Raw genomic sequence first — 288358 nt, 5'->3', positions numbered from 1 at the left:
GAGCAGTAAAATACTAACCACACAGTTCTTGCAGAATAATACAGTACGTATTGAACAGACACTGTCATTATATTAACACTCGACCTAATTGTTTTACACCTATTTCACAGTTAAGTTGATGCATTGTTGGTTTCTCGTCTGAAAATTGGCCATGGACTGACTGATTCGAGCCCAAGATTGAGCCTTTTTATATTATCACAATAATAGATACTTAAACTATACGTTGTTTGATGTTTAATTTACAGAAATTACAATTAGAACATAACTCATTAAATTAATTGTATACATCAAAAACTGTTTTTTTAACAGTTTCTTCTACCACAAGGGTTAAGCTAAATTATTTGTTTAAATGATGAAATTAACAGATATAGTTATACAAACAATACATTTGATGAAACTGATAATTGCTTTGGAATTAATTAAGAAGTGCCTTTGCTAACATGTTTTTGATTAGAGCCAAATAAATACTTTAAGAATACTATTTGCTGTTCTTCCAAATGTGTATAATTAGCACACAATAGAATTTAAGTTACAAAACAATTACTGATTTCACCCTATAACAAAAGTATTAACCAGGAATAGTCAAAATAATTTAGAAAATCAACTACATACATAAAACCAAGCACAAAATTAGATTTGGTGGTACATTCCTTAAGACTGAGGGCCAACCTTTCTCTTTTATGAAAATGTAGATCATACTCACTTATGTTAATAGTAATCAGTCAAAAATAAAAAAAAATTAATTTTAAGGAGTCAGATGGAAAAACAAAATAGGAAGTAAAAAGATCCCAACTTGTTTTGTCACAATCTCAGTTATCGGAATATATCATGGTACAACTCCAAAAATCCAAATAACAACAAAATTTCACTGATGTCTCAGAATTTTTGCAATTTACATAAATCTTCTTGGATTCGGTCATGTCAAAATACAAAAATTTTAACCTTCTGCAGAAATATTGTGTACATTAAGAAAGATATCTCCTATCAAAGAGATCAGGAAAGTTTCTCACTAAACAGATAAAACATGTAAATAATTTTTTTATTAAATTGTGAAGTTAATGCCAATGGTTGCATTCCATGAGAAACTGTAGTCAGTGAACACCCTATGAGGCAACAGTATATTATAAGGACAACTGTTTAAGCACAAACATTAAGTCCTATATGAAGTTAATGTGCCTTTTTAATTTAAAAAAAAGTGCCCTTTAGCACAACATTTGAATAGCTAGGGTCAAAGAGATAATGAGTTACAAACGTCCTCTCTCTCTCTCTCTCTCTCTCTCTCTCTCTCTCTCTCTCTCTCTCTCTCTCTCATGTGGGGTTCCTACTGCTGTCATCCATACCATATATCTATTGCCATCAATGTCTGACTTCCCACCATGCTTCCTTGTCTTCTTCTATTTCTCTTTTTCTCATGACCTCCTATTCCCCATCTAACCAGGAAACCTTCACTCTTCCTCTCTCCTTCTTCCTTGAGGTTGGTACATCAAGATCTTTTTTAGTCATCTGCCATTCATATTGTATGTCCACACTAAGTGAACTGCCATTCTTCCATTCCATGTATGATGTATTTCTCACATGGTCTTGCAAAGATACTCTACATGATCTTCTGAGATAGTCCATTTCTAAAAATCTCAGTTTGTTTTTATTTTTCCACTAAGTTCCCAGCATTCACATCTGTAGGTCATAACTACAGTACTCCTACAGAGCATCTACTTTACTTTTCAACTAATCTTAGAAGAGCATAACACAGGGTTTAGCTTTTGGATTGCTGCTTTCCCATGGGCTACTGTTCCCTGTATTTCCCAATAACTTGTTCTGTCCTCTGGTAGAATGCCATCCAATATTTAATTTTTTACATGCCTCCATGTGCTAGCCATCTGCTATTAAATTTCCTACGTTTTCTCTGCTGTATGGGTATTCATACCTTCAAAAATTTACTTTCAATCTCAACGTATCATACTCTTCTACTAATTTTCTTAGCATAAAGCAGATATCATCTTCCTTGCTGGCTACCATTACCTGATCATCTGCGAAGAACAAGTTGTGCAAACATTAATCGTTTCCTATGAAATTCCTACTCCACAGGTCTAAAACTCTCTGGATGTACATTTTAAATAATGTAGAAGATAATCAGCATTGCTGTTTAAATTCTTTTGTAATTCTGAAAGGCTGTGATAAAATTTTATCCCCACTTTTATCACACACTCCGGAAACTTGTGTTGCTTGCATGTACTTCTAACATATGTCTTTTGGAGCTCACTCCCCCTCAGGACTTCAAACAATTTCTTCAGCAGCACTGTGTCATACACCTTCTTGAGATCTATGGACACTAAGTGGCATCTCAGATTCCTTTCCAGTGTCTTTGCCATTAGTTGTCTTAAAGTTAAGAGTTGTCATTATGATATCTTCCCTTCCAGAATCCACTTTGCTCTTCAGCATCCATCAACATCTTCTCCATCCTGTCTTTTAGCACTCTACTGTGCAGCCTACCAATAAAGTTCGTAACCTGATTCTATGATAATTTACACAAACCTTCTTACTATCTTTCTTATAAATTGGACTTAGATATGCCAAATTTCATTTCTTGGTCACTTCTCTCTCTAACAAATGAAGTCTGTTCCAAAAATTTCAGAACATTCGTAATTTCATGCCAATGGTGTTTTTGAGTGAAATGTGGTTGGAATCCCTGCACGCACCTGTGTTCAGTGTATAAATGCCACAAATTTCATTGTTGTCTGTCTGTTAGTTACTGCTCAGTGCTGTATTGAGTAGAACATTGAGTGACACAGTTTACAAATTTCAAGATGGCAGAGTTAGAGGAGCAAAGCATCTGCATTAAATTTTGTGGGAAACTCAAGGAAACCTTTGCAGAGACAAACCAAATGTTGCAGGAAACCAATGGTGATGAGTGTTCGAGCCATACTCAGTTTTATGAATAATTCACATGGTTTAAAAATGGGAGATGAAAGTTAAAGATGACCCTTGTTCAGGACACCCTTCAATGCTACAGATGACACTCCTGTCATTAATGGTAATGAAATTGTGGATGCCAATCAAAGACTGACTGTCCAAGAGATTGTACAAGAATTTAATGTTTCACTTGGAACACATCACGAAATTGTAACACAGCACGTTGGAATGCATCACATTGGCACCAAGTTTGTCCCATGGCTTATGAGTCAAGGCCAGAAAGACCTTCGACCTTCACCTCACAATCTGTGAAAAGCTTTTGGATCATGTAAATGAAAATGAAATGTTCGTTAAGAGAATCATAACTGGTGATGAGATGTGGGTCTACAGTTATGATGTTGAGATCAAGGTTCAGTCTTCACAATGGGTCGGGAAAGGTCGTCAGGTCAGGTCAAATTTCAAAGCCAGCCTAATAGTTGCCTTTGACTGTGAAAGATAGTTCACCATTAATTTGTGCCACAGGTCAAACTGTTAATCGGTAGTATTATCAGGATGTGTTGTGATGCCTGTGAGAAAATGTGAGAAGGAAACAGTCTGAAATGTAGTGAGACAATTCATGGCTCTTGCATCACAATAATGCGCTCACACATATATCCCTGTCGGTGGATGACTGTTGCACAAAAAACAAAATCATTGTGGTGCCTCATCCACCGTACTCTCCAGACCTGGCTCCTGTGGCTTTTTTTTTATTTCTGAAGTTGAAAACCTCATTGAAAGGATGAAGATTTGCAATAATAGATGAGATAAAAGAAAATGCGGAGACTGCAACTTCTCGCAACTCAGCAAGAGGCATACAAAGACTGCTTCCGGAAGTGGAAATGGCACTGGTAGTGTATTAGCAATTGTGGAGGAGAGTGTTTTGAAGGAGACCATGCACAATAAGTAAAAGATAAATGTAGAAAAAATTTGTAGATAAAGTTCCGGAATTTTTTGAAGAGACTTCATACATGCGTTAAACAACTTGCTTGAATATTCCCATAACACATTCCATCCATACTTAACTAATTCTATTGGTAGTTTCTGTTCCGGGATGGTTTCCATTTCTTCCACAGGTATTCCAGCTTCTGCTGTAGTTACTGGGTCTACATTTCCCACAGAACATTCATTCTCAAAATCGAGTTCTATATCCTTATATCTGGTTCTCTCTTCCATGAGTAGTATCTTGAAATTATTTCCTCGTTCCCTAATGCCAATAACTGTCACATGTGTCTCTTCTTTCAAATCTCTTCTTAAACTCTTCATTTTTTCCAGGCCTCTGCTGCCTTTGTACCCCCGTACATCTATCTATCTTCTCACATCTCTTTACTCATAGCTAATTTTTCCTACTAATAATTTCTTTTTTAACCCCCTGTTTATTTCAACATACTTTTTTATATTCTCTGAGTCCCTTGCTCTCAGCCAACTGCTATACATTTTCTTCTTCGCTTTTATTTTTCCCCCTAGGTTCTCCATCCACCTCTTTGGGCTTTGGTTTCCTTCTTTGCATTTTTGACCCAGTGCTTCATACGCTGCCTCATGAATGCAGCTTTTAATTTGTTGATATTTCTCTTCAGGATTTCCCCTTTCAACAAAGCTTTGTAGTTTGCTAATTAGTCTCAGTGTATCAAGGAAGTTCACACTGTCATCTTTGAGACTATTTATATTACATTTAACAGCATCCAGAATTTTAATAGGAGCACTATCTGCCAGAGGTATCCTGTTCCCCATGGTGAAAAGGCAACCTTTGCTCCAAGCAGGAAGTGTTTGGAGCAACATTGCAGACCTCTACATCACTTATGTCACTCACCCTATGTCCAGAATTTGTCTTTTGTATGATGTAATCTACGATTATTTTCAAATCTCTTGGAATGACTCTGCCACATGTATTCATGTATTCACTGATGGGGTAAGAAACATTAAAAATTTTCAAATCCAATGCCGTACATGCACACTGAGGGACAAAACTCATGGAATATCACCTAGCATCCTGTCAGACTTCATGTTTCCCAGTGTAGTGTAGCAACTCAACGTGGCATGGACTCAGCAAGTCATTGGAAGTCCCCTGTAGAAATATTGAGCCATGTTACAGCTGTCCATAATTGCGAATGTGTTGCCAGTGCAGGATTTTGTGCACCAACTGACCTCTCAATTCATCATCATCATCATCAGGATTTCCTTCCAGCGAGCTGGGGAGGAACTTGGTGATTGATATGCCTCCATTGGTTTCTGTCCTGGTATAGCTTTTCCCTCTCCACTTCATCCTGTGTTACTCTCCTCCTCTTGATATCTTCCTTAACCTAGTCTGTCCATCTCTTTCTATGCCACCCAATTGGTCTTCTTCCTGGTACCTCCATCTCCAAATACTGGCGTGGAGTTTGAGTCGGATGCATTTGCATCACATGACTGAACCACTTCCATCTCAAAGCACTCATCCTCTCCTCTGTAGTCAGTGTCACTTGCAGGTCTCTCCTTACATAATCATTCCTGACTCTGTCTCTCCTAGTTTTTTGTAGAGCTGACCTAAGGAACTTCATTTCCCATGGTTGTATTTGACTTTTCTCTCTTATTTATGACACAGGTCTCTAGACTATACATCATGATTGGCAGGAGATAAGTTTTATACATGGTCTGTTTGGCTCTTAGAGGGACTTCCTTGTCCCAGATTAGATTTTGTACTTGCTGGAAGAAGCTAGACCCTTTTGTTATTCTGTTTAAGACTTCTAGTTTGGAACTTCCATCACGTGATATGATGCTACACGGATAATTGAAGCTTTTCACACATTCAACCTTCTCCCCCTCCAGTATGATGTTGCAAGGTGTGGGTGTCCTACTCATTTTCATTGCCACTGTCTTGTACCTACTCACAGTTAACTCGATTTTTTTAAATTTTGTGTTCCAGTAATCTAGTCTCCTCTGAACCTCCATATCTATCTCTCCCCAAATGGTGATGTCATCAGCAGAAACAAAAGCATTGAGATCATTTTCTTCTTCCTTGATTTCTTTCATGATCGTGTCCATAAGTGTAATGAAGAGTAAAGGGGAGAGCGAACTGCCTTGCAGAACACCTCTCTTTGTCTTAAACCATTTTGATCTTCCACCTCCTACTTGTACACTGCTCTCACAACCATAGTACAGCATCTGAACTTTTTTAACTAATGAATCAGGAACATTATGTTTTCTCAAGCATTCCCATATTTTATCCCTTGGTACACTGTCATATGCTTTTTCCAAATCCACAAATCCCCCAATACTTCTTCATTAACTGACAGAGGGAGAAAATGAGATCTATTGTTCTCCTATTACTTCTGAACCCATGCTGCTGTTCCTCTAATTGGTGTTCTAGAATTTTCCACAGTCTTTCCTCTATGACCTTTTCCATTATCTTAAGGCAGTGTGATTCCTCGGTAGTTGGTGCATTTCTTTCTATTGCTTTTCTTGAACAGTGGTATTATACTTGCTTTTTTCCATTCATCCAGCACTTTGTTTTCTTTCCATATCACGCCCATCACCCCGTGTAACCATTGTATTTCATGGAGTCCTGCGGCTTTAATCATATCCGCCGTCAGCTCATCGACTCCAGCCGCCTTCCCACTTTTCATCTGTTTCAGGGAATTCTCAGTTTCTAACCAAGAGATTGGATCCTGCTCTTCCTCTAATTCAATGACTTCTGTGTCGCTTTCTTGTGCACCTTCCCCATTCAGTAAGATTTCAAAATAATTTTTCATCTCTTCTCTGATATATTCCATGTCCCTGATAATATCCCCGTCCTCTGTTTCAATCACTTTTATGTCTTCTCTATCAGATCTTTTACTTTTCAATAGCCCATATAGCAGTTTTTGGTTCCCTTTGCTATCCTGCTCTAGTTTTTGAGTGAATATTTCCCAACTCTTCTCCTTTTCTTCTTTCACAATTCTCTTTGCTTGGAGTTTCTTTTGTCGGTATTCCTTCTCCAGTGTTGTCACCTTGTGTTCATCTTTTGGTACCAGCCCCTGGTTCTGATTTCTTTTTCCAAACTCCATGTTTTTCTTTGCAATATTACATTTTTAATTGCATCTTTTGCCCTATTGTTCCACCAACTGGTTTCTTTGTCTTTCACTTTACCCTTTGTTATGCCGCATATCTGCACAGCACTGTTAACTATTGATATTTTAAACAGGTTCCACTCTTCCTCTACACTACCCCTTTCAGTTTTTAGCAGTTTTTGTGCTACTAGATTTTGGAAACTTTTCTTATTTTCTTCTTCTTTCAATTTCCACTCCTTAATTTCTGGCATTCTTTGAACAGCATTCAAACTTTTCATCTTATAATTTAGATCAGCTACTAGTAACCTGTAGTCACTATGCAAGTACTCACTTGGTACGACTTTAGTGTCCCTTAATTTTCCTCCAATTAATTTGTCTGTTATTATATAGCTATAACTGTCTTAGATTTGCCATCCCAGCCATATCTAGTAATCTGATGGCTAGCTTGTTTCTTGAAGAATATATTCTTCACTATAAGATGATTCCTTATGCACAGATTTAGAATTTCTTCGCTCTTAACATTTCTTTTTCCATATCCAAAAGGGCCCATCACCTCCTCATAGCCATCCAATCTGAGCATTTGGATCCCCAATTATCATAATGTTATCTTCTCTTACCTGGTCTTCCAGTTCTTCAAGGAATTTCGTTTTCTCTTCCTCACTGCACCCTAGCTGAGGTGTGTACACTTGGAGTATAGTAAAATTATTCTTTCCCAATTTCACTCTTGCTCTAATTATCCTTTCACTTACAAAGCTCACATCTGTAACTGGGTCAATGTCTTTGTGAAACACAAACCCCACTACATTTTTTGCCTCTTTATTGTGACCCTGCCAGTATAATTTGTACCCACCTCTCAGCAATTTGGAGTTTTTTCCCTTCCTCTCGATTGTGTCCCATAAATGTTTGATGGGATTCATGTTGGGCAACCTGGTCGCTAAACCATTTGCTTGAAATGTCCAGAATATTCTTCAAACCAATCGCAAACAATTGTGACCCAGTGACATGGTACATTGTCATCCATAAAAAATCCATCATTGTTTGGGAACATGAATGGCTGAAAATGATCTCCATATAGCCAAACATAACTATTTCCAGTGAATGATCAGTTCAGTTGGACCACAAGACCCAGTCCATTCCATGTAAACACAGTCCACGCCATTTTGGAGCCACCACCAGCTTGCACAGTTCCTTGTTGACAGCTGGGAACCATAGATTCATGGGGACTGCACCACTCTCAAACCCTATCATCAGCTCTTACCAACTGAAATTGGGACTCATCTGAAATATGAACAGGCCACACTTTTCCAGTTGTCTAGGTTCCAAACAATATGGTCACAAGTCCAGGAGAGATGATGCAGCTGATGTCATACTTTAACAAAGACACTTGCTTCATCTGCTGCCAAATTTTGATGCACTGTCTATGTTGAGAGGTAATGCCTGAAATTTTGTATTCTTGGCACACTCTTGACATTCTGGACCTCAGAATATTGAATTCCCTAATGATTTCTGAAGTGGAATGTCCCATGCATCCAGCTCCAACTATGATTCTGCATTCAGAGTTTGTTAATTCATGTTGTGCAGCCATAATCATGCCAGAAACCTTTCACATGAATTACTTGAGTGTAAATGACAGCTCTGCCAATGCATTGCCCTTTTGTACCTTGTGCATATGATGGTACTACCATCTGATACGTGTATATCACTGTCCCTTGGTGTTTGTCCACCTGTGAAACTATTCTTCCATTAAAATCTCCCATAAAGGGGCTTAAAGTCTATAGTCATAACTCTTCCATATATTTGTTCCCAATCCTTAATGCTCTTCTTATGCTTTTTAAGGACCACTATTGACACACATCTCTTGGCCCTCTCCTCCTCCAAGATACCACTGTTCAAATGAATATAATCTCTCATCATTTCATTTCCTTTCCCCCTTTTTTTTTCTTTGTTTCTGTTGTCAGCCCCACATCAATCTTCAATGCTTCCAACTCCTGGAGAACTTCTTTTTCTTGGTATTAAAACTCTGTACATTTCATGTTGCCATGGACAAAGTCCTTTTCCATAGCCATGTTCATTTCTGTGGCATTCCGTTTTATATCCGAGGCTTTTAACAGATATATCAAGCCATGTATCTGTGTCTTACGAATGCTGGGGAGCTGGTTCAATGATTTCAGCCCCCATCCTCGAGGATTGTTTATTATATTTTAACTAATTTATTTATTTATTTAAGAAAATTTGTTTAAGAAAATTCTCTGCTTCTTATTTATTTTTTGGTATTTTTAGTTATGATTTCCAGTAACCACTAGGTTTCAGCTTCAGTCTGTTAAAAGCTAAAGAATATAAGTCTTTGGTTTTAAATACCACAGAAGAGCTAGATATATGTCCCACAGCATCGGTCTCGCTGATACTCCTCATCAGAACTGCTCCACCAGAAATCTCTAAAATGTATACTTCGCTACGAAGGTCATTTGGCACAACTGTGTGCTATGTTGTCTGTTGTATATGGATTGATGTGTCCAACTTTTTTTATATCAACAAAAAGTTTATTGCTTCCGAGATATACCCTTGAAGAATATTGACCGTGAAAAGATGCAGGCTCGCACTATCATTCCACACTGCACCTCCGATCAATCTACGTCACGTGATATCTGAAGAATGTTTTTCAATCTTTTGTAAATTGATAAATACACATCTTGAATGTGAATTTTTTTCTTGAATTTGTTTATGGTGCCATCGACTAACTAAACATTCACAATGGATCTTAATAACGTAGCACAACAATAGCAAAATCTCTCCAACATGAAACACATCCGATCTCTGTAATCGCTTCACAGAGAGTCCTCAAATATACATCTTTGGTTACTTATTCCAGAGAGGTGTGTCCGTAGCACGGAATGTCCAATTCTCACAGGCAGTTTATACTGCTCTCAGCATTAATAATTCGCCACACTTGAGTCAAAGTAGTACACCAGTTTCAATGCATTACAACTGGGCAATATTTTAGGTTACTATGCCCAGGCAGACTGCCTTTCTGGGTTTCCGAGCTCTGTCTGCCCAACTAGGTAGGGAGGAAAATCAGAAAAGGTTGAAAGAAAGATAAGGCATTTTGGGATACACTTTGATTCCTCTGCAGAGGCCCGGTTGGTTGGGTGACCCTGCCAGCAGCCATGTTGGCACCAGGATAGCCCTGTTCTTCACCAGCACAGACAGTGTTTCGGTAAAGTGGTAGTGCTGTCTAGTAAAAGAGGGATGAATTACACACTAAACAAAACCACAAGTTATTATTTTGCTAAACAAGTACATGTCTTATTTAAAGTTTCACCCAGTGCTGACATCAGTACAAACACAAACAGGTGGCACTATTTTATGAAAAAGAGCTGTTAAAAGACTATAAAATGATGAAAAGGACATGTGACTAAACCTTACATGCTAATTTCAAAAGATGAACAAACTAGGCACAAGAAGAATAGAAGAAAAGCTCACTTCCAATGGCCAAGTTTCAAGTAAGGGCACTAATTGGACCCTGCAACAAGGGAAATGTGGTGCCTGGATAACCTTGGATGTGAAAAGCAAAATAGAGAAACTGGTACCACTGGAAGAGTTTAGCATGGACATTATTAAATTGACCTGAGATAAACTATCGCTAACAATAATATCTGAAAATTATTCACAAGCAAGTACAAAATACAAAGTTACAAGCAAGAAGGAACACACATGCAAAAAATCTAGTTATATTAGTCCCTAAGTTCTAAGTTAGCAAGTGTTGAGTTTGCCTTTCAGTTCTCCCAGTACCAGGTAGTGTACCATAATATGTAAAAATTAGTTTTCAATCAAAAACATGCAAATGCATACAAATTCCAGTTGTAACCGATATTTCAAAAGTATGGTCCTCTTCTTGTCCTAGGAGTACAATCCTTATAAATTGAATGACAAGCACCTCTTTCTATTAGAAGTACCCAACCCATCAAAGAAAACACAAACATTTTGGAAAAAAATGTATTCATTTTTCAACATAATCTCCTTTTAGCTCTATACACTTTTCCCAGCGATGTTCAATAAGTTTGATATCCTTTTTATAATGAGAACTATCTAACTCTTCAAAATAGCCATTAACAGCCGACATCACATCTTCATTTGTTGAAAATCTTTGACCAACGAGGCATTTTTACAAACTTGTGAACAGAAAATAATGTGTGGGGGATAAATCTGGTGAATAGAGTGCATGAGGTAGCAATTCAAACTTTAATTCATTAATTGTGGCCATTGCAATAACAGACTTGTGAGATGGTGCATTGTCCTGAAGAAACAACACTTTCTTCTTGTCCAAATGTGGCTGTTTTTGCTTGATTTCTTCACCCAAACATTGCAATAAGTTTGCATAATACTCGTCGTTGATAGTTTTTCATTTTTCAAGGTAGTCAATGAAAATTATCTGACACGCATCCCAAAAAACCGATGCCATGACCTTGGCTGCAGATGAAATGGTCTTCACCTTCTTTGGAGTCGATTCTCCAATTTGTGTCCATTGTTTTGATTGTTCTTTTGTCCCAGGAGTGAAGTGGTGGACTCATGTTTCATCCATGGTTATGAAACAGTGCAAAAAATCTGCTTTGTTACTGCAAAACTTTGCTAAACACTCAATTGAAACATCTTCACGACACTGTTTTTGCTCAAGTGTGAGAAAACTCAGCCCAACGCTTGCACACCATTTTCTCATATCCAAATTTTCAGATAATATGCAATGTACTGCCCATTTTGAAATGCCTACTATGTCTGCTAGCTTGCACTTTCAGTCGATGATCATCCAATATCACTTTGTGGATTTTCTTCGCCATTTCTGGAGTCATCACCTCATTTAGTCGATCCCCACAATGCTTGTCTTGGCAGCTCATACGGTCTCGCCGGCCGGTGTGGCCAAGCAGTTCTAGGCGCTTCAGTCTGGAACCACGTGACCGCTATGGTTGCAGGTTCGAATCCTGCCTCAGGCATGGATGTGTGTGATGTCCTTAGGTTAGTGATGTTTAAGTACTTCTAAGTTCGAGGGGACTGATGACCTCAGATGTTAAGTCCCATAGTGCTCAGAGCCATTCATATGGCCTCGTTTAAACTCAGCCACCCAATATTTTTCTGTTGTCAACGAAGGAGCAGACTCTCCCAAAGTACAATCTAGCTCAGCTTTAGCTGAGGCCTTTCAAAAAAAAATTTGTATCACATAACGATGACCAGTTTTCTCCATTTTTACAAGTTCACTCACCATGTTCACTACTGATGGCTGCCAAACAAATACTAAACAATGTGGCATTTTCAAACATGTGCTTCATAGGTCATATACTTTCTAGTCCAGACACATTTTTCAACAACTGCCATCTGTCAGTCATGCCAGCTACTTATGAGACCACCCTCATAACAGAAGACCAATACCATCTTCAGTTTGTACAGGCTCACTCACAAACTAGAATAAGGCACAGAGAAGCACATTTAGCAGGTAAAACAAACCACTAGGCCGATATGAAGTATTCTGCTTTCAAATCCTGCATAACTATTAATAATTCATCATCGGTCCCACCACAAGATCATTAGAAACAATCTTAACAAACAACATCCAAAAAGCATGCATTACAGGTTTTCCCTCGTATGTCACTCCTAAATCATCAACTAAGCATTAAAAGTACAGGGCTATTACAAATGATTGAAGCGATTTCATAAATTCACTGTAGCTCCATTCATTGACATATGGTCATGACACACTACAGATACGTAGAAAAACTCATAAAGTTCTGTTCAGCTGAAGCCGCACTTCAGGTTTCTGCTGCCAGAGTGCTTGAGAGCGCAGTGAGACAAAATGGCGACAGGAGCCGAGAAAGCGTATGTCGTGCTTGAAATGGACTCACATCAGTCATAACAGTGCAACGACACTTCAGGACGAAGTTCAACAAAGATCCACCAACTGCTAACTCCATTCCATTCGGCAATGGTATGCACAGTTTAAAGCTTCTGGATGCCTCTGTAAGGGGAAATCAACGGGTCAGCCTGCAGTGAGCGAAGAAACGGTTGAAAGCGCGGGCAAGTTTCACGCGTAGCCCGCGGAAGTCGACGAATAAAGCAAGGAGGGAGCTAAACGTACCACAGCCGACAGTTTGGCAAATCTTATGGAAAAGGCTAAAGCAGAAGCCTTACCGTTTACAATTGCTACAAGCCCTGACACCAGATGACAAAGTCAAATGCTTTGAATTTTCGGGGCGGTTGCAACAGCTCATGGAAGAGGATGCGTTCAGTGCGAAACTTGTTTTCAGTGATGAAGCAACATTTTTTCTTAATGGTGAAGTGAACAGGTGGTAGAGAATCCTCATGCATTCGTGCAGCAAATTCGTAATTCACCAAAAGTTAACGTGTTTTGTGCAATCTCATGGTTTAAAGTTTACAGCCCCTTTTTCTTCTGCGAAAAAAACGTTATAGGACATGTGTATTTGGACATGCTGGAAAATTGGCTCATGCCACAACTGGAGACCGACAGCGCCGACTTCATCTTTCAACAGGATGGTGCTCCACCGCGCTTCCATCATGATGTTCGGCATTTCTTAAACAGGAGATTGGAAAACCGATGGATCGGTCGTGGTGGAGATCATGATCAGCAATTCATGTCATGGCCTCCACGCTCTCCTGACTTAAGCCCATGCAATTTCTTTCTGTGGGGTTATGTGAAAGATTCAGTGTTTAAACCTCCTCTACCAAGAAACGTGCCAGAACTGCGAACTCGCATCAACGATGCTTTCAAACTCATTGATGGGGACATGCTGCGCTGAGTGTAGGAGGAACTTGATTATCGGCTTGATGTCTGCCGAATCACTAAAGGGGCACATATCGAACATTTGTGAATGCCTAAAAAAACCTTTTGAGTTTTTGTATGTGTGTGCAAAGCATTGTGAAAATATCTCAAATAATAAAGTTATTGTAGAGCTGTGAAATCGCTTCAATCATTTGTAATAACCCTGTAGTTTGATAATGTAGATTTTCCCGGCATTTCAAATACTGATGAATTTCACGGGTTTGCAGCCGGGTTCCATCGTCCTGACGACAACACGATATTTCGGCGGACCATCTGGCCGCCATCTTCAGGTGAGATTGAGTGCACAATCACGCCGGAACTGAAGAGACCTCAGATTCGGCAGCTCCTTTATACCGCAGGTACTGGCCGTTGCGCCTGTGCGAGCAATGGAAGAGCTGCCCTCTGTGAGGCGAAGAATTGCAGCAGCGCCAGTGGTAAAAACTGTCAAAAGCAAGGAATTGCTCCAGCCGGAAAAAATCAGCCGTCGCTGAACACTGTCTTAATGAAGGGCACAATATGTCGTATAATGAGACGCAAATTATTGCCTCGGCTTCCTGTTACTGGGATTGCTTATTAAAGAATCAATTGAAATACGTCTGTCTGATGATATTATTAATAGAGATGAAGGTTTTCCTTTAAGTAAAACATGGAATCCTATTTTATCACAGATAAAACAACAATGGTCTGGTTTCCGACCGGCTGCATTTTAATATTGCTATTCCTCGCTTTTGACAGTTTTTATCGCTGGCGCTGCTGCAATTCTTCACCTCACAGAGGGCAGCTCTTCCATTGCTCGCGCACGCGCAACGGCCAGTACCCGCGGTATAAAGGAGCCGCCAAATCTGAGGTCTCTTCAGTTCTGGCATGATTGTGCACTCAATCTCACCTGAAGATGGCAGCCAGATGGTCTGCCGAAATATCGTGCTGTCAGGACGATGGAACCCGGCTGCAAACCCATGAAAATCATTATTAAAAGTGGTTATCGGAAATCAGCTTAAAAGTAACACTTGAAGCATATATCTGTAAATAACACTGTTCATAGCAGCATCCTTCCTGCTGTTCCTTACATTTGTTAAGCAATATAATGTGTCTAATCATCAGCCATCCTTGCTGTACAGGACTATTGGATAGACTGGTTTGAGCAACTCTCCAGTGCTAGACTAATAGCAAAAACATCCACTCTACATCTAGCAGTTATTATTGAATCTGGATGCAATGCAACTGTTTCATAAGTACCAATTAACTGTTCTGCCTATAACATTGTGACTCCTAATGTTTTAAAATGAATCTATTTGTAATGACAACGCCAAAGATGCATCAGTATAGTCAGTAATCAGTGACCACTGTGCAAATAAAACAACAATTTCCTGGTCTGAGAGTCCCTGTTTGCTCTAATTGGTCAGATGTTCAAGGATACCTATCTAGTCAGTGCAGTGTGACATGTATTAGGTAACAGCAGTAATGTGCATGTTTGTGGCATGGCTAAAGGCACATGACACCCACTGGTGACTGCTGGCTGAAACAGTGGCAAGGCACAGACTTCCCGTCATTAAAGCCAGAACCCATGAGCAAAGTTGGCTGGCTATGCCAACAAATGGATCATACGGCCACAGGTGGCAGTGAGATGGTTTTGACCAGTCAAGGCAGATGTGATGCTGGTTGTTGGGGGCCATGCAACTTGACAGCAGCAGTTTGGTCCATGGGGAGGCAGCATGGCTGTGAGGCCAGCAATGTGGTCGTTGATGGAGTGGTGTCTGTGGGCACTGGTATAATTTGCACATCACTTTTATGCTAACTGTGTTGACTGCAATGCCTGCAGAAGTGGCACAAATCCAGCACATAATTTTCATGGCTTGTGTATGTAGTTTACTTGGTTCTGGTGCAGTGCTCGATGTTGATTCATGGTGAATGGAGGGTCCTGCTGGTGCCAACTGGTGGCTGCAACAGTCAAATAGTACTGAGCCTGTGTCAAAAATGGTAGAGGGGGATGCTGGAAATGGGGGTGATTTGAAGCAAAAGAGAGGAATAAAATAGATTTTGAGAATATTCTGACAGTATGGTGTACATGAGGACTTGTCCAGGCAGGATTGTAGAGGCATATGCCAGTCTAAGTGATAGTGAAACACAGAAATAGGAAGGGGAGAGAAAGGTGTTCCATGTTCAGACTAACCAGTAGCCAGTTGCAGAGACAGATGCAGACAACATGAGGCCATCTGCTCTGCCTGAAAGCTAAAAACCGAGAGTGGGACTTCTCTGTCATCTGCTCCCCAGGATAAGACCAGCAGAAACCACATGACTCTATTGGGTAGCTGGTGGCATGGATATATTAGTGCATTCAGCAGAGGGCTGAAATCATACATTGTAAGCAGCTTTCACTGGAAAGGACTGCGTCTGTCGCAAAGGAAAGGGTGGCTTGGCACATAAGCATTGCAAGAAATCATGGTGGGAACCTACACCTGCAGCATGGTTGCAGCTATGTGCATGAAATAAAATTTTAAGTTCTCAACAAAGTATCAATGAATAACTCACAATAACCCAAACTGGCTAGGTTCCCTGTACAATAACAAGAATAATCATCATCAGGTCACTGTTATATATCACAATCCTTTGTACAAATTACTATGTAGCATGGACAGTAAATTTAATACAGTGACAAATTTCTAGTTATTATGTACCTTGCACCAACCATTATCTAACATTATCAACAAACCCATCAGTATAACAAATCCTTCAATCAGCATAATGTAAAATATTACCAAGTATAAAATCTTATTATTTTTCAGCATAAATTGTAATACAGCAAACACATTATGTTTTCATAGCTCAACATCAGTAATACCACAAAGTAGACAGAATCATTAAATAATTAAAGCAGGATGTAGTAATGAATCATTAGTGAATCATCAGGGGAATCATAACATGGTAAAAGTTTAAGTTCGTTCAATAAATAAAGTAAAGAAGAAGTTTATTTGTGATCTCCACCTCTTTTCACCTGACTGTAGCATAATGCAAATTAGCTTTTGACAGTGTCATGATAATACCATTTAACAAACCAGAAAGTTGGGTTTGAAATTTTGTGGAGATTAATGTATTTCAAAGTACAACAGATTAATACCTAATCAACTTGATATTACAACAGAATTGGTGTTGATATATGATCATGAGATTGGTGTCTATTTGACATTTGGATGACTTACATCCTACTGGACAGTTGGATGGTCTGCAAAATGCAGAATAGTCGCAGATGAGGAATAAAGATTCAAAAGGTAATGTGGTTGAGCCGTGGCACCATAGAACATTGTTGGCATTGGCTATGTGGCCACTCTTTCCGACTAAGCCATCTTTGATGGTTCACGATTGGTGAACACTTCCTATTTAAGGAAGAAGTTTCCATTTACAGGGAGAGTATTTTTGGGGATAATCACGTGGCAGAGTGTGTGTCAGTGCTATCTGTGAAAGGGCTGTGTTGCTGGGGGTGGGTTGGGAAGTCACTGATGAATAGTGCTCCCAAGTTGGACAGGCAGTTGCAACACATTCATTGCAGTGTAGCCTGGAGCTTGGCCGTTTGGACAGGGGGCATAAGGGGCCTGCATATTATTATGAAACTGGGTTTAGCAGTGGCTGCAGTAGGAGCCGTGCTGGTACACGCTGATACATTGCCTGCAACTGTACATCATTCTGATGCCTTCACAATTGCTGCTGCCATTGGGATTATTTGAATGGTGATCATCTCAAGCTTGTAGTGCAACTCTAAGACTGCAAAATTGTGTTAGGCATCAGTGACTGCTTATTCATGATGTCAGTATTCACAAGATGGGTGTCTTTTAGCTCAGGTGTGTTCAGACCTAAACCCTCGTACTACTGTCTATCTACATATCTCTAAAAACAAAAATGATGTAACTTACCAAACGAAAGTGTTAGTATTTTGATAGACACACAAACAAACACAAACACACACACAAAATTCAAGCTTTCGCAACCCATGGTTCCTTCATCAGGAAAGAGGGAAGGAGAGGGAAAGACGAAAGGATGTGGGTTTTAAGGGAGAGGGTAAGGAGTCATTCCAATCCCAGGAGCAGAAAGGCTTATGTTAGAGGGAAAAAAGGACAGGTATACACACACACACACACATATATATATATATATATATATATCCATAAAAACAAAGATGAGGTGACTTACCGAACAAAAGCGCTGGCAGGTCGATAGACACACAAACATACACACAAAATTCAAGCTTTCGCAACAAACTGTTGCCTCATCAGGAAAGAGGGAAGGAGAGGGGAAGACGAAAGGAAGTGGGTTTTAAGGGAGAGGGTAAGGAGTCATTCCAATCCCGGGAGCGGAAAGACTTACCTTAGGGGGAAAAAAGGACAGGTATACACTCGCACACACGCACATATCCATCCACACATACAGATGCTTGTGTCTGTATGTGTGGATGGATATGGGCGTGTGTGCGAGTGTATACCTGTCCTTTTTTCCCCCTAAGGTAAGTCTTTCCGCTCCCGGGATTGGAATGACTCCTTACCCTCTCCCTTAAAACCCACTTCCTTTCGTCTTCCCCTCTCCTTCCCTCTTTCCTGATGAGGCAACAGTTTGTTGCGAAAGCTTGAATTTTGTGTGTATGTTTGTGTTTGTTCGTGTGTCTATCGACCTGCCAGCGCTTTTGTTCGGTAAGTCACCTCATCTTTGTTTTTATATATAATTTTTCCCACGTGGAATGTTTCCTTCCATTATATTGATATCATTAATTTGAATCCAACAATTACGTTTGTTATTGTCACTGTTGCATTTCGAAATCTTTTCTGTCGTCTTATTTTCCTCTTTCTGTTTTTGCCAGTAGTTTCACTTTGTATTCACCTTCTCCTTTTTACCGTAATCTGCTATACTATTTTATCCCGCCTATATATATACTCAATAATACGTAACCCACTTCCAAACCATAACCAAAAAAAATTTTTTTTTTGCCGCTTTCAGCACTACCGCCGCTATAATATCCACCGTTTCTAGTTCACAAACAGCTCCTTTCACCTTTTAAACTACCATTTCGGCCAGTTCTAATAACTTTCGCTTTATTTCCATTTCCGTTTTTCCCACATCACTGATCATTTTTAGCCGCTTCCCACAGGTTTTAACGCCATTATTTCTTCGTCAGACAATTGTTAGCCTCATTTTCATAATCTGCCACCACAATACCACCCCTTTTAATATACTACACGCAGTTTTTTCGAAATTTTCCCGAATTTCTCCGTCCTTTAACGTGTTTTGGCGGCAACACAACCACCTAACCTTTATGCACATCGTTGTCTACCAACCCAAGTCCAACATAGCCCAGCTGTAACCAACACCTTTTCGCCTTTTTTCATTCCAGATCTCCAGTTTCTTTCCGGTTCACCTTTATCTCTCCCCATATATTTTTATTTTCATTTTCATTTCACCTCATGTTACACTTTCCACCTTCTAATACCATGTCACCCTCACAACACCCCCACAATGACCCCATTAAGTTTTATTTACATTCCCTCCGCAAACATGCCTTCGCCCTAGCCAGATTACGCTCGCATATTTTATTTTCTCAGGCTTGTCTGACATTTGGCATTACCCCCAAAGGCCTCACACTCAAAGTTCCCATCTCTGGCTGCAACCCTTCCTTCCATCAGTCCCTATACCAGTTCCAAACTGAACAATCCATTGCCTTCACCCACCTAATCCTTCACCTACACATCAGGTCTGCTTGTGTCTGTATGTGTGGATGGATATGTGCGTGTGTGCGAGTGTATACCTGTCCTTTTTTCTCCCCCTAAGGTAAGTCTTTCCGCTCCCGGGATTGGAATGACTCCTTACCCTCTCCCTTAAAACCCACTTCCTTTCGTCTTCCCCTCTCCTTCCCTCTTTCCTGATGAGGCAACAGTTTGTTGCGAAAGCTTGAATTTTGTGTGTATGTTTGTGTTTGTTTGTGTGTCTATCGACCTGCCAGCGCTTTTGTTCGGTAAGTCACCTCATCTTTGTTTTTATATATAATTTTTCCCACGTGGAATGTTTCCTTCCATTATATATATATATATATCCATCCACACATATACAGATACAAGCAGACATATGTAAAGGCCTTTACAATATATTGTGAGTACCATAGATTGTCAGTAGTAGTGAGCATGCCTCAGATGCAAGTAGACGCTTCTTTAAGTTTGTCAACGACAATATACAAGGGCAATCCCAAAAGTAAGGTCTCCTTTTTTTTATAAGTAGATAGACCTGTTTATTTCTACAATGGTTTACATCAGTTTACAGCTTGAACATTTAGCTATTTTTTGACATAATCACCATTTCTGTCGATGCATTTTTGTAGACGCTGTGGTAGTTTTTGTATGCCCATGTCATACCAGCTCGCCCCCATGCTGTTCAGAAAGTTATGAACCTCTTCTTTCACCTCGTTGTCAGAGCTGAATCGCTCTCCGGCCAAATGTTCTTGTAAATTAAGGAACAGGTGATAGTCACTGGGTGCCAAGTCAGGACTGTAGGGTGAGTGGGTGATTATGTTCCACTGACACTGTTGCAGGAGAGTAACGGTTTGCTGAATGATGTGTGGGCAAGCGTTTTCATGGAGAATGTGTACGCCCTTGCTCAACATTCCTCTTCTCTGGTTCTGAATTGCCCGTTTGAGTTTTTTCAGAGTCTCACAGTACCTGTCAGTGTTAATTGTGGTCCCAGTGGGCATAAAGTCAACCAACAATACCCCTTTCCGATCCCAAAAAACGGTTGTCATGACTTTACCGGCAGACTGTGTTTGTTTGAATTTCCATGACTTTAGCGAAGAAGGATGCCGCCACTGGCGTGATTGTTGTTTGGTCTCAGGTGTAAAGTGGTATGCCCAGGTTTTGTCACCCATGACAATCGAGTCCAGAAAGTTGTCCTGTTCAGCTGCAAGGCAGTGAAGAGATGCGTGGGAAGCATCAACTTGTTGCTGCATGTGGTCCTCAATCAGCATGCGTGGCACCCATCTTGTGCACACCTTCCGGTAGTTCAATGTTTCCGTTAAAATTCTGTGAGTGGTGCTTCGGGAAACCTCAGGAACCAACATGCAGAGATCAGCCAGGGTGATCCGTCGATCTTCACGCATGCTTTGCTCAACCTTCAACACTGTCTCCTCAGAAATTGACAGTCTCCTGCTCCTTTGTTTGTCGTGAATTTTGGTCCAACCAGCTGAAAACTCTCTACTCCCCTTAAGAACATTTTTGACTGCCATGCACGATTCACCAGACAGTTCCATCAATTGGTGATGGATTTCAATCGGTGCACTGCCCTTTGCATTCAAAACCGAATAACTGTGCACAATTCGCATTTGGCAGTAACATCCAACGAGAGCTCTATTCTTAACCGCTTCCAAGCCAAAACCGAGCGCCTCAGCATGGAATGCTCATGTTTAGAATAAAATTCAAGGAATATACAGGCAAATCTTCATCAGTTATTTAGTCATCAGGAACCCAAAATATTAAGTCAAAATTTCAGCTTCAAGAATGTACCCCTAGGTGCAAAAAGTGCAGCCAACAACAAGAAGAGAAAATGAAGATAAGTAAAAAGTTTTTCTTTTGTATATCTTACACATATCGAAGCTTTCAAAATTTGTGCGAAGACAGAGAATTTTAATAGTGATGTGTAGGATCTGTTGACTGATAATGAAGTTTTGTCTGTTGCAGAAGAAGAAAGGACAATATTTGTATTTGCAGTTTTTATGTAAAAGTACTTCAATCACTCAGCAAAAGAAGACCCAAGAGCTGCCCAACAAAGTGAGATCAGCAGTGATGAGACAATATCAACAATGATGGACTGGGTAAATTAAAAGATGACTTGACAGCTACGATAAACGACATCAGATATTTCCCCCCCCCCCCCCCTTCCCCCCAGTGGACTTGTGTGATTGTTAGGAAAATGAATAGAGATGAGGGGGTTGATGTAGCTGTGAAAGCTTAGAACCCAGCCAAGACATGTTTAAACCCAGTGAAAGTGTAGTCAGTGAAGAAACAGTTAAAACTGATACTTTGCACTTGATTTTAGCAAAATTAGTGGAAATGAAATCAGAACAGTCTGAAAACAATAGTAAAATGGACATGGTACAATACCAAATAGACCAACTTAGTAATCAGGTTTTGAAATTAAAAAATGAGTTGTCAGATGGATTAAGAAGTGTGAATGAAAAAGATGATGTTTTAGAAAGTAAATTTATTATTTTGGAAAATGAGTTAGTTGCACAACATTCACAACAGGAGAAGAATGCCAAAGATGTCAGAGTTCAACAGAAGGCCGTAGAGGAAAAAATGGAACTGGAACAGTGGTTTAGATCAAAAAATTGTAAATCTGCAAAACAGAATGCTAACTATTGTAAATGGTTTAGATCAAGAAGTTTCAGTGGTTCAGGAAAATTACATTCACAACAATCAGTATTCAAACAATGGTATTGCATGGTTCAACATTCCAATCAAAAATTTTCCATCAGATAATTACATCCAATGGATTCTCTACATCACTATAGGGATAGTTTTGTGTTAGGCATGAGTGACAATCAAATAATTTAATTTGTTAAAAGATGTTTTGAAGGCAAAGCTGTGTTGTGTGTAAACCTAAATTTAAATCAGTGGTAAACATATCAAAGTTTTGAAAAAAGTTTTTTAAATAAATTTTGGTCAGGAGCTGAACATGGGAGAATTAAAAATGAATTTCTGAATGGTCCAAATTATAGGAATAGGGATGGTACCGTGAAAGAGTTTTGTAAGAATCAACGTAAGAAAGTAACACACCTTGACAAAATTACATTGATTTATGCACTAAAAAGGAGGTTACCCGAGAGGTTACAGAGGGATTTAGTACATGGACATGATGATTGCCTTGAACAATTTTTCTATATGTTGACAAGCTGGATGGGACAGTAGAAAGAAGCATGTACCATAACAATCAAAGTGATAGAGATCACAATGGCAATAACTACAGAAACAGAGATAATGATAATTTCTGTCAAGGTAAAAATGGTAATAGTGATGGAAATTTTAAACATCAACAGAATAGGAACAACAGGGATAACCATGGGTAATTTAATAGGAGAAATAAATATAGAGCCAACTATTTGGGAAAAGGCAGTAGTAGGTAAAGGAAGTACTGTTGCTTGTTGGTGGGTTTGATGTGGCCAGCTTCACACATTCGTCCACATCAAACCCACCAACAAGCAACAGTACCTCCATTATGACAGCTTCCACCCATTCCATATCAAACGGTCCCTTTGCTACAGCTTAGGTCTTCATGGCAAACGAATCTGCTCCAGTCCTGAATCCCTGAACCATTACACCAATAACCTGAAAACAGCTTTCACATCCTGCAACTACCCTCCCGACCTGGTACAGAAGCAAATAACCAGAGCCACTTCCTCATCTCCTCAAACCCAGAACCTCCCACAGAAGAACCACAAAAGTGCCCCACTTGTGACAGGATACTTTCCGGGGCTAGATCAGACTCTAAATGTGGCTCTCCAGCAGGGATACGACTTCCTCAAATCCTGTCCTAAAATGAGATCCATCCTTCATGAAATCCTCCCAACTCCACCAAGAGTGTCTTTCCGCCATCCACCTAACCTTTGTAACCTCTTAGTTCATCCCTATGAAACCCCCAAACCACCTTCCCTACCCTCTGGCTCCTACCCGTGTAACCGTCCCCGGTGTAAAACCTGTCCCATGCACCCTCCCACCACCACCTACTCCAGTCCTGTAACCCAGAAGGTGTACACGATCAAAGGCAGAGCCACATGTGAAAGCACCCACGTGATTTACCAACTGACATGCCTACACTGGGAAGCCTTCTATGTGGGAATGACCAGCAACAAACTGTCCATTTGCATGAACGGACACAGGCAGACAGTGTTTGTTGCTAATGAGGATCACCCTATGGCTAAACATGCTTTGGTGCACGGCCAGCACATCTTGGCACAGTCTTATACTGTCCGGGTTATCTGGATACTTCCCACTGACACCAACCTATCAGAACCCTGGAGATGGTATCTTGCCCTTCAATATATTCTCTCTTCCCGTTACCCACCAGGCCTCAACCTTCGCTAATTTCAAGTTGCTGCCCCTTGTTCATCACCTGTCATTCAACAACATCTTCGCCTCTGTACTTCTGCCTTGACTGACAGCTCTGCGCAACCTCTTTGCATTTACGTATTTCTGCCTGTGTGTCTAGTATGTGTGCGGATGGGATGTGTGTGTGTGTGTGTGTGTGTGTGTGTGTGTGTGTGTGTGTGTGTGTGTGAGTGTATACCTGTCCTTTTTTCCCCCCAAGGTAAGTCTTTCCGCACCCGGGATTGGAATGACTCCTTACCCTCTCCCTTAAAACCCACATCCTTTTGTCTTTCCCTCTTTCCTGATGAAGCAACCTTGGGTTGCGAAAGCTTGAAATTTGTGTGTGTGTTTGTGGGTTTTTTATTGTGTCTGTCTACCAGCGCTTTCTCATTTGGTAAGTTACAGCATCTTTGTTTTTTATATATATATTTTCCCAGGTGGAATGTTTCCCTATATATATATATTCCCGGGATTGAAATGACTCCTTACCCTCTCCCTTAAAACCCACATCCTTTTGTCTTTCCCTCTTTCCCAATGAAGCAACCGTGGGTTGCTAAAGCTTGAAATTTGTGTGTGTGTTTGTGTTTGTTATTGTTATTGTTTCTATCAATGTACCAATGCTTTCGTTTGGTAAGTTACTGAATCTTTGTTTTTAGCTACATATATATATATATATATATATATATATATATATATATATATATATATATATATATATATATATATAAAAACAAAGATGATGTGACTTATCAAACGAAAGTGCTGGCACGTCGATAGACACACAAACAAACACAAACATACACACAAAATACTAGCTGTCGCAACCAACGGTTGCTTCATCAGGAAAGAGGGAAGGAGAGGGAAAGACGAAAGGATTTGGGTTTTAAGGGAGAGGGTAAGGAGTCATTCCAATCCCGGGAGCAGAAAGACTTACCTTGGGGGAAAAAAGGACGGGTATACACTCGCACACACACACATATCCATCCACATATACACAGACACAAGCAGACATATACAGAGGCAAAGAGTTTGGGCCCTTGCAAAAGCATTACAATTGTTAAAATCACCAAAAATTTGTGGAACACACACAGCAGGAACAGCGTGTGCCATCGGAAACACTCGTAAAGCGGACACTGGTAGTGGGGGATTGGGGGGGGGGGGGGGGGGGGGGGGGGGCGGGGGCTGGGGGGCTGGTGCAAAATCCGGAGTTCCAGGATAAACATGTAATTTTCTGTCTTGACCATCTGGCTCAATTTGTACCACCACTAACTCATGACTCGGGTGGAAAGTTCACACTGGCACTTGGGAAACTTGTAAACATAGTTACTGGGATTTGAGTACATTGTGTCCGCGTTGTTGAGCACTTAGAACATGTGGGAGGTTCACATTCAACGTAAACCTTTCACGTGCGAAGTTTTGTGCTCAAAAAACATTCTGTTGGTACGAAATACTGCCACACAACTGCTAATTCTTGTACAACGACAAAAAGTTATTGTTCGTACCTGATGCCAACACGCGTGGCTCTGGGAGTGTAGAAGCACTGTCCTGTTGAGTACAGCTAGCTGGTGTATTCGGAAACTGCATCAAACTATGCCAACACAAGGTGGATAATTGGAAAACGATGCCGAAGCGTCCATTGGAAATTTAGTTGGCCCATGTGCGGTGTAGCGGGTGGCAAGCAATCCATTGTGTACTGCTCGACAGAATGAGAGTTCGTTGTAGCACTTGTGAATAAATTCGGGATCACCAGTATGGGTTTAGTGTTGTAGAATTGCCAGATCCAATGATGTACACTATACCACATGTAATAAGCACTGCTTTATTGGACCAAAGTGCTCATATACAGATATACACATCTCTTGATTCTCAGTACACGTGTTTTCTGTTTCACATGGAACTACAGACTGCTCACAAAGAGCTTGCCAAACAAAGATGATAAACACAACTTGGGCGATTGTCACCACCTTAATGTCATGCAGAGTAATAATCCAAACAGTAAAGGTGAATTATCTGTAAGCTTAGAGAATAAAGGTGAAAACTTTTTGAAATTTGGGACCAAATTGATGATAATGTAGATATATATGCATTCTGGAATAAGTTAGCTGTGGTTAATCAAAATTTTTATCCAGATTGGTGGAATGAAGTGAAAGAAGACCTAAAGTAGGAAATGTAATTCTGACAGTAATATATTTTGTGTTCCATCTGTAATAAGTGATTTTAGTTGTGCTATGGAATCCATTCAATGTATTCAATCTTTACCTGACAACATGTGCAACTAAAGTAATGCAACAATACCAGTAAAGTTGATAAAACCCTGCAAAAACAGTGTGTATGTAGCATTTGATGAAATTGCAGGTGATCTCTTACATGAAGTGTCCAATACCAAAGATGATGGTTAAGATTTTGGATGTCCTTACATTAAGATTAAGGTGGATCAGTGGGAGGGGAACTGTTTCATTGATACAGGTAGCCTGATTTGTGGTATATCTGAACAATTTAGAGACAAAATGCAGTATATTAAGAATTTTGTGGAAATGTCGATTGTAGGTGTAAAGATAAGAGGAGCTACAGGTAAGCAAAGCAAATTGGTAAAATCTCAGGTACTTTTAACATTTAGTATAGAAGACAAAACCTTCGAACATGGATGCTTAGTGATCCCTAGTCTGGAAGAAAATATAATTCTCAGTATTGAAACTTCCTGGCAGATTAAAACTGTGTGCCCGACCGAGACTCGAACTCGGGACCTTTGCCTTTCGCGGGCAAGTGCTCTGCCAACTGAGCTACCGAAGCACGACTCACGCCCGGTACTCACAGCTTTACTTCTGCCAGTACCTCGTCTCCTACCTTCCAAACTTTACAGAAGCTCTCCTGCGAACCTTGCAGAACTAGCACTCCTGAAAGAAAGGATATTGTGGAGACATGGCTTAGCCACAGCCTGGGGGATGTTTCCAGAATGAGATTTTCACTCTGCAGCGGAGTGTGCGCTGATATGAAACTTCCTGGCAGATTAAAACTGTGTGCCCGACCGAGACTCGAACTCGGGACCTTTGCCTTTCGCGGGCAAGTGCTCTGCCAACTGAGCTACCGAAGTACGACTCACGCCCGGTACTCACAGCTTTACTTCTGCCAGTACCTCGTCTCCTACCTTCCAAACTTTACAGAAGCTCTCCTGCGAACCTTGCAGAACTAGCACTCCTGAAAGAAAGGATATTGTGGAGACATGGCTTAGCCACAGCCTGGGGGATGTTTCCAGAATGAGATTTTCACTCTGCAGCGGAGTGTGCGCTGATATGAAACTTCCTGGCAGATTAAAACTGTGTGCCCGACCGAGACTCGAACTCGGGACCTTTGCCTTTCGCGGGCAAGTGCTCTGCCAACTGAGCTACCGAAGCACGACTCACGCCCGGTACTCACAGCTTTACTTCTGCCAGTACCTCGTCTCCTACCTTCGATACTTTACAGAAGCTCTCCTGCGAACCTTGCAGAACTAGCACTCCTGAAAGAAAGGATATTGCGGCAAAGATCCCGAGTTCGAGTCTCGGTCGGGCACACAGTTTTAATCTGCCAGGAAGTTTCATATCAGCGCACACTCCGCTGCAGAGTGAAAATCTCATTCTGGAAACATCCCCCAGGCTGTGGCTAAGCCATGTCTCCACAATATCCTTTCTTTCAGGAGTGCTAGTTCTGCAAGGTTCGCAGGAGAGCTTCTGTAAAGTTTGGAAGGTAGGAGACGAGGTACTGGCAGAAGTAAAGCTGTGAGTACCGGGCGTGAGTCGTGCTTCGGTAGCTCAGTTGGCAGAGCACTTGCCCGCGAAAGGCAAAGGTCCCGAGTTCGAGTCTCGGTCGGGCACACAGTTTTAATCTGCCAGGAAGTTTCATATCAGCGCACACTCCGCTGCAGAGTGAAAATCTCATTCTGGAAACATCCCCCAGGCTGTGGCTAAGCCATGTCTCCACAATATCCTTTCTTTCAGGAGTGCTAGTTCTGCAAGGTTCGCAGGAGAGCTTCTGTAAAGTTTGGAAGGTAGGAGACGAGGTACTGGCAGAAGTAAAGCTGTGAGTACCGGGCGTGAGTCGTGCTTCGGTAGCTCAGTTGGCAGAGCACTTGCCCGCGAAAGGCAAAGATCCCGAGTTCGAGTCTCGGTCGGGCACACAGTTTTAATCTGCCAGGAAGTTTCATATCAGCGCACACTCCGCTGCAGAGTGAAAATCTCATTCTGGAAACATCCCCCAGGCTGTGGCTAAGCCATGTCTCCACAATATCCTTTCTTTCAGGAGTGCTAGTTCTGCAAGGTTCGTAGGAGAGCTTCTGTAAAGTATCGAAGGTAGGAGACGAGGTACTGGCAGAAGTAAAGCTGTGAGTACCGGGCGTGAGTCGTGCTTCGGTAGCTCAGTTGGCAGAGCACTTGCCCACGAAAGGCAAAGGTCCCGAGTTCGAGTCTCGGTCGGGCACACAGTTTTAATCTGCCAGGAAGTTTCATATCAGCGCACACTCCGCTGCAGAGTGAAAATCTCATTCTGGAAACATCCCCCAGGCTGTGGCTAAGCCATATCTCCACAATATCCTTTCTTTCAGGAGTGCTAGTTCTGCAAGGTTCGCAGGAGAGCTTCTGTAAAGTTTGGAAGGTAGGAGACGAGGTACTGGCAGAAGTAAAGCTGTGAGTACCGGGCGTGAGTCGTGCTTCGGTAGCTCAGTTGGCAGAGCACTTGCCCGCGAAAGGCAAAGGTCCCGAGTTCGAGTCTCGGTCGGGCACACAGTTTTAATCTGCCAGGAAGTTTCATATCAGCGCACACTCTGCTGCAGAGTGAAAATCTCATTCTGGTATTCTCAGTATTGTTTGGCTAGTGAAAGTTGAGGCTTGTTTTGGATGGAATGCTAAAGAATTGTATATTTTAACCTGTGACACAGCAAGTTGGGATAATTTTTACTTCCTCTCTTGTTTTGCCATCTGCCTCCTTAAAATTCATTTTGATCTTAACTAATTACCATTAACATATGTGACTATAATCTGCATTTTCATAAAAGAGAAAGGTTGGCCCTCAGTTTTAAAGAATATAACACCAGATCTAGTTTTGTGCTTGCTTTTATGTATGTAATTGATTTTCTAATTTATTTTGACTATACCTAGTTAGTATCTTTTGTTATAGGGTGAAATCAGTAATTGTTTCATAATTTAAATTCTATCGTTAATGGATAAACAAATATAAATTCTGTACTTATTATAAACATTTGAAGGAATAACTAATAGTATTATTAAAGAATCTATTTGAAAACATGTTAGCAAAGCCAGCCCCTATGTAAACAATTAATTCGGCCTAACTCTTGCAGTAGAAGAAACTGTTAAAAAGAACCAGTTTTTTGATGTATTCATTTAACTGAATGAGTTAAGTTTTAATTTTAGTTTCTGTAAATTTAACTTCAAACAATGGGTAGCTTCAGTACCTATTATTGTGAGGATATACAAGGGCCCGATTTCTTGTATGAGACAGGCAGTCCACAGCTGAGTTTCAGACGAGGAACCTGTGTTGGTTAGAATGACAACAATGCATCAGCTTAACAGTGTAATAAGTGTTACACAAGTAGGCCATGTGTTAAAACAGTGACAATGTCTGCTCCATACGTACCTTTCTATTCTTCAAGAACTATGAACTTTGTGGTTAGGCTTTTACTGCTCATAGATGTTCAGCAGTAAACTATTATACCAATATGTGGATTTTTACCTGCTAACTATTAATGAGGCTTATGGGATACAATAGTGCAGTGGCTGTATATAACTGTGTATTATTAGGGGTTTGTGGAAAGTAAAAGACTGTGAAACGCAACTGTGCATCTGTCGGCTACATCATTGACAGTAGACAGTACTGCATGTCCACCCCCCCCCCCCCCCCCACCCCTGTATTTTCAGCCAGTACATCGACACTGAGGACAAGAAACAAAGAAACAGAAAAGGTGAGCCACTGCTAACCTAAAATAAATGTTTACATGAAAACTACTTTCTGTATTTTAAACTGTGGGAACAGTTGTAATTATTTGCAAACATTGTGAACCAAGGTGAGTACCACGTGTTTGACTTTGACATAGATTTTGATGAGACTGAGGATCAAGATTTTTAAGTGTATTAGATTCAAAAGTAATGGAAGGGACGACTCTTAATGACATACATAAGGAACAACTTAGAAATTTGTTATTAGAATTTAGAAATGTGTTTAGTGTAAAACCAGGGAAGGTGAAAGTGAAAGGCTATCAGTGCATACTTTACCTTAGAGATCATCAAGCTTTCTTTCTCAAGCTATATAATATACCATTTTCAAAAAGGAAATATGTAGAGAAAGAAATTAAAAAATGGAAACATGGGGTGTAATAGAGAGAAGTAGGAGTGCTTGCAGTAAACTTTTACTTGTGATAATTAAGAGAAATAGTGGAGTGAGAATTGTTTTGGATGCTAGATATCTTAATAAATTTCTTATCAGAGAGAATGACCATCCTGAGAACATGAATGAGCTATTACAGAAATTTGATTATGTAAAATACATGAGTAGTTTGGACTTCACCTTTGGATTTCACTAGATCCCACCTGAAAATAATTCTAGAAAGTGTACACATTTTTGTATGGAGGTAAGTGTTTTCAATATTGTTTAGTGCCATTTGGGCTAAATGTATCTGAAGCTGAATTCATAAGATCTCTGGATTCAGTCTTAGGAAGTGAAGTGAGTTCAAAATTAATTGTGTATGTTGATGACATTCTGGTTGCTGAAAAGACTTGGGAACAACATTTGAATGTGTTAAGAAATGTGTTTTCAAAATTAGAATCAGGAGGTATGAGTTTGAAATAGGTAAGTGTAAATTTCGTGCGGAAGATGTTAAATTTTTAGGACATGTCATATCTGAAGAAGTAATTGCACCTGATAAAGAGAAACTTGATGCTATTGCTAATTTTCCTCCTCCTCACAATAAAAAACGTCTTAAATCATTTTTTGGGTTAACTGGATTTTATAGAAAATTCTGTGGCAGCCAAGCTTTGAATGCTCCTTGCTTGTGTTCACTTTTGAAGAAGAATACCGTTTCACATTGGAATCAGGAGTGTCAAGATGCTTTCGATGAGATCAAAGGGCAGTTGTGTCAAAGTCAGATATTGGTCATACCAGATTTGTCTCTTCCTTTTTGTATTATGACAGACGGTAGTGATGTTGAACTGGGTGCTCACTTATTTGAGGAGGTTGAAGTTGATGATGTTGCTGAACATAGATCTCTTGCATTTGCTAGTAGAGTATTGCAGAAACATGAAAAGACATACACTGTAACTGAGGAAGAACTTTTGGCTGTACATTGGGCATTCAACAAATTTAAAAATTATTTACTAGGTCATAAAGTCATCATCTATACTGATCACCAAGCATTATGTTATCTTCTGGTGTGTAAACTGTACCATAACAGAAGTACTCATTGGGCCGTGTTTTTACAGCAGTTCCATTATGAAATCAGATTCATTAATGACACAGACGATGTATTTACTGATGCTTTGTCTAGGCTACCTTTAGGAAGCACATCATCTAACAGCTTTGGAGAAGGAGAAAGAGAGTTTAAAATTATGTACTTGAAAGGTAAAAGAGAGATCTTGAAAATTTGCAAAGACATCTGCAGGTATCAAAATCATGATCAGAATTGGAAATTGGTTAAGAGCATGTTGGGTAAGAAAGGAGGAAAAAAGACAGAACAATATTATAAAGTTCAAAAGGGTATTTTATTCAGGAGACATAAGACTGACTCAGAGGATTTGAAACAGTATTGGCCATAATAGTGTATTAATACTGTAATTACTTACACACATGAGAGTTTTGGTCATTGTGGATCAACAAAATGCACACAAAAGATTCACGAAAACATCTATTTTTATAACATAGGAAGAAGAGTCAAGAAGAAGTAACCAAACAAGTGGAGGACAATAGCAAAACATACTGCCTAATACAAACCATGATCTCATGTCTGTGGATGTTTATGGACCTTTACCTGAGTGATGATGATGAGGTCCCATACTCCAAGGAGCGTAGGGGACGATGCGGGAGACCCACACCGCTGAGTAGGCAAGGTCCTAGCAGAGGTGGTTTGCCATTGCCTTCCTCCAGCTGTAATGGGGATGAATGGTGATGATGTAGACGACACAACACCCAGTCATCTCGAGGCAAGGAAAATCCCTGACCCCGCGGGGAATCAAACCCGGGACCCCGTGCGAGGGGAAGCAAGAGCGCTACCCCAAGACCACGGGCTGCGGACTAAGAATGGATTTTGTTGTGTTTTTGTGGTTGCTGATGTATTTTAGAAGTTCTTAAAGCTGTTTCCTCTTAAGAAAGCTACCAGTAAGCAAATCATCTCTATGTTTGAAAATACCTATTTACATCAGGTGGGTATTCCTAAAACAATTTTATCTGATATTGGTTCTCAGTTTACATGACAAGCTTGGAAAGATTTTGTTGATCATACAAAAATAATGCACATTCTAACTTCAGTGTACCATCCTTCAAGTAATCCTGCAGAGAGATATATGTGAGAGAGATTGGAAGACTGTTTAGAACATATTGTAGTAAGAATCATACCAGTTGGATAGATTATGCCAGTGATTTTGAGGATATTATGAACATCTTACAACATTCTTCAACAGATTTTTTACCATTTGAAATCATGTTTAATCGCAGACCACCTTCATTTATTTCTGAAAATGTTGAATTTCACACCACATAAAATGCTGTCACCACAAGAGAGGGAAGAGTGTATTAGGGAGATGATGAAAAAATAGGGGGATAGGAGAAACCAGAGACATGATGGTAAAGGTAGATTTTAAGTCTGAAGTAGGAGATCTTGTGTTGCTGAAAGCCAAAGAGAAATCTAAAGTGTTGATATCTGAGATAAGAAATTTTTCGATATTTATATTGGACCATTCAAAATTAGTGAAAATCCACATCCTAATACATACAGACTTGTGTATCTTAAATTTAAGAAGTTGTCTGGATTGTGCAATATCACTGAACTGAAAGCATATAGACATGATCCATAAGTATCTAATTTTTGTTTGTTTTTTCTTTTTCCATTGTCATGAATGCAGCATGTAAGATGATGTACCTTCTAAAGCTCTATCTTATCCATTGACTGAGTTTAAATCTACCTGCATATGCATAAGATTAGATAACTGTGTTTTCTTTGTCTGAAATTTAGTTTGTAAGATGATGCGATTTCTAAAGTTTTGTCTTATCTGTTGACTGAATTAAAATCTATGATACACTAATTATGTTCTATAATATATTTGTGCTTTAGAATTTGATACATATATGCCATGAGACTAAATGAGTATATCTTTTTGCAATTTTAAAATGGAACAATGTTCATAATTTGTACAGCAAAAATTAGGAATAGTATCAGAGCATATCTGTGTGTAATACCTTAATAGTCCATTTTTTATTGCATTTAACTCAGTTGATTAATGTTTCTTATGTGACCACTTTTCAATCACATCTAACATAGATCCCATTTAATTGACTCTGAAATGTTACTAATGAGAACATACCTTGTGTGATGTGAAGGAAGTATTGAACAGCATATGTAGTACACAAAACAATGTTTCAGGTTTTGATATGAATGTTAGACAGGAAGTTAACTATCCGTTGGAGCATGTGATGAAAACTCTAAGGAGAGGGCTGAAAGATGTGGGCGGATCCACTCTCCACACTGCTGTATGGCTGTACCCTGCCAGACTTGTCAACTTGCAAGAGATTTTGGATGATGGGTAACATACTCAAGCATCTGTTGACTGAATTTGTGTTATAATTGATATTTGTGATTTGTTAGCCAAGACTGCTAAAGTCAGTGTTATTCAGCATAAATGCATGTTTTTTTTAAAAGTACAATACATTATGTGACTTTAAATCACTATGTATTTTATTTATTTGTTATCACTTGTAAATGAATCTTCTAGGTCTTTATGTATGTAGGTTAGGTTGTATGGACAATTAACAAATAGTGTGGAAAACATTCACTAGTGTAGACAGTATAACAAGATGTATATATGTCTGCTTCCATACCTTGATTTTGGTTCTCAAGTTACTGGATTGTGTCATCATTCAAATTTATTTATGACTATGTTTACCTGAATTTATCCTAAGTATTCCAATATTGTGTCTGATTGGAAATTGAGTTGTGGACAGACTCATGCTTAGCTCTGCTTTGGGTAGCCCTGGTCATCGCGACTGTGTGTGTACTCAAGGAGTATGTACAGCCATTGATTGAGGCTATATGCTTCTTAAATTATTCTTTGCATATAATTGAACTTATTGATATGATTATGAACTTTATTCATTTTGTTGTGTCGAAACTTTTTTGCTGATTTGTACCCGGTGTGATTTGGATTCATGGGTCAATCCCTACATCATAACCTTAGGCCATGATATTTTTCCATTATTGGGTGTTCTTTCATGAGTCAACATATCTTTGAATACTCTGGTTTATGTGGCTGATTAATTCTTCTGGTCTGTATGTGTCATTGTAAGTTTTTCAAGTCGGCTCACTCATCATACACTTAGGCTCTGAAATTTTTCTCTTCTCTTTTAAAGATTTTGAAGGTCTGATTGTATGGATTAAACTTAAAATTCGTAATTCTAGTAATTTATCTTGTCTTTGTATTTATTACTATGGTTTAGTGTTGCAATGTTGGAATTTTGATTTTGTAGTATTTTCGTGTGACTGTATGTTCCACAGATCTGAAAATCTGAATGCCATATCCTGATATATACATAGATTATGATTTGTATAGTAAATATTTGTCTTATGTTTTCTGTAATATGTTATCCTGGGCATCATTATGTACACCATTTGGCAAACCTTGTAACAGCCTGTTTCCAAATTTTGTGAGAGGTATATTTTAATGGGACAGCCTCCTCTTGCACTATACTATTGATTCTTGTATAGGTGAACATTATAGAATATAATATAAGCTGTTTAACTGAATGAACTTCATATGATTTTATATACACTGTGTTATGTTTTGGACTAAAATATGTGAAAAGAAATCAGTTTGTTAGTACTCTGTATGTACAGTTAAAATAACTCTTCTTTTAAAAATATTTGAATTTATGAAATTTCTGGTATACTTAAAATTCGTTTTATTAATTGCATTAACTAATAGTAATTATTAAATTTATTTCTGGATTCATTTATAAAATAATAATATAGCTTGGTAATGATTCTTTTTTGTCAGGAAAGTTTATAAACTCTTTTGCTTTGTAAACTCTTTCGAATATTGTGAGTACTGCAAAATGTAAGTAGTAGTGGGTGTGTCTCAGATGGAAGTAGATGTTTTTCTAAGTTTTTCAACAACAATGTAATTATTGTTTTTTTTAATGTGGAAAATGTTAAGACAGTGTGATACGGAAAAATGTGACAAAGAATAAAATTTAAGAAATATACAAGCAAATCTTCATCAGTTATTTAGTCATCAGAAACCCACAATGTTAAGTCAAAATCTCAGCCACAAGAATGTACCCCTAGACACTCAAAATGAAGCCAACAACAAGAAGAGAAAATGAAGATAAGTAAGAAGTTTTTCTTTTGCATGTATTACACCTCTCAAAGCTTTCAAAATTTGTGCAAAGACAGAGAATTTTAACAATTGGAACTGTTATTCTTATGCCATTTGGGCTCTTGAAATTTCTTTTTATACCTTTTGGATTCAAAAATACTGTCCAAACTTGTCAATGTTTCATTGATAATGTTGTCCACAGGTTTCATTTTCACTTCTCCTATTTGGGTGACATTGTCATATTCTTGTCATCTCCACAGGAGTACACATATCACCCCTGACAAATCTTGGGAGTTTAGAGCAATTTGGGATAGTCATCAGCCAAAAGAAAAGTGTCTATTACACAAACAAGAAATTCTCTTCCTAGGTCACTCTGTGACACAAATGGTATTACGTCTACTCAACAACGCATCAACCTAATTTGGCAGATGTCTTAGCCAAGAGCTTTCCATGAACTGCAGTGTTTCCTTAGCATAATAAATTTCTACTATTATCACATGTCACAGGTAGCCACAATACAAGTGCCGATAACTGATGCTTTGACCAAGAACGCTTGCAACAATCGGGCACTGACATGGACTGACCAAAGACAACATGCCTTCAAGAGAATAAAGGATTGCTTACACCAAGCCATTACCTTTTATCTGCTATCTTCTGCACCTTTATCTATTACAACAGATGCCAATGAAACTGCCATTACTGGTGTTTTCCAGCAAAAGATAGACTGCTGGTTACGACCTCTACAGTTTTTCTAGAAGAAACTAATGGTGTTGCAACACAAGTGGTCTGTCTATGACTGGGAATTTGTGGCTCTGTACAAAGTGGTCAGGCACTTTCACAAAGACACAGAAGGCAGACCTCTTACTGTATTTACATACCACTGGCCCCTGGTGCTCTCCATTATCGATCTGGGGAAGGACTTTTTTCTCACCGTTTTCAGCACCTCAATTCAGTCATAAAGTTTACTACAGATATGTGACTTCTCAAGGGAGCTGACAACATCATGCCTGATTTCCTTTCACGTATCCATGAAATGATCATCAATATAGACTGATAAACTAGCCAAGGCACAGCAGCAGGATCCATAGATCATGACAGTATTGCAAGATGCCACCACTGGCCTTGAATTAGAACAGACAACAATCCTTGGAATGTATATGCTATTGTGGTGTGACACATTCCAGAACAGGTTACATCCTGTTGTTCCACAAAAGCTTAGAAGAGCAGTTTTTGACAGTCTGCATAATATGCCCCACACCAAGATACGACCAACCACAAAGTTAGTTATGGAATATTTCATTCAGCCTAAAGTGAAAGCAGACTGCAAAATATGGACACAAATGTGAACCTACTGTCAGCATGGCAAAGCTGGATGTCACATGTCTTTAAAACATATGATAATGAAAGGACATCTGCAACATGTACGTCTCGACCTTGTAAGATCTCTACCTGAGTCCAGTGGCTATAGCTGCATCCTCTCAGCAACAGTTCAATTTATCCACTTGGTAGAGGCAGTGACATTGGTCAATATGACACCCAAAACTAGAGTGAAGGCAGTTCTACAGAATGGATATTACATTTCAGTTATTCTATGAGGGTTGACTGAAAAGTAATCCTCCACCTTCATAACTTTTCAACAGTTGGCAGCATTGGTATGTGGCAGGTACTGGCTTGTTCCATAGCCTCTTCTCTACAGCTCCAGTTGATGGAAAGCCTTAGCCTTCAACAGTTGTGTTGTTACAGTGTAAAGTATGGAACCCTACACAGACGGTCACTCAATTTGATTTACGCAAAGTGCAGTCGTTGAATTCTTGACAGCAGAAAGTGTCACCCAAAGAAGATTCATCGGAGAATGAAAACAGTTTATTGTGACTGTGTTGAAATTAGTACTAAGATCTTTATTCATGAACATTATTGTCACAACAAGTAAAAAAAATTGTAATTAATACAGTATTATATGTAGCTAATAGAATCAAATAAACTAAGTGTTTGAATCATTTCTTGAAAAATGATGTTTTTATACCTATTGTGGTTTTAAATCATTGAGCAACATGTGGCTCATGTGGCACAGATTATAATTTTGTTAAAATGTTGTTGTTGGGCCACGTGAGCCATATATGGCGCATGCCTGTTTATCGGTCCAGATCAGTCATAAATTGACATTTTATCAAGTAACTTGATTCTAAACGTTTGAAAGAATACACCTGATGCAAAAAATCAATTTGGCTTCAGAAGTAATATTTATGATTTCACTGTGGCATAGCAATGCATGGTCCCAATTTCATCATAGCAGTCAATATGTTAAGGGTATGTGATGAATTACACTATATTATCTTGGTGCTCCAAAATCTCAGAAACAGAATAGAAGCAGCGGTCAAGCAAGTACTCTTTCAGTTTCACTTTAAACTTAGGTATATTTTGTATCTGTTTCACTTATGGTGGCATGTGGTCACACAACACAATGCCAGTATGATACTCTCATCCCCTACAAATGTTTGTACTTACTGTATTGACATGCAAGTAATGCTTGTGCCTAGTATCATGCGAGTGGAAATTACAATTATGCTTGAAGATATTGTCTTCTTTTAATATGCTGACTTTTATGAAGGGTACTACTCTGTAGATATATATAAAAATAAGAATGGGGCAGTACATTGAGACTTTTAAATATTGGTTTATAGAAATCTCTGTATTTAGCACATTATTATTGTAACAATCTTTCATTGTAGCCTAAATGTTCCCTCAAATTATAATTCCATATATCAGTAAAGAATGGATACTGCTATGGTACATCGTAATATAAATTACTGCTGCACAGCTTGTATTTTGTGAGAGAATTCTTACAGCATATGTAAGTGTTTTTAACTTCTTATCTACATTTTTCTGGTGTGTCTTCCATTTCAGGTTACCCTGGATATGTAACTCTAAAAAAATTTTCACATTCACAGATGAGAGAGTTTTTCCATCAATGCTAAAATTTGGTGTTGCCAGGTGGAGTTTCTGCGAAGTGTGGAAATTGTCTGTCACTCTTTTTCAGAATACACTGTGTTAAATTTTGTATTACATTTGCAACTGTGTTTTGTAGGCTTTCCTCTTCACATGACTTAATTAGGATATTTGTGTCATCTGCAGAAAGTACTATCGTCCCTTCAGTTAATTTTTCTGATAGATCATTAACATAAAGAATAGGCCCAAGAACTGACCCTTGAGGGTCTCCATGTATCTGATTTTTTTTGTGCATTACTATAAAAGTTAGAACTCTTGTGCACTTTTGTACTAGATATTCAAACAATTTGTAGAATGATTGCCTAATGAGTTATGTTTTTAATTTCTTTTGAATTAGCAGTGATTTCCAATTTCTTGCTTTATTTTGGATGGAAGCTTGCTGAATATCATACCAAGAAAGAATATAATTCCATTCTGAATCCTAAACAAGTAGACAATGGCTATACAAAAACTATTTTTGTATCTTGTATTGTGACTGTGTGTATTATAGTTCAGTTGAAACTGATTTTTACTATCAATAACAAAAGCCATTAAGGAGTAAATATATTTGTAATCAAGTGTTATAATCCCAAGACACTTAAAATACTTCTGCAAAATGTGTGGTTATCTACTTTAAATAATATTGCCACAAATTGTGGTGCATACAGTGTGATGAAGCGATTATCTGGTTAGTGTTCTTGTGCTGTGGGCCACCAATTCAAACCCAACCGTCAACAATAATTTTTTGTTTAGTATTTATCGTTTCTGGAAGGTTCTTCACAAATCTTATACTTGTATAGTCTGGTATATTTGACCTTTGCACAGATACTTGCATTCTGTAACTTTTGATGTTTGCATAAATAGCAGCACTCTCTGTCCAAGATTTAAGTTCTATTGTGGATGTACCCTGGTGTCTGTAATACAAGCACCTTATTGCTAAGTGCTGTACTTCAGTCATGTCCCTGCTGTCAGATTTGGACTTGATTGTAATTATAATGTGACACTGTTTGATGGTGACACCAGGCACATCAAAGAATCTACATCACCAAGACTCCAATTATGCAACATAAAAAAGGCTGCTGACTGCATATACAAGTGAGGGAATATGGAATAGTTTTAGGTAAACAACTAGAATTCTCTCAGATACAGATTTATTCACACTTAGCTTCTACACAGATACAAGTCCGGAGGCTAACTGCCGTTAGCGTCCAACATCCTCCCCAAAGCCCTCTCCTCCTCAAAGATAGCACACTTACGCACAGAACAAATATTGATATTTATGGCGCTCTACGGCTCTACGCCACATAGCCCCCCCCCCCCTCCGCACAGTATGGAGTACGTCCCTGTGAATGGGAAGGTAACGCACAGTTCTTCTGCGTCAGGCGGAAGCAGTCGACTGGTAGGAGACCGGGGGGTGAAACCCGGTACATCGACGGTGAAGTCAGCAAGCGACGCCGGCGGCTGAAGACGACGTCCCATCCTGGAGTGGAGGTGTAGCACTTCGTCAGCCGGCAGGTGGAGAATCACCTTGCCAGACGGCCTAACAAAGGCATGCAAATTGCCACACGCAGCACTTCTGCTCAATTTAAAGTGGCGCACCACACGAGATTCTGCACTTCCTCCCTCAATATTGTCACACGCGAGTACCACACACACCGTATCACCATCTACGACAACAGATAATTTATGTATGTCATCAGGGTGCACATGTGTTGTGAATTCTTGGATGGCACCTGTACGAGCAATGGTAGGGAGGCAGGGAGGTGTGGGAAAGCCATGGCAGGGGGAAGCATCTGCTAAGAGGGGGGTGGCAGGTGCACTGGACTGCGCAGGAGACAACCTCGGGCAATCAGCTGACAGACGAGGGAGCGTGACCGAAGGCAACGAGGAGCCAGCGTGGATTGAACGGCGTGACAAAGAGCTGTCACACGAAGATGGTAACACAATGGTAGAATCCGAGTGGTTGGCAGTTCGACTGCGAGGGCTGTGAGGAGTGAAGCCCTGAAAAGATTGGCCACTCGAATTAGATGAACGCGGAGAAGGAGCAGTGCTCGGCAGAGAAGCACGCTGTGGAGAATCAATACCCAAATGCATGGTGTGGAATGATGGATGGCCGCTCGAAGCAGGAGTGGGAGAAGTAGGGGCAGAATCAGGGAGGTTCACCTGAGGCTCAATGAAAGCTGGTTTCACTCGGTTGAGTGATACCGTGGTTACAGAGTCTTTTATGAGGAGATCCATGTTATTCTCAGAGCGTTTGACGACCTTGTAAGGACCTGTGTAGGGTGACTGAAGCAGGGCTTTGACTGAGTCGTCTCTGAGAAACACATACTCACAAGAGTCTAGCGTGCGCGGTACGTACACGCGCGGAGGTGTGTGAGCAGCCGGAGGTGGCGGCTGAATTTTGCTGCCGTGCAAGCGCACCCACTCGAGAAGTGAAGGGAGTTCAGAGGACCGTGGAAGTGGGGTCGGAGTGACTAATTCTCCAGGCAAAACCAGAGGTTGGCCATACACAAACTCGGCTACAGAACCCTTGAGGTCTTCCTTGAAAGTCGCACGAAGGCCAAGAAGCACGAAGGGCAGTGCCTCTGTCCGTAGTGAGTCATGACAATGCAGGGCAGACTTTAAGGTGCGATGCCATCGCTTGACAAGCCCATTTCTTTGGGGGTGGTATGCAGAAGTATGAATTTTGACAATACCACACATTTTACATAAGTCAGAGAAAACTGAAGACTCGAATTGTCTCCCCTGGTCAGTGGTGAGGTAAACAGGTGAGCCAAATCTAGAGATCCACGAATCTAAGAATGCTCGACTTACTGTCTCAGAGGTAATGTTCGGAATAGGCACAGCCTCAGCACACCCAGTCATCCTGTCAATAGCTGTAAACAAGTAACGGAAACCCTCGGAGGGGGCAAAGGGCCTACGAGGTTGACATGAACATGGTGAAACCGGCCTGGCGGTTGGGCAAAACAGCCAAGGGGTGGAGAAGTGTGCCTGGAAACTTTGTTCTGTTGACACACCATGCATGCCCTTGCCCAAGACTGACAGTCACGGCGCATGTCTCTCCAGACAAACCGTTCAGCTACCAGACGGGTGGAAGCTTTGACACCGGGGTGTGTTAATGTGTGTAGTTTGTCAAAGACCTGGTGTTGAACGGGTTTAGGAATGAATGGCCGCAATGTACCAGTCAATTCATCACACCACACTAAGTCAGATATGCCAGGGAAAGTAGAGCGTACCGGTTGGAGAGAGGAGCTGTGGTCTGAAATTAACTGCATGGTATCGGGGTCTGCCGATTGCAACTGAGGTAGGTCCGTTAAGTCAATTAAGGTTGTGACAGCACCAACACCTGAGAGAAAATCAGCGACCACATTGTCTTCTCCTCGGATGTAGTGAATGTCATTTGTAAATTGCAAGATGTAATCGATGTGACAAAAGCATCGTGGGGGCGGATCAGCCGCAGAATTTTTTATGGCAGGAACCAACGGCTTGTGATCAGTGAGCACATAGAAATCTCGTCCCTCAACATCAGTTCTGAAGTGTCTTATGGCCTCGTAAACTGCAAGTAATTCTCTGTCGAATGCTGAGATTTCTTCTGCGTGTTGTTTAGCTTTTTTGAGAAAAACTGCAGGGGGGTCATAACATCGTTGACTCAGTACTGCACCAATAGCATTGTCACTAGCATCAGTAGTGATAAACATTGTGGCATCCGCCCGTGGGTGAGCAATAGTGACAGCGGAGGCCAACAGCTGTTTGAGTTCATTAAATGCCTTGTCCATGTCTGGTTTCCATGGTACCTGGCGGGTGCCAGAAGTTTGTGGACCAGCGAGAGCATCTGTGAGAGGAGCCTGCACTGCAGAAGCGGCTGGCAAATGTTTCCGGTAATAATTAACTGTTCCGATTAACCTGCGTAATTCCCTATAGGTCTGAGGGTGTAGCATCTCGAGAACAGGCTTGATCTTGTCCTGTGGTGGTGTCAGACCGTCCGATGACACAACATAACTTAGGAATGTGACGGATGACTGGTGCAATTGAGTCTTTTTATTGTTCAGTTCAATACCAGCGGCTGCTAAAATATCTGTCATGACTTGAACACGCTCCTCACTCTATTCCAAAGTAGAAGCAAAAACCAATATGTCGTCCATGTATATGAAACAAAAGTCTAGATGGGATAAAGTTTGATTGATGAAACGCTGCCACGTTTGGGGGACGTTTTTCAACCCAAACGGCATAAATTTGTATTGGAACAGCCCAAAGGGAGTGGTTATGGCAGTCTTTTCAATATCCTCCAGAGCCATAGGAATCTGATGAAATGCATGCTTACAGTCCAAAACAGAGAAGTACTTTGCACCTGCGAGCGCATGATTGAAGTCTGCAATGTGTGGGACCGGATATTTATCAATGATGGTGCAGGCATTTAAACGCCTATAGTCTTCGACCATACACCAAGTACCGTCTTTCTTTTGGTCAAACAGGATAGGACTAGCCCAGCAACTGGAAGAAGGTTCAATTATTCCCTTTTGTAACAGATCGTCCAATTGTTCTTTTGCAACTTTCATAAATTCCGGCTTGAGGCGGCATGGGCGTTGCGATATGGACGGCCCATCGGTTAGATGTAACCGATGAACTGTGCCATTAGTGACTACTGCATGACAGTCAGATGTCCGTGAAGCGTAGCAGGCAGTGGCGGACGGGCTAAGCTGTGGCACTGAGGGCACGGAAGTACAGGTGTGCCACCCGCTCGTAGGCTGCGTAAAGGCCACACACGTGTTAACATGCGCGAGGTTGGTACACTGGTTCTTGGTAGCGGGCCGTGCTGCTACGAGTGCTGTAGGCACGAGCGGGCATGGCTGAACAGCAGATGGCCATAGTTCATTGCCACGAGCTTGGCAAGTTAATTGTCCATTCGGAACGCAAGGAACATGAGCACTCGGGCATACCCTATCAATACAAAAGGGGGTGCTGACACAGTTTACAGAGTTCACAACATTGTCGTTAACGTGCGCGGGCATGGGAACACCAGATTGGCATGGACTGACCTTGTCTGTAGCCGACGAGTCGTCTGCTTGTAGTGCCGCGAGGCGTTGTTGTGTGGAGGCCAACTCATGGTGTATGTTGCGGAGATGCAGCAGCATTTCCGTACGTTCCATCCGCAACTTTGAAGACTTGGCGCACTCCACTAGCCACTTGTTTGTCCAAGATTGCAGCTCCAAGGATAGGTTTACACACTTCTTAGCATAGCACACATGTTTGGTGTTAGCCGAACTGTCACTCGGCGAAGCGAAAGGAATATGTTTGTTAAGGGGGGGGGGGGGGGGGGTAAAACACAGTATTTTGCACAAAATCTAGTGCCAACTGATAGTGCTTGAGGAAATCAATTCCGAGAATAGGTTCTTCAATTGTTGACACTAGAAACGTCCACTCCAGCTTGCACTCGGGCGAAAGTTTCACTGTATACAAAGTGGAACTCGAACACTGTAGGGTAGACAAGTTCACTGCACGAAGTACTGTTTTGTGTGGTTGCACTTTATTGGTTGGTAGGTGAACCGGCATCAAAGAGACATCTGCGCCAGTGCTTACCAGAAAACATACACCTGATCGTAAATCTCGAACACAGACTCGACCACACTTACTGTTATTGTCCGAAACGGAGTGCAACATGGGATGGTGCCCATTGTTTACATCGCAGGAGGTGGCACCGTAGCCTACCTGCGGTTGGAGTTTGGGTAAGAACACGGTGACTGGCATTTGCGAGCTTGCTTCCCGAATCTCGCGTGGAAGAAACAGTAAGGTTGGGCGGGCCTGTGCTCCTGAAGTTGCTAGGTGACGGAGTATGTGCCCCAGAGTCTTCCACAGAGGCCAATGCACTGTCGTTGCGGGGAGTTGAAGGTGCAGGCAGGGCGGCTAGTTTAACAAACTTGTTATTAGCAGCACCAGACAAGGGCGTGGCGTCAGAAAGCATCTTAGTGCAGTCACGTCCAGAATGCAGTGCACGGAGCTCACGTTGCCTGGCAGAGTATGCTCTGTCGGCGGCGCGTAAACGTTCATTTACTGGCCTATCTTCATATGCAGAGATTGCCGTCTGGACAGGCAAAGGCAGCTTTTCAGTCCAGATTTCTGCGAGCGTGTCATCAGGCATAACTTGCTCATCGACGAGAAGACGGATGCACCGCCACAGCTGGGACGGAGACCTGTCGCCGAGACACTCTTCGTAGATGAGCTGTCGCACATTTTCTCTCCTGGTTTTAGAGACGCGCTCCAGTATCGTCTGTTTCACCACAGCATACTTCCCTGCTAGAGGGGGTGCTTTGACCAGATCGTAAATTAAATTGACGCAGTCGTGAAGATGGTTCATGAGGCAGGCGAAGCATGTGTCGTCGTCCAAAGCACAGACATTGAATGTTTGCTCAACCAGGTTAAACCAGAACTCCGGGTGAGCAGGTTTGAAGTCTGGTAATATCGGCAGATTCGTCATTGCAGTCACTGCGGAGGTGCGCCTATTACTTCGGACGGAAGTAGTGCATGCAGAAGATTGCGAGTCCGAATTATTGGAGTCCCGTAATGCGGGAATCACGAAATTCACTTGACGCTGGGGGGGGCGGCTGAGAAGTGACGGGCACTCGAACGGTGTGAGGATCGTAGTCAAAATGTGCATTCTCATTGACATGGTAGCTCGGAGAGAAGCCACAAGTGCTTAAGTACGCAGGTGAATGTCTGTTAAGCACACAGTATTCACTCGACCGTGAGTAGTGGGGCTGGTTGTAGATGTCGGAGTAATTACTGTCCAGCACAGAATTGTTGACTTGATCAGAAGCAACACAAGGATCCCACACACGTCCACTAGGATGCACATTTGGTGTGATATTTGCTGTTTGGCGAGCATTGAACACCTGTTGACTAGCCGGCGTGGAAGGATACACACGTGGCGGGAACTGATTCGAGTTTGAATTTACTACTGGATTTTCCAAAGTAGCAAAACCTTGCTTGATGCCACGAACTGTATTGAATTGTGTGTTCGACACAGGAGTAGGAATGTTCTGACCAACACTCTGTGGAGAACACATGGGAAGGTCCAGGCTAACAAAGTCAGAGTCCACGACCGTTGGCGGTTGGAAGAAGCTGGCGGCACTTGATGAATCCCACTGCATGTTCTGGCTGAAGGATTCCGAAGATTCTTGCAGCATGTCCACTACGACGGCAGGAGTGCTGGAGAGATGTTGCTGGAATCCGGGTGGCAGTGAATGCTGAAAGGCCATTGTCTGGAGCTGAACAAAGGCCCTCGCGATTGCGGAGAAACCCAACGCGGTAGGCGCGTATATAACCTTCAGGCGGTAACTCGGACGCGTATTACACAAAAACGGGGTCACCAGTGAGGGAATATGGAACAGTTGTAGGTAAACAACTAGAATTCTCTCAGATACAGATTTATTCACACTTAGCTTCTACACAGATACAAGTCCGGAGGCTAACTGCCGTTAGCGTCCAACATCCTCCCCAAAGCCCTCTCCTGAAAGACAGCACACTTATGCACAGAACAAATATCGATATTTATGGCGCTCTACGCCACACAAGAACCAGAATACAAGAAGTACAATGTTCCCATGGTACTAATATTCAGGAGACCAATGGATTCCAAGTCTGCAGGAAGTCTGGTGTGCATCTTGCATCCGTCATTTTTGTCTGGAGATGCTGGTCAGGACTCAATGAAATGGCTGAGAGGATTTGAATGAGTCACCAAAAATGATTGGTGGGACAACATGACGTATTGAGCAAATGTGTACCTTTACTTGGACAGCAAAGTCCAACAGCGGTTCAAGAACAATGAAGAGAAGCTCAATAGCTAGAATAAATTCCAGGCGAAAGAAAACATTTGGAGACAGTCAGTTGCAAGAAGAGCAATTTAAGTAGGAGCCAATGTTGTGGGGCAATGACAAGATCCTACATGCAGCATGTTTTGGCCCTGTGCCACATTTTGAATTCAAATGTGACAGAAAGTGACAATATCACACATTTGTTGAAAGAAGGTGCAGAAGACATGTACCAAACTCTTCTGGTAAAGGGTGTCACAGCATCTGAGGAATGTATCAAATGTTGACAGAGCACTGAAGAAATCCAACAGAAAAAGAATCAGACAAAAGGAGTACGACTGAGTCCTGAATGTCATCCCTACGGTGGGTTGGTTAGTTAGTCAAAAAATTGGTTCAGATGGCTCTGAGCACTATGGCACTTAACATCTGAGGTCATCAGTCCCCTAGAACTTAAAACTACTTAAACCTAACTAACCTAAGGACATCACATACATCCATGCCCGAGGCAGGATTCGAACCTGCAACTGTAGCAGTCGCACGGTTCCGGACTGAAGTGCCTAGAACTGCTTGGCCACCACGGCTTAGTTAGTCAGTCAGTTACATGTGCCCATAGAGCATTTGAATGATTATTATATCGAAATGAGGTGGAATGAGTCAGTTTACAGGATATGTGTACGTGATTACCGTAAACATTAATGAACACATTATCATTATATTCCTATTCATCCAGCTACACTTAACAAGAAGTTTTTTTTTCTTTTACTGGCTACCAGTTTTTAAGTAGAAATCTGTCAGTGGAACTGAAGGAGTTGTCCAGCACAAATGATTTTAAATTAGATTTAAAAGTTGCTTTGCTACCTATCAATATTTTATTGTTGCATATTGAACTTTTTTCTGAGCCACTGACAGCTTTAACAAAGGGTAATAAAGGTCATTTCTCTGTCTAATGTTGTAGGTATGTACATCACTGTTCTTCAAAAATTGTGGTGGATTATTTACAGTGACTGTCACTAGCAAAAACACCTATTGTGACAGCACAGACTTCTGTGGGTGAACACCACATATTATTCTTATTGCTTGCTTTTGTGCAATCAGTACTTTCTTTCTAAGTGGTTAGTTACTTCAGAGAAATATTCCATATGACATTATTGAGAAGCAATATGCAAAATATGTCAGGAGACTGATATGTTTGTTTCCAAGATTAGTAATTGTATGAAGAGCAAAAGTAGTTGAACTTAATTGTTTGAGAAGCTCAGTAATATGCTTTTTCCAGTTCAAGTATTCATCAATGTGTAAAGCCAAAAATGTGGAGCATTCGATCCTACTTACTGACTCCTGCTCATGTGATATGATTGATTGTTGTACAGACCTAACTGTAGTGTGTGTGTGTGTGTGTGTGTGTGTATTTTATTTTTTATTTTTTTTCAAAATTTAGTGAGAGTCCATTTTCAGAGAACCACTTAATAATTCTTTGAAAAATATCTTTTGCTAACTCTTCTGTTGCTTTCACTGTAATGGGATTTGTTATAAAAGTGGTATCTTCTGCAAAAAGTACCAATTTTACTAGTTGAATATTAAGTAAAAGGTCATTCACAAGATCATAAATAATACCAACCGGCACTATATTAGTGTTTAAGGCTTATACTGTTTTAGGAATGAATGTACAAATAGCATTCTCAGTCGAGTAACCTTTCTGGAACCCAGCCTGTGATGTGCTAAGTAAACTGTTTCCAGTGCAACTTACATTTCTTCAGAATATTTTTAAAAATGATGCCAGTAAAGAAAGTGGATGATAATTATTTAAGTCTGTCTAGTCACCTTTCTTGTGAAGTGGTTCAAAAACTGCATATTTTAAACTGTTTGAAAAAATCCCTGTGCCAGAGATGCATTGCATATATAACTAAGGCCATTACTTATTAAGTTGTAACAATTTTTCTGAATTCTGTTTGAAATTCCATCAACTTCACAAGACCTTTTTTTTTAGAATTGTATAAATTTCAGTGTAGGTTGTAGGTGATACTTCTGGATGCTTAAAGTTAAATGGAATAACATTTTAATATATTCTCTTTCTTCTTCAGCTGAACCATTTAATCGTATATTTGCTGTTATGTTTAGAAAGTGATTGTTAATGTACTTGCAACTTGTGAATTATCAGTCATAACATTAGTTTAACCATTATTGGATCTTTATACACTGACTGGCTGTCCTGTCTCCCATTTGACAATGTCCCATATAGTTTTAACCTTATTATCTATATGATTTATTTCTGTCAGTACATGCATACTTCTGGACATTTTATTGACATTCCTGAAAATATTACAGTATTTTTTGGAGTACGCAGGTAATGTCGGATCTTGACTTACTCTCGACTTTACATAAATTTCCCTATTCCTCTTACATTATATTTTAATTCCTTTAGTTATCCATGGCTTACATTATTTTAATGGATCTTTTGGGTAATTTTTTAGGAAAGCAACTTACAAATATTGACACAAGTTTATTATGGAATAAGTTGAATTTGACATAAGCATCTCTTTTACATATATCTCATCCCATACCATCCCTCTTAGAACACTGTATCCTATTCTCATAAGTAACCATCACTGCTTTGTATGAACCTGCCTCCAGGTTGTTAGGTACCATACTGTTTATTTCCATTAATTGTGAATCATGATTATATAGTCCATTAGCAACTGGGTGCACATAAATTGTTTTAGCTTGGGTACTGTCTATAAAAACATTATCAATCCGTGTCCTACTATTTTGCTGCACATCAGAAATCTACTAACTGTTTCTCCTTTGCTGACAGGTAGCTCCATAATGCATCTAGATTCCTCATAATTAGTTGAAAGTTTCCTGGGGGCAGGGAGGGGGGGAATCTGTGGTCTGTTACAATGATCAGAGAAGTATTCTGCAATAACAACTCACAAACACATGCTTCTAGGTTCTCGTCAATAAAAAGCTATTTGCTTCAATATTTTTTCCTTTGTGTGCAAATTTTACATATGTTGCAACTCCTCCTTTTTCCATGTTAACTCTACATGAAAATAATGCAATTCTGATATATAACTTCTCCATTCTTCTGGTTATGTGGTGTCACAGGCGCCAGCTCCATGGGACCTGAGGGGGCCCAAGCCCCCCAGTAATTTAACCCTTTGTTGCCTGACGGTACTTAAAAGTACCAGTAAGTTTTGACTCTCATTATTTTCTCGTGGTGCAGTTTCGTGATCTGAGAGCCTGTCGGTACGTAACAGTAACTCTGCTCTACTGTTTCATAGATGTTATTGTGCAATACATAGACCTCTCTGGTGGTCAGAGCTTGAAATTGTTTTTCGCGCGCTGCTGTGAAAACAGAAGATTGTATGTGCTTGTTTCCATGGTGTTGCCTGAATTTGTGTGCAATTTATTGAAACTTCCGTTGAGTTTTCCATTGTACGTACTTACCTTCTTTGTTTTTTTATAATAGTTTGAAGCATTACGTTACAGGTGAATGAGATAAAGTGGAAAATATAAAGCGGACTTATTAGTACCATCAGGTTGTGCGAACACTTAATTGTAGCAACAATGCGTTACCTCTCACTAGTTGCTCTGTCCACTTTTTCTCACACAGAAATCCGTAAATACATTTGCCTGTGGAACAATTAGAACAAACAGGACAGGTTTGCCAGGGAATTTATCTAAAGAAAAATCTCTAAACCATGGGGAATCAAATCACAGAGAGTCATCTTTAGACCTAACAGTATTTCAAAGGAGGGAAAATAAAGTAGTGTATTTTGCGTCAAACTTCCATGGCACTGAACAGAGCGTAGTGACAAGAAAACAGAAAGATGGAACTGGTATGGCTATACCATGACCAGTTATTGCATGTGATTACAATAAACATATGGGTGGTGTGGATCACGCAGACAGATTACGTTCAACTTTCTTGACAGGCGATCAAAGAAATGGTGGCACCGTCACTTCTGGGGAGCAATAGAAATTGTTTTGGCAATGCTTACGTCATTTTCAGTGATCTACATGGGGCACAACCACTGCTGGAATTCAGGAGCGCTGTGGCACTAGGGCTAATGAATAAACAGCAAGTGCCAAACCTCAAAAAGAGAAACTCTGGTAAAGATGAAATAACTCCCCCAAAGACAAGAAAGGACAACTTTTCTGTTCCGAAGAATGTACGTCTTGGCAACCGAGAAAACGATTTTGTGGTGTTCACTTGTAAAAGAGGAAGATGAGAAATGTGTGCGGAAACTAAAATTCAGTCGAGACCACATTCACAATGTAATACATGGAAAGTGTATTTGTGCTACAATGAGAAAAAGAACTGTTTCCTACAATTTCATGAGGTATCACTAACACTATATATATATATATATATATATATATATACTGTCAAAAATGTATAGCTAAGTTACTAAGTATTGTGAAGTTGCTCTAGAATAAATTTATGCGAACTTTAAAAAATAATTCAGAAATATCATATTTCTGTTAATTAATTTTCTAATGTTTTGCTATTTGGGGAGCAAAATAACTGATGATGGTCGAAGTAGAGAGGATATAAAATGTAGGCTGGCAATGGCGAGGAAAGCGTTTCTGAAGAAGAGAAATTTGTTAACATCCAGTATTGATTTAAGTGTCAGGAAGTCATTTCTGAAAGTATTCGTATGGAGTGTAGCCATGTATGGAAGTGAAACATGGACGATAAATAGTTTGGACAAGAAGAGAATAGAAGCTTTCGAAATGTGGTGCTACAGAAGAATGCTGAAGATTAGATGGGTAGATCACATAACTAATGAGGAAGTATTGAATAGGATTGGGGAGAAGAGAAGTTTGTGGCACAACTTGACCAGAAGAAGGGATCGGTTGGTAGGACATGTTCTGAGGCATCAAGGGATCACCAATTTAGTATTGGAGGGCAGCATGGAGGGTAAAAATCGTAGGGGGAGACCAAGAGATGAATACACTAAGCAGATTCAGAAGGATGTAGGTTGCAGTAAGTACTGGGAGATGAAAAAGCTTGCACAGGATAGAGTAGCATGGAGAGCTGCATCAAACCAGTCTCAGGACTGAAGACCACAACAACAACAATGTACAAATATTTAATATTCATGTGGAATGAAGTACAAGTTATAAAAATTGGAGCATTTTTCTGTGCACATTGTGATTCTGTCCATGGAGTCTGACGGTACTTCTGAGTACCAGGAGAGAAAAAAGTTGTGAAAAATAAAATAAAATTTTACAAAAAATTCTACCGTCATTTGAGGCCACAATAGCATAAATTCTGCAAAGAAAATGTTAAAAAGTAATTTTTTTCTTATGTCAGGAAACAAAGGGTTAAGAAAATTATTAGTTATATTATGCTTTCTAAAATCACAAAATTATGTTGGAATTTTTTATTTTCCTTGTTTGATGATAGTTACCTTTTAAATCCCTTTCAGTAATTAGTTAAATCAAACAATTATTATGGTAGTAAGCAGGTTAACTGGAAACGAGCGGTGTGAATCATGATAGTGTTGCGGTGTTGTGGGCACACTTAGAATTTGTCCCGGTGCACAAACCTTTGGGTAAGGTCTGAAGCCTGGTGCTGGTGGGCCAGCACTGCAGTCGTGGCGACATCAAAAGGACTGGAGCAGAAGCACCTGGAACCCTCTGCTTTGCATCTTCTTGACACTTCGAGGCATTGTGATGCTGTGGCTATATAAGGCCCACCCTGCTGTCGCAGTTATTCAGTGTGGATAGTTTCGTTCAGTGCATGCTGCAGATGTGTTTAGTGTTCCAACTTTAGTGTCTAAAGGACTATTTTACATGACTATATTTTATTCATTTACTTTAGTCTCTTAGTGTATTGTGAATTAAGTTTGCAATGGATAAATTTGTTACCAAAAAGGCGCACTTGGAAGTTGATGATACTGCAAGTCAACCTCCAACAGTTATTGTGTTGTCAATTGCTTCATTGTCTTCAGGCGAGAACCATTCACAACCAAAACCTGGACAATCCGGTAAGGGAGATCATTTCAGAAGTCTTGGTTGATCAAATATACATGGCTAGAGTATGAAGCATCTACCAAAAAAGTTTTTTGCAAAACCTGCTAAGAGGCAGATGCTAAAAATCTATTACAATTTTCTTCAAAAAAAGAAGAAAAAGGCTTTGGAAAAATTCCATCTTCATGAAAATATGTCTACGCATAAAGAAGGTATTCTGAAACTAAATTCTATCACTAACCGAAGTGTGGCCTCCCAATTGAATGAACAATTAGATAGTGATATGGAGTAATGTCGTTTAGCTCTTGAGACAATTTTTACTACCATACAATTTCTACGCCAACAAGGACTAGCAATTAGAGGGCACTAAGATGTAAACTCAAATTTTTTACAATTGTTGGAACTCCGAAAGAATGACATACCTGAGTTAAAAGACTGGTTAGGGCATTAGCGGTATAAGTGTACGTCCCACAATATTCAAAATGAGATCATCGATCTGCTAGGAAAGTCTGTGTTAAGAAACCTATTGGCTTCAATCAAGAATACTAAATATTTTTCTATTAAGGTTGACGAAACAAGTGATTCTTTGATTCGTGAACAAGTGTCATTTTGTATTGACAATTCCTTGATCATCAGCGAAGACTTTATTGGCTTATACGAGACCCACAACACTGAATCACAAACTCTGTTTAGTATTTTAGAAGACTTTTTACTCGTCTTGATTTGTCAATAGATAACTTAAGAGGACAGTGCTATGATGGTGCCTCAAATATGATAGGTAAGTTCAAAGGACTAAAAAAGTTAGTTTTGGATATACAACCGAAAGCACGTTATGTGCACTGCTCTGTTCGCAGTTTAGACTTGGCAGTTATAGACAGTCTCTACCATCTTATGTCTATGAGGGATATTGCAGCGTTAGCCAAGGACTTAATAAACACTGTAAGTGAATCCAACAAAAGGAAAGCATATGTTGTGAGAGCGCCAACGACCAAACTGGTCTATGACCCCTTTGCCCGACTCAATGGTCTATGCAAGCTTCTAGTATCTTGAGAATATTGAAAAACTTTGAAGAACTTCTAGAGTTTTTTGAAACATTTTCTGCAGAGGACAAAACAGAGGCAAGTTACAAATGTGCAGGCTACCTAGAGTCAATGCTACAATTCAAGATTTATTTCTTTTTATGTCTTTATTGCCATGCAATGAACCCAATACAGGATGTCAATGAAAAAGTTCAATGGCCTCATCTGAGTGTTTCTGATTTGGAAAAAACATATGAGGGCTTGATTTGTATATTGAATGGAAGGAGTGATAGCTTTGAACACTTTTGGGAATTGTGTTTAAAAGAAAACCCTTCACAAGTTGCTGATCCTTCACTTCCTCGGAATCAAAGTATACCAAAGAAGTATGAAAACAATGAAGCCAGCTCACCACACTCTTTCAGAACCCCAAAGGAATACTACAAAGCTATTTAATTGATGATTGTGAAATGGTGCAATCTTGCATTACTGAGCGGTTTGCTTCAACTGGACTCTCACGAGTCATTGCAGTTGAACAAGAGTGCTTGCTTTTAGTAAACAGAGATGAAACAAATTTGGAAAAATAAACTGAGTTTTTCAAAACTGACCTAGACATTGAGAGACTGTGCTTACACTTGAATATGTTAGCTGATATGGTCTTAAAAATGATGTGTGATGTAAGAAACTACATTACACAAGAGCCTGCAGTTGGAGAAATGTTATGTGAAGTAGTGAAGTGCATTAAGCTTCTCCAAGTAGTTCCAATCACGACAGCAAGAGCAGAACGGTCATTTATCACCCTTAGACATCTGAAACCATATCTTCGATCCACAATGGGACAGAAGCGATTGAACAACTTGGCTATTCTTCATGCCCAACAAGATGTTTTAGATGAATTGGATATCCGACAAGTCATCAACGACTTCATATTCAGTAATCCAGTCAGACAGTTGACATTTTCACCTTTCTAAAGACAGCCTATCCCTGATAATGACATTTAGAGCAATATTAAAAATCTTTATAAAATAGAGAATTAAATACATACATAATGATAAATTTTCAGTTTTGAAATATTAGTACTAGTTTAGTACTGTATTACTATTATAATTGCAAGAGCTAGATGTAAGAGTAGCTGAAAGTGCTAAATTTTTAGGGATCACCGTGGACAGTTGTTTAGGATGGAAAGATCATATTTTCAAAATAATCAATAAACTTAGCAGTGCTGTTTTCGCTCGGAGACAAATTAAGCCACTAATAACTGAAGATGATATGCGCATGGTGTATTTTTCATACTTCAATGCTATAATGAGCTATGGTATGGAAATCTGGGGCCACTCAACTGAGGCAATTAAAATATTCAAATTACAAAAGAGAGCAATTAGCCTAATAGGAAACAAAAGAACAAAGATAGTTGCAAGCCACTTTTCAAAAAATATGTGATTCTAACCTTCTACAGCCTGTACATTATAAAATTCTGCACCTTGCTTGGGATCTTAAAGATAAATTCAACAAAAATAAAGATGTACACCACCACCACACCAGAAACACCAAGAAATTAAGAATTCCGCAGCATAACACAATTCAATATGGGAGAAGCGGTGGTTACATGGTAGTGAAGTTGTACAACTCTTTACCACCACACATCACTAATGCCAAATTGAAGGATAAGTTTAAACAGTAAATCAAAAAAACTGCTAATAGAATCCCCTTTATATTCAAACAGAGACTTTCATTCACACAAAAATAACAACAGCATTGTTTTATCTAAATATTTTGTTTTCTACAGTATTATTGCTGTTAAATTTTTTATAAATGTAAACAAAATGGGATCTAGAATATGTATGTGCTACATTACTGTATTATACCAGATGATGTGACTTACCATACGAAACCGCTGGCAGGTCAATAGAAACACAAACAGACACATACATACACACAAAATTCAAGCTTTCTCAACAAACTGTTGCCTCATCAGGAAAGAGGGAAGGAGAGGGAAAGACGAAAGGAAGTGGGTTTTAAGGGCATTCCAATCCCGGGAGCGGAAAGACTTACCTTAGGGGGAAAAAAGGACGGGTATACACTCGCACACACACACACACACACATATCCATCCACACATATACAGACACAAGCAGACATATTAAAAGGTAAAGAGTTTGGGCAGAGATGTCAGTCGAGGCGAAAGTGCAGAGGCAAAGATGTTGTTGGATGACAGGTGAGGTATGAGTGGCGGCAACTTGAAATTAGCGGAGATTGAGGCCTGCTGGATAACGGGAAGAGAGGATATATTGAAGAGCAAGTTCCCATCTCCAGAGTTCGGATAGGTTGGTGTTAGTGGGAAGTATCCAGATAACCCGGACGGTGTAACACTGTGCCAAGATGTGCTGGCCGTGCACCAAGGCATGTTTAGCCACAGGGTGATCCTCATTACCAACAAACACTGTCTGCCTGTGTCCATTCATGCGAATGGACAGTTTGTTGCTGGTCATTCCCACATAGAATGCATCACAGTGTAGGCAGGCCAGTTGGTAAATCACGTGGGTGCTTTCACACGTGACTCTGCCTTTGATCGTGTACACCTTCTGGGTTACAGGACTGGAGTAGGTGGTGGTGGGAGGGTGCACGGGAAAGGTTTTACACCGGGGCGGTTACAAGGATAGGAGCCAGAGGGTAGGGAAGGTGGTTTGGGGATTTCATAGGGATGAACTAACAGGTTACGAAGGTTAGGTGGACGGCGGAAAGACACTCTTGGTGGAGTGGGGAGGATTTCATGAAGGATGGATCTCATTTCAGGGCAGGATTTGAGGAAGTCGTATCCCTGCTGGAGAGCCACATTCAGAGTCTGATCCAGTCCCGGAAAGTATCCTGTCACAAGTGGGGCACTTTTGTGGTTCTTCTGTGGGGGATTCTGGGTTTGAGGGGATGAGGAAGTGGCTCTGGTTATTTGCTTCTGTACCAGGCCGGGAGGGTAGTTGCGGGGTGCGAAAGCTGTTGTCAGGTTGTTGGTGTAATGGTTCAGGGATTCCGGACTGGAGGAGATTCATTTGCCACGAAGACCTAGGCTGTAGGGAAGGGACCGTTTGATGTGGAATGGGTGGCAGCTGTCATAATGGAGATACTGTTGCTTGTTGGTGGGTTTGATGTGGACGGACGTGTGAAGCTGGCCATTGGACAGGTGGAGGTCAACGTCAAGGAAAGTGGCATGGGATTTGGAGTAGGACCAGGTGAATCTGATGGAACCAAAGGAGTTGAGGTTGGAGAGGAAATTATGTTCTTCTTCACTGTGAGTCCAGATCATGAAGATGTCATCAATAAATCTGTACCAAACTTTGGGTTGGCAGGCCTGGGTAACCAAGACGGTTTCCTCTAAGCGACCCATGAATAGGTTGGCGTACAAGGGGGCCATCCTGGTACCCATGGCTGTTCCCTTTAATTGTTGGTATGTCTGGCCTTCAAAAGTGAAGAAGTTGTGGGTCAGGATGAAGCTGGCTAAGGTAATGAGGAAAGAGGTTTTAGGTAGGGTGGCAGGTGATCGGCGTGAAAGGAAATGCTCCATCGCAGCGAGGCCCTGGATGTGCGGAATATTTGTGTATAAGGAAGTGGCATCAATGGTTACAAGGATGGTTTCCGGGGGTAACACATTGGGTAAGGATTCCAGGCATTCGAGAAAGTGGTTGGTGTCTTTGATGAAGGATGGGAGACTGCATGTAATGGGTTGAAGTTGTTGATCTACGTAGGCAGGGATACGTTCTGTGGGGGCTTGGTAACCAGCTACAATGGGGCGGCCGGGATGATTGGGTTTGTGGATTTTAGGAAGAAGGTAGAAGGTAGGGGTGCGGGTGTCGGTGGGGTCAGGAGGTTGATGGAGTCAGGTGAAAGGTTTTGCAGGGGGCCTAAGGTTCTGAGGATTCCTTGAAGCTCTGCCTGGACATCGGGAATGGGGTTACCTTGGCAAACTTTGTATGTGATGTTGTCTGAAAGCTGACGCAGTCCCTCAGCCACATACTCCCGACGATCAAGTACCACAGTCATGGAACCCTTGTCCGCCGGAAGAATGACGATGGATCGGTCAGCCTTCAGATCACGGATAGCCTGGGTTTCAGCAGTGGTGATGTTGGGAGTAGGATTAAGGTTTTTTAAGAAGGATTGAGATGCAAGGCTGGAAGTCAGAAATTCCTGGAAGGTTTGGAGAGGGGGATTTTGAGGAAGAGGAGGTGGGTCCCGCTGCGACAGAGGACGGAACTGTTCCAGGCAGGGTTCAATTTGGATGGTGTCTTGGGGAGTTGGATCATTAGGAGTACGATTAGGATCATTTTTCTTCGTGGCAAAGTGATATTTCCAGCAGAGAGTATGAGTGTAGGACAGTAAATCTTTGACGAGGGCTATTTGGTTGAATCTGGGAGTGGGGCTGAAGGTGAGGCTTTTGGATAGGACAGAGGTTTCGGATTGGGAGAGAGGTTTGGAGGAAAGGTTAACTACTGAATTAGGGTGTTGTGGTTCCAGATTGTATTGATTGGATCTGGAACCACAATACCCTAATTCAGTAGTTAACCTTCTGCTTGTGTCTGTATGTGTGGATGAATATGTGTGTGTGTGTGCGAGTGTATACCTCTCCTTTTTTCCCCCTAAGGTAAGTCTTTCCGCTCCCGGGATTGGAATGACTCCTTACCCTCACCCTTAAAACCCACTTCCTTCCGTCTTTCCCTCTCCTTCCCTCTTTCCTGATGAGGCAACAGTTTTTTGCGAAAGCTTGAATTTTGTGTGCATGTTTGTGTTTGTCCGTGTGTCTATCGACCTGCCAGCACTTTCGTTCGGTAAGTCACCTCATCTTTGTTTTTATATATAATTTTTCCCACGTGGAATGTTTCCCTCTATTTTTTTTATATATATATATATATATATATATATATATATATACAAACAAAGATGATGTGACTTACCAAATGAAAGCACTGGCACGTTGATAGACACACAAATATACACACAAAATCCAAGCTTTCGCAACAAACTGTTGCCTCATCAGGAAAGAGGGATGGAGAGGGAAAGACGAAAGGATGTGGGTTTTAAGGGAGAGGGTAAGGAGTCATTCCAATCCCAGAAGCGGAAAGGCTTACCTTAGGGGGAAAAAGGACGGGTATACACTCGCACACACACACATATCCATCCACACATATACAGACACAAGCAGACATAATGATGGATTTGTAGTATAGAATTATTGCAATTAAATTTTCTGTAATTTAGGTACATAGATTATATTGTTTTTGTTGTGGTCTTCAGTCCTGAGACTGGTTTGATGCAGCTCTCCATGCTACTCTATCCTGTGCAAGCTTCTTCATCTCCCAGTACCTACTGCAACCTACATCCTTCTGAATCTGTTTAGTGTATTCATCTCTTGGTCTCCCTCTACGATTTTTACCCTCCACGCTTCCCTCCAATACTAAATTGGTGATCCCTTGATGCCTCAGAACATGTCCTACCAACCGATCCCTTCTTCTAGTCCAGATGTGCCACAAACTCCTCTTCTCCCCAATTCTATTCAGTACCTCCTCATTAGTTATATGATCTACCCACCTAATCTTCAGCATTCTTCTGTAGCACCACATTTCGAAAGCTTATATTCTCTTCTTGTCTAAACTAGTTATCGTCCATGTTTCACTTCCATACATGGCTACACTCCATAGAAATACTTTCAGAAATGACTTCCTGACACTTAAATCTATGCTCGATGTTAACAAATTTCTCTTCATCAGAAACGCTTTCCATGCCATTGCCAGTCTACATTTTATATCCTCTCTACTTCGACCATGATCAGTTATTTTGCTCCACAGATAGCAAAACTCCTTCACTACTTTAAGTGTCTCATTTCCTAATCGAATTCCTTCGGCATCACCCAACTTAATTTGACTACATTCCATTATCCTCATTTTGCTTTTGTTGATGTTCATCTTATATCCTCCTTTCAAGACACTATCCATTCCGTTCAACTGCTCTTCCAAGTCCTTTGCTGTCTCTGACAGAATTACAATGTCATCGGCGAACCTCAAAGTTTTTATTTCTTCTCCATGGATTATGTATACCTCATAAAATCCGTTCAGTTTACAGTATCTAAAATTTTGTAACTATGATGTTAATTTCCAGAAATGTGGCTAATATTTATTAGTTATCTTAGCAAAACTATAGTTAGAATAAGTAAAAGTAATGTATTTTATTGAAAACTGACAAAGCAAATATGTACTTGTACTTACTCCATAGATGTACATCATAAGCTGCTAAATAAATTAATAAACTATATTACTATAGTACTGTATTTGTTATTTTCAAATACTTAAATATTTTTAGGGTGTAAGACCAAATTAAAACCCGCTATTTATATACTTTTTAACTGGAAGTATTAGGCATACTGTATTAACTTTATTAACTGTATTAAAGCATTATCTTTGAGATAATTCGAAGTAATCTTAAATTAGCTACTTCACTTATTATTCAAAGCGCTATTACTGTGCGACAGCAATATTTTATGTTTTATTCTTTTAATGATAGTTTAGGATTTATTTAAATATAATTTCAGTCATTTCAGAGCTATATATTCACTGCTCTGTAATAGTCTATAAGCATGATTGTTACTGCAAATTAAATTAGCTTTAACGAAAATACATATGTGTTTATGTTTTGTTTCTTTTTTCAAAGCCAAAAATTGTGTCAGGCATGTCAAGTTTCCCAGTGTGTTAAGTTATTGAGAGACCAGTTTTCTGGGTTCTATGTTGATCATATGACTCTAAAATGCTTTTAAAAACTTTAAAACACATTATTTTTCATCTAAAATTTAGAAAATTTCCCAGGGCAAGATCCCCTGTATGCCCCCCCCCCAATATTTTTTATAATATCTCTTTAGAATTTTCCACATTTATAGACATACAATAAGCTCGTCTGTCCCTTGCCACCCACTGATGACACCCTAGTCTGCCTGAAAGGAACAAAGAACTTCTCAACTATGGACATGAAACTGGCAAATCCATTGCCTCTAAGAATTTCAAGTTATGCCATTTGGACTGTGTAGCACTCCAGCCACCTTCGAAAGCATAATGGATACCTGGCTTCGACACTTTAAATTGACAGTACGTTTTGCTATTTGGATGACATTGTCCTTCTTTTTAAAAGACATTTGAAGAACATCTAAGCTGCCTGACAACCAGTTTTTGATGTTTGTCTGCTTTATTTCTTCATTGATAGTCTGTAGTGTTGACATAATGTGTTGTTATACTGGCTGAAAAATTGGAGGTGGAAGTTCAACACCGACTACTGTAAATGATATAGCCGACAGTTGCACAGTTGCGTTTCACAATTCTTTACTTCCACTGTTCACAACCCCCCAATATCACACAGTTAATATGGCCAGTTCAGTATTGGTTAACTTTTGATAAGCCTCATTAATAGTTTGCAGGCAAACATCTACATCTACATCTACATGGTTACTCTGCAATTCACACTTAAGTGCCAGGCAGAGGGTTCATCGAACCATTTTCATACTACTTCCCTATCATTCCATTCTTGAATGGTGCGTGGGAAAAAGGAACACGTAAATCTTTCTGTTTGAGCTCTTATTTTATTATGATGATCATTTCTCCGTACATAAGTGGGTGTCAACAAAATATTTTCACATTCGGAAGAGAAAGTTGGCGATTGAAATTTTGTAAATAGATCTCGCCGCAAAGAAAACCACCTTTGTTTGAGTGACTGCCACCCCAGCTCGCTTATCATATCAGTGACACTCTCACCGCTATTGCGCAATAATACAAAACAAGCTGCCCTTCTTTGCACTTTTTCGATGTCCTCTATCAATCCTATCTGGTAAGGACCAACACCGCTCACCAATATTCTGGCAGAGGATGGAAAAGTGTAATGTAGGCTGTCTCTTTAGTGGGTTTGTCGCATCTTCTAAGTGTTCTGCCAACAAAGCGCAGTCTTTGTTTCGCCTTCCCCACAATATTATCTATGTGGTCTTTCCAATTTAAGTTGCCCATAATTGTAATTCCTAGGTATTTAGTCGAATTGACAGCCCTTAGATTTGTGCAATTTATCGTATACCCAAAATTTAATGGATTTCTTTTAGTACCCATTTGGATGACCTTGCACTTTTCTTTGTTTAGTACCAATTGCCACTTTTCGCACCATACATAAATTCTCTCTATATCATTTTGTAACTGGAATTGATCATCTGATGATTTCACTAGACAGTAAATTACAGCGTCATCCACAAACAATCTAAGGGGGCTGCTCAGATTATCACCTAGATCATTTATGTAAATCAGGAACAGCAGAGGGTCTATGACACTACCTTGCAGAACGCCATATATCACTTCTGTTCTACTCGATGATTTACTGTCTAACACTACAAACTGTGACCTCTCTGAGAGGAAGTCACGAATCCAGCAACACAACTGAGACGAGACTCCATATGCACGCAGTTTGATTAATAGTCACTTGTAAGGAACTGTATCAAAAGCCTTCTGGAAATCTAGGAATATGGAATCAATCTGATATCCCTTGTCGATAGCACTCATTACTTTGTGGGAATAAAGAGCTAGCTGTGTTGCACAAGAACGCTGTTTCCTGAATCCGTGTTGGTTATGTGTCAAAAAGTCATTTTCTTCAAGGTGATTCATAATGTTCGAGTATAGTATATGCTCCAAATTCCTACTGCAAATTGTGGTCAGCGATATTGGTATGTGGGTTACTACTGTTTCCTTTCTTTAATATTGGTGTGACCTGTGATACTTTCACGTTTTTAGGAACAGACCTTTTGTCAAGTGAGTGGATGTATATGATTGCTAAGAAAGGCACTGTTGTGTCTGCATACTCTGAAAGGAACCTGACTGGTATACCATCTGAACCAGAAGACTTGCCTTTCTTAAGTGACTTGAGTTATTTCACAACACCTAAGATATCTACTTTTATGTCACTCATCCTGACAGCTGTTCTGGTTTCGAATTCTGGAATATTTACTTTGTCTTCTTTCGTGAAGGAATTACAGAAAATTGTATTTAGTAACTCTGCTTTAGTGGCACCATCAGTGGTAACATTTCCATCGTTATTGTGCAGTGACAGTATTGACTGTTCTTAGTATTGGTGTACTTTACACATGACCAGAATCTCTTTGGGTTTTCTACCATATTTTGAGACAATGTTTCATTGTAGAAACTATTAAAAGTATCTTGCAGTGACATCCACACTAAATTTCGAGCTTTCGTGAAACTTAGCCAGTCTTGGGGATTTTGCATTCTTCTGAATTTGGCATGCTTTTTTCATTGCTTCTGCAACAGTGTTCTCATGTGTTTTGTGTACCATGGTGGATCAGTCCCATCTCTTATTAACTTATGCTGTATGAATCTATCTATTGCTGTCGATACTTTATCTTTGAATTTGAGCCATATCTTGTCTACACTTACATAATTAGCTTGGAAGGAGTGGAGACTCTCTGTTAGAAGGGCATCAAGCAAATATTTATCTGCTGTTTTAAATAGATATATTCTGCATTTATTTATAGTGGTTTTGGTTGATATGTTTCTGAGCCTCACTACAATGACCTTGGGTTCACTAATCCCTGTATCCATCATGACACCCTCCATTAGATCAGGATTATTTGTGGCTAAGAGGTCAAGTGTGTTTACACAACCATTTACAATTCATGTGGGCTCATGAACAAATTGTTCAAAGTAGTTCTCAGAGAAAGATTTAGTACAATCGCCAACAAATTGAGGGTAGAGTGAAGTCTCCACCAATTATAACTGTATGAGTGGGATACTTATTTGTAATGAGATTCAAGTTTTCTTTGAACTGTTCAGCTATTATATCATCTGTGTCAGGGGGTCGGTAGAAGGAGCCAATTATTATTTTGGTACGGCTGTTGAGTATAATCTCTACCCATAGTAATTCACAGGAACTATCTCTTTCAACTTCACTACAAGATAAACTACTACCAACAGATACAAACACACCACCACCTACTTTATTTAATCTATACTTTCTGAACACAGTTTGCGCCTCTTTAAAAATTTTGGCAGAATATACCTCCGGCTTTAGCCAGCTTTCTGTACCTATAATGATTTCAGCTTCAGTGCTTTCTATCAGCACTTGAAGCTCTGGTACTTTTCCAACACAGCTACGACAATTTATGACACCAATACCGACTGTTGCTTGGTCAATTCTCGTTGTTTCTTTGCCCTAAGCCCTTTTTGATCTTTCCCGAGACAGTTTAACCTAAAAAACCGCCCAGTCCAAGCCACACAGCCCCTGCTACCCATGTAGCTGCCTCCTGTGTGTAGTGGACACCTAAATGTTTTAGCGGAACCTGAAACCCCACCACCCTATGGCACAAGTCGAGGACTCTGCAGCCTACATGGTCACAGAACCGTCGGAGCCTCTGATTCAGACCCTCCACTCAGCCCTGTACCAAAGGTTCGCAATTGGGCCTGTCAACGATGCTGCAGATGGTGAGCTCTGCCTTCATCTCACTAGCAAGACTGGCAGTCTTCACCAACTCAGATAGCCACTGGAAACCAGAGAGAATCTCTTCCGATCCATAGCGACACATGTCATTAGTGCTGACATGAGCCACCACCTCTGATGGCTGCATCCTGTACCGTTCACGGCATCCAGAAGAACCCTATCCACATCTTGGATGACTCCCCACGGTATACACATAGAGTGCCCATTGGCTTTCTTCCTGTCGTTAGCTGCCATATCCTTAAGGGGCTCCATCACTCGCCTAACAAACGTCAGCATAGTGCTAGAATAGTTTACTGTTGAACATCAATGAGCAGTAAAACCTAACCACACAGTTCTTGCAGAATAATAAGGTATGTGTGACACTATTGAAGAGACACTCATTATTTGTGTTACACTTATTTCATGGTTAAGTTGATGGACTGTTGTTGATCTAACCAATAGAGGTTTCTCGTCTGAAACTTGGCTGTGGACTGATTGTCTAAGGACCAAAAATCGGGCCTTTATATAACCTCACAATAATAGGTACTGAAACTACACAATGTTTGATGTTTAATTTACAGAAATTACAATTAAAACGTAGCTCATTCAATTAACTGAATACACTGAAAAATGTCTTCTTTCTAACAGTTTCTTCTACCACAAAGATTAGGCCGACTTATTTGTTAAATAATGAAATTAACAGATATAGTTACACAAACAACGCTTTTGACAAACCTGGTAATTATTTTGGAATTAATTAAGGGCTGGTTTTGCTAATATATTTTCAAATAGAGACAAGTAAATACTTAAAGGATCATAGTGGTGGTTCTTCAGAATGTTTGTAATTAGTACAGAATTTATATTTGTTTATAAGTCAGCAATACAATTTAAGTTACAAAACTATTACTGATTTCACCCTATAACAAAAAATATTAACCAGGAATAGTCAAAATAAATTAGGAAATTGAGTACATACACAAAACTAAGCACAAAATTAGATCTGGTACTATATTTCTTAAGACTGTGGGCCAACTTTTCTCTTTTATGAAAATGCAGATTATACTCATGTATGTTAATGGTAATTAGTCAAAAATGAAAAAATGAATTTAAGGAGGCAGATGGCAAAACAAGAGAGGAAGTAAAGAGATCCCAGCTTGCTTCGCCAGAAGCTTAGCATGAATCCGAAAAAGTGCCTCTTTGCCACCCAAGAAATAGAAATGTTGGGACACCTAGTGACTGGGAGTTGAGTCTATCCTGATCCAAAGAAAATAAGAACAGTCACATATATTCCAACTCCTTGGTACAGTCATGATGTAAGAAGTTTTCTTAAAATGGGCCCATACTATCAGCAGTTTCTGAAGGACTTCTGTATTAAGACACATCCATTACAAGAAATACTGAAGGGAAATTCCTGGAACAAGATGCATGAAAGAGCTTTCCTTGTCCTTAAGAAGTTATCATCGTCTTCTCCATGGTATCCTTTATTGTAGGACGGGAGTAGGATGAGAATACTGAGACAACACTTCACATCAACACTAGTGGATATGGAATAGATGCAGTTCTAGTGCAAATTCAGGAAGATACTGAAAAGGTGATAGCTTGTGCTTCCAGAGTACTCTCCAAGCCTGAAATTAACTACTCTAATTAGTAGAAAGAGTGTCCTATAGTTGTATAGGCCACCAAAAAGTTCCATAGGTGTTTATTTGGCAACTATTCAGTACTGTAACAGGCCACCATTTCATGTGCTGGTCGACTAGCCTGAAGGATCCCTGGGCAGACTGGCAAAATGGGTGCTGATGCTTCACGCTGCAAAATCACCCACTGCTGAATGGCCTCACAAAATGCTTTAATAAGACACTGCTAAATATGCTCTCAATGAACAGTGATAGTGAACAGAGAGATTGGGATACAGTGCTGCCCATGTGTCATTTTCATACAACACGGCAAAGCAAAGAACTACAAGCTTCACACTCCATGGTTATGAGGCCAAAACGACAATGGATACACTGTTCCCATTTCAACTTGATGATATTCAGGATGACTATGTGAAAAAATCTCATCACCAGGACCAAAGAAGCAACTGGCTCACATATGGACTGTGGATGTCCAGGAGAAAGACTGAGATAACTGCATTTCCAAACACCAGCCAGTGGAATATAGCCTGGGAGACCTATTATTGGCTTTAATGCCTGTGTGGAAGGTGGGAGCATCATAGAATTTACTGAAGTGGTACTTTGGGCCATATGGTATCCTTTATTGCTTGTAGGAAATCACATATGAAGTTGAGAATTATGGCCCTTCATCAAGAACATGAAAGTGCAGAGATATTGTCCCTATCGTCCATAGGAAGCCCTACTACAGTCCTGAGGGGCAAATTGATGATCAGAAGTTCAAGAAAACTGGAGACTCGCTTTGAAATCATGAAACTTCAACACGAGGGGCGCCTTTGATGCTTATCATAGGGAAGAAGATGTAACAACATGGCCATAATGCAAGGATTCACAATTGCTGTCATATGAGGACCATTGACAAGATCTTGATTCAAAGTGCTGTAGTCAGCTCAGGTGAGAACTCCCGAAACAGTGGCTTTCTGTTTCTCCTGGAGAAGGAGCAATGTCACAAGCTGTGGTCTGTGGCACATGCAGTGTGGCGTAGTGAGTATCACTGGCTAGCGTGCTGTTGGTCAGCAGTTCAAACTGGACCATCAGCAATTATTTGTTATTTAGTATTGATCAGTTATGGGAATTTCTGAAAATATCTTATGCTTGTAATGTGTGTATATTCTGGAATATCCGATTCTTGTATAAACACTAGCACTCTGGCACTTTCAGTGCTCATATAAATAGCTGCACTCTCCAGCCAGGAGTTCACTTCTGTTCAGACTCTGTACATTGGTGTCAGTAATAAACTTGCTTTCAATGCTACAAGCTATACTTCACTGACTGCCCTGCTTTCCAATTTAGACTTGATGTGGTTACAGCATGACAATTATCTCACTTATTACTTCTGCCAAAGAGATACTTTGTTAACTTTAGGTGCACTGCCCCGAAAGATAATTTGATGAAGCAAAAGAGAGTGAAAAAATGAAAAATAAGTCACCACTCTTGTCATTACATGAACATTGTCAGAGGTGCTTCTAAGAGAATAACACACTGAAGTGAGCATCTACATTTACATCTACAACCCCAGTGAAGTGCATGGCAGAGAGAAATTTCCACTGTACCTGTTTTTTGGCTCCTTCCTATTCCATTCACTTACAGAGTGCAGGAAGAATTACTATCTAAATACCTCTGTGAATGCTGTAAGTAATCTAAACTAATCCACATGACCCTTATGGGTGCAAGATGTGGGGTGTTATAGTGTATTCATTAGAGTCATCATTTAAAGCTGGTTCTTGAAACTTAGGTAAGTAGGCTTTCTCAGGACATTTGCATCTATCTTCAAGTGTCTTGTGGCACTGTCCTGTGGGTAAAACATATCTGTGACCATTAGTGCTGCCCTTCTTTGTATACTATCAATGTCCTCTTTTGATCCTATTTAGTACAGGTCTCATTCATGAGAGCTATACTCCAGAATATGTCGCACAAATGATCAGTAAGTGATCTCTTTTGTAGGCTGATTGCATTTCCATAGTATTCTACTAGAAACTGAAGTCTGCCACCTGAACCTATGTGAGTGTTCCACTTAATACGAGGGCTATCCACAAAGTACATTACGTTTTCGAATAAAAAATAAATAAAGTATTGGAATTTTTTTTTATTATATACAGATGAAAGCCACACTTCAATACTACTTTTCTACATAGTTGCCATTTAAATTAAGGCACTTATCGTAGCGATGGACGAGCTTGGAAATTCCTTCGTCGTAAAATTTGGCCGCCTGCGCCTCAACCACGTGGTTACCTCTTCTTGAAGCAGTGCGTCGTCGTCAAAACGCTGCATAGCCAACCACTTCTTCATTGCTGGGAATAAGTGGAAGTCGCTCGGTGCCAGGTCGGGACTGTACGGCGGATGAGGAAACAACTCCCACTTAAAAGATTCGAGAACTTCACGAGTGGCATTTGCCGTGTGGGCCCGGGCGTTGTCGTGAATCAGCAAGATCTTTGATCCCAATTTTCCCCTGCGCTTGTTTTGTATTGCTCTTCTGAGGTTGTGCAGAGTTTGGCAATACCTTTGACAGTTTATTGTAGTGCCTCTTTCCAGGAAATCCACAAAAATCATATTTCTACCGGGTTACTGATTAACCACATGGTTGAAGGCGCAGGTGGCCGAATTTTACGACGAAGGAATTTCCGAGCTCATCCATCGCTACGATAAGTGCCTTAATTTAAATGGCAACTATGTAGAAAAGTAGTATTTAAGTGTGGCTTTCATCTGTATATAATAAAAAAAATTTCGAATACTTTATTTATTTTTAATTCCAAAACGTAATGTACTCTGTGGATAGCCCTCATACCACAACAAAGTTTTACACCCAGATGTTTGTAAGAGTTGATTTATTCCAGCTGTGACTTGTAGTCACAGAGTACTACGTTTTTTTGTGGAGGGCACAATTTTATATTTTTCAATAATTAAACCAAGTTCCTAGTCTTTGCAGCACTTTGAAATCTCATCTTTTCTCAGTCAGTACATCATTAGAGATAACTGCATCATCTGCAAAAAGCTTGAGATTAATATTAATATGGTCTGCAAAGTCACTAATACATAACATGAACAGTGTAGGTTCCAACACAAATCACTGGAGCACATCCAAACTTACTTCTACCTCTGCCAAGGACTCTCCATCCATGATAGCATGTTATGTTCTCCCTACCCATATGATTCTACTTTAGATGACAAGTGTAAATGTGGTATTGAGCTGCTCGATACTCCATGCAATCCTAGTTTTGATAATGAGTGCAGATGTTCTACTGAGTCAAATGCTTTTCAGAAATCATGAAATGGTGCATCTATCTGAAGGCCTTGATCCACAACTTTCAGGATATCACATGAGAACAGTGTGAGTTGGTTTTCACATGACAGACATTTTCGGAATCCATGCTGCTTGGCATGGAGGAGATCATTTTGTCCAAAATATCTCGTTACTTTTGTGCTCAGAATATGTTCTAAGATTCTACAATTTGATGTCAAGAAAATTGGATGGAAAATTTGAGGATCACTTCTGCCACCCTTTCTTCTGACTGTTCTAGGCATTTTTTTTTTTTTTTTTTTTTTTTTTTTTTTTTTTTTTTTTTTTGAAGGGTCTACAGTAGATTATAGTTAAAAGAAGGGTAAATCAGCTGCAAATTTTGTGTAGAATCTCACAGGGATTCCACCAGGCCCTGGAGTTTTGTTCAGTTTTAGCAGTTTCAGCTGTTTCTCAACACCACTGACACTAATGTTTTGCAGTAGTGTGAGAATTAAACCAAGACAATACTCCTCAATTTTCATTTGCAAAGGAAAATTTGAAAACAGAGTTTGGATGTCTGGTTTTGCTTTCCTACTTTCAACTTCAGTCCTTGTTTCATTCACAAGTGTCCGGATACTAACTTTGATATCACCAACTATTACATATGACCAGATTTTCTTTGAGTTCTGTGAGAGATCCTTAGATAATATTCTCTTACTGTAGTCACAGATGACTTCACACATTGCCATCTTGACAACCAAACACATTGCGTTCAGCATCTTCCCATCTTTAACTCTTTGTTTTACACCTATTCTGCAATAATTTCTGTTTCTTTAGAAGTTTCTTTACAGTGACTGTATATGAAGGAGGGTACCTTCCATCATGAACTATTCTACTATATACATATAAACTCAATGCATCATCAACTATACTTCTAAATCTGAGCCATAGTTCTTGATTAGTTTGTCCAAGTGTTGAACCTATTTCAAATGGTGTGTATCTCAGGACCACACCCAAAAATACTGTATACAGAATAAACTGTTGTTAATTCACATCTCTATAAGCAATTTTTGAAAATATTTCAAACGATGGAAAATCCAGGGTGGACTGTAACAATATTATGAGAAGGAAAATTGCTACTTACCATATAGCGGAGGTGATGAGACGCAGATAGGCATAACAAAAAGACACAGTTATAGCTTTTGGCCGTTAAGACCTTGGTCAAGTGTATACTTAATATCACTATTTGGCATCCGTATTTCATTTAAAAGCTTTGCGCAGATTTTTAAGCATGTCACTCTTTGTTGTTTGTTTTCCTCCATATTTGTTATAAATATAATGAACCACATGCAGCTATACACTAACTGTGGCATGCATGTTTCACATGCAGTGCTTCCATTTGAATGAGGGAGTAAATGGAGCTGTCAAAAAAATTGTAGCAAGGAAGTAGTGACAAACCACAGCCATTAAAATAAATACCACTCGAGAATTTTTTGCCTTCTAAATTGACAATGTACTCAATGACTGAATGTGTGTGATGTATCAGTTAATGGAACTAAAGCTCTTATTTCAATGTACAATGACTTTTATTTGTCAGTAGTCAGTTAGTGCTTTCTCATATTTTGAGCTTGTGTAGCATGATCATCAGCAAACTTACAAGCTGTTGCCCTAGTATTTGCTCATAAAATTTATGAAAGACATAGAAAATGATTTTGCTATTTGTTTTGGAGTGATAACATTTCTTAATTATGCAGCAATCAGACTCACCAAATTAGATGCTGCACGCAGTGCACAAACTGCAACCATTACAAATCTCTTAAATTACATGACAGAACTAAGAAGTGTACCCCAACTAATATATTATCCACATTTAACTCTGCAACAGTCACAAGCCATCTTATGGACATGATGAAGGATGCAGGTTTTTTTGTGTCATTTCTGTTCCATTCACAAACAGGGTATTCATTCACCTATTAAGTTTTGGCGACCAGTCACTAGATGGGAGTTCAGAATATGACCAAGTTGTTTGTTTTCTGTGACTGTTTGAAGAAACAGGGCTGTCAACAAATGGAAATTTCACATGTGAGTTTTTGTTGTATTATATTTCTTTATGATGTTTGTAAAAGACTAACTCAACAGCAATGCCTCTAATCACGTCATTCTATTTTTTGGAATCAGTCTCCAACAGTAAAGACTCTCTACAATTAGTTTGCAAAATTCTTCCTGGTGGTTCCATCACTGAAAAATTTCATGAAGATCAGTGAAAATCAGTTGTTCCAAAATACATCAATGCTGTGCACAACATGATTGTAGAAGAGCAGCATGTTACTTACCATGAGATTAAGGCATCTTTATGCTTATCAAAGACTGCAGTATATTTGAATTTTCATGAACATTTAGCTGTAAAAAAGATCTTTTTCTGACTGACTCTGCCGATTTGACCAGAGCTCATAAACAGGGTTGTGCCATATAGTGTTAGGAAACGCCCAAGAAACTGTACCAAGGAACATTGTAACAGGAAACAAAGCTTGGATGTACTTGAACAAGTGAAAAACTAAGCAGCAATCACATGTTTGGGTATTCCAAGATAAAGCAAACCAGCAAAAGTGGATCTTTTATGAAACATTCCAACAATATGTTTGCTTGTTTCTTTTTTATCACTGGACATACTTGTCACTAGGGCATTATTCACAATCCTTATTTCTAAAAAATTCACTTACTATCTGTATGTTGATTGCTGTCTTTATAATCTCAAACTTATCCATTTCAGGCAGCACTGACCACTTTCAGATCTACAAACAATTATCAGAAGATGGGCAACAGTGCCTGAAACCAGTCAGTTTGAGATAACAAAACTTAAAAGTTGACTCTTGTGAATGCTGTACATATGATCTAATCTAATTACAGGATGTATATACAGCCATATCCTGTTATCAAATAGTGTACAGTTGTGTTTAAAATTTCATCATCTAATCTACCTACAGTAATTTCATAGATAGTAATGTACCTAGTATGTAGTAAGCCGTTGTTATAATTCCTTTTATTCTCTGATTTCAATTTGTTCAGCAGCTCTTGAGCCAGTACTACTGGCTGACAAATAGACCATTGCAAATGTTTGATTTTTTCCTACTTATGCAGCCTATTGCACGTGATAAGAATCACAATGGAGATGCAATACTCCTTGTGAGCCATACAAGTGGCTCCTCACAACTAACTTCTGTAGCAAAGAACCAGTTGTTTGAAGGTGTCACGATTTTACCAACTGATTACAACACTTTGTCTGTTTATTCATTTTTCTTTATATTTCTTCAGTATAGATTTTGATGCCACTCACTTCAATAGATACAACATTTTAGAAAACCAGGACAGTTCTAAATAAAACTCGACCACCATTGAACAAATTGCTACATTACTTTCAAACAAAAATTACTGGTAGCATCTAACAAGTCATGTTACACTATCCTAACTGATACCAAAATCTCTTTCAGCACTGTTGATAATTCCTTATATAGAATGACATGTAGGGTCCTAACCCACAAAAACTGATTGATTCAGTTTCATATCTGCCCTAAATGTACTTACTGAATAATCTACTGCACAGACCTGGATTCAGAACCTTCGAAAAGTCCAATTGTCAGTGTTAGTGTCTACATAATATTCAGAAATTGCTTGTGTGTTTGTGCGTGTGTGTGTGTGTGTGTGTGTGTGTGTGTGTGTGTGTGTGTGTGTGGGTGGGTGGGTGTCTGAGTGTGTGTGTGTGTGTGTGTGTGTGTGTGTGTGTGTGTGTGTGTGAGAGAGAGAGAGAGAGAGAGAGAGAGAGATCAAACATGCTCACAAACATGATTATTTGAAATTGTCACATCTTTATTACTTCAACTTGACACATTGGTTGCTGTATTTAATGTTGGCTGAAATAAAATGTGGAGTCAATATTAGAGGCCTAATATGAAAAGGGAAAAGGGTTTTAACAGTGAAATACTGGACACAAAATGCAGATTTAAATACAGAGAAATTTTTAATATTAGAAATGTTAAAAGGACACAATGATATGAATATAAATATGTACAATATAATGGCAAGCTATAATGATAATTAAATGAAACTGATATTTATATTTTGGGCACTTTTTAACATGTGTTTTCACTGTATGTGTGCAACCTACATAAAATCCTTAGCACTAAAAAGGTAACTTTGATAGTGTCACTGGAAATTTATTTCTAATAATTTTCTTGTTTGTGTAGGCATACACTATATCTTGATGTACTGTTTCAGTACTCTTCAAATTACCACCACACAACACTAAATCCAGTCTTTTTAATAAATTATTTTCATGATTTGTTAACTCTCATTCCTTGACAAAAAAATAAACCACTGTTTGCTCTCCAGTTCTGTGCTTATGGTGAACTAGGATTGAGAGAGACAATAACAGAATATTTAAACGTAGTGGAACTCATCTTCTGAGAAACACCACCAATGCCCTGATTTTATTATTACGTTATTTTTTTCCAAGAAATACAGATCTACAGCATTTCATAGCTGCTAAGGTATTAACGTCATTATATGAGACATGTGGAAGATAGTGTGGTACATCATTTGCTAGATTTGCCAGACAATAAAAAATTATAATAATAACTGGAACAATTATATTCACATTCATACCCAATGACACTGATTAACTGTACACACAGTTCTAGCAAAGTAATTTACATCTTTCATTTATACTTTAGAGCTGTATGCTTATGCTTTTCCCTAGTATGTGCATGCTACGAATCAGAATTCAGTACACCGTGACAGAAAGTGATTAAAATCAACACTGCCATGAGAAACTTATAAAATTCATGTTGTAATGCATTCTGGGTAAGATACAGGAGTTTATTATGCAGCAATAAGTTTTGTTACATTTATACATTTGTATACTTAAAAACTGGAGGCTTTTCTCCCATAGAATGTTAGAACTCTATAACACATCATTTAAACTTATTTAAATATTACATAAACATGAATAGTACATAGTACCAGGATATTTAATACCAGGGTCCTGAACAACAGAAAGAAAGTTGTTATAAATTTTTTCTGACACTAATAGTATGGCTCAACTGATGCTTTACAAAAGTACATTTGTGTTACATAGAACACATGTAGTCAGTGTTGTCTAGAAAGACTTCTTTCACATTTGTGAGTTTGTTCAAGTCCCTGATGTTTACTCTGTCTTATGTAGTGAAAAATCAATATTTTGTAATTAGTGTGCCAATTGGTGCGGTGATTATTAGTTAACGGAAGATGAAATACTGACAAACGTAATGTAGCTGTGGAGATTTTTGGCTTTCATTACTCAAATTTGTAAGCTACATATGAAGAATTACACATGTTTTTGTGTTTATGTAAACTGCAAGAAAAATTAAAAGTGGAGCAGGTGATATTTGTATCAATGTCAAGCAATTAGTGTAAAACCAAATGTAAAATAAACAAATCTGCAGTATTAGGATGGTTCCTGTTGTATGTTATTTCACATAAAATCAAGGTTGGCTTAATAGACAATAAGATCTACTTGTCTGCAAATAATTTATTGATCCTTGTGAGAAAAAATCAGAAATGGGTATATATTAACATTATAAAAATAAAGTAAAAACCTAAAAAAAACATTATGAAAACTGTGAGGAAGTATTTGGTGTATGAGATCTTTAACCTTTCATTAAAATATCGAAACATCACAAAGCACACTACAAAATTGTCCCTATTATGCTATCAGGCTTCATGCCTGAAGGAGAACTAGTTATTTAGACTGCCAAGGGATTTACATGTTACCAATGTATGCAATGGTGATGAAATTGAGACTAGATTTAATTTTTCTCAGAAGGACTTGCAGGTGTTTTGATGACTCAAAGAAAAGTTCTGGAAATGAGACTGAATTGTTTCCTAAGTACATTCTCGGTCTGCATGCTTTCTTTACAGATAGCGATGACTGTTTAAAGGTACTGATTTTTCTTTATGATTTAATCACTAGGAATAATGAAAATGCCAAAAACTTGAGTTTCATTCCTATATAGCAACGACAATGAACATGCAACTATTTATAATATATATAAAAAGTTAAAGTTTTTAAAATTGATTTAAAGCATAAACAGTTACATAATATTCTGCATGTGTAAACAAAACAAACATTCAGTACCTGAGGCACAAGTTGGAAACAAAATTTGGAACATTTTGAGTCAGAAAAGTAAATTTATTAAGCACAATAACGCCGGCGAAATAGAAGTCAAACAATGTCTATCATTGATAGGACTTCACTATGTCTACTGCTATGTACAAAGTATATATTTCTGTCATTATTTAAATTTACTTTCACAGAAAAAATGTCGATATAGCAACAATTAAAGCAGAAACATTCTGAAAACTATGAAACTCATCATGTCCGTAACAACATTGACATCACCAACGACAGTTTCATTTATTTACTTCTCCCCACCCCCCCAGACCGCTTCAGCGAGTCTCCTCTCCTTGCACTTCATTACATGGAAATGATATTCTGAGAGTCTAAAATAAACTTTTTTTGGTTTGCTCATTAAAGGAAGTAGAGCACTGCGCAATTCGTCAGACAGTTCCGCAAGCTCATTATCACATATGCAGTCGATAAGAAAATCGACCCTTAAATATATTACTTTTTGGTTACGTTTCCTACTAAGATTACAGTAACAGTCTTATAGTCTAAGATATAAATTAAAGTTTAGAGTAACGCGTGGTCGATCGTCGAAGATTTAAAATCTAATAATGCTTAAGTAGATGGATAACATCGTTATTTATTCTTTTTTTTCTTTTAGACTTCCACTTCTACGAAAATTACATAACAAATAAAAAATAATGAGGATCACAATTGAGACGAGAGTCCGATTTCGATGATTGCACATCCTGGGGGAGGCGCACATTTCGGAGAGCGTCCAAGATCCCACCACAAAATAGAGTTAGGTGCACGACACTGCACCTAGTACTCCCACCTGTCCTCCTGCTCCTCGGTCTTAATCCTACTACGCAACACGTCTGCAGAATCTGCTTCAGACTGCCACCCATCAGTGACGGAATGTTCACCCACAGCCTCTTCTTCACGCACGACTGCAGCTTCCGGCAGTGGACCAGCATCATCAGGCGCGACAGTCGGAGAACGTGGCTCTGACTTGATGCTCCGCCGCTCGGGCTCTTCATCACCATCATCACCATCCTGACCTACAGCAGGTGCCGGAATCCCTGTGTCAGAAGCCGATGCTGACGGAGGCCTATTCGTCGTTGCCACTTCGCTGCCTCCGCGGTCTGCCCCTGTCATCGATGAGGCCTCACTGCATTGGTCCTCATCATCATCCTCATCATACCTGTCAAGGACAGGTGTTGGCTCCACACGGACAGTTTCCTCATCCTTGGATAACTTCATCCCGTAATCATCGGTCTGCATAACACACACTCCATTTATAATGACTTCCTGATCGCCACCCTTGTCCTTGTGGTCCTCCCCATGACCAGTGGCGTCCTGCCACTCAGGGTTCACCCACTGGGGGGCAGCTGGCTTGCGCCGCGATGTCCTTGATGGCTGTGACACTGCCACAGAGGATGAAAGAGGGAGGTCCTTTTTGGCAGAAGACCCAGAGACGGAAGATGCAGCGACGTCCCGCAGGCTGCTACCAGACAGGTTGGAGTCTTCACTGCCAAGGTTGCTCTCTGCGTCCTCCTCTTCTTCGAAGTCAGGCTCACGCTTAATGCCCATACTGAGATCGAGCCCACTGAACTGCTCCTTGGCGGCAGCTGCAGCGGCAGCAGCAGCTGCGGCTGCGGCGGCCAGGGGACCACCCCCAACGTCACAGCCTGGCGATGGCAGCAGGCCCCTTCCCACAAGTGCTGCCAAGTTGCTGTTGGCGAAGTAGGGTGGGTAGGGCAGCGGCACTGGTGCTAGCCCCATCCGCTCCTTCTGGAGCTCCAGCAACCTTTGGTTCAGCAACAGCCGGAACTGGACGGGGTCGAAACTGCCACCACCTCCCGCACCCGGTGGCACACTGCCCTCACGGCCCTGGCCACCACCACTGCCTCCGCTGCTGCTGTCATGTGGAACTTGCTGCTTCAACCTCATTCGGTGGTTGTGGAACCAGTTGGTGATGGTCCTGGTGGACAGTGCCAGCTCCGCCCCGAGGAACTCGATGGTGGCTACGCTCGGATAGCTATCCAGAGCGAAGGCCAACCTCAGCGCCTCCTTCTGTTCCTCTGAGAAGAGGACACGCTGCTTCTTGGCTGATGGTGGTCCAGGCCCAGGGCTTGGGCTGTGGTAGAACTCGGAAGTGTCGTTGGAGGAGGTGTCGCTGCTGTTGTCCGCGCCACCGCCACTGCCACTGCCTCCGCCACCCGCGACGCCACCTCCAGTCGTGCAGCCTGGAGGCCCGGCACTGCGGCGGCGCTTGTTGGCCTCGCGGCGCTCGTTTTTCAGTGCCTGCAGCCGGTCGATGTTGTGAGCGTCGCTGAGCCACAGCTGCATCCGGATGAAGGGCTCGCGACCCTTGATGCTCAGCATGTGCCAAGGCTTTGGCTTGGAGAGCAGCTCGCTCACTGAGCCTTGAGACAGCCCCAACACCGCCTCTCCGAAAATCTGTGCCAAAGACGATGACGTCTTTAACTAAGAGCTCAGAGGCACTGCCACCTCTTGCAGTTCAGAGGCAAAAGTGTTTTGTCCTTGCAACATGGCTGGACAACTTCGAACAGTGCAGGCCTTTCTGTAAGTCTGCGCGCATTGCTCCTAATTTTGGACTTTTGCAAACTGTAATTTCAGTTTCAACATTGAGAGGTCAGCATGACCAAATAGCACAAAATGTGAATACATCATGCTGTTAAACAAAACCATTAGAATCAAAAATGGTTTTCAATCAGCAATACAATGCAAAGGAGCAAGTGTTTTGCTGTGTTTTCAATGCCTGCAACTTTTTTATTTACTTAGCTATCAAAGCAACTGTTTTTCCCATTTTAAATGTAACTTATACCTTTTTAGTGAGATTCAGTAACCCATTAAAAGAAGAGAACAGCAATATAACACATATCAGGTTCACAATGAGACTTTTCGCAGAATAGCAAGGACACATGTTATGACAGTAGTCTACCTGCACAGCTGTTAGGCTATATTCACAGTAAAATGGAACTGGACCTGTAATGTGCCTCATAAGGTGTTTTACACATGCCATCATTGTTTACCATGGTGACTCCTCAATACCGACATGTAGCACGGTCTCCATATAAACAATGCTTTGGTTAGAAGGTGGATGCCCAATTAAAAATAAGAAAAAATCTCATAAGTAGAATATTTCTCAGCCATTTTTTTCCAAAAAGTAGCCTTTTGAGCATTGATATGTACTATTATTACCATTATGCTTTTTATGAGTTACTGAATGCCACTGAATTAATGAATTCATGAGATTTGGTGTAATAATAATGAATATAATGTATTCTGGGCTCTTTTCGAAATGTAACTGGTAAAGAGTTACCCCACAGATATTCTGTATCATTTTCTTTAAAATACTTTTAAATTTTTCTCTTTGCAGTCCAGTTAATTTTGTTGCAATCAGTTAAAATTTACTGCTGCATCTTTTGTGAAAGTGAATAATGTATATAGGAGTCTAATACAAGTCATAAAACTGTTTTGCCAGTACATAGGAGTGTGTTGCCAGAAAATTGGGTCACAACAATCTACATAACTTTTACTCTTAAGGTCAAATACATGGCACTCCCATATTTCAATATATTATTGTAGCTGGCAAAAAAATCAAAAGTTCGTTACTTTCATGTGGTATACTTGAATCTTTGGTGTAACAGAGCTGCAAGACAGTGCTCCTCTAGCACCCACAGAATAAATATATGGTTAACAAAATAAGTTGAACAATGTAATTTTTGTTTGATCATTGAGAGTTGAAGTTGTATGTAACTGACAGCACATGTCACAGGAAGCAACAGAAAATCACTTCCTATGACAAATGTTCATAAAAATAAGTGTTTTTAGGTGCAAATTTCATATTTAGTGCTCTAACAAACACATAAATTTAAACAAGACAACTGTAGTATTATAAACATGAAATATTATGTCACTTAAAAAGCTCTATGAACTAATGCAAATTTTAACACAAGAAACTGAGTAGCAGTAGTGGCACCATTAACTGCCTAAGTTGAAATGAGAACATTTATTTATGAGATATATAGAGACTGCTTGTACACATAAAGTTATTTTTCTGATTGACTGATTGCTGAATGAGGATTTAATCATTTCTATTGAATGAACCAGTAAATAAAGTGGTATGAGAGGTACTATGAGGAAGATGTAAAGTGTCCTGTGAATAACTGCAGTTAAAATATTGTGAAAGTAATTCCTGTGAGAAGTTTAAGAAAATACTGCTTTCCAGCTTACATCTAGCACAAGGAAGATATTGACAGAACCAAAGAAAATAAGTCCATATTGAGAGGTTACAGGAAGTAGCCCAGCTAACTGTCCACAAATGTAGTTTGAAAGCAGTCAAATGTTCTAACATGTTAGTTTCGTGAGGAAGCACAAAATGATTTTGAGACTCAATGACAAATGACTCTGGGTGACTTCGTTACTAGTCAGTAATCGTGACATATTCTGGCTTTCTTCAAACTGATACTGTTTTTCTGTGGGGCAGGATGCACTTTCGGTTTGTGAAAACATTTTGCTCCTGGGACGAGGTGGCAGCAGCTGCCACATACTGCTTGAAATATGCTTTCATTTCCACCATGAAGTGGTGGACCCACACCTCATCCACATTAATAAATCAACATAAAAATCAATTGGATTCTTTTCAAAATGTCCAGAAATTGCTTAGAGATTGATTCCCTATAGTCAGCTTTCCATGCAAAGGAAAAGTACTCTCTCTTCTGCTATGACTGTTGTGTTGGCCATTACATGCACCTCTAACCAGTTATTTTCCAAGCCATATTGTGCATTTTGTCACGGTTTTCAGATGTGACTGCAATTTTGGGATGCTCTTCACATGAATTATCTTCAGTAGAATTATAACCATATTTGAGTTCAGTCACTATCCCAGACTGGAGTGAAATTTGCTTACTGTGACTTCTTTAAAAATGGCATAAACAAATCTGTCCTGCAGATTGAAATGATACTTGACTTGCAGTATAATGCATATTGTAAAAATATAAAATATCAAAATTTCATAGTCATGAATGCTATTTTTGTGCCTGGCTGAAAATTTTCACCTTGGCTTTGTATTTTGTGTTTGTGTGTTTCTAAAGTGCTGTGATATCATGCAAAGAGAAGCGAAATGAACTGAACTGTGATACTTGGAGGGAAGAGAAATTGACAGGGGAGGGTATGCATCCTCACCTTCTGGCCTATGTTGTTGGCAAGGAGTGCCTCCTTGATCTTGGTGGTGATGGTCTGTGTGTCGAGGTCCTGCGTGAGTGCAGCCATCTCGTAGACGGAGGGTGCCACATGCTGCTGGAGCCCGCGCAGTGCCGCCATGGCCATGCCGGACTGCTGATGCTGTTGCGGCGGTGGTGGCGGTGGCTGCCCGTGGCGGTCCTTCTTGTCAGCAGTGAGTGCAGCACCATAGCCTGTCAGGCCCAATGCACCTGGCCCCACAAGCATGGGTGGTGGTGGTGGCTGGGGCACTGAGGCAGGTGCACCAGCCCCAGCAGCAGCAGCGGCAGCTGCTGCAGCAGCAGCAGCATGGTGTGGGTGATGCAGCTGCAGTGAGGCAGGCAGTTCGTGGCCCAGGTGGGCACCGTGGCCACTGTGCCCATTGTGGTGCTCTGGCTGCTTCGACAGTTTCGGCGGCTGCGGCTTTGTCAGTGAGGCACATGCTGCACCAAATGGAAAGAACACCACTGTCAGAGCGCTGGCATTTGCACCAGCATCTAGTTTATCCTAACAGCTGAGTTGCCCTACACCCATCTGATTTACAGTTTTTGCTTCACCGTAAGACTGTTAGGGACACCAAAATCAATTATTGGTATCTGGTGGTAGCGGGCTTTGTCCAGCCTGGAGCTGAAGGATTGGTTTTACAGTAATCTATCTAAAGTAATCTGTGGTCAGAGGCTGCTCTGCTTGCTATAGTGTTGCCAACTCTTCCATTGAAGGGCGTGTTTTCCAGCATCTGTTGGAAGTCATGGCAGGAAGCACCACTTGCAAGAGGAGTGTTGTGAGTGGGAGCACGAAATGAGCAATGGAAATGTCTGGAATCTTTTGCAAAGGTCAGTTGGCTGAAAGGCCTAAAGCTGCTTCTAGCTCACAAAATTGTGCAGTCGCCTAGCAGTCCTCCTGGGTGCAGGAGGTGAGCCACGGGTCTCTCAGGCAGAGTTTTTAAGAATGAGTGATCCTAATCCTTTTTAAGAATGAGTGATCCTAATCATCAGTTTAGTATTCTGCCAGTGCAGGAAGTTTAAAAGAGTTCACAAGTGTATTTCATGCATGGGTGTGCAATTCTTAGTAGGCACTTCCAATTTTGCAAAAATTATTGTGGATCAGTGTATGTGCATGTGATTGATCAGGACAGGTTTCACAACAAATAGGGGAGCATTTCACCAGAGGATGCTTTTTAATGAAAGATATGGAGTCTTCTAGGTCAAAATTATGCTACAAATTACATTTGTTTCCATGGAACTTTGAAGTGTGGTGCTTTCAGGTGACTTTCAATCAGCTGACTTTGAGCTGTTACCCTTTTCTGCCTTTTGAAGTTTATCATCAGAAGTTGCTGCAAATGTGTGTTTTGCCTTACAGTTAATGACTGTGCTTAAGAGGCAGCAACAATGTAATGTACTCACGAGATTTGAGTGGGCCTCCAGCGTAGTTGCCGGTCCTCATGAGCTTCTCAGGCGCTATCTTGTACTGGCTGGCAACCAGCTTGTGGACGGCATTGTCGTCCTCGAGGAACATCTTCATTCGAATGAAGGGCTCACGCCCCTTCTGCGTCAGCATATGCCACGGTTTGGGCCGTGCTAGAAGGTCTGACACGCTGCCTTGCGATAGCCCCAGCACTGACTCTCCAAACAGCCGCTGGCTTATTGAGTACTGGCTTAGCGACTCCTTCACCTGCAACGAGTTACACACAAAAATGATCAGTGCCCTGTGAACATACTCACACCTCCCTACAAGGTTCATACAGTTCACACCACATTGTGTATTACCAATTAATGCTACTAAGAATATACAGATTTGGTACTGTGAGACATGTGTATTTTCCTATTTATGTACATACTCTCCAAACCAATGTAAGGTGCATGGAAGAGGATATCTGCCATTCTACCACCACATGTTAGTGTTTCTTCCTGTTACAATCAGATTTGGAGTGTGGAAAGTGTGAAAACTTATACCCCTACGTGTGTGTGCTGTAATTAGACTAACCTTATCTTCCTGTTGTCTAAGGGAGCGATATGTACTAACCTGAAGAAAATTCGTGTGAAGAATATTTCTGGAATCTGGAATTGATAATGGTCCTTGAAACTTTATAAGAAAGAATTTGGAAGATAGTCGACATCTATCTTCAAGTGTCTGCCAATTTAGGTTCATCAGCATTTCTGTGCCACCCTCCCACTGAATCAAGCACACCTGTGACAGTTTGTGCTGCCGTTTGTGCTGCCCTTCTTTGAATGCATCCAATGTTCCCAATTGGCCCCATTTCTTTCAATGTCAACAGAATTTCTATGCTTATATACAAGTAGACTAATTGGTTCAATCAAAAAGGTAGCACTACAATTTTGTCCTTTCCAAAGCAAAGTGAGAAAACTAAACAAGAAATGGTGCATTTAAATCATGTGTTTAAGAGTTCTTACAGAGTGACAATTATTGAACTGTGTGAAATAAAATCATCGTAACTTCTGAACAGTTTACGTTAGGATGTTCAAACTGCACGGTTGGCCACAGGGCATGATGGGAATTAGTATGCGCATGGTTTGGGTTTAGCCCACTTTCATTTGGATGGGTTTGTCAATGAGCAAAATTGGTGCATTTGGGGGACCAAGAATCCGCATATCGAGAAGTCTCTTCGCCCTCAATGGGTGACTGTGTAGTGTGCAATGTCCAGTCACAGAATAATCGCTGCAATATTCCTTGATAGCACAGTGACTACCAAATGGTACATGAAGGTTTTGGAAGATGATTTCATCCCCATTATCCAAAGTGACCCTGGTTTCGACAAGATGTGGTTCATGTAAGATGGAGCTTGACCCCATTGAAGCAGCAGAGTTTTTGATGTCCTGGAGGAGCACTTTGGGGACCGCATTCTGGCTCTGGGGTACTCAGAGGTCACTGGCATGGGCCTTGATTGACTGCCGCATTCTCCAGATCTGAACACATGAGACTCCTTTTTGTAGGATTATATTAAAGTCAAGGTGTACAGCAATAACCCCAAAACCATTGCTGAGCTGAAAACAGCCATTCAGGAGGTCATCAACAGCATCGATGTTCTGACACTGACAGTGGGTCATACAGCATTTTGCTATTCGTCTGTGCCACATCATCGCCAATGATGGCAGATATATCAAACACGTCATAACCTAAATCTGAATATCTGCAGTTACGTTTACATGTCAAATAAAGTGTGTGAATGCCATAGTTTGTAAGTAACTTACGTCTTCCCCCCCCCCCCCCCCATACAGTTCAATAACTGTCACCCTGTAAGAACTTAAGTGTTGAAGCATCCATTAATAATTTGTTTCAGGTACCAGAAAACATTACTACACGTGGTCCAATTGGAGATAGTATGGCTCCCAACTGGAAGAAACTTTGCTGGGATCAAATTGTTGTCAAACTCAGGACCCTTGGATGTTTAAGTTGACACATCGTGAGATGGCCTCTGTGTTATACTCGAATAGTGTGATACTTGCTAAAAATATAATAACTTGCTATTTTTCTAAGTACTGTCCTGTGCAGTGACTTTGATATGTATATTGCATCTCCTGTCCTACAGAGTGGCGTATGAGAAACCAGCCCTGAGTACAGACTGCTCGCCAATTACACAAGAATTGTTGCCCGCCATGAGCGAATATAACAACAAACAGATAATTACATAATAATTAGATAATAAACAAATAAGCTAATCCAAATTGAAAGTGTCTATTACATTGCATTAGTGCTGAAAATAATCTCCTTGTGCTTCAGTGCATTTTTGCATGCACCCTAACATGTTAATATACACTTTGCATAGCTATCAGTTCTCAAAATTTCATTACAAATGTTGTCCTTCAAGTCTTCTGACGTTACTGGGTTATTTGTGCACACTTTTCCATTTAGACTGTCCCACAGATAAAAGTTACAAGAGATTATGTCTGACGAACTCCTTTGCTGATGGTATTTTCATCTGTGGATCTTTCATGAATTCGTGAGATTGACTTGTGTGAACTGTGACAGGACACCCCACCCTGTTGAAAGACAGCAAACGTACATACTGACAGTACAAAACCTAGTCACAACAGCTTTGAATCGATAGATAACAGTTGGTCGGTGACAATGAGCAGTCTTGTACTCAGGACCAGTTTTTCTTGTGCCACCTTGTATAAGTTAGAATAGATCTCGTCTTTCGTGAAGAGATCTCCATCTTTCATTTAAAGCGATTTGAAGAAACCACAGTCAACATAAACTGAGGTGCCTAGATGGAGATTTGGACTTTAACGTGAGGCAGCCAGCTTAATCCTTAAGTAATAAATGACTAATATCTGACGACTGTTAAGTGGGTAATCTCAGAACCCACTCCAAAGCCAACGAGCGAGTTGTGCATTGCTTGAGAAGGTACTGGACCGCAGTTTCAGCATCGAAATGCTGGAAGTGAGAGAACATTTGGGTGCTACAAGCTGAAGTACTATAAAACTTGCCTTCTTCACAATTTCCTCTGTGTTGAGGTTGTTGTACATGTCGAACTGTTGCTGCGTGATGGGTGGCAGCACTGCTTTTAGAGGCCTCTGTGAGGGAGAGTGATGTGTGGGGGCACTCGGCTGTGAAATGAGAGAATTTGTGATGTTGGCCATCCGCTGCAGGGGGCTCGCGGCTGCCGAAGACGCGAAGTCGTCAGCCGGGGTCATCGCTGGCGGCAAGATGGAATTGCTGAGAGGACTGCTACCACTAGTGGGGATTCCCGGCGTCGTTGCTGCAGACCCTCCACTTTGCTGTTGTCCTGGTTGACCTAAGCCTGGAACACCATTGCATCCCAGTCCAGTTACTTTCACTTCTGTCCACATGGTCACTGATATCACTAATATCTCTATGTGAGAGTTGTTCAGAAATGAATTTGGAAAGTTGTAGTTGTACTGTATATTTACACTCGTATATATTTATAGTCGTCTATATATTTATATATTATATCTGACATTCCTTTACTAATTGGCAAAAAAAATTGATTAAATGTTGTTTGCGTAGGGGGTGGGCACGCACCTGGTTCAAGTTTGGGCCTTACAAGGGAGAAGGCACTACCGGCATGTCGCAAAGCATCTGCAACGGACTCGAGGACTTCCTTCTTGACGGCGACAGCTGCAGCTGCAGCAGATACTGGGTCGCAGTTTGCAGATGGGACTTCACCATTGGGAAGTTTCTCGTCCCTCTGATCAGCTGAAACTGTCGCTGGTTTCGGCATTGACAGGTCTTGGACTACTCCATTCAACTGCAAAGGAAACAGAAATACACACGTCAAAAATTGCAGGTAGGTCTTCGAATATTGCCGCTGCACAAGCCAGGTCAGTTTCCATAACTGTTCTTTCAGTTTTACCTATGTGTTTATAAACTACAAACGCAGTTCCTATCAATTTTAAATCGAAGCGAGAATGTTGCTAAGGTAACTGCAAGGACACAAATTGTTTTTTGTAATAAGAATGTCCTGGAAAATAGCGTAACTGCATAAGCATGTAGAAAATAACTATCTATATCCTAATTTTTATTTAATCCTAACCAGTTTCGGTCAAATCACTCATAGTCAGATGCCATACCCTCCATAGTTCTCCATCAATTTAGATTACTGGCTCTCGCCATTTTGTGTACGTGTCATGTTCTGCTGTGGCAGGTAATGTGTTGGGATTGCTAGGAATTGTATATTTTCTAAATATAGGTAAATGGTCTCTGTCTCTCTCGTTGGAGGTTTAGTGAAAACCCGACTGACCGTAAATCTAAGACAGGAGAAAAAAAATATGAGGCATTGTCGTTTTTGTTTCGTTTAGCTGTGAACTCACTAGTGTTGCCAGGGGAGGTGTGGCGGACGGGGAGTCAAACTGAATATGAGAACTGCACAAACTCTGGATCAGTGCAGCCAGGACCATTTTCGAAACTTATACTGCTGGATGTGGACCGAGAGTTACGGTTTATGCGTTACACTGATCGCTATTCCTATTTGTTCACGAGAAAATACTGTTAAATTAGTGATCATATGTTCCACGGTGCCTCCATTATAACAAGAAGTGTTATGAAATAAAGATTGATGTCAGAAAAGAATTAATTGCTATAAACTTAGAGATTGTTACAATCTGGACGTGAGTTTTGTGTGACAATAGTTGTAGCGAGTTTCAAGAGACTTCCACATGTCGCCAACCTTGCTTGCATCCATTCAAACTGTACATCGGCCCACTTACCTGCTGCTGCTGTTGCTGTTGTTGTTGCTGTTGCTGCTGCTGCTGTTGCTGCTGTTGTTGTTGTTGTTGTTGCTGCTGCTGCTGCTGCTGCTGCTGCTGTTGTTGCTGATGCTGTTGTTGCTGCTGATGGCTCATGGCGGCTTGCTGCTGTAGAGCAAGCAGGCCAGCTGTGCTTGGGCAAGCAGAATTCAACTTGGCTAATTCTCGGTGATATGCATCCAATGCCATACGGATCTCCTCCTGCGTACGGTCCATTGGCCCAAAGCCAGGGAATAGTAGGCTGGAATAAGAGGAAGACGTTGTTGTTTTATCGATTACCATGTGCAAAACTATGGCAAAGAAAATAAGTGTGACACAGCATATTCTTGCCAAAATCTGCTTTTTTGTTGTTAGGTGGTTTATCAATTGACCGAACCAATGAATAGCAGGAAAATAAAATTCATAATCTTTATCAAAAGCACTGTGTCCATACCGCCAGTTCTGCACTGGAAACTTTCATAGCTTTTGTGTGTGTGTGTGTGTGTGTGTGTGTGGAGGGAGGGATAGAGGGAGGAAGAGGGAGAAGGAGAGAGGGAGAGAGAGAGAGAGAGAGAGAGAGAGAGAGAGAGAGAGAGAGAGAGAGAGACGACAGACCGTTTTATGTTACTGTTGCATCACTCGGTAAGTTTTCATAATTTAATGTAAATGTAATACCTTTGGAAAGGTTCGCGGGGTCCCCGCATGTGATCGTCCATGCGTCGCCCCATCAGCTTGGCCAGCTCCTCCTGGTAGATTCGGGCCACCTTTTCCTGTGGAATGTCATCATTTTCATATTTCTTGAGCCGTCGGTTCTGTGAGTTGTCCTTTCCACCCAGTGGTGATGGACACTGTGCACAACAGTAAAGATATAAGCTCGTCTGTTTGCAGCCTTCTGCAGCTGTCGACAGTTTTCAAGGCTATAAGTTCCGAATAAATTGTACACGATGACCGACAAGACAGCTGCAAAAGACTGATTTGCGATAAACTACGAAACTATCACTGAAAATCGGTGTGCGTACAAATAATGCCGACAACAAAAGTCGTTCTTACTACGCAGTGAGAACTATCTAGTTGAAATATTCAAATAAGATAAGTGAATTTCCATTATTAAAAATATGATAAACTGCTAACTCAGGTACAGTTAGAATATATTTCAGCGCTTAACTTCAATTCATATATGTAAACGTACGTCGATAAATAAAATGTGTGGCAAGTAATTGTAATAACTGGCTGCCAGTGCAGCAGATGTTGCTCCTACCTGTGCGTGGTTCGGTGATTTGCTGTCACTGCTGTGGCTGTCCTCCACTTTCATCATCTGTGAAGCCTCATTTAGGATATGTGCGATTCTCTCCTCGGTCATGTTGTCAGTCTCACCCCTTCCAAATGGAGGCATAGCGGAGTCCTTTCCTGTAAGACAGTTACATACCGTGACTGTAGTAGTTCAATAATAATTCATTGCTTTCTAGCGAGCATGTATTACAAATTTTATGAATTCCTTTGTTTCGCGCCGACTCCTGAAAATAAACCCTTCGAAACCACTCCTCCAATAAGTTAAACTCAGGGCTCTTTTTACAAAAACATTACCGATTGGAAAGGGATTTGCCTGAGTTACTAGAGATATATATGCAGTATGTCTAGCGGAAAATCCTGTTTATGATTCGCTTCGAACACCCACTGGAAATGAATGCAGTGATCTGGGTATGGTACAACAGAGCATAAAGCCCTATGAGTCTAGGTGTGAAAAAGAGTTGTTTGCCAGAAAATTCGAATGTCTACAGTAGAGCAACATTAAATTATTCCATTTCAAGAGAGAATCTTTCATTTTCCTGTCATAGTCTCCCTGAAAAATTTAAACCAACCAAAAACCAACGATTTCGCCTGTTCAAAATCGCTCTACAGGTCAGGTCGAGGTCAATAATTCTAGTTCGATCACACATCACTGTCACAGTTAGATAACTACTTTTTAAAAATATTACACAAAATTGTCATATTAAATAAATGTCGTTTAAAAACGATGCTTTCGTCGTTTAAATTTAACATCAAATTGATCTGTACAGCAGTGTAATATCATATCTGTATATTATAGTGCAGCTGGGGAAGTGTTGGACTATTTTCTCTACAGTGGAAACCGCATTTACAAAAATAAAAAAGAAGCTAAATCAAACAACCAAATGTGGTAAAAGCATCATAATTTGATTGTATTTTCTATGTAATTGTCCTCGCTTCGAGAATAACAATTAGTGTTATGAGAAACTGTAACACTAAACAAAGCCATTCGTTTAGTTTTGCTTCTTTTATGAGCAATGCTGTAGCAAAGGGGGGAGCAGATATGCTAAACCACGGCTCAGAGAATGTAGTTAGATGAGTAGTACTGTTAGACTCGACCATAAGCTATAGTGTTGGTTTCATTGAACTAAGCTTGCCCCCCCCCCCCCCCCCACGAAAGCGTAAATACAGTAATGCGAAGAAAATTTGCATGAGAAATTGCGCCCATAAGCTGTAGGAGTAGAACTGGTAGTGCGTTTCATATGATACTGATATTAATATTTGCTAAGAAGGGAAATAAAACATAATGCCCTCGAACAGAGGAAGTTCTTTCAGCGCCTACATTAAAACGAAAGCAAGTTACATTGCGCAGGAGCAAAAATTTTCATTATTGTTATACTTCGAAGTTTACATCTACCACCTCAATAAGTAACCCAAAGCTGCGGTTTTATCACAAGGAGCAGTAAAATGAAATGTCATGTGGCTAGGGCCTCCCGTCGGGTAGACCGGTCGCCTGATTCAAGTCATTTTAGTTCACGCCACTTCGGCGTCTTGCGTGCCGAACAAGGAGCAGTGTCTATGGGGTCTTATAACTAGGAGAGCTACAGGGTAGTTATACTCTATACAGACAAGTTCTATTTCTGGAGAACATTGAAAATGTGAGCCAGTAAATACAAACGGAGTTCATTGCTGCTTTAAATAACTGCTCTCGAACTGGCCAAAATAGGCTACGTCAACTAGGTAAAAATTTACGAGACTTCTTCTCACCACACTAAACGTAATCAGTTGATGGTGGTGGGGTGGGGTGGGGTGGGAGATAAATACGATTATCATTGAAAACACTGCACCAGAGCGCCTGTCTCGAGACATATTTTGTATCTGCTTATAACAGTTTTAGCAATTGTGTTGTCCTCAGAGGTACACGTGAGACTTCCGGTAAGACATATAGGGTTAATCCGCGAGGAAGTACCTTCTCCACTGAAGAATGGAAGATATCTCGAGGTAGTGTATTTTGTACCCGCAACTGTGATATTCTCAGTGGCACAGATAAGGCTTCCGGTACCACACATACACTTCGTCTGCAAGGAAGAGCGGTAAATTCATTTAAGGTCGGCTACATTCATCGATCTTTTGTAATGGGGTGGTTCCTATCCCAATAAATACAGTAGAGTACTTCATCTATCTACGGTCGCAGGTTCGAATCCTGCCTCGGTCATGGATGTGTGTGATGTCCTTAGGTTAGTTAGGTTTAAGTAGTTCTAAGTCTAGGGGACTGATGACCTCAGATGTTAAGTCCCATAGTGCTTAGAGCCATTTGAACCATTCTGACTGCATCTATGTTGCAACAATGTTCTATAAACGTATGTGAAACACTGTATAGACATGACCTATGCACATTTATTATTAGGTGAACTCTATTTTTCTACAGTTAAAATATCAAAATTATTAATGTGATTTGATGTCTACAATAACATTTTTTATGGCACTGACACTCATTGCTTTTAGAAACAATCGTCATAATTGTCGAAATATTTGTTCTATTTCCATTGATGCCTGTATAGAATTTCCTGTCAAGTCTCTTCAACCAAATTAGTTCGGCATGTAGATCGTCCATACTGGTTGCGGATCGTATACAGTTCGAGTATTTTCCCACGTAAGGACTTTAGGGAGAAATGATCCAGGACCTTCCCCTAATGTACGAGGGCAGTTCAATAAGTAATGCAACACATTTTTTTTCTCGGCCAATTTTGGTTGAAAAAACCGGAAATTTCTTGTGGAATATTTTCAAACATTCCTGCTTCGTCTCGTATAGTTTCATTGACTTCCGACAGTTGGCAGCGCTGTACGGAGCTGTTAAAATGGCGTCTGTAACGGATGTGCGTTGCAAACAACGGGCAGTGATCGAGTTTCTTTTGGCGGAAATCCAAGGCATCTCAGATGTTCATAGGCGCTTGCAGAATGTCTACGGTGATCTGGCAGTGGACAAAAGCACGGTGAGTCGTTGGGCAAAGCGTGTGTCATCATCGCCGCAAGGTCAAGCAAGACTGTCTGATCTCCCGCGTGCGGGCTGGCCGTGCACAGCTGTGACTCCTGCAATGGCGGAGCGTGCGAACACACTCGTTCGAGATGATCGACGGATCACCATCAAACAACTCAGTGCTCAACTTGACATCTCTGTTGGTAGTGCTGTCACAATTGTTCACCAGTTGGGATATTCAAAGGTTTGTTCCCGCTGGGTCCCTCGTTGTCTAACCGAACACCATAAAGAGCAAAGGAGAACCATCTGTGCGGAATTGCTTGCTCGTCATGTGGCTGAGGGTGACAATTTCTTGTCAAAGATTGTTACAGGCGATGAAACATGGGTTCATCACTTCGAACCTGAAACAAAACGACAATCAATGGAGTGGCGCCACACCCACTCCCCTACCAAGAAAAAGTTTAAAACCATACCCTCAGCCGGTTAAGTCATGGTTACAGTCTTGTGGGACGCTGAAGGGGTTATTCTGTTCGATGTCCTTCCCCATGGTCAAACGATCAACTCTGAAGTGTATTGTGCTACTCTTCAGAAATTGAAGAAACGACTTCAGCGTGTTCGTAGGCACAAAAATCAGAACGAACTTCTCCTTCTTCATGACAACGCAAGACCTCACACAAGTCTTCGCACCCTAGAGGAGCTCACAAAACTTCAGTCGACTGTTCTTCCTCATGCACCCTACAGCCCCGATCTCGCACCGTCGGATTTCCATATGTTTGGCCCAATGAAGGACGCAATCCGTGGGAGGCACTACGCGGATGATGAAGTAGTTATTGATGAAGTACGACGTTGGCTCCGACATCGACCAGTGGAATGGTACCGTGCAGGCATACAGGCCCTCATTTCAAGGTGGCGTAAGGCCGTAGCATTGAATGGAGATTACGTTGAAAAATAGTGTTGTGTAGCTAAAAGATTGGGGAAAACCTGGTGTATTTCAATGCTGAATAAAACAACCCCTGTTTCAGAAAAAAATGTGTTGCATTACTTATTGAACTGCCCTCGTACTACAACCTGATCACCCCCCCCCCCCCCCCTGCAGCACTGAACTCGTATTCGGAATGAATAGGATTCAGAATTCCAATACTTGGTGCTGACGTGACGTCAAAGTCCTTCTTCGCAATGATTTCCACTCTTCGAATAGCTGAAGACCAACTTTCATGGTAGACGACCCACCACTGACCCAGAAGTGATTTTTTAGAGACGGTCTAGAATATTAGACGATGTGTTTTTGGTTTCTTAGCGAATTTACGATTCTATTTGTTTGCACAATATTCACAAGTTTGACCAAGACATCTTCTCAAGTGCTGCGAGAGGTAGTCTGGAGCCGGTACTGCAGACATGAACGATGGATTAGATAGTACCGGTGTACTGTAACTGGCGTGTCAACTAGCCAACAAGCGGGAGAAGTTTTAGAGATTGTGCGTTCGTCTTGGCCAGTGGACAATCTAGGTGTTCTAACCAGCTGCGATATCTACTAGACGATCGTTCATTCGTACATTAGCCGTACAAAGGTGCGTTCACACCTGTGCGCCTTGCGCACGGCTGACTGAGCTTGTCCCACATGCAAGTAGAGGGGCTTGTCTCCCCGCCTGCTATGGGGAGACTCGTGAGCACAGTTCAGAGGGATGCGCGAGTTTCCACAGGAGCATGCGCTTCCTTACCTCGTTCGTGCAACGGCTGCAAGCGCAGGGGAAGTCGCACAGGTGTAAACCCACTTTAACGCATGTTTCAGCCGTTCTTTTGTGGATGGAATCTAGGCAACGAGTACGTCTATGAGCGTCCCTCGCAGAACCTGACGAACACAATTTGTACAGAAAATGGAATCGTCAGCCCAGCTAACACCCAGAGATATACAGGGTGTTACAAAAAGGTACGGCCAAACTTTAAGGAAACATTCCTCACACACAAATAAAGAAAAGATGTTATGTGGACATGTGTCCGGAAACGCTTAATTTCCATGTTAGAGTTCATTTTAGTTTCGTCAGTATGTACTGCACTTCTTCGATTCACCGCCAGTTGGCCCAATTAAAGGAAGGTAATGTTGACTTCGGTGCTTGTATTGACATGCGACTCATTGCTCTACAGTACTAGCATCAAGCACATCAGGACGTAGCATCAACAGGTTAGCGTTCATCACGAACGTGGTTTTGCAGTCAGTGCAATGTTTACAAATGCGGAGTTGGCAGATGCCCATTTGATGTATGGATCACCGCGGGGCAATAGCCGTGGCGCGGTACGTTCGTATCGAGACGGATTTCCAGAACGAAGGTGTCCCGACAGGAGGACGTTCGAAGCAATTGATCGTCGTCTTAGGGAGCACGGAACATTCCAGCCTATGACTCGCGACTGGGGAAGACCTAGAACGACGAGGACACCTGCAATGGACGAGGCCATTCTTCGTGCAGTTGACGACAACCCTAATGTCAGCGTCAGAGAAGTTGCTGCTGTACAAGGTAACGTTGACCACGTCACTGTGTGGAGGGTGGTACGGGAGAACCAGTTGTTTCCGTACCATGTACAGCGTGTGCAGGCACTATCAGCAGCTGATTGGCCTCCACGGGTACACTTCTGCGAATAGTTCATCCAACAATGTGTCAATCCTCATTTCAGTGCAAATGTTCTCTTTACGGATGAGGCTTCATTCCAACGTGATCAAATTGTAAATTTTCACAATCAACATGTGTGGGCTGACGAGAATCCGCACGCAATTGTGCAATCACGTCATCAACACAGATTTTCTGTGAACGTTTGGGCAGGCATTGTTGGTGATGTCTTGATTGGGCCCCATGTTCTTCCACCTACGCTCAATGGAGCACGTTACCATGATTTCATACGGGATACTCTACCTGTGCTGCTAGAACATGTGCCTTTACAAGTACGACACAACATGTAGTTAATGCACGATGGAGCTCCTGCACATTTCAGTCGAAGTGTTCGTACGCTTCTCAACAACAGATTCGGTGACCGATGGATTGGTAGAGGCGGACCCCATGCTACGGAGGGTGGATGCATGTATCCTCGCTAACGGAGGACATTTTGAACATTTCCTGTAACAAAGTGTTTGAAGTCACGCTGGTACGTTCTGTTGCTGTGTGTTTCCATTCCATGATTAATGTGATTTGAAGAGAAGTAATAAAATGAGCTCTAACATGGAAATTAAGCGTTTCCGGACACATGTCCACATAACATATTTTCTTTCTTTGTGTGTGAGGAATGTTTCCTTAAAGTTTGGCCGTACCTTTTTGTAACACCCTGTATCTACTACCGGTCACTCCGGGATAAAGGGGCACTTCGGAAACAGAGTAGCTAGAGCAAGGTTTGGCTCGTTGCAGCGTGTAAGGATGAAATATTTACAAAAGACTGTAATTTGGACAGGTGACTGTACAGTGGGGTGTATAGTGCAGGTAGTGCGCGTCGCCCATGGAGCAGACCAGTAAGAGTGATAGACCCACGTGCTGAGGTAGTACACAAAGCAACAGACACGGAAGGTAGGGTAGACCCGGGTGCCAGAAGAACCGACTATAGACAGACGGAGAGAGACAAAGAGAGGAGAGAGAGAGAGAGAGAGAGAGAGACAGAGGGAGAGAGAGAGAGAGAGAGAAGCAGGGTTTGGCGGCGAGCGCGAGACGACGAGACGAACCTATGAGGTGCGTCGTGAGGCCCGGGTGGTGGTGTTGGAATAACCAGTCGCGCGGCGCGGCGGCGGCGCCGGCGCCCGCGGAGGGCCCCAGCCGGTCGTGCAGCGCGCCCGCGGCCGCCACGGGCACGGGGCTACCGCGGCTGGGCGGCGAGTGCATGCCCGCCGTCGGCGTCTTTCTCGCCTCTACGCCACTGCGGCCCAGACCTTGCAACCAGCGGACAACAGCCGTCAGCGCCTCCTGACCCACTCACTACACAAGTTAGGTGTTATCCGCCAACTGGTACCAGTCTCGCCACGCTCTGCAAGTCTATTTGAAACACACTTAGATCTACAACTATATCTATGGCAGTCTTCGATCCATCCCGATCCAAAAGTGTCACTGCACGGCGTACCTTCCTAAGCGCAGTACGCAGCCCCTATTAGAGAGTACTTGTCACTACACTGAATTTCATAACTTTTTTCATCTACCTAAATAGAGAAGCAGCATTTTTTTTTCCTAAACGATTTACAAAGCCTATCTTCCAGAATGAGATTTTCACTCTGCAGCGGAGTGGGCGCTGATATGAAACTTCCTGGCAGATTAAAACTGTGTGCCGGACCGAGACTCGAACTCGGGTGACCTTTGCCTTTTGCGGGCAAGTGCTCTACCAACTGAGCTACCCAAGCACGACTCACGCCCCGTCCTTACAGCTTTCCCACGAAAGGCAAAGGTCCCGAGTTCGAGTCTCGGTCCCGCGCACAGTTTTAATCTGCCAGGAAGTTTCAAATCCTATCTTTCTTGAATAATTAGGATGCAGCGCGTCACGATGTTCGGAAATGACAGAAAATGGGAGGAAGGAAATGTTTAAATTTTAGGATCATGTCACTGATCCAAGTCCCATTACACAACGAGAGTAACTAAGCTGTCCTAACATCATTGTCAGTCATATACGCAGCATATGTTGACGGGCATTTTCTGTTATACTCTTGTTTTCAAGACGTTTGAAAGCTGCTTAAAAAAAGTAAATGATTTATTGTAAAAGATCCGGATTTGCCTCGGTGCCACGGTAGATAAAAAAGTTTACGTTTCAGCCGTCCGGGAAAGCACCCGTCTCCCTGCGTACTGTCGCAGTAATGAATACCACTATAGTACTGCCACATGAACCAATTTCTGCTGTTTAGCTTCTATATTTTCTTTTCCTCTGGATTCAGCATCAGCTGCCTTTGTCCTAATTGGAAACATTACGTCAAGGATAAGATACTGCATTTTGCATCTTGAAAAATCCAAATAATCCGAATAATACACTATTCCCTATTGGCTTTTATAATTTCGTATGTGTATAACGTTAACTGACTTTTCGCTCTCCTTTATCAATATTCAACGAATACTGTCATTGCACTTCACTTGTTTCTGGGAGGCCTTAAGTAACTTTCTAGAAAATTATATAAATTACAAACTTGGATTGCAACTGTTGTGAGCATACATATTGTCGAAAAAATTCTCAGACGTTTGCGGAAAGTTGTTATCTCTGCAGCTCCACAGTTTGGACTGGAACAGCGAACACGTCCGACGACAGTTTTTATCATTTTCAACGAAATCGACGCAAATGAAATGAAAACATCTCCAAAAAACTTTGTTACTCAAAAAGCATCTTCAGAAACTTTCACTGTCAGATTAAATTAGAACAACAATTTCTCGTAACATATGCATTGCTCACTAACGACAAGGTATATAACAACAACATTTGTGGACCAAATACACTGATATTTACACTGAGACACATTTTCTGCGTACATTTCATTTAATACTACATTCTTAATTAATATGGAAATAAGCAGTCACAAATAGAAACAGAGCTTCACTTGACTGGTACCATTTAGAAATAACATACATGCTTCCGCGCTATAAGCATGTGCGACAACATAAACGTGTCACTTCACTTTTAACTGATGACAAGAGGAAAACTGTTTTGTGTTGCAGGAGCCTGTATATCGGACGATAGAAAGACCTGTTCAGAAACCTTTCGATGGAACTGAACGTGAACGAAACAAAATACAGATTCTGAAATTATGGAAACGACTGCATGTAATTTGTTTTATGAACTTTTACTACAGGACGTAAGTTATGACAACTTTTTCCTTTTGTCGACAGGAATGGAGGGAGGAGGGGTGGGAGGAATAAGATGGAATTATGCTGCAGTTGTATTCCATCAAACTTCTTTCAGAACTTTGAATAATGAGCGAGTTGTAGCCAGTGTTGACGCAACGATTTCTTTACCTTCAAACGTTATTTGCGAAAACCAACCATTATGATTTTGTATAATACAGAGTGGACGAGAAGTGTGGGGGAAAAAAGCGTCTCGTGATTTAAATTAGTACAACGTAGGTAATAAATAATAGCCGGGTCACATGAACAAAGACCAGTATACAATGGGCAAACTGCATAAAAATGTAATTTTGGCGGTTGGCACCATCGTGTGGAACCACAATACTGCCAGCAATAAGTAAATAAGGAATTAATATTTTAGTGACCCCTGACTTTTGCTTACTGCGAATGAATGTAATAGACCAAAGTATTTAAGCGTGTAAATGAATCTGATGTTTCTGCAGAGAGAGATTCGGGAGTGCGAAGAGAATTAGCCACTATAATGTAACTTAGGTAGATACAATTAATATAAAGACAACGTTTCTGAGAGCTTTGCGGCCGGCCGCGGTGGTCTCGCGGTTAAGGCGCTCAGTCCGGAACCGCGCGACTGCTACGGTCGCAGGTTCGAATCCTGCCTCGGGCATGGATGTGTGTGGTGTCTTTAGGTTAGTTAGGTTTAAGTAGTTCCAAGTTCTAGGGGACTGATGACCACAGAAGTTAAGTCCCATAGTGCTCAGAGCCATTTGAACCATTTTTTGAGAGCTTTGCGTGTCGGGAACAGATCGCATGCTTAACCGAAGCGGGCAGAGCAGAGACAGACTGAGGCTCAATGTCCCCGGATCTACGCCTGTTTGTTTCTTTTTCTATTAATTTCAGATGGTAAGAATCTCTTTTTTGTCAGTCGGCACGACTCAGTAACCCCATATAATTTTAGGGCAGTCGCGTGCGGTATTCGTGCTGTATTGGGTGGGCTTCGGCCGCGCCGCCGTAACAGTAGGCATGTGTGTGGTACGCAACCGTTGGGAAATTCAGTCGTAATCACGCACCGATTTGCGCCACTGCTTCGTGTCGCTTCAGCAGCGCAGGCTGGCGAGCTTTTCTTCCCGAGGCGCACTGAGACATTACGCAAGAATCACTATCCTACTGTGCTGTCCATTCGCCGCTGAATAAGTAGTTGTCCGAAGGTGGAGATTTGTTGCGCAAAACCCTGCGGTATCTACCAGAGATAAACGCTGGCGACGAACTTATAAACTACATGTCAAAAATCGTCATGTCATTACAAACTCGAAGCGAACGTCGTAACCAAGTAACTGCAATTTCCAAGCAAAGAACGTAACAAGCAAAAGAACGAAATTTAAGTTTCCAGAATACGATCTGTAATATCGTCATAGCGATCTCTGTGTAAAAGAGTACAAGGTTCAATTCAATGGCTTCGAGGGGCATTTTTGTATCGTTCTTTTGAGAAACGATAGTTACAGGTAGTGTGTGTAGCCGATTATGCAGGCCCTGGTCCAAAAACATCAGACACTGAAGTATTTTCGACCACTCTAAAAATGTGGAATTTTTTTAAAAAAAGTTCATGCTTCACAGACATACAGAGGACTCTGACCTACAATTTTTCCCCATGTTCTATGGAAACGATAACCAAAAAAATGTTCAAATGTGTCTGAAATCTTATGGGACTTAACTGCTAAGGTCATCAGTCCCTAAGCTTACACACTACTTAACATAAATTATCCTAAGGACAAACACACACACCCGTGCCCGAGGGAGGACTCGAACTTCCGCCAGGACCAGCCGCACAGTCCATGACTGCAGCGCCTACGACCGCTCGGCTAATCCCGCGCGGCACGGGCAATAGAACTGAATAAACTAATGAGAGACGACTTTGGGGGGGGGGGGGGGGAGCACCGTAGTTTATATAAAACATATTCTTAATGTCTAGGTGATGCATTATCCCCCACATTTTAAGTACGTAAAAGGAGTATTTCTCCTCCCAAAAGAAGGTTGCTTCCATTGTCTTTTTCTTCCTACTGACACTCTTCTAACGTCGCACATGAAATTATCTGATGCATCAGAGGACCAATCCTTTAGTTTTCGTATACACACTCATCCACTATTTTAAAAACTCAGCAGTAATGGAGCTGCCTCTCTTCTTGAATACTAATCTAATCTCTCAATTTCAAATAATTGAATAGTTTTAGTCCTCTCTTTTATATTTTTAGTCATCGGTAGTTGTTGTGTTTGCGTTTTGATTGCGCTAGTAAATATACTGCAGTAGTATTTGGAAATCAGTCCGCCTGGCAAGCCATAACATTGGTGTTCACCTGTCGCTGACTTTCTCAATACAGCGTGGGTGGCCGCGCTTGCGACGTCAGGCGTGGGGCTGATTGTTCAGCTGAGAAAGTGCAGAGGCATCAGACGCACGGCTGGCCGATTAACCTTGAACGCTGATGCAATAATGCTTCTCCGACAGAAAAACCAATCGGCCGTCTGGCCGTTTGCAGCTCGGCTCACCTCGCCGCCACCAGCGCAGCGCGGCATGGCGAGGCAGCGCTTGCTGCAACAGCCGCCGCTCGCGGCCTTGGCGTTAAATTGATTTCTACAGAAGCAGTGTGAACGGCTGCCTCAGCAGCGTAATGTTTAAATCCAATCACCGCGTCTGCTCGCAATACTTGCTTCGCGGCCGGGTGAACCTTAGAAAATGTCATTACTGTACCCGGCAACAAGCAAGAAAATTCTCTTTTCAGAATCGATCTGACAACAAAAGACCGCTACAATCGTCACAACGTATATATATATTTCCAGCCACACATTTTATACATGTACAGAAAAGGGGAAGTTTACAGGGCAACTATGCAAAATTTGGCCACGTGGCGCTGACATTCTCTTCTCATACATAATATCGCTGAGTGAGAGAGGAGGTTACATCCTAGATAAGGCAGTGGACAAATAAGGTAGATGAAAACGACTGACAAGGAAATGTTGTACAAGAAAAACCCTGTAGGAAGAAGATAGGTGAAGCTTATGGAGGCGGAGAACATTTTTTGTCTCACTGGCATCGGGAAGTCGAAATGAGAAATAGAGCGCTCTTCTGCTGGACATACTTGGAGAACAAGTACCTACAAGATGGTAGTCTGAAGAATTTGCGGAACCCTCAGAAAAGCCACTGCTAGGACAAAGGTACTGGGCGGGAAGCAGGGCTGTGTTGGTACTGTGGAGATGGAACAGTGATAGGAGGTAGAAGTTGAAGAAGTGGAAGATAAGATGCTGCATATGGGCTCTAATGTCATGTAAGTTCGAAGACGATGGAGAACTAAATGGCGTCAAACGTGTCTAAAGGCTAGGAAAACATACAAATTTTCATACCAGGGAAAAATTGGGTATAATTTTACTTTCATAATCATCTTACACTTCCAACACTACGTTTACGAATGCAACGAGCCATAAAATATGTATATACTCGTATTCTTGAATGAGTTAACTGATTTGGAAATTCAATGTTAATATAAGTGGGCGATCAAAAAGTTTCCTTCGAAGGCTGTACAATTCAGAATTGGTGTGCCAATTTGGCAAAATCGCCGTGAGCACTGATATAATTATCCCAACGAAGCGCCAGGTTCAAGATACCCACTTGGCGGAAGACTGTGTCCTACTGAGTGAAGAAGTCCGGAATGCCTGCTGCACATCCTCACCCGACAGAAATCGTCGATCTTGCAAGGCCTTTTACAAGGGGCCGATGGCGTGACAATCACATGGGGAGAGGTCAGACTATAGGACGTGTGATCGAGTGTGTGTCAATTGAGCTGGCGTAACTTTTGGTTTTGCACTTTTGCAGTATGGGAATTTGACGCAATATTCCACAACGGTGGTTTTCGATAGACATGCTGCCCCATGAACAGTCTTCATTCTCCGATGGATATCTGCCGGTGTTTCTCCTTCGGCAGCCATGAAAAGAATAGCAACACTTAGTCCTGTTTGGACGCATCTGGTAATAAAAGTCGCCATAATTCACTTTCCCGCATTTACCGCACACACATCGGAAAGACGCGAATGGCGCTTTCATCCCTATACGTCGGTGCTTCTATTCCCGCATCGGAGTCCCGCTACGGTGCATACTGCAGCAAACGCCATAAAACCGAAACTTTTTGATCGTCCCTCACACTTATTCTTTGGGAATTTTTGCACGTACGTACATTTGACTTCAGACGTTAAAAACGGATTCCTAGAAACAGCTATAAGCACGTGTCCATTCTGTGATTGGATTTGGGTCCAACTGAACAGCACTTAATTCAGTTTTACCAACAACCGAAAAAGGGACAGACCGTAGACCTTGCAGACCTGAGGTAAGTAAGGTAGAAGAGACTGTCACTTGATCCACAGCCCAGTAGCCAGAGCCAACGTCCCATCGAAGCGTTAAAGATGCAGCCCTCGCTGAGTTTGAAACAAGCAGTTGATTGCGCCGCGTCAGGTCACGTACAATCAACACGCCCACTCGAGGGGAAACCAGCAGTAGTCGCCCTTGACAAAACCGAGATAACCTATGACACGAACTCAATGAATCGCATGTTTCTGACGAATCTATGATGCAGTTTGTATTTGAGACTCAAAAGAGGTTTTATGCTCTGCGAGCTTATCACAGCAGTTGTTTTCTGATAAAACGCTACGTAAGGCCCCTTTTTTCCCACAATCGATTACGTCACGTGCTTATTGAGCAGCCATTCGCAATCAAACCAGAAAGGAACTGTGCACAGTGTCAGTTCGTCGGCTATCGGGCTTGTTTATTCCCTTCTCCGAACGGAGAACATCTCGCTAGGAAAATGGTTCGTTGAAAAGGCTAATCTACTTTCGAAACAAGAGCTTATTGTCATGATCGTTAAATTGCAGTAGTGCAGCAGCTGGATACGAAGGTAACTTACCAGGGAAGCAACAGAGAAGAGGAAAAAGTAGCAGCGGAGAGTAATCGGACTCTGTTCAGCCCGCAAGTGATTTTATTGTCAACTTCTCCGCACTGATTTTTCTATCATGAGAACATTTGATGACAGTCGGTCCATCGAATGAGGGCGTTAAGCTCGAATGTGCTTTGTGTATTTCAGAACGACAGTGCCATATGCCAACATTGTTTCATCGTGTATTTTCGTTTATTTGCAGGATACCCATAAATCGGTAACAATGCTACACTTCTCAAACAGCCTGAGAACTGGTGAGCCATAGGACCTTAACAACGCTCGCAGATACCCTGCAAACTCCTTAAATGCTTGGGGCTGCTCTTGCGGGTAGATGAATGTTTACGATACGCCGTGGCTGGACGGAGACTGACCACGGTAAAACTACCCCAGGGCTAACGCTCTATTCCACAATGTTGCCATTGGCATCCACATAGGAATGTTTTTTAAAGTAAGTTGAGAAGTAATTCTCTCTATGGACAATTTATATCGAGATGCTATATTGTTTAAAAGAAACACATTTTTATGGCCTCTGCATATTTATGGAAAGAAGAACACATGTAATCATTTAGAAGTTCCGCAGCAGACCTACTACAAGTGCAGTACGGTCATTGTCTCTCTTTCAAGACGGACAGTACTCCAACAATAGCGGGTATGGGTCGCTATCACGGATCGTGAAGTATACTCTGGATCCGGAACTTGCGTAAGGCTTGATATCCACTGCACTATATCCATCTTTATACGTAGCTATCAGGGACTATGATGCTTAAAATGTACTAAGATTATAGCTGCATAACTAATAGTGGAACTGCAGAGAGGAAACGTAGAAGCTACGGATCCACACTGGCCTGTTTATACCGATTCCAGCTGAGGCTGCAAGTAAACGGAGGAAACGGAGCGGGCTAGGCATGTAAAGGACCGCTTGGCAAACGTAAGGCTCGATGTTTCTTCTTCTGCTCACACTGATTCAACAGTTAACACAAAATAAAGGCAGCACTTTTTCACTCCCTTTTTATTTTCCCCTTTCCCAGCAGCACGTTTTAAAATTGCGGTAAACATAGCTAAATCCTTTTTTATTTAAAGGGCACGAAAAAGAAAATGAGAGAGATGAAAAAAAAGCAACTAAATTGTTTATTATTTCAAAAGTTATCGCCGTAACTGTTAATACATTTATGGAAAAATGTTTGCAGTTGTACCCAGGCGTGCACCTCTTCGTCCGAAGCAAATCGGTGGCGTGTGTGGGGAGAGATCGGTATTGTATAGAGGCTGTGTAAGGGCTTCCCAGCAAAACTTCTGCGCCAGCCGGAGTGGCCGAGCGGCTGTAGGCGCTACAGTCTGGAACCGCGCGACCGCTACGGTCGCAGGTTCGAATCCTGTCTCGGGCATGGATGTGTATGACGTCCTTAGGTTAGTTAGGTTTAAGTAGTTCCAAGTTCTAGGGGACTGATGACCTGAGATGTTAAGTCCCATAGTGCTCAGAGCCATTTGAACCATTTGAAACTTCTGCGTAGCAGGCGAAACAAACTTGGCAACGTGTGGGTAGTGCATTATCCTACAACAGAATCATGCTGTCGGTCAACATTCCTGGGCGTTCGAACCTGACTTCAGTTTTTGTAAAATGTGCACGTACCGCCATGCGTTAGGCATCGTTCTGTTGCAATATAATGCCCCAATCACATGTTGCCAAAGTGGTTTCGACTACGCTTTTGAAGTTTCGCTGGGAAGCCCTTAAAAATCTTCCATGCAGTCCCTATATCTCCGCATGCGACTTCGTTATTTTTGGACACGTGAAGAAAGACATTTTAGCCGTCGATTTGCTTCGGACGAAGAAGAGCACGCCTGGATAAAATCGTGGTTCCGCAGGCAATCGCAAACATTTTTCCACGAAGGCATTGACAGCCTTGCCTCACGTGAAATGAATGTACACTCCTGGAAATGGAAAAAAGAACACATTGACACCGGTGTGTCAGACCCACCATACTTGCTCCGGACACTGCGAGAGGGCTGTACAAGCAATGATCACACGCACGGCACAGCGGACACACCAGGAACCGCGGTGTTGGCCGTCGAATGGCGCTAGCTGCGCAGCATTTGTGCACCGCCGCCGTCAGTGTCAGCCAGTTTGCCGTGGCATACGGAGCTCCATCGCAGTCTTTAACACTGGTAGCATGCCGCGACAGCGTGGACGTGAACCGTATGTGCAGTTGACGGACTTTGAGCGAGGGCGTATAGTGGGCATGCGGGAGGCCGGGTGGACGTTCCGCCGAATTGCTCAACACGTGGGGCGTGAGGTCTCCACAGTACATCGATGTTGTCGCCAATGGTCGGCGGAAGGTGCACGTGCCCGTCGACCTGGGACCGGACCGCAGCGACGCACGGATGCACGCCAAGACCGTAGGATCCTACGCAGTGCCGTAGGGGACCGCACCGCCACTTCCCAGCAAATTAGGGACACTGTTGCTCCTGGGGTATCGGCGAGGACCATTCGCAACCGTCTCCATGAAGCTGGGCTACGGTCCCGCACACCGTTAGGCCGTCTTCCGCTCACGCCCCAACATCGTGCAGCCCGCCTCCAGTGGTGTTGCGACAGGCGTGAATGGAGGGACGAATGGAGACGTGTCGTCTTCAGCGATGAGAGTCGCTTCTGCCTTGGTGCCAATGATGGTCGTATGCGTGTTTGGCGCCGTGCAGGTGAGCGCCACAATCAGGACTGCATACGACCGAGGCACACAGGGCCAACGCCCGGCATCATGGTGTGGGGAGCGATCTCCTACACTGGCCGTACACCACTGGTGATCGTCGAGGGGACACTGAATAGTGCACGGTACATCCAAACCGTCATCGAACCCATCGTTCTACCATTCCTAGACCGGCAAGGGAACTTGCTGTTCCAACAGGACAATGCACGTCCGCATGTATCCCGTGCCACCCAACGTGCTCTAGAAGGTGTAAGTCAACTACCCTGGCCAGCAAGATCTCCGGATCTGTCCCCCATTGAGCATGTTTGGGACTGGATGAAGCGTCGTCTCACGCGGTCTGCACGTCCAGCACGAACGCTGGTCCAACTGAGGCGCCAGGTGGAAATGGCATGGCAAGCCGTTCCACAGGACTACATCCAGCATCTCTACGATCGTCTCCATGGGAGAATAGCAGCCTGCATTGCTGCGAAAGGTGGATATACACTGTACTAGTGCCGACATTGTGCATGCTCTGTTGCCTGTGTCTATGTGCCTGTGATTCTGTCAGTGTGATCATGTGATGTATCTGACCCCAGGAATGTGTCAATAAAGTTTCCCCTTCCTGGGACAATGAATTCGCGGTGTTCTTATTTCAATTTCCAGGAGTGTATTAATGTTTATGGCGATTATTTTTGAAATAATGTTGAGTTTACTTACACTTTTCCATCTGACTCATTTTCATTTGACTGTCCCTTATATTTGTTCTTTTAACTCCCAAATAACCATACAGATTAGAATTACATGTATTCATTTTATAATATATAGAACATTGACCAACGGTTAGAATGAAAATTTGTCTCACTCGCTGTTGTATCCTAGAGAGTGGACCGGAAGTGATTTTCGAATGGCGACAGATGAGGTTCAAATGGCTCTGAGCACTATGGGACTTAACATCTGAGGTCATCAGTCCCCTAGAACTTAGAACTACTTAATCCTAACTAACCTCAGGACATCACACACATCCATGCCCGAGGCAGGATTCGAACCTGCGACCGTAGCAGGCGCTTGGTTCCGGACTGCAGCGCCTAGAACCGCGTGGCCACCGCGGTCGGCGACAGATGAGGTACATAGTTTCACTTCTAGGGGACTCACAAGGGAACCTCCCCATCGCACCCCCCTCAGATTTAATTATAAGTTGGCACAGTGGATAGGCCTTGAAAACTGGACACAGATCAATCGAGAAAACAGGAAGAAGTTGTGTGGAACTATGAAAAAATAAGCAAAATATACAAACTGAGTAGTCCATGCGCAACATATGCAACATCGAGGAGAGCGTGAGCTCAGGAGCGCCGTGGTCCCGTGGTTAGCGTTAGCACATGCGGAAAAAGAGGTACTTGGTTCAAGTCTTCCCTCGAGTGAAAAGTTTAATTTTTTATTTACAGTTTATGTCACAAACTCTTATGGTTTTATCACTTTTTTGAGAGTGATTATCACATCCACAAGAAAACCTAAATTGGGCAAGGTAGAAGAATCTTTTTACCCATTCGCCAAGTGTAGAAGTTAGGTGGGTCGACAACATATTCCTGTCATGTGACGCACATGCCGTCACCCAGTGTCGTATAGAATATATCGGACGTGTTTTCCTGTGGAGGAATCGGTTGACCTATGACCTTGCGATCAAATGTTTTCGGTTCCCATTGAAGAGGCACGTCCTTTCGTCTACTAATCGCACGGTTTTGCGGTGCGGTAGCAAAACATAGACACTAAACTTATTACAGTGAACAGAGACGTCAATGAACGAACGGACAGATCATAACTTTGCGAAAATAAACAAAGTAAACTTTTCACGCCAGGGAAGACGTAAACCAAGGACCTCTCGTTCCGGAGCTGCTCACGCTAATCACGGGACCACCGCGCTCCTATGCTTATATTATGCTTAACGTTGCCTGTCTTGCACATGGACTACTCAGTTTGTACATTTTGCTTATTTTTTCGTAGTTCCACACAACTTCTTCCTGTTTTCTCGACTGATCTGTGTTCAGTTTTTCAAGGCCTATCCACTGTGCCAACGTATAACTAAATCCGAGGGGGGTGCGATGGGGAGGTTCCCTTGTCAGTAGGTGAAGTTACGATCGTTGACCACGGAGCCAAATTCTTGTCCCTTTTGATACTATCGTCGAGTTTCGGTACCATCATCGGTTTCACCTCCAGTGAATCATATTGGGCATTTACGTAGAAGGGAAATTGAGGCTGAAGTCGCCGTATGGATACCAGTTCAGAAAAGTAGCACGACAAACTGTGTGAAAATGTCTTACAGTTATGAATGGATGATATCATAAGTTACGTACGCGAGTATTGGGTAAATACTTGCGAACTGCTACGAGAGCAGACGTTGCCATCTCAGTCAGTAGGTAACAGTGGCCCAGCTACTTGGTCATGAACTGCCGGCCGCACTGCGTACTTGGACACGGCGCAGGCTACAGTGCGCGGCGCCTTGTTATAGCGGCGTGCATTCGGACGGAGACCGAAGCGGTGCGTGATTGGAGGCGGCCAGGGGGCGACGGGCGGCGGCGGCGGCGGCGGCGGCGGGCGTTAAGTCTATCGATTCCTTTGAAGGGGCCGCGTCTGCCCCCGCTCTTCCGCCTGTCCGTCTCCCCCTCCCTTCCCCCTTCGCGCTCTCACTCTGACTGTATCTCTCTCTCGCGCGCGCGGCCCTGTAATTGTGCTGGCCAGTTTGTAGCCGTGCCCCCAGCCGGTAAATAACTCGACGCCGACGCCGACGCCGACGCGCGCCGGCGCCTGTGCCGCCTCTGTCCGCATACACGCAGCTCGCAAGAAGTGGCTTCGGCTCCCGTCCTCCATTTCGAATCCAGCACTGGTTTTCGAAAAGGGCGAAGCGAATGAAGAGCTTCACGGATACGTAACAGGACCTCCCCGCAAAACGTGGTCGGTCTTAGTGATGATGATGTTACAGCAGTGGGGTCGAAATTACATAAATAAACCTCTTTAGCTTTTTGTTGTTTAAGTTGCCTCTGATCCAGACATAGAGCAACTACCTCTATACCATGTTGCTCCAGCATGTGTGTCCAGTGTCGTAACAACTGTGCGATCTCGCTCGACGTGAGGTTCCTAGGAAAAGGTGGCGATTGTGGGAAGGAAATGTGAAACACGCCTGACAATAGTCTGCCTCCGTAGCTAAGTGGTCAGTGTGTCTGTTATGCGGAGGAGCCGATTTCAGTTACGGTAGCCAGGATTCTTTTTCTTGGTAGTAGGAAGACCAGAACGATGTGCACTCAACCTGAGCAGCTCCTTGACTGACAAGTAGCGGCTCCAAGATCTGGGAAACTGGCAACGGCTAGGAGAACGGGGTTCTAACCCCTTAACCCTCCGTATCGCATCCGAATAATGCCACTGGCAGATGATGAAGCAGCGACCGGTCGGTACTGAATAGCCCGTCTCGGATACTTCTAGAGCTTTACTTTTACCTGATGATATGGAAACTTTTATCTTGAAACTGAACTCTTTATCCTGGTACCAACCTCAAGCGCTCTTTCTCTCTCCCTCTCCCTCTCTCACACACACTCTCACTCTCTCTCTCGTCTCTCTCTCTCTCTCTCTCTCTCTCTCTCACACACACACACACACACACACACAAACGCGGGCGCTATTCCGTTCCATTTCGTTTTGGTCTTTCATCCAGTCGACATTGGAATCACGAGGATGGAAAAATTCACGGAGGTCCACTCCTAGAGGAAACTGCCCTACCATTCGCCTGTTAGTGATTTACGGGAAGCGATCAAAAGGTTGAATCAGTACCAAGACATCAATTAACTTCCTTCAGAATAAGTCCCATGTGTTTTGCCACTGTACTACCTCGGTCAGTATTATCTGCTCCGTATGTGTATATAATCAGAAATAAGTTAACATTACCGGACAGACAATAAAACCGTTTGCACAGTAGATCACCAAGAAGACTACGGGAAAAATTAGACTCTCGTGGCACAGACAGCGTGATTCTAGAAACCGAAGATTTTTCTGTCGCCCCAATCCTCTCTTTCTACGCGCACTGCCATTTTCTCTACACTGAAAAAACTGGCGTAAGTGCCTTCCATTTCCCTTACGCGGTCTGTCGAAATCAGCCCAGCGTTCCGACCAGCACATCGAAGTCAATTCGGCAAGAGCTGTTTTCTGTTTCAAACTTGTCAGTCGTGCGAGTAGATTTTAATCTTTAGTGCACTTTCGACTTAACTAAAGTGTGTAGCGTTTGCTGCTCTGCGCCTCATTATTTTCTCGTACACGTGGCTTTCCGTATTCAGCGTCAAGTTCCGGTTTCTGTTCATTAAATATTTTCATTGTACATGGTGTATTTCTTGCTTATGAGACCATGTTCATATTATGTTAAGTCCTCAGGCATTAAGAACGACATTAATTACAAGTCAAGCGTCAAAACATATCATTTGTATCTAAACGCATAACAGTGATCAACGTGCAAATGATAGCGTGTGCACGCACGATCTGTAATTAATGTCGTTCTTAATCCCTGTGGATATCTGGTTGTTTGACCGAACAGGGTAATTGTAATAAAGAAGCGCTGTACAGCTATTGTGCCAAATCATGACTGTGCGCAAGTAATTTTTGCCTTTGCACTATGTGTGTGCAAAACTTCGTTTGGAAAATTCCTCTGTCGTGGATGTAGTAGCTATATGTCTCTCTCCGTAGCGTGTTCTCCCCGATTCACCTTGGCAACGTCGCTTCGTACACCTATTAACGAAAACGGCGATAGTTTACAACGAGAAATTCCGTTCAGAATTCAGCTCGGCAGCGTCTATCAAGCTGCCCTTACAACTGTTGCTCCCTGATGGATTTAGTGCTATTAACCTCCTGTTGCTACGCCAAAATTGCACGAGGAGCTGATAGCGGGCAAGCACAGGAAGTGGTCCTGAAAATTCATAGCTCCACGCGAACTGTATGTGTCTAAGCGTAAGGAAAGGTGGCAAGTGAAGCACGGGTGGAACAGAAGGGACGTAAAGCGGCAGGAAGCTTTCGGCGACGCTATGGCGCACCGTCCAAGAAATCCTGTTTAGATATTCAGATTAGCGCGCGGCTCCGCCGTAGCGGAAGGTCTGCACAGGCAAAATTAACGGAAGCGGGCAATTGATCGCTTCGCAAACAGGGCCGGATTTCGGCTGAAGTGGCCGGCGTATCGGATAGCGCATCGGGGGCCCTTCCTTCCGTCCGCCATCGTCGGCTGCCAGCGATGCCATCATAAATTATTCGTCGTCCCGAGAGAAATAAAAGATAGCAACCAAAGTTCGGCGTGAATTGCAAACTCATTACGGTTCTGCGTATACGTTCCAGTCTTCACTGCCCCGAAATATGAAACTGTTTAACTCGTTTTCCTAAGATTTTTCATGTAGTATAGAGAAAAATTTTCATGAAAACAATTCTGCAGTAAATTTAAGTCGGTATCTGCACCTACAAATGCAGAATGCTGTATGCTTGTCATTCAGGAGAGGCATTGTTCAAATTCTCTAACACCCATTCACGTACACATCTCCCATGGGTTTTATCTGATTCACTTACAGCGATGCTAGAGAGGTTCCTTTGAGAAGGCCAATACCGTCTACCTTCCACATCCTTCACAAGGGGAAAATAAATATTTATTTCTCCCGTTTTCTTTTCCCTTTCACCTAAACTTATTATTTCTGATTTTCTTGACATCGATTTCAGAACCAAATGGCTCTACCTTACGAACACTGTACAAGGATGCAGAAATCCCAAATGTCTTATCGTCAGATAAGCGAGCTTGACGAAACTGTGTTCCGTGTACCAATAACCACAAATAAACTTAAATTCTGTTTCAACTCGTCGTCTATGGTACGTCAAATATCACTCTGCCTTCCTAACATCTTCAATTTTCTCAGTTCACAAATAGACACCCGTGCGAACCCAGCAGGAAGCAGTTGGCTACATCGATAAAGACATCACAATCTACTACCAAACCACTGCCTCCATAATTTCCCTTCTCCCAGAGAAATTCTGTAATCAAATGTTTGAAATCTCTGAGAAAATCAGGAGTTGTGAAGCTACAAATCAATTCGTGAAGACACAGTTTTAACAGGCATGGGATATTCATAGTGCGGCAGACTGAGGAATTTCAGTCGGAATTGACACCCTTGCAAACACTTCACTGCAAATAAGTGCTTCACTGGTTATCAGAATGATATTGGAACTTTGTACCAAGTGCTACAATAAAAAAGGTCTTAATATGGGTTCTTAGGGAACTAAAGCGTCCACTTTGAGATTCTGTTGGTGACTCGACGTTCCGAGTAAAGCAATGCAGTTTTCATTCCAATTACGTATCTATCTAGGCATTTCGCAAGATTCTTCATTTCTAGTATACTTCATTACAAATATGAAGCACAGTCCTATCTAAACTCGTAAGAGTTCTAAGACTGGATTCTGCGCCAACGTGCCTTAAGTCAGGGAACAGAGAAATAAACCTCCTCTTCCTTCGAACGACTGCAGACATCGTCTTCTCTCTTTTTCCAGTTTGTCCCCCCCTCCACCAACGCCATTTTGTTATTACAAAGGAATAAACAACTTCTCAAAGACGGTGACCGTGTCTGTGGCGCGGCAGAGATAAATATCAAATTATATTCTAATCAGGCCTCTGTGCAAAACGTAAATGCTCCGCTCGGATAAAACCTCTGGAAATCGAAAACACAGACGGTGGCCAGTGTTATCTTTGACTTATCGGGTGGAGGAGGACGGGGAGGGAGGAAAGGGGACAGGCGAGTGAGAGATACGGATGAAACGTACTATACAAGACAAGCTAGCGAAAACACGCGGAAAAAAGGAGGACAAAAGCCAGTGAGTGGGGGGGGGGGGGGGGGGGGGGGGAGAAACAGTGGGAGAGAAGGAAGGAGTGCGAAACAAAAGATGAGCGAGAAGAGAGACGGCCGCTGCCACGAGGAAAGATAGCTCTTATTCAAATGAATCGGAGCGAATTCTGGGGGATCTAATTTATTTTTTAATTGCTGCCTTTAATTTCTGTACACGCTCGTATGATAGTTCCGCTTGATATTTCATTCTTTTGTTGTTTGCATTCGCCTGGAAATATTTTTACTGATAGCCGTCGTGCCCCCCCCCCCCCCCCCCCTCCCGCGACTAAGCTCCGCCCCCGGACGTTCTCCTTTTTCTCGCACGCCCGCACGCGCGTTAGACGTAGATTTCACTATGTCCTCCCCTCAAAGGGCTGGCCATTTTTTAATTTTTTTTCGCATCGCGGCACGCTCTTCCCCCACCCCTCGCACTTTTTCTCTCCCAGCAAGGGCAGCAGATACGACTGGCCGGCGTGCTGCTTGTGGCAGCCTTGGCTTGCTCCCTCAGCTCTCTCCCTCATTGTGTCTCTCTCTCTCACCAGCGCTGCTTAATTATGAGTAATTTCATCCGCATCCTACGCGTGCCCTCGTTTGTTTTATTTTTTAATGCACGCACGTAACAATAAAATGAAATATTATTTGGGAAATAAATGGACTTGAGGGGAAATAGGAAGGAGCGCTTGTGGCTCGAGAATGGTAAGGGGTCGCGAGGATAGGACACGAAGGAAGGCTGGCGCTAGACTGGAGGGAGGGGGAACGCGGAATTGAAGCAAGTGAAGGCATAAACATGGAGCTGATAGTTCCAGATTTCCCCTGGGAAGAAACGGCCGCCTAGGCGTGTGGTTTTGTATGTGCCCCGCCAACCTGAGATTATTCTTGCGAGAGCAGACATTTCTCGCAGGCTCGCAGCAGGATTCCGCTCAAGAATAAGAAAGACGACCTCCCAGAGATGATGTCAAATCCAGCGGCATGGTGCGCCATGCAAGCCTTCACTGACACCCTCATTGATGAGATGAACTATAGTAACCTTCTGTAGACGAACGGCATTATAATTTATCAAATAAGTAACCAAATGGGGTCTAGTTCATGGGCTACAGTCAGCAAACGACTTTTTTAACGGTAAAAGTTCTAATCGTGCCCGATCAGACAGTACCATTTCCTTATCAAGTTTCGATATAAAGTATCTGTGAAGAGCAGGAAATGACACTATTGCATTTTTGTAGCATTCAGTTTCCTTCTCCTGCTGCTGTTATACGATACGTTCCAAAAAAAGTTATAACACTCCCTGTATATAAAACTCTAGTGTGGCAAACCAATCTTTCTCGAGGTCTCGGTAATGATAAATTCCGCCCAAAGAAAACTTGTGTAGTGTAGCTGACTTCGGTTTATATTTTGTACAAGTATACGGTCAACAAAGATGTCACAAAGCTACGTGTTGGAGGCGTTTCTTAGGAATATAATTTGTTGTAGTTCACCCGTACTCTGCAAGCCATCTGACTGTGAATGGAGGAGGGTATTTTATGTACCACTATCACTCCTCCCCCTTTCCAGTTGCGAAAGGTGCGCGGGAAGAACGACTGTTAGTAGTAAGCCTCCATGTGAGCTCGAATCTCTCTAATTTTATCTCGTAATCTTTTCGCGAGATGTTCCTAGAAGGAAGAAATACATTAGAAAGGTACATTCTCGGAATTCTGATATTAAACCATTCTGTATAGCGCAACTTGTCTCTTGTAGCGCCTCCCATTGGAGTTGGATGAGAATCTCCGTGACGATCCCCTTGTTACCAAACGAACCTATGACGAAACGTGTTGCCCTTCTTTGGATCTTCTCTATTTCTTCTGTCAGTCACATCTCGTAACAATCCCCGACTGCTGAGAAGTTCTCGACTGTCGGTCGGAGAAGACAAGGGTTTCATCTGCTACGCCCATCGCTTGAGGACAGCGATGAATCTCATTCTGACATTTTATGTGCGCTACGTTACAGTTGTGGGTCAACTGCCATCTTAGCATCAAGCGTCGATCCTCTGCAGGGCTTGCTGCATTTTGCTATAATTTCGTAGCATTACAACTTCTCCGTACAACAGCATCATCCGCAAACTGCCTCATGAATCTTCCGACTTTATCCACTATGTCGTGTACATAACAATGGCGCTAAAACACTTCCTTGGGCTGCGCACGAAACAGTCCTCAAGTCTTGACCTCAGACAGAGTTGTACGGAAATCAGTCAGTTCGAAATGGCCAGAAGTAAATTACAATGTTGCCGTTTTGTTTGCGTTCGTTGCAGTTTCTTCAAAGAACGTACTCGAAGGAACTAGGTGGGCGAGTGGCGAGGGCAGTCCTGAGAGCTCTTTCCGGTGTTCGCCGGGCGGTCGGCTGCGGCTCGCTTCTAAGGAGTGCTGGGTCGCCCACGCCGCCGGGGAAAGTGGCGGGGCGGGGGGAAGGGGAGGGGACAATAGGACCCTGCCGAATGCTGCCCGGCGGTCGGCTAATTCCGGGACGGCGGCCGAGACAAAAGATGGACTGACGGGCGGCGTCCCGGCGCCCCAGTGACAAATGACACGCGACGGGCGCGTGCCCACACCGGGAAGAATATGGCCAAGATGTCAAACTGAATATATGGAAATACGACGACCTGACAATTAAATATAGAAAGGTCGTGGGAGAAGGAAAACAAGGGATCCACGGGGAAGGAGGGGGTAAATTAATGAAGGGCAGCCACTCGGCACGTCGGTCCTTCCATCACGTCAAATGGGTTGACGGTGACGTCTCCATAAAAGAACGATTGCGCAGCCTTTCATTTTCCGACCTCCAACCGAACACCCCCAATCTCTTCAAATGTCGTTCTCACTCCGTCCCTTGTCGGGGTACTACCCACCCCCCACCCCTCCCCCCAACGCCCATCCCTTCCGTGTGCGTGATAGAGACGGCTCAGAGCTAGATTGCACTTCCTCTTTTTTTCCTCCTCTCTAAATTATTTATTCGTGGGAGGCCTATTATTATTCTGCTTCGAGAGGGGCAAAAAATGACGGAGGCTCCTTTGTTTTCGCGGCGATGCTTACATAAATGGAATCTGCATTTCTGTTGTTGCACGGGGCGCCCCGACGGCGTGGGCGTGCGGTCGCGCGGCGTTCCGAAGATCAGTCACGCTTTTGTTTCTGCCAGCCGGGGTCGGAGGGAGGCACAGAGGGTTAGCTGTTTGAGGCTGGTGGGAAGGGGAGGGGCGGGGAGGGTAATTATATCGCCGGGACCCCGCGGCTCCTACCAGTGAGGGTTGCAGTCGCCGTGGCGCCGAACTCTGCGGTCCCGAATCTCAGCGTACAAGTGAAGGCCTCAGATGTCACCATCTTGTGTAGGGAGCCGAAAACACCTAGATATACTGAAAATCCGCTCCTCTTGGAGTCACCTCGCGGCTATCGCATTACGAACGTCTTCACCTCAACTGTTCAGCTTTCTTCTCTCTCGTCGAACCCGTCTCCGTGCCCTTATCGAATATCTTTGTGTCCTCCTGAGATGCCTGTATCAAATAAGATATACACTCCTGGAAACTGAAATAAGAACACCGTGAATTCATTGTCCCAGGAAGGGGAAACTTTATTGACACATTCCTGGGGTCAGATACATCACATGATCACACTGACAGAACCACAGGCACATAGACACAGGCAACAGAGCATGCACAATGTCGGCACTAGTACAGTGTATATCCACCTTTCGCAGCAATGCAGGCTGCTATTCTCCCATGGAGACGATCGTAGAGATGCAGGATGTAGTCCTGTGGAACGGCTTGCCCTGCCATTTCCACCTGGCGCCTCAGTTGGACCAGCGTTCGTGCTGGACGTGCAGACCGCGTGAGACGACGCTTCATCCAGTCCCAAACATGCTCAATGGGGGACAGATCCGGAGATCTTGCTGGCCAGGGTAGTTGACTTGCACCTTCTAGAGCACGTTGGGTGGCACGGGATACATGCGGACGTGCATTGTCCTGTTGGAACAGCAAGTTCCCTTGCCGGTCTAGGAATGGCAGAACGATGGGTTCGATGACGGTTTGGATGTACCGTGCACTATTCAGTGTCCCCTCGACGATCACCAGTGGTGTACGGCCAGTGTAGGAGATCGCTCCCCACACCATGATGCCGGGCGTTGGCCCTGTGTGCCTCGGTCGTATGCAGTCCTGATTGTGGCGCTCACCTGCACGGCGCCAAACACGCATACGACCATCATTGGCACCAAGACAGAAGCGACTCTCATCGCTGAAGACGACACGTCTCCATTCGTCCCTCCATTCACGCCTGTCGCAACACCACTGGAGGCGGGCTGCACGATGTTGGGGCGTGAGCGGAAGACGGCCTAACGGTGTGCGGGACCGTAGCCCAGCTTCATGGAGACGGTTGCGAATGGTCCTCGCCGATACCCCAGGAGCAACAGTGTCCCTAATTTGCTGGGAAGTGGCGGTGCGGTCCCCTACGGCACTGCGTAGGATCCTACGGTCTTGGCGTGCTTCCGTGCGTCGCTGCGGTCCGGTCCCAGGTCGACGGGCACGTGCACCTTCCGCCGACCACTGGCGACAACATCGATGTACTGTGGAGACCTCACGCCCCACGTGTTGAGCAATTCGGCGGTACGTCCACCCGGCCTCCCGCATGCCCACTATACGCCCTCGCTCAAAGTCCGTCAACTGCACATACGGTTCACGTCCACGCTGTCGCGGCATGCTACCAGTGTTAAAGACTGCGATGGAGCTCCGTATGCCACGGCAAACTGGCTGACACTGACGGCGGCGGTGCACAAATGCTGCGCAGCTAGCGCCATTCGACGGCCAACACCGCGGTTCCTGGTGTGTCCGCTGTGCTGTGCGTGTGATCATTGCTTGTACAGCCCTCTCGCAGTGTCCGGAGCAAGTATGGTGGGTCTGACACACCGGTGTCAATGTGTTCTTTTTTCCATTTCCAGGAGTGTATTTCAACTGTCTCTATTACAATCTCATCTGCTAATATACTTTCTGTTATCATGATATTTCGCACATAATCCAGCCTAGACATAAAACTAGGATGGTTAGTGCATCACCCCTAATGAAACTGGGGAAACAAAAGTTCAAACTGCTACAAAGAGGCAAAATTATGAGACTGTCCTCTGCCTTCTGAAACGACTAAACATACAGTGGTTTAATATGCTAATCTCTTAAACTCATAAACTAATAAAACGAGGTCGTTTTCCATAAAATCAGCGAGAAAACGGAACTGGAAGGAGGAACAAGAGAAGGAATTTCCATGGCCGTATATGTAAAGTAGCGTGATTCCGACGAGAGTTTATAAGCACCGCCATTTAAGCAACGAATTAATGTGGCATTTGTGTCTTTCCAAACCGCGTGCGGTAAATTCGGATTCGTGAACGATGGCGACATTATTAACAAATGGGTCCAAAGCGACGAACATGTTATTCTTATGTTGGCTGCCGGAGGGCAAACACTGGTACATCGATCGGAAAATGAAGGATTTATACGGGGCAGAATTTCTGTCAAAAACCGCCGTTGTGGAATGGTGCACCAAGTTTCGTGCTGGTCGCGGTTCGACAGAAGACGTTGTCGATCTTAGAGGCCAACCTCATCCACTCCAGCACCTGCCCTATGGCCCCGATCTCTCTCCACGCGATTGTAACGCCTTAGATCTTTTAAAAAAGGCGTTGAAGGGTCGACGATTCCTGTCTGACAAGGATGTGCAGCAGGCGGTTACGGACTCCTTTACGTAGCAGGACATGGTGTTATACCAAACGGATATATTCAACCTGGTGCGTCGGTGGAATGATTGTCTCAATGAACAGGGCGAGTTTTCCTGATCTGCATATCGTTGCTGGGCTGTAAGGCTTTCGAAGGTAAACTTTTTGATCGCCCCTTATACTACAGAGAGCCTCGGAGGGCAATAATTGTAGGGGAAGACACAGGATAGGAAGTCGTAGCAGGGTACATCGCACAAGGTTGATGAAAAAAATTTCGTAAACTACCGATAGATGAGACTGTTACTCGGGTCGTGAAAACGACATTAAACGGTCAAATATGCAAAAACAATTTTTTTATATTTGGAAATATATTATTTGTGTAGATGAATCTACAAGAATGATTTTCCACATGGAGTTCTAAGTCCTGTACCTGCGATGTGTATCTAGAGTGTAAGGATTGTCGCATTGAATTGCAGAGAACTGAACAATCACAAGGCACCCGCCAAACGTTGACGTCGCCCCATGACTTCAGTTATTATTGAGATGAAATACTTCAGAGGCTACGAGCTAAAGGCAGAGGCGTTTAAGAAACTCCAGTACTGTAGTGGCAGGGATCATCCATAAATCATACAGTCGTTCGTGCGTTGAGGGCGGCCATGATGAAGAGTGAATGGTGTGCCGCTCTGCGGTTTAGACACCCAGATGAGAAACAAAAGCTCGCCGACAATGGGGCCCCACTTTGTTACGCCTTTTCGAAAAGTGGGCAGACACAAAAACAGCGCGCGAAACAAGAGCGTTTGTTTCGCTGATAGGCAGCTCCAAAGTTGTCTGGTCTTCGGAATCGGTAATGACTTATAGGGAATTCCGTAATTATCCCTGACGAAGTATTCGCTGGGTCTGAAAAAGTGATCACCACAAATAAACAAAAAGGAAAGGCAGCTGCTAATGAACTTTAATCGCCGACCATTAACAAGCCTTTGTGTCGCACTTTTTTGTGTAGCGAAACCTGAACTAATAACGAAAGTTTTCCGCAGCGCAACAGTGTATTATTATTTGTGGCGCTGATGACTGCGTGGGATGGGGCGACAACTTTGAAGCTAAGATGCTCGGCAGTACACAATGATGTCAGACTAAGGCGATCAATTCACTGTGTGCGTCGTCGGAATTTGTGAGTAAACTGCCAGTGCGTTGATGCCGTTTTGTAACGAACACAAATAGCTCGAGCTGCCGTCGGCTTTCACATGCAAAATATTTTGAACTTCGTATCAGTACAGTGAATCTCTTGTATGGAGAAGGAACATCATAACGAGTTGTAAGCCTTACATTTTATTTCTGTCGTGGGAACCGATTTACGTTCACCAAGCGACGTGGCGCTTAGGTTAAGATACTGGTCGGAATCGTATTCGGGAGGACGCTGGTTTAAATCCCTGTCCGGTCATCCACTAAACAACTTAAGGCTAATGCTGGTATGATTCCTTTAAAAGGGCACGGCCGATTTCCTCCCCTACGAGAGCTTGTGCTCCATCTCCAATCGCCCCATCGTCGACAATTTTCTTTCAGAGGCTTGTCCAATTGGATTAACTAGGAATTTAACGTTACTCTGCTACAGCACTCTTATCGTTACGCAGCAGCGTAAGTTTTTTTACTGTGCTGCAAGAATCGAAAGAAAAATGCGCACGTCATACTTTAAATACAGCACAAGGAAAACGCAGTGTTCATCATTTTACACAGAAACAGTGTGTCTAAGACGAAGCAATGTAACCTCAAAACTCTTCTTTCTGAGTCTGATATTGTTCACCCGTGGACGAAGAGAGTTTGTACTTCCATACACGGGTCATGTTTGCCCAAGGTGTCATTGGGCTGATCGATTTTTTTCTGGATTGTCCTACGCATTTAAGTGATGTAATTCACGCAAGCGTTCATCTCGTGACATTTATTATTATTATTGTTATTATTATTATTATTATTATTATTATTATTATTATCATTATTATTATACCGATTCCACTCTACGGTGAATAACTTGAAGAATCTGGTCGATTACTGGCAGTCTGTCACAACTATATCTTTTGAGAAACAGAAAGAGGTAGTTCTCAGAACTTGATCCTGTCCAAATGTGATGACAGAGCAGCGTTGCAGCCTGTTGAGAATAAGCACAGTGGAGTGCAGTTATTGGCTGTAGCGTTGCTGCCTAGCGTGACCGCCCCGTCTTACGTGTTCCGATAGTCGGCCGTGATAAATCGATTTGGACTCGTTTGCACACGGCACGCCTGCCAACATACGTATTCTAGCTCGGCTGCCAGCGTCCAGCATCTCTCGTATGCAGAATGCACTCGAAATTTCAACTCGCACCAGCTGCAAACTCAGCAATATGTAGACCCTCAGACCATCAAAACGGGAAACAAAAAAGGCAATGTAGCTTTTCTTCAGGATTCACATTTCGCACATCTATACCTTTGCCAAACTAGTCTTAGGAAACAAGACAGATCTACGCAGCAGTTGCGAATAGTATTCGGAAAATGGGAACAGACATTCTTGAACTAACGGCCTGATTAATGGAAACTCTTCATTACAAACAGAATGCGGAAACTAATAGATAATATTAAGTTTGTGTAGCTCAACGGTCTCGCAAAAAAGTGTTTCAGTTGGACACAGCTTCGGCAACTTGCGTGTCCGTAACCTATTCCAGTATTCCTCACACGGAAAGGTGCCCTACAGTTAACCTGGAATCCGAAGCACGTTTTGTTCCTGGCCAATCTTCACATCACTGAGAGGTGAAGACGCACTGAAAAATTTCCCTCTCATTCGACCGGGATTAGACCCCGCGACCTCTAAGTTTCCAGGCACGCACTTTACAACAGGTCAAGAAGACCTTCTAGCTAACAGATAATTATACATGAATGTGGAAAATTAACGGAGAATTTTCATTCTGTATGCTCTAAGTCACTGACGCTTTAAAAAAAATAAGAAAAAAAGCCACAACGCTCGATAAAGTTACAAGTGCAGTTTTTCCATCCTATAAAGCTCATCTATGAATTACTATCTCCAATTCGATATGGCGAATAAGAAAACTCCTCTTGGAAAATTACGTACAACACGTTAACAGATTTCAAACGAATATGCCATATCTTTCAGTTGGTCATCCATTCTGTAACCAATTTGTGGCATCCAAATTCATGGGTAAGGTTTTAAATTTTCGTTTATGTATTCGTTCCTCTTCCAGCAACGTAGTTGATGTATTAAGAAATTGTCGAACTGATTTATAGTAATCACAAGTGTTACATAATTTCGGACGTAACTCTGTCCTTTCGAGTAATTTTGTACATATATTACTTTTTAATGCTGCTCCTCCAGGCGAGATGTAAATACGTGTACGTGAGGGGCAGTAAAATACATTGAATATTTCTTCATTTTTTTATGAGTGCGGAAATAGCAAAAGGAAAGTTTCAGGGTAGAGGAGGACATTTTTCGGCCTTATTTCGACTAATTTGTCTATAATCATTACATTTCGATGAAGTGTTACCACTAATCCTCGTCCGTGCGTGTCATCCATATGGCTTAATGGCGTCACAGAGTTTGACAATTAGCTGGTGATCAGATAGTTTTCTGATGGAACTCAAGGAGGTCTAAGTTTTTCTTTTTACCATCTGGCAGTTTTTTTTCTAAGCAAAGAGGAGAACGACACCACGGCTTAGTGTGCAGCAATTACTGCAGGTATATTTGCAACTAGAAAAACCGATTAGCAGCTGGGAGGGTAACAACAGCAATCATTTATTATGAATTTACGCAAGGTAGTCGTTTGGATGCATTACGCTCCCCTGTCTGTATTCAACGTCCCACGCCCAACCATCTTGTTCTTCACTGACGCTCGGTGATACAGTATGTTCCAGTATTATTTAATTGTTTATTCTGTAGCCTACATCAACATGTCCAGCGGCTACTTGTATGATATGTGAGGCTTTAATTAATGCAAAATCCGGGATATTTTCCCCATCTCGTCACATAATTTCTGTGTAGTGTAGAACTTACTACCACGTCGTGCCTGTGACACGTAATCGCTAATACGAAAACAGCGAACACGTCTCAGCTGCCTTCAGTTCCGCCAGAGTGTGTTAGCGTTCAGACGAGTGTTGACAACAATGTTTATTCAAGCGCGAGAAATGTGCAAACAGCTGTCTTTGGCATTTCCGTCTGCATTTATTATACTGAACGATTGTGGTTTATACTCTCGGACAAACAGGATGTGCCTTCCCGGAGAAAGTTTTTACAAATAACAAAACTGAAACAACAAACACTTCAAGTGTTTCTTGGTCATGCGTCATGGGACACAGCAAGATGCAGTCTTTCGTGTCCACCGGAACTAACTGTGGAACTACTGGCGAAAAGATTTATTACATGCCCGTAGTATTGAGAGAGAGATAGAGAGAGAGAGAGAGATAGAGAGAGAGAGAGAGAGAGAGAGAGAACAAGTGTGTTTATGTATGGGCGGGTGGAGTCCAGCTGAATCTACGATTGTAAGGGAATACGTTCTTTCGACCTTGCTACGCTTAGCCTTCCGTCGTCCCTAGCTGATATTATAGGAGCGTAGGTGATGACCCAACACCGATCCACAGCAAGTGCGTGAAAAATGATCACCAATAATTATTAACATACCCAGCACAAGAATAAGAAAGTTTATATGTTTGTGTTATTTGTAGTAACAATATGTAATTAATAAGGAGTGATACTATCGAAATACTGCTATTAACATAACAATATAATTGGTTAAATAACTGGCCAGCTAGAGGAAAAAAGTTCAATTAAAAATGGTGATGACCCTCGCACATTCGGGCACCACATGTCCCAGAGACAGCTGTGGACGAAGCACCTGCCTGTGCGTCCTCCAAACCACCTGTCGCATCAACATCAGAGCTGTTGATTTTTATCGGCGCGGGCGGAACTCCAGTACTGACCGGAAAAGTAGGAGCTCATTCGTTGCCCCATTTTTCCCCTTGTGCATTCTGTTACTGTCTGGATCACATTTCTGTACAATCTAGGAGACTGGAGACATGCCATCGGTCATTCGAAAGAATGTCATTCACACAGTTACGAAGACAGCAAGAGAAATAAATACGAAAACTATCGCACTATCAGCTTAACAGGTATGCTTTTCAAGTTGATAACAATAATACAAAGAAAACTGGGAAAGAAAACTGAGGACCCGTTAGGGAGCTTTCAGTTTGGTTTTAAAAAAGCGAAAGACACTAGAGAGGCAGATTTATCGTTGCGCTTTACGAAGGACGCAAAAAGAAGAAGAAGAGGACTCTGTCATAGGATTTTTTCGACCTAGAAAAGGCGTGCGTCAACGTAAATGATGCAGTTCTCAGAAAGATGGGTACTACACAATACATTCAAGAAGCAAGAGGAAGCAAACATAATGGAAAACCAAGACAGAAGTGCTCTGATTGAAAAAGGCGTAAGAGAGGATTGTTCACCCTGTGCATCGAAGAAGCAATGTGATGAAAATAAAATAAATCTTCTGTAGTGGAGTTTAAAATTCAGGATGAAAGGATATCAGTGATAATATTGCTGCGAATGAGGAAGACGTACAGGACAGGTTGAATGGAGTGAACAGTTCACTGAACACAGATTGCGCGTTGAGAGTAACCAGAGAACGACGTAAGTAATGAAGAGAAGCAGAAATGAAATTAGCTATACCGTAAATATCAGAATTGGGGACCACAAAGTAGGCGAAATGAACGAATTTTGCTACCTTAGAAGCAAAATATGTGTGAAAAGAACGAAGGAACAAAGCAAGTGTTGATATATCAAAAAAATAATTCCAGTGGTGCTAGAGGGAGCAGTAGAGGACAAAAACTGTAGGGAAAATTGGAGATTGAAATATATCCAACAAATAACTGAGGGTGTGTAAGTGTTACTAGTAGACGAAGACTATGATTCTTGACCTACGTTGCTACTAGCAAGACATAACTGTTACACACATCGTTTTCAGGCTCGCTGGAATTTCCTAGTTAGTCACGTTGAACTGAAGACTTCTGAATGTTGCTCAACTAAATCCTGTTCTACGTTGAATTTCTGCCATTTGTTTGGCTGTTACTATATGAATGTTGTGAGCAAAGTATTTGTACTCGCTGACGATTTCTATACATAGTAAAAATCAGCTGTAGCGTATAGTGTGCGTTAATTTCTCTGGCATAAAAAAGTGCGAAGCTGTCACGTACCGAAGGACTGCCTCCCAAAGCAGAGTTTTACTACGCTTGGAGCCACAGGAGATTGTATGCTGAGAGTACAAATATTGTGCACGGGGCAAACACTTTTAACTTTCAGCCTGAACTCGGGCGTGGCTTGGAGGATGTGGATCGAATTTCTCCTGGCCGACGAGTGAGTATGCAATGGCCACTGCGTCGCTTTCCGCGTTCAAGTGCTGGCCGGCGCCACAGCCGTAAAGGGAAAAAATATTCGCTGACCTCATCCGGTTACCGTGATAGATGCGAGCCGCGTGGGGCCAGGGACGCGGAATATTTTATTAATTGGAAGCGACGACTATTTATCGCCGTGACAGCGGAGGTGCGCCTCGCCAGCGCTCAGTATACCTACTGTGTGTGTGTGTGTGTGTGTGTGTGTGTGTGTGTGTGTGTGTGTGTATGTGTATGTGTGTGTGTGTGTGTGTTTGTGTGTGTGTGTGTGTGTGTGTGTGTGTGTGTGCAGGTCGCGAGGCGTGGGACCGATATCTTACAGCGCTCGCGGGGGGATTACGGGGCAAAAACGTGAGTTATCTCCCGTCCCGACAGAAATAAGCGAGGCGGATTGGTCGTCTAATCCAAAGCACCTTGCCAGGAAAAAAAAGAGCAGCGGAAGAAAGGGGGAACTGACTAATGTTGGCGCATATTTTTCGTACACCTGCTCAGGAGTTTATCCTACACAGAGACACGTAAAATAGAGGTGAGTGAGAACACCACTACCTTCCACTCGCGCAGGAAGAGATATTTATTGATGGTGATTAATGACAAAGAGTCATCGGGTACTCTTGGGGTCTGGGAAAATCGGCAACCCTCGAGCGCTTCAAATATCTCGTGCAGAGAAGTAGCATGTTATACTTTGGTTTGTCGCAGATGATCCATACCTTCCCTTGTTGCAATATTTTATCTTGCGTTGCGTCATAATTTATATAAGTCTAGAGTTTTGCAACACCAGCTCTGATATCCTTATACCTTCTTCATTGTAGCATAATCACTGTCTAATACTTACTATTGTTCCACCTCATCGATATTCCTTTTTATAGGATTCAAACTGCTCGTCTGAACAAATTGATTTTTTTTCTGGCGTTAATAAATATAGGATGTTTCAAAGTCTTTCTATCAAACGTCTAGGGATGACAGGTCACGTAATGGGGAACAAATGTTACGAGAGACAGAATGTTTGCTGATGCTTCCTGGCGACACAAGGCGTCCTTGCGTATTGCTTATGCCTCTGGGGGGCAGAAGGGTGTAGACCCTCTGCGGCAAGTACACTCCTGGAAATTGAAATAAGAACACCATGAATTCATTGTCCCAGGAAGGGGAAACTTTATTGACACATTCCTGGGGTCAGATACATCACATGATCACACTGACAGAACCACAGGCACATAGACACAGGCAACAGAGCATGCACAATGTCGGCACTAGTACAGTGTATATCCACCTTTCGCAGCAATGCAGGCTGCTATTCTCCCATGGAGACGATCGTAGAGATGCTGGATGTAGTCCTGTGGAACGGCTTGCCCTGCCATTTCCACCTGGCGCCTCAGTTGGACCAGCGTTCGTGCTGGACGTGCAGACCGCGTGAGACGACGCTTCATCCAGTCCCAAACATGCTCAATGGGGGACAGATCCGGAGATCTTGCTGGCCAGGGTAGTTGACTTACACCTTCTAGAGCACGTTGGGTGGCACGGGATACATGCGGACGTGCATTGTCCTGTTGGAACAGCAAGTTCCCTTGCCGGTCTAGTAATGGTAGAATGATGGGTTCGATGACGGTTTGGATGTACAGTGCACTATTCAGTGTCCCCTCGACGATCACCAGTGGTGTACGGCCAGTGTAGGAGATCGCTCCCCACACCATGATGCCGGGTGTTGGCCCTGTGTGCCTCGGTCGTACGCAGTCCTGATTGTGGCGCTCACCTGCACGGCGCCAAACACGCATACGACCATCATTGGCACCAAGACAGAAGCGACTCTCATCGCTGAAGACGACACGTCTCCATTCGTCCCTCCATTCGCGCCTGTCGCGACACCACTGGAGGCGGGCTGCACGATGTTGGGGCGTGAGCGGAAGACGGCCTAACGGTGTGCGGGACCGTAGCCCAGCTTCATGGAGACGGTTGCGAATGGTCCTCGCCGATACCCCAGGAGCAACAGTGTCCCTAATTTGCTGGGAAGTGGCGGTGCGGTCCCCTACGGCACTGCGTAGGATCCTACGGTCTTGGCGTGCATCCGTGCGTCGCTGCGGTCCGGTCCCAGGTCGACGGGCACGTGCACCTTCCGCCGACCACTGGCGACAACATCGATGTACTGTGGAGACCTCACGCCCCACGTGTTGAGCAATTCGGCGGTACGTCCACCCGGCCTCCCGCATGCCCACTATACGCCCTCGCTCAAAGTCCGTCAACTGCACATACGGTTCACGTCCACGCTGTCGCGGCATGCTACCAGTGTTAAAGACTGCGATGGAGCTCCGTATGCCACGGCAAACTGGCTGACACTGACGGCGGCGGTGCACAAATGCTGCGCAGCTAGCGCCATTCGACGGCCAACACCGCGGTTCCTGGTGTGTCCGCTGTGCCGTGCGTGTGATCATTGCTTGTACAGCCCTCTCGCAGTGTCCGGAGCAAGTATGGTGGGTCTGACACACCGGTGTCAATGTGTTCTTTTTTCCATTTCCAGGAGTGTATATGCCTTGCGTGTTGCCTATAATCCATTCATCAGATACACACGAAAGGGGATAGCCCAGAAAAATTGAGTTCCTCATGTACTTTTAAAATATCTTTCACCACTCAGAGACACTCACTCGTACGGTTTTCTAACTGAAAACCACTCTATAAATTTACTGGGTTAGGTAGTATGCTAGTTCGGTGAAATCTCTTCCTTCCAGTGAATACTAAAGGACGTCTAGCGTCGCCGGGAAGCATCAGCAAACATTTTGTCTCTAACATAAGTTGTTCCCCACGACATGGTCTATCAACCCTAGATGTGTAATGCAAAGACTTTCTAATACCTGTATACATACGGCCTGACAAGAAAAATGAAGCACCCAGAAGGGAGGAGGAAACGAAATGAAGCTTCACGAGTTGAGAGGGTATGTGATCTTATATCAGTGGCTACAAAGAACTTTGCATTATCAGCCACTTACCAGTATGCTCCTACACCCTCTACGGCCTGGATGCATGCATCAATTCGCCTCTCTGAGACAAACTGGCCCACAACTGTTGTATCTGCTACTTGACAGCCTGGAAAGAGTTGACGTATGAGGTTGTCCGACACGTTCTATAAGGGATAGATCTGCGGATCATTCTGGCTGCAGGAGTACCGAAACATCACGCTAACAGCTTATGGATACACGTTCCATATGTGAACGAGCATTGTCCTCCTATAAAATGGAAGCACAATACTGTCGCTTGAGAGGTAATACATGAGGACTCAGGGTGTCTTTAACGTGCCGTTGTGCCGTCAGACTTCTCTTAATCGCTACCAGCCATCGCCTAAAGAAGTCATACGCGATGGCCAGGAATAACAACGATGTGCCCCTCCACAACATCAGAAAATTTGGATACCTCCGCAGGTCGCCGCCATACTGTCCGACGACGGTCTTCTGGGGTCGTGCAGAGAGCGATTCATCACTAAACACAAAGCGAGCCATTCATCAGTAGTCCATGCTTCCCGGGTCTCCCTCCCCCAAGCAGTCCAACATCGGCCTACTGTCACATCCTAACGCCTCATAAATCTGCATATTGCACAGCTCGACCAACTGGTCAAATGGAGACCCACAACGAGGCCTCTTTCAGACTCTTGTCAGCTGCTGATAACGCTGTCTCAGAGGTGCACGCGGCATCTGCGGGTCCTTTACAGTGACCACTTAACATCAAACACCTTATATACCCTTTATACCCCTTACACACCCTACGAGGCTCGTTGAAAACACTAAACACGGACAACACTAATTCACTAGCGGACGTTCTATTTGTTACTGAGAATTAAAAGTCTTAATTTACATACACGCCGGCAGTGTGTATGTGCGCGAAAGTAGATTGACATCCGACGTCTTCTGGGTGCTTCACTTTTTCTGTCAGGGTGAACTTGAAACTCCACCGACAAATTTTCAGTGTTGGTAGTATGGACCAAGACAAGAAAAATGTCTGGTAAAAATGAGCTCTAAAATGAATACTTTATGAGCTATGATCACTTATTCATCTTCGCTACTGTTAAACACACCTCTTCTACTGGACAAGTCCTCATACTCTTAAGATACGCATTTTAGAGCCCATGTTTACTGTGCTCTGAAAGTCTATAAGTATATATTTCTTCTCAGAAATGATAGGAACACCAAAAATGCCACAGAAGCGCAGTGTTAAAACAAGTGTAGCGATCTGACGACGCGGCTGTCTACGATACTAGTAACAGCAGGAGGAACATTTGATTTTTAAGGAGGGTAGCTACCAGCGTATCCCCTATGTCCAATTCAAGTTCTGATCAATTAGTTTTATATATTTCCTTTACCCTGTGCTGTGTTGTTATTGATGATTATACAGCTTGTCTTATACGAAATTGAACAACCTGTGTTTTAGATGAAGTACCATTTACAGAGGAATAATTAATAATACTTTTTGAATACTTTACTTATGGTACCTTCTCTTGTTGCAGCTCTGTTGAGCTCGATTATGATGCTTGCACCTCAGCAAAGATCTGCTTTATCAGTGTAAGATGGAAGGTCATTTATAAGAGGGGCGTTCAGTAAGTAATGCAACTCAAATTTTTTCTCGGCCAATTTCGGTTAAAAAAAATGCTAAATTTGTTGTAGGACATCTTGGAATATTCCCGCTTTAGCCCCTACAGTTTCATGTAGCTCCTATAGCTGGTGGCGCTATACGTAGCCTTTAAAATGGCGCCTGCAACGGAGGCGCGTCCACGCAGAGAGCTGTCACTGAATTTCGTTTGGCGGAAAAATAGAGCATTGTAGATATTCATAGTCGCTTGCAGAATCTCTACGGGGAAATGGCAGTGAACAAAAGCACGATGAGTCGTTGCGTGAGGCGTCTGTTATCATCGCAAGGTCGCACAAACCTGTACGATCTTCCGCGTGCCGCCTGGCAGCCCAAAGCTGTGACTCCTGCCATGTTGGAACGTGCGGACACTCACTCGAGTTGACTGATGGATCACAATCAAACACCTCGCTACTCGACAGTACGTCTCTGCTGATAGTGGTGGCGCACTTGTCCACCAGTCGGGGTATGGAAAGGTGTGTGTCTCCTGGATTCCTCGACTTCCGACTTCCATCTGTTTGGCCCAGTGAAGGATGCACTCTGCGGGAAGCAGAGCGTGGATGATTGGGAGGTTATTGATGCAGCAAGACGTTGGCCCTGACCTCGACCAGTAGAGTGGTACCATGCGGGCATACAGACCCTCTCAGTAACGTGGCAAAAGGCTGTCGCATTGGACAGAGATTATGTTGAAAAATAAGGTTTTGTAGCCAGAAGAGTAGGGAATATCATGGTGTATTGGAATCCTGAATAAAACGAACCCGCTTTCAGAAAAAAAATGTGTGGCATTACTTACTGAACGCCCCTTGTATGAGAAAAGAACGAGAATGATTACATATGGAACTTCAATAATAATTTGTCCCCACTAAGAAAAAGGTACGTCATGAGGACTGGATGAGCTGTCTAACGTAGCCCTTTGTTTCATATCAGTTCAGTGTGAAGGGAACCATTTACTCGTTATACCCTTCGAAAGCTACAACGTTTCTCCAAAGGAGTGTTGTAATCTGCTCAGTCACATGGCGTAAACATCGACAAACATCACCGTAGTTGAAATCTTGTCATTTTGATAATTTCAGTGAAATTGTTGATCGCATCTTTAATGAAGAGACCTTTCTGGACTCCAAACTGTGACTGACTCAGACTCTTATATTCACAGACATGCTCCATCATTCTTAAATACTATCAATTTTCCACAACCTTTGAGAAGGAAGTTAATAGTGAAATAGGTCGGTCGTTGTCTTCTTGTGGAGAATTTGTACTCCCAGGTTATAAAATGTACACCGTGTTCTAAAGCTTCGACGTGATAAATGAGGGCGCAGTGTCTTTGAACTCGTCGCTCTAGGACGGATTAGCGTGTCGATGCACTCACCTTTCTTGGGGATCAGCGACTTGAGCAGCAGGACGGCGTTGTCGTCGCAGGCCCAGGCGTGCATCTTGCGGTAGGAGTCGCGGCCCTTCTCGGTGAGCTTGTCCCAGGGCTTGGGCTTGCTCAGCAGCTCGGAGACGGTGCCCTGCGACAGCCCGAGCACGTACTTGGCGAACAGCCGCTGCCCGATGTTGTTCACGGACAGCAGCTCGCGCACCCGCCGAGAGATGTGCAGCGTATCCAGGTTTTGCGTCGCGTACTTGTCCATGTTGTAGCGTAGCATCTCCTGCACAGAGCGGACAATCGGTGCTTGCCTTAGCAATGCTCCTCACACTCTACAGCTACTTTGTTTTGCCTCTTCCTTTCAAGACCATCTAGCTTCAAATGGCAGCTAATTAGCGTACCACCTAAAACAACAATAATGCCTGACTTTGTTTCTGAATGCACGTTTTACCTCATTATAAATGCCCGTCCTTCGAAACCAAAACTCTCCTATTTCCCGAAGTCCGTCAATGTGACAGTCTAACTGTTAATCCTTTGAGCCCTAATAGTTTCTGTCTGAAGCCACCATCTGATTCAACTTTTTTAAGTACCAGTGCCTTTGGCGTAAAACCACCAATGCTATTGCGAGACAGAGATTTCTAGTGGCACACCTGAGATTCTTCTACGAAAAGAAGGAAGGAAGATTGAGTTTAACGTCCCCTCGACAATGAGATCATCAGAGACGGAGCACAAGCTCGGATTGTGTCAAGGATGGGAAAGGCACTCCTACGAATGTAATATATTTTAGCAGTCACCTAACAGCGTTTAAAGCAACAGTCGGCGCCGAGATTTAGCTACGTGCTTGTAGAAGATTGTGACATGCGTTTTTTTCTTTTTTTTAAATAGAGAATTTGAGTTTGTACTACTGCTTTTATTAGTAGTATGGAAATGAAACCAGGAATGTAATTTGTTTTAGGCGTTATATGTTCATGGAAGTTTCGAGACATGGTATTTTGTCTAGTAAAAATGCGAATTTGCTTCACATGAAAAATACAAATTTGCTTCACATGAAACGATTGGTGGTCGAAAACTGCGTGTTCTAGTGGTTCCGAAATGAAACCACCTCCTCAAAACAACAGACTGTTTACCTTTTGCCATTTTACTCTCATATTCGTTGCTTACTACGATCGTAAGAATAATTTTGTAAAAAAATTTACATATTTTACATTTTAAAGCGCAACCACCTCTTTAAAACAACTGTTTACTTTTTGCCAGTTCCTTCTTGTATTCGTTGCTTACTATGATAATAAAGGTAAATGATATGATAAAACTTTAAAATTATATTTTTTCATATTGTTAGGCTGGAAGGGTTAAGAACTGGAACAGCGCTGCAACAATCCTTGTTGAGTTGGTAGAAATGTATTACAATGCACCGCCATTCGAGGCAGTGGTTATGTGGCGCATGAGCTTATAACGGAAATCTTCTGACGAGGTTGTGGAAGGTCGTCAAGACGATGCGTAGCAGGAGACTGGACACAGGGGTGTCTTTCCTCCACGACAACGCACCAGCTCATTCTGCACACGACGTAGTCAAACATACTGCTTCTTCGAGATATCACATTCTCTCGATATGTAGCCAAGTGACCCCTTCCCCTTCATGCGGATGAGAAATCATTGCGTGGCAGTCATTTCCAGAATGACGACGAGATGGGACGTATCCTAAACACCCAAAACGCAGACTTTTGCAACCAACAACTTTGCGAAGCCATCCGTCATTCGGAAAAATGTGTCGCATTGAAGAGTGAATATGTGAGAAGGACTAACAGCGTAACCAAGTTTTTACTGTCGCACCCCGACTTTTTCGATGTGATAATGGACTATGACACCACATAAAACCGTGCTGGGACTCACCTGCAAGCGCGCCTCCATGGGGTCTCCCTTGGGGATAAGCGACTCGCCGAGCCGGGCCACGCCGCCGACGGGCGAGTCGTCGGTGAAGCGGAACGGGCTGCGCGGGTCGTCGAAGCGGAAGGGGCTCTTCATGCTGGCCTCGTCCGCTGGGCTGCGGAAGTACATGGGGGCGGCGGAGGAGGGAGGCAGCGTCGGCGTACTCGTGGGCGGCGGCGGAATCACCTGCGACCGACACCGCTCCACCGTCACTCGCTAGCGGACAATCCCTAACTATTTCTTTAATCAATTGCGTCCTATGAGAAGACTGTAGGTGTTGACAACTACGGATATAAGGAAAAGTGATACGCAGTTCGAACGCTAAATGCATGCTATCTTCAAGGACAGGGTACCGCTGAGTGGTAAACATTGTCCTACACATGAAGGGTGCCTGCAGCACTGATACAAAGGATCGAATTTTTATATACGGCTCCACAAAGCGCTAATGTTTAATGCAGGTTACGTAGAGGATGTTAGTGGTACATACCAGTCCCGGATTGCTGGTGACGGCGTCTGTCGCGGCGGGTCCGCTGCTGTCCGGCGGCGTACGTGGGCTGCCGTTCAGTAGCTGCTGTTGCTGCTGCTGCTGCTGGTGGTGGTGGTGGTGGTGGTGGTGGTGGCTGGCGTGGTGGTGGTGACCTGGGTGGTCCAGTGGTGCCGATAGCGGGCTGGCTATGGCGGGCGTCGTATTCACTAGCGACGCGGACGCCGACGCCGGGGATGCGCCGGCCGATGACGCGGCGGCCGAGCCGGCGGACGAGGACGACGACGATGACGACGACGACGGAGCCGGTGGCGTCCGCGCGACCGGCGACGGCGCGCCCGAGCCGCCACCCTGAGACGGAGGCTGCGGCGTCGTCTGCTGCTGCTGCTGCTGCTGCTGCAGGAGATCTGGGGGCGAGCGAACTGACGTCAGAGAGGGTTGCTGGTTCGAGGCCGGCGGCTGCATGTGCTCGGGGGCCGACACCTGCGGCTGCTGGGGCTGGCCCGGGGGCGCGGGGGGCACGCCCGGGTGGCCCACCGGGTGCCCCTGGCTGAGGATGGTGCGCTCCAGGGACCGCCTCCAGTTGGCCACGATCTCCTCTCCGAGGAACGAGCCGAACGTCTCCACGTTCTGCAGCGGCGGCGGGAAAAGCATGGCGGCCGCTGCCGCCGCCGCCGCCGCTGACGGGGAAGACGACGAAGCCGCCGCCGCGGCCGCCGCCGCAGCTGCCGCCGCGGCCGCCGACGTGGCCGAGGGGGCGGAAGAGTGCGGGGCAGGGGTCTGCGGCGCCGAAGACGGCGTCTGCGGGGGCGGCGGAGGCTGTTGCTGTGGCAGCGCGGAGGGTGCGGAGGAGGCGGAGGAGGAGGACGGGGTGGACGGAGGCTGCGGTGGGGGCGGTGCCTGCTGGACTCCGGGGGCGGAGGACAGCGGGTCCAGAGGGTGCGGGACGGGCGGAGGCGGGCCGAGCGCCGACGGCTCGCCCAGGTGGTGCAAGTGCGGGGGCGGCACCGCTGTGGAGGCGGACGTGGGCGGCAGGGACCCGTGGTGCAGGTGCTGCGCGCCGCCCAGGGGCGTGGGGGCGGTGGCGGGCGCGCCCAGCAGCCCTGCAAACACACGGGGAATGCCGCTTTTGTCTCGCTGTGATTCTTGTATTCTGACGCTCTCCCGAATATGTTCCAAGAAAGGAATGGACCCCCCCCCCCCCCCCAGCCCATTTTGCGACGGACGTAAAGTATGAAACCGTCTTTCATCTTTGCAACTGTGTAACACACAAATTTGCTGTTCGACTTTATGCCGAGGTTGCTGCGACATTCTAATCATATTTTATTTAAATCAGAGGGAGGAACTCACGACAGCACATGTTTTATTCGCATTCGAATGGTGTTTGTTGGCCTACATTACCTTGCTTTCTACGCACTGAGGTTCACGTGATTCGAGTTAAACGTCGTTGTAATTTTAGACTATTAACAGAAGCTTAAGGAGACGATTTAAATGATCTAATTTTTTGAAAAAAGTATTGAAGTTAGTAGATTTTTCGACTAGACGAACTTGTATGAAGGACGATCGCATGATGCTTCCCTTCAATGGAAGTACTGAAACGGTTCAACGCCATAGTGCCGTTGGTGTGGTTGAGGACCACATGACCAAGTTACAGCTGTTTCAACAATATCTATTCGCTCAAATACAATACCATACAAGTATTTTAAAAACTGTCTTATTAGGCCTAGTGTGATAGTACAGAATTATCATACGGTCCCATTAAAAAACTAAGCTGATCCCACACTTCAGGAAAAAAACACGTTTTTCCTCTGCAGCTCTTGCTTAATTCATCGGAGGCACTGTAAAACTATGATGCTGTGATTCTCCTTTTGTATGATGTTGTTAGAAGGTGACGTCAATAGACAGTGTCAGCTTACCGTGGTAATACTACCGGACAAAATTTTTATCGTTTGTGAGCTACGGCTATTTATACCTGTTGTTTGCCAGTATCTATGGCAATCACAGATTAATGGAAACTAAAAAAAAAGCAGATGTTTTCTGACATCATTTATTACAATACAAAAACGTAGGTAACTGCTTGAAAATTGGATGCACCCAGAGTATTCTGCACTCTGAACAGGCACTGGATGTAACCACCTATATCTCACGTAGTTGTCGGTAACCACAACTGAAACGTTGCAGTTACACACACTTACAAGCCCCAGATTTATAACCTGAAAATTCTGCGCATTAACAGAACTTCATAATGGTATAAATTTTGTTAATGTTATCTGGTAGCTACAAATGAAATTATTTCAATGTTAATTACCGTCGTATATTTATGTTTAGCCGCTTTTTTTACACCTGTTTCTTAGTTATAGCTTCTATGAGGCGATGTATTTATATAGCACACTGAATCAGTTTTACGAAGTTAGCCTGATAAGTGGTTACAGAAACAAATTAACTAGACGCCAGTTTTATGAAGCTGCCATACTTTTCAACTTTTACGTGTGGGAGGAATTAAAAAGGCAATCAAGCTGACTTCCTCTGAAGAGTAAACATGTATATTAAGGATAACTGTTAATGATAAAGAAAAATAAACATACATTTTTTCTACTACGGTTGGTTTTCATGCGTGGTTAATGTCTGTTCGACTTTGGCGCATGCACTGAAGCCAGGCAGGTTGTCCGGAATGCCAGAACAGCGACAGATATTTTATTAAAAAAAAGGGGGGGGGAATATATCGGAAAAGGTTTATTAGCAGAACACAACAATCACAGCGAAACAAAAATTAGGAAGGACACAGAAGAAGGACGGGCAGCTACAGGGGTTATCGATTTTCTTTATACTCAGAGGGTACAACGATACACATCTAATACAGATCGTGCATTAGGCAGGCAACGGCTGAGATACACACAGGAAAAAGAAATGTGAATTAGAAGCTGAAGCTGCTAATGCTAAGCATAGCGCTCTGGCACCGTCACAGTTGGTGTTGAACACAGAGGCGAAAGCAAATTCTGTACATCGATATGCATACTATTTTTGGAGCAAGTCTAGGAACGATCTACATCTACATCTACATTTATACTCCGCAAGCCACCCAACGGTGTGTGGCGGAGGGCACTTTACGTGCCACTGTCATTACCTCCCTTTCCTGTTCCAGTCGCGTATGGTTCGCGGGAAGAACGACTGACTGAAAGCCTCCGTGCGCGCTCTAATCTCTCTAATTTTACGTTCGTGATCTCCTCGGGAGGTATAAGTAGGGGGAAGCAATATATTCGATACCTCATCCAGAAACGCACCCTCTCGAAACCTGGCGAGCAAGCTACACCGCGATGCAGAGCGCCTCTCTTGCAGAGTCTGCCACTTGAGTTTGTTAAACATCTCCGTAACGCTATCACGTTTACCAAATAACCCTGTGACGAAACGCGCCGCTCTTCTTTGGATCTTCTCTATCTCCTCCGTCAACCCGGTCTGGTACGGATCCCACACTGATGAGCAATACTCAAGTATAGGTCGAACGAGTGTTTTGTAAGCCACCTCCTTTGTTGATGGACTACACTTTCTAAGGACTCTCCCAATGAATCTCAACCTGGTACCCGCCTTACCAACAATTAATTTTACATGATCATTCCACTTCAAATCGTTCCGCACGCATACTCCCAGATATTTTACAGAAGTAACTGCTACCAGTGTGTGTTCCGCTATCATATAATCATACAACAAAGGATCCTTCTTTCTATGTATTCGCAATACATTACATTTGTCTATGTTAAGGGTCAGTTGCCACTCCCTGCACCAAGTGCCTATCCGCTGCAGATCTTCCTGCATTTCGCTACAATTTTCTAATACTGCAACTTCTCTGTATACTACAGCATCATCCGCGAAAAGCCGCATGGCCATTCTTATTGCAAATTGTCGCACACAGGAAGCTAATTACGAATTTAGTACTTTCAGCTGAGAAAAGTAAAATACTGTAAATATATCTACATATATAGCGCACATGCCATTGCACAGTGTATAACGGAGATTACTTTATTCTAATACTATCCACTCTGTGCTTTTGCATTAGTGTACGGAGTGGGCGAGAAAATACTGTTTCTGTGTGTCCCTATGCCTCCAAGTCTTTCTCCTTTTCTTATTCCTTAGCCACAAGAAATAATGAAGGCAGTAGACTCGGTCCATGGTCTGCCTCGATACCAGTTCACTGAATTTCGTGACAATAAATTCGCCTTCCGACAGTTGCCATTTTAACGTATCAATCAAAGCAGTTAAACCCGTACTTTAGTATAGTCTGAACGGAATTATTATGAGTGTAGCAGCGTATCTCTCGATTCTTTCTATTTATGTTGACAGAAATAATGATGAGTCCAAACAGTGGAGCAGCGTTCTAGAACAGGTCGCAATACTTGGGTGTATGTGACGTTCTCAACAGATACATTAACACGTTGACAACAACGGTATCGTCCTGGCTGGATCTTTATCTTGAATTTTATAAGTACTGTATACCACTCACGTGCGTCACAGTACATTTAGCATTCACATGCAGCAACGGAAGCAACGAAACGTTAATATTTGATGAATGGTTCAAAATATCGAAAGAAGGTTGCAACAGGTGAAGAGGAGATATAGCAGTTTCTTTGTTGTACAACTTAGTATTTCTTTAAATGCAACACTTTGCAGCTACGATAATTTTCCTCCGACATTTCTCAGTAATGCCAACTCCTAGGAAACATACGTCGTAATATTTTACCTAACTCGATTATATTTAATATGCACCCTCTCGGGCGTCTGCGGGCGGAGGTGACTGCCTCTTGTCGACAGGATGCAGAGTGAAGCAATTTCAGGCGGAAGCTCCACCTTTTTTCTGTATGGTGTGCCTACCGGTATGTGGGATGTTTGCTGCCGTGTGAATGTAATCGCCACTGTGGCACAATGCCCACGTCCGGGAAGTGATCTGTCACTTTTTATGAGTTGATCGTCACACTTCTCGAATGTGGAGTTTGTTGCGCCCGTGAGTGCAACTAACGTGTCAGAGGACCTTTTTTTTTAAGTGATGGTCCCTTTTGGAGCAAAAAATATTCGTCCTAGAGCGCTCATTCGATAAACAATGCTTAGCTATGTAGATACGAAGAGTATTTCTCTTCAAGTAAGAATCGTTTCACATCTAACATTACCACCCAGTTAGGTCTTAAGGCAACGCAGAGCAGCGATACGCACGCAATAAAATGTAATACTCAAAATACTTCTTTTTTTACAAGACCTCGTTAATACACGATTTAGACTTCCTTAGGAATCTCCCAACTAGTCTGAGTTTAACATTTCCTATCTCAGATTCCTGGTTATTAGGGCAGAGTACACCTATTGCGTGCTACGGTATCCGTGAGTTTCGTTTCTGGGCACAAGACAACCATTGTGCACAGAAGCGTTGTCAGAAATTTCGAAGACAGGTAGTCGTTCCGTAAATACCTCTACACCACAGAATTCAATTCAAAAATCACGAGTTTCCTTGGGAAATATTCATCGTCCTCATTTTCGCCCTATGCTAGTATTCTGCTGGATATGAGAAGACGATTTCTCCCGCTTTCACAGGTTTTCCCGTGCCTGCTTTCCATTTCAGTCCTGAAGTACTTACACCGCCTAGCCCTACTGAGGTTCTTGCTCTAGCCCCTCCCCGCGAATGCCCGTGACGGCGACCGAGAGGCTGCAGCGGTAGCTGTTACTCCAGCGCGCGCGCGCACATCTGTCCAGCCACCCACCTGCGGACTCCGGCGTCTTGGCCTCCGCCTGCAGGGCCGTCGCAGCCGCCTTGCTCCTCTCCAGGAGCAGAAGCTCCAGCGGCTTGTCTCCAGACAGTGGCAGCTCCATCGCCCGCAGCAGACTGAAAACAGCAACACACTTTAGACATGCCCACTGACTCCGGGTAGGCATAGCTATATGATGGGCAGTGATAAGGCTTTATAGCTCGAAAGAATAAATTTACATAATTTTGTGTTTGTACGTGTACGTCCTGGTGCACACTGAAATCCCCACGCCACTGTACCACAGTAAGCAGCTAGAGGAACCAAAACAAAATTAGGCAGTCAGTCTCCACTTTGGCAACTGCCTGTGCCATTTTCCTTTGGTTCCTCTAACAGCGTGTTACGGTACTGTGGTGAGGAGATTTCAACATGTACCAGAACTGCAGACATGTACCGGAAAATAAACCCACGATTGTATTATATAACTCTATTTTTTCGAGGTGATGATTAAAACATTATGACTACTACTCGTGCCGCACAGTTAACAGCACAGAACGCGGATAAGGTACCACCACGAAACAAATACAGGGTTATTCAAAAAGTTCGCAAAGCTCTCTTTAGACTACTTGTAATTCACTAGGCTTGGCTATCCGTAGAAGACAGCAAAAGGAATCTATATTTCATAAAATAAAAATTAACTAAACGAGATGTATATTTTTAAACAGCCCTGCATTATAAAACAATTTCATTTACAGTCACAACTGCAAACAAATTCTCCAGCTATAATAGTTTTTGCTGTCTTCTGGTAGCCAATCCTAGTGTGACTTTTGATTCTTCTGGGAACATTGTCTTCACTAATCTTCAGCAGCTGAACATCTCACCAGAAGCTGCAAGTACAGCTGCGAAAGACTACTGGAGACGAGGAGCCGTAAGACTGTCCTGGTAACATACTCAAGTCATGATCTGAACGAGGAGAAAATCAATACCCTGGGAAATGAAGCACTAGTATTACAATATCGCCAAGAACTGCCATCTTCACTGTGAAATTCATGACATTCTCGAAGCCTATGTCTTTCATTAAATGCTCTAATGGTTATAAATTCTTATGGAAATAGGCTGCGTCTGTCACTCTCTTAGATGTCCGTTTCTGGAGTAATAGTTTAGTGTAAAGCAATATCTCTGACGCGCATAGTATCTGCTGCACGAAGTTATTAATCAGAAAAAAAAGAGGAAGTTACAGCTAGCATTTCGTAGACATCGAGGTCTGTAGCGGCGAAGTATTTGTTCGTATTAGATAAGTGCAGGGGTAAGAGATCGACGTGGCTTTAGCTGTGAAGTAAACATAGTATTTGACACCATGAAATAAGGAGAATATCCGCCAATAATCGGAATGTAGTAATGAAAAAATGGTAATAAGGCCCATGAAACAGTAGAGAGCAACTTTAACAAAGAAAAGGATAAGAAAAACTTCAAAGTATCTTTTGATTAGCCTTTCTAGAAACGACATCAGAATTTACCGAATATCGATACTATCTAGACACAGACGTCAGTGAAAGCGGAGTGTTCCATCGTAAGTTTCCGTTCTGTATGGTCTCTTTCCATCCGAATAGGGGAGAACTTCCCGCGTTCCTTAGATGCCAGGCGTTTTTCCGATAACTGCCAATCGTCTTTCCTCTCCCACATATTAAATATTTTTACTCGTCCTCGCCGGAGGTGAAAATTTCTCATCGGTTCTCCCAGTTATGAGAAAAATTTTACGTGCATCTTGCTCATAAGGAAACTAGCTTTAGCAGCTGAGAAGCAATTTCATTTTACAGCGGCAACATCGCGTCGTGCGAAGACACACGGTTTTGCTGTTTTCAGTACGAGACAAAAACACATTACGTCTAAGTTGCGTTACACAAAAACCCAAAAGTCGGTAGACTCACTTTTGCCATACCAATTATGGAATTTTATAAAAGGCAGAAAATCGGTTAACATCACGCTTCATATGAAATGTTTAAATTTGTTCCGTGCTAGATGGTCTGAGTCCATATTCTCAACTGGTGTGTCACAACAGAGCGTGGAAACTCGTATCAACACGCCCCACTAATCTCGTCAAACTGTGTCGCCGCAGTAAGCGTTTTATCCCGTCTGAAAACGTAGTCCCACAAACAGTTGAATTTGGTCAGAATTTTAGAAGCTGTGCAGTGCATACTTCTTTGTGTAACTAAGGAGGACATATTTCACAAGCTCTGCGCACCAAGTGTACAAAAAAATGTTAATACAAGTGTATTTGACATCATATCGCGCGCGTTTATTCGGCTTAACGGCTTTCCCTGTCACCTTCACTTCTCTCTGCTATTCCGCTCTCGTTTGTGGTCTTTGTGTGACGTTTGAGAAATTCTCGGGATTTTGAGGAAGCGCAAATGTACGAGTTTTTCTAAAGACTTTACGGCCTACGCAAATCCGCGATGTAAACATGGAACATATTTCGTCAGAGATGAACTTCGAGCCGATTGGTTGCCGCCGATGTTTACTGTTCTTCCGAGGCGTAGAAATATGTTGTATGTCATTCACAGTTAGCTATGTGAGCTTCTATAACGTAAGAGAAATGTACGTGGAATAAAATAGCTATACAATAATATAACATTAGAAAATAACTCGAGCGGAGAGAAGAAAAAGTCAGTGACGCTGAACAACCTTCTAGCTTTTTTGCACTTATCTAGTGTTACAGAACGTCGTTGGAACCCAATTAAAAACAGCAGAAAACGTATTTATTTAAAATCTTTCATGGGAGCTAACTCCACAGATGAAATTTAGCTAAGGTGGTGTTGTAATTCACCGGGTCACTGTCCTATGGGTCGTCAGGCACATTTCCTCTGGTATTTCATTAGATGTTCAATCTTGCAGTGTGTAGCCGGAATCAGCCCAAACAAATACTGTTCATTAAGACTCCATGTGACACCCAGTTTCGACGGAAAGTGTCGGTTTCTTTTTCCGTTACGAAAAAACTAATTTTTAAATCGGAATTTTATGAGCCACTTCGACAGAGCTGTCTCAAATTAGTCTAGTGCAATATTCGTTTCATCAGTATGTATTAACAGGAACAGTAAAACACGAAGAATAACCTAGAACTCCAAAAGCGGCAGAGCAGTGCTGTTGCGTGGGAGTAGCAGTCAGCAAGAGCCATGGCTGTGCTCTCGCTCCTGGAGTTCTAGGTTTTTCTTCGTGTTTTACTGTTCCTGTTAATACATACTGATGAAACGAATATTGCACTAGACTAATTTGAGACAGCTCTCTCGAAGTGCCAGGTAAAATTCCGATTTAAAAATCATTCTCTTTGAAAGGGGAAACCAAACGACGCCTTCCGTCGACGCTGGGCGTCACATGAAGCACAACGAGCAGTATTTATTTGATCCGATTCCAGCAACACACTGCAAGAATGAAATCGCAAATATCTGTCGTGACACCAGAGAAAATGCTTCTGACGACTCTTGGGTGAGACACACTGCATATTGCAAGTGAAGTGACTCGTAGTTGAACATAAATGGTGTGAAGGTTGCGAAAACCGAATATTTTGCTCGTAAAAAGCTTGACAAACGACACTGAGCGTGAATAAACGTAAGAATTCTAACATGTAAGGCACTGAATGATAACTACACGGAAGGAAGTTAATCTACAGTTTCGATGCGTGTGGTGTTGAACGCAAATACGTATCGTAAATTGAAATCTACGACAGAACATCAGTGGGAATTATTAAATATTCTTTACAGACAGCCGAAACTACTGGAACATGTTGCAAGTTTATTTTTACTCGAGAGAGGAGTTAGTCGTTGCATATGTTCCAAATAAATTGGACCGAACAAAACACAGGTTGTATACATAATGCCTGAGGACAACATGCATAGTGAGTTTCGGCAGCGTAATCTTTAGCCAAACTGATGGTTGTGACAACACAAGTTCCGGCGCGCCGAGGGCACTGAACGCAATATTTTATTTGCTCGCTTCGTGGCAGCTCTCTCTCTCTCTCTCTCTCTCTCTCTCACACACACACACACACACACACACACACACACACACACACACCTCACCACCCTCGTGGCCGTCACACGTCGCCCTCCCCCCATCAATACGTGTGCTTTCGGCAGCGAGCAACAGGTGAGGGCGCGAATCAACCGAGCGTCACGTCACATCCGCTGGCCGATTTCAGCACTACGATAACAATGAAGTGCTCCCGATCGCTCGCCTTGATGAGTCCCACAGGAAGTGCGGGGACACATATGAACGACGAGCGCCAGCATACACTAAATTAAATGTATATGCGAGACACTGTTCCATTAGAGTTATTGTGCTTTTTGTTATTTCATCCACTTCGCAGCTCAAAACGGCCATCGGACTCTGCATCCGAGGCCAAATGCCCCTTATTTCTATTGATAAATGGCTACGAAAAAGACGAGAGCGTTAGTCATGTGGTGCTACAAGAAGGTAATGAAAACTAGATGGACTGATAAGATAAGGAATGAGGGGATTCTTTGCAGAATCAGTGAGAAAATAAAAATGTAAGAAGTATTGAGAAGAAGACTGGGTACGATAATAGGACATATGTTAAGACTTCAGGGAATAATTTCCATGGTACTAGAGGGACCTGTAGAGGGTATAAACTGTTGGGAAAGGCAAAAATTGGAATACATACAACAAGTAATTGAGGACGTTATGTGCAAAAACAACTCCCTGTCGAGTTACCAACTTCAATATCGCCTTCACTCTGCTGTCTGTAGTACCGAATAAAGCGACACGACAGGACAAAGAGTGAATGTTTGCCCACCATTCATAACTGTCTACGGTACAATAAATTTTCCCAATAATTGGCTGTCTGTTGTCAGCTGCCAAAAAGCAACCCTTCCAGACCTTACACAGTTTTGCTCCTACCAATGACAGGCTAACGGTGTATTATGAATGTCGCAAAGGCAGACAAATAAAAATTCAGTTTGTTTAGCAACATCTTCGAAGAACAATCAGACTGCAGTAACTAGCAGTATCTACGTCAAGGGGGAGCTCGTTAGTAGTAAATCGCACCGTAGATCTTATTTTATTTCATTTTGCAAATAATATTCACAACCAAATGGACTTTACGATAATTTGGAAGAATATAAACCAAGCAGAACGCATTTCATGTCATCTTTTCACTCCACGATATCTTTTCTTTGCCCCTTTCTGGACTTACTCCACCGTTTGCTCACTGTGGGGCGGACACTTTATTCTGTGACCAACAGTCTTTACACATATCACCACTCCTTCAGTGTATCATATACTATGAAGGATAATGGCCCGTTGCTGCCATTTCCGAATGTGCAAGAAAGATTAACCTACACAATGAAGGGAGGAATGAACTGATATAATCTACAGAAGGCGTAGAAAGTGTTACTGAGGATCAAGAAACTCCACTCAAGCTTAGAGGTCAGTGCCCCTCATTTTTCTGGTTTGCGATACAGCTGTCACCTCACCTCAGCTGTTTTTGAAGTCAGACAATTTAGCGTAGTCACAGCTGCCTTTACGAGGCAGTGATTATCCTCCTATGGCAGACAGCGTTGCTGCAAGGCGGTGGAGTGCATCCACTCCGGTGAGGACTCACCTAACCTCCCGCTTGAGGTCATCGTAGTCGCGCTGCTGGTCCAGCCTGTTCTCCAGGCGCGCGATGTGCTGCCGCCGGTGCTCCAGTTGTTCCTCCAGGCGCGCCACCTGTGCCGCCGAAGACTCCTGCAGCTGCGACAGCGTCGTCTGCAGCCGCTGCACGTCTTCCAGCAGCTGCGCGATCTGCAACACGGCGAAGCCCCGTGTCACACAGCTGGACAGCTATACTGCGATTAACTCACGAGGAAATCTACCGCTAAAGTCACGAGTCCAGAGAAGCCCGTCGGAGGTTCGAGTCCTCCCTCGGGCATGGCTCTGTGTGTTGTTCAAATGGTTCAAATGGCTCTGAGCACTATGGGACTTAACATCTGAGGTCATCAGTCCGCTAGAACTTAGAACTAATTAAACCTAACTAACCTAAGGCCATCACACACATCCATGCCCGAGGCAGGATTCAAACCTGCGACCGTAGCAGTCTCTCGGTTCCGGGCTGAAGCGCCTAGAACCGCACGGCCACCGCGGCCGGCTCTGTGTGTTGTCCTTAGTGTAAGTTAGTTTAAGTTAGATTAAGTTTTGCGTAAGGTTAGGGACCGATGACATCAGCAGTTTGGACCCATAAGACCTTACGACAACTTTCCAACTTCCAGAGAGGCGGAGCTGCAGACCATTTCCGACCATCTATATACTTGGTAAACATTTTTGAAGACAACACATTTAAGCTGCGCACGTACCATTCATCATTAGACCAGTAATCAGGACTAGCCAACCATCACGATTCGTATATTGGCACTATTCATATCCGCGAGGGCGTCACATGTACTTTCTAGGCACTACCAACTTTTACTTTAACAAAGGGGAAATCTTGGTCGCGCAAGTAGTATAATGTGTACCGCGGAGCACCGGAACATAAGAACCACTATAATCATACGTATTACAACACCTGTCGTGTGCATCTCTTCACCCTATGGTGTCTAAGACAAGGTTTCTGATGGTCACAACTACAAGTGTGCTACTGCGTTTGGGAGCTAAAATTGAAGGAGAAGAAGCAATAACTTGGATATTTGCTGATGACATATAAATTACGCCTGAGACATCAAAGGATGTGGGTGACCACAACTGAGTGGAATAAATAGTGTCTTGAAGAGAGATTGTAAGATGAATATCAACAAGCGTAGAACAAGGGCAATGGAATGTAATCGAATTAATTCAGTTGATCATAAGGTAATGAATTTAGGAAATGAGACAATGAACCTAATAGACAAGTTTTACTGTTTTGGGAGGATAATAACTGACATTGGCAGAAGTAGATAGAAAATAATATACAAACTGGCAATACCAAGAAAAGCGACAGAGAAAAAAACAGAAATTTGTTAACATCGAGTGTAAATTTAAGTATTAGGAAGTCTTTTCTGAAGGTATTTGTCTGACGTGAGGCTTTGTACAGATGTGAAACATGGATGTTGAACAGTTCAGTACAAGTTTTTGCTAAGAACAATGCTGAATATTATTTCGGTAGGTCGTATCACACCAAACGTTGGGCTGGTGAGCTGGTGACTGCTTTACTCACTAGATCAGATATCTAATGAAATGGGAAGAAAAACAAAGTATGACACGACTCGATTCAAATGCGGGATCGGTAATAGGACATATTTTCAGGCTTCGAGGAATCGTCAGGTTGGTTACGGAGGGATGTGTGAGGGTGTAGAAATTGTAGAGGGAGATTAAAGAACGATAGAGTAAGCAGGTACAAGCGAATGTAGGTCGCAGTAATAATGTAGTGATGAAGAGACTTGCATAGGATGAACTACCGTAGGGATATGGGGCAATCCAGTCTTCGGATTGAAGACCACAACAACAAACACTGTATTTGCCTCCGTAAGAAATAGGAACAAATTGTATAATAAATCTCGTTCACTTTTCTCTGTGGACAGTTTGTCTTTTTTAAAAATTGTTTCCTGCTCTTTGCGCTACCATATACAACAGTACAAAGTCATTCTGTCTTGGAGCGAAAGATTGTGTAAGCAGAGGGGGAGCTCAAGAAGTCAGACTCGTCGTGCAGCGGAGGAAACCGCATGGCGACTGTGCTAGCCGCAGCCTCGATACTTGCCTGTGAGGAGGCGGACGCTTTTAGGTTGGTCGAAGGAGAGAGAGAGAGAGGGAGAGAGACAGAGAGAGAGAGACGAACAGCATTTAGCGCCCCGCTCAAAGAGCCACGAACGGCAGTTTACAGCCCGCCAGGGGCGGCGCGCACACGTAGCGCGATGCGGCTCCCGCCTGGACGCGATACCAGGAGAAACAACGGTGACTATAAAAGTGCCCGAGCTATGGGCCTTATTTCTATAATAACGACTCTGCGTTAGTCACCGGCCCACCGCGCCCTCTTACCCCTTTACGCCCGCATCCCTGCCTGAAGTAACCTGAGCAGGCCCGCCGCGGGAGAGAGGGAGACGCAGAGAGAGAGACTGGGACGGAAAAGAAATAATGAAAAAAAAAAAAAGGAAATGCCAGAGAGCGAGATGTTAGGACCAGTCGCACCCTCGACGCGATCTGAGGTGCCACGGAAAGGGGGACGGGGGAATGAGAGGGGAGGACGCAGAGATAACACAAGGATACATTTTAACTCTGTCCGAAACCCCACGCGCAGAGCTGGCGGCCCCCTCTTCCCTATAAGCAAACCACTTTTGCTCTCGTCCTTTTTTTTCCTCCCCCCTCTCTCATTTCTGCTCCTGTCATTTGCAGTGTCTTCGGCGCAAACGGCCAACGTACAGACTTACACATCTATAGACGACGCGCGCACACTTATATGAACGAAATGGTGTACACCCGCAGAGGAGGCAGCGGCGTTGCGATCCCTTCCTCGACAGAGAGAGAAAGCTAAATGCGGAGGGGCACGAAAGAAAGGGTATAAAGAGGAGAAGCGCCCACCGTGGGGCTCGCCAGGAGATCTAGCGACTGAGTTGGCGCCACAGCCTCACCCTGCCCCCCCCCCCCCCCCCTCAACCATCCTCAGTGCGTTTACTCATGCGAGAATGCGCAGAGGCTGCAGTGGCGGAGAAACCACGCAGCTCGGACGAGCTTGCTTGCTTGTTTACTTACTGCCGTTAAAAACGATATGGCTATTGAACTCCCTCGGCAGGCTGACGCTCGCGGCAATGAGCGGGGGTGCGGAAACGACGAACTGACTGCAGTAGAGCGTGGGGGCGTGGTTGGATCGCAGCGCGTTTGGCGGGAAAGGAGGACATCGGTGGTATTAGTGGGTCGCTGGTCCGGTGGACGCAGAAGAACGAACTCCCCCCCCCCCCCCTCCCGCGCATTGCGAATGAGAGAGACGAAGATGGGGTAGCCTGGATTTAGAAGTGGGATCAGAGAGGGATTACAAAGTCCGCGCAAGAAACAGACAGGCAGATAGGGAGAGCGACTGGTGACCACTCGCGAGTGCACACAATAGAAGAAGCGAAGGTAAAGGCTGGGAGAAAGAGAAAGAATGAGCTACCTGCCGCATTCTTTGCGAAAGGAGAAGGATCCATTCCCGAGCGCTGGATTCCAGATTGCAAATCGCCGCTATAGCACTACCCCGAACCCGTACGATCCGGTGTGTGTGTGTGTGTGTGTGTGTGTGTGTGTGTGTGTGTGTGTGTGTGTGTGTGTGTGCGTGTGTGTGTATGGGTGGGTGGGTGGGTGGGTGGGTGGGTGTGTATTCTCGAAGGGCCCACATCCCTGCGTCGGGTCCATTTATTTTGCTCGGTGCTTGCTCTGCCTCATTCCACCCCCGACGTAGACATTTCTTCTGAACAGCGCTCGCCTTAGTCTCAACTCTCCGTCACTTGCCACTGCAACCTTCTGTGTGTGTGTGTGTGTGTGTGTGTGTGTGTGTGCACGCATAAATGGCGACGAGCGTCGCGCGCGGGGTAGAATCACTCATTTTCTTTTCCTCGGCGGCACCAGGCCGCAGCCCTATCAGTTCCTGCTTCGCCACCACCACCCCTTCCCTTAACGTGTCCGTCCTTCGTCCATTCCCTTTTCAGCCCGAATCGTTATTCCAGCTCCGTGTCATTTCCCAGACGTGACAGAAAACTAACTGGACGTTGCAATCCGCCTCCACGCCTCTTTTCTCTCTCTCTCTCCTTTTTTTTTTTTTTTTTTTTTTTTCGTCTTCCGCTGCGCCCCGATCCCACCCTTCCCACCTCCCCTCCTTTGTGTCTTCCCTACCCACCCCTCTCCTCCTCTCCCCTCTACACATTTCTGTGTCTCTGTCCGAGCGTGTGTTTTGTTTTGTCACCCCAGCGTCCCCTTTTTCTCGTCTCGGAGTGGGATGGATCCGATGCTTCCCTCCAACTCTTTTTGCCCCGTCAACCCCTTCTATAATCGCTGCGCACTGCGGGCTCCAACTTTTCTTGTCACGACCAGGACTGTGCGGTTGGGTAACAGACACGCACTTACTCTGAGACTGCTCTAGCAAGGAAAAGTACCGAATCCTACTGCTCAATTACGGGTTAACATCTCGCTACCTTAAGTGTGTGTGTGTGTGTGTGTGTGTGTGTGTGTGTGTGTGTGTGTGCGTGCGTGCGTCCGTGTGTTCACGACTTTGTCCCCTTATCATACTGTTGTCCACAGCTCGGCTACCACTATTCTGTTCGTAGTCTAGTACACGTATCAACATTAGTTTCTAGCTTCTTCAAGCAAACGAAGAAATGACCGCCTGTGGGCTTCCTGATCTGTTTTAGTCCTAGCTTCTCTTGTATCTTAAGGTCCCTGAGGTCGACGGACGATTTGAACATAAATTAATTTTTTATATACTGCAATGGCTTCGGCAACACCAGTGAATAACATACAGTATTAATTGTATGACTTGAATGGTTAAGCACGTATTTCATAAAGAAGCAAATTACAGTAAATTTCTTCGTAGCGTGACAGTATCGTGCATTACAAACATTACGGAAATGATATGAGGAAGTCATTGAAATGTTTTAAGAGCGTTAACAAAATGAAAAATCCCTTGTTAAAAAGCAAAACTGTGCTGTAGTAATAGAAATGAAAGAATTTTATATCTAGAAAGGAAGGTGATTTTAAAATAACGCATATGGAGCAATATAGCATGGTATGGGATGGGTGGACCGTTAAAAATTAGAAATGAAGAAACTGGAAGCTTCTGAAGAGTGGACGTCAGAATGACGTGAAAATTAAATGAAAATGAGAGTTGCTAGAAACAAAAAGCTTGAAAAGAAATCGATGAAAAACAGTTACGAGGAGAAAGGACTGTTTAAAGGGGCATGTGCCAAGTAAGGAACTATTCTGTCTGCACGTATTAATACAGGAGAAAAATTGTAGGAGACTGGCTAGCCTTTTTTTCTCTGAGGGACGTGTGCAACGGTGAGCACTCGAGTAGAAAACTACTCGAAGCAGAATTAGCGGCTTCGTATTATAACTCCGACATTAACTGCCGGAAAGAAGCGTGCCGCACACCACCCATTCTAACTGCTCAACGTCGTTTCAGACAGCGGATGGAGCAGCGGCAGCGGTCGTAGGTTGGGGAGCATATCGTATGGTCCCAGTACGCCAGAGTTAGCTGAGCGTGACAATTCGGAGTAATCTAATGAGGATACAGGTAACTGAAAAAAAAATAGGGACGACAGAGGTTGGTTTGTTTTACTAATCGCAGTTTAGCTACAGAGGAACCGGTCGAACGTACACGCAACAGAAGACAAAGCTGATTGCTCGGCAAATGTCGGATTATTTGCATCGGTACAATCTTTTAGCCGACACTCACTTTTCCGCAGCCGTTCTTTTTATGTTACACGTCACGTTTGCTGATCACCGAGTAGGAGGGGGCCGGGGGGGAGGGGAGGTCTGTGACGTTGCGCAAATGAAAGGGAACTGGGAACCGAGAGACGAGGGCGGCGAGAAAAAAAAAACACACACACACACATAGAGACAGACACACGTACATGCGTACAGAGGGAGAGAGAGAGAGAGAGACGCGCAGAGTACGTGAGACAAGGCAGGTTGGAACAGAGATGCGGTCGCTCGTCGGGGCGAGCGGGTGCCTCCAGCACTCCGCTACGGTTACGCGCAAATGAACAGCGGCTGGAAATTACGTCATTTACAAGCAGGCTAAACAAACTGCGATGCGGCGTTAATTGCCCGAGTGATTTGAAAGTACGATGCGGCAGGGAGTTTTCTGCAGCCCGTCTGTCTATCCGCGCGCACAGATACCGCCGGCACGGAGCAGCGTGGGGCGCCATGCGACGCCCGCGGCTGTTGAGCTTAGGACCCCCCCCCCCCCCCCCCCCCCCGCCGACGGTCAGCCCGGCCGATACAAAAGCGGGCGCTTTCCTTTGGCGCACCGGCCCGGGGGGATGCGGCAGCGCTAGCTGTACGGGCCGATTCCAGCGCGCACCTGTTTCCCTCGGCGGTTAATCTCTTAGAGACTGACCGCTGCTGCATCATCAGTTGCGCCGCCCGCTATGTACAGCAGATACAACATTCTCGTGGCAGCGGTTTAGAAAAGCTTGGTACGCAACTGGAAGCACTCGGTTAAATAGGCTCTGAGGACAAAAATTTAGTCATCCCTTCCAAGCAGCACCCTGGTCACTTCGGAGTGCCGTAGATGGCACAACAATGCTACCAGGCTGTCAAGTAACCCTCCACCGCTAACGTAAATCTCGGCAGGGTAAGTCAGTTGTAAATAATCGCCACCGTAATACTGGTCAAAGTAAAGACATGAGAGAAAGGAGCTATCGTGTTTTGACGTGCACACTAGAACGCCATTCATAGTCATGTAACACGGCGCCCTAAGAATATTGTGACCGACAGAAACCGAGGACCAATGACACTCCTTGCCAATAACAGTCATTTTCAAACCAGAATGTCAGAGAATACAACTCCATCTCAACCAGTTAAGCAGACTTTCCGAAGGGAACTGCATGCAGTCGTCATTTCGAGTCGGGTACCTCGGAAAAGGCCATTGCTCACAGAGGCATTTTGCCTCTTTTCAAATGACTCATGGCGTCGAGTGCAGATGCGTGTGGGGGGTTGTAGTTCAGGCCAGATATGGTTCTGCCGATGTTTCGGGGACTTTTCGTACAACGACTTGCGTCTATTCATTCAGATTTCTGTAAAAATCAAGTGTTGCCCGTTCTTAGACATCTCCATTATGAATATGTTCCTGTCTTCAAAGACGACAACAACTGTGTTCACAGTGCTGCATGCGCCCGTTGCAGGCTTGGCTACACCTCAGGCAGTCATCAAGTCTGGTCGACTAAATCCTCTAGAAAATGCCTGTCTGGGACTATTTCGAACAGCGAGTGAATCTAGCAACCGAACATACCCGCAATCTGCTAGCTCTAATCATCTGACTACCGCCTTCACCTGGATATGGCGTACAGGAAGAAACTTTTAAATTATCTTCCTCGTCGATTTGGAATGATTATCAACGTTAGAAGAGGTTTAGAAGATATTAGCGCAATGTCTCGTGGAGGTGACAATTTTTTCATCCGGTGTGCTTATACTTCTTTTTATTTCCTTACATGTTGCAGTTGTTTAGACTCCGCAGTAGCCTTCCAAGACTCCACTGGATGATGCTGTCCCGAACTGTGCTCTTTATAGATATCGATCTGGTGCCCTAAATTGGTATAGCTCGCTGTCGAAGGTTGCCAAAAGATCGCCCGCCACTTATTCCGGAATTACTGCGGAGAGACAGCAATCCGCGAGCAATCGTTGTAGCGGACGGCATGACGTACGAGGGTAATGGAACGAAATGTTATTGTCTCCGAGAAGCAGAAGATAGGATGCGCTCTGCGGCGGCGGCAGCTGTTATTAGAAACCGATAGCTGTGACCTACAAGCTGGTCCTGCCCCGAGCAGGCGGAACATCTTGTCCGCTGGAAAGCGGGCGGTGCTGGCAAAGTGCCTCCTGGTCGCCCCCCCCCTCTCTCTCTCCCCCTCCTCGCCCCTGCAGAGGGGTGGCGGTCCAGCAGAACACTTGTCGCCGCGAACACAGCCTGGCGTAGCGCGGAACTTCTTGTCCGTACCTCTGCACTAGTACGTTGTTGTGGTTGCACTTCGGAACCTCCTCTCACATTGTACTCTCCAAGAGAGAACAGCGTCCTGGGGCCAAGTTTATACAAGGCGCAAGAGGGCTGAATTTCATCTTAAACCGCCTCGTTATTGCTAACATCTACATCAGCAGCAATGTTTTATTCAGTGTCGGATAAAGGTGTCTTCCCAACTTTTATACATCCTACGATCTTCAACTTTGTGCCACCCAGTAAACCCTGCCACTGCCCTGATATCGTAGATAAAAAGTTGTCGTCTTCTAGGACGTATCTTAACACGTAGGTACCACAAAATAATTTGCCCAGTCCATTGTCCATCAGTTCTGCAGGCTTAAAGCCTCGCCTATCTCCACTTCAAAATCACAAGCATCGTAACAATGTGCTTTTCTTCTCTTACATGTATGACCTTTCTATGAGTATTGCGATGGCCTCTTTGCCACCTCAAGGATGACTGTTGCTGGCAGTCTGCTTACTTGTTCACTGCTTATGGTCTCCAATACAGCGTGTCGCTGTTGTGAGTCAGGCGGACGGAAACGCTACACCTCTATATATATGATGATGCTTATGCGACAGAGCCATTGCATTGTTTGAGGGAAGAGACCAAACAGCGAGGTCATCGGTCTCATCGGATTAAGAAAGAACGGGGAAGGAAGTCGGCCGTGCCCTTTCAAAGGAACCATCCCGGCATTTGCCTGGAGCGATTTAGGGAAATCACGGAAAACGTAAGGATGGCCGGACGCGGGATTGAACCATCGTCCTCCCGAATGCGAGAGCCATAGAGCTTGGCCGTTTTATACACGACTCGCACAAATGTTCCTTCACATTTAACATACCCACGTTAGGAGTATTAATTATTTTTTTATCTTTTACGTAATTAGACTTCTGTCCTATGAGAATTACTGAGTTATTTTCAGGAGAAAGCATCACTGAGAAAATGATTGTGGAAGAAGGAAGCGAAATTCATACCCCCCTGAGTGAGTACTAAAGAAAATATGTGTAGTATTTCATTTCACGACGGAAAAATAATTGCCGATGCGAAGTTGCAACATAAAACTCCAGGCAGGGAAATAAAACTGCTAGTTTAGTACCTGATGTTCCGTTACAGTTACAGCGGTGTGGACTAATTGTGATCAGTAGGCGGTACTACTTCGGAAAAAAAGAAAAGAAAGAAAGAAAGATCGTGGAAGACGGTAAGAGAAACTGATATACTCCCGTGCGAATAGTAAAAAAAATATGTGTAGTATTTCATTTTATGACGATAAAATAATTGTAAACGGGAAGTATCGTCGTAAATGTCCACGTACTGGGAACAAAATACTGATTTTAGTGGCTATTGATCTGTTATAGTGTCTTATGCGTATACAATGACACTACACGGCGCTCCACTCGATGTCAAGGGGTTTCCTCTGTAAATTATACAGGATGAAACGTTAAGACCAGCCAAAAGATGAGAAGTTCTGAACTATTTTAAAGAATAAATAACAGCATTTCTATAGCAGCGTTGTTGCCTCTTAAGACGTCTTTCCTCAAACATTTGAAGCATGCCAAACACAATATGCGCAGTTAGAGACGAGGCTGGAAGACTTGTCATATGAGTTAATGGATTAACTTGGTTCAAAAATGGTTCAAATGGCTCTGAGCCCTATTGGACTTAACATCTGAGGTCATCAGTCGCCTAGAACTTAGAACTACTTAAACCTAACTAACCTAAGGACATCACACACATCCATACCCGAGGCAGGATTCGAACCTGCGACCGCAGCGGTCTCGCGGTTCCACACTGAAGCGCCTAGAACCGCACGGCCACACCGGCCGGCAAATGGATTAACTATAAAATATACAAATTCATATGTAGATACGGACGTTGCTTTTACATCCTCAAGAGCTACAAAACCTAACGAGTGTTATGTCCGCGACCGTGCAAAATATTTTAATGTATCCGTTGTTACTGCATGAAACCCTCTTCACAGGATAGCCATGTATACCGAGGACTTGGAACACAACTCGGGTGTGACTACAGTTTTACTCCCACTCCAGAGCCGCAGACGCGGCGAACAGAGTCTATTGTGGCAGTGCCCACAGGACGTGTAAGGCCGTCTCTGCAAAGGGATTCAGATGAACGTTGGTAAGACGATCACGCAAGTGCGTTAGGGTTGCCGAGACCTGACAGGCCTGTGGGGTGGGTACGGCAGGCGGCGGGCGAATGGAGGCGCTTTATGCCAAACCTTGTTATAGAATATTTGCATGCCGCCTATTGGAGGGTTGCGGAGGCCGCCCGGCGACCGACAGCCAGACAGGAGCTGCTGGAGAATCCAAATCAAGCCCGCCCCCGCGTCCCGCCTCCGCCGCGCACGACGCCGTCCCCCTCCGCCTCCGCACACCTTCCGACAGCGCCGGGCCCGCTACAACCCTTTCCGCCTGCCTCCAATCTTGCATGAGTTATCTCAGCAGAACAATGGCAGCTTCTGTCTCTTTCTCGGGACCCGCCGCACCGCGCCGCGCCAGATATTGGATCTGCCGGCTGACAACAAATACCTGCGCATTCGGACGGAGGCAGCAGGTGTAGCCGGGTCGGCCGGGCGCGTGCTTTCGCGTCCGGAGATGCCGTCTCCCGACAAAGGCGGCAGCCGACGCCGCTTAGACCACCAGTCAGGTTATCGATTAGCAACTCCGCACCCTATTCCTTATATCGTACTGCCTCTCGTCTGTACCTTCCGTCCAAAATGTACTGCGAACACTGCGGGCGTGTTGGAAGACTTGATCTCCTTCCAATACGTTCAGGCAACTAGTGGATGACTTGCGAGGATCTGCACTGTGCGCCTTTCTTCGTATGATCCATTTTAGATCACTGCGCGATATGTCGATGTGTTTACACCAAAATAATTAAATAAATGTAGCGTTCGCAGGCATCGTATGTAGCGGACACGCCGACCATTGCAATTTATGTACAGATAAACCGCCACAGTTGCGTATTGTTTGATTTATTAACTAGTTTCGTTCATTGTACGAAACATCCTGAGATATTTATTGCCCTAGTTAGGGGTTCAATTCCCCGCTCGGCACCATCATCGACACAGACTGTTTTCACCAGGGCAATGAATGAAAATTAGCACGTTAATCATCAAATGAAAACAAATAATACGCGACCTGTGGCTGTAATCTTTCAATAAATAATTCTCTGGTGAGCGGCCAGTGGCGAAATCATCTCTATACTTCCTGCCCGTCAATTTCGTTGTCGAGTTGCGAGTGTGTGGCCGTACTGTAGTGCATCATTTTCCACTGGTTTGGCGGTTACTACAGATTAAAGACAGCAGGATGGAGAAACACGCTATTGGTCCAGCACCATTAAATATTTACATCACTTGTAAGATCTATTACGTCTCTAGTTCTGTTATCATAGTAAACAGATGCCATATATTACGCTTTTGACCGAATGGCGTAATGTGGAGGACACGGGGTGAGGGGGGGGGGAGGGGTTGGGTATAAATAACATCACATCCAAAAAAAGGCTATTGAGAGGGGTATGGAAAATGAACAAATTACGACAAAAGAAAAACGGAAAACTTTAAGGAAAAATCTATCAAGATACTGTATCCGGAAGTATTAAATTAAAGAATAAAAACAGCCTTAAAGCAGCAGGAGAGGTGATGATTTAATATCTCTCTAAACAGTAAATGGCGTTCATAATATCAACAGTTCTGTGATGAGATAAAAGTAAAGGAACAATATCGAGAAAATGTAAAACTGACAGATAAGAAAGGAAACATAAGAGGACAAGAAAAAGAATAATGTGATACCATCAGCTGATACGCGTAACGTAAGAGAGAACCGAAAGGAAAATTACAATACTTGCAGCTGAATAATGAGATGAAAATCCATGGGGCGGAAAATTTCAGTTGGCGCGACAAGATCTAAGAAATTATAATTTCTGTATGTTGGAATGTAGTGGCCACAGAATGAAGGTAACGTGCCACCGAATTAGTGTGGATTGGATGTACGAGAAGCATTCTACTGAAAGAACGGTATTTTTGTTCACTTTGGTAAATCACTCTAATCTTTTGCGGAATTGAGACAGCACATATCTCGGCGTCTATTGTGAATATAATCCGCGAAACACGGAACTAACTGCGATACGGAAGGAACTGGGATTTTGATAACTTCTGTGTCTCGCCTTTGCTTGACATTAACACTGGATGACTATGCCGTTTGTAACCGGGGGTGAAACCTCGTAAGAGAATAGCAGCCAGTAAACGACCCGACTACGTCATAGTGTAAAATATTTCAATATACCACATTTACTGTATTTAAAACAACGACTAAGATGTACTCAAACGTTAGAGGTCGCTCAACGGCAACGTATAACAAGGCACGAGACGAATAGCCAGTGTGTCTTTAAGAATAAATAGCATACACATCAGTTTGGCAAAGTCGTCGGCAGCGGATCAATCGATCACTATCTTCAGCATCGTGTGGTTGTAAAAAATTGCGTCGTATTATGTTGGAGTGCTTTTGGGAAAGATAGACGGGAGACGGAGCACATGCTCGGAATGTTTCAAGGAGGGGGAAGGAAATCGGCCGTGCCCTTTCAAAAGAACCATCCCATCATTTACCTGGAGCGATTTTAGGGTAATCACGGAAAACCTAAATCTGGATGCGCAGACAAAGATTTGAACCTTCGTCCTCTCGAATGCGAGTCCAGTGTGCTAACCGCTAAGCAGCTGTTGGGAAGAAGGTCAAGGACTTTTCGAGAAAGTCGCTTGAAGATCGGTGTAAATGTAGCTGATTCCCATGTAGGTGGTTAGTTTGTTTTCGTCTGAGTATCATCCCTGTTGTCGTTAAAATATAAGAAATAGGCCAAGTGTGAGTCTGGCAGGGAACAGAAAATTTTGTATTTGTTCCTTGTGCTTTTCTACCGTTCCTGTCTAAAGGAGAATAACGACTGGGAAAGATAATAATTAGGGTTCAAATTTTCCTTTGCTCTGAGAACACAAACAGCTAAATCCGTTTTTCGTTAAGCAGCACAACAAAACATGGAGGTTCGAGGCACAAAATTCGCGAGGTTGAGCAGCAGGAGACGGCAAAGCAGTGGGCGGAGTTGCCTATGCCATTTACACTTAGGGGCAGGGTTTAGGTGAGCGAAAGAATGTTTTTAGAAAAGTACTGGAGGAGTAGGAGTTAAGTATTTAACGCCCCGTCGACAAAGAGGTCATTATAGACGGAGTAGAAGCACGGATTAGGGAAGGAAGGGGAAGGAAATCGGCCGTGCCGTTTCAAAGGAACCATCCTGGCATTTGCCTGAAGCGATTTAGGGAAATCACAGAAAACCTGAATGAGGACGGCCGGAAGCGGGTTTGAACCGTCGTTCTCAAACAAAGGACAGAGCAGCTAGCACTGGCGCGTAAGTGCAAAATGCACGCAGGTGGACTCGGAGGTGGTACTACATAGAAGAAATAGATATTGTTGATCGAGTGGAAATTTCCTGCGCCTAATACATATTTATAAAGGAAAGGAGATGGAGCGAAAATATAAAGCTGTGCGTTGCTGGGAAGGGTTTGGGAGAAAAAAGTGGGGGAAAAAAAGAGGAGCTTCGGGAAAGCGAGAAGCGCCAGTAACACTTACGTTGAGCAGCGGCGGGAGCGGAGGAAGGCGACGCCGTCCATGTAGACATTCCCTTTACTTTCCTCGATATATCTCACAACATACAGAGGGACTGCCCTCCCCTCGCTAGCTGTGCTTCTCACACCCCTTCCAGATTCCCTCCCCTCCGCTCGTCGTCCACCCCCATCCCCCGCCCCTCGCGTCGTCCACGGCTTCACCACTGTGCCGCAACTCTCCTTCCACCCCCTCCCGCTCCCCTCCCCCCGTTTCGAGGGATGGAGGGAGGCCGGCAGTCTTGCTCTGAAATAAATCGATAGCAGACTTAGCGTATCTGTCTAATTGTCAGTAGCAAACGCAAGACTCGGCGGGGAAGCGATGGAGCCGTATAGAGCTTAATCACTCGCCCACCCGCCCCCGCGCTGCCGCCGCCGCCTCCGCACCTCTCCGCGCCGCCGCCTCCAGCTCCTCTCTCTCTCTCTCTCTCTATCTCTCTCTCTCCTCCTCCTCCTCCTCCTCCTCCTCCTCTCTTATACGGCCCCTTCCCCTCCTCCCCCCCGGAGCCGCCCCTCCTCGCCGGCTCCCTTCCCCCTTTCACCCGCGTCTCCACCCTGAACTGGCAGCTCAACTAGCCTTCCGTCCTCCAATAATCAATAATTATACTCAAATAAAGAGGAATAAGGAGAGACGGATGGTGGCGCTGGAGAGGGACGGAGCGAAAAGGCTACTGCTCGCCCGCCCGCCTGCCGAGGAACTAAACACAAGCAACCCGGGCACAGCAGAGCACAGTGCGGCGTCGGCGGAGGCGCCGAGCCGCGCTGGCCCCTGGCGCGGACTCTCGCACGCCTGCTGCCGACCCACTTCTTACAAAACTGTCCGCCTTTTAAAGGCCTCCCTTCTTTTTATCTTCCCCACCCCAGGCGGCGTCTTGTTAAAAGGTTTGCTGGAAAATACATTCATTTTTTTTTTATCCGACCCGTCCCCTAACAGAAGCGTCTTAAAAAACATTGCCATCTGCTGGCTACTGTTACGAGCTTTGTTTTGTCTTATCCGTCGGCTATATTATGCCACATACCTATAAGGAACTCATCGAACGATCGCTTGAAATAGCACAATAATTCGGTCAACATATTCGGGTACTACAGCCTAACACCCCAGTATCCAAAATGTGCGAGGTTCAGGACCTAATCATTCCATTCTGATGATTCGTCTAGTACTCCCAATTCACATTTTGTGTGTTTATTCGCATGTCCTCTACAACGAGGGAAGCAGTGCAGCCGGCCGGTGTGGCCGAGCGGTTCTAGGCGCTACAGTCTGGAACCGCGCGACCACTACGGTCACTTGTTCGAATCCTGCCTCGGGCATGGATGTGTGTGATGTCCTTGGGTTAGTTAGGTTTAAGTAGTTCTAAGTTCTAGGGGGACTGATGACCTCCTCAGAAGTTAAGTCCTATAGTGCTCAGAGCCATTTTTTGAAGCAGTGCAGGTGTCAACACACGGTGTTCACACAGGGAAAACGGGCGGGAGTTCAAATTTCAGAGTCAAATTTTCCGTATACTCCATTAAATTCTTAATACTATGAAAAGGTTTTACAAATACCACTACCAGGCACAAAATTTGTTGATTACTTGACTCATTTAATGATCAACATGTTTCGAGATTAGAAGTCTTCTTCATCATGCTACACTGGCAGTACAAAAAACATTTAACACAAATGGACAATATATTAAAGTTCCTTTGTAAAGTCTGTAATATCAGTGTGCATCTGTGTTCAGTACTTTTTGTTCTGGCACTGTCGCCTGATGATGAGGTCTAACCTCGAAACACGGTGCTGATAAAATAATTTAAATAGTCAACAAATTTTGTGACTGGTACGGATATTGGTAAAATCTGGCCTTATTTTTGAAACAGTCACAGTCGATTAACAGTCAATATGGCTCTAAATTATTCTAGTGGTATGATGGTTCCTTTAAGAATACCGTTACCAATTTCATCTACTCCATGCCTCTGTTCTTACATTGGTTCTCAGTGACTGTACGTTCATTGCTAACCACCTTTCTTCCTACCTTTCTCTTGAAAGTACGTCAGTATTAATGATACTCTCCCAAGTGAAAATACAGAAACGTAGGAGGTGGTAACAGCCATAACGTTTTCTTTCCAGACGCAATGATGATGAAATGTTTCGTTTTGCTTTCAGTAAAATTATGTCACCTTTCCAAATCCACCTTTAATTGGAGGAGGAGGAGAAGAAGAATAAGAGGAGAAGGAGGATGATTTAATATTAATGTCAAGATTACCAGCGAGGCATAGATTTACCTCAACTGACACAGGATCATCGCATAATGTGATCTTCACCTTTGGTCCCACAGACAGTTTTTTTACCGTATTTTACCTTAAAACTAAAACTATTAAAGAGGGAAGGACACAATGAAGCCAGTCCGTCCACGGCTGCCCCGTCTTATTGCAGTAGCTTTCCAATTTCTGCCTTCTCGCAGTCCCGCACCAAACAATCATCTTCAGAAGCAAAGCACGGCGAAGAAAGGAATAAAGAAACAAACAAAAAAAAGTTCCCAGGTTTGGAGTCACAATCTCCTTCCCTCAGACAACAGCATCCGCCTCCCCTGTAAGAGCTGCCACTGCCGTATCTCCCCAGCCACCACTTTTTTCACGCCATTTTTTTCCGAAGACTGCGCCGTTCAATCTACAGACTCTTTCCTTGCTAATTGTCAGAGCGGCGTCTCGTGTAATTCCACTACTGATCAAATAGGAGTACCCTCAAACCGATGAGTTCGTGATTCTTTAAACGGAAAGGGTTCACATTATGTATGTACACTTTCTGAAAAGATAATGCCGTCATCTGGATAAGGGTATATGAGCGGCGCGCCTAGACTGTGGAGAACCGTGGTGAGAGCACTGTTATATCTGATCAGTCACCTGGAAGGATCTACGCTGCACATGTGTTTCAAAAGCTGTTTATGACAAACAATAAGAAGCGCCAAAACTAATGACGACAGTAACAAAAAGTATGATTAATACTTCTATCGATATTTCTACCGGCCAGCCGAAAAATCTTAGCTATTTCCTCGTAGCTACATGTGTGGTCTCACTAATTGTTACTGATCATGGCAACACGATAAAATAAATCTTGCACTAGGAAATTCGGACATTGTACAGGATTAATGTTCTGCATTATTTACTCTGTGTAATACGGCATCCTAGTTACTCACAGGGACTTGTGACCCATTCTGACAGTGCGCGAAGATACTCTATAAAAATCAAAATTCCAGTCCGCCAGTAACACACAGAATGATCGATAGAGGTTGCTCACCGTTATTCATAAAGCCTCGCCTCGGTGCAGGTTAAGATGCCAATGCTCTTGTCTTGCCTCACAGATACGATGCAACTTCAATAGAGAAATTACAGAGAGGAAACGATGAAACGAAGCGTGTCTCAAATATTACTTACGACTTACAGTTCGTTTAGCATCAGATATTTAAGTTTTCTAACGCAAATGCAAGAGCAGGAGATAATACCAGTTCGAATTCTTCACTTTCGTAACGTTTCTTGACGACGGTAAGAGGATTTTTACTGTATTGTAATGAGATGAAAAGTCTGTTTTTCCTCATCTTGTTGTATACAAGAAACTCATTTGACATGTGCTACCTTTTGTGACAACCCACACTATCGACAATACATTTTCTTCCCCTAAGGTAGCTTCTAGCGGACTCGAGAGAAAACAACTTACGTATCTTCACTCATATCATGGAGTTATGTGCTATTTAAGTTTGGTGCAGTATAAAAACGTCCAATCGCGTTTAAGGTGAACAAGGATGACACTACATTCCTCCATAAAGTACACACATGGAGTCCGCTTCCATAGCTGAGCGGTCACTCTTTATGACTGCGATGTGGAGGAAATGAAAATTCAGTTCCTGATACTACCATACTTTTTATTTCCTTGATGGAATGGCTGGAACGAGGTACAGTCAGCATCGTGAAACGAAATTACGATTCACTTAAAAGTAACGGGTCCGAAGTCTGGAAAACACAACGGCCGGGAGAACGGTGTGTCGACCCATGCCCCTCATTACCATGTCAAATGACGCTATTGGCAGATGATTTTGTTGGATATCTATTTAACTACGGATTCCTAATTTATTTGTGTAAATTCATTATAAATTTTTAACTCCCCAGATGTCTCTGTTACTACCGCGATACAACTCTTGAAATAGCCTAGCAAAAAAGTCATCGTGAAACAAAAGTTTGACATTTTGTGAAAACCTTGATGGGAAATACTTCCCGAAGAAAACATTTTTCTCTTTCGTAGCTATTTCAAGATCAGACTGATGTTAGTTCAAGTTTAATAATGCTAGAGGAATGATTACAACGAACGTGTTGCGGCGTACGTGACGGTAATGGTAAAGTACAAGAAACTACCACAGTGCCATGGATTAACAGCTGAAGTTTCGAAGAGAGAGAGAGAGAGAGAGAGAGAGAGAGAGAGAGAGAGAGAGAGGCAGAGTGTTGTCTGCGTCGCATCTGAGTAGTCAAGATTCTGTTCCCGAAATTATTCGCTAACAGAGAAAGTAGCTGGTTGTTTCGACTCAATCCGCGCGCCGATGCTGCGGCTCATGTTTTGGAGTAATCTTTCGGAACCCTCGGCCTGTGGCGACGGTGGAGGGCGGCGGGGAAGGGAGGACTGGGGAGAAGCTCTTGTGAATATCGGAAGGGATGCTGAGGGGCGATCTGGCCGAAAGAGTCGGTGGTCAGCGGAGGCACCCTCCCCCGTTCCCTTTCCCCTTTCCTTGCGTCCTTTTCCCCCTTTTTTAACGTACCCGGCCGGCTCCCCTTGCCACCCCAGAGCAACCCTTCACTGGGTGATCAGCAGCGCCTCGGGCCGTTAGTCGTTGGTGAGGGGTTAGCGGCCCCCGCCAGTAGCTTACTTGAGGCAGCGAGGCGGCCGGCAAGGGGTAAGACGGGCGTTGTTTCCGCGGCGAACATGCCGCGCCTACAACCCGACAGGTGCAAAACCGGCGCCCCACTTGTCTGCTTGCTCAAGCGAGTCCTTCTTCACGGCCTACCATTTTAGTTCAGGTCGCGACTTTATGTGCCAAATAATGACCAAGCATAAGGCCAGAAGTGCTGAAACGCACATCCCGTATAGATCGTGCTCCGGGTGGCGAGTTTAGATTCGTTTTACCGAAGCGAGGCGTCTTAGAAGTAATACACACCCTCGTGAAGAACTACACACTGTGACGCTACTTACTTTCCCCATCTGTGTTAGCTGGTCACAAAATAAATTCATCTCGCGATTCGGATGAGCAGTGGTGGTGGCCCAGCTGTGTGGGCGAACTACGATCAGAGAAGGCCAGTTCCGGCCATCTGCACCCTGCGTCGGCATCCAAGTAGCGTCGTCGTCTTTAAAAACAACCAACCAACCGCTGGCGCCGGGGCGTCGGCAACACTGCTAGCGCCCACGCACGGCAGTCTGCGTGTCTGCCCCTGTTTGTGCTATTGATTCGTTTCGCTATCAACCGGCCATCGAGCTCATTCGTTAAATAGCATTCCAGTGATAAAATATCTGACACTCATTCCTTCTCTCTCTCTCTCTCTCTCTCTCTCTCTCTCTCTCTCTCTCTTTCTCTCTCTCTCTCTAGCTCCCGGGCCCTCCAGATCTGGTCCTGTGTTCCAAAATGCTCGACACCTGTTACACGTAACACAATATACGTTCCGACTACTTAAGTTCGCTTATGATAACACCTAACGGTTATGTGTAAAACAAAGGTTGTTGCAAATTTTTACGGCCGATGCTGTACAGACTACAGAGGATCCTAAACTGGATACTTTAATATAAGGTGCTAATCGTCAGACAACAATACTCGGTATTTTTGCTGACGTATTGCACCTCTTAGCAACAACTTAAGTTCACGACTTCTGTACAAAGGAACGACCGCCGGCCTTTAGCGCTTGCACTACAACGACCTATACAACTTTCGTTAACTCTTTCTCAGATAACAATGTGGCCTGTTGTGCAATGAGAGAGGCAGTTAGGACAATGCGGGATAGCCACTAGTTTCCACTGGGGTTTGATTTATTTACTACTTCACGTAAACCCGTGGGAAAAAATTAGCTGTGGACACATCACAGATGCTTTTCAAGCTGTCACCAGCACTGTCCAACAGTTGACAAAACCGTACCACACACGCATTGTTCATACAAGACCTCGTACCGCCAGAAATATTCATTAGCGGCCATTAGATCATGTTCTCAAAACACTCAGTTTAAGTTTCCTACTGTCTGGATACTTCCGGCCATCAAGGTTTGGAATTCACTATAGGCTGATACCAACCCTCAGACAGTGGTCAAGTTGAAACTGAATACTGCCTACGTTTGAAAGAAAAGGAGTAAACAAACATATCGGCTCCACATCGGCGCGTATTTCATTACGTTACGGTGCGAACAATACATTTCAGTACCATCTAGTAATCGTGAAACGATAATGGACCATATACACAGGCCAACAGATATCAAGCCAAAGTTCATACAGCACGTTGCGGTACTTTGCTGAATTTCTTACAGTTCCTCCGAGGTAAAAGGTAAGCGTGACTACAGCAGAATAGAAATAATTAGAAATATTTGTCAGCTTTAGCGACTGGTGGTGAGGTTAAAAATTTGCACCAAAATCTGGACACACTAAGAATAGATTAAGGTATAACCTTCTGCATTTATTTCGAAATTGTCTAATCAAGAAGAAAAATGAAGCAAAAAAACACAATTTCTTTTTTTTCTATTTGCTTGTTGATTAGAACAGGTAAAACGGTCAAACTGTAATATATTGTTGGTTCCGCACCATAATGACAGAAAGAGGGGAAAAACTGTCGCAAAATCGACAACAGAGTCAGATAACTATAAAGTAGCAAATTTTGCACTGCGTTAGGTTGACTAAGTTTATTTGTCTACTCCGTCTTGAAAGTTAGTATTGAGAAGCTTAAGAGTTAATCAACTGCGATAGATATATGATCAACACTGTTATCATCAACACAATTGAGAACACTGATATCCTGCTACTGTTGTCCGTATAAAAAATAAAGATAACAAGTATTTTAACAACTACAGACTTCTACAGTACGACGGAAGGTACTTCTTTCCGAAAAGAAGAAACAATATCAGTATTCTAAGTGTATTTGTGTGACATCGGCTACTATTAAACAGGAGCTTCGTCAAGGTGATGAACAGCATTTGATGTTTATTATTTACTGGAACTGACGCCGGACACAGAAACCTGCGCTGATATAAAAAAAAATGGTCTTGTGGCCACCAGTCGAAGGAGTAAGAACAAAACACTACGCCATATGAACTGATTTTATTGAGATCTCCTGGCAAGTAGATTATGGTTAATCCTCTCCGCCTAAAAACTTTCAAATTAGGAGGCCTGCAGAGGAATAAAATCACCTTCGGGTAGGTTTAACAAACGAAATACTCCCCGAGTGGTCTCGGGAAGAAGGTGGAGTGGGAAGAGGCAAAAGAAAAAAGGGAACAGTTTCGGAAAAGGGAATAAAATGCGTGACGAGTTAAGGCCGAAAAGACGGGCTAAGCGAGAGGAATTAGAAGGCCAACTGGGCGTCCGATGGCCAGCGGCTACCGTGGGGGTGGGGAGAGGCAGTGGAGTTCTGGGCAGAGTATCGAGTTTAAACATAAATCGACAGGGCAGCATTTCGGGAAGAAATTATCGCGAGGGAGGCTAGGGGTGAGGGTGGGGGCTGAAAGGGTTCCGAGCTAAAGAGAAAGGGGCGACGAAACAGGAACGAGGCAGCTGCGTTTCCAGAAGGAGGGGCAGGGGAGATCTGCAGAAGAAGAGAAATTAGTCGCCCGCCTAATCCATACCCAGGCCGGGTCCGCTGCAGCCGCTCAGTTCGACGGATACGTCTCGGCAAGAGGAATCCAATAGGTCTAATTAGAAATGCGCCGTGCCGTCAGAATAATAACACTGTGAGTGCGACGCCGCGGTGTGGCACAAAAGAGACCCGGGTGCGTGGCTGACACCCAGGGGAAACGCCCAAATAGGGCGCGAGATCGATTTTTCTTTTTTTTTCCATCAAAATCCTTCTCTCTGTACTAGCTGCTGCTCCCTCCACTTGTAACTCCGCTCTCAGAACTGCCTGAATTTTAAAATAAGACTTGTACTCCTTTGTGCTACATGCGCTGCATCATATGTCTAATTCAGTCCACTATCAGTATCTGAGAGTATACATATGGATATGTCATCGATTGACGCTGTACAGTCCCGAACCAAAGTGAGATGGCTAAACAATGGGAAAAATACATTATATCTGAATTTTATGTTTACACGTGCCACACAATCGTACGGCCCACGTTACAGCGCATAGCATGGAAGTTTGTTAAACGTTTAATTAGAAGTCAATCGAAAAGAAAATACACTAACTACATATCTTTCTAGTACTGTTACACATAATGTAATGGCACAATGAAATATGAGAAAATGGGGGAAATGTGTCACATTACTATCCCGCTGTTTACGTACAATAAGGTGTTCGTACGAAGGAGATGAAGCGCGCTCTTGTAACTGTAAGGGACACTCAAGCGCACGTACGCCGTCTTCATCGACCGCTGCCGTGCGCTAGAATCGAACCCGCTTGCCTTCCGGTGGAAACTCCACCGCGCACGCGATGGGATACATTCCGAATCTATACCTACGAGCAGCCAGTGTGTGGAGGGGAGCCCTCAGCTTAGGATTCGCGCCGCGCCTGACCTGGCCTTTACGCCGCCCCTTGAGTCCACAAGCGTTGCCGCCTGTTTGCACAGACGCTACGCGTCTATCGGTCGGGCCCGGCGCCCCTGCCCGGGAAACAATCGGCGCCCCTCAGGGCCGCCACAGTCGCCGCCTTGTGCCGCGGCCCCAATTCTGAAGATGCCTGTTTGTCCGCCGCCGACCCGCAATGTGTTTGTTCCCGTTACCGCCATCACAACAGGCGCCCGCACTGTGCGCCTGCACAAGATGCGCTCACACGCTGCTATCGGCATCCACAGGTCTCCGTCTGACTGCAGTAGTCGCAAGGCGGATAAGGCGCGTTTACGGGACCCGTTCAGTTCCACGATTTGACTAATCTGCATTAGCACTCTCCATTAAAGGCCAAAGCATTAGGGAAAGCAAGAAGCATATCAATAGGAGCAGAAACGATAGAGACAAAATTTGCAGGCGATCAAGCAGTGTTGTTTAAATCATAGGAAGACCGACAAATTAAAGTGCTGAGGATCGGCAAAGTGGGAAAAAGAGTGTGCAATGATATTTGAACTAAAAGCTAGCCTGTTTATTTTACTGCCATTAACGGTTTTCTTTTGTTTATTTTCTTCTTGCACGACGTGTTTTGGGAATCGATTCTCATTTCCTAGGGCGCTTTATCGCAATTATGACATTTACGTTCGCTGCTTTCGATGTGTGAAGTGCTACATTACTCTCTTTCCTCTAGGTTTTCTTGTGGTCCACTTGTGCATGAACACACCTTTATGGTGTAACGAGTATAAGTCCAGATATTTTTATATGTGGTACCTTAATATGCACCTGTACACTCACCAATGTGTTGGTTATTTTTTTCTCTGCGTCGAACAGACTTCTCTCAAACACGTCAAATATTTTACGACCTGAGGTTTCTGCACGGATGTAAATGTACCACTAAGTGGACTACGCCTACCAGTATAGACTAACCGTTTTGCGTTCACACTTCAACGCTTGATATGCAGCCCTGGGGAAAATAAGCATTAATGACTTGCTCTTGGCACATGTACTTGGAGGTACTAACCAATCTCAAAACGTTCTACGCCTAACAGCAGCTGCCAATGAAGTAAATACTGATGTAATGTTTTCCACTACACCGTCATCAATCAAAAAAATGGCTCTGAGCACTATGGGACTCAACTGCTGAGGTCATTAGTCCCCTAGAACTTAGAACTAGTTAAACCTAACTAACCTAAGGACATCACAAACATCCATGCCCGAGGCAGGATTCGAACCTGCGACCGTAGCGGTCTTGCGGTTCCAGACTGCAGCGCCTTTAACCGCACGGCCACTGCGGCCGGCGTCATCAATCACCAACAGAAATATCTGCACATATACCGTTACACCCTGTATATTAAACAGTGCTCACACAATTTCCAGTACACAGTACAGATTGGAAATAGCACCGTATAACCTCACACTGCTCTTCACTTTGGTGTACCATGACCTATTTCGAGGCTTCTTAATTTCATGACATGTTCCTCATACACATACATTGAATCGACGTGTAGTATGACCATCTTAGGACCAAGTCCTACTAATGTTATCTAAGGACAAGACATGGTCCTAAGAAGAAGATACCGCTCATCGATAAGATGTATATGTATGAGGTACAGTTTGTGTTGAGGCACGAACCTCCGAAATCAATCATAATCAAAATGGATGAACACCATTTAATTCCAGTCTTTGGCTTTCTTCCCCTGAAGTACGGAGTGAGGATAAATGTAGGGAATACCAGAGTGATGGGGATCATCAAGCACGAAGACTCCGTCAAAATACCGTCGGAAGGATGGTGAGAGGTTTGTTGACCGCAATAAGAACTCCAATAGAATTAAGAATGAGATTTACTAAGTGCTTTTCTGCAATGTAGTACTACATGGCAGTAAATCATGGACAGTCAAAAAAAGAGAGGGAGAATACGGAGACAGTTGTGAAATGTGGTGGCAGAACGACGGATAAAGAAGTACCTGTATGAATAGAAGATAGAAGAGGAAAGAAATCTTATGGAAAGGATCTTGGCTGAGACAAGTACTGCGAAGGAACTCCGTGCAATAGAGAGTCTTAGAAGAAATATGTTATAGGGAGGGACAGGAAGACGAAGATTCGAAACGCTGGATGACATTAAAAATGGACCAAGTTGCCAGCAGATTAAGAAAGAGGAACAGGACGATGTAAATGGAGAGCTTCCAGCCCGTACGAGTAGTAAGACCGAAGAAGAAGAAACAAGCTTACATCTTAATTGGGAGTTACTTCTTCAGGAACAAGAAGATTTTCATGGCGTCAAATTCTGCCTGACTATACGCATCATTCATAGTCGGTATTGAAAACAGTCTCGGTTCCATTCGCCCAGCCCACTGGCCCACACTGCACATAAACCGCCATAACCGCCAAATATGTAGGTGTATTGTGTCGTGAGCAATTTAAGATTTAACGATTATGTAAATTAAGCCCCCGGATTGTCGTTAATGGGAAGTATATAAAGCAACTATAATTCCTTCAGGAAGTTGGTGTATCCGTCGTTAAACCAGCTCTTTAGCACTTTTCGGAGAAGATTCAAAGGAGAGCTGTGCAATTAGTTACGAATGAGTTTAGACAGCGTGAGAGTGTTAACAGAATTTTTCAACGAACTGCAGTTAGAGGTGCTACAAATAAGGCGTTGTGCATCATGGAGAACTTTATTATCAAAATTGAGATAGCCTGACAAGAAGCCACCGACAGTGGACTCGTGTTCGGAGGAACCAGAGTTCTATTCTCCATTAGGTCGTCCAGTATTTGGTTTTCAGTGCTTTCCCTAAAGCGCTTGTGCACGTCCCACCTCGTTTCTATTTATAAAAAGGAAACATAGCCGATTTACTGTTCCACCATTTCGATGTTGGCCGGGAGGGGGGGGGGGGGGAGTGGGTTACCGTCTTAGTTCCTCAAATTATGTGACGGACGTATTCCTCTTGGGAATAGAGAAACAAGGGCTTGTCTCGACGGAATCCTTGTTGAAAGAGCAGAAGTAGTCGCAGACCAATACGCTGGCAGCATGCTAGAAGTATGGCATACTGTGATGTGAAATACTTGCAAAGCACTTCGTGTGGAAGCACCGCAACCTTGCTGGGAAAGCAGGATGACAAGTGGGACAACCGCTTTGTAGTTGTATGTGTCGCCAAGCAGGAAGCCTGTCAGCGGACAAGACATGACTGGAGAGGCTGTTGGAAACGCTGCAGTGGGTACTGAGAAACAAAGGGGGAGGGCCTACCTCTATACACTCGTCTCTGGCAGTCGGCTTCCCAGTAATCACGCAGGCTTACGGTATGTGGCACTTACTGCTTACCCTTTTCAGGCATACCGCCTCCCCCCACTATCATTAACATAAAAAACTCTTATCAGTTATTGCTTAATTTTATTATTCTGAAAATTAGCTTTTTTGCTCAGTTACAAGAAACACTGCCAGAATTTACGTAATTCCAGGGTCGGTTCTGTAACAATCTGACGGCACGTCAATGTAAACTTATTCTTCGGTCCACTAGTCGAAAGTGCTGAAAGTTTTGAAACTGTTTGGTTACTGAAGGAGTTCGCTCTTAGTTCTGGCATTTTACGAGTGCACATTTCTCGCGTGCTGGGGAGAAAAACTCAGCTCACACAGTGACACTAAGCTCTTTTTCCGAGGGGTCTATACATTCGAGCCGGCGGAAGTGGCCGTGCGGTTAAAGGCGCTGCAGTCTGGAACCGCAAGACCGCTACGGTCGCAGGTTCGAATCCTGCCTCGGGCATGGATGTTTGTGATGTCCTTAGGTTAGTTAGGTTTAACTAGTTCTAAGTTCTAGGGGACTAATGACCTCAGCGGTTGAGTCCCATAGTGCTCAGAGTCATTTGAACCATTTTTTTATACATTCGACAATGAGGTCTTTTTCAGTTGCCCGATTCAATTTGTTACAAGTCAGTCTTAAATAAGTACCTCGTTACCAAAGAGAGCACAGGTGGTAATAGAAATTTTGTGGTACATAACGTGACTGGTCGTCCAGCCAACTTTTGTTTATGTGAAAAAATAACATGCCACATCGTTCGGAATTCACTTTGACTGTCTTAAACATGGCAGCCACAGAAGACCGTGCTATGCTCCACTGCCTGGTTAGCATGTTCCTACATGGCTTGTACGCAAGAGAGAACTCGAACAAAATGACAGCGCACATCTGTTATCTGACGGACTGTAGCTATTTACAACTGCGTAGCCATTCTGTGGTACATGTAACCTAGGGAAACAGAAATTCACAGCAGAGCTGGTACAATTTTAAGGTGTAATATTATTTCTAATGAACGAAGGAGTAATGTATTTTGATGAGAAATTCGCGAATGCGCTGAAGCTGACCAATTGTTATTGTACGTTGGGAGCCTAGGTTAAGCGAGTCTACAAAGCGGAGACACCTGCAGTGCTGAAAGAGGGAAACTAAGACGAAAGATCATGATGCTAAGATGTTAAAAAAACTTACATTTAATGTGACGCTTCCGTATGGACGGCAGGAGGATAGGGGTGCCTCAAATGCAAGTCTACCCGGCAGCGCGATGCAGCTGTTGTGCCGCGGCGCTTTCGCAATGAGACCTATTAATAATTATGCCTGCCCCCCTTCCTCTACTTCTCCCTTCTTCCTAACTGAGTCCAAGGGGAATCGGCTTCCCTCTCGAGTGAGAGAGAAAGGGTGTGGGGTGGGCAACGTGATCGATGGTAATACAACGTAAGATAAATTGCTATCGATTACAGCAGATCGATTTATCGTCGGTGACCATTAGAAGAAGGAAAGAGAGGGGGAGAATTAGGGAGAGACACAAGACCCCCCCGTTTCCATATCTCATTCGAGTCTGTAGCCGAACGTGCGTGTGCGCGCGGGGGAGGGGAGGGGGCGAGCGGAGGGGGGGGGGGCGTGTTTCTGTGTCACTGATTACGCAGCTGCGTGCTAGACTGCTCAATAGAGTGCGTGACCAGTAGGGTAAACTGCGACGTAGACGAGCACGGCGCCGCGCGAATTGTCGAAATCAACAACAAGGCTCAGTTGTTCTCTCCCGTTCGACAACAGTGGCGCCTATTTCTCGCCTTTGGTAGCGCAACAGTACTAGAACACTGTCTTTCTGGGCCTCTTTACCAACTGGAGTCAGCGTGAAAAACGGCCAATTAAGGAGAAGAGTGCAGTCTTTGTGCGTAGCAAGACGGCGAAGTAGCTGCGTACATCTTCTAACAGGCAGAGCAGACATTTTCGTTGTGATGATGTGACCGTTTTAATCAAATGGTTCAAATGGCTCTGAGCACTATGGGACTTAACTTCTGAGGTCATCAGTCCCCTAGAACTTAGAACTAATGAAACCTAACTAACCTAAGGACATCACACACATCCATGCCCGCGGCAGGATTCGAACCTGCGACCGTAGTGGTCGCGCGGTTCCAGACTGAAGCGCCTAGAATCGCTCGGCCACACCGGCCGGCCCGTTTAAACAGCAAGGTCATATCTTCCTCTAGAGGTACCGTCTAGAATGGTGTTAGACATGTTACAACTAAACGGAAGTCTAAGTAGGGGGGATATATGGCTGTCAATCAAATGAAAGAAACATGACTGATACAAGGCTACTCTAAAACATGTCGCAGGGCTGTCTCAAATACACAGCAGAGATCCAACCAATTTTTAGGTACTGTCCGTCGCCCTGGGATCCTAACCAAGTTGGATTCGCGAAAGAGGTAGGAAAAGATTTACAAGAGGTGCTCGCTTGCTCAAATGGGTTTCTTTAGCCAGAATGAAAATGTCTCGGCGATCTCCAGTAAACTACCGTGGGAGACGCTAGAAGAATGGCTCCGTGCATTGAGAAGAATCCTACTTAGAAAAAAATGTATGTTTGGAATATTCCACTCAATTACTGTAAGATTGTGCTGTCGATTTGTCATGATCAGACATACATATGGCTGCACAACTTAATCGACCTTGGGGCTCAGAAAGTTAAGCAGCGTACAGACGAAGATTCACTGTGTAAGACAACTGTAGACGCGGGTATTCAAGAATACCTTAGTTACCAAAAGCTGCCCGCTGTTGGTAAAAAGTGAAGAACCGTATTGCTTCTTCCAACATAAGTCTTGCTTAGTGAGCAGGCGCTAAAATTAATGAAATATGAGAGATACGGAAGGCTTCTCTTGCCATGTGCATCGGCAAATGGAAGAGACCTCCGCCACACACTGTATAGTGTCTTGTGGCGTACATGTGCAGTTGTGGAACGTGTCCAATACGGTGCCCACTGTGAACTGCAAATAGCGTTTGTCCCAAATCCTTGACAATTTTCTATACTGTCGTCTCTACGGTAAGTGCTAGTCACCAATAGACGAAGCTCGCACCGCAAGTATAGCTCGCTCCCGTCTGGACTGCTCCTACGTAAGACAGGCCCGCTCGCTGCCCTCAGCACACACACACACACACACACACACACACACACACACACAGCCTCCCCCACGCCGGCTGGCCTGCGGCGGGCAAATCCTCTGCGCGATTGCGGATAGCCACGGGGTCTGCCGCTAAGCACTTCACAAGTAGCGCTCCGAGGACTGCGCGCCGGCACAATATGAAACCCGGCTCGTTATCTCTCACTCCACACACATACATGCGCACGCGCACGCACACACACACACATATATACATACATACATGACTTCTGCGCCTACATAGCCTCAATCTTTCTTGCCTCCCCGCCCCTCTTTTTCCCCTGGACCTCCACCCCACTCACAGCACCGCACACCACACACAGAAACGAGACCCCGAAAAAAAAAAAAAAAAAAATCGTCTAGCAAGCGAACACCGGGCCACCGATTCCACACATACACCCACGCACACTCACACGCTCCCACAGATCTGCCTGCGCCGACAGCAAACTCCTAACCCCCCTCCCACCCCACTCGCCTTTCCGAACCCCTTTTCCCTCATCCTCCACCGAGTCCCACTCGACTCTTTTCTGCGTTCGCCTATCTCATTGCGAATTTAGCCACCACACATACGAGCGCACGCACACACACACACACACACACACACACACACACACACACACACACACACACACACACATTTGCGCTCGCAGGAGGGTCCGAATAGCCGCGGAGCACCCTCTCGGCGGCAACGGTCCGCGCTCCTGGGCGCTCCGCCGCCTTCTGCCTTGAACACACAACTTCTGCTGCCGCAGCAAGTGGACACAACTTCTGCTGCCGCAGCAAGTGGCCGGCCGCGTATCAGTTACGTATCGCGCGCTATTGAACAAGCCCTTTATTTTTTAATTCCGGCAGAGGCTGCCGCTCGTGCAGATACGCAACCCCCACCGAGTAGATCACCTTCACCCCACACCACCGCCGCCACCTACCACACCATCCCGCACTGTCCATCTCAGCCTTTTGCCTTTCCTTCCATTAGTTACCACACACACACGTACATAAAAAATAAAAATCCCTGCGCCCCTCCCCGCGGTAGCTCTGCAAACACGCGTACCAACGTTTTGTATTACGGGGAGCATTCCTGCGCCGTCTGTGTATTTCTCTCTCTGTTGCTCCCTCCGCCAACCAGCCTCCGCGCGCGCGCCTTCCTCCCTCTCTCTGTGTGCGTGTTTTGATTATTATTTTCGCATTCGCCCAGTCGGGCGGCGCCGCAGGGTTTTGTGGACCGGTTTACGGAGGGTCGGCCGAAAGGGCCGTGAAGGGCAGGGAAAAGGGCCAGCAGGTTGCGGCTGACGTTTCTTTGATTTTGCGTAAATTTTTTGTATGAGTGTGTGTGTGTGGGTTTTTTTTTTTTTTTTTTCATCGCGTCCCGAGACTGCGAAAGCCGGCTGTCGGCCTGCGAGAGAGAAAGAGAGAGAGGGAGAGACTCGCACACGGCAGACGCGGCGTCGCCCGCGGCGGCTACTGTGGAAATGTCTGCGAAAATTAGCGGCGCTTATGGCCGCCCCCTGCCGTCGCTCACACGGCTGAGCGCGGCCTCGGGCTGACTGACATCTTTTGTTGGCGATCAGGGGATTCCCGCGGTGACCGGCCGGTCGGCTGTCCTCAGTGACAGAGCTATTTCAGGGCATTTCGCGTCCCTCGGTACGCCGCTAGCGCCTAGGGGGAGAAGCCAGTAATGGAAAGCCCAGTCGCGTCTCGATATTCCCTTTCTTTACCTCTTAAATCAACCTGCCTCCGTGGACGAGATCGCTAAAACACGGCTTCGATTCGGAGATTGTCGCGAACACTTCGACGGCCGGTCTAATCCCTAAATTTTTACACCGTATCGTTCTCAGTCTATCACAGGCTCCATAGCCGCGGCTACCCGACTCAAAACAAAACGACGAAGAAGCTGATTAGTAAAGTGGGGATGGGCTGCGCAATCTGGTTTTGGACGTCTAGCGGCGCGTTGTAGTACTGTGACACAGGGATTACGTACAAACTCAATTACGTTTATGTAGGGTGTTTCACAGTTCACGTTACAAACTTCTAGAGGTTGTAGAGGAGACTTAGTAGGTCAAGTTTTACATCGAAACTCGTGTCCGGAAACTTCATTCAACGGCGCTACAGAGCATAAAAGCTACGGGCACCGGCCCTGTAAACGTATGTTGTTACAAAACTTTCTAGGCTGATGGGTAAGGATAAATGCATCAGTTTGAGGTAAGAGTCACGCTAGGTATTCAGGAGAACTTATGTGAAATTTGATAATTAGGAAAGAAGCAATGGCAGAAGCAGTGAGGGCGGTTCGTGAGTCATGCCTCGGTAGGTCAGCTGGTAAGAGCATTGTCCGCGACAGACAAGGTTCTGGCTTTGAGTCCTAGTACGGCAGACAGTTTTAATCTGCCAAGAAGTTTCGACCAATATTTGTTTCTACCTAATTACGAACACATTGAAGAATACAACGATTTTCATGCAGTGTCCAAATAGCATTTTATACGTTCTGAGAAAGTGGCAAAAATGAGAGCGGCGTTTAATTTGATTAATTTGTACATAATTATCTGTAACAATCTTTGCGAATCCTAGATTCTTAAAAAAATATTTCGCGTTTATGAAGGATTCCTCTATGTAAACGTGTTCTTGATGCATCGTTGTCTTAAATAATCCTGCCAGGGCCTGCAAACACGGTCTAGGGGTGAACACCAACCACCTTGTTGGCACTGTAGAATATTGCGCTTCGTAATGATGTGTTACCTCGTTTTCGTCATGTACCAGTAGATGCTAAACTGTATTAGTGTCTTTGCGGGACTGCAAGATATCGATAATTCCTGGGGTACTTCTCCCTCGAGACAAGCGCCCGGCGAGCGCAGATTCCGTCGCACAATGGGAGAGAACACGGCGATATTCAGAGCAGAAGAAACACGACGGCTGGCCAGTTCGGCGCGGACGGCTCGTAGGCGAGCGATGCCGGCCGGCTACTGCTCAATGGACGCTTTGATGCAAAACCCTTTGGGCCCCTAACAAGGGGCTATTGTGCGTCCTCCTAAGTGATTGTCTCTTTCCCGTCCGGTTGCGCTCTCCTCCTCCTCCTCCTCCTCCTTCCCTCCCTTTCCCTCCCCTCCCCGTACCCCCTCTCCTGGCCTGCCATCGCCGCTCACAAAACTTTTGCGGCGAGCCGCAAGAATATTTCACATCGCCATCCCAGCCCGGCGGCGGTGACCGCTCCGTCCCAAACTTACCGAACGGCAGTCGCTGTCCTGACAGAAGCGCCCTGGAACATTGCCTAAAGGCCGAAAAACTTTAATAAAGTACCGGCCGGCGCGCAGACAGAGAGCAAAGATAACAAAAAAAAGTAAATGAGCAAGATATTTATCTGCGGAAATGTATTAAAAGAGATCTGGACATTACACAGTAGCGCAGATTCAGCGACGCCGCCAGGGGGCGGGGGAATTTTCTCTTTCTTTATGTTCTCACCCCTCCCTCTCCGAATTTTTTCGTATTACTTCTTTCTTCTTCCTTTCTTTTCTTTTTTTTCTCCCTCCATCCCCACGCACGTCAGCCAGTGGTCCTGAGCCAACAAAGGCTGCGGCTGTTATCATTTACAGCCGCGATATTGTCCGCGGTAGAGGCGCTCTCCGCTTTTAAACTGAACGCTAATACGCAGGCAGCGGCGCACGATGGAACGACAGCCCCGCTGGTCGACACTAAAATTAGCCGGCCGAGTATCCCTTACGTTGTAAGGCGACACCGGCCGCCACACTGCCCCCCCCTCTCTCTCTCTCTCTCTCTCTCTCTCTCCTCTCTCTCTCCCTGTCGCGCCCTATATCCACTCCTCACCTCCCTCCGCCTCCGGCGGACGGTGGCTGCCTGCCTGCTTTGTTAGTCCGTCCAATTATTAGGTTTCTGTAAAACAATCAGCCATCAATCACTGCCACGCTGACCTCTCCGTCAATATATTCGGTCCCGGCCGCCCGTCCCGCTTGCTTGCTTGCTCGCTCGCTCGCCTCCGCTGGCGCTTCCTCTGGCACATAAGAGCGCAACCAACGAACCAGCCAACCACGCAGCCAACCAGGCCCGCTGCCGCCCCACGCCCGGGCTGTCGCCGCGCCGGCCAAACTTCGGAAACTTGGCGCCGCAGGCCCGCCTGTGTACGCGCGTGCGTGTGTGCGTGGCTACGTGTGCGTGTGTTGTGTGTGTGCACGTCGTCCTAGACCACCGCCCGTCGCCGAGCTCCATCACTCAGGGGGTAGCCGGGCTCTGAAAAATTCGGACACCCTCCCGTCGGTGACACGCGTACCCCTGCGCAAGTTTCTCGAGCCTCAGAGATCCGTCCCTGCCTCCGAGAGTGCATCAGTTATCGATTTCTCTGCTCGCGGTTCTCTGGCAGCTCTACTGGTACGAGATACTGATGCGAAACTGACGAACAATTCCCGACGCTGTAGATCTGCGTTACCAGGAAGTGAAACGTGCGCTACCAAATATCTGGAGAACAATAAAGTGCGAAAGCAATAGCATCAAATGGGGCGCCATGGGGAACGTTCAAATTTAAGTGGACAATACAGTACAAAAATAAAGAAGATACAATAAGAATAGACTAGGGAAAAATCTGTGGAGTACACTACAGTGGCCCCCAGCTTGTAATACATGCTAATGGTGAATGAGCAGAAAATTCTTATCTGTAAATAGGTTCGTTAATAGGGATGCAAGTTAAAACATTAAACGTACTGACGCTGCACGAACAGATACGGAGCTCAAATGTGACTTGTAAAAGACAGACTTTCGACACTTTAAAACTGTGGTGCACTAAAATAGTGTGTGTTCTTTTGCTTCATAAGTGGGAGGTAGAAAGGCACCGTACTTATTGGACAAATGTAAAATTAGGCTCTTCAAAACTTTAACGAAACACTGAAATCGGAAGCAAGAGAGAAGTAGAAGGCATAGGACAATATACCGGGTAATCAAAAGTCAGTATAAAATTGAAAACTGAATAAATCACGGAATAATGTAGATAGAGAGCAAGAAATTGTCACACATGCTTGGAATAACATGGGGTTTTATTAGAACCAAAAAAAATACAAAAGTTCAAAAAATGTTCGACAGATGGCGCTTCATCTGATCAGAATAGCAATAATTAGCATAACAAAGCAAAGATGATGTTCTTTACAGGAAATGTTCAATATGTCCACCATCATTCCTCAACAATAGCTGTAGTCGAGGAATAATGTTGTGAACAGCACTGTAAAGCATGTCCGGAGTTATGGTGAGGCATTGGCGTCGGATGTTGTCTTTCAGCATCCCTAGAGACGTCGGTCGATCACGATACACTTGCGACTTCAGGTAACCCCAAAGCCAATAATCGCACGAACTGAGGTCTGGGGACCTGGGAGGCCAAGCATGACGAAAGTGGCGGCTGAGCACACGATCATCACCAAACGACGCGCGCAAGAGATCTTTCACACGTCTAGCAATATGGTTTTTTTCCCTAATAAAACCCTCAAGCATGTGTGTCAATTTTTACCTCTCTATCTACATTATTCCGTGGTTTATTAAGTTTTCAAATTTATACTGACTTTTTGATCACCCGGTATATTAGGACCAAAGGAAGTGACGGAAGACAGTGCACGTACTACTCGCTATGACACGGCTGTCTGTTCCCACAAATGAACTGGGTGCTTAGACTTAATGTCGTACAGAGTGTGACAGAACAACGTGAAAGTTAGAAAGGAGTGTTCCTCCACTTGGTGACAGAACAAGCCGGAAGTAGAAGGGAATAATTCCGTCTTCCCTTATGGATTGGTCGCATCTGAGTTGGAGAACGACGAGTGCGACTGTTTGCAACCAAGAGCTGCCATATGTGCGTCTTTTCCTACTAGGCTAGGCGGACCAGTGGACCCCAGAATCAAATTACGGAGAGTTGCCGTTAGGAAACATCGCTAGACCACCACACAAGCTGCGTTCGAAGATAGCGATGGGCCACTAGATGCAGTGCATGGGCGACGAGCCGCCTTCGGCCTCAATATTGCTTAGACGGATGCCCCTACAGGCGGTAAGGCGGGGAGCGACGTCAAATAAACCCGGGGTCACAATCGCGTTTGCCCTCGAATTAGCTGTCACGCACGTGCGGGCTTTCTCCCTCGGCGCGAGTCTCGGGATAAGCCAGTTTGGACCCATAAAGAGAGTTGGGCGGAGACATGCCCCGAACGCGCAGGACGGTGCAGCTTCTAGCGCCCGCTTGCTGGCACAGGCTTCCGCATCAGTCCGCCGTTCCTTTAATACCTTGCAGCGGCGGGACGCGACACTCACACTAGCTCTCCTGATTGAAATTCGTTTTATTTTCCAGAGTACCCGAAGGGTTGTTGGGTGGAGGCGGTAGGGTGGGGGTCGATGTTGGAGGGGTAGAGTGAGGGAAAGGGGAGGGGGGGGGGGGGGAGATCGTGTCGCAGGAGTCCGGAGCAGTGCCCCTGCTTAGGGTAGGCGCGGCTTTGCTAACCTCTTTGGCGTGACGTCACACAACACGGTCCTGCCATTACGACTGCAATCCTCTTAATTGTAATCACAATCCCCGAAGTGCCATTATTTCCCTGACGCTGCTACCACATCCCGAGCCGCCCTCTCATCCCCTACGACTCTCTCACTTTCCCCCGCCCCACCCCTCCCCTTCCCGCCGGCACTGCTCTACGTTAGTCCACCACGCCGCCCCCTTTCCACCCCCTCGCAGCCCTCGTTCGCCTACCTTGCTCGGCGGAGGCAACCGGCACACGGGCGCTCGAGTAAGGAACGGAAGGAGGCGGCCTGGGAAAAAAAAATAGCGGAGAGGCCCTGGAAATTAAGATTAGATAGGCGTGCTGCGGCGCTATTAGGAACGGATAATGCCATTTTTCCCCTCCGGCTTCAAACGACCAACATCTTGCTGGCGCTGCTTGCTTCCCGCTTCCCGCGATGCGCACCCCGCACCATACCGCCGGCGACAGCCAACTCTGCGTCACACAGCTTGTTCCGGAACATAAATAGCGGGACGCTGGAAAAAAAGAGAAGGGGGGTCTCCAGATGAGGGTCGTTAGACATTTTTATTACTCGCATTAATGACGTCCTCCCATATACGCTGCGAGTGAGATGCCGCGCTTAAATCACTCAGATATTCAGCAGCTTTTAGCCGGGCGTCCCGTCGAAGCTTCTCTTAGGGCCTCACCCTTCCGCGGACTTTCTTGAAAGCAGTCTTTGGCTAGCGCCATGAACAACATAAATTGCGAAATGTGTGGATGGTTTAGCTTTTACCTGAAGTAGTAATGAGATAAATACAAAGGAATACCAAAATGTGATGGAATATTATGGAAAGTTAAAGTGAACTTGCTCTCACACCAAAGATCGGTTTAACACCACAGTATTCACTAGGCATAGTCCTATTGGAGATGGTATTCTCTTGCCCTCCGTACACCTCTGAAGTTGTTGCACAAGGAGCTACAGTTTGACGTCGACTCTGAACATGGTGCATCTTAGGATTAATCACAATAACAATTAATTGCCAGAAGGGAAAGTTGCTAAAAGCGACAAAAAAAAAAATCTCCCTGTCGTTCGACCCATTTCTATTGCATGTCAATTTGGGACGGGATCGTTTAGTAAGTGTGAAAGCCTTGTAGAGGTGTTCATCGAAGTTTAGTGGCAAACGCTACGATCAAGGCGTTTCTAAGAAAAATGGTTCAAATGGCTCTGAGCACTATGGGACTTAACTTCTGAGGCCATCAGTCCCCTAGAACTTAGAACTACTTAAACCTAACTAACCTAAGGACATCACACACATCCATGCCCGAAGAAGGATTCGAACCTGCGAACGTAGCGGTCACGCGGCTCCAGACTGTAGCGCCTAGAACCGCTCGGCCACTCCGGCCGGCAAGGCGTTTCTACATCGCAGAGATATTTACTGTTATAATTCCGAAAGCGTAGATTCCAAGTTGAGTCGTAAAACGTTTTACTTCTTCCTATCACAGAACAACCAAGAACGCAAAACCCGTGAACTCCGGAGACTTCCTATTAGTCGTTCTCCCCGCTTACCATTTGCGAATCGCACTGGTACCAGTAATGTTCTGCACCAAACACTGTTAGATGGTTTAGAGAGTAAGAATGTAGGAGTCATAGAGAGTATTACAGATGGGCTGGAAGCGTTTCTACTTGACACCACAGGGGCAGCTTTCAGTTCATTGTATTTGCCTGTTCATATGAACAGACTCTCAGCTGGAAATTGAGTGACCCCTGTGGTACTTTTCAGGGATAATAGTAGTAATTCCTTGTGGCTCAACGGCCTAGTTTAAGTCTTTCAGATGGACGCCATTTCGGAGCCTTGCACGTCCATGCAAGTCCTTCTGGGGAAAGAATACCCACAGTTTATAGTGGACTCCGAACCACGTATCATTTCTGGCGACTCTTCATGTCACTGAGAGGGGACGTATATTTTGAAAGCAGACGGAAGTACACCGTGATGCGATCTGGATTAGGTCTCACGAACTTTCGTTTGCCTGTCCAATGCTTTGCCACAGGGTCACCAAGCCGGACTTTTCAGGAATCGAAAGGAGGACGTCAGCATCGGCGGACCACCACAGCAAAAGCTGGGAAGCCTCGGCAGTTCCAGTAGAATGTGGCAGAAGCTGCGCCCTCTGGCTACAGTGTTTACACTCGGCAAGGGCCCTCCCACGACTGTGGTGGTGAGTGGGCGGAATGCCCGCCACTGTCGCTATTCAGACGTCTGCCTGCACCTGCCGCTGCCGCCGCCTTCGTGTTCTGTTTGTCTGTCTACAGCGGTCCCAGGCCCGGCGGACTGTTGACTCTGGGCCTCCTCCACCAGAGCACACTTCTCGTTGGCCCAATCAGTGCGGATCTTCCTTCCGGCACCAAAGAACTGACTCGCTCGCCATATTGTCCTCTTACTCCACGCACACAATTGTGAAATCGACTGCGCTCTTTTCCGCCACTTTCTCGACAGCTCTTGCAAGGCCTACGTATGTTATCATCCACGAACGATGTCTCAATTTATCAAGTAGAAAGGAAACCTCGTGGAGAAATTTCTATTTAACTTTGCTGATGGTTCTCTCTCTCTCTCTCTGCCTTTATAACGTCGCACAGGGTCCGTTATTTTTCGCAAATTTATTTCATTTTAACGTTGAGGCTGGATGACATTCGTTGCCTCACAAGTTAAGTCACTGCGTATTGAGGTGTGCGAGCACGTTTTGTAGCTTTCCTGACGATTGTAACATTTACATTCTCGGCCCAAACACTGCATGCAACACATCGAACACACGATTGTTGTTGGCAGTTCATTGCACTGCAAAAAGTTCGCACTAAGGGCTTGTCGAAGAAATACGTATCTAATGTCCAGTCGAAGGTTAGGTCATTAGCAACAGAACACTGTCGCGATAAGAAAAGGGTGCGAGAATGTATTGGTCACGGTACTTTGGGAGAAACCATCCATGCATCTCCTCAAATGATGTAATTAAGAAAGGCGTAGCTCATAGGTCAAAGAGTAGTCAAACACACATGTCAGTCGCTGAGAAAAGCAGTTAGCAAAGATACGGTTTCCAATTCCCGCACGGCCACCCTGATTCAACTTATCCGTTCTTTGTCTGCGTCATCCGTGGTGAATGTCAGGATGATACCCACAGACGACTGCAGCTGTTATCCATTACTATCCATGACGAATGCTCTGCCTTCAATGATCTCGAAGCTGCCGAGACGATAAGCTCTATCCTTTAGTACTTAAGCTCAGCTACGCTGAACATGGTTCAAATGGCTCTGAGCACTATGGGACTTAACTGCAGAGGTCATCAGTCCCCTAGAACTTAGAACTACTTAAACCTATCTAACCTAAGGACATTACTCACATCCGAGGCAGGATTCGAACCTGCGACCGTAGCGGTCGCGACTGTAGCGCCTAGAACCGCTGAACACGACTGCGATTTATGGTGTTTCTTTCGCGAAGCAGACTGCTATTTGTGACGTTTCTTTCGCGAAGCACTAATCCTTAATTGAAAGAAAATAGGAGACAATTAGTTCTTCGGAAACATTCTCTTAGCGTTAGCCTGTTTCTCTGAGCTACGTCAGAGCACAGTGAAGCAAACTCCCAACCCAACTTGACATGCTGAAGCTCATATAGGTGATAAATCGTTTCATACTATGAAGGGATAAGGAGGAGGTGAAATTCACTGTGACATCTGTTAACACGGAATTTGTTCTGTCAATTTCAGTTGAGAACGAGACTTTCCTGAGACGTTAATCTGGCTCATTTGCGTCTTGTTACCAGCCCACGTAATATCAAGGTGTGTTATTTTTTCTATATATTATCGTTATTCAGAGAAAGGAGTCAAACAACGGATGTGGAATACTGATACATTGGGCGACGCTGTTTCTCCGGAGGGTATGCAAAGGGTAGGGAGTGGACAGCCGATGTCCAGCGAAGCCGTTTTGCCAGGGGTTGGCCGCTGGCGATCGGTATCTGCAACTCTCTCGATCCACCCCCATCCCCGGGAACAAGCAGGCCCGTCAAACTCCACCCTCGCCCGGACTTGGAGCTCGCCCCTTAAATGAAGACGTTGCAATCACGGAGCAAATCCCCCCAGTGTCTCGTTTCACTGGATTGAAACAAAATGGCGGCGGCAACCCCCGCTACCCCTGAGCAGCTGGAAGCTACTGGGCGGGATGGGGAAATGGGGGGGGGGGGGGGGGATGTGGGGAGCCACGCGCGGTCGCTAGGGACCTAACCAGCCATTCGAACTAGTGTGACCACACCGTGTGACAGCCATCTATGGCGCTTCTGATACCTAGAGAACCGCTTGCTGACAAGATGACCTCACGTTACAGGACTCTTACATTGCGATGGCTTAATCGCTGCATCGTTCGCCTGCGTCGTAACACTTAACGTAACAACGCTAATGGTGATGTGACTGACAAGAAATCTGTGTTGCATATCTCACTATAGTGGAAACGTCATCTGAAACAGATCATCGTTGTAGTCTGAACTGGTAGAAGGGTGAGAGAAAAGAGGTCCCATTTTTAGCTTCCCATTGGTTGATGTTAATGTGCTGGTTTGAAATTAATTTTCTCAGACAAATTTTCCTCGACTACACAGGTCCACTGTGAAGTGTTTGGCATAGAGTATCTTTTTATCGAACACAGGTTAAAGTTTCCTCCGTTTCATTCACATGAAGGATCAAGGCCTCGACGACATGACAGACATTCAAGCCAATATCAAGTTGAACAACATTCCAAAGACAGATTTTTATAACGTTCTGTGAGTCGAACACATACGTATTAAAACCATATTTTTAACTTTTCTATTTTTTTGTTAATCCAGTGTCGAAACATTTTGGACTTACGGTGTATGTAAGTCGTGGACCCGCCAGGGTAGCCGAGAACGCTAATGCGCTGCTTCCTGGAATCGGGTAGGCGCGCCGGCCCCGGATCGAATCCGCCCGGCGGATTAATGACGAGGGCCGGTATGCCGGCCAGCCTGGATGTGGTTTTCTGGCGGTTTTCCACATCCCGCTAGGTGAATACCGGGCTGGTCCCCAAGTTTCGCCGCAGTTACACGACTCACAGACATTTGAAAACGTTCGCACTATTTCATGACTTACACTGGACGCGGACAGTTGGGGTACACTACTTCCGTCCCGGGGGGTTCGGGGTGGCGTCAGGAAGGGCACCAGGCCACCCTCTGCAATTAACACGGCCAAATCCGTCGTAACAAAGCCGACCCCGCGTTGGAGCGGGACAAAGGCTCTGAGAAAGAAGAAGAAGGAAGAAGGTGTATGTAAGTCGTGTTGGTGTTGCGGAGGCGAAGAGGCTTGCGCAGGATAGTTAGCATGGTTATGTGCATCTAATCGATAGTCGGATTGATGCCATAACAACAATGTGTTAATTCTTTAAGCAGCCAAACAAGCCTCCTTTGTATTTCACTATGAGAAGTCGTAAACAAGCTGTAGTTTCCCAGCGTCCTACCAGCGAATCGGAGCCTGCTATTAGCTTTACCTACAACTGATGTAAAAATTAAATTTTGCCACCTTACCGCCACAGTACATTTCTTGAGCTTTGATCCTGTCACACGTGAAAACTTTGACAACTATGTTCCATTTTTCAAAAAGCTAACTTCGTAATTGCTTCACTGCCCTTTTCAGTCATGTTCCGATTATGAGGTGTAATTCTGGAACGGATGAAACCATGTCCATTCTCGGTACAGGTTTCAGAAGAGAGTCGTCACTGGGGGAGGGGGGGGGGGGGCTGGACTTCGGGTTGCGCCGGATCCAGGTGCGAAAAGCGCCCTCCGCGGCCGCTAGTTACTGGCAGGGGAGGGCCGGCAGGCCGGAAACCGACCGGCGGACCGGATGTCGGCGTCCAGACAAGGTCTCAGAGTACGCATGATTCGCTCACACCACTAGAGAACGATACGTAAAATTTCTCAACTGTCACATCAAAACCACCTGTGTCGAACCGTGCTGAGACGGAAGCGCCAGTCAATTCGGTATCCGCATCTATCTCTTGAAGGGAGGAATTTTCGTCGCCAGAATTCGGTCATAAAGCAGGTGACTGACGGTAATCTACAATTTCATATCAAGGAACTGTTCACTCATGTCCTGATTAAATTCCAAACCTGTCCGTCTTGCATTATGCAGGAGACACTGTTCGTGGCAACTCATTTATGGAATAGGCGCATTTTGCTGTGCGGTCCCTTCTTGCTATTCGAGAGGTATGTCTCCCTCAATCAAGTTTAACCCTCTCCCTTGCTGTCTGTTTATATATATATATATATATATATATATATATATATATATATATATATATATATATATTTATTTATTTATTTATTTATTTATTTATTTATTTATCTTTCACCAGTCTTGCAACTTGTTCGATTCCCTTCTCCACCTGTCTCTGCCTTCTAAGTACCTTTCCAGTTACACCGCTAAACATCCGTGTAATCGATTTCACTTGTATCTGCAGTCACTCACACGCAGACATGTCAAAAGTAAATGCTAGTTAGTTTCAAGCACTGTTAAAACATGTCACTGTACTCACAAATTGTTCAGAAGCTAATTTTGTATTACGTGGCATACAGGATATAATGGGTAGAACTGCAGATATTTCTACTTGTGACTGACGACGGTGTACTGAATAACATTACATCAGTATTTTCATCATTTTCAGACAACTACTTATAACTATTACAAATTTTATGTTTTTAGGATGGATAGTACCTCCAAGTACATGTAGCAAGAGCAGGCCATTCAAAAAAATGTTCAGATGTGTGTGAAATCTTATGGGACTTAACTGCTAAGATCATCAGTCCCGAAACTTACACACTACTTAACCTAAGTTATCCTAACGACAAACACCCATGCCCGAGGGAGGATTCGCACCTCCGCTGGGACCAGCCACACAGTCCATGACTGTAGCGCCTTAGACCGCTCGGCTAATCCCGCGCGGCTAGCAGGCCATTAATGTTTTATTTTCCCCTGGGCAGCAGGTCATGTGTGTAAGTGTGGACGCATGGAAGAAAACGGTTAATCTATATTGACAAGTCGTAGTCCACTTAGTGGCGCAGTAACGACCGTGCGTAAAACATCAGGTCGTAAAGTTTGTGGTATGTTTGTCGGAAGACTGTTCGACGGAGGGGAAAAACAAACAAACAACACATATAAAACATCTACACTGATACACATTACACCCTTTATTTAAAAAAACCAACTATAATGTTTTAAATAAACTTAAATTAAAGCCGTGCTTTATTTGTTAAAGTAATAATTATATACATGTACCGTGAACGCTGTTCTGTGTTAGATGGGACTCCATCTTCTCCCACCCTCTTCTCCAAGTTTAAGTTGCCTTCATAATCACACTCGGTTGCATACAATAAAAAGTACCACGGAGTCTCAGATTCATCATAGTAATGCAGACAATATCCTTAAACACAACTTGGAACAAGTTAACTGCGAATGTTCTCTATCATAAAAACGGATCTAGTTTCGTAAGTGATTGATACACGTCCACCCAAAGTGGATACATTATGTGTAGTTTCACTGAATCAGGGTAACGCTTGAAAGATTACCTAAACAGGTCACGGCCGCCCCTTGGAATCGTCGCTAGTTCAGCTAATGTCCTCGATGACAGCAAAGCGTTAAAACTTTTCCGGAACTTACTTCCTGCCCAGTCTAGTTTCGCACAGTGACGGAAATAAGCAGGCGGCTTACACTTCGGCCGCAAGTGTCAAATGATTCAGAAACGCAAAATAGGTCCCCAGTTACATGTAGGGTCTCATTTCCGATGGGGAATATGCAGAGACTCACCCCAATGGGTGGTCTTGCGGTAGAGTTCTCGCTTCCCGCGAACGGGTTCGATTCCCGGCGGGGTCGGGGATTTTTCCTGCCTCGAGATGACTGGGTGTTGTCCTGTCGTCTTCATCATCATTATTCATCCAAATTACGGTCGGAGGAAGACCTCGTCTTCGTGCTCGGACTGCTCTTGCAGGTGCCACTGCGCGTCTTGTCCTCGCATCCTGTCCCCGCCGACGGACGAGAGCGGACGCGGCACAAAGCGGAGACGCCAAATTGCGATCACTTTGCCGGCGGCCGATGCGCTCGGCGGCTGCTCGCGTGGCCGCTGCCGCGCATCCTCGTTTCTGCGCCAGAGTGCGCCCTAACGCGAGTTCCTATCGGACGAATTGCCGCTCATTAGCGGGATTTTTACCGCGGCCGCTCTCCTCTCCTCTCTCCCACGCTCGCTGGCTTCGGCCGCGCGTCCCCGCGGCCAGCTGACCGCGACGGCAGACATCCTCAATTATTTTTGCTGTTTTGCTGGCAAGATGGGGGCCATTAAGTAACAACAATGCGTGCTCTGCGGCAGGGCATTGTGAGTCACGGGAAGCGGACAATTGTCTCGCCGCGCCGCGCTGAATGTTCTCTGATGTCTGAAATGTTGTCCCCCACTATGTCTATCAACGTGCTGCCAACTCTTTTTTTTTCCCTTTCCCAAGACAAAACTCCAAATATGCATGAAGATCTTACACTGGTACGAAGTACAACAAACAAAAGGAGGCGTACGACGAAGTACGAGTCTTATCAATCACTCAACCATTGCTTTTCAAAAGTGTGAGAAACTGTCACTGACAACGCTGAGGACAGAAAAGTGTGTGTGCATCCAATCTGAGTCGCAAATCGATGACCATCAAATGGAGGTTCCCTGGACGAATAAATGTGCAAGTTCTGTTACTAATATGTAAATGGATGTCAATCATGAGTAAGTTTGGGTTGGGTTGGGTTGTTTGGGGGAAGAGACCAGCCGGCCGCAGTGGCCGAGCGATTCTAGGTGCTACAGTCTGGAACCGCGTGACCGCTACGGTCGCAGGTTCGAATCCTGCGTCGGGTATGGATGTGTGTGATGTCCTTAGGTTAGTTAGGTTTAAGCAGTTCTAAGTTCTAGGGGACTGATGACCTCAGAAGTTAAGTCCCATAGTGCTCAGAGCCATTTGGAAGAGACCAGACAGCAAGGTCATCCGTCTCATCGGATTAGGGAAGGACGGGGAAGGAAGTCGGCCGTGCCCTTTTAAAGGAACCATCCCGGCATTTAGGGAAATCACGGAAAACCTAAATCAGGATGCCGGACGTGGGATTGAAGCGTCGTCCTCCCGAATGCGAGTCCAGTGTGCTAGCCACTGCGCTACCTCGCTCGGTCAATCAGAGTAAGCCAGAGATAAGAATAGGAAAAAACAACAATCCTGAGCATGGGCGTCACCGGCATTAAATTATTGCGGAGACAGCTCAATAGATAGAATATAGATCACTAGGGGAGCTAAACGGGTCATCCCCATGAAAAAAGCTGAAAATTAGGACCTAAAACCACTTTTTTGGAGCATTCTGAATGCCTCATACCATAAATTTCAATGACACTTAAAACTCCTAAAGCGTGCTAATTTAAGCCGTGATTAAAACGTATTTTGCCATTACCGAGTATAAAAAATTGTTATATAAAGTAATTAACATTTAAATTTAGGACAGTATGTCTGTATTATTATTACGTATTATATCCTAAACAATCGTGGAAACTATTTCGAATTCAATAGTTTTCAAATAAAATTTTGCTTGATTTTTATTGAGAATTTAAATAAATAGCTTACTACATACAAGATTTTCAAACATTAAAAATAGGTTTAAAAACATAAACGGAAATTTATGAAAACTAGGAATAAAAACGTAAGTAGATAAAAGTCAGAAGCGATAATTAAATATCGTGTCATAAGGGAAAATAATCTTACGGAGTTCATCCTATAGTGATCCAAATACATTCCTCCGCTATCAAAGTTGGATACAAATATTCTAACAAAATCAAGCATATTCGTGTTTATCTACTCCGCCCGTTCATCACTCGTGTTGGTACCAATACAGCTCTATAAAACTTGGAATACTCTCTTTTTAGATGATAATTGAAGTGGATTTGACTTACTGGCGCGTTAGTAAATGCTGCAAACCATTAAGTCTTGCTGCACAAGAGCTTCTAGTACGTATATTTGGTTAAGCTTGGATATATTCGTCCAATGAGTCATTTAGTGTCAACTACGACTCAAAGAACTGAAACTGCTTTAAAAAACAAAGTAAAATAAAAAATTATTGAGGGGGGCATGTTCACACCCCCCACCCGCGACGGTGACTCCCATGGTCATGAGACCAAACGTCCAACTAGTTACAACTGACGATGCCATTACAGCAATAATCTTCAAATACATCCACCTCGACCACGAAATTCAGTTAGGAAAAATCAACCCATTGGCGAAAATGTCACGAAGAATCAGGTGGAGTTAGGCGGCTTTCAGAAAGTTCCAGTTCATTATGATCAACAAGATTGTTCTAATGAGCCAGAAAACAGTTGTGTTCAACATTTCAGCTGTGGCGGTGGGAAAGACGAGTACACTTTTCCATATTGCAGTGGAGTTTTAGGATATAGGAAAGAGAACCTCTGTTTTTTCTCTACACACGCTATTAACCAGTATTTTGGTATGGCTGTGTTAGTGATTGGTCATTCTGTGGAAACATTTAGGGTTCAGATTAAGCCTTCTGATACTGTTATTTAGGGTTCACGTTACACACAATAATTTGAGGCTTGCTGCGGACGACGCTAGGTAAATTCATGGTACGATTTCTCGAAATATTGCTCAGGCACGTTCTTCAGTAGTGGACGAGTAGCTAATGAAGACGTCTGGCGGCGCAGTGGACCCAGGAACTGGTGAGTGGGGGTACCGATAGATGGCGCGCGGGCGTCACGCCCGCACACGATCAACAGATGGCTCTGGCAGTTCTACTCACATCGCTTGCAGTCAGCGGAAGGCTGCTGCTGCTACACGACTGATCTTTCTGTCTCTCGGCGAGCGGTGGAAATTGCAACAGGGCAGCATCGAGGAAGCGCGAGCTTTCACGACTTGTGACTCTGAAGGAACGGCGTCGCTGCGAGCCTCATGCGGAATTTCCCGTCCGACTGACAGCCGTTCTGACGTCAGAAATCCCGAAGCAAAGCGCGCTGTCGATGAGGTCACTTGCACCGCTCGTAAGAAGAGCTACGCGTGTTCGTTGTTTTCAGTGCGCCTGTCAGAACACGACCACATGCGCGTGTGCGATATATTTCAGGTCTATCCGCAATTAGTTTTGGGCCCAGCAGTAACTCAAGTTCATCTACGATGTGCCTATCTCACTCCCAGCCCTAACACGTAAGGTGGAAACTGTATGTATCAGTCAAGAATATAAAAGTGAAAGTTCAGTCGTTTTTAATTCGTCACTAACTGTTGCATCTATGTTGTCAGAATATTCGATTCGATCAAGTGAAAGTAATGAGTTAAAGATTTTAATCGCCATTTGTAGACAGGATGTAGGTCCTACGTCTTAATGAAAGTAATTCATTTTACCGGTACACTCGTTAGCGATATATTTCCGGAATGAGAAAAGTGTCAGGTACATGCTCAGCAGGGAAGCGAATCGCTATTGCATGTTGCTTCCGACTGGTGCACTATGTCATCTGTCAAAGACCAATTCCTTCAGCAGGTGACATATCTTGGTTCTTCCTTTCGCTGACGATCTGCCACGGATCTGCTTGACATCGGCCCTCCTTCAGCCTGAGAGCAGCTTTGTTTACTTTTTGTCCTCCGTCTCTGCATGAACTGACAGTGTGTTCAGTAGCGGTGTCATTAACCTGGACTACATTCGCGCGTGTTTATCAGACTAGGGCAATAAAATATGTTGTCAGTAAGGAATCATTTGCGTTTTTAGGCAATAATGAGAGGTTACACGATCGTTCTTAGATTGGATCGCGCATACTTTCCTTTCGATGGTGAGCGCGCTCCAACTGGCCATGTGAAAACACCTCACTTGGCCAATTAAAACCACAGCTTCCCACTACGTACATACCTCGCTTCTTAATGTTTCTTAGTCCACATGACAGCTTGGCCCTCGGAGACTGAACGCAGGGAAAGAAACAAATGGAAGATTTCGGTTTAACATTCAGGAGTGCTCATAAAGACAAGGATAGAGAAGAAATCGATAGTGTCCATTCCTGCGTAACAGTTCAGCAAAAACTGTTCACTCGGTAGTGAAACAATGGAGAACTTAAATCTAGTTGGTGGGACGGGGATTTGAACCTAACTCCTCTCGGCTGCAACTCCAGTGTCTTAAACAATTCGAGCCGGCCGGGGTGGCCGAGCGGTCCTAGGTGCTACAGTCTGGAACCGCGAGACCGCTACGGTCGCAGGTTCGAATCCTGCCTCGGGCATGAATGTGTGTGATGTCCTTAGGTTAGGTTTAAGTAGCTCTAAGTCTAGGGGACTGATGACCTCAGAAGTTAAGTCCCATAGTGCTCAGAGCCATTTGAACGATTGAAACAATGCGACTGATCCTATTCTACATGGCAATAGCATCTTCCGGTTGCCCCCCCCCCCCCCCTCGCCCACCTCTCACTTTTCCTCTTCAAGGAATCATCCCAGAAGTATCTAGGTTGAAACGTGTACAGAGCAGTCAACATGAGGATCGCTGGATCGGATTATGAATACACATCTTCTCGAATAGGAAATAGATAAATTGAAAGGATATGCATGGTTTGTAGAAGGTGAGCCGTGTTAAATGATGTGTGTGTTAACAAATTGGGTCGCTGAAATGATGTTTGAACGACGACAAAAATTCCAAAACACTGGCTATCTGAAGTCGTCTGCAGGGAAAACGAGAAAAGTTGTTCTCAAGTGCTATGAAATTCCTCAGAAGTGTAACACACTCAACGAAGATAGAATTAGAACGAACCGGCAATACTGGGAAGGGAATAGAAATCTCTGAAAGTAACAAAAGATGGTTCAAATGGCTCTAAGCACTTAACATGTGAGGTCATCAGTCCCCTAGACTTAGAACTACTTAAACCTAACTAACCTAAGGACACTACACACATCCATGCCCGAGGCAGGATTCGAACCTGCGACCGTAGCACCAGCGCGGTTCCGGACTGAAGCGCCTAGAACCGTTGAGCCACAGCGGCCGGCCTGAAAGTAACAGAAGACCATAAACAGAAATAAAAGGCGTATTTCTGTCAGAAAAAATACTCCCTCTTTGCTTGTGGCAACTTTAAACCAAAGTTTAAAGTAAGCGATACACATAATAAAAAAATTAAAATCCAACTGTGGCTGATACAGAGCTAAAATCTGAAACGAGAATCGCACTTTTGATAATAGTAACTGCACGCTACTTTCAAGAACCAGTACTATGATGACAAAAATGTCTTAGAGAATGTGAAACTAATTAAGGTTGAGGACCCTGAGTGGAAAATTGACATCCGACCAGCAGATGAGTTAACTGTGCAGAAATGTAAAAGCGTGCGCTTCACAAAACGAAAAGAATGTAGAAGACTGCAGTATCAGTGAGTCACCGAATTAGTCAAGTCATACAAATACCTGGATGTAACAATATATAGGGACATAAAATGAAACGACGACGTAGGCTGAGTCCTCAATAAAGCGGTTGGCAGACTTCGGTTCATCGGCAGGATACTTTGGAAATACAGTCTACAAAGGAGACTGCTTGCAAATGACATTTTCATTGTGTCTTTGACTACTGGCCAAGAGTGTGGGATTAACTGGGGATATTGGAGGTATACAAAGAAGCGTAGCACGAATGGTCACAGATTCGATCGACCATGGGAGAGCATCCCGAAGTTGACGGGAAACGAGAACTAGCAAACTATCCCATGAAATCCTATTTACAAATATTCAAGAACAAGGTTGAAGTGAGGAATCGACGAATATGTTACAACCACCTGTGTTTAAACCATCATTCACCCTGTTCTCCGTATGTGGATGAACAGGAAGAAGCCTTAATAAATAGTACAACGGGAAATGTTCTCCGCCATGCACTTCACAGTGATCTGCTGTGTAGAATATATGTATATTATTCACCTCTTCACTTAAGATTTCGCAGTAGAATCAAATATGACGCTCTTACATAGCGGAAAGTTTGTCTTTGTACGGGCAATCCGCTATTCCTAGCCGACACGAGAAGCCTCACCTCGTTCTGGGTATTCTCATTCCCTCAGCTTCCTCCGATAAGCGTGGATTAGGTCACTGCTGCACGCGCCAGTCCTGCGGTCTGGATTGCTCCTTCCAGATGACAGCAGTCTCGTATGTTTCTCAGAGCGGACCGATTTCAGCGAACACATAATCGGCTACTAGCAGTTATTCGGTATTTGTTTTCTCGAGGGGAAAAAAGTTTGTGAAAGAATAAACGAATAATAGCCAACTGCGCCACAGCTGTTGCGAAAGTCGAACAAGGGTCACCGTCGCTGGCCCGTGAGATTGAAACGTCGGCGATAAAGGAGTTCTTCGCCTTCGTAGCGATCGCTGTCTTCACTGCGCAAAACAAGGCGCTTCTGCTCAAATGGTCAACCTACATCATTTGGGATTGCGACCAGATGGCTGATGTCATCAGCTGTCATACATCATGCCCAAGTCGTGCTAGATTGTACCAAGCATTACGAACGTATGCGCTACAGTAATTTTATCTTATGACAGACGGACTGACCAGAAAGATTCTTCTCCTCAGCTAGTTACTGAAAAAGGCAGCGTTGCACGAACTCCAGACCATCTCACCTCTGTTTCGCCGCTAGAGCCACTACATCATCTTTACTTTGAACATTATCTTCTCCGTCATCGCATCTTCTTATCATCATCTTCCTCCTCTTCCTTCTGCTCTTCCACGCAGTAAGAATGTTAGTTTCTTGCTTTTGGATGTGAAGTTGTACACTGGTCAATACAAATGATTGACGTTTGGAAAGAAATGTGTTTCAAATACTCGTATTAATTCTTCTTCTCTGTGGTTTCTCTACATCACTACTAATGCTACTGCTCCCTAACAAAGCGTATCAATGACATAAAGCGTTACTACGTAACGGATTCAAAAATATTATGATGATGTATCAGACACACAATAAAAGAATTCTTCTTCAATGATGTTTGCAAGAACGATGAAAGACTAGGATTAAACATCTCGTCGACGACAAGGTCATTAGGGACGGGGTACAAGCGCGGAATGAGGTAAGATTGTGGAAGGAAATCGGGAGCGTCAAAGGAATCATCCCGGCATTTCCGTTAAGAGATTTGGAGAAACCAAAGTTACGATGGCCGTGCGGGGAACTGAACCACCATCGTGCCGAATGCGAGTCCAAAGTACGAAATAGTGCGCCACCTCGCTCAGTTCTGATTTTTTTTTCCGCTTCCCCATTGAACACGCTATCGAGCGTACATACGCTTTGGCCACTTGTACCACCCTCGTCCCAGTGCCTCTAAACAATGCTTTCCTCGTGCATTCCCTACCACAGAAATATTTTCATAACACCTTTCGAAATACCGTTCTTCTTCCGCATGCCTAGTAATCTATGCGGAGCGTGAGCAGAGTAACACATATCGTTTTCCTTCGCTCAGTTGATGAGGTAACTTTACTCACTTTCTGCTGTAACTTGTGTTGTTTCGAAAAAGAACTGCCAACGACTTCATAAAAAGTGTTGTGGATTTTGAGTCCTGACAATTAACTTCCCGTGAGAGCAGACACTTTTTAAAGCTGACTGAAACTTCATTTTTAGTAGCCAGATTAGTTTTTATTTTCATCTCCCTCCGACTTTGGATATTCTGCGAGCTCTGTGGTCGTAGGGGTTAAATTTCACAGTCACTCTTGCGTGGAGTATGTATTCCACTTGGTTTAATTTAACGTTGCTCGAAAGTTGTCTTCTTAACAGTCCTTTTGGTATTACGCATAAGCACAGGCGAACACCGAACAACCCGTGGCGTAGCTTGGCGGCTGTTTCTCGTTGATTAATCTGGTTAATTACTCGTAGCCTCTATTGCCTGCCGTGTCACTAGAGGGAGTGACAGCTCCGATATTGGCACTCGTCTGAGGCTGATACACGCTCCGAAGGAGGCCGATCAATAAGGAGGGCCGGCCCAGATTATCGCCTCCTGCGCGGTGACGATGCTTGCACGGTTTTTGTAATTGATTGCCTGCTCTGCTCCGCGCTAGGGCGCCTGACTGAGGCCGGAAGCTGGCGGGGAGCAGCCACGCGCATATGCCGCGCGGGTTGCATACGCGCAAGGGACTCGCCACTACGCGCATAATGCTGCTACAGCCTACAATAGGGTTTGCCTCGGGCCTTAAAACTGCTTCTTCACTGGGAGCATTCTTATTTGTGCCTCGACGCGTGCAAAATACGATGCAAAGGAAATCTGAGTGCGCAGCGAGTTTAAAAAACGATTAAATTAACGCGTTTTTCATAGAGGAAAGCATTAATTATTAGTTCCCTTCGACGTTGCTTGGTTGGAAATTTAGCATTCTTTGACACCAAAGTTCAACGAAGGCAGAATAACTTATCCCTGTTTTGAAATAATAGTTACCGACGGACAGCTTGAAAGTAAAAGCGCAAATTTGTTGACCTCAATGAACCATCTTGTGTACTTCCGATAATACGGAAACTAGGAGCTACGACACATTCTGGGTTGCCACCTTTGGCAAATCCACAGTCCGGCACTGCTACCTTTGTTAAGTCGGGACACTTCGAACAAATGGTAGCATTTAATATACTAAATGTACAATTGTTACTGACGTTCGTCAGTTTTTATCCTCACATCAAAACTAAACAATACCATAGTTGAAAATGAAAATAATTAAAAGTTAGAGTGTTTATCTTAAACAATGTTGCTAGGGCTGAAAATTATGTACTTGTTGTCTGTGTAACAACCCTTTAGAAGATTGCTCTAATTGCCGGCCGAAGTGGCCGAGCGGATCTAGGCGCTACAGTCTGGAACCGCGCGACCGCTACGGTCGCAGGTTCGAAACCTGCCTCGAGCATGGATGTATCTGATGTCCGTAGGTTAGTTAGGTTTAAGTAGTTCTAAGTTCTAGGGGACTGATGACCTTAGAAGTTAAGTCTCATAGTGCTTAGAGCCATTTGAAGCATTTTTTTCCTCTAATTGATAACTTATTGATGGGGCTCTGAGCAGTTTATTTTAACGAGATGTTCACTTTCCATAGATGCAAATTACGCACTATCATATAAAAAAAGTAAAACTGGAAGTAAACTAAAAAAGTAGAGAGCCGAGAGCGTCCCTTCATACTCACATAGGGACATGGGACAGTAACAGAAAATTAGGTATTACTGAAAATTAGGAACAATCCCTACAAAATCGGGACAAGTGGCAACCCCAGGCAGACTCTCCTAGGCGCAAGAGATCAACTTATCAATACCTGGCCAGAGATGCATAAAAAATTCACAATAAGTAAAACAACCTGTAGTTAAAACTAGCTGCTATTTGCTTTGTTGGAAGGCAAAATGCGTGATCATTGGTAATCCATTTTTATTTATTTTCAAACATCTCTAACGTAACAATGATTCATCACGATGTAATTACAGTTACCATGAACGAAGGCAGCGAGAATGATCACGTCTTCCGCATGTTTTTAATTTTAATCATCGTAACAGATACAGTACGTATTTGCACTTGTTTACTTTCAAGGAAATTTTTTGTGCTTTTCCTTTTTAATAAAAAGAAATACAAAGTTTGTATTTATTCGCTCTGTCCCCGCCAGATGCAAGCATCTAAGGAATTTATTGTCTTGCTCACTCCCCAATTGGTCCTTTGAGTGCTTTGGCAATTTTTTACCAACCATGTTTCTTTTCCTTCGGAATTTGTGCTGTGGATCTCTTCTATCCCAGAAGCACCTATGATGTGTATATGTATTCTCCTATCGGCAATATTCTCCTATCGGCAACATTACATTCTTTTCTGATAACTCCATTGCTCACGCAACCCATGTCAATATTAAAAAATACATGTTAGCAAACTAAAGCTTTCTGTACTGTTAGCTCCGAAGCGGAGACGACGAAAACTTTCTTTGATGGTTCGCTAAAAGACCAACATGAACAAACACTAACGAATGCGAACCGAACGGGATCGAATGCGCGCGCCTACCGTTTACACCAGAGAGAATGTTCGTTCGCTCCGATGTAAATCGTACTTTGCATTATGACCGAAGCTCGAACTGTGCCGGCGCTCCGTTCGCAGTAAATATAGCGATTCTGTGCGAACGCGAACTGTCAGTCGCTACGTCAGCCTCGAAAAGGGCGACCGGGTTGCCGTCTGAACCGCGAAAGGGGAGAGATTTCGGCAGCTGCTAAGTAAGTGGGGGCGGAGGTGGAGGAAAGGGGGCCAGCCGGCGATTAGAGCGTGGGGCGGGGGGGGGGGGGGCAGGGGGTGGCACGAGGAGACGGGACGACGGCGAAGGGCAGAGGGAGAGGGGCAAAGAAGAGAAACTTCTTGCTAATTGCAGTAATTAAGATGGCTGACTTCTCGCGAGTCAATAGCTATCTGCTGAGCTGGCTCGGCAATGACAGATGCAAACAATTCGAGCGCAGCCAGGCCGGGGGAACGGCAGCCTGCTAACAACGGCGCCAGCGGAAAACTCTGCGTGGCTGGCTGTTGCCCGTAGCTCTGTCACCCAACTCATCCTCACACCATCGCCACTTCTTATAGTGTGGAGTGAAATACGCAAGGCGTAGCACCCCCCTCCTCCCCTCCCCCCTTGTCAATGCGACTGTGAAATATACGAGCAAGGCGTCTGTACTTTCATCGGTACGATCCAGTCGCTTCGAAGGTACAGCATTTTCCACTTCTGCTGGTTGAAAGAGCAGTGGTAATTTATTCTGTGGCGTTTACATGTCCTTGTTTGAAACGGGAAATACAGATTATTTGTGTAAAATTTAACTTGCAAAAATTGTGTTGGTATCCATCTAACTGATTCCCTACTGAATGAAGTCCGATAACTTACCAAAACTTCAGATAACAATCTCATGGCCAAAATTACTGCAGCATCGTTGAAACAGTAGGTACAGTTTTAATGTAACATAACACGATAAGTATTACACGTGTATGCGAAAGAACTTACCCCCCTTCTAACAGCCGTGTACCGCAAGTCTCTAGCGGAACGGAAGGTTCCAAATGATTGGAAAAGAGCACAGGCAGTCCCAGTCTTCAAGAAGGGTCGTCGAGCAGATGCGCAAAACTATAGACCTATGTCTCTGACGTCGATCTGTTGTAGAATTTAAGAACATGTTTTTTGCTCGCGTATCATGTCGTTTTTGGAAACACAGAATCTACTCTGTAGGAGTCAACATGGATTCCGGAAACAACGATCGTGTGAGACCCAACTCGCTTTATTTGTTCATGAGACCCAGAAAATATTAGACACAGGCTCCCAGGTAGATGCTATTTTCCTTGACTTCCGGAAGGCGTTCGATGCACTTCCGCACTGTCGTCTGATAAACTAAGTAAGAGCCTACGGAATATCAGACGAGCTGTGTGGCTGGATTGAAGAGTTTTTAGCAAACAGAACACAGCATGTTGTTCTCAATGGAGAGACATCTACAGACGTTAAAGTAACCTCTGGCGTGCCACAGGGGAGTGTTAAGGGACCATTGCTTTTCACAATATATATAAATGACCTAGTAGATAGTGTCGGAAGTTCCATGCGGCTTTTCGCGGATGATGCTGTAGTACACAGAGAAGTTGCAGCATTAGAAAATTGTAGCGAAATGCAGAAAGATCTGCAGCAGATAGGCACTTGGTGCAGGGAGTGGCAACTGACCCTTAACATAGACAAATGTAATGTATTGCGAATACATAGAAACAAGGATCCTTTATTGTATGATTATATGATAGCGGAACAAACACTGGTTGCAGTTACTTCTGTAAAATATCTGGGAGTATGCGTAGGGAACGATTTGAAGTGGAATGATCATATAAAATAAATTGTTGGTAAGGCGGGTGCCAGGTTGAGGTTCATTGGGAGAGTCCTAAGAAAATGTAGTCCATCAACAAAGGAGGTGGCTTACAAAACACTCGTTCGACCTATACTTGAGTATTGCTCATCAGTGTGGGATCTGTGACCAGTTCGGGTTGACAGAGGAGATAGAGAAGATCCAAAGAAGAGTGGCGCGTTTCGTCACAGCGTTATTTGGTAACCGTGATAGCGTTAGGGAGATGTTTAGCAAACTCAAGTGGCAGACTCTGCAAGAGAGGCGCTCTGCATCGCGGTGTAGCTTGCTCGCCAGGTTTCGGGAGGGTGTGTTTTTGGATGAGGTATCGAATATTGCTTCCCCCTACTTATGCCTCCCGAGGAGATCACGAATGTAAAATTAGAGAGATTCGAGCGCGCACGGAGGCTTTCCGACAGTCGTTCTTCCCGCGAACCATACGCGACTGGAACAGAAAAGGGAGGTAATGACAGTGACACGTAAAGTGCCCTCCGCCACACACCGTTGGGTGGCTTGCGGAGTATAAATGTAGATGTAGATGTAGATGTAACAGTTTACACCCAAACTGTCACGCAACCAAGTTTATAATGTAATATGCACATCCCAGTAATCAGTACAGCCGATTCTTTAACTCTGCATGAAAACTGGAGACAATATTCAGTACTGCCAATGACTGCACTACTAATTACTTCTTCTTCTTTGTTCTTTTATTATGGTGACGGACACTTATAATTTTCTGCCGTCTGGGGGGCTTTCTTCAGCTGACTCGCAACAGGAAAGTTAACTGAAAATAACCAGAGTGCCATAACGCGCGGCTCTGAAAGCCACCCCCTTGTAAGTACAGAACAAACAAGTCGCAGTGTCCTGCGGCGGCACAGTAGGTGCACAGGAGGGTGGCCAGCATTCCCTAAAAACTGCATTGTGTAAGACGCTAGAAGGAATCCTTTTTGGTGAAATAAGCTCTTAAAGCCAAGTGAAAAACCCAGAGCTTGAAACTGTGGTGATGGACATTGGTCGCGGCCGTGCTGCCCAGGGATGCTCGTTTAAATACATGTAAGATGATCTGTGATTGGTTAACAGCATTTATTTCGACAGAAGGTAAGTTCTTCCGTGCATGTCTCCGTGCAAGGATTTCGTTTATCGGGGTTGGGAATCTGCCTTGTAGTCGGAGAAATTCTCCGTCTGCCTTCCCACGCCACACCATCATTGGTTAACCATGAGAAAATCTGCGAGAGCAGGTATTTGTTGAACTCATTTATTACATTATTATTGGTTGGTACTTGGAGGCGCGCTGCAACTGGCAGGCGAGATTCCTACACTGGTAGAGCGAACTCAGTTTTGGAGAAAAGAAGTCAGAAATCAATTGTCACGAAGAGGTCGAAGAAAACACTTGCTTCACGGACGCCGTCGAGAACGCACTTCACTTCAGACAGCTCCAGAGAGGGATGTGTCTGACTTAGAGCAGAGTAAAGAGGTCGGTCGGGACTCAGACTTTCCAGCCATTATCTCAGCCGTCTTGCACACTCGCATCGTTTAGACTTTAGAGTAAGCATGAGGTGATGTTGCAGCCATCGAGGTGAGCAGGATGCGAAGCTAGTTAAACTGCATCAAGGTTTAATTCTGCAGTTTTAACATTTGCGGCATCCATCATTTGCTTTGGTGAATCTATTGGTGCTCATTCTTGCTGCTCTGGAGTTCTTTCGTTAAATCATTAGTCATTTACGCTGTAATTGGCTGTTCATGTTACGATTTCATGTGTCCACCCACTTGTGCCAATACTGTAGTTCATAACTGCAACCTTTTGTCGACTTATTCAATATAATATAAATCATATAGACTATAACATTCTTGACTCAGTGGGTAAATCATATCATTTGTTGTCTTCTGGCAATAAATAATGTAATTATAGTGATCACTAATTTATTTTTTGTAGTTCAATGAGTCCCTTCTTTGCGAGGTGTGGTACCTGTACTTTCATGTTTAACTGGGCCACCCCTGTAATTTCCATTCAATACGACGTTATCTACTACGGCTCATTCCTTCTTTTAAATCAGCATTATCATATGGAGACCTACCCTTTCCAGTAGGTCACTGGGGATCAGACTTATGGCGTCTTTGGAATATACTAAACAGATCAATCAACACCACACATTGCCACGAGATGAGCTGTTCTGAAATCAGTATTGCAAGCAGCTTTATTACAAGTTGAAGATTATCACAGTGTAATTTCAAGGTCGAGAACAGTCGTGCCTTAATAAACTACGATTAACAGTTCCTTAGAAATCCGAGCAGTGGCGTCTCTGTTGGTTTGTCTGACTTTGCAAAATAAATTCCATAAGACTGCAGTAGACAATGCAACCTTTGACGACGATACGGAATTTTTACATGAGAATGAAGAAGAAGCAAAAACGAGGCTGGCAAATTTTGCCGAAATTGCAACCAAAGCCGATAGCATACAATAAGAGTAAAGTACTGAATTCAGAGAACGACTGGTAGGTGATGGAGAACGTACACAACTTCTAGAGTCAGGGGGAGTCGAGAAACCCAAAATGCTACAGAGGCTAGGCTATGTTGCAAGGTCAACATATGAAAAAAAACAACTTACCAAGGAACGACAAACACTCGACAGTCATGCAGAACAGGATAGACACTATACGAGACTACAGAACCAAGTTGACGCATGATACGGAAAGGAAGATTGAGATTTCCGTGCCACTTCATGAAAATTCCGGGAAGACTGGAAAGCAAATGGAGCAGGCGTAATAAATACACATATACAGCAGTGCAGGGTCGGTCGAGCTACAGTAGAAACTGTGGATGATCATAAGTGGACTGACAACAGGGAAAAATGTAACATCACGGAAGCAGAGAGTAGCAAGAGGAGTGAAGCATAAAGAGGTATGGGAAAAAAAAAGTATTGTGCAAGTCTTGTTGATGAGTCGAAACGAACCAAAATGAATAAATTTAACAAAAAAAGTCCAGGAGGAAGCAGTTGATTCAGTAGCTGCGACAGGCAATATTCTGCAGGGACAGGAGTGCAGCTCCTGGAAGAGACTGTTCCCCGTAACGCGATGGACGCCTCTAATGAAAGCGACATTATTCACTGTGCTCGGTGCAAGCGCACAAGTGCCTTTGCCTGTGCGGGACGAAAGCGACGCCAAGTCGGCCGACGACCGCAATTTGAGTCGTGACGCGTCTGCGTCCATCATGGAGCGGGGTGCCGGGCGGGAGTCGGCTTTCCATTAAAACTCGAGTGTGCCGGGGTCGAAATAATGAAAAAAAAAAGAAAGAAAAGGACGGGAGGGGAAAATGGAGAAGGTGAGGCGGGGCGGGGCGTGTTGTACGTCTTCGCGTTTTAATCATACGGAGCTGCGAAGTCAAATGGCTTCACAATTGCCTCGAACAAATACGAGGCAAGCTGGTCCGGACGGCGGAAGCTGGCGCTGGCGATAACCGAGCCACAAAAACAACGCCGGCCGGCCGGCGGACTCTTTTGCGTTTATTGCGCTACGCGCCGCTTTGATTGCGTGGCTACCGACACAGGGAATGAGTGAGAGAGGCGGAGTGAGGCAAAGTGTGTAGGAGGAGAAAAAGTTGGACACTCATTTCGAATCAGTTATGTCAACATCTACGCTTAGTTCTACGTCTGTACATGGAAAGCTATCATATGATATCTGCTGAGTGAAAGATCTGGCGTGTCAGTTGGACTTGATACTCTTACAGTTACCACACTAGACGATGCGGTGATACACAGCAGCGATAATAGTGCTGAAGAGCAGAAACAGATTGCAAATAATTTAAACGATACCCAAAGCTAAGTGGAAAAGCAGTGCTCCATAGCAAAATATCCACAGCTGACGTCCCTAATTTCCAGCGCCGCGGTAGCAACAAGAAATTTTAAATTGTGGCTTCTAGATATTGTTACAAACAGCAGAAGGGTGGTAAGTAATGTATCAGGAATTGAAGGATACTATGCGCAAACTGGACAGTATCAGAAAAAACTCAATACTTCATTAAATCAATTCGTTCATTCATTGCTAACAATATAAATTAAAAATTTTGTTGTTTTTATTGATACTATGAGGTTCTTAAAAAGTTACCTATCGTTTCTTTATCCTCGCCCTTTGCAGCAATTTCTACTAAGCATTCCACGAGCGTGAAAAAATTTGCAATGAAAAATTAAGGTTTTTGAAGTGATACATATTGGAGTACTAAACATCACATTTCCTCTCTGTAGTCAGGTATCTCCCTGAGGCCGTAAAACACTCGCTCTGCACTGCCATACCACGTGCACCAGGAGGGCCGGCCGGAGTGGCTGAGCGGTTCTAGGCGCTACAGTCTGGAACTGCGCGACCGCTACGGTCGCAGGTTCGAATCCTGCCTCGGGCATGGATGTGTGTGATGTCCTTAGGTTAGTTAGGTTTAAGTAGTTCTAAGTTCTAGGGGACTGATGACCTCAGAAGTTAAGTCCCATAGTGCTCAGAGTCATTTGAACCATTTTGCACCAGAAGGAAGAGGAACTGGCAGGATCTGAATGAAATTTGGTGCTGTTGGAGAACGCTGAAAATTAAGTGTTCAATAATGTAAGACAGGAAGACGTACTAAAAACAATAAAGCGAGGCGAGATGTCTACGAAAAACAACTGGTAATGTGACATCTGCTACGGCATCCATAAATAGTTAACTTGGAACTGGATACAGCAGTAAAGGAGAAAAAACAGCGAGGACTGGAATATGCAGATCAGCTTGTACAGGATTTTGGGTATCGGTAGCTACAACAGATGAAAAGATTAGCGCAAGATAGAAAAAGATGGAGGATAGCATCAAACCTGCCGAAAGACTGGCGTGTTAACAAAATAACAAAAATACCTCTGCACTAGTGTACATTTGGACGTGGCCACGTGTTCTAATACAGTAACATTTTTAAGCTGCTACAGGATGCACACTATACCACAGTGGTATGGCGCCCGTCGAAAAGCACCCGGAGCTGTTATAAAACTTCACCGATGCAGAACATTCTTGTTTATCTATGGACATTAATATCAGCCTGAAAGCACGCTAATCATGTATCCACTTCTAGCTCTGACATATGGCAGTTCGTGGAGAGCTGTCATTTTCTGACTTGGTTCCCTTCACCTTCGTCTTTGATTCAGTGCATTATATATAATGTGTGTGTGTGTGTGTGTGTTTGTGCAGACTGATTCTTCAGCTGCTCTGGGTGGGGGGGGGGGGGGCCTTGAGCAAAGGCTTCTTTTTCCGGAAGGCATAGTTTTCTGCAGTCCGCATCGTGGCATCAGAGTCCGGTCTCGTATGAATGAGCCGCCTGCCCTGTTCTACTGTGGTGCAGATGTGTGGAAAGGGAGCAGCGGCGAAAGCCCGAAGGAGGCGGCAGCTCGCAGAGAAAGCGAACGGAATCGCTTTTTTCCGTGGCGCGCTCCGCGGGCGGCGGACACTGACAGTCTAGGAGCGGGCGGCGTCTTTTGAAGTGGCGATAGCCTTCCGGCGACCCGGGACCAACCTCCGGCCGCGCCGACACGCTCCGACAACGCCCCCCATCCACAGCCAGCCGGCCGCTCTCTTTATTTATTGTCGATCGCCGTTTGGGAGACAGTCGTGGCGTACGTTACTTGCATCTACACAATCGCTACGTATACCCCAAGACATAAACGTCAAGCTAGATACCACGGTGTACAAGACACCGGGGTTCAGAAGCAGGTGCTATGATCTAGATTCAAATGGAAACATTTGTGACAAGTTGAAAATGCGTTCCGAACTCGGACTCGAAGCCGGAAAAATACCATTATCATCTCATTATTTCACCCAATAAGGAACGCATCATAAAGACTGCGACTAATTATTAAATGTAAATAAAGCAATTTTCTGCTTCAGTCAATCTTTTTTATACCACTAAGCGTTTCGGTGCTTCACACAATTGTCTTCAGGTACGTAATTACTTAGTTACCTCAGTGCAGAGCACATACGATTTTCAAAGCAGCAGGCCAAGTGCGTCTGCTCTACATTAGTACCACGAAGCAAAATGTTTCATTTTGGCCCACTGCTGTGAGAATGTGTCTATTCTCTGCACTAGCACAAAAAATTTAACTATGTTAGTCTCTATCTGAAGAAGATGATGTGAATCATCGATACGTGTAGTGATACAACAAAAAAGTGACTGGCGCAAAAAACTGTTTTATTTATACCATCATCATCATGATCATCATCATATATTTTGAGGGTTAGGCCTGCGGACCTGTTCCAGTCCATTAGCTCACCTTTCCCTTGATCTTTCCAAATACCTTTTCCCTACCGGCTGGTATTCCATAGCTTGTTTTCGTAGTAGTTCGTTGCCCTTTCGAAGCACTTGGTTCAGCCATTTTCGCCTGTATTCTTAGATTTTTTTTGCTAGTATTGAGAAGATCTATTGCCTCATTACGGATGTGATCCGTTGTGGTTCCATCTTTGATTTTTCTCGCTAACTTCAGTTCAGTGGCTTGAATTCAACAACCATCGTTGACCTTTGGGGTCCACATTTCTCTGCCACACTTAAAAGACAGGGAGAATTCCAACTAGATCTCTATGCGGCAGGTTATCAGGTGTGTTCTCTTAATTGTGTCCCGCACCAGCGAGGAACTGCCTACTTTTCTCGCAGTGCCTAGGTCGTATTCATATATGATACTGTGGACTAGCCAATTATTGTTATTTATTGGAGACAGATGTCGTCCAATCATATTTTTCTATCTTATCAACAATTTACTTAAAGTCTGTTCATTTGCATATACTAGTCCACAGAAAATATCATCTCATCAAGGATGTTACCTACCTCTCAATGGTAAAGTGTGAGGCAGTGGATCCTAAGGACCGTCGTTCGGTCTCCGTTCAGTCACATGGTTTTTCTCTGACACTTATCACTTGTTTCACTTCAGGCCAAGTATGTTAATGTGAAAAATGCTCAGTTACACGGGTGGTACGGAGTTCACCTTAAACTTCAAAGTTCGAAGGAAGACAAAGGAATAAGACTTCCAGTAGCACCATATCTAGTAAAACACTAAGGTGTTCACCACCCTTCTGGTTGATTACTGATTTTTTCCCCTTAAAGACCATAATTTTCGTTTTAGTTTTTGAGGTTTAATTGAAACCTCTTAGAGAAACAGCTGTGTGTCGCTTCCCTGCGATAAGCTTCCTTCGAAGAGTGTCAGCCCGGCAACGTAACCAGCACGGTCTCCGTAGACTATGGAAAGTAGGAGGGAACTGCAGCAGTGGTGGTAGGTTGTGATTCGTGCCAGGATAGGTTAGCCACTAAGGATATTGAGGATACTGCCTGCTAAACACAAGGATCCGGATTCGAGTCCCAACCAACACACAGTTCTAATCCGCCGAGAAAATTTCTGAGTATAGTACATTATACATTTCAGTATGCCAGCGCTTAACAGTTTCTCTTAGTACTTCGCTAACATACTGCTTTTTCGAATAAATGATATTGAGTATCGTGATTATCTAAAGACTACGCACGGGATTCTTAATCGCACTGTACTCACTGCACGTGTTCTGCTGCATCGACGATCTTGTCCGGGCACTGTAAAGGAAACGTATGCTTCATTTAATTCCCACATCTGCTACCGCTCTTTCTTAATCGTGACTCAAGTGCGTGCAGCGCCAAACTGCTCAGATGATGCGCGGTAGAGCAAAAAAAAAAAGAAGTGGCGCGAGGCATTAATCACCAATATGAAGCGTGTTCTGGACAGGTTAAGAGCAGAGAGAGAGAGGGGGGGGGGGGGGAGCAACAGGCTGGAGATTGGCCGAGGTATTTTAATGCTCCGGCCGCCGCATCTGCGCCGTTACACCCGTGTTTCGGTCCGTCCGGATCCTCGGCTTACGAAGTTCACAACTCCTCACACACTTGGAGGCAGTTCGGGCGCCCCTTCGACACACGTGTTCGACACACGCCGGTCCACTGGGACAAGGCCCGCTAGACTGCAGCAAACCCGTGGGAAACACTGGCTGCTGATAAAGAGGAGGGAAACTTGGTAGAGAAAGAGAGGCAGACCTTAGGGGGAAGCACACATCTGGGTGCTGACTGAGACAGGGGTGTGGTGTTGGGGGGAAATGGGGAGACTTCTTCTACCCTAGGCTTGCTTCTTGACCTTGACTTGGACGAGTCCCCACCCCGCATGCTCCCGCTTTTCCAGAAGGGGAGCGGGAGCAGATGAATGAAATCCCTGCAGCTCTCGCCTTCCTTTGACAAGTGCCTGTCTCTCAGGCCGATACGCTTATAAGGGTCTCCAAATTCTTCGCTACTGATGGGGTGCGGAAGGAGTGGCCTCCTTTCGGAATGCAGTGTCGTCGCCGTGATGCTGTTCGGAGCGAGGATTTCAATAACACTGCTCTCCCCCTCACGTCCTTCCTCTGGCATATCCTTCACTAACGCAGTCTGTTTGTTAATACGACGGATTAACTCTCGTTTTTACGAGCGTTTTATACAGGGTTCTGTATACTCCATGCCCAAGAGTTCTACATCTTTTCCGAAACAAAATGGAGGAAGATCTCAGAAACAAACTATACTCGTAACCTCCACGTAAAGGAGAGTTGTCGAAATGTAACGTTCATCTGCGTGTCCCGATAAGACGCCCAGTATTTCTACAGAATAAGTCTGTAATTAATGTTTTAATTTCCGTCTTTATAGTTTTCAATTTTTTTCCACCAATCCACATTCAAGATTTCAGCTGAAGCCATCGTCAGAATCACTTTAAAAGAATGTCTTTTGTGAAATTTCCATGCACAATGATACGGTTGCATATGAGAATTTCACGAGGTACAATACATCAAAGTTGTTTTTTTTATGTTGTTCTGTTAACGACTTAAACCAAAAAAAGTAAAGGTGTAAATTTTTATACGAAAATTACAGTAACTAGTGACAATTATGGCGGACTCTTACAGCGATTTTATGTCATATATTGACAAGAATATCAGTCTGCTAATCTCTTCAACAGGATTTTCTGATGTTTCTGACTCTTAACTCACCTAGGTTTGCAACTCAAAGGTAAGGAAAATGTAAAGTCTGCAGCAGCAAATGTTTTTACGACGAAATTGGTGTAAGGCGAGGTCGAAAAGAAAGTATTTCAGTTAATGAAACGCAGTACCAACTATGTTTATATAAAAGCGTAAGCGTTATTCCTCCCTATTTTTGTGTATGAAGTATTTCGTCCTGTTTGTTAAGGACATTCATAGGTCTCCGAATAACGGAATGTAGGAATACAGACACACATTTAAAATGAGGATACCATCCCCTAAGACCCGCAAGGCAATTGTCTTCACGAAGGTTTATCATGCCAAAAACTGAGGAACAGAGAGAATAATTTGAAATAAGGACTGAAAAGACAGCTGGGACAAAAACGTGACGTAGATTGCATTAAATACACTGGTGCCAAAAATTAAAGCAACAAACCACTATTTCCCCATCCTGTGTCTAATTCACGATAGAATCATACAAACCGTCAACACATGTCCCTACGATCGTGTTCTGCACGGAAGATGGCATTTCGGTCATCGGAAAACTACGCCAACTATGACGTCAGGACACCTACCAAAAGAGGTAGTGTTTGCCGGGTAGTCCCTCATCCACAACTGCTGAATACACATCCAGAGCCGGTGCAGTATGGCACAGAGAAGACGCCTGCCAGACACTATGCGGTGGAGGACCATAGGAAGGAAGGAAGCAGGACAGTCGCAAAGAGATGTGCCCGATGGCTTAATGTGAATCGTTCTGTTGTTCAGATGTGGCGATAGTTTACAGAGACCGAAACTGTATCCCGAAGTCCAGGGCAAGGCTGACCATTTTTGACGTCAGAAAGGAGGACTGCTATTTGGCTGTTAAGGGGACGACGGTACCGTCTTAGTACTGCACGCCAACTGGCATCTGACCCCGCAGAATCCACTGGACGTGTTGTATCGAGACAAACGGTATACGGAAGACTTTGACAGAGTGACCCTTATTCTCGGAGACCAACTGTATGTGTACCTCTGACGACTCTTCACAGAGGAACCAACACGCCACCTGGACGGTCAAACATTGGGTCAATGTTCTTTTCACAGATGAGTCCCAGTTTGGTCTGGTCAGCATCTAGAGGGAACGTGAAAAACGATTTCGGGACCCCACCACTGTGGAAAGAGACTGATATAGAGAATGATCTCTGATGGTGTTGTCAGTGATTATGTTGACCGCTCGAACACCTCTTCTTGAAATTGCACGGTTAAATCGGCAAGGTTTAACTGCTGTCAGGTGTCGTGACGAGATCTTGGGATCTCACCTGCCGTTGTTGCGAGGTGCTGTGGCCCCAGACTTCGTATTGTTGGACGATAACGCTCGACCTCGTAGAGCACGCGTGGTTGATGTTTTCTTGGAAACGGAAGATATTGCAGTCATTGCGCGGCCTGCTTGCTCTCCCTATCTGAATTCCCATAGGGCACGTCGGATGCACTAGGGACACGTGTTGCATCACTTCAGCATCCACCAACCACTCTCCAAGACTTGCGAGCAGCGTCGTTTGTCAGGCCTGTACTGCTGCCAGAGGTGGTCACACCCCATACTGTGTGCATTAACCAGTTGTCGGAATGTGTGTGTTAACCCGTTACGTTGGAAAAACACGAAGAACATTTCTGTCTACCGTTATGCATGTTGCAGTTGTTTACGTTCTGTATTCTTTATACTGTTTCTATAATACTTTACCATCACCTGATCATATTGTTTTATGGCAGAATAAACGCAACCCTGCAAAATTTCGGTTTCTTGATTTAATTTTGGACACCTATGTATGTAGCAGAAATTGATACTGGTAGTTCGTCTTGTGAAACGGAAGTCTCTTAGTAGTCATGTGGGGAAGAAATAAGTGATGGAAAAGAATGACATAAGTAGTGTTTAATATGGCCGCTTGTTCTTATCCGACGAATCTGAGCAAAAGAAATTTGATCTGCTACAAATGTGGTATCGTTAGAGAAGCCAGCGGGAAGTGAAGAAAGACTCAGAACTACGATACACACATAGATGATGTATTCTGTTTCTAGTACGTCAGTGTAGACGGTGAAATATGTTGCAGGTAAGACATGTAAGAGTTTTCTCATCCTACTTACGGATATTCAGATAACTTTGCTTTTTCATTAGCGTCGCGTCAGACTTTGTCGCTCTGTGCTGACGCAGCTTTCTTCTGTATGGTGTGGGCGACGCTAATAAAAGAGAATAACGTTTGGTATGCGTCCTCCACGCCCCGATACACAGCCTACGCCTTTGACTGTCATGCCGCAAACACAAGGCACATATCTGGGCTGGCAGAAAAAACCGTGAAACACTCAATTTTCCCCCGTTTCCCGTTTTTACTTGCCCCCTGTCCTGGACCCTCAATTTTTTGTTGTTTTTTTACTTTTCAGAAAATCAGTAAACTGAAAGCGGACCGCAGGAAAGGGCGTGTGGCACACGGCGGCCTCTGCGCTTCACAAGACGGGGGCTTAAAACGATTGCGAGAACGAGGGAAAAATAAAAAAGCACAACCAAGCCGGAAAATAAAATAATTGAAAACCCCGTCCCGGTCGAGTTGGCGTCCGAGAGAAACTCTAGACTTTCGGCTTCGGTATACGTACGGACGTGTGCGGCCACGTATGTTTGCATGCGAACTGGCGGAACATGTGTATTCACGAGCCGCGGGAAAGCGGCAAGGGGTGATCCCTCTTCTTGAACCAGGTGCGTCGATTCGCTCTGGATGGGCGGAAGAAAGAAGCGCGTTTGGAGTGGGTTGAGAATCCGGTGCCAAGTGCGTGAATGTGGCGGTCATGTGATGCCTCTACAGTTAGGCGCGGCGGTGTTTACTGTCTCCTTGTCAAATACGTTCGCCATCAATTGGATCCTCGGTTGGCAAATCATTTTATTTTCACACCGCTTTTGAGACGGCAGATCGTTGCTGGACGGTTATGATGTGGCAAGAATTTGAGGGCGCTTCTACTCAAGTCTGTACGAGTTCGGCGGCGCATCTGGACGCGCCTAACTTTCCTTTAGTATCAAAAACTAACGTGCATCATACACTTTAATGTAAAAAGGTAAGCTAAACAAGCTAATGGGTTCATACCCCATTTATAGAGGTATCAATCCTCTCCTTTTTAATGACCAACAACTCTACAAAACTTCTCTTCCTATCAACATTAATGATAGGAACGATCCTGTCCATTTCATCAAATTCCTGATTTGGAGTTTGAATAGGACTTGATATCAACTTACTTTCATTTATTCCGCTCCTAACAAGAAGTAAAAATATAATAATAAATGAGTCATCAATTAAATATTTTATTGACCAAGCAATAACATCGACAATACTATTATTTTCAATTTTGTTGATTCAAATAAAGTATCCAATAGGGTGAGAAACAGAATTTATTCCATCAATCGACAATCAACTAATAGCTTTATTGGAGTTTAGAAGGAATGGACAGGGGCCACATGCTACACTTTAAATTTGTCAACCAGTTGATCACATATAATGCGGCACTTGGTAATACTTTGAGATGGAGATGAAGACTAGCCGTTAGAGTGAAAGTAACAATAAAGGCAAGCTACCGTTTGATGTCTCTTGGGTGGCCGTCTTATTACGGACGGAGCAGTAAGTAATTTAGAGGACGTAGTGGAACAATGTTGAACAGCATCTCTACAAAATAAAGATCGACCAGAATCTCTACAAAATAAAGATCCAAACTTCCAATACATTTTGTGCGGTTGCTTCACCTCAGCTCTAAACTTTTTTTCAAAGGAAAACGCCATATTTGAACCGCCGTGAGCTGCTGAGGATTTGTCCGCAATTTTGCGGGGTGAAAGAGGACCCCTAACACCTCACGTGGTTAAAATATTAGGACGCACTACTCAGAAAATCCCATGAAAAATCGATCCAAAGTTTCTTAGGTACCTTATGAGTATAAAATGTTAGTACACTGCCGAGCCGCCGTCTGGCCTCGGTGTTCAGGGCTCGAATTCTTACGCCAGAGGTCTCGTGTTCGATTCATCCTCTGGCACTTTTTTTTCCCTTCTGTTTCATTTTCTTTGGTTATTCCACCAATTATACAGAAAGTTTCACAAACCTACATTATCTTTAACAAATTAGTTACATTATTGAATAAAAATTATTTTCTTTTTGTCCAACAATACATTTCATGGAGGTGGGTTTTCCATTTTTCATTGTAAAGTATATGCCTTTTTAATCAGAATAACAAAGTCGATTGGGAAACATTCAATTTTTATACATATAATAATTATAAACAAGAACCGCAGTGGTAATTATCGTAAAAACAAACAAAGCAATAATTTTTGCGACATCTTCCGCAGCATATAAAAGCGGATTTTTTAGAATCACAGGGCGTTTGCAATATATCTGTACAAAACATGCCCCATTAACATTTACGAAAATGTTTCGAGTTTCTGACAATTTTGAGGCAAACCAGGCATATTAAGTCATGTCTCGGAATATTGGTGACGGTAATTGATGGTGAATTATAGAATGAATTTTTATACAATCTTCCCGGGAATTAATTTCACGATTCTCCTGTAACAATGCGCTGCAGTTTTGCAAGCAACAGAAGAAAAAAAAAAGTGCCGGAGGAGGAATCGAACACGAGACCTCTAGCGTAAGGGTCCGAGCGCTAACCATGGTTCTTTTTTTTATTTTTATTTTTTACCATTTTTTAAGAAAAAATAAAATAAAAATAAAAACGCGGTTCCTCCGCTTTGTGGTCCAACATCGCGACCACTTTTTTTTTTGTTTTGGGAACAGGAAGGCAGGGTACACAAACAATCTTTACTCGTACAATTGTGCTGTCCTAGGGATAAGAAAAGTATCGAGACTGCAAAAACAATTTGGAAACCATAAAATCAACGTAAAGGTCGCCCTCACCATGTAGGCCAGACGGCGGCACGACAATGGACTAACATTTTATGCTCATAAGGTACCTAAGAAACTTTGGATCGATTTTCTCGGGATTTTCGGAGTAGTGCGTCCTAATATTTTAACCACGTGAGGTGTTAGGGGTTCTCTTCCACCACACAAAATTGCGGACAAATCCCCGACCCCACGGTCGTGCCGTCTCCTTGTTAGTGTAGCGTCACCTTCTGTCAGTAATAAAATATGCTAACACAGTTAATTAATCTTCATATAGTGTTATAACTGTGTTGCGCGTTTTCGTATTGAGGCAGTCTACATTAACCCGATTTCTCCAGCGCAGAGGAGATACGGAGGGGATTTGGGGGGCGGGTGAAGCTCTCAATACTCGCTGCCTTTGGGAAACGGTTTGTGGTTGAAGAGAGGCGAGACCGGCAGGAACGATGAACCAGTGGAAAATGCGCCGGGCTCGAACAGCTCTAGCAACGAGGCCGCGCCAGCCGGATGGCGCGAGTGCAAAGCGCGCTGAAGCCGCCCGCGCCGTACGCTGGCGGCGGTCAGAGCGGATCAGGGGCTGATGTCTTGGCTAGCGGCGGCGGCGGCTTGGCAGCTGCCTTGTATTGATCTGGCGTTCGGCCGTTGCCTCCGCAGGCGGCGGGTGTCTCACTCGCTCGCTCGCCACCCCGCTCGCTCACTCACTTTTATTGGACCCTGCTAATTAGTATACGCCAGGCAGCCCCCACCGTGCCTGTGTTTGCGGGCCGGACGCCTTAAACTATTGATTAATATCCAGTGGCGGGCGGCGGCAGCGGCTCCAGCTTCACAGATCAAGTGACGGACTGTTCGAGTCCCAACCACCCCCTGCCTGCCTCCGCAGCCCCCGCCGCCGCCAACACCCTCGCACTGCCCGCTGGGCTTCTCCGACGTCCGGCCTCCCTCCCTCCCTCTGCCACCTCTCTCCCTCTCCTCTCTCCCTGCTTCCCTCTCCTTCCAACCACAACCCCTCTCCAGAAACCGTCTCTCTCTCTCTCTCTCTCTCTCTCTATCAGCCGCCTCTGTCTCGCGCCCGTATCTTCGTCTTCCTCTTTCGGCCGGTCCTGTAGTATCGCGAGCGGCAAAACCAGCACCAGCGGCACCACCATCACCGCACCACCAGTCAGCCCCTCCTCCTCCCTCGCGCCCTCGTCAGACTCCTCCGCCGCTTCTCGTATCGTCAGGCCGATGTGATGTCGCCCCCCACCTCTCCCGAGCAGAAACCGACAGCCGGCCAGAAGCAGGGCAACACACGATCGCCCGTGTGCTGCAAACATCACGCGCTTGGTCGCGCGCCTTCTGCGGGGGATGTACACGGTGGACAATGCGAGCGGCTGGCTTGTGGTCGAGACTGAGGCAATGTTGGGGGCCACACCGGCTACTGTTTGCCGATCGCGAGAAACACCAATTACACATGAGGAATAGGACAGTTTCTCCGTCTAACTTCAAGATCGCAAACTGTCGAACTCGCGCGCAGGGAGGGGAATCACTGGTTTCCGAGCATTTTAGTATGTCACTCCATATAGTATAAATAAATGTCAAAATGGGTAACGTCGGAAGCTCAACGAAAATGTTGGCGGATGCTGGATGTGAGGAAGTCGCAACACTAGAAAATTGTAGCAAATTACAGGAAATCCATAGAGGATCGACACTTGGCGAAGGTATTATCAGCGAACCCTCAACACAAACAAATGTAGCGTACTGTGCAGCCGGACGTTGTGGCCGAGCGGTCCTAGGCGCTTCAGTACGGAACCGCGCTGCTGCTACGGTCGCAGGTTCGAATCCTGCCTCGGGCATGGATGTGTGTGATGTCCTTAGGTTAGTTAGGTTTAAGTAGTTCTAAGTCTAGGGGACTGATGACCTCAGTGCTCAGAGCCATTTGAACCATTTCGTACTATGCACAAATAGACGAAAATCGCCGTTACTTTAAGGTAACACGTTTTTCAAACAATTACTAAAATCTATTTAGCAAATAAAAATCGCCAAACAACGTATGTTTTCAAAAGTTGTTGTTTTGTTTCGGTAATAATACTTAATTAAAATAACAACTTTTGAAAACATACGGGTGGTTGGCCATTTTTCTTGGTATACATCTGATCGGCCACTGTGCTATATCCACGATGGATCAACAGAGATCACTGGAAGCAGTCATATCCATGAAATACTAGAGAGTATATATACGAATCAATTTGAAATGGAAAGAGCACATAAAACTAATGCCAAGGAAGACGAATATCATATTTATTGCAATAATCTTCAGGAAGCGCAGAGTACACAATAGTAATCTTCAGGAAATGCAGTCGACACAAAGTGGAGGTACTTTAATCAAATCCTACGTCGACCGACACTTTAGTATTGTCCTCAGTTTAGGACCTTTATATGGTAGGACTGATGGAGAATATAAATAATACCTAAATAACGGCAAGATTGATAGAGGAAATACATAACATCTAAAGGAGGGCTGCGCGTTTCGTTACACGGTTCGTTTCGTAAGCAAAATAGCGTGAAAAAGATACTCATCCAACACCAGTGGTAGACACTTTTATGAGAGGTGTTGTGCATTACACAGTGGTTCGCTGTTAAAAATCAGAAAGCACACGTTCTTTTTGAACAGTCAGCCACCATATTGCTATCTCTTAAGCATTTCACGCTAAAAGATCATAAAGCTAAAATTAGAAAGATGCGAGCTCGCACGGAAGCTTGCCAACAGTCGTTCTTCCCGTACAGCAGTCGCAACTGCAGCAGGTAGGGAGACACAAAGTACCTTCCGCCTCACACCATAAGATGGTCTGCGGACTCTACAATGTGAGTCGATAGCGAAGTTGGAAGCGTCGGACTACACAGTCGCAAAGGCAAAGGTTCAGTTGTGACTGGGTCCTTTTACAGCTGATAGTGATTTTTAATGTAAAAAGTTTGAAGGTGAACCGTGGTTGCCGGCCGGTGTGGCCGAGCGGTTCTAGGCGCTTCAGTCTGGAACCGAGCGACCGCTGCGGTCGCAGGTTCGAATCCTGCCTCGGGCATGGATGTGTGTGTTGTCCTTAGGTTAGTTAGGTTTAAGTAGTGCTAACTTCTAGGGGACTGATGACCTCAGATATTAAGTCCCATAGTGCTCAGCGCCATTTGATTGAACCGTGGTTTCGTGTCCACGTAAACCTGTATATAACTGGCTGGACGAACTTGTCGCCTTCCCTTACGAATCTCCGATGCGAGACACACAATTCATTAAGTATCTGTTACGGCTGCGGCAAGAATCTTGCAAGTGGTGCGTCGTTCACTCTGTCTCAAGTAAAAGAGAGGTGCATTAATTTTTTACTCCGAAACGCTTGTGAGATGTGCGAAAACACACGCTTCATTGAACTGCTCCATTCTAGGACTGCTACTCCGAAGTCAAAACCACCATAGCTCCATTAAAGAAAAGAATAAACACATAAAATAAAAATTAAAAATAAAGTTACTTTCTTTGTCTCAATTATGAAAACTTGTTGTCACTGTTTTGTAAGCACTCCGTGATCATCCACATTAGCGAAGACACATCTTTAATACTTTAACGTGTCGATATATTTAGCACGATCGGGTATTCACTTTTCTTCTTCTCGAGAATGACAAATTTATTTGCATTCCATTCTTGCAGCACTGAAGTCTGCCAATTTCCGTGCTAAATTGTGGATATCGCCACACACTTTAGCAGTAGATTTTTATACTTGAACGTCTGCCTACGAGTCAATAACAATTAGAAATCTGCGTTTCAAAGTCCCACTATTACTCAGGAGGAAGGTTGCAAACTTAAACCGGATGTTCGTATAGCTCGGCTTGTCAGTCCGGGCACAATGCTTTAATCTGTACGGAAAATTAGTTAAGGCATACAATCCGTTGGAGAATTATGAAAAAAAAAAAAATGGTTCAAATGGCTCTGAGCACAATGGGACTTAACTTCTGAGGTCATCAGTCCCCTAGAACTTAGAGCTACTTAGACCTAACTAACCTAAGGACATCACACACATCCATGCCCGAGGCAGGATTCGAACCTGCGACCGTAGCAGCAGCGCGGTTCCAGATTGTAGCGCCTAGAACCGCTCGGCCACCCCGGTCGACGAGAATGAAGCAGTCTTACTTTGTTACATTTACGCCGTAGCAGAAATGAGCGTGACAACCGTAGACAATTCATTCGACATAATACTTTGTTAGATGTGTGTCTTTCGTCGCATTTGGACGGCTGACTGAATGTGATCGGATGAATAGCCAGTTAGAAATAGACGTAAGTTATGACTCCTGCTAGAGTGCGCTGCAAAATGAACTACAATCCTGCTTGAGAACGATAGACGTTCCGGCGAGGTAATTCGTTAAAGATACGACAGATATGTGCAGAGAGCAGCCATTAAACTTATAAATATCTGCGCCATTGGCGGCTGCCGTAATTCTCGGCTCTCTCTCTCTCTCTTCCTTGTAGCGACGCTGCACTGGCCGGGAATTTTAATTGTGTGCCGTTTGGCATTCCTTGCGGCACGCCGCAGCTACCTTCATCGGCAGGTGCCGTAGTTCTTTCAAGAGCTGCAGGTGATAAGTCAGCAAAATGTCAAGCGACTTGTGCTCCAGCGTCTTGGTCTTGGCAGATACCGCGCCACTTCAAACGCTCCTAGCTCTCGACCTATTGGTTAACTCAGGTAACACGACTGCCCGGAATTATGTGTAGTTGGTAGTAAAAGTGGAGGACCGAGTAAGACATTTTAGAGTTGACAAGGTTACAGGGGAGGGGTACAACTTACCTGCATTATAGCTTAAATTTTAAATCGAAGTACAATTGAAATAAAATTGCAGACTGAAACAGAAATGCAATTTTGTTACATATTGACATATTCTGGAGAACTGTGTATGTTATGTAAAACGTTTATTTATGAACACGGCTGAAGTTAACTTCATTTATAAGATATTGTTACTGGTTTCGAATTTACGAAATTCATCTACAGGGGTTTTACATGAAATGCGTGACACTGATGTTGGGAGCTGATACAGTGTTGGGGGGGGGGGGGGGGGGGGGGGGGGGGGGAAGGTTCAAATGGCTCTGAGCACTATGGGACTTAACATCTGAGGTCATCAGTTCCCTAGAACTTAGAACTACTTAAACCTAACTAACCTAAGGACATCACACCCATCCATGCCCGAGGCAGGATTCGAACCTGCGACCGTAGCAGCAGCGCGGTTCCGGACTGAAGCGCCTAGAACCGCTCCGCCACACCGGCCGGCCGATACAGTGTTGAGTTGACCGCCAGAAACATTAGTTTTCAAACTGTATTGACATTTTTATTGCTCTGCTCAGTTATGCACAGTGGTTTCCATTACTGGCCACGTTTCTCAGTCAAATAACCTAACTTATTTATAGAAAGGCACCGCGTGTTGCAAGTCATTTAGACTGAAAGAAAACAAAAGCTACGTAGTTGTATGGTGTAAGAGTGTCAGATATGCTGATAGAAGTATAGTGAGGACTGATAAATTCCATTATTCGCATGCGACAAAACCCATCTGGGCGAAAATAGGGAAAATCTAGAAGACACAACCCAGTAAGGGTGAAAAAACTAATTAGAGTCAAACGTGATGAATAGTAGCACAGAAGAGAATAGTGACTTGCTAAATAGCAAACTTTGAAAGGCACAGAAAAAGATGGAAGGCATGTTAGCTACCCAAGAGGTAAGAAAAACGTGAGATGGTCGTAACCAGGAGGGTAGCACCACAAGCGAAGGAAAGCACCAACTTAAGTTTTGCTACCTGAAGTACTATGAGACTACGCAGCAGATGAGGAAAGGAGGACTGGAGAAACCTTAACGTCAGCGGTGAAAACTATTTTAGGGCAAATTTTGATACAACGAAGACTAGTTACTGAAATAATTGGCTAAGCCGTAGAGCGCTGTAAGGAGTAGAAAGGGTGGAACAAAGAACACAGATGGAAAAGTACGCTGCCTGTAGTACGACTAGAAAACTGAGCAATTTAATAATGGAAAAAAGGTCAGACCGTGTAATTTAGCGGAAGTTCTGAAGATTACACAAGCATTATGGCGGTGTTGATTTTTGTGTTGCAGATGTAGTTTATTCGTTACCACTTTACACGTGTCATGTTTAATCCCACCATCTCCAGTAGCGTTTTCGCCGCGAGTAAGTACGGTTACAAATACTAATATTATGACAATTGCAGACGGGACAAACAGTAACACGCGCACTTGTTTATTCCAAACGTTTCGTCGTTTTAGTGGGTGTTAGTTTCCAGTTACCAAAGCCCCCGACACCTATCAATTTTTTTCACGCCGTCACTGAAAACAGACACTGCCAGGAGAGGGGGGAGGTCATGTCGAATGACAAGTGGCATTTCCGGCACTCGGTTAACAACGATGGTTGTGGCAGTGGGTGGGGGAGGTGTATGAGAGGACGGGAGATTGGGGGGGGGGGGAGTGACGGGGGTGTTAATGGGTGACGGAAACGTATCCGCTTTCCTGACACTCTATACCGGCGCAGTATTTCATAGAGTGTGCGCGTCATCAAACTGAGACGTACTTGCAACTGATCGGTCGGATAGTGTTATTGATTTCAGCGTTTTGTATTGGACGTACAAAATTCGCGGCGCTTTTCACATTTGGTCCGTTACCGATAAATACTTCCAGTGGAAAGTATGCTTTCGTTCGCAGGGCAGATACGATCTGAAAATGAACGATATCCGACACCGTTGTAGAACTATTTATTAATGCTTAGATGCGCATCATTCATGTATACAGCCAGAACACTCCATTTCTGCTTAGCGTTAGTCGATGAGCAATTTTTCAGACATTCTGCATTGGAAACAGAAATTCTACTAATAATTTGTTGTATTCCGATGCCTATGAGAAAGCTTTGGCTGTTGAGTTAGACGAGAATACACACTTCCTCGTGGTGAAAGAAATGCATAGCTTGGGACTCGTGAAACGGTAAGGAACAGATTTAAACTGTCATCGGCGTTCGCACAAAAAGGAACCCCGTCGTTCTCGCAATGGTCAGTAAGTACTTTGCCAGCACTGCGCAGGCGTGACAGAAGCGAGGCTGAAACATAGTGGGGACTTTTTAAGTTTTCTTTCCTTCAAGCATTTCATTACAAGCGTGATGTTAACGTGGTGTAGATGGACGTTTTAGAGAGCCTTACCATGTCCTGATCTCAGAAGAAATAAGCCTTTTAAGTTTAGGTGTCTTTCTTTGCTTACATTTATTTATGTCGTATGACTTTACAATCCACTTAAGGTATAATCTGAAACAACTTAATCTTTGTGTATAGGAAGATTTCCGTACATACTTCACTGGCGCACCCAGAAAATAAACCTGGTACAATCCAAAAGAATCCACAAATAAAAAATTCATGTGCGTGCAACTGTACACCATCCGATGATGGCAGTATGCTGCCGGAACTCGTGGCGCTAATAAAAAGTAGAAAAAAGTGAAGGAAGCAGAAAAATAATAAGTGTGGTACACTGTATTTCCTTTCGTCCTCTATACTTCGTTTCAATTTAGCCTGGACCATTAGCAGTCCACAACGATTCTTTAAGATACTTTGCATCATTATATGTCTGCCATCGTTTGATGGAACGTTTTCTTTCAAAAATGACAAGGCTATAATTTAACTTCTAGTTAACGAGAAATTTCCTACAGCTGGAAATTTTAGCTGTGATAGACAAGAACTGAGAATGTCTTCTATGTATAGCGGCCTTTTTTAAGTAATAATCAATTTGTCAACCTGAATCGATTTAGATAAGCTCTGGGAAACTAGATGAGGATGGTAAGACGTAGATATCGCTCTTTCCCAAATTCGAGAGCGGGATTTAACTATTTAACTAATGCCCCATTTCAGTGGCTGATTGTTGGTTTGGGTAGGAACTTATTCGTTTTGGCCTTCACAAGTATCTACATTGGTACCGCGTGTGACTGACTTGTAACAGTGGTTCTGGTTTCAGTGGGTTGTAAAACAAGTGCTGGAATTTGAAATCCACTCCCATCATTTACTTGGGATGGAATGTGATGTGTAGTTCGAGTGAATGGGGGGGGGGAGGAGAGAGGGAGGAAGAGAGAGAGAGAGAGAGAGAGAGAGAGAGAGAGAGAGAGAGAGAGAGAGAGAGAGTTGGTGACCTGCCCCTAGTCCACGTCCTTGACTCTCATTTTCTTTTTATTTGTTTTTATTCTTTGTAAGTAGGCAGTGTTTCCTCATGCTAAATATAGAGTGTTTGTAAATGTTTACCCTTATTTCAAAGTGAACAATTTACAATGAGCATGCTGAACCGTCTGGGCGAGGACAATTATTTCTTGAAGTGTGTGCGTTTTCCCTATGAGGCTACATTTCATATTTGGGGGCCAGTTAAACGCTATAGTGTGCGGATCGGAAGATCAGAAAATCCCCATGTCGTACGAGAACACATTCGGGACAATCCAAAAGTTATTTTGCGGTGTGCGTTAGTTAATGTGTGATCGAGTGATTGGCCCAGTTTTCTTCCTTGAAAGCAATGTAAGTGGATATGTTTACCTAGACATCTTGGTGAATTATAGTTCAAATGGCTCTGAGCACTAAGGGACTTATCTTCTGAGGTCATCAGTCCCCTAGAACTTAGAAACTACTTAAACCTAACTAACCTAAGGACATCACACACATCCATGACCGAGGCAGGATTCGAACCTGCGACCGCAGCGGTCGCGCGGTTACAGACTGTACGTCTAGAACCGCTCGGCCACTCCGGCCGCTGGTGAATTATGCCACTACCCAGCTACAGTACATGCAAGACACAATTATCGTTCATAAAGACGGCGTTTCCTCTCATTGGGTTCCATAAGGCCGTGAATTTTCTTACTGAAACCTTCACCAGCAGGTGGATTGGCAGAGATGGCCCAATTCCATGACCCCCGAGATCACCCTATATTACGCCAGTACATTTCTTTCCTTGGCGGTATATGGAAGATACTTGTACAAAACAACAGTTCCTGACATTGAGGCACTGCAACATCGTATCAGAGATGCCACTGGCACAATTACATCAGACATATTGTAGAATGTGTGGCAAGCGATTGAATACCGGCTTGACATTTTGTGTGTTATCAGAGGTGCACATATTGAAGTGATTTAAATATTGAAGTGTATATTATCTGCATTAAAAATTCATGAATAGAGGCATATGTGGTATAACGCATGTTTCATTTACTATATCCAATAAAGAGTTACGTTGCTGTGTTATCGAGGTAAACATTTATGGACACCTTGTATGTTCCTCTCGAATAGTAATCTAGTAAATAGTCACGTTGCGTGCTGGTTAAATTTCCGGGTACAGATCGGTTACACTGTTACATATTTCTAACTTCCTTCTGTTAACTGGGTCAGTAAAGGAAAGGACTACAATTTGGGAATCCGAAGCTCCAGTTGTGCGGGAGGTTCCTACGGGCGCCGCGCTAGGACAGGTGGTCAGCAAACTATGCACCTCGCTGCCGCCGCCCCCAGCGACTAAGTGGCTATTAAGAGCGACCGCAGAGGCTCGACGGCGACGCAAACTGCGAGCCCGAGGCGGGGGCGGGAGGGCGGGAGACAGAAGAAGCTGACGTCGTTTGGCGGCCAGTCGGACCCGGCGACGACGCCCCCGCCTCCAGCCTCCAGCGCCGCCCCTCCTCTGCGACGAAGAGATCAATAACGGCGGGCCCTCCGTTGCTTATTAGTTGCGCACCAGTATGCGTTGTGTCCACAGGCAAAGACTGGCCAGGCCGGACAGCGAGGAGTGGCGGGGGCGGACGGGGGCGGGGAGCGGCAGCTCGGCCGGCCGGGCTGCAGGGGCGGCCGGAGGCGGAGGCAGAAGCGGCCGTCTGGCGCCGCGCTGACTGCGGGGAGGACGCGTTTCCGAAGGGAGCTCTAGGCAGCACCGCCAACGCCTATGACAGGCCTTCTCAACCATTCCGCTCCGTCAACCTTCACTTCTCCCTAGGCGCACCGTGTGGTCGAGTTGCGTAATGTCCATAAAAAACTAAGCTCTGTCCTTAATATATCAGAACTCCAAATAAACTAGGCTCTCAAGAGGCTTCGGAAAATCACAACACGACTGCGAGATTAAATTGGAATTTAACGCTGTGTTAAATACCGGGCGATTCAAAAAGAAAGATTTCAGTTGTTTATTACAGACGAATTATAAAAAGAGAGTAACACACTGGCATGTCACAGGGTAGAGGAACGTTCAGAGATTTGACTCAACTGAGCTGTTGTTTATTTGTAGCAAATCGACGACTATACAACAAGAGAAATAATTTTGTGTGTTGGAACTTGCGCGGTGAAAGAGGTGGACAACAAGATCTTGTTTAGTGCTTCTGGCCTCTCAGGTGTCCAGACCTCACACCTCGCGATTTCTTTTCTGTGGCGCACGTAGAAGACACAGTCTTTGTCCTACCTTTGGCAGTTACACTTCAAGAGGTGAAAAATCGAACTGTTAAGGCTGTCGATTCAATAAACAGGGACCTGTTGATTCGTGTGTGGAATAAAATGAACTATCGTTTCGATGTTTGTCGAGAAACATATGGTGCTCGTGTTGAGAGTACGGTTTAGTGTGTGTGCGAACATAGATCTCTGAAACTTTCTCTGTCCAGTGACATGTACAATGTTTCTATCTTTCACAGTTTGTGCGTAATAAACAATAAAAACCTGTTCATTCTTTTTGAATCACCCTGTACATATCAGATGGCCTTGCGGCCTACCAGGATTAATTTTTCGTTGTTTCATTCCGTATCTTAATGTTTCCTTTGAGGACTCGACCGACTAAATTCCTATTTGTGATCAATCTGTGACTATCATTGTGCCACTGAGAGCACGATTCTGCGTAAATTACGGACGGAACTTTGCCTTCTGCTGACAATGCTCTTACCGATTTAGCTATCCAGGCCCGACTCTCGACCGAGTTCACGATTATATGCTAAGAGCATAAAAGATGAGGATTCCGGTTCGAGTCCTAGTTTGCAACAAACTTTTAATATATCCCCTGACTTCTGAGTACTATGCTCGGTGAAGCAGCATGAATCTGTGTAAGAAACGATAACTTGCTGGATTAAATTTCAACGAATCACTTCAGCATCCAGTAATCTGAGCCTCTCTGGCCGTCAAAGGACACGAGTCCGTGTTTCATACTAATGAATTTTTTGCAACGGTAAAGGAGCCTAGTGTCGAAATTAAGTTGCTCAACATCGATCTTAAAATCAAGGACTGAACTTTTCGTTTTCTTTTTATTTCTAGTACACTGTGGCACGTTGATACTAGCTGGCTCAGAATCGCTGCTTATTGCGGTGTAAATACATAACTACAGGGCATAAGAGAAGAATTGTAAAGCCACTCTCACGTGACAGACAAAATCTGCCGCACGCTGTTGGCAGAGGTGACATGTTAACAACTCACTTGTCTGCTGATAACGCTGGAGCTCTTCGAATGCGCCCCGTAATTAACACCGACCTCGCTGTGAGACGAACATTTTCGAGAAAGGATGACACTGCGTGGGTGTCGTGCTGTTAGCACTAATGACAATTTTTTTCAAGGCGTCTCTTATTCAAAAATGAACAAGGAAATGTGTTACACTCAACAGAGTCTCTGTCTTCTTTTCTTTGTGTTATAAAATGTTTTGATATTTTCTTGCACGAAAGTGATTCTTAATCAAACTTGCAGAAATATATTATTTCTATTTACGAAGTTATTGGTAAAGTGCTACTGGCCGCCTGCGGCAAAGTGTTACTGGCCGTCTGCGGCATGGAATGCATGAGCGCTGCAACTATTGCGGTCTGTGAAAGCTAGACACAGGATGGTCAGAAACAGTCTCATAAGCGATACAAAACTGGACATGGGACGGTAATAGGGATCGAACCCGAGCCAAACGATGAGCAGTCTCGTGCGCTGTCCCCTACGCTATGAGAGCAACTGACAATAATTGTACCTGGCGGGCCGCTTGAGTCTGCGTGCGTAACGGCCTGGCTGACTAAACTCAATGCTAATTAACTCGGAAAGGATGCAACACATCGAATTTTTTTCTTAAGAATTATTTCTTAGCACAACCTACCCTGCAACACCCTTACAAGCTTTTCACACTGTTTCTGACCACCCTGTATAAGTGAAGACAACCTGTCGAACAACTGTATTGATAACCAGCATTACTCTTGGGATGCCTGAAGGAAATGACATCATTAACTTGAAATCTAATAGCTGCTGCTGTGCAGTGATAAATACCTCGCAGAGCATGGAAGTATTTGTAGTATGAATAATAAGACGTACAAATGAGTTAAATAACTGTTGTCCGACTAAGTGTTAATTTGGAAAAATCAAATAATAACATTTTGGCACTAGTCGACGTATGTTCATCGCATTAGGGCGCGGAATATTAAAGAGAAACTCTTAGTTATGAAGCTGCGTCTCTGTCTGTCAGACGTGATCAACTGGCTCAATGAGAAGAAGAATACAGCCGAATCGTAGGAATCCAGGTTCGAGCCCCAGTTCTGCACGCAGCTTTAACTTGTCGCAAATCATAAGCTACACTATTTTCTTAGGCGTAGTCCTATTGGAGACGGCATATTCGTAGGGTTCTTCCGAACTGGGAAGCCATTTCAAGGGAACGGAGAGTTTCTGTGGGGTGCGATGCTCCGTGCGATGTAACAAAGGAATGCCATAGGGTTAAATGTCGGAAAGTTGCGATTTAAGACTATTTAATGGAGCCTTGGCCACTTAAGCTAGCGAGGCCTGGGTGGGAATTGTGACGGCTACTAACCAAGCACTCCTGTTTTTATTTCATTTCTAATTACTTGAAAGAAATACTCACATATTTAACAGGACATTTCCGGGGGCAAAAAGGCATAAAGAGGAGGCTGCCAGCTTATTTTCGTTAGCCTTCATCAGGTGCGGTTCTTTTCGGTTGTGGAGCCTAGACGGGCGGTGCACCAGGGAGAAGAGCTGACAAGGGGACGGTACGAACATCGCCAAAGCGGTTTCCGTCATACTGACAGCCTGTGTAGGACACGACTAGGACTTCAACATATGCAAGTAGCAACTCTCAACCACTTCGGAGAATATCGAGTTTGAACATACTTCGTATGGTCGTTAGCAATCTCATACTGATTCGTAAAGTGCTACACAGGTTAAACATTATACCTGCCACAAATATAAATAAAATGACTATACTGCCGGCCGATGTGGCCCAGCGGTTCACGGCGCTTCAGTCTGGAACCGCGCGACCGCTACGGTCGCAGGTTCGAATCCTGCCTCGGGCATGGATGTGTGTTATGTCCTTAGGTTAGTTAGGTTTACGTAGTTCTAAGTTCTAGGGGATTGGTGACCTCAGATGTTAAGTCCCATAGTGCTCAGAGCCAAAATGACTATACTGATTTGATTGAAAGTTCTTGTCTAGCCATTTCTTGCACAGTCATATAATTACGTGAGAAGAAAAAAAAAGAAGAAGAAGAAGTGCAGGCAGCGATATACGATCCATGGACCTCGCGCTCCTGGAACTAATCGCTTAACACGCTTTTTTTTCCTCTTACCGCTAGCATTCGCATTCCTTTTCAAGGAAAGAAAAAACTAATCTTTTCTTGTAGAATAACAGTTGATATAACTATCGTCCGTTTCAGGAAGTACGCTACTTGCGAGCCCTGAAAAAGCCTCCAGTCACATCCGAAAAAGAAAAAAAAAAAATATAGGTCCGAAGTGACATTCTCGTCACTCCGCTGAAGGGGAGGAGGAGGGGGGGGGGGGGAGGACTCGGCTGCGGATTTCTTGAGTGCCAGCGACCGTACAAAATACATGAGTATGCGTAAAATTTTCGAACTCGATTTTCTCGAAAACGACTGAGCGTTGCATCTTCCTGTTATCGTATGTTTAAGTAAAAGTCGTACCCAACACATCTTTTCAAGAGGAATCAAATTGGTGAGGGGATGTTTGTACGGTCGACTTCTAAGCCCTCTGGTGACAGGAAATCTATGGCCCATATTTATTTTCAAGTTGTCCAGCTAGCACTCTGAGGAGGATCAAACGGTGGCTTTTACGAATGTAGATAGCATTTGCATGATATAACGCGTAGACAGAGAAATAAAGTGGGGACGCCAATCTTTCAAGGGGTCACGGAATCGTGCAAATATATCTTCAGATGAGAAGAACCCCACTTCTGGAGACTGGTGCTGCTACGAGTTGCCGAGTCAGCAATCGCTTCCAGCATTAAATCCATCCCCCCCCAGAACTGGGAACAGTATAGCTAATAAATAACCAGCGTCATAGTTAGGACGACACCGAAAACGGCTTCCGATCGCCAGAGGAAGGCTACGATGTTCGCATTAGCGTCCGAATAACGCCGGCGCCGCAGCAGCTAGTTGTCGACAGCTGGCGCGACGTCAGGGCGCATCGCGTATCCCACGCACCGCAGGCGTCCGCGTCGCTGCGTGAGCGCATAGCAGCGCCCACCCGACGCCCGCGTCCCACGGCTCTCGGGTGCGAAGGTGCGTGCGAGTAGGCCGCCCGGCCACTGGCGCCAGTGCTAGCTGGCGCGTGGGTGCGCACTCGCCGTTCACACAGTGATACGCCGAGTAGCTGCAGCCCGATTAACACGAATGACGACTGCGGCGCGGCCGACGGATTCCACAGCGTTCTTCGGCCGCGGTTTATCTGCTCTCTCCTACTCGGAAGCCGTATCAGCCGTCGCATGCATCTGGCTAAGTGCCCTAGGCGTGCGTTAGCTCCGACAAAGTCCATGCGCATCCTGCAGCGCCCGATAAGCGGAGGACACACCTGCATTTATGATAATTGCACTGTAGCTGCCGAAATATCTTGTAAAGAATCACTGAAGATAAAATTCCGAGCGCACGGAGGCTTGGAAATGGGCGAAGGTGTTTTATTTGCAGAAGTGGCCCGTACAGTAGTGCTTTCGAGACAGCGTTCAAGTTGCAACAAACATATAGCCCAGCGTCTTCCTAAAACATCCCTTCAACCATTCCACCCTGAGCTAAGATCGATTTGTATATCAGGGAATGATAGTAAATATTCCCACCCCGGCATCTAGATATTCGTTTTCCGTCGTTACCTAAAATAACTAAGTGAAAGCAGGAGTAAGGTGATTTGGTCACTGCCGGTCTCTTTCTAGTAATTTTCGATACTATCCATTGTTTATTTGTCTAGACAATGAAAGGGACCTTCGACTCTAAACCTTGAGTTACACAACGGACGATCGATTGAGTGATCGACTAGAGCGTTGCTATGTATCATTACTGACTTGAATGTCGGCTGGGCACACAGGATTTGAGGCTCGTTGCATTCTTCGACCATCTCATTCAAGATGACTGGCTATCCGGGCTTCTCTGTTACGTCGGTTTCGTAGTCAACTTACATGAATCCTGGGTCGGATCCTTAAACCTGGTCACAACCAATGTCTTTCCCAAGTCCTGTGAGCTCGAGCTCGGTCTCCTAAGAGGTAGCCGTCGCCTGGACGTTACAACTCTCACACCCGCTTTCAAGCTTCGTTCCACCAGATCCGCGTAAGACGTTTCCCGTCCAAGATATCTCACGAGACCATCGCCATTAAAGCTCCGGTACAACTGATGTTATGCTTCAAGTGTGTGGCCAGAAATTGCACCGACGCTGTGCTTCCGCTTTTCTAAAAAATTGTTCAAATGGCTCTGAACACTATGGGACTTAACTACTGAGGTCATCAGTCCCCTAGAACTTGGAACTGCTTAAACCTAACTAACCTAAGGACATCACACACATCCATGCCCGAGGCAGGATTCGAACCTGCAACCGTAGCGGTCGCGCGGTTCCAGGCTGTAGCGCCTAGAACCGCTCGACCACCCCGACCGGCCCGCTTTTCTAAACACCAGGTAAATCACCAGTGGGGGAATGTCTTGTATCTGAACCATTAACGTGTACGCCTATTTTGATTACTACTGATAAAATCTTTTAGGCGACACTGCCCAGTCTTACTACAAAAAATAAATAAATAAATAAAAATGGGAACGGAGTTTTCAACGTATTTTAACCGGTCTTCTTCGGACAGTCAAAACTGCTTATTCAAGATTATTTGTTGATTCATCCTGGCACTATCAGCACCACTAGATCCTCTCTTACATCTTTATTATTTTACATTACATTCATTATGATACACATGGTACAAGAGGTCCTACACCTAGTACCGAATCCAACACTTCAAATAATTAATGCAGAAATACTAGTAACCAGCAGAAGAAGTGAGCATGTGTTTCACCGCGTGATGGAGAGAAATGGTCATGTAAGTTAATTTTTAAGGGAAAGTTAGCAATAAAGAAGTGATTCAGCTTTTCCTTAAATGGGAAAAGAAACTGAACTGTGTGTAGAATTTAGGAGCGCCAGGACAGTTTGTTTCACAGGCGAAGAGCAACAGTGGAAAAGAAGTCCAGTATGTTTTCGTTTTATGAGTGTACGCAGCTAGGACACCAGACAAGTAAGAGACTGTAGTCCGACTCTGACGAGATGACAGGTAGTTGAAACTCTTGGATCCTGTCGCAACAAGGAGCCGCTGGACAACCGGCCATACCTATAAGAATCCGGGGTGTTTCTCGTTATCGTACGCTTCGCATAATTCTCAGTAATTCATTGAATTGCTTCGTCGAGGGCTAATTAGTTTTTATAATCTTCGCCTAATGGGCAAATAACTTGTAGTAGGAACTCGTACCATAAAAACTGGAGCAAGGTTTTCCGTAAGGGGTGGGGTAAAGTGAGGACGAAATGACACTTGGCGTTCAGAAAACTAGCAAACGGCGGAGCGGAGCCGTGAAAACGACCGCCCCGTCGTGGATGGGTGGTCTGCAGCTTTCGGGAGGGTGCAAACAAAAATCTGCGGTGACGCGATACCGTGCCAGCGCCTGTGGAATTAGACGGGGAGAAAGAAGGGTTGCGCGCAGAGAGAAAGGGGAGGAAGGCGTGTGCCGCGAAAAGCGGGTGGGGCGGGGTGGGGGGCGAGTGGGAGGAAAGGGGGAGACGCTGGCACCGAGGAGGGCGGCGCGGGGGTGGAAAAAAGGCGAAATGCGGCTCCTGATGGTGGAATACCATTATTAATAATGACTGGCCGTATCTGCGGGGGCTGAGCCTTCCTCTGGCCGTGGTCTTTGATGGCGAGCAAGAGGGACACGTGTGTGTGTGTGTGTGTGTGTGTGTGTGTGTGTGTGTGTGTGTGTGGCGAGAGGAAGAAGCGACGGCGGCCGGGGCCCTGGCCGCCGCCCCTTCCTCTATAAACCCGCGGACGCCGTCGGGAAGCGAAAGGGGTGGCCAGCTTCGGCGGGGACAGTAAAAACCGTGATAGCCACCCCCTCCTCCCCCCCCCCCCCCTTCTGTCGCTCGCCCTTCTGCTTGCTTGCGCTTCTCCCGCATCGGCAGGGAACGCCGCAGAAAGAGAGGCGGCGGTCGGCTGGCCGGCCAGTTTTTTAGCGTTTCGCCCGAAACGGGGTGGCCTATAGGGTGTCCGGTTGTTGCAAGTGTTTGTTCTGCAGCTGGGCACCCGCAATATACGACGTGACTTGCGATAAGAGTCTCACATGTAGGACAATGACGCACGTCACACATGCAAATAGCTTTATTTTCTTACATATTGTCAATGCAGATTATGTGACTGACTAATTATCTTCTTTTATTTTTCTTGCGGCAGCTATCACAAAAACATTTCACAAAATGTAGTGACCGGTTTCGGACAGCCAGTGGCCACCATCAAATTGTTCAAATACTCCTACTGCAAACGGTGACGTACAGTTCCCGTTGCGTTGTCAACGTAAGTGGACTTCTGGTGACGACTCCTGGCTAGTCGAAAAACCCGTAACTGTATTTTTAAACGTTTTTGTGACAGTTTTTACAGGCAAATAAAAGAAGTTCCTTTTTTTCGCTAGACTGAGGGCGACAGTGTCTATGATTTGAACGCTTCTTTAAAAGTTGAGAAAAATTAGCTAAAAAAGAACTTTTTTATCACCCTCAAGAGGCAACTGTAAACCCGACAGGAAAGTATGCTTGACGGCGAGGTGGGGAATAGACTCCTTTCGAACCAGATTCGCCTCGCTCGACGTACTCCGACACTGTACTACGTAGTACTGTAGGTCCGAAGAACGAGAGAAAGCAGGGTGGAAATTTAAAAGTCCCCTCTACTCAGAGGATGTTTAGAGACAGGACTAGACCAGTTCAATATGCGGAAATCCTGTGGCATCGCTGAATGAACCATGGGAGCATTCATCTGAAATGATCTGGCAGAAGCGCAAGGAACTTGACAAAGACGGCCCTGGTAGTGTTTGAACCTCCCTCCACCCGAATACGAGTTAGATGTTTCAATTACTGCGTTATATACGAAGGGAGATGAATACTGGCCTACTGGTCAATTCTACTTCTGAACCAGTCATCGGTTTTGATCAATTAACGGGACACATATTGCCCATGCAAGTTATTGTACTCACCAAAACACTACGAATGTCGCATGTTCGTCCTCAGTTTGAGGTCAGACACTCCTAATAGGTTAGGACCGAGATTTACGTAAATACACATTTGTTTGATTTTATAAGAAAAGCGTAGGCCAGTCTGCCCTTTCAACTCAAATCTCCACAAAACACTGAAAATATTGTGAACAGCCGCACGAGACAACAACGTCGTCCTGGATGATTTTAAAAATATATAGATCCGACAAAGCAAAATTGCACATTTTAAATGCAAAGACAAGACCTCGAAACATGATAAAACTATACGACTGAAAAACTGTTAAGCGAAAGTGTTGTGATTCTTTCTGAGTAAATCACTTATATTTGACCAGCCTTCGAAATGCGTAAATTTTAAACAGGCCTGCATCCTACAATGATCGTTACTGACAGTGGAAACACGAAAGGCAGAAGCGTTGAACTGAAAACATATACGTGCTTTACTTCCGGGCAACTGTTCTTATTGGTCATGCTCTTTCATCTTCCCTCGTTACATTTTCGTCACACTTCGTCCTTCCAACTGCTTAGCCTCTCTCACGCTCTGTCCTTTGCCAACAGCCGAGTGGCTTCTACCTGGAAGCAAAATTGTGTTTATTGGACCGCATCCCAAATTTTGGCGACAGCTGTTAGTTCAATAAATATCTGTTCTAATTGATCTAGCAATGGTTTGCCGACTGATCGATGTTCAGAGCGCCTGGCCGACTAATGTCGCAGGGTGTATTTATACACGCACATGTGCGTACCGTTCAACACGTGCCGTCTACTTCTCTAAGCTGGGCTCGCAGTCCGCAGTGGCAGCCAGAGACAGAGTGGAAGTAATTCCTCGGTTCGATCCTTTGATGCCGCGCGCGAAAAATAGGCCATGGATAGCCCCTATTGTCTTCCGCAGACAGGGGGGAATTTTTTAATGAATGATGGAAGAGCCTGTTGGAGGGGATGACCGATGCTGTCGATATCAACTCACGCGTTGAGTACTGCAAAACTCGGCCACGTGGCTTGCAGTTTTGAACACAAGATTTTATTAATCTAGGCTATTCAGCTGACGACTAAAATACCGACGATGACCGTGGGTGTGTGATAGCTACCAGCTAAACAAAGATGTAATGTTTACATAATTTTTGAGTTCATTCCCAGTGTCTGTTTCAGACTGCGGTCATGTAAAATTGGCTGCATTACCAACTCGAGAACACAACGCTGACCGATTCTTGCGCGTTTTTAATACCGCAGAAATCGTCCGAGCGTTTCCGAAGTTCTACACGAATACACAATGTTAGATTGTGACACTCAATCATTATGCCCTCACCAGCAAAATCCCTCCTTCTGCCAAAGAGATACAACTGCAGAATACATTAATTCAGCATCATATTTTGATATTAGGGTAATACATGCATACAAAAGGATTCGTAAATTCTGAGGGGCTCCTTTGGCATCAAGTAATTATATACACGGTTACGGCCAATTTTGTCCCGCGTTCGTGACGTACTGCAGCCATCTGAAGATAAATTACTTCAGATTGAAACCGGTAATGTCTCTAAAGTCCGCCTTTTTTTTGGGAGGGGAGGGAGACTGACGCCCTATAGACGCACCAATGTATCGAAATGGCCAAAAATTGAAAATACTTTGTTTCTACCACATAAAAGTCACAATCTTTAGGGATATGTGTTTTCACTGCTTTTGTTTCTGCAAATTCAGTCAGGAAGTGTTCCCAAGATTCTGCCTCAAGACAGCATAGTTGTTTACCCTCGTGTCAGAAGCGGCAACCACTGACATTTGCCATTTTGTTTCCGTGTAAAGAAGGCTCTTCTTCGTCAGTAACAAGATGTGACACAATTCAGCATCAAGGACAGATTACGCTACTTCAGACAGAAAGTATATGGCCAGTGCCTCGGTCGACACAGGACAGAGAGGCCTTTCGCTGCCAAACAGACCAGAAGCAATCGAGAGGACGACAGCAGAAGGCCCCTGGTATTAACGCGTTGCTCTTTCGCAGATTGCTCGAAGGGACTCACGCCGTACCTTTCGGCAAATGCGGCGCATTTCTGAGATCCGATAGGGGCAGTAATTTCTGCACGCTCCCAGCGGGCGGCGAGAGGACAGAGGAGAAAAACTGATTGAAACGCGGCCGGGCCGGGCCGGCTCCATCTCTGCGACTAAATATTGAATTCTGGAGGGCCGGCGAGTCGGCACTCGGGATTTGGCTGGATATTGAAGGCATATCTCACAAAGCCGCGCTCCGCTGCTCCGGTCCTGCGAGTACGTGCGCCCCACGTATTAATAAAACAGTCCGGCGGCAGTGCGTAATTCATTTAAGGCGGAGACGACGATTGGAGCAAATCGGAAAGCACTCTGCCTAGCACAGTAATGGAGTTCTCCAAGTACGAACCTGATGCTGTTTGCTGTAACCTGCTTGTGTGCAGCCACTTTTTGTTTTAAATTTAAGCTATTATTGGTGGAGAAAAGGGTAGGATCCAAGTCACTGAAACACTGTTCGAGTCACTGCCAATTTCTACTGACCAAGACAAGAATAAATAAAAATAAGGAAGATATACTCACTCAAAAAAAAAAAGAAAAAGAAAATAAAAGCTACACCAACGGAAGGGGAGTGACAGAGGGAAATTAATTTCGTAGGAAAATTTCTGCACTGGCCACTGCCCACAAAGTCACGTTAAGCTCGAAGATGTACTGCGTCATGAACATGTATTCCTACGCTGGGTATGGGCTTCGAGAAAACCGTAAATCGAAGAGAATCTAAGCGTTTGATATGTGATGTTACAAAATGTTGAAAAGTAAGTGGAACGATATAATAATAAATGTAAAAAACACTGGCTACTGTGAAGGGACAGGAGACAGCTCTCCAGTTAAGACATCAGGGAATAACTTTCATAGTACCAGAGGGAGTTACAGGGGCCAGATACCATATGGGAAGACAGGAACTGGAACAATTCCAGCGAGAATTAGCCCAGTCAAAGAGAGCCAAACAGGTCGAATAAGGGAAAAAATTCTTGTGGTCGCAAATTTTTATACGTTGGTAGGAGGGAGTGCAATAAACAGCACATTAAAAATCCTTATCAGCTGGATATGAGCGTAAGAGGAGAGGGGGTGCCTGAAAGTAATTTTTTATGTTTCTCTTGAATAACTCGAGTACCGCGGCTTCTAACGAAAATGTTTCCGAGACAAAATTAGACTACATTAAGTTTCCTACAAAAAAGGACTTGTTCATTTTTTTCTGTAGGACTAATATTTTAACGTGTTCCATGGGATGGGATAAGAAGGTATTTTACGTAATAACTCACTTAACTGCAAATAAGTACACAATAAATTGAAAATAGTTCCACTACATAAACAAGAGCTCAGTGAATTTAATTTCTGTACTAGTGTAAGGGCACTGGACAGGAAATGTTGGGGATGTATAGTCCGTCTGTAAATTGAAAAGTAGGTAGCGTTCGTCGTGGAGGGAATTTGCCTTTCCTAGAAGGACGCTACAGCTGCTCTACCGGATGACTAGGGATTAATATCCACCCTAGCAATGTAGAACTGTGCGCAGAGATTTACCCAGATTCTGTCCAGAAGTTTATCTTGCGTATATTTATTTATTATATTATGTAAACGCACTTTATGGTAAATAAACCACCCCTGTCATTTCTGCGCACTGTGGCGCCTGTGATTAATAAGGCGCGCTGATAAAGGTTCGCTACAACTTTGTGCAACACGCAGCAGTCGCTTGTTGTCACGTACTATAGTAAAGTGTTTGGGGAATCGCGTGCTCGCGCTCAGCTGGCTGACCTATGAAGTAGGGAAGTGCATGACCACAATCCGGCTACCTGCCTTCGCTCGCGCGTCTATCACCCCCCCCCCCCTTTCCCCCTATTACACCTCCAGAACACAATTTACCCCTAAATACGGCTCTACTGCATTCAGATGTGATATACACATTTTCTTAACCTGTGTCATTTAACAATAAACATTAATTTTATAGAGAAAAAACGCCATTTTTATTCATTTGCGATTTTTCCATCTCCTGCTGAGCGGAAACTGTTAGTCCTAGAGAAAAAAAAATGTTATAGGAAGTTTGATGGCTAAATTTTGTGCTGGGGAACATTTTCGCTAGAACTGACGGTTCTCGAGTGATTCACGAAAAACGTAAAAAACTGACATTTACACGCTCCCCCTTCCCTCTCACTCATACCCCAACCGTCAGTAACTTTAGTATGTTCTTCATGGGACGCGCTCCTACCACTGCATAGAAATTTGGGACTGCACGAATTTTTTCCATAACTTTCCTTCGCTGACTGGACTAACGCTAGGACGTTGAACTAAGTGCTACTCTAAGGAAATTGGAAATTTGTGCAAGTTCCCATGGGACCAATCTGCTGAGGTCATCGGTCCCTAGGCTTACACACTACTTAATCTAACTTAAACTAACTTACGCTAAGGACAACACACACACCCATGCCCGAGGGAGGACTCGAACCTCCGACGGGGACAGCAGCGCGAACCGTGGTAAGGCGGCTACTCCGCTCGTCGCTACTCTAAGGTTAAGAGGTTGTCACAAAGGAGGACGTCGTGGCGAGCATCATCAAACCAGTCATAGTACTGATGAAGGAGAAAACTACTTGAGGAAGGGAACTGCAGCAATGTTATTTGCGTTAGGCTTTTTCCGTATTAATTCGCAACCCGAACAATGTGTTTGGAATTCGTATATATGTTTACTTGAACACATGCACAAGCAACAGGAAAAGTTTTAAAAACCATGTTCTTTTGCCACAGGAGACCGAAAAAATCTGCCAGGCGACCTACACGGATTTGCATGTCTAACGTCTAGCCAACATCGAGCTCACGAAAGACTTCGTTTGCATCTACATCATACTCCGCAAATCACCTAAAGACTGCTGCTAGTGCCACTAACTGATCCTGTACCCTATTTCACTGGCGAATGGCGCGTAGGAAAAATGACGTCTTGGTCAGCTGGAGACTAACGTGTAGAAGGAAGATTAGGTGGAAAGAATCGCATTAGCTGTCTCGATATGTACACTGCCCCTGCAGTACAATCAGGGCTTTGTTTCGGTAGATATTCATACAGCCTGGAGATCCACGTAGCTCTAAAATACGAGAACAGATCCAGACATCAGCAACGCTGAGGGTCATATTCGTCAACATACAGGTCAGGTAAGGATTTGCGTAAAGCATTTATGACATCAGAGTGAGTAACCTCGTTGGGATCTAAAACCGTGATCTTATTAATGCGCTCTTGTCGCAGGGAACGAGTGCCCCAGCAGTTAAAAGGAGCATCGTCAGCATTCTCCATCAGGTGACTCTTGTCATCAAAGACAAATGTTCCTCGGGTTAGCAAAATGGTAGTGAAGGTATGTCACGCAAGTGGTGAACGCGGTGCCGTGTCCAACACACACACACACACGCACACACACACACACACACACTAAGAGAGAGAGAGAGAGAGAGAGAGAGAGAGAGCTGCCGGCGATGACGTTTCGCATCAGTTACGACGCGTCCGCGGGAACGCATCTCCGCATGGCTGGTGACCAACAATAGCGACAGACACACGCACTCAGGGGCAGGAGGGTCCCCGCCGGAAATCGAAGCCTTGTCCTTGAGTTACGGGCCCCGGCCGCACGTCGACCTGCCGCCGACTCTGTTGTCCTGCCTGCCACTCTGTTTCGCACCGAAATTCCTTTGTCTAGCCCGTCTCGCATTTCCAGCGGTCCAGTCGTCAGTTTCAGAAAGGAGCGGATAATGCCCTCGGGAATATATCACGAATGCTTCTGCGAGGGCCGGATTTCGCGCACGTCCCGAACACACTCAGCGACCGGTAGGATAATTCTATGAGCAACAAACAGTACACTTAAAAATATCCGCTCCTTGTTCATGCTTTATTTGAATGTAGTGAACACTCATATGCTTTTATTAAGGAGAGCTATTCGTCCACAGTTTGTTAGAGAATGAAAGTACGCTGAGATGAAGATGTCTGTCTCACCGCTAGAGTCTAATCAGCATCGGGAGGAGGGTAACATGTTTCCGCTTCGAACGATTTCCCTTGTCACGCTACCTGTGTGTCTCGGACTGTCACCCAAGCCGCGATACCCGAAATCTCGGTAACGGGGGAGTCATCACTGAGACAGAACTGTTGTTTACCGGTCTCAAGTGATTAGACGTACTACCAGTAGAGAACGTGGATACGTCCCCTTTATTTAAAGTCATGAACCGAAACAATATGACCAACGCGTGTTGGCCCATCTCTGCTGTACCTCATACCTGCCTCGGCGGCTCGTTCACGTAACGATAGACAAGTGATGCACATTACAACAGCCTTGTTGCAGTTTGTACATAACTATGAACCATTTTCCTTCTCTATTCTTGAGCAATCCGAGGGTGTGCTCCAGCTCTAATGATGCGGATGTCGACGAGACGCCGAACTCAATCTTCCTTCCCCCGCCAACAGGTCTAGTCAACACAGGAAGGGAGACGCCTAAACTTAGTTGAGAACAACAACACAGAACGTTCGACGTGTGTAACTGGACCTATCCAACGTTGTTGACTGAATTAATCTCGAAGCAATTAAATTATGCTCCTGAATAGCATCCCATTGGTCTGTATGTAATAAACTAAGATGGATGAATTTATCGTTAAGTTCTTTGGCACGTTCCGGAAGGATGCAAAGGTCCGGAGAACAAACTCCTTATTCATGCCCCACCCCGCGCTGGTAAGTCTGTTTCTAACATCTATAACCGAACGACTTCTAATCTGAAGAACTGCCGCGAAAGGCCTTGAAGTAATTTTCAACGAAGTGAAGACAAACACAGCAGAGTTACCCTGGAATGATCATTGTTGTTTCAGAAAATAAAAGTGCAAAGTACGAGGTGCTCTGGCACTCTGTGCCAACAATGCGTACAGACATGAAAGAGAGCTAGTAATAAGCTAGAATAGAGGATTGATCCTTTTCACCGTGAAATGCCGGGAGAGCAACAACGTGGCTAAGAACCAAACTGGGTGCGCCCGCAACTCTCTCCCCATTTTTTTCTTTTTACTCTTTTTTATTTTACCCCTGCCTGTGACTTTGGGAGAGTGAGCCGTAAAGGGTGAGGTACTCCGTACGGACAGATAGCGGCCATTATTAAAATCGATGCCATTAATGCGAGGCGGTCTTTCTCCAATTACCATACGAAGTCACGCAGCGCCTGTCGTTGCGTCACCGGCTAATGTAATCGCCAAGCCAGTCGATACCTGATACCACGCTGCGACTGCCGAAGGTCCGCTGCCTTCTGCCGCAGTAACACTTCCCCCAGCACCCTCGCTATTTCTTCTTTACGTCCTCTTTAGAGGTATCCAAAGGGCTACGTCGCGAATTTCTGGCGTCGTAATTGAATACTGGATGGTACTTCGAGATGCAGATAGTTTTTTAGGCAGTAGGTTGCCAGAAGACAGAGTATGGGGACGTACCACAGCATCAGTAATGAGTGGACACACGACTTCCTCCCATAAAGACCTTCACGAGGCAACCGATTTTAACTGGATGATGAGTAATCTCGGTAAAGAACTGTACTGGACCGTAAAGAGCTACTAGTATTAATTACACACATACCGTACTAGCCAATTTGTGTAGTATGACTGGCCAAAATATTGTTTCAACATCTCGAAGCTTTTATGAAACATTATGGGTCGCCGCAATACACAGCAGACTCTGTGCATACTTTCGAACAGAAACACAACTGTGCTTTAGGCCCTGGGCTCGCATTCGGCAGTAGTTCATTTCACCCAGTATTAAATCTTTCGTGGCTTCGTAGCTTTTAAATGTCCATACTTCTGTAGCCACCGGGGCCAATGAGTTCTATTTTACCTCTTATGACATCGTCGTCGACAGGATATTAAAGTGTTACATTCTTTCCTTCTTTCAGAAACACGACTGGCGAAATACTCGTTAAGTCATCCGTACCAACACATTGTCCACTGCAGACGGGTTCTGCTACTGTACTAAAATGTAAGTGATATTTGAATGACAGCTACTCGTCGCATACGTTGGCGGATCTTTATCGTACTTTTACCAGGGCCAAATACGAGTATTTTATACACATATGCTGGTGGCTTTCACTCAGTGTGACACCTTCCTTTCGCACGAGCAGCACGTCGTGTTTATTTATAATCGATAGCAGTTTAATGCAGCTTTTTTTTTTTTTTTTTTTTTTTTTTTTAAACTGATACAAAGTAGAGGCGTCGTCGGGTATACTACGATCTTCGATCACAACACTCCACTTCAACGGGTTCATGGTGTGAGTACCGCAACGATAATCAGTGCAACATCCGGATACAAAACAATTACGTTGAATGTCAACAATCAAAAGATTGGCAGGAAATGCTCGAAAACCGGTGACGGTTTAAATAAAGAAAGTGACTGCAATGTACCTGACTCAATTGATGTCAGTCCAAAACCAGAAACGCAGGGGAAACCTAAACCGCAATCCTCGGAAGAATAATGACCCAGTTCTCGCGAAACCCTATAATACGGATTTAAAATATCTGCATTGGAAGAACACTATGCGATCACTATGATACCGCCATAGTATCTCGCATAAGGATCATGACAATGAGAGAGATTAGGGCACATAGAGAGGCATAATAAACTGCAAATATTGGTATGAAGTACTCTTTGCCATGCTCGGTACAGTGGTTTGCGGCATTTGTATGTTAAAGTGGGTCCTATGCTCATCAGTACAACGCTAGTACCAGTATGTCTCATCATCATCATCATCATCATCATCATCATCAATGCTTTGCCGCTGCAACCATTTTGACCTATTATGTACTCTACTCCTCATTTTGTGACAATTTTGGCACTTTCTTACTTCAAGTAGATCTTCCACTATTATCTTTGTTGGTTTTCTCTTGGTTTTCTTTCCTAAAATTTTTTCTAGCATTATGTCTGTTAAAAACTTATTATGTCTCTGTTGTGTACATATTTCCACGTAGTCAGCGCGTACACAACTTTCCCACTAGAGCGCGCCCCGCTAAGCACAACAGCGCAGGCGCAGCGCTCGTCCGTCTCCGCACTACGAGATGGCGCTGCCATAGAGACGGACCAAATTCTGCTTCCGCTGATCCGCGTATTAATATGTAACGCAGCCAATGAGATTGCTGCTAACGTAGAACCTTTTCTCCTCGCGGATCACACTCGCGCAGTGATACATGAACGCACGAGGCATTATAACGGGTGTACAGACCTCTGATTATTCAGTCTGCATGTCTGCAGTCAAGTTTCTGTCTGTGCCTAATAAGATTATCATATTCCTGTACATAGCCATAACGATAAATGAATAGACACTTTGTCGAGTATAAGAGATATGTGAGAATAAGATTAACGTACCAATACCAAAGGAACTTCAGATTGTCAATTGTAAATAGCATCCAGAACCAAGTTAAGTAATTTTTATGCTTGTCATTATTTTAACAAATGTGTGTGAAAATTAATCAAGTTCTGTTTAAAGTTGGTCACCATCAATCTGCTACTCTAAGCGTGCAAGTGGCATTTTTATCGTCTGACCTAACGGCAGAAGATAAACACGTCACGATAAGACCACGAGACATATGGCTGACACTCGCCTACTTCGTTAGAGCGACAAGTCAAATAATCTGATGGTGTGTGTACCGAAGGTCTTACAGTACGCACACCACAGTCTCAATAAACGTTCACAAAGTTTTGCTTTCCTTTTTTCGACTGTTGGTACGAGGTGTTTCTTCTCTCTGATCTATTTCAGACCATCTTCACCGGTTTTTCTTTCTGTCGAAGTGGTTCTCATAGGCCTTTATCAAAGCCCGATTTCCACTACTTCTAAGCGTTTTGTTCTTATCTTTTCTTTAGTACATGATTTGTCCACTAGTAGTAGTCTTTGTTCATTAAAAGCACGTTAGCTGTTGTAGTTCTTTTACTGATTTCCATATTGTGTCTATTATTTTCTTTAATTAAAGAGCCTAAAACGTCACGTCAGTTGCAAACTGAAGGAAAGCAATGACAAATTACTTGTCTGGGATAGCACTGACGAATTTTCAAAGCTCAGACGGTATGGTTCTGTTTTTTTTTTTTTTTATTACAAATACCGACTATTCGTTGGTGGCACGTTAACACAAAGTGAGGGTAATTATTAGTGGCAATGGTCGTGTCGCCAGAAATTCCTCCCACGCCGTGTAAATAGCTGAGTGGCCGCTTGGACTGCGAGGAGCGGCGCAGTGGCGTGTTGTTTTGCGACGCGGCCGTGGGGCGGGCGGCTGGCAGAGCCGCGCGCGGGCCGGAGACACGCGTGGTCGAGTCGCCGCCGCCGCTGATGGACTTTTCTGGTCACTGGAGGCGCTTCCGCCGCGCCAGCGGCCTCGCGGGACGCTCTTTACACGTAATTAGAGGGCGACTGCTCTGCTGCGACTGTTCCGGGAAGGCCAGTCCCACTGCGGAACATTCCGACGCTGCGAGCACTCCGTCGCGGACGATCACGCAGCGGCGCTCATCCGAGACAGCTGCGGCTGAGGTTGATCCCAGTTACGACACGCGGGGAATTACGCAGCGCTCGTGCAAGGAAAACTACTTCTTCTGGTCATATAGGTTCCACATATCGCTGTAATTTGTCTCCTACGTGTAAAATATCGTCCTCTTTTTACGCGTAGCCCTCTCTAGTAGAGATATATCATGCGCACACTATGCTGTTGTGGTTAAGACGAAGAACTGATGTCGGACAATCGTCCTGTGTGCTGAAAAGTATTGCCTCCCATTTATTTAACTCTAAAAGCTTTTTAAATGACACAAGCATCTGCATATTTGGAGTCCTCTGTCGCTAGACGGCTCCGAATTTCATCGCATAACACGACGGGCACTACGTCAGTGCGTGAGAAACATCGTGCTGTAATCGAGTTTCGCATCCGAAGAGTTCTTCCATACACTGAGCACCCTCTTCTTCAGCATGACAATTCGAGACCACACACTAGCTCTGCGACTTCTGCAACAATCCGACGCTTTGGGCTCACTGCCATCGATCATACTCACTATAGTCCCGACCTGGCCCCACCCGATTTTCTTTTGTTTCCAAAACTTAAAGAACATCTCCGTGGACTCCACGCTGATAGTGATGATGTGGCGCAAGCAGACGTAATGTTGTAGCTCCGTCAATTAAGTCAAAACATTCTACAGTGACGGTAACAACAAACTGGTCTCTCGTTGGGAGAAATGTCTTCGTCGCCAGGGTGACTATGTTGAGAAATTAATATGTAGACACGAAGAATAAAGACGTAGAATGTTTGTTTTATTTAAAAAGCTTTAAGATTTTTCACGGAAGCACGCCCTCGTGTAAGACTGTTGTCCACAGAAAAATGTTCAAATGTGTATGAAATCTTATGGGACTTAACTGCAGCGCCTTAGACCGCCGTCCTTTCCAAAATGATAATCTCTTTCCACGAATTGGTCTGCCTCTGCCACGTTTCTGTGGCAGCGACCAAAAGCGTCGCCCCGCACGAAAGAGACATTAGAAAGTCAATGGGAACCGAAGAAACTGGAGATATGTCAGATTCAAGCCATAAAGGCGAGTGCTGCCTCAACAAGCAGGGGAGATACATCTACAAAAACAAAATGTAATAGATCGATGAGAAATGAGCACTCTCTTACGCAAAGATATTTGATAACAGAGAAGACTGCCCCCAAGTAAATTATTGGGTAGCCGATATTCAAGTAAAAGCGTAAAGAGAACAGAACAGTGTGGACAGTGTGGTGTGTGACAAATCAAAAAAATGGCTCTGAGCACTATGGGACTTAACATCTGTGGTCATCAGTCCCCTAGAACTTAGAACTAGTTAAACCTAACTAACCTAAGGACATCACACACATCCATGCCCGAGGCAGGATTCGAACCTGCGACCGTAGCAGTCCCGCGGTTCCGGACTGAGCGCCTAGAACCGCTAGACCACCGCGGCCGGCACAAATCAAAGAGACTGCAAATAATGTGAATTATTTCGCCACGCCACAAACAGACGTGCGTGTAGAACGAGAAAACTGTATCATATATATTAAATTAGCAGACGCCATTCAAAAATAATATTTGTACCTGTCATTTTCTAGGATTTTCTGCTTTTTTTTTTAAAAAAAAAGGATAATAACGGCCGGATTTAGTTTGTATTTCTGACACACCAGAAATGCGGCTTTGAAGTGTCGCCGGTGAAGTGTTCAGGGCGGAGGATGTTGTCTGCCGCGTGGAGCGGTGTTTAACGAGGACCAGGAAGTGGTCATTAGGCGCGTTTATTTGGACTGACACGCTCATAAGTGGTAGCGGGATATCGGTTTGTGTGCGCATCGCCAGGAGGCAATTAATAAGAACCACCGGCTGCCCCCTCAGAACGGAGGAGGCGCAAAGTAAGTTATGGCTGGCTTTGTGCTGCCCCTTGGCCGTGCCCAATTACTACGCACACAACTGCGTTCTATTGGGAGCTACCGTGCCCTAATCAGCGGGTCTGCGTGCTTGTGCCACCGTTCAACACGGAGAAGACGCTCACTACGTGTTTCAAACAAAAGAAAAGTAGTAGTGGCTTCCTGTCTTCGTGACTCAGTAATATGCGGGCAAACGAAGTTGACACTTGGCGCGGTGACTGACGGGAGCGACTGTAAATGGGAAATGCCTTTATGGTGTATTGTAGGTCAGAAGATGACAGCTGGACTCTGTCGAAACAGATCATTTGTGAAATAAAAATATTTCAGCACGCAATCTTGGCTGCAAAAATTCTAATTTATAGCCAGATCATAACTACCAATCTGGTTAGGTTTTCTACAGGTTTCCTTTCTGCTGCCGGACACCTACTGTGATGTGCTATCCGTGTTAAAAAAATGTGTCGCGGGAGTAGTTCACCATCTCAGTCGTTTGCAGTTCCCTGTTCGAGTAACACGTTATCCTCACTGGTTGCTGCCACCGTTTTAGTGTTTCGTGCTGGCTTCCTGTTATTGGTGGCAGCCATGGATCGTGCAGCTCGAGTTAGAGCAGCAGTGATAGGTAATTCAACCGATAGAATCCCGTCCGGTAAGCGTGATGAAGCTAGACATGTTTTCTCTACAGGTAATTTGTGATGTCCCTGCCTGGACTCAAGTCTCTTGGCTACTAATCATATTAAAGTAGCCGTCTGCGTACACTGCAAACAGTGCCCGCACGAGTTATGAAGACTCTTATTTACGTTTCCGTCACTTGCTTTATTTCTCTTGACCTGAAGCAATACATTTTCATGCCAGGTTGGATTTAACTGTAGCTCGAGTACTAGTTTTTATATTGTAACAGACTAAATCGAATTTTAATGTGGTTTTGGAATAATATACTTAAATTTTAACTGGTCCGTCTGTCGTGTCGTCTGTACAACTTCTGTGTTATCTCCTACAACTGTTATTTTTATCAGAAACCACTTGTAGACCAAATGGAATCCTTTGCTAGCCACAGCTCAATAAGCCGGCCGGTGTGGCCGAGCGGTTCTAGGTCTGGAACCGCGCGACCGCTACGGTCGCAGGTTCGAATCCTGCCTCGGGCATGGATTTGTGTGATGTCCTTAGGTTAGTTAGGTTTAAGTAGTTCTAAGTTCTAGGGGACTGATGACCTCATATGTTAAGTCCCATAGTGCTCAGAGCCATTTTGAAAATTGTAGTTCGTGCAGAAATAACGAAATGATATCAGTGCTTCTTGTGTGCAGTAGGCCACAATAGCTATCGTGTTCTGTGAGCAAATATCCGTGCTGCTGCAGTAAATTTATGCAGACACATTTCGTTGTAGTGCGCATTCAAGAAATTCAACTATGGATGTCTAAATCTTTTTGCATGCTTAAATATTTTCTTTCCGTTGTCATGTATATGGTGCTTCTTTTAATACGCAGTTATCTTTCGCAATAACAGATAAAACACAACGACAATCCTTGTCACGTAATCGGTTTTGTCCCTTTTCTTTATCTCGACAGTCTAGGGGATTATACGAATCGATAGAGAAAGCGGTCAACAAGATTGTGTCATTCGTTTAGAAAAGCTTCTAGTTCTTGGTATTTTCTTAGTTATTAGTGTCTGGTTCGGATATTTCTCGTTACTCTGATAGCAACGTGTAATCCACAACAGCGGATTGTCATGACGATTTTTATGATACTGGCACAGGAGTGTCTTTTAATCACAGAAGCTGCAGTCCACCTCGGAAATCGCCAGATCTCTGCTAATTGAAAAACAACGTTACAGAATTTAATGATTTTACTTTGGTGTGGAGCCACAGTCGTGTAGAACTTTTTGAAAGGTACAACCGCCATTTAAGTGTACAACAGGTTTCATTCCACAATCTAGATTTCGGTCTTAGTTCATTATCAAGTATTACAACGCAACAGATTAAAGCACAGTAAAAGTACAAGTATCAGAAGAATAGCTAGGCAAACAGTTAAATTAATTTATGAGGTGCACTATTTGGTCTCTTATTTCCATATAAAAATCATTAGACTTGAATAGAACACAAGACATCGTCAAAATTTGTATCTTCGTTTATATAAACCAAAGTTAAGTATTTTGACGATGACTTGTGTTCTATTCAAGTCTAATGATTTTTGATACGTAAGTAAGACAACAAATCACGCAGCCCATACCTTAATTTAACTGTTTGTCCTGCTATTCTCCTGATACTTGTACTTTTACTGTGCTTTAATCTGTTGGAGTGGTAACACTTGATAATGGCCTAAGACCGAAATCTAGACTCTGAAAGAAAACCTGTTGTACAATCAAATGGCAGTTATATTTTTCGAAAAGTTATAAAAATTTGTTCAACTCTCGCGATTTTTATGCGGTTCTTTCACAGCGACATAAAACGTGACAGGTATTCAGGAACAGACAAATCTACAAGCCATGTTTCCTCCGAATTTCTTACAGTGTTCTTCGAACGAGGCTGTTGCCGATTGTTACCCTAGTGCTTATTAGAACTGCGGGTGCACAGTGCATACAGTGAATCCATTGTCTAAAATGAAGGAAAGTGAGGACTCAACCTCCCGCCGATGGCAAGATCATTAGAGACAGAGCAGAAGCTCGGATGGGGCAAGCTAAGGCGAGACCATAAACTTAAGAAAAAAATGTGCCAGCATTAGCTTCAATGTTTTAGATGAACAGCCGTAAGACTCAGTTGCGAATGAGCGGAGGGCTTTGAATCCTGCTCATGCTGAATGTGAGTCTAGTGCGCCGCCCTCGCTCTGTTCGGTGATGCAGCGTCGGACACGTTGCAGAGAGTGCGTGTGGCCCGCCCGGTGGAGCGGAGTGTAGCGCCAGCAGGGACGACGCGACGTCCGGGCTTGCCGGACCACTACACACAATGCGCTTGTTATCGGGGCGATTTCCTGCCAGCGCGTGCGCCCAGCGGAACACGCCGCTGCGTCGCTCTGCGCATGCGCGCTCCTGCGGCAGCACGTGGCCGGCGCCAGAGGTGCGAACTGCGCGCAAGTACACTCCGCAGCGCTCGACTTTTTTTGCACTAGCGGCAGGGGCCACGTCTGACCACCGCAGTTTGTGCGACACCTTTGATGTTAGGTTGTCAACTCGAGACGTCTTTCTCGTTGTATTTTCCATCATCATAAACGAATACGACAGGATTTCTATCTGGGCATATCACTTTTTACACGTCGGACACACGAGTGAGCTACTGTTTTGAACCCAACACAACCAGTAGGCGGGGATTCGATGGGAGGATAATTCACCCTCTCGTCCGTTGTTTACAGGGAAGATACTGGAGTCACTGTGTCCTTAAACCATCAAGTGAGGTTCCATTGCATCTACAGGGTGTTACAAAAAGGTACGGCCAAACTTTCAGGAAACATTACTCACACACAAAGAAAGAAAATATGTTATGTGGACATGTGTCTGGAAACGCTTACTTTCCATGTTAGAGCTCATTTTATTAATTCTCTTCAAATCACATTAATCATGGAATGGAAACACACAGCAACAGAACGTACCAGCGTGACTTCACTTTGTTACAGGAAATGTTCAAAATGTCCTCCGCTAGCGAGGGTACATGCATCCACCCTCCGTCGCATGGAATCCCTGATGCGTTGATGCAGCCCTGGAGAATGGCGTATTGTATCACAGCCGTCCACAATACGAGCACGAAGAGTCTCTACATTTGGTACCAGGGTTGCGTAGACAAGAGCTTTCAAATGCCCCCATAAATGAAAGTCAAGAGAGTTGAGGTCAGGAGAGCGTGGAGGCCATGGAATTGGTCCGCCTCTACCAATCCATCGGTCACCGAATCTGTTGTTGAGAAGCGTACGAACACTTCGACTGAAATGTGCAGGAGCTCCATCGTGCATGAACCACATCTTGTGTCGTACTTGTAAAGGCACATATTCTAGCAGCACAGGTAGAGTATCCCGTATGAAATCATGATAACGTGCTCCATTGAGCGTAGGTGGAAGAACATACTGACGAAACTAAAATGAGCTCTAACATGGAAATTAAGCGTTTCCGGACACATGTCCACATAACATCTTTTCTTTATTTGTGTGTGAGGAATGTTTCCTAAAAGTTTGGCCGTACCTTTTTGTAACACCCTGTATAAGACGTTCGTTGCAATCAGATATTAATCAATAGCACGAAAAGGCTTGGAATGTATTGAACGCTTATGAATTCCAATAGAATGACACTTCAAATGCACGTCGTGAACGGGTGTGGAAGTAGACTTTATAGAGACTTGCCAACTAGAACACATAGTTTCAAGATCATAGCCGTGAGACAGTTACACTTAACTTTATTTCCTGTCTTTGTTTCGTAAATCCCGATACACAGAAACTTTTAAGACTCATACCCATGAGGAGAATCACACTCAACTTTGAGTTATGCCTTTGCTCTGAATAGTGTCACACGAAGTCTGAATTTCTATTAGAACGTTCAGAAATGATCTTGATCGTGTTGTGATGGAAAGGCCCCCAGGACTCGCGGTCGGAAAAAATATAGGGAGGGAAGCAGGGAACGGAACAGCCTCATAGGCAGCACACCGCGCCTGGTACACGCGGCGCTCGGGGACCAGAGCACAGCTACGACACCTGAGGAAGGGCTTATAACAGTCCGAAACCGGTCGTGTGAAAATAAATTAATTTACAACTGAAACGGTACTTTCAACCTCTGCTTTCTGAAGTAGTATTATCCTTCCCATTCCACTCACTGTAAATGCCAATCGCTTAGGATGACGTGTGTCACTATGAAATGATCTATCGTAGACGGAAACGCGAGAGCACAAAGTACCACTCTGAAACTTCCTGGCAGATTAAAACTGTGTGCCCGACCGAGACTCGAACTCGGGACCTTTGCCTTTCGCGGGCAAGTGCTCTACCATCTGAGCTACCGAAGCACGACTCACGCCCGGCCCTCACAGCTTTACTTCTGCCAGTATCTCGTCTCCTACCTTCCAAACTTTACAGAAGCTCTCCTGCGAACCTTGCAGAATTAGCACTCCTGAAAGAAAGGATATTGCGGAGACATGGCCTAGCCACAGCCTGGGGGATGTTTCCAGAATGAGATTTTCACTCTGCAGCGGAGTGTGCGCTGATATGAAACTTCCTGGCAGATTAAAACTGTGTGCCCGACCGAGACTCGAACTCGGGATCTTTGCCGCAATATCCTTTCTTTCAGGAGTGCTAGTTCTGCAAGGTTCGCAGGAGAGATTCTGTAAAGTTTGGAAGGTAGGAGACGAGATACTGCCAGAAGTAAAGCTGTGAGGGCCGGGCGTGAGTCGTGCTTCGGTAGCTCAGATGGTAGAGCACTTGCCCGCGAAAGGCAAAGGCTGCAGTCTGGAACCGCAAGACCGCTACGGTCGCAGGTTCGAATCCTGCCTCGAGCATGGATGTTTGTGATGTCCTTAGGTTAGTTAGGTTTAACTAGTTCTAAGTTCTAGGGGACTAATGACCTCAGCAGTTGAGTCCCATAGTGCTCAGAGCCATTTGAACCATTTTTGAAAGGCAAAGGTCCCGAGTTCGAGTCTCGGTCGGGCACACAGTTTTAATCTGCCAGGAAGTTTCATATCAGCGCACACTCCGCTGCAGAGTGAAAATCTCATTCTGGAAAGTACCACTCCGATTAAATTACGTTTGTATTCAGTCGTAAGGTTTTCATGTTGCTGTTGGTCGCTCAGAAAAACGCAGGTACTTAACAAGTGTGCGAACAAAAATTATCAGAGTGAGTGGCAGTGGAGAAGTTTCTTGTTTCTATTCAAGTGATGTCGGTATCAGGCGGCGTTTCATAATCATCATCATCTCCGTCTTGCCACAACAGTAATGTAGAATGAACCACGGAACCTAATGAAGGCCATAAACTCGAGAACACAACTGCAGAAGGTGCGAACGGCAATTATGAATGGGGTGAGCCACGTGGCACGTTTAGGTGTACTTCAACTGGCATTAATAATGCGAATCACAGATGGAAGATGTGAAGTGTAAATAACAGGACACGGAAGATCAACACTGAACAATCTCTCCTAAGAAAGACATGCAAGAGAAAAGAGTCGCAACTCAGCAGTCGGAGCAATGGAGAGATTAACGGGACAGCAGGTGGTGTGCAAAGATTTGGCGATGGCTATTGTGTGCGTATTCATCACCTGCTAGCAGCCAGACGAGAGTTACGGCTTGCGATGAGGTGCTCCATCCAAGAAGCAGGCAGGCTGACGGCCTTTGAATGCGGTGCAGCTGGTGTGCCAAGTCATCACCCAATTGAAATACCCGGGAGCTGTTAGCTCACTTAAATTACGAAAAATAGTCATCCACCAGTGTATCGGTTTCGCCCCAGGGAGATACCACATCTGGAAGGACTGCCTCGAAAGCGGTACATTATTTATATTGCCGGAGTCTGTGTGATTCTTAAGAAGGACGTACTTCCTGGAGACTCCGACAATGTTAAGCCGGAAAATAGGACGTTAGTCGTGATGAACTATCTTCACTGAGGCACAAAGCAAAGGGGAACCAACCCCACAGCCAAGATTGTGAAGACCAGTATTATTCCCTCGAACTTTTGAAGTTTCGTTCATTCTGAAATGTTCCAGGACATTAGACTATTTTGCATCTTGAGAATGTAGCTTGTTCTTGCGTCAGGTGGGTGTGCATCGCGTCATAAGTATTTCTTCACTTTGGTAGTGCCTGAGACAAAGGAGCAAGGAAATCTGACAACAAATAAGCAAGCTGGACCTGTTAACGTGATATATACGAATTAGCTGACGCTTATGAATTCTCTCTCTCTCTGTCTCCCTTCCTTTCTTCTGCTAACCTTACGATAGATACAAACCTACTAGGTCTAGTGAGCGCAAGGATCTGTTTTTCATACTCTAATCTTTTTTATCCCCTGCTATTCTTCTCCTTCACGGCTCTTTCCATTGCCAAGTTATTCATCCTTTATTGCCGTAGCTGATGTCCCACTAACCTTCTTTTTCGTACTTTACGTGTACACTTTATTTATTTATATTCCGTCTTAAGACTCACATTTCAGTTGCTACCATTTTTTTCTTCCGCAATTTTCTCTCTTCTTCACTTACCAAGACTGCTGCGTTTCAGACCTACAGTTTCAAAAATATTCTGCCGAATTCTACGCAGGCGCGGAACGAGTACTGCTAAGTCGCTTTTAATACTGAAAATAAATTTCAGTTGAAAGGCTCCAGAGTTTCCGCAAAGCACTGGTAATAAGTGGCTAGTTTCCTATGTCCCAATCTTCCACAAGCTGCGAATATAAAACGACTTGATTCCACACTTTAATTTGGCATGTGATTGTCTGCAGATCAGCAGCAACAGGGCACAACCGCAGCAGTGCTTCACTGTCGTTGGAGCGATACACGCGGCGGAAGCGGGCTACAGAAAGAATATCGGCTGAACGTTATAACAGCGGAACACTCGATAAGGAACAAAGGCATGCCACGTCACAGCCGATAAAAAGAAACAGAACATCTGGCCGAGGCTCACAGGCTGCTTCCGTTTCCTGTCGGAGGAAGAGCCGACTCAGCCGAGCGGTCGCCTACGCAGAGGCCTGAAACAAGTGAGGTTGGGGACCGCGCGAGTGGTTCGCCCGGCACTGTGGCTCTTCGATGCGGTCCTGAGAACGAAGCCGCCGCGAGGTCAGTGCGTCCTGCCCATCAGAGGTGTGCTCCTGTGGAAGTCAAAATGCTGCGTAATCGTCTCTATATTTGCCACATCCACACATACAATAGGATTTCAAAACATTGTGATTTGAAAGGAAGACTAACGAAGTTGGAATACGAGTCGCTAGCCTCCAGAGAGGAACGAGGAGCGTATGGCATGGCAGCAGCTTCCTTATCTGTAGTAGGGATGGGCCGAGTCGAGGGACTGTTATGTGGTACGCCTTTTGAGTACTTCCGGCGGAAGGCAATTTGCTACTCTGGAATGACGTCATTTACCGTTTGTTGTCACTGTGTGTTGCCGCAAACTCATGGGCGGTATAGCTGATCTCTGCCTTGTGGCCATCTAAGCATTATAGGACTCACATAACGGAACAGACGTTATTGGTCATTGTTTGTCTATCGGGTTAGTGCGTATACTGTTGTGCGAGTAACCCAGCAAGATGTAAGGGGGAGCTACAATTTAACGCGAATTTCAAAGCGTAACTTGGCGATTTTCACTTGTGCAATTCGTTGGTAGAGTTTGAGGTGGCGGTAAGTGACAGAAAAGTAAACGTTGGACCGACTGAGGGTTGAACTCCGGAGCATTTGAGTTTGTAGTCTGACCCGATCCAAAGTACGAATGAACGTGCGTCGGATGACATCTCGAACTCGGAATGTCAATCTCTCGACTGCAATATTTAGCTGAGAAAGTATTGCTCCAAATTTGTAATATAGTCTCATATCAACGTTTAACTCAAGAAAAGCGACGTGGAAAATGTGTTGTAGGGGACAAATGTCATGTCAGGAAAAAAAAAATGTATTCGGAAATCGACAGGCTTGTATCTCCCACAAGAGCCACAGTTGTTCTCCACGAAGCCACAAGATTTGGTAAAGCACACCGGATGCTGTGCTTTAGAGAACAGCGAAGCTGCTACAGCAATGGCTGCCAAAGAAAACAGCGTTCCCTGGCGAAACGGTAAGTTTATGATGGAGAAGGGGAGGCTCGTGGGGAGAGCAGAGCGAGATGGATGCCAGAGAGCGCGTGGCTTCAAAGAGGGCGCATAAGTCATTAGGAAGCGGTGTCGCAACATAATTGTAAGTTATGTTCGGCGGGGAGGCGGTACGGGAATAGGTGTCCGGGACAGGTGCCCGTGATTCATCGGGCCGATATCAGCGCTATTCCCGGCGGCTAGCTGGCAACAGGACAGCCACCGCCACAATGACGGCTCGGGCCCTCCAAGGGCTCAAGCCGGGCCAGGCCGCGTCAAAGTCATTCACGTCACGCGCCATCCGTCTGCACAGAGGAGACCCGTGCCACACGAAAGTGCAGTCAATGTCTCTCGATTAGTGTTAATTAGGTATTTCTGTGTGAGGAAGCAAAAAAGTGTGCGGAGGAAATGGCGACTAGAACTGGAAAAGAGCGGCAAAGTGTCATTAAGATAAATATTAGGTTATGTAAGTACAATTTTATGCAGAGTACAAGTGTCAGTACCGAAAGCCACAATTACAAAAGAATGTGAGGCTAGGAAACAAACGTGAAATGTGAATAAAGGTAACAAGAGGTAATGGGCAATGCCTACCATTTGACGAAAGAATGTATTCTTGAAACCAATCTCTCGTGATACACCGCTATAGATTAACCAACGGCAAATGGTTCAAATGGCTCTGAGCACTATGGGACTTAACATCTGTGGTCATCAGTCCCCCAGAACTTAGAACTACTTAAACCTAACTAACCTAAGGACAGCACAAACATCCATGCCCGAGGCAGGATTCGAACCTGCGACCGTAGCAGTCGCGCGGTTCCGGACTGCGCGCCTAGAACCGCTAGACCACCGCGGCCGGTTAATTAACCAACGGCATACAACTTTCTTTACAGGCAGCGCTACACCAGGTGGCCGAAATGATGAAGAGATAGGAAACAAACAATCGCATGCGAACGAAGATTTATCCACATTAAGCAGTCTGCTGGTGTCAGACAGCGTCCTACAATGCCAGATGGAGCTCGTGCAACACTTCTTTTGCTAATTAATAAAAAAAAACACAGCCTGGGTCATTATTTTTACTAACTGTGACTGGTTTCGATTCGACTAGCAGATCATCTTCAGATTTAGTGCTTCAAGCTCTAGTTTCCGAGCAGTGGTGAGAATGCAAGGTTAACTACGTAGTTTACATTGTTAGTACGCAGCACTTGGTCAGATGATGATCTGCTAATCAGATCGAAACCGGTCGTCGTTGGTAAAAAAAAAAAAAAAAAACAGTGATCCAGACGATGTTATTCATTCTTCATACGAACGAAGATCACGATTTCCTAATACACGCCGTCACACTCTGAGTGTACAAGACTGTTTCTAAATGTCGCGAATTGTGGGCACGCTAAGATACAAAACGAAGTAAACCCTAAACATCTGACATAAGGTGCTCCAAAACGCGTCCAAATTCAAATGGACATACAAAAATGAAGTGTGCCATAAGCGCCGGCCGGTGTGGCCGTGCGGTTCTAGGCGCTTCAGTCTGGAACCGCATGACCGCTACGGTCGCAGGTTCGAATCCTGCCTCGGGCATGGATGTGTGTGTTGTCCTTAGGTTAGTTAGGATTAAGTAGTTCTAAGTGCTAGGGAACTGATGACCACAGATGTTAAGTCCCATAGTGCTCAGAGCCATTTGAACCATTTTTTTTTAATGCCATAAGCCAGGCATAAACTGGGCGAGGAAAGTTCGCAGAAGAGACACGATTTAAGAAGAAGTAGAAACGACGCTAGAAAACAGTTTAGTTTGTATTATTCACCACCCCATGTTGGTGTAAGAGACTCGCTTAAAGTAGGGAACGATACTACCCCCTCTAGCTGTTTCTGAGTACAACAAATGAGCTATGAAAATACCATCCTTGTCCGAATTAGTGACAATATGAAGAAATTTGTATGTAATATAGGACACTGGCGCACTTTCTGACGACCCCGATAAATAAGTTGACACATCCCCCCGCCACCAAATTACAAGACCACTACGTCGCGCTGATTTCGAGAGTCTGGGACAAATGTAGACAAGCGCATTAGCAGCTACCCATAAAAGCTATAACACATTTACATATCAATTCGCAGCAAAGGACAGGAAAGGACAACATACGATATCTATCGACAATTCGGTTTTTTTTTCTCCGATTTGTAGGAGAGAGACAAGGAGGCGCAGTGCTCATTAAGCGGCAAGTGGTGCCGAATTCCAGGCAGACGGCGGCGACCTGCGGTTGGTCGTCCCCGTTCCTCTAGCGCCGTATCAATTGTCTGCGGCCGTCCACGTCCGACAGCTGCACGGGTGAAATCTGAGAAACGGCGAAAGTAAACAGGATGAGTCTCATCTCGTGACCTCATCCATTTTGGTTTAAATTGCTCAATTGCGCGCGCCGTAACCGGGGAGAGCAAAAACCGGCGCGATCAGGACAGCCTTCCGGCCTCGTGCAGAGCCGAGCGCTGAGGGCCGCACTGGCCACGTGAGCTTCCGTCGGCACGAGCGGGCGGCGTTCGCGGCCAAACACCCCACTGTGGCCGAGGAACTGCGTTAAGAGGTTGTTCAAAGTACAGGAACACGGATGAAGCGCTGCTAACCGATGCACGTAACTTTAAAAGACGCAGAATCAACGGTCGACAAGGGGATCTGCCGTACGAGCCGTCCTGTGGGTCTTGTTTGCTCCTGACATGTCAACAGTTTTAACTTCCGACTGGGTTTCCACCATCTTTATACATTACAGCCAATGCTTCACCTCTGGTGGTCTCCAGATTACGATTTCTAGAAAAAACATCCACATCGACTCAATGAGACATATGCGAAGCACACATGAAATAGATACGAGGACGTTGTTGTGGGCTTTCTTTCTTCCCCATAATTCACCTGGATGAAAATTCACTCCTAGAGAAGGGTACTCTCGGTTTTGATTAGCATCTTTACAAACGTCGTCAAATCCCAAATCGTAATTTTGTAAGTCTCTACCTTCTGGGTTTCACAAAAAAAGCTCTCCTGCACATGTTTCTTCTTCCTCATATTCCATTTTAGGCTATTTATTCCTCCGTCTTCAAGCTCCTCGGTAAACATCTGGCTTGTATCGCTTGATTTTTACGTGTAATATTTTATGTCTCATTCTTCGCAAATGTTGAAATGGTTGAAATGGCTCTAAGCACTACGGGACTTAACATCTGAGGTCATCAGTCCCCTAGACTTAGAACTACTTAAACCTAACTAACCTAAGGACATCACACATAGCCATGTCCGAGGCAGGATTCGAACCTGCGACCGTAGCAGTAGCGCGGTTTCGGACTGAAGCGCCTAGAACCGCTCGGCCACAGTGGCCGGCGCAAATACACTCCTGGAAATGGAAAAAAGAACACATTGACACCGGTGTGTCAGACCCACCATACTTGCTCCGGACACTGCGAGAGGGCTGTACAAGCAATGATCACACGCACGGCACAGCGGACACACCAGGAACCGCGGTGTTGGCCGTCGAATGGCGCTAGCTGCGCAGCATTTGTGCACCACCGCCGTCAGTGTCAGCCAGTTTGCCGTGGCATACGGAGCTCCATCGCAGTCTTTAACACTGGTAGCATGCCGCGACAGCGTGGACGTGAACCATATGTGCAGTTGACGGACTTTAAGCGAGGGCGTATAGTGGGCATGCGGGAGGTCGGGTGGACGTACCGCCGAATTGCTCAACACGTGGGGCGTGAGGTCTCCACAGTACATCGATGTTGTCGCCAGTGGTCGGCGGAAGGTGCACGTGCCCGTCGACCTGGGACCGGACCGCAGCGACGCACGGATGCACGCCAAGACCGTAGGATCCTACGCAGTGCCGTAGGGGACTGCACCGCCACTTCCCAGCAAATTAGGGACACTGTTGCTCCTGGGGTATCGGCGAGGACCATTCGCAACCGTCTCCATGAAGCTGGGCTACGGTCCCGCACACCGTTAGGCCGTCTTCCGCTCACGCCCCAACATCGTGCAGCCCGCCTCCAGTGGTGTCGCGACAGGCGTGAATGGAGGGACGAATGGAGACGTGTCGTCTTCAGCGATGAGAGTCGCTTCTGCCTTGGTGCCAATGATGGTCGTATGCGTGTTTGGCGCCGTGCAGGTGAGCGCCACAATCAGGACTGCATACGACCGAGGTACACAGGGCCAACACCCGGCATCATGGTGTGGGGAGCGATCTCCTACACTGGCCGTACACCACTGGTGATCGTCGAGGGGACGCTGAATAGTGCACGGTATATCCAAACCGTCGTCGAACCCATCGTTCTACCATTCCTAGACCGGCAAGGGAACTTGCTGTTCCAACAGGACAATGCACGTCCGCATGTATCCCGTGCCACCCAACGTGCTCTAGAAGGTGTAAGTCAACTACCCTGGCCAGCAAGATCTCCGGATCTGTCCCCCATTGAGCATGTTTGGGACTGGATGAAGCGTCGTCTCACGCGGTCTGCACGTCCAGCACGAACGCTGGTCCAACTGAGGCGCCAGGTGGAAATGGCATGGCAAGCCGTTCCACAGGACTACATCCAGCATCTCTACGATCGTCTCCATGGGAGAATAGCAGCCTGCATTGCTGCGAAAGGTGGATATACACTGTACTAGTGCCGACATTGTGCATGCTCTGTTGCCTGTGTCTATGTGCCTGTGGTTCTGTCAGTGTGATCATGTGATGTATCTGACCCCAGGAATGTGTCAATAAAGTTTCCCCTTCCTGGGACAATGAATTCACGGTGTTCTTATTTCAATTTCCAGGAGTGTATATTTATATATTTGTAACATTTTTATTACGCTGCAAATGTTTATTTTTTGAGAGTTTTCATGAATTACGTTAAAAGCTACTCTCTCCGTGGCCAGTTAGTATCTACTCGTTCCCTGCTTGCAGTCCCAGGCGCTACGAAGTTCATCAGCTTGTTGTCGAACCCACCAGCTCCTTTCAGCGATGTTAATAAATATTTGCTGAAATTGTGTTCAAACTCCCACTTCGAGCACTTTCCTCCTTGCTTTCTTTGTCATCGATCTCCCATTTCCCGTGACGAAAGTTCTCTTCGTCGGAGAACGTGTAACGTCACAATGCGAACATATTCTCGGCAAAAGATAACATTCTCTAAACCAACACCGCCTTGTTTAAGATTTCTCCTCGCCTAGATGCGCTATGTATAGCGGACGATTGCGACATGTCAGGGGCGGTGTAATAAACGTCTCATTAAAGTACTCTTGTGTTACTATATTAAAATTGTTTAGGATCCACACGCTGCAGAACTAACGACAAAAATGTATATGCGACATGACAATTCCGCTGGAATCACTGCGAGTTCCTCCGCTTACGATCGCTTGAGAGACATTCATAATAAATTTCTTAGTATTTTTGTTTAGTCCCTTCCAGTCCAATTATTTGCTCGTTATTTGTAATAGGTAGCAACTTTACTGTTCGAAGATAATTCTCAAATGTAAAATTATTATGCAGCAATGGGAATTTCAAGACATGTATGTATTCATCTCAAACAAATCACACTCTTTTTTTTTTAAAGAAAAAAAAATCATTAGACATCCAACAGATGTTGGTAAATGGATCAGGAGTCTGTAAGTCGATCGCACTTCAGACAAGATCATCAGCTACTCCGCTTCACTGCGTAAATTCATGTTTAAGGGCAACGTTGGTAATGAGTAAAATGACAGTGTGATGTAGATACCCGTACGCGGTGTGAAAAGTAAGAACGGACGAGCGTAAATTTCGGTTCTTCCTGAGCGGGCGTTGGCGGAAACGTGCGGAGGAAACACAGGGGGGACACAGGATCGGGTTTCAGAGCTGACACAGCTGAGAATTAGGCTCCGCGCCAAGAGCCCTCCGCCTCGCACTTGACTGCAAACCGGCCAGTATAAATTTAAACGCAGACGTGAGGAGATTAGCGCCCGGGTTTTGAGGGGACACGCAGCGAATGCCGGCGGAAGAGTCGGCTGGGAAACACGTGGGGCCTAAGTCAGCGCCGGCCGCCGCCTTTATTTTCAACCGCCGTTGCTCTTCTCGCCCGGCCGTGTTTTTGTAAACTGGGGGAGGAGGGGCCGAACGAGACAGCCTCGCCGATAAGCGCCTTGTCAAGTCGTGTAGGACAAGCCGATAATTGAATGGAAGGGCAAGCATCCATCCAAAGGCGAACAAGCAAGCGTCTTAAGAACCGTAGTAAATGAAGAAGCTCTCATAAATCTAATACGTAATACACAGAGTCTACACTTCATACAACTGAACATTGAACGTGGCCATTATAGAAATATAGATGGTGAACACGAAATCCACCGACAACATTTCAGAGGTTGTTCAGGGAAATTTTGGAGTATTTTGGTACGACGTAGCTCGTTACAGGGTAATAATGTAATGACGACTTATTCACTTTGTTAGTCCAGTTTCTTGTTCCAGTGAAAATAGTTTCATGACAATGGGAAGCACAGGTACAAAAGTATTGCGACGCGGTTGCCTGCGCCAACAGCCCAACATCGCGTGATTCTGCCTCTCTTCCACTGCCTTCAGTGTACGGATATATGAGTTGCATATCGGCCAACTATTTACCAACCTGTCCATCATGTATCACCGTTAACTTACAACTAACACAGGTGGGAAAACAAACGCGAGGCAGAATCGAGCATTACTGAAATGCAAGCTTGAGGGCGAAGAGTAAAATGGGCGTTATTAAGGGCAAGCAGCATGAATCAATAGAAGAAGTTTCTTTTCTATACCAGCCATACAGCGCGTACCGTCGATATTTGCACTGCTGCGCACTTATTTTCAATGTAGTACATATTTTCAATGTAGTACACATTAGAAAATAAATGGGAGTAAGAAATCAAAGAAATTATCCACATACCAAAATACTCAGAAAATATCCCTGAAACTAAAGGGGGCAGGTCAATTAGCTTTTTTGTATTAAAAAGTTTTGTATTACTTATAATATAAGGGGTTCCCAAAAAATTTTCTCAAGGACCCCCTCATCGAGCATGATCGGTACGTCGTCATAACACAGTATCAGGTACCTAAAAAATCCAAATTAAGAGTCTTTTTATACGTTTCCCATTTTTGCTACTTAGAAAAAACATTGACATATTCGTTATTGAAAAAATATTGAACTTAAAACTTTTTCAAAAAAATTGGTCAAATGGCTCTGAGCACCATGGGACTTAACTTCTGAGGTCATCAGTCCCCTAGAACTTAGAACTACTTAAACCTAACTAACCTAAGGACATCACACACACCCATGCCCGAGGCTGGATTCGAACCTGCTACCGTAGCGGTGGCGCTGTTCCAGACTGCAGCCCCTAGAACCGCTCGGCCACCGCGGCCGGCCAAAACTTTTTCAATTTAGCCATCATTGTTATTGTTAAATTTTTGATTATTGTTCAAATTCTTTGCCTTCAAATCCTGGTGTTTAGAATAACAAACTCCTTAAAAAATAAAAATTGAATATGAACTGAAAATGAAAGGAAAAAATTAAAACTGAGTGTATTGGTCTTTCAAGTGACTATCAGTTGTCAGCTGCAAAGCGGCAGCGCGCGCTGTCTAACGTCATACAGCAGTACTATTTGCCTCTATCTAATTCTAGTTTTGCGCTAGAGTGTGCTAGTGTGATTTGGCTCTAGGAAGACGATAGACGCAGAAGTTAGCGTTCGCTAAAGCTCTGCTCATGCAGGAAGCGACCAGAACAAAAAATCTGTTATCATACGAAATATATTTAATATATTTTTTATTCTAATATCATCTTGCGGACCCCTCTGGGTTAGCTCACGGGCCCCTGGGGATCCGCGGACCACCTGTTGGGAACCACTGACTTACATCATCGAATAAATGCTTTGTCGTCCTTGTTGCTGGCAGCATTCAGCTTCATTTTGGCAAAAAAGAACTGGTGTATTTAGTTTTCGTAAGAGAAAGTGAAAGCAAGTTAACACTTTTTAGGAACGCAACGATCGTTTGTAAGAAGAAGGCTTTGACGCGTCTGGTGCCACTTGCTCCTGGGCGATAGTGAAAGGGAAACAGCTGGAACACAAAGACACATCTGGCCGAGTTCCAGGGAGCAGCCAGCGGCCGTGTCAGGAGACGGGCTCAGATGTGCTGATACTCTCATCACGGCTGCGACCCAAACAAATGACACAGGCGGGCAGGATGTCGCGTCATCGCATGATGGAACATCCGAGGTTCTTTAAAAAGCTGGCCGAGATCACAGTCAGAGATAGCGGGATCCGAAGAGGCGGTCGCGTACAAACGGTACTTCGTCCGAAGGTGGAACACTGGCGTCTTGTTCATCGGACGCTCACCTCTACAAAGACACGCTTCACCATAGTCAATTTACCTGGTCTGTAAACTACATGAGGTCTATTTGGAGCCCACAAAACAAGCACTCCAATAGGACAGTACCTCCCTCCCGGTAATGGCAGCATTATTTTTTTTCTAGTGTGGCGGGTGGATCGAGTCTAGAATCCGTCAGCATGTGCGACTTATGAAGCAATCAGTATGACTTGCACAGCATATACTCCAGAAAACAAAATGGTGGCATCAAGAGGCTCACAAAAATTCTGCTTTATATCAGTTAATCGCCTACAGTAGTGTAGCATGGAGGTTAAGTACGTATGTACGGCTACATATCTGTAGCTCTGTGATTCAATCTTTGGTCGGTCTTACAGCCGGCCGCTCTGGTCGAGCGGTCTAGGCGCTTCAGTCCGGCACCACGTGGCTGCTACTGTCGCAGGTTCGAATCCTGCCTCGGGCATGGATGTGTGTGATATCCTTAGGTTAGTTAGGTTTACGTAGTTCTAAGTCTAGGGGACTGATGACCTCAGATGTTAAGTCCCATAGTGCTTAGAGCCATTTGAACCAATTTTTCCGTCTTACAATTCTTTCTAACACTTACCTTCATTTCCAGCTCTGGCAAAGATTTTTATATGTGGAAAAATGCCAAGTTGTTTCCAGTCTGTATTGAAGTTTAGGTCCCACTTACAAATGGCCGAGGAAGTCAAAAAAATGGGTGTGAAATCTTATGGGACTTAACTGCTAAGGTCATCAGTCCCTAAGCTTACACACAAATTATCCTAAGGACAAACACACACACCCATGCCCGAGGGAGGACTCGAACCTCCGCCGGGACCAGCCGCACAATCCATGACTGCAGCGCCGAGGAAGACACTCCTAAGGTGTGAGGAAGGCAATGTGGTCATTAGAAACAATCCTCAAGCTTGAAATGAAAAAGCGTGAAAAAAGAAATTGGTCACCTGGGGACGGACGGACGAGGGTGTCAATCCCTGTCCTCCCATCTGCGGATCCAATGTATCCCCACTGCGCCGCCTCACTAGTTGTCTCCAGTAAGGTCATGCCTAGAAAAGGACTGCAGTATTCAAATGAAACTTCGGCATAAGGGCAGTCTTGCCGCTTCCATAGACTGCTTTCTTACTACTTTACACCAAGGCAGCTGTGTTTATTGTTTTGTTTATTTACATTCGATTTCGAAACATCTATGACTTCATCTCCAGGCACTTTAGCATTGTGGTCTATGCGATATACCACCGCAAGTGCACCTTGTTGATGGTCAGAATCATGTTGTGCCTCACAGTTACCTCACTAGAACACGTAAGGGTACATTAACATGATATGCAGGGTGTCCCAGGAGGAATGGTCAGTATTAAGGGGCATCACAGGAACGATCATTCGAAGCAAAGAAGTAGACATGGGCTCTAAAAGTTATACCTTAAGGGCTATGAGCACGTGATCTTCGATACTGTGAACCGAAGCCGGTCGGGGTGGCCGAGCGGTTCTAGGCGCTACAGTCTGGAACCGCGCGACCGCTACGGTCGCAGGTTCGAATCCTGCCTCGGGCATGGATGTGTGTGATGTCCGTAGGTTAGTTAGGTTTAAGTAGTTCTAACTTCTAGGGGACTGATGACCTCAGATGTTAAGTCCCATAGTGCTCAGAGTCATTTGAACCATTTTTTTGTGAAGCGAATCTCTTGTACTGAAAACTCTTTGCATTCCATACTTGGAGAGGGAGTACTATGGACCAAAAGAAGAAAAACATGTCCAGTAAACATGGGCTCTAAAGTGCAAACCTTAAGAGCTATGGGCTCATGTTGATGTTCACTAATGTGAAATACATCTCTTCTACTGAACAACTGCTTATAACTCTTTAAGGTATGCATTTTGGAGCCCACATATACTGGATATTTCTTTCTTGTTTTGGTCCATACTACCCCCTCTCAAATCGTGAAATGCAAAGAGCCTGCAGTAGAGGAGAGTTGTTTCACAGTATCGAAGATGAAGAAGTCCACACAGCCCTTAAGGTATGAGTTTTAGAGTCCATGTCTACAATACTTTTCTGCTTGCAATGATCGTTCGTGTCGTATCCTGAATACCATAGATTCCTTCTGTGCCGGCCGTGGTGACCGAGCGGTTCTAGGCGCTTCAGTCCGGAACCGTGCGACTGCTACGGTTGCAGGTTCGAATCCTGCCTCGGGCATGGATGTGTGTGATGTCCTTAGGTTAGTTAGGTTTAAGTAGTTCTAAGTTTTAGGGGACTGATGACCATAGATGTTAAGTCCCATAGTGCTCAAAACCATTTGAACCATTTGAACCATTCCTTGTGTGACACTCGGTATTTGCAGTAGCGTTCCACATCAATCATAGTCCTGAAGTGCCTTAAGACGAAGCCACTGACACTACGAAATCAGCAGTAAATAAATGAAAACTGTAAACATAACTGGGTGGGAGAATAGTAGTAAGATACTGGCCTTATTTCTCCATAACACACCTTAAGTTTAGAATTTGGGTGCATCGTTCGTATATGAGGAAATACGGTATCATTCTCATCTTTGATCCATTTGGGTCTTTAGTCATTGCCGGTCTGGTAATACCACTGGTCATGTCCATCAGTGTATTTGATAAGAAATATCTTAACGTTCGTAGGAAGTGTTGAGGTACTTGACAGTGATCCACGCGCCCACTAACCAGCCGCACACAGTGCTACGGTGGCCTAACGCCGTGCAGGAGCTGGTAAACAAGAGCGGCGAGCGAGGACGGGAGGTGTTTGTGGCGGTGTCGGTTGTCTGCCGTCGCCGTGGCGGGGCGCCAGACGCGCGCGCCGACCACCCAGGGGCAGCGGCGGCTCGTAACTCAGCCCCGCGACGCGCCAATAGGCCGTCTCAGCCGCGCCGGGGAAGCCCCGAAAGAGATCGGCCCAGAAAGAAGGCAGCCTCTACCTCCGTCATAAAATTATTTTTAAAGAAGATCTATAACGTCTCGGAAGCGCCGCTCCGAGCGTTTCCCGACGTTTCATTAGAGCGTTATTTCAGGTCGCCATTTATTAGCTGAGCGACCGCGCTGAAGGAACTGCTTTCCGACGGTGAAAACGGTGACTGAATGGAAACTGGTCAGTATTAACGTTGCTCCCTGCCACTTCTACAGCACTGTGCTGACAGCAGCGCTAGTAAAATGACCGAACTGTGGCTCTACAGTGGTTCGTAACATAATCCTACAGATAATATCTATAGAAACGTTTTGGCTTTATAAGTTACTGACTCGAGAAGAATTTATACTGCATGTAACACTAGTTATTTGGCCGCAGATTTCATCCTTTGCTTGTTCAGTAGCGGACGTTTGAAAGCAGATATACGAGGGCGTACCGAAAAGCAGCGACTCCTCATTTTTGTGAGCAATCGCTTAAAGTTTTTTAAATAAAACAAACATTCTACGTCTTTATTCTTCGTGTCTACATACTTATTTCTCAACATAGTCACCCAGGCGACGAACACATTTCTCCCAACGAGAGACCAGTTTGTTGACACCGTCACTGTTGGGATTAGCCGAGCGGTCTCAGGCGCTGCAGTCATGGACTGAGCGGCTGGTCCCGGAGGAGGTTCGAGTCCTCCCTCGGGCATGGGTGTGTGTGTTTGTCCTTAGGATAATTTAAGTTAAGTAGTGTGTAAGCTTAGGGACTGATGACCTTAGCAGTTAAGTCCCATAAGATTTCACGCACATTTGAACATTTTCTAGAATGTTTGACTTTGTTGACGGAGCCACAACATCAAATGGTTCAAATGGCTCTGAGCGCTATGGGACTTAACTTCTGAGGTCATCAGTCCCCTAGAACTTAGAACTACTTAAACCTAACTAACCTAAGGGCATCACACACATCCATGTTCGAGGCAGGATTCGAACCTGCGACCGTAGCGGTCGTGCGGTTCCGGACTGTAGCGCCTAGAACCGCTCGGCCACTCCGGCCGGCACCACAACGTCACGTCTGCTTGCACCACATCATCACTATCAAAGTGAAGTCCTTGAAAGTGTTCTTTTTAAGTTCCGCAAACAGAAGGGCGGCCGTTGTGGCCGAGCGGTTCTAGGTGCTTCAGTCTGGAACCGCGCGACCGCTACGGTTGCAGGTTCGAATCCTCCCTCGGGCATGGATGTGTGTGATGTCCTTAGGTTGGTTATGTTTAAATAGTTCTAGGTCTAGGGGACTGATGACCTCAGATGTTAAGTCCCATAGTGCTCAGAGCCATTTGAACCATATTTTTGGAAACAGATGAAAATCGGATGAGGCCAAGTCGGGATTGTATTGAGTATGATCGATGATGGTGAACCCGAGGCGTGGGATTGTTGCAAGTCTCGCAACGCTCGTGTGTGGTCTGGCATTGTCATGCTGAAACAGTGTGGACGAACTCTTCGAACTCGAAGCACACTTTTCCCCGCGCACAGACAGGTACTTTACACACCGCCATGTTACGCGCTACAACTCGGAGCCATCTAGCAGCAGAGGGCTGCAGATATACAGACTTGAAGAGTACAGACGTAGAATCCTAATAACATTTGTTTTATTTAAAAACCCTTACTAGTTTTCACATACCTAAAAAATTCGGAGGCCATGCTTTTCAGCAAGCCTTCGTATTTATGTTCCTTACGTCGCTGACAGACAGCTCTCTGCTTTGTTTCTATGCCAAGCAGGGTGGCATAGTTAGTAAGACAGCGGACTCATATTCGGACGAATCGGAGTTCAAATCCTGTGCCGGCCAATCCAGGCGTAAGTTTTCTATGGTTTCCGTAAATCACTAACTACAGTTTCCGTAAATCACTAATCCTCTCTCACATGATCTACCGTTTCTTATTCAGTGATCTTTCTCATCTCGCCGATATTCACTGCTCTATAAGACCAAGAAATAATGTAACACAGCTTCACCAGTGTGAGTCGTTGCTCCGCTAGCCACGCATTTCCTAGATACTGTACCCACAAAGTCATCACTGTAAGCTTAACGTGTCTTAAGTGTCAGCTAAAAACGCAATGAAATCCAAGATATTTATTGGCCAGATGGAGTCAGCAAGACGTTTTAGCAGGCACCGAGAAGAGAGTATCGTGTCATTCAGACGAGCAGTAGGGAGCAAGATTAATACAGGAAATATGCGAAGATTGGTGCAGGACTGTAACCGCAGTAAAGCCCCACATCGGTCGGAGGAATGTTTAAAGGAGTGGGAGGAACCGCCTCGGCATTCAAGTCAAGTGACTGGTGAGAATTTTTAACTTGGTACTCTACTTACATTTCGCAATTATTCTCAGAAAACATTCTCCGTCACCAGAAACGCCACGAATTTCTCGATGGGGAGGACGTAGTTGTTCAGTTGCTTTCGTGCAACTATTAAGTGCTCTATAAAGCCGAGAGGCTATTCTGCTGTCAACGGCGATGCGGAAGCAAGCACAGCAGCTGTTTCTACCGAGAGGCACGCAGGCTGTGGAGCAGCAGACGACATCCACAGGTGCCTGCCTGCTGCGAGACGCACATAGCGCGGCCGTGGGACACGCGGCTCTCTGCTCGAGCGACCGCCTTGTTAGAGAGTCTGTCGCGCGTGGGATTTCGGTGACTCACTGGAAATAATTGAGACGTCGGGCAGTGCTCCACCTGCCGCGGGAATGGCTTCGCCTCTTAACGAGTCGGCTGTTCTGTACAGTTAGCGTTCGCGGGCACAAGTGGCAGGCTACAACAAGGGCGCCAGCCGTGAAGGAACTGCGAGGTGAGTGTCCCGTACCGTCTACCCGTTAAAGACGTATCCGCATTTCGGTTCAGAAAGGGGGGAAAATCTTTGAAAGTTTCAGAAACTGATCGCGGTTGGTTTCCTCTGGCTCCATAAGCAATTATGAAGTACGATGTTAGTAATCAGAGTGACTAAAAGCGACGGAAACGTTGTGTGTGAGTAGAAAGCGCAGGCCATATGAAGCGGGAGGATGAAAACTGAATAGCGATAAAGTACAGAAGAAGTTGTCTGCAGTTCAGACTCTACCTTACCGATCTTCGGCCTCTTTTTCGATTTATACATTCTTTGTCGTATCTTAGAATCTATATATGAGTACCAGACAAACAACCACAAGTCTCCCTCCTTTCATTTTACTCGATATGTTCCGTAAAACAGATGCTACGTTTCTGAAAATATGAGTAACACATTTCCAAGTATCTGTAACTCAAAATAATATTTTTCCTGTCAAAAAATGGTTCAAATGTCTCTGAGCACTATGGGACTTAACATCTGAAGTCATCAGTCCCCTAGAACTTAGAACTACTTAAACCTAACTAACCTAAGGACAGTACGCACATCCATGCCCGAGGCAGGATTCGAACCTCCGACCGTAGCAGTCGCGCGCTTCCGGACTGAAGCGCCTAGAAACCCTCGGCCACCGCGGCCGGCTTTTTCCTGTCAAGAAATTCACACAGTACTTAGTGAAAATGCTTCTGCTTCAACGAAGTAAGACATTGTCATCTGTACGTGTTTTTCTGAGCAGGATCACGAGCATTCACATTGTACTGAAGTCAGCATACGCAGTGTACTGAAACTGACCGGTGTGTGAAAAACACAGACACATTTACTATCTGCACAACTTTCGGAACTGGTACAAACGTGGACGTCCAGTAAGACAGCTCACACAACCATTTTTGGAGTGACTGACTGTTTAATGTAAATGTACAACCACGACAGGTAATTTCATCTTCCAGACATTGAAACAAGTTGTGATGGAAAGTAATTGCCGGGCACGCATGGACTCAATGTGAAAACAGTGAATTGTTGATTCGAAATTTAACTACATATACGTAAATCAGCCATCAAACAGAAGGTAGACTAAAACTTTGTGCCAAGTGGGACCGCCGGCCGAAGTGGCCGTGCGGTTCTAGGCGCTGCAGTCTGGAACCGCGTGACCGCTACGGTCGCAGGTTCGAATCCTGCCTCGGGCATGGATGTGTGTGATGTCCTTAGGTTAGTTAGGTTTAACTAGTTCTAAGTTCTAGGGGACTAATGACCTCAGCAGTTGAGTCCCATAGTGCTCAGAGCCATTTGAACCAAGTGGGACCGGAACATGAATATTGCCTTTCGCATGTAATGCTCTAAGCGATTGGCTATGCATAGCCATGCGACTGACTATATGGCGCCTACAGTTTTCGTTCGGTCAGCAGCTCTTGTATTACCTTCCAAATGTGCTCTGCCAAGAAGCTTCGCAACAGCGCACACTCCGCCGCAGAACAAAATTTCATTCTGGTACCATAATGTAGAGCGCGGACGTAGTTCTCCAATGATGTCGCTGCCGGTCCTACTATGCAGTGACATGTATTTGCCTTTTTTCGTGACTTGAGAATCAGCTTATAAAGTTGCTTCCGGTCAAGTGTCTTTTTTTTTCGATTTACTGGCTTTTCAGGCCGTGCCCGTGCAGCCACCTCAATAGTAACGTCAATTATGACGACACAAATGTAGGGGCAACGCAACACCCAGTCCCAGACCGGAGAAACGGTCACGTGTTCGTGACGTGTTATAACTGGAATATCGACCAATACCATCCATAAGTTGAGACATTAATATGTGGTCTACCATACAAATATTTGGCGCTGTCTGTTGTTATGGTTATATTCGTTAACGCAGATGTCAGTCTCTTCATTCACGGAAGGCTGGAAAGTAAGGAATTCTGCGACCTTTAACTGCGACCTCGCTTTCACGCAGAAGCGGCCCCGACGATTGCTACACAGTTCGTGTCGAAAAGCAGTATTCACCGGCGAGTTTACGCCGTGATGGTCGTTGGCTACGAACGATCGCATAATACGCAGGCGCGACGGATCGGTGAACGCACGGCAGCTCTCCTGTTAAGACGACGAGGCCAGCGGGCCGGCGCGCTTCTCACGGCCCCGGCACAGCCCGGGTGCCGCCCACGGCGAGAGCGCGCCGCCACTGCGCGGTCTGCGGCGCGCTATTGTCGAGGCACCGCTAAGCCAACAGCTGCCGGACCGAACACTCGCGGTCAGCCGAGGCCGTGACTGGCGCGATTCGCGATTGGCTGGACTCGGGGTCGTGATGCGGCACCGCGCACCTGCGCACTCATCGATAAATACGTGCCGTACGGTACTCTACGCTTACTTCCCGGACGGCAATACATGCTCATGTGCATCAGTCCCATCTGCAGTCTCCACTTGTTTTGACGACTTTGAACTAGGACAGAATCTCAGTCGAGGATATCATTGTACTCCAGATGAAACAAAATGAGAGTCGACGTTTCGAGCATTTTAAAGTGATCTTCTTCAGGGCGTCGAAAGAGCAGTTTCAATGTCACAAACATGACCGTTGCACGTCGGTTCCCAACATCGAACTTTATTTAGGGAAACCGCGATTTCGTTCCCATCAGGGTAAAAAGTTAACAGCTTCACATATTCTGTGGTCCAGTTCAAGGTTGTTGCAAAAAATTAAGATGGAAAACATATAAATGGTGCATAAACACGGAAAAATGAGCTACGATTATAATGAAGAGCGATGGAAAAGTTTTGGTTGAGGGCGTTGCTGCAACGTACACGCAACGCAATGCGACTCCATTGCAGGTATATAAGCACCAAGCACCGACAAGCAGGTAAGGGGAGTGGCCGAGCGGTTCTAGGCGCTTCAGTCTGGAATCGCGCGACCGCTACGGCTGCAGGTTGGAATCCTGCCTCGGGCATGGATGTGTGTGATTTCCTTAGGTTATTTATGTTTAAGTAGTTCTAAGTTCTAGGGGACTGATGACCTCCGATGTTAAGTCCCATAGTGCTAAGAGCCATTTGAACCATTTGAACCAAAGCAGGTAAGGTATTGATGTGTCATTCGTGTCTTTCCGATGTGCGTGCGGTAAATGCAGAAACGTGAACGCTCTCATCCCCTATCTCAAACGTCATAATTCATAAGTTAAGCCAACTCGAGGGGCTGACACTCGAACACCCGCCCTGTAGTCCTGATGCGCGGGGAGAATGATTGCCTCAGTGTTCGCGGAGATTTTGCCTGATTGGCATGCCGACTGTGGATTGTATGGCCTTCGAACGGAAACTTTTTGATCGCCCTTTACATAAAAATTACGTTTGTAGGGGACTGAGTAATGAAGAAGGAGCATCAACGCAGAAAACTCTAGCAAAAGAAGCGGCTTGAATACTGTCATTTCCACCATGACCATCATCACTATAATTAAGAACGGCATTCGTGGAAGTGTCACAGAGACAATATTTATGACTAAATTTGATCATGCTGCTCGTATCATAGACATAACTGCAGCGCGGTTGTTAAGTAATTGAAGCGTATGTTGAATGCTTTACCCTGCAGATTAATTTGCACCACAGCGATGGTGTACTTCGCATCACTCGAGTCTCTTTGTTCCCAGGCAGTGCTGTGGCGACTGTCCGTCCTCTTCTGCAGTCCTCGTCTTCGTCCTACGCTAGCCAGCTCTGCGTCCGCCCAACCAACGTGTTGCAGCCTACAAGTTAACTGTTTGCCTGTCAATTGAGGCTGTTGGCCGAGTGTACAATTAACGGTTTCCCCTACCCGCCAACGGCGTCTTCCCCCTCTGGCCACTAAAACACGTTCCCTGACTCATCTTATCTTGTTAACTCGCCAACGACACTTACTCTGCGACGAGGATTCTCTCGTAGACTGCAGTTAAAACAAAGCTCTCGTGTTCCCAAAACGGTGTAAGACGACACATTTCATGGCCCCTGTACTGACCACTGTGCCACAAAGCTTGGTAATGCTATAACTGTAAGGCTTCAGAGGAGCACCTTAATGGAACAGTGATTATAACCGCTGACAATTTCTTGGCCATTTCGTGATATACTGCCTGGAGGCGTCTGTTTCGGGTTCTTCGACCGACAGCTCTTTGATAATCTAACGTTTCTGCAGTTCACGTCCTGGCATCCCCATAGAATTATTCTCCAATGTTCTAGAGTCCATCATGAGCAGTGGAAGATCGATACTCTTAGAATGCAGCCACTCTTGCCTGAGAAACATATTATCAGTGGAAGATCCGTTGGTCAAAGAACCAGAAATAGAAACCCCCAGGCAATACGCGAAAACAAGCACATTCGCAGAAATTTATCGGTGAGAGGGACAAAGCTATAAAAATTCCTGTTTTGTTACAGCTGATTTGGTGAATCTGAGAACGCATGATGTACCGAAAACCGAATTTGGCAAAAATGCACAAAACGTATTGTTATCAAAAATGTCTCTGAGCACTATGGGACGTAACATGTGAGGTCATCAGCCCCTTGAACTTAGAACTACTTAAACCTGCCCGAGGCAGGATTCGAACCTAAGACCGTAGCGGTCGCGCGGTTCCAGAACCGCTCGGCCACACCGGCCGGCGTATTGTTATCTAAAACGATTGATAGATATACACACAATGCTTTTTATGTAGATTATTTTGATACCGACATGATAAGAACGTTTCCTAAGTATAAGATAAGTACACACTAATTATGTGCTTCTGGGTGTTCTGCCGAGTTGTTGTTTCCGTTTACTGAATAATATTTCGAGGACCGACCTAACCATCCTCTTCCGGTGCTGTTAGGTGTACTGGCTGCTTGGACTACCATAAAGAAAACTGAAACAACAATTCGGTAGAACACCCGCAAGCACACTATTAATCAATCATGCCGAGAAAACTTGAAATATCATAATTATATAATTTCATGTTATTATTATTAATATGTTTGCCACCAACTTGATTCAACGATCTGCAAGTACATCCATCTTGTGGTTGAATCTACGGTATTCATCGAGTTGTAGCAATAAATATTTTTCGTCATATAATCTTTGCGAATAGTGTCAGGTTTTCTCTGAAAAATAAAAATCTAAAACGAAAACAGAGTGCGAATCTTGAGAAAAACCTGTTGGATGGTAGCAAGAACAATCAGGAAGAAATGTTAAATTAATACAGGGCTATTACAAATGATTGAAGCGATTTCATAAATTCACTGTAGTTCCATTCATTGACATATGGTCACGACACACTACAGATACGTAGAAAAACTCATCAAGTTTTGTTCGGCTGAAGCCGCACTTCAGGTTTCTGCCGCCAGAGCGCTCGAGAGCGCAGTGAGACAAAATGGCGACAGGAGCCGAATGCACTCACATCAGTCAGTCATAACAGTGCAAGGACACTTCAGGACGAAGTGCAACAAAGATCCACCAACTGCTAACTCCATTCGGCGATGGCGTGCGCTGTTTAAAGCTTCTGGATGCCTCTGTAAGGGGAAATCAAAGGGTCGGCCTGCAGTGAGCGAAGATACGGTTGAACGCGTGCGGGCAAGTTTCACGCGTAGCCCGCGGAAGTCGACGAATAAAGCAAGCAGGGAGCTAAACGTACCACAGCCGACGGTTTGGAAAATCTTACGGAAAAGGCTAAAGCAGAAGCCTTACCGTTTACAATTGCTATAAGCCCTGACACCCGATGACAAAGTCAAACGCTTTGAATTTTCGGCAACATTTTTTCTTAATGGTGAAGTGAACAGACACAATGTGCGAATCTGGGCGGTAGAGAATCCTCAAGCATTCGTGCGTGCAGCAAATTCGCAGTTCACCAAAAGTTAACGTGTTTTGTGCAATCTCACGGTTTAAAGTTTACAGCCCCTTTTTCTTCTGTGAAAAAAATGTTACAGGACACGTGTATCTGGACATGCTGGAAAATTGGCTCATGCCACAACTGGAGACCGACAGCGCCGACTTCATCTTTCAACAGGATGCTGCTCCACCGCACTTCCATCACGATGTTCGGCATTTCTTAAACAGGAGATTGGAAAACCGATGGATCGGTCGCGGTGGAGATCATGATCAGCAATTCATGTCATGGCCTCCACGCTCTCCCAACTTAACCCCATGCGAATTCTTTCTGTGGGTTCAAATGGTTCAAATGGATCTGAGCACTATGGGACTCAACTGCTGAGGTCATTAGTCCCCTAGAACTTAGAACTAGTTAAACCTAACTAACCTAAGGACATCACAAATATCCATGCCCGAGGCAGGATTCGAACCTGCGACCGTAGCGGTCTTGTGGCTCCAGACTGCAGCGCCTTTAACCGCACGGCCACTTCGGCCGGCTCTTTCTGTGGGGTTATGTGAAAGATTCAGTGTTTAAACCTCCTCTACCAAGAAACGTGCCAGAACTGCGAGCTCGCATCAACGATGCTTTCGAACTCATTGATGGGGACATGCTGCGCTGAGTGTGGGAGGAACTTGATTATCGGCTTGATGTCTGCCGAATCACTAAAGGGGCACATATCGAACAATTGTGAATGCCTAAAAAAAACTTTTTGAGTTTTTGTATGTGTGTGCAAAGCATTGTGAAAATATCTCAAATAATAAAGTTATTGTAGAGCTGTGAAATCGCTTCAATCATTTGTAATAACCCTGTACTTCTCAGAGTGGAGGAAGAGAAATAAACTTTAAGAAAACCACATTATTTACAACCGCGCATGACAACGCTAAGCCCTGCGATTTAGTACAATTGCAGTCATTGCCAGAAATGCGCAAGAACTTTGTAACAAATATAAAGTCTGTAACCCTCTTGCAATCCTCACCCGAACAACCTTTGGGGACGCGTATGCGCGAAAGGCTGTTTGTCAGCGGAAGGCGTCTCGATGGGCTGCAAAGTATGATCAGATGAGGCTGCTCACAAGAAACGCGACCGGCACACTGGGTTTTGAGCGAGGCCGCGCCCGCGGAAGCACCTGCCGCAATGCAGATGAACTGGCCGCTAGCTATCGGTTTACGAGCCGGCGTGGCTGCGCCGCGCCGCGCCGGCGGTTCACCTGTTGCCCGTTTGTGTTTCACGGAAAGGCAATTCTGCCGACTTCCCCCGGCCGAATTAATGGTTGCGGATGGTTCGCAATTCGCGGTGTAGCGGCCGCTGATGTGGAATATCGCGCTGCTGTCCCCTGCACCGTAAAACGACTCCGAGCCAGCGGGTAACGGCCACGCCATTCCGGCTCCTTCAGTTATCGTGCGGGCACAATGCTGACGGACCATACGAAAGTAGTATCAATCTCGGCTTAAGAGTCTTTCACGGCGCTCTACTCGTTAAAGATCCAGATTTAGAAGATGCACCGCAGGGTGAGTACTAACATCTTCTGAGAAACAGCCAAACGCGCGTCCGTATCAATATCTGCGGGGAGCCGAACATCTACAAGATGGGGCACTTGCTGTGGCGTTACAAAGGGACGTAAATTTACAGTACGGCACACGGCCGTTATAAATGTTCCTTTCAGGTACATGCACGACGACATGATGTACCGCCAAATGACACAATCAGTGACGTCAAAGACAGCGGCCTTTGAAATGCTTCTTCTATTAACGTTTACACGGTGTCACGTACGGGATTTACAGGTCGTGTACCAGAGATATAAGCCATTGTGCGCAAGTGATTATCCAGTGTGACTCGTGTCGCACGATGCGAGTAATAAAGAGCCTTTTCGTCTTGATGGACATCACTTTTCTTCCCGTAAATCAGAGAAAAGAAAACAAAATGCAAAGGGAAGTTACCGTTTCGTAACAGTGCACATTAAATATCAGCAATGTTGGTGAACGTCTGGGTTGTGTAGGTGATTTAATAGTTCAGGACTGCTATAGAGTATGATCGGGTACTAAGCGTGAAAGATCAGTGTGTGTTCTACAATGGTTGCTATAGTAACAAAGGGTGTCGATAAAACTGTCCGTTCCTCATGCCGAGATATTACTCAATTCCCGCTCAATTCAAGACAGTTCCCCCAAATTCAAATACCTCGATGTCGTAGGAGCGATACGTACTTCCCCCCCCCCCCCACCCCCACCCCCCTCCTTTCTTCTGGAAGCTGAAATAGCCTATATTTAATATGATAAATCTGTCATATTGTTGATATAACATTAACGAAAGGCATAACGAGTGTCGTTTCATACTGAATAAATCTCCACCAGTAGACTTCGAAAAGTTGTTAGTAATGAATATTACACGTAATATAAGTATGCCACAAATGCAACTGGTTTGTGCATTAATCTTCACTGACCCTAACATATGAGTACTGAGCATCTCGATATGAGTGTTATGCTGGAAAATTTAAAAAAAAATTAACTGTGGAGAGGAGTGCTTGAAGCAGATTGCAAATTAGCGTGTTAAACAAGGCGATTGCGTGATGATACTACAAACTGTCAAGGATGATGGAGAAGGATGAATGATTAATTTGAGGTAAGGGACCCCAGTCCGTTATAAGCGAAAATCGGTTTGATACCTCTGATAGTGGAATAGATGTATCAGTACTGCTGTTGCTACCATTCCAATATTAAGGAGGCCCATCTCACTTCGCCGGCCGAGGTGGCCAAGCGGTTAAAGGCGCTACAGTATGGAACCGCGCGATCGCTACGGTCGCAGGTTCGAATCCTGCCTCGGGCATGGATGTGTGTCATGTCCTTAGGTTAGTTAGGTTTAAGTAGTTCTAAGTTCTAGGGGACTGATGACCTTAGAAGTTAAGTCCCATAGTACTCAGAGCCATCTCACTTCGGGCTGAAGGTTGGTGGACAGCTCGATCGGACATTACCTGAGAAGTGCATAGGCAAAGGAGGTCCTGTTCCGTGACCAGCACGTTCACCTCATCTCACCAGTTTCATTTGTTCTTGTGGGACGATGTGAAAAGTCTTATGTACGAGAACCCTGTCGAGACTGAAAGACGATCTACCGGCAGGAATTGTCGCTGCCTACGACAAAGCGAATGTTGCAGCGAGTATGACAGAACTTTGTGCGGCGATGCGATGCATGCACTGACGATAGGGGACGCTATTTTGAACAGTTGTTGTAAATGCAGCAGTTTGTGACACTTGTGCAGGTAGGTGGAATACATTATTACTGTACTTCAAACTTAGGATTTTCGGTCTTCTGACATGAAGTGACATGCGCCGTTACTAGTCCAATCAGCAGGGAAACAGAAGGTATTGAAGAGTATTATGCGGGAATTTTGTACGTAATGGTTAAGTTTCGGAAGTTGGAACCCTTAGTTTGCTCTAGGCTACCTTACCTCGAATACATACACCTTTCTCCATCATCCCTGAAAGTTTGTAACACCATCACGGAATAACTCTGTATGTTGAGAGTGTTCACCACCACCACAACCATAACAACAACAACCACAACAACAACAACGCAATATGTCCAGCAATTGGAAATTATTCTACCGAGTCCTGAAAAGTGCTGTAGTCAGTACCACAAAGGAGACCCCGTGAACAGTCCGTGACGGGCGCAGAGCAGAGGCAGCGCCTACCTCCTTGTCCTTGGCGGCGAGCTCGTGCTCGAGGGCGGAAGGCTCCATGTCGCCGGCCGCCTTGCCCTGCTGCGGCGGCTGCAGACCTCCGCCCCCGCCGCCGCCGCCGGAGGCCAGCTGCTCCTTGAGCGCGCTCACCTCCTTCTCGGCCAGCGTGGCGCGCTGCAACACAAAAACAGTCGACCGTCACTGAGAGCCGTTCGTGAAGCGCAAAGTTTATTCAGCAGTCTAAAGGGACTTAGAGTCTGCTTGGCCCGATCTGAGATTTGGTACTCGCTATTCTTCTCACAGTCTAGAGTAGAACGCCAATCGGTAACCATACGACGGAGTGCGCTACCTATTATGTTCCACACCGTCGCCCATAAAAACGGGATCTTTCGTGGGCCCATGCCTGGAGTTCTATTCGTGACGGGAAGTATGATCGTGTTTTGAGTAGCCCTTAGGCTGGCGACCATTTACACACCAGACAGAAGGATAGCCTTACAGCCACAGTCTTACAGCTTAGCAAATCGGTTGGTTTTTTATGCATTAGATGTGGTGTATGGTACGCCTTATGGGGCTTCTGGAGGCACCATTTATTTCACGGGAGGTTTCTGAGAAAACCCGAAAAACATCGTTTTTGGGTACCAAAACCGAGGCCCAGATTCCAAGACGGCTGTGCGCAGCAAACCGCTGAAATTTTTACGGTAATTTCCTAACATCCCAATCTCTAACAACTGTCAAAAATTTTCTTGATACTGTGCGGATGCTCCCGCCGGCGGAGGTTCGAGTCCTCCCTCGGGCATGGGTGTGTGTGTTTGTCCTTAGGACAATTTAGGTTAAGTAGTGTGTAAGCCTAGGGACTGATGATAGCAGTTAAGTCCCATAAGATTTCACATACATTTGAACTTTTTTTTATTATTTTCTTGATATCTTTATGCGTTTCCGAGATCTTTGGGTTCAAAGTTACCCTAATTGTACACGTAAAATACGCACGTAAAATCCGGTGCGAGACGAAATCTAAATAATCGCAGCGAATTGCTCAAATTTTAACGGTATGTTCTCTAGGCAGTTATCCTGAAGTACCATCTTCCCGTTTTCAAAAATATTTTTCAATCATCGACAAACACCCCAATAATATGGTTTTGGGTGCCAAAACCGCGCCCCGGATTACAGGAAGGTTATGCACTGCAAATAGCTGAAATTTTTACTTGGCGAGATTGAATAAAAATCAACCAACCAGTCGCAAATAAAGGTTTATTCGAACTCTTGACTTAGGTTTCGACAATTTTAAAATTAAACTTTTATCGTTTCTACAGAAGATGTAGTGGACCTTGTTACATCGCATACTGATTAAGTACATTGAATAAAGCTAACCGGCTGTTGTCAGGGCAGACACATCTCTTAAGAAACAAATAATCGCAAGCTATGACTTAGGATTGCAGGACAGGTGTGCAGTTCAAATGCCAGCTGTGGTGGCACATTTGAAACGTCCCCTTTGAACAATTATACAAGACTGTGCTTAAACTGACACACAATATTTTGTTAGCGCAACGCAATCTGACTTTCAAAATTCCCTACAAAAGAATGGCCCTGACTAACATTAAACTATACCTTTCACAAATCACTTACCTCACAAAAATCTTTAAACTATACCTTTCACAAATCACTTACCTCACAAAAATCTTCGCTGCTCAAGCTACTGCAATACAGCGAGCGCCACTACTGCCAGCTAAATAAAAGATTCAAACTACTGAAGGCACTAACTACTGATAGGGATAGTTAGCAAAATGAAAGATATTAATAGAGAACAAACAATGTATTTACCTTGATATCATCATATACAAATATAGCAGTTCACGACAAATTTCAAAACTCCGCCATCTCTCTCTCCACATCCACCACTGCTGGCGGCTCACCTCCAACTGCGCAACGCTACGCGCTGTTCACATCCAGCTGCCGCTGCCCAACACTACAATGGCAGACAACAATGCAAACTAGCCACAGACTGCACACAGCACAGCCAGTGATTTTCATACAGAGGTGGCGTTACCAATAAAAAAAACCTAAACAGCCTACTTACACATTAAGCCGGCCGTTGCGGCCGAGCGGTTCTAGGCGCTTCAGTCCGGAACCGCGCGACCGCTACGGTCGCAGGTTCGAATCCTGTCTCCGGCATGGATGTGTGTGATCTCCTTAGGTTAGTTAGGTTTAAGTACTTCTAAGTTCTAGGGGACCTGATGACCACAGATGTTAAGTCCCATAGTGCTCAGAGCCATTTGAACCATCTGTGGCACATTAACATAAGGCTCTTGTGACGTAAAGAAGGTAGTATGAGGCAGCTGGTACCACACTTTTCAGTCAGAGTATTTTAAAACAAGAGGATATTAGCTTTCTTTGTGCTCCGATAGGAGCATTTTTCCGCTGATACGTGAGCCCTCATTGACAGCTAGCCCCAGGTGAAAGTTGTCAGCACTCGCGGCGGTGGGTCGAAGAGCAGAGAGCAAGTGGAGACGTATCCGTGGAACAAGAGTCAAGAAGTTCATTGCGTCGTGGATACTGGGTTTGGAGGGATCAGATGCTGTCGCAGGATCGAATTCTGAGGAGATGAGAAGAAAACGCGCTGTGGGTGATCACTAATGCCACAGTATAACAAACTGATCGAACGCCCCTCCAATTAATACACCTGCACCAGAATAACAAAGTGACTGACAGCTACCTGCTTACATACCAGCTACCATTCTTTGCGCCGTGTATAGCGCCTGCAACAGAATATATTAAGCTAGCAGTGATGTTTGTAGGTAAGTGATAAACGTATTATCATCCTACAAGTGGAAGTCAGACAAGTACATTACTGTACTATAGTACGAACGCATTCACTAAGGAAGTTGCATAGGTCGTAGCCATAATGAATTCTGGAAATAACGGTGAGACAACAGCATGGGTTCCTTTCGTGCGTAACTATCCACGCATGTCAATCATGTTGCTATTGTGATCGAGGTACAGTTTTATCAATAATGACACGCATTCCAACAGAGCTGTGCCCATGCACTTGTAACAGACAGTTCGTGACGGGAACTTTCTTAAGCATGAGTCATTTGGATATTCTTGAATTTTTCATCCGCTCAGTCCCTCGCTTTACAATCAAGCGTGACCACCGTCTCAGAGAAAGATCCAGGCTAACCGATCGCGGCAGGAAGACTACTACGACTCGACCACGTTTTTAAGACGTGACATTGTTTACGCTTTGTCAGATGTGCGTGTTCAGTAACCAGGCTGGGCTACAGCGAATAGGCGAGGGTCGTGGAACAGCTATTATTAAGGTGTAGAAAAGCAATATCCAGGCTCTGCATCAGCAATGCAAGAACGCGGATCTGTATTGAACATTAATGACATCCAGGTAGTTGCCCACAGCCACACGTTTTTGTGTTGCTCCTTTCGGCTCTCCGAAACAGTAGACGTTCTTCACGTATGGATACGGTTTAAATGGTTCAAATGGCTCTGAGCGCTATGGGACTTAACATCTAACGTCATCAGTCCCCTAGAACTTAGACCTACTTAAACCTAACTAACCTAAGGACATCACACACATCCATGCCCGAGGCGGGATTCGAACCTGCGTCCATAGCAGTCGCGCGGTTCCAGACTGAAGCGCCTAGAACCACACGGTCACACCGGCCGGCCTATGGATAATGACTCACTGTGAAATAAATAGAACAATGGTTGGTTCAAATGGCTCTGAGCACTATCGGATTTAACATCTGAGGTCATCAGTCCCCTAGAACTTAGACCTACTTAAACCTAACTAACCTAAGGACATCACACACATCCATGCCCGTGGCAGGATTCTAACCTGCGTCCATAGCAGTCGCGCGGTTCCAGTCTCAAGCACCTAGAACCGCTCGGCCACACCGGCCGGCTAAATAGAACAATGTGTACGACACTGTCATATCTGAAGCAGTAACACGCATTTATCGTAACAATTTATTACTACCAATCGTGATCGTCAACGATTTTTGGTGAAGAAGTAATTCCGTGGAACACTAAAATATTTCACGTTTCATCTGTTCTACAAAAACGCTGTGCACGGAAGTATTCGGCATCGTCCTCCAGTGTCGCACAGACTCTCGACACGTGTAAAGCACTAGATACTATTTTCCTAACCTTTGAATTGCAAAAAACTTACGCACACAACTATATCTAGCAGTTCATACGAGTAGCGCTAGCGCAACTGTTCAGTCGGATGTAGGCCGAGTCGTAAGCAGAAGGAGAGTGCGTCGTAGACACCGACTTACCATAGGTTTCGCAAAGCATACAGGCCGTGACCATCGCGGCAGCATGCTGCTGCGCACCCAGCCGCGCGAAGAAACGCCAGGAAGCATCGCCGAGTCAGCTGTGCGCGGACGGTTGCGATCGCTTCTCCCGCGAGAACTCCGAGACCACTCGGCGAGCGGGACGCTCTCTCTTCCCGTGTGTGGCAGTAGCACTGGTACGTGACTGATCGGCCCGTATTATCGCGGGATGAGTGTGTGTCGGTGCTCCGCCTAGCCTCCCGTTTCCTCTGCGGCGCTTCCGCTGGCCGACTTGGCTGATTCGCGTGATTTGTTGACGCATTTCCCGAGCTCGTCTCGGCGAGGAGGGGAGGGGAGACCGCTGCCGGTGACGCATTCCAGGCGCAGGCCGCAGGATTCCAGGAAGGCTCCGTCCGTGGCGCCATTCGACGTTCCAGAGCCGATGGCTGACTCAGGAGCTGCGATAGCAGAGCTGGACCTCTGGGTCAGGGATCTGCCCATCGGCACCGATTCTGCTCCCGTTTAATCAGCCTTTCTGTTGCACCTGGCTGTCGCGGCCACTGACTGGGAACGCTGCAGCACTCGGTAATGTAACGATGTTCTTATGCTGGTGACGCAGTAAAAATCAGTCTACGACTCGAAAAGCGCAGAGTTGGTTAACTGTTTTGACTAGGAATATGACCTAATAACCAGTCCGCAGCCGGCCGGAGTGGCCGTGCGGTTCTAGGCGCTACAGTCTGGAACCGAGCGACCGCTACGGTCGCAGGTTCGAATCCTGCCTCGGGCATGGATGTGTGTGATGTCCTTAGGTTAGTTAGGTTTAATTAGTTCTAATTTCTAGGCGACTGATGACTTCAGAAGTTCAGTCGCATAGTGCTCAGAGCCATTTGAACCATTTGAACCAGTCCACAAACGCAGTTCGTGTGTGTACGCTTTCGTGATTTCCCAGTGTTTGCCCAATTGTACACGGTCTGCTGTTTTTCATGATTCGCCAATTTTATTTTATTTCAGTTTTTGGCCGCGTGCCCTTCCTGTCGCCGCAGTCGTTGGTAACTTAAGGAACGGAATTCGTGTCCGCCATCTCTCTGTGAATCGTATAATTTTGTTCGGTGTGTTATCGTGTAAGGGGGCAGTCAAATCCAAAATGACAGAGATAGAAAAGTAAGTAAACGATTTATTACTTCAAAAGTAATCGCCATAACTGTTAACAAATTTATCCCACTGTGGGACAAGATGGGCAGTGACTATATGGAAAAATGTTTGTGGTCCGAAACAAATCGACGGCCACGAATGTCTTTCTTCAGGCTCTAAAAGAGAGGAAATTGCATGGTGACACATCGGTACTTCTGCAGAGTAGTCGCAACAATCTTGGTAACATGTCAGTCCAACCGACTTCCATATTTCTGGAGCTCTAAAGAACGACCTTCGCGACTGTCGATTTGCTCCGGACGAAGAGGCGCCGCCTGGGTACACTCGTCGTTCTGTAGGATATCGCAAACATTTCACGACAGTAACATCCCTGTAATGGGCTGGCCTTCACAGGGTCCCGACCTGAATCCTATAGAACACATTTGGGATGTTTGGGATCGCCGACTTCGTCTCAGGTCTCACCGACCTATATCTATCCTCTCCTCAGTGCAGCACTCCGTGAAGAATGGGCTGCCATTCCCCAAGAAACCTTCCAGCACCTGATCGAACGTATGCCTGCGAGAGTGGAAGCAGTCATCGAGGCTAAGGGTGAGCCAAAACCTTATTGAATTCCAGCATTACCGATGGAGGGCGCCACGAACTTGAAAGTCATTTTCGGCCAGGTGTCCGGATACTTTTGCTCACATAGGGTACATAAACGAACATTGAAACCCGCCTAAAAATCTCCCTCAGACTTGAAATATTTTCTTCGGGCAGCTGTCCGCAGCGGATGTTTTCAGGAAAATCAGAACAACCGTTTTCGCTCAGTGACCATCATCTGGCACGAAAAATGGCTAATATGAGTCAATGATGCTAAACCATCCCTCCGACTTGCCGTTTACTAGACCAACGGTCTTCTAGCGAAGTCACGAGTATAATACTCGTTGAAGCCAACCAGCATCTCAACTGTGACACGCGACTGGAAATCCGAGGACATCAGCAGCATACGCCAGGAAAGTCTGCATTCACTCAACTTAGAATTTGTTTACAGACGGCATATTTCGCAGTCGGCGATTCTGTTCCTCTGTTATCAGACCAATTCCGGTTCGCTGCTCCAGCGAGGGCTCGGCGGCTGTTGCTCTCCTTCGCTTCCCAGACCGAATCGCTCCTCGACCACCCTTTCCGCCGACCAGACACTCCTTCCGCGTTCTCCTTCCGACGGCCGGAGAAGATAGCGATCTGGTGGTAGCGTAGCATTTCTATCGGAGCCCGCAAACGATGCTCCCTCCTCTTCAGTCTATCCCTCCATTTCTCTCTCTCTCTTTGTTTTTACGTATGTTTCTGGACAGAAAAAGGGCCCCCGAAGTGGTGCCACACAAATGATCGTTTCAATGGAAATGAAGAGGTCTGTGCAGCAGTCTATGTGTGTATGTGTGTGTGTGTGTGTGTGTGTGTTTATGCCAGTCACCAGCGCTTGTCCCTGAGAACGGGCAGGCTGCGAGGGGGCGTGGCGCGAGAAGTAATTGAAGACGCGGCGGCGGTGGTATCCGCTGGGACCGGTGGCCACCCACCCGCTCGCCGTCCAACTGTTTTGTGTGTTTCCGCTTCCGCCCGTCTGCGCTAGACAACCCCCATCCCAGCCCCCTCCCGCCTCTTCCTCCGTCTCATTCTCACCTACCGTTTCACGCACACGCCTCGCTACTCGCGGCGAAGGAGTACTTATCGGCGAGGGAAGGTTTCCTACAGTGAATTAATAAGCTGCCCCGCGCACCTTCCTTCGCGCCCTTATGAGCAGGCGTCTGTTCTGTTTTGTTGGCACGTGCGTCCGGCCGGCGCGTTTTACATAACCCTGCCCTGGGGGCCACCCCGGCCAGACGCTGGCCACCTCTCCGGGGCACCTGCGTCTGGTGGGGGCGACGGCGCAAGCCTGTGTGCCCTGCCCTAGGAGGCGCGTGGCCAGTTACCCTCCCGCTAAAACGGATGATCGGCTGCGTTTTTTCTGCTTTGTGGATAAAGCCCTCGAAAAAGAAGTTCGCAATACATCTGTGCTGTATTGCCAGCGCATCGTCGATGTACAGGATTAGTTTATTCAGTCTTCCACCGAGCGAATCTTATCGCACAATGATCCACGGAATTGTCGAGTTACTTGTAATCTCATGCACATATATTCACTTACCTGCGTGGAACAATCTGTGGCGATATGAATGGAACGATCACAAAGTCGTAGGTACTGCAGGTGGCAGACTTTCTTCTCTTGCAAGATACTGGGAAAATGCTATCAGTCTACAAGGAGATTAACAAAATGCCCGATCTAGAATACTGCTGAAGTGTGTGGGAACTTAACAAGGAGGGCTGACAGTTGATATTGGATGCATAGAGTGTAGGACACCACGAACGACAACAGGCTTTTTGATCAACGCGAGAGAGTCACGAAAATGACAGGAGCTTGTAGATAAAATGTCAACTTTTTTGCGAAAGTCACCTTTGAAAATTTCAAGAACCAATATTAAGTGAGAACTCTATGAATAGAAAATGGTTCAAATGGCTCTGAGCACTATGGGACTTAACATCTGTGGTCATCAGTCCCCTAGAACTTAGAACTACTTAAATCTAACTAACCTAAGGACATCACACACATCCATGCTCGAGGCAGGATTCGAACCTGCGACCGTAGCGGTAGCGCGGCTCCAGACTGAAGCGCCTAGAACCGCTCGGCCACACCGGCCGGCTGTGAATAGACAACGGCCCTTTATGTATATATTCGATACGGACAGCGAAGACAAGATCATTAGACTAATTACAACGTGCACAGAGCCAATTAAACAGTCACTCCTTCCGCGCTCAGTCCCGAATAGAATGGGAAGAAGCTCTAATATGTGGTACAATAGAAAGAATCATCCACTCCGCGGTGGTCTGCAAAGTACAGAGAATGAATGCAAATATGGATCGTATTAAATATTTTTTCTTATGTTTGCGAGGCTCGTTAATTCACTTCGTTAGGGGGCTTGCATTTTATGGGGACAGTTGATTGTCTGGTTGGTTGGTTCATTTGAGTACATTCTAAGCAGATTATCGCTTTTTACTGTTAACTCAGCAGCTATATACTTCTTTTTATTTTCCAAACAGTAAGAGAGTATGATCACAAACGTAAATGGTTTGTCTTCAGATTCTACGCATTATCTGCAGCATTTGGCGTCAGGACATGCAGTTTTTGATATAACAACAGTCACTTTCTATGACACGCAGATTGCGAACGATTTTTACGCCGTATGCCGCCGAAGACCTAAAGAATTACAAGATGGCCAACTGGATACGATTGTGACTATATTTTCTGATTGTGTCTAAAATAAACAGTATACAGTATGATATGTCAGTCGCTCTTCTCCGTAGGCTAACAGTAATAGTGGCAGCTACAAAAAGAATTTATAGCTGTACAAAGAAGATGTTTTCTGATATAGCGAGTTCTGGCAAAAGAAAAGCACAAGCTAATAATACTCGCAAATGAGGAAGATGTGATTGGAAGAAGGATGTATACGGGTAACGAGTGCGTATAGGGGCAGTGGTAGTCATTATTGTTGCTTCAATAGATACACTGAAGATCCAAGGAAACTGGTATAGCCATGCGTATTCAAATACAGAGATATGTAAACAGGCAGAATACGACGCTGTGGTCGGTAACGCCTGTATAAGACAAAAAGTGTCTGGCGCAGTTGTTGAATCGGTTACTGCTGCTATAATGACACGTTATCAAGATTTAAGTGAGTTTGAACCTGATGTTATAGACGGCTGAAGTGCGATGAGACACAGAATCACCGATGTAGCGCTGAGCTGGGGATTTGCCCGTACGACAATTTCATGAGTGTACCGTGAAGATTAGGAATCCGATAAAACATCATATCTCCGACATCGCTGCGGCCGGAAAACGATCCAGCATGAACAGGACCAACGACTGAAGATAACCTTTCAACGTGACAGAAGTGCAATCCTTCCGCAAATTGCTGTAGATTTCAATGCTGGGCAACCAATAATTGTCAGTGTACGAACCATTCAACAAAACATAATCGATATGAGGTTTCGGAGCTGAAGGTCCACTCGTGTACCCTTGATGACTGCACGACACAAAGCTTTACACCTCACTTGGGCCCGTCAACACCGACACCGACATTGGACTGTTGATGACTGGAAAAGTCTCGTTTCATATTGTATAGAGCGGATGGACGTAAACGGGTATGGAGACAATCTCATGAATCCATGGACCCTGCATGTCAGTAGGGGACTGTTCAAGCTGCTGGAGGCTCTGTAATGCGTGTGCAGTTGGAGTGATATGGGACCCCCGATAGTCTAGATACGACTCTTGACAGGCGACACGTACTTAAGCATACTGTCTGATAACATACATTAATTCATGTCCACTGTGCTTTCCAACGGGCATGTGCAATTACAGCAGGACAATGCGACACCCCACATACCCAGAATTGCTACAGAGTGGCTCCAGGAACACTCTTCTGAGTTTAAACAATTGCGCTGGCCACCTAACTCCCCAGACATGAACATAATTAAGCATATCTGGGATGCTTTGCAACGTGCTATTCAGAAGAGATCTCCACCGCTAGTACTCTGACAGATTTATGGACAGCCCTGCAGGATCCATGGTGTCAGTTCCCTCCAGCACTACTTTACACGTCGTGTTGCGTCATTTCTGCGTGCTCCCGAGGGTCGTACACGATATTAGGCAGGTGTGCCAGTTTCTTTGGTTCTTCAGTGTATGTCATTAACTGTCTTGTGAAGATGAAGATGTTATTCAGTTCTCTAATATAAGGCGGGAGGCTATTGCAGAGTCGGCTTCCTGTTACTCGCTGATAACCTCAGCACTGAACGGCCGTAAGCTCCTTGCTGCTGTTCAGAAGGACTTCGAGAAAGTGGCTGAACGGTGCAGAGGAACAGAAAGGATTTTGCTGTAATGGAAACGTGTGTTTCTGCCATTCTGCTCAGACAAGAGCTTTATATCGAAGAGAGACATGAAGGGCAGTGTACGTTGATTAGACAGCACCCAAGTCATGGAAATATTCTCTTTTCCTAAGACGATCGGCAGATGTAGGTGTCACTTTGATTGTAAGACTCGTCCGATCCGCCTACACACGTTTACACTGTTAGTGCGAAACGCCCAACTCGCGTTTTCGCCGCATAGCCCACGAGGTTCGGTGCGGAAACCTGCCTTATTGGCTCTCGCGTTCCGCGAGGAGAGTCGCACGTGTCGGTCGCGTCCGCAGTCGTTCCGACTCGGTCCAAAGACGCGCAGCGGATGAGAATATGGCGCGCAGGTAGTTTATCACTTCCGAAAATTACGTGTCGCCGGCTGCAGTCGGCCGGCGCCACGATAAGGCTCGAAATAGGCGTGGCGCTCGCGTCCGTCGTCAGCCGTGGAAGGACAGTATGGCGGTAGGTAGGTAGGGAGGGAGGGAGGACGTACTCCCTGCAGAAGCAGCAGCGACACAGAGAGGCACTGTGGCGCCCTCGCGTATCGGAAGGAGTTGGTAACTAGCTGTATCGCGCGACAGCGACAGGCACAAATAAATGCCGACAGTGTGTGTGTGTGTGTGTGTGTGGCAGAGGGCGGACTCGGGAGGTGGGGATGGGGGTGGTGCGGACGGTGGGACGAGGGAGGGGGCTGGGGGAGACGCTGATGTGTAGGAATAAGCGAATTAGGCGCAGGGGCGGCGAGGCCACGAACACATCGACGGTGCGAGCAGAGGCGAAGGGGAAGGGAGCGAGAGGAATAACCGGGAGGAACGGCGCAGCCGGCGAAGGAGAATTGTGAATTCGAAGCGTTTGGACGCCTGAGATAATATGAGTCGACGCCGTAATCCTTTCCCATTTGCTCGGCGTTAGCCGATGCCAGATGAGTGTTTTCGTCTAGCGTGGAGATCCGCCGGGGAATTGTATTGAGAGGCGAGCAGACGGTCGCGGGATGCCCGCCTGCGCGCTATCGGGGAAAACGGCCGCCCGCCCTTGTCTGTTCCCTAATGCTCTCGCGCCGGAAGTTCCGAGAAGGGCTGTTTCGGTACAACTGCTTGTCTCTCTGGGTCGGGTGACTTGACTGCCAGTAGGAATCGGCAACGCCGCGCACATTAACGCCTGAACCATCTTTTTTCCCTTATTGTTATTTCCTTCCACCACTTCTGGCGGAGGGGCTGGCGGCAGCAGTGTGATCGGTCTGCAGCAGTAGAGGTTTACAACTATACGGTGGATTTTCGAACACTGTAAAAAATTATAGAAACAAATGACGACTTCGATCGTGATGGCGTCGTTGTTTTGCTGCTAACGAAGATGACTGGTGTTCGTGAGTTGTCTGGAGTGGTCTTCCGAAGCTCCGGGTTAAGCAGGAGTGTAGGAAGGAATCATGAGGAGGGAAGTGGAACTAAGATAGCTAAGGAGCTTCTCTAATAGGTGCTGAATGGAAGCGAGGTGTGTGGGTCGGGTCGAAAGGTTCAAAAAATGGTTCAAATGGCTCTGAGCACTATGGGACTTAACATCTGAGGTCATCAGTCCCCTAGAACCTAACTAACCTAAGGACATCACCAACATCCATGCCCGAGACATGATTCGAACCTGCAACCGTAGCGGTCGCTTGGTTCCAGACTGAAGCGCCTAGAACCGCTCGGCCACTGCGGCTGGCTCGGAAGGTTCGCAAAGTTGCAAAATAACACCAGTATTTGCCAAAACTGCGGGAGAGAGGAAAACGTACATATTGTTCTTCACTAATACACGACAGATATATGACCTCTCGCCTCTCTGTTTTGCGAAATATCGTCAAATGGAAACCGGCTGTTACGTACTGCGCTGCGTTACGAAAGGAATTTAAGTTCCGAAAGGTGTCTGTTAGTGGTAAGCTTAGTTGTCTTTGAAGGCGAACAACGAATATCGTCTAAAGTTACACATCTTTTATCATATTATCGGGCAGACGGTAACAGCTCTACACAAGGTCCCACTGGTGTCAGATAGACCATATGTAGTTCCGCGCCTACTCTGCACACAGCTGGAGTTTTAGAAATGCGACGATGAGGACAGAAAATCAGGTATTTCTTGTGTTGCAGCTACGTAACAGCTCTTTCTCGGGCGGAAACATGAGAACAACCAATGTCTTTTTTTTTATGATTGCTACAGAAAATAGTGCAGACAATACACAAAATGTATTTAGAAACGTTGGCTGCTTATTATCACTGATACGGCCATTTCATTAAAATCACCTTAGTGTGAGGAGAGGTGTTGCTACGGAGGCTGTGAAGTGAGCGCTTGCTCCTGATCCGTTTTTGCTGTTGAGTCGCCCTCACCCGGCGGGAGGTATTAAGGTCCCCGGCGCCGCGGAGGCTTAACTGGGTATTGCGCATGTAAATGCTTTATCAGTTTGCTCTAGGCCTTCGAAGACGTGTGTAAACAAAGCATCCGATAAGAACACTGATTCGACCGTAGACTCGAGGCTCCTCAGAGCGCTTCCATTATTCTCCGCCATAAATCTGAAGTCGGAAGGTGTTACGAGTGACGTGCAGCAGTTCGACGAAATGAATCGTAAGCAACACGCTGACGAAGAGTCTAATAATGGAGTACTGTTACGAGTAAACGTGCTCCCTATTTAATTCGTTTTCCAATGATACAATCTCGAGAAGGAATTTCATCAGCATTCCATGAAGTACAGCAAAGGGGAATTTGCTTTTATCCGTACTTGAGTTTTTCCATAACGCATAACAGTCTTGTACGGGAGATAACAGCTTCTTGGTAATTTTACAGCTGACTGTCCGTAGAATTCCCCTGGCAGACTGCAGGGAAGTTCTACTCTTTTGCCGGTGTTATACACGATACAGAATGACCGTATAAGAGAAATGGGATCACCAATGGTTCTTGCGAAAAAAATGCGGAAGTACATCTGCTGGCCTTGAGCAAATGTGAGCAAGTTTTGAAAATACTAGAAATCTCGAAATATTAGTAGCTGCCAATATATTCTGAAGTTAACGTTTTG

General features: G+C 44.5%; 1 protein-coding gene across 1 annotated transcript; it reads right to left on the bottom strand.

The window, feature by feature from the left end:
• Nucleotides 1-72666: 72666 nt before the first annotated feature.
• LOC124712081 (homeobox protein cut) lies at nt 72667-275010 on the bottom strand. Its single transcript, XM_047242377.1, has 15 exons — nt 274946-275010; nt 142648-142829; nt 137052-137173; nt 131664-132416; nt 131317-131501; nt 130794-131015; nt 128904-129186; nt 87493-87641; nt 86910-87082; nt 86217-86496; nt 85033-85258; nt 84477-84790; nt 81432-81699; nt 79993-80471; nt 72667-77241 (listed from the first exon to the last, which is right to left on the bottom strand). The coding sequence occupies exons 1-15, from the start codon at nt 274991-274993 to the stop codon at nt 75601-75603; spliced, it is 5325 nt and encodes a 1774-aa protein (XP_047098333.1). The 5' UTR covers nt 274994-275010; the 3' UTR covers nt 72667-75600.
• Between the last annotated feature and the right edge of the window lie 13348 nt (nt 275011-288358).

The sequence above is a fragment of the Schistocerca piceifrons genome, chromosome 8 (genome assembly GCF_021461385.2).
Source record: "Schistocerca piceifrons isolate TAMUIC-IGC-003096 chromosome 8, iqSchPice1.1, whole genome shotgun sequence".
NCBI classification, from domain to species: Eukaryota; Metazoa; Arthropoda; class Insecta; order Orthoptera; family Acrididae; genus Schistocerca; species Schistocerca piceifrons.
The sequence above is the reverse complement of the archived record's forward strand: the minus strand, read 5'-3'. Positions and strand labels throughout refer to the sequence as shown.

Excerpts from the sequence above, each read along its gene's own strand:
- LOC124712081 (XM_047242377.1), bottom strand. The coding sequence starts at position 274,993 with ATGGAGCCTTCCGCCCTCGAGCACGAGCTCGCCGCCAAGGACAAGGAG. Across the intron at positions 142,830-274,945 it reads TCGCCGCCAAGGACAAGGAG|ATCGCGCAGCTGCTGGAAGA; the intron begins GTAGGCGCTGCC and ends GCCGTGTTGCAG. Across the intron at positions 137,174-142,647 it reads GACCTCAAGCGGGAGGTTAG|TCTGCTGCGGGCGATGGAGC; the intron begins GTGAGTCCTCAC and ends TGCTGTTTTCAG.